A 288,358-nucleotide genomic window follows, 5' to 3' on the forward strand; every position below is an offset into this window, starting at 1 on the left:
TCCAGGTTGTATATTTGATTATACTCACATACTGTACAGGTCACATCTGTTCGCTGTCAAATGTTCTGTTTGCTAATGTAAAGCAATCTTTGTTTTTGATTTCGTACTACTCTTTTATGTTATTTCTTGTGAAAATTCAATAAAAATGTTATTGGATCTTAAAAAAATTCTTCATAAATTTTGGATGCATGTATTCTGCTACGTTTTAGGTGTTAAAAAAAAAAAAAAAATACCCAATAAGAGCATATTGATTAGTTTATGCAAACGATATAGCATCTACAAACGATGGGATGTACCGTAATTTTTATACTAGTAATGTCAGTAACTTATAGCGTGATTGCAATATTGCGACAGACAATCGTACACTGACACTTTGTGGGAACCAGTGACACTAATACAGTGGTCGTGCTTAAAATATACACTGTCCCTATACTAATGACACTGGTCATTAACCACTTCTCTACCGACCGCCGTCAATTGATAGTGCTCTTGCTCTAGTCTAGGAGGACGTCATATGACGTCCTTGCCTTGCTAAGGCACTAGGGGGTGTGCACGCACTCCCTCCGCGTTACTGGGAATCCGATGCGCGTGCCCGGCAGCCGCGATGTCCGCCGGGCCACCTGCGATTGCCCAGTAACTGAGTAGGACCGTGGATCTCTGTGTGTAAACACAGAGATCCACGTCCGGTCAGGGAGAGGAGACCGATGCTGTGTCCCTTGTACATAGGGACACAGATCGGTCCCCTCCTCCTACAGTTAGAATCACTCACTAGGGTACACATTTAACCCATTGATCGCCAGTCACATTTACAGAGTAATGAGAGCATATTTATAGCACTGTTCGCTGTATAAATGTGAATGGTCCCAAAATAGTATCAAAAGTGTCTGGTGTGTCCGCCGCAATATCGCAGTCATGATAAAAATCACTGATCGCTGCCATTACTAGTAAAAAAAAAAAAATGCTATAAATATATCCCCTATTTTGTAGCCGCTATAACTTTTGCGCAAACCAATCAATATATACGCTTATTGCGATTTTTTTACCAAAAATATGCAGAAGAATACGTATCGGCCAAAACTGAGGACATTTTTTTTTTATATATATTTTTGGGGATATTTATTATAGCAAAAAGTAAAAAATATTGCTTTTTTTTTAATTGTCGCTCTTTTGTTTATAGCGGAAAAAAAAAAAACGCAGAGGTGATCAAATACCACCAATAAAAAGCTCTATTTGTGGGGAAAAAAATATTAAAATTTCATTTGGGTAAATTGTTGCACGACTGCGCAATTGTCATTCAAAATTGTGACAGTGCCGATAAAATTTATATATAGAGCTGGGAGTAGGCATGTACCTAATATAACTGAGTACTAACATTTATAGGTAAAGTTGATCCAGGGAATATCCGATTGCCTCTCGGGGGATCAGAAAGGAATTTTTTCCCCTGCTGTAGCAAATTGGATTATGCTCTGCTGTTTTTTTTTTTTGCCTTCCTCTGGATCAACTGTGGGTATGGAGTTGGGTGTATGGGATTGTACTATGTTTTTTATTTTGTTGTTAATTTTTTTTATGGTTGAACTGGATGGACTTGTGTCTTTTTTTTTTAACCTAACTATGTAACGCGGCGTGGCACAGAAGCTATCAGCCTGTGGCACTGCTGAGGTGTTATGAAGGAACAGGATGCTTCAATAGCGGCCTTCAGCTCTTCTGCATTGTTCAGTCTCATGCCTCTCATCTTCCTCTTGGCATTGCCCCATAGATTCTCTATGGGGTCCAGGTCAGGCGAGTTTGCTGGCCAATCAAGCACAGTAATCCCACAGTCATTGAACCAGATGTTGGTGCTTTTGGCAGTGTGGGCAGGTGCCAAGTCCTACTGGAAAATGAAGTCAGTATCCCCATAGAGCTCGTCTGCGGAAGGAAGCGTGAAGTGCTCCAAAAGACAGCTGCGTTGACCCTGGATTTAATGAAGCACAGTGGACCAACACCAGCAGATGACATGGCTCCCCAAATCAACACAGACTGTAGAGACTGCAGTGTGTGCCTCTCCATTCTTCCTTCATACTCTGGGTCCTTGGTTTCCAAATGAGATGCAAAATTTGCTCTCATCAGAAAAGAGGACTTTGGACCACTGAGCAATAGACCAGGTCTGTTTTTCTTTAGCCCAGGTAAGACGCTTCTGATGTGGTTTGTTGTTCAGGAGTGGCTTGACAAGAGGAATAAGACATGTGAAACCCATGTCCAGGATCTGTCTGTGTGTGGTGGCTCTTGATGCACTGACTGACTCCAGCCTCAGTCCACTCCTTGTGAAAGTCCCCAACACTTTTAAATGACCTTTTCCTGACAATCCTCTCCAGGCTGCGGTCATCCCTGCTGCTCGTGCACCTTTTTCTTCCACATAACTTTCTATTAATGTGCTTTAATACAGCACTTTGGGGACATCTAATTTCTTTTGCAATTACCTTTTTAGGTATAAAACAAAATATTTAGTTTGGATATACCGTATTTATCGGCGTATAACCCGCACTTTCCCCTTAAAATCAGTGGAAAATCGTGGGAACGTGTTTTACGCTGATCCCTGCTGTCTGTGAGGGGACGAGGAGTGAGTGCCGCCAAAATAGCCTGAGCCGAGTAGTCACGCCCAGTCCCGCCATTGGACCCGTGTTATGCCCATCATAGGAGTCGGGCCAAGAGGCGGGACTGTGGGAGGTGCCAAGTACACAGGACATCCGGCTCTCTCTCAGCAGCAACATTCAAAAACGATAACGTTTCATTTTTGGGCACGGCTGCAGATGGACACTGATTATTATGCAATGATGGGTAAGGCTGCAGATGGACACTGATAAGGCTGCATTGATGGGCATTTAAAATGTACGCTTTTTTCCTTAAACTTCTCCTAAAAAATGTTTTACTAAAATGTTTCTCCTAAACTTGGGGTGCGTGTAAAATGCCGATAAATACGGTATGTTCTATAAACACAGAAAAACTTTTTACAATAAATTAACTACTGTTCCCACGTTCTTCTTGTGTCATTGGCAGCATAAGGACAACTGAACTTTTATAATTCTTCTTTTAGTTTTCCCACCCCCTAAGTGCTGGCCAGTAGGTGTACACCTTACCCTCAGCCCCAATCCTGCAATTTTCACCACTTGGCCCTGCTTCTAGCCGTACACACTATTCTCTGAAAATGGCCACATGTGCACCTCAGCCCCATTCCACTGATTCATATATGAAAGCCATACTCCTGTCAGCCTCAAGCGATCATTTGGCGTGTGGCTTCAGTGGCCATTTTCTGAGAAACAGCTGTTTGGCTCCAAGCGGGGCCCTACAGCGAAGACCATATCTGCTAGAAAAATGTTCTCTGTGTACACTGCCTGTAGATCATGTGCAATCACTGCATTCTATGCTGGAAAAATGCAGCAATGAACAGTGCAATGGAGGGAGATGTGTACCTTGCTTTGCTGCAGGAGTCCAAGTATAAAGGCAAAACTTTTTTTTTTTTTTTTTCAGTTTTGGATAGAGCACAGAGGGATTCGATTACCTGTCAGGTTTTATTGCTGTATGTGTCCCTGTTAAGGAGCTTCACCCTCTCTGCTCATCCCGTTTACCATTATCATTGAAAGTAAAAGAAAATCCCAAATTTTGGGTTGTCCCCAGAAAAGTAATAGAGGGGAAATCTTCCTATGGGGACACTAGTTCTGGTGACCTGGGGGTCCCCAAGGAATCTCCCTATTTTGCAGGGATTTCCTCTCACTTCCTATTTGGTTATGGGACAGGAAGTGAAGTAAAACATCTCTGCAATGGGACATAGATACTGAAAATATAATATATATATTATAATAATAATAATCTTCCCTTGCTCTAGCCAAAATGAAAAAAGCCTATAGTTTTACTTTAATATACAGATGCTTGGTCAAATATAAAGTGGGTACAAGATTTTTTTTTCACAGAAGTGATTGAAATAAGTAAAACTTAACAATACAGTGAAAAATCTTTAATGTATTTAAGGTACAATTAGACATCCCAATAAATATGCTTCCACACAGAGTGCAGGAAAGAGTCAAAGTTCAGGATGGATATAGAGCCAGTTCAGATGTCTTTACTGGTCGTTCTCAAACAGGGCGGAGTCCTTCTTCTTCAATCGCTCATGCTCTCTTGTCCCCCAGTCATAGGTTATGTATGCCAGAGCAAAGGCTGAAAAAAAACCCAAACAGAAAGCCAGGTTAGCATATATCAGGAGGTTTCTGAGCATAGTGCTCAACAAAATGAGAACTCTTATCTTTTCCAAAGTCCCCTATTGCTACAATCTGCCCCTTTTAGGCCTCATGCACACTGGATGGTTTTAGAGCTGCTGTTTTTGGCTTGAGATTTATTTTTTCTGCAGCCAGTAAACTCTTCAGCATGTTATCCTATGTATCCATGCACACAGGCTTTTATCAGAGTTTTTTGGCAGGGGCATTTTTTGGCTGGGAAAAAAACCCTCAGAAGTAGTGGGGTTGAGTAGTTTTCCAGCTGTAAAAACACTCAAACAGTTGGGTGAGTTTTTCCAGATACCCGACCCAAAGGTCTGGACTTTAAAGGGTATATTTAAACTGTTGCATGTTCTCCAAAATGGTACAAGATGCGCTCGACTTTTCAGGACATGTTACTTACCCCATCCACATCTCGGCTTGTTTACTCGTTATGGTCGAAATAGGAGGTGGATGCAAGTGAAATGGATGAGGAGGATTAGAGTGAGGTGCTGGAGTCTAGTAAATTGGTGTCTCCCAAAAATGTCTGACATACACATACATATTCTTCATAGGACATATCTCACACCAGAAAAAATGACAAAATTCTGTCCCTCTGAGCCCTATGCGTCCCAAAAATTTGACAGCCGTTGGCACCTTTGGGCATTTAGACTTGCACAGTCCTCGTGTTCGAGGATTTTGTGAGCAAGTGGTACAATTCCTTCATGACCAGATGGGCTCACCAGTGACAATGGACCCTAGGCAATGTCTATTGGGATTATGCCCAGATTCAGATATGGATAAACACACTCTTAGATTTGTGCATGAAACCTTTTCACTACTAGGAAACTAGCAGCTCGAATATGGATACAGGCTGCAACCATTATGCTTAAGGCCTGGATTGCCGAGATATCACCTTGCCTTATAAGGTCATCTATACTCATAGGGGATGCATAAGCAAATAATGTATGGGATAGATGGTTACAGTCATTGCTGACCTGTACTTCATAATGAGTATCTTGATATGGACTTAATGTCTCCTGGTTAGAAAATATATACTGTGTTTACCATGTATGTGTCTTGCTATCAGCAAGGCAGCTTTTGATAGCCTGTTTTTTGTACTGCTGTATATCTATCGCTCGGCTGAGGGCACTAGATGTGTACCTTAGATTTGTTTTAGTTTTACCCCATACCCCACTATATAGTGTACCACTATGTGCAATTCAATGTTCTTTTTTCACTTTGTATGGGTTATTTTTTTGTACATGCAATTCATGTTTATTAATAAACTTGTTTGATGATTAAAAAAACAAAAAAAAAAACCAACACTCTAAGACCCCTTTCACACGTGAGTAGCGCCCGCATATGAAAATGGTGTTCAAACTACAGAAGTGAGGTATCACCGCGATCGTTGGAGCGAGAGCAATAATTCTAGCCCTAGACCTCCTCTGTAACTCAAAAGATGCAACCTATATAATTTTTTAAACGACGCCTATGGAGATGTTTAAGGGTAAAAGTTTGACGCCATTCCACGAGCGGGCGCAATTTTGAAGCGTGACATGTTGGGTATCATTTTACTCGACGTAACATTATCTTTCACAATAAATAAAAAAAAAATTGGGCTAACTTTACTGTTGCCTTGTTTTTTCATTCAAAAACTGATTCCCCCCCCCAAAAAAAATGACCGCCATTTTATTCTCTAGGGTGTTAGAAAAAAATGTATATAATGTTTGGGGGTTTTAAGTAATTTTCTAGCAAAAATAAATGTTTTAATTTTGTAAACACCAAGTCTGAAAAACAGGCTCGGTCCTTAAGTGGTTAATCAGCAGAGCTATGACTTTTCTTTTTACTATTGCAGTTTTTATGTTTATCCATGGTGTAGACGAGGAGACAGATTATGTCGCACCATTATTTGTATATAATTTTAGATGTGTAAAATATGCTCCTTGAATTTTGGCAAGGGGTCAGCAACCTGTCGATCATGATCTACTGGTCAACCGCAGCCAGGTAACAGGTAGATCAAAATATTGTTCCTGCCTTGCTCAACTGGCAGAGATGGGCAGCAAAGCGGAGACATGCCATAGCTAATCCTAGTCGGCAAAGGTATTTCCCGCCTCACAGCATACCCTTTGCTTACGTGTAGCGGGGACGGCCTCTGCCACCTGTGATAACTCGGCAGGTTCTGGTTTGTGTGTGTTTGTTTATGTGTGTGTTTATATGCACTGGTGAGGCACATGCAAGCTGCATGACGGGCACGGGTAGGCTGCATTGATCTCCTGTACCAGGTCCCCAGTCTCTGACCATCTCCTGTACCAGGTCCCCAGTCTCTGACCATCTCCTGTACCAGGTCCCCAGTCTCTGACCATCTCCCCAGTCTCTGACCATCGCTTGTATAAAAATATTTTTTAAAAACAGTCACTTTTGGTGTCGGTGCTGTATCGGTTTTAGGGATCTTGTATTTTTCATTTTCGGCACCAAAAAACTGATTCTGGCTGGTCTAATGCCCGCATACACAAATCCTAGTAAGTCTATTTAAATTAGAAGATGCTGCATGGTCATCAAATAAAATAGCCCGTCTATTTACCCCTTCTTTTTGGCTTTATGCAGAACAAATATCAAATGTCATTTAGGTTTGGGTCTAACACTTACGTGGCACCACTGTCAGGAAGCTTGATGCACACCTCCGCAAAACATTGGGAAAGCCTTTTGAAAGAACATGGGCAAATGCCCTCTGCTCAAAAGGAGATAAGGTGAAAGTGATGACGTGTCGCACCTTAGCGAGGTCTCCAAAGTGCACCCCCATGGTTTATTTGCTGAAAAAAAAAGAAAAGAACAATGTCACATTTTTGCAAGATTACTTTTCTTTTACACCAATAGGCATGCCAACACATTACCTTTACACCAAAGAGGTTCTATAGACCTTTCGAGTCCTGGAGAGCCGAGGCTCTTGTGCACATCGCTAGAGGAAGATGGGGCTCAGGTAAATATTAGGGGGGACTGCTATACAGAGAAGGTTTTTTACCATCATGCATAGAATGCAGTGTCTGTCAGAATACCTTACCATTTGATTGCATCTCCATGGTAAGTGTAGGTACCCCTAGGCCCCAGCACGTTATACTTGCAGCAGTGTTTTTATAATTTTTCATGCAGGATTCAATGTCAAACACTGGTGAGCACTTATGCAAAACCTCTAAAAAACGTCACATCTGCTATATAGGGCAATAACAGCTTCTGAGGCCAAGGGTGTACAATACACAGTACACCATTATTTCTACTGATATTTTTGTTGAACAAGAATAACTGAAAAGGCAAAATTTTCTTGTGTTTTTATTCAAGTTTATCACCTTTATCTATAGGAACAGTCTGAACAAAGATCCAAAGTTTCCCTGTTTAGATATGTTTAAAATCTCAACAATATAAATTGGGTGTACTTCTCATCACGTTTATATTTGCAACCTATTTACCAACAATTATGTAGTTCACAGGTATCAAACACAAGGCCCGCGGGCCAAATCCGGCCCTCCAGGCCATTTCATGTGGCCCTCGCATCTCTGCTGCAGGAGAGCGCCAGTCCTCCTCCAGACCCGTTCTTTCTGCTTACAAGCAATGCATCCAGCTTCTTCCCAGCAGCAGCATAAGGAAGGGGGGGGTGCACTGTGTAAGGGAGAGTGGGGGACTCAACTTCTGATGGTGGGGTGGCTCTTGACATCTAATGTAAGGGGAGGGGTTGCGCTGGACATCTAATCTTACAGATACAACCGGCCCTTTTGAGGGCAATCATAATGCTGATGCGGCCCACGATGAAATTGAGTTTGACACCCCTGATGTAGTTGGATAACTGACTATATAGAAGAGATATTGGATGCATTTACTAAAACTGGTGAACACAGAATCTGGTGCAGCTCTGCGGGGTAACCAATCCGCTTCTAGGTTTTATTGCCAAAGCTTAACTGAACAAGTTGGAGTTAGAAGCTGACTGGTTACTATGCTCAGCTGCACCAGATTCTGTGCGCACCACTTTTAGTAAATCTCCCCAATTGGCTGCTTAGCTTGACCCTTGCACTACACAGATGTTGGAAGGCATAAAGGAGATTGCACAAGCAAAGTCCAGTACACGTGGGCATGCATGTTAGACCCAAACATGTACATGCATGCAGGCAAAAGATACAGAGGGGCATGCAGTGTATGGGCTGTAGCAGCAGCTCTTTACTCTCTTAGGGGCAGGTGGATATTCAACAGAAGGCCACATCTAAAGCATTGCCAAATGATACCGGTTGCATTGGATAACCCCTTTGCTGTATATATACTTACTATATACTGCAAATAATTTTTATTTTTCAGCACCTGTGAATACAGTCTTAGGCTTCCTGCCCATGGATGCAATAACCGACTGATGTTTATATGCAGAACCTTGCTAGCAGAAAGATTGTAAATAAAAACAAAAAACAAAACACATTTTACCGCACTGGTGGTGATGTCCTTTTAGCACTGGAGAAGAGATGAATATTGCAGCGCCTTTCAAAAATAAATGAGCGCAGAGCTTTATTGGCCGGTATCTGGGACTAATCAGGAGATATGGGAGGTGGCCGGTCTAAACTGATCTACAAGATCTGAGAGGGGTATGGAATGACTAGAACGGTGTGTAGCCGATAGGACAATGTTATGAAGCCATCATACACTCAGTAAAGAACAATGATTTTTTTATTTTACGCTTTACAATAGAAAAATGGGATCTCTAAAGCCCAGATAGCATGTTATAATGATACATTCCCACACTCTCCATAATGATGTCATATGCCAGTACTCAGCCTAATGCACCACATTACATGTTGCTATCACTAACAACATGTCATCTTTCTATGAGCCCTCATAGCACAAATGCAATACGTGAAAAATTCAAGCACTAGGGGACACCTGAAACCGCACTGGCCATGAGAGCAGGGAAGTCATTACAGACAGGTTTATGTACGCCGTATGCACCTCTATAGGTGTCGCGCTATCTCCCCGGACTGTCAGCGAACTCACCTTGTCTCCTCAATGCCAAACTCAGGACGACCGAGAACTTCCGGTCACACGGTTTCCTCTTCCGGGAGCAATCTTAGTCACGTGAATAGACTATTGTAGGAGAGCGCTCGCCACCTGCTGACTGAATTGTAGGAGGCGGCTGCCAGGAGTATGAGCGCCCCCTGCTGCCTGGCTAAGAGAAAGCTGTGGAATGCACTGAGGTACACTGAATATGTATATGTATGTTATATGTATGAATATGCTGATGTAGGGCCGCATTCTCCATCGTGGCACTCACGAGCCAGGGCTTAAAATGGCAGAATTGAGAGCAAAGGCTGGGTAAGGCACCATCCCTTCAAATAAAATTGACAAGATTGCAATGGGCAAAGAAAAGTAACCCTGTTTGTATTGTCTGTATAGGCATGGCTGTCCCATCAGAGGGAGACGCACAGCTTGGACCAATTGCTGGATTTCCTTGGCTTACTACAAGAATATATAGGATACAACAAACTGATGCCCGTCACTTTCACCAGACCCAGGCCTACCACCTAGTCTTGTGGATGAACCCGCCAGGGCAGCCATCACAAATTTTGGGGCCCCCTACACAGCTTTAGGCAGGGCCCCCTTGAAGCAGAGAACGGGGGGGGGGAGGGGGGGTTCTGACGAAAAAAAAATTGGGCTCCTTACAGGTGTAATGCAAAAAAAAAAACGGGAGGGGGACCATTGGGCCCCTTACAGGTGTAATGCAAATAATTTTTTTATTAAAAAAAAAAAAAAGACGGAGAGGGGCCAGCTGGGACCATCGGGCCCCTTACAGGTGTAATGCCTGTACCCCCCTGATGGCAGCCCTGGAACCCGCTCTTGGTGGGGGAAGCATTAAGCCCTTAAAAATATAAAATTATACAAACTTCTTTATTTTGGTTCCCTCTTATAGACACTTGTAGTAATTTGTATAAGTGAACTGTTGTAGGTAACGGTGGTGCAGAGGCTATAAGAGGAGTCAGAAGTCTCTTATATTATATATATATATATATATATATATATAGTTTTTTTTTTTTTTTTTAGCAGACACCCTAAAATTGCAGTCATTGCAACTTTTTATTTTGCACGGTATTTGCGCAATCATTTTCCAAACACCTTTTTTTTTGGGGGGGGGGGGGGTTTCATGAATTAAAAAATAACAAAACAGTAAAGTTAGCCCAATTTCTTTGCATAATGTGAAAGATGTTACACCGAGTCAATAGATACCCAACTTGTCACGTTTTAAAATTGCATACGCTCGTGGAATGGCGCCAAACTTCGGTACTTAAAAAATCCTCATGGGCGACGCTTTAAAATGTTTTACTGGTTACATGTTTTGAGTTACAGAGGAGGTCTAGGGCTAGAATTATTGCTCTCGCTCCAAGTTCGCGGCGACACCTCACATGTGTGGTCTGAACACCGTTTTCATATGTAGGTGAGACTTACATATGCATTCGCTTGTGCGCGTGAGCTACAGGGGCACTTTAAAAAAAATGTTTTTTTATTGTTACATTTTATTTATTTTTTAAGTTTAAAGTATCACTTTTATTCCTATTGCAAGGAATGTAAACATCCCTTGTAATAGGAATAAGCATGAGAGGTCCTCTTTACAGTGAGATATTGGGGTCAATAAGACCCCACATCTCACCACTAGGCTAGGAAGCCTGAAATAAAAAAAACGATCCCGGCTTCCCAGCCAAGGCGGCACCCTTTTTTTGAATGCAGAGGCTGGGCGTGACGTCATAACATAGCGCCCAGCCTCCGAACGATCATAGATACTCCAGAGATTTCCGCCAGAAATCTCTATGGTAGGCATTCCGGGCCGGCAGATCTGTTCTCCGACTCACCGATTGCATCGGTGCATCGGTGAGTCGGTAAAAGCACCGAAAGGCAGTGGGAGAGGGGGGGGGGACAGACCCTCTCGCCGCCCATAAGAATGATCAAGCAGTGGAACAGCCGCTATGATCATTCTTACGCCGCACAGAATCGCCGGCTCTAAAAGACGATATCTGAATGATGCCTGTAGCTGCAGGCATCATTCAGATATCCCGGCTCAAAGTCAAGGACGTCCATAGACGTCCGTCCGGTAGGAGGTGGTTAAAGGGGTTGTAAAGGTAAAAAAAAATTCCCTAAATAGCTTCCTTTACCTTAGTGCAGTCCTCCTTCACTTACCTCATCCATCCATTTTGCTTTTAAATGTCCTTATTTCTTCTGAGAAATCCTCACTTCCTGTTCTTCTGTCTGTAACTACACACCGTAATGTGAGGCTTTCTTCCTGATGTGGAGAAAGCCTCTTGAGGGGGCGAGCAGGAGGGTCAAGATGCTCTCTGCTTTGCAGATAGAGAAAGGAGCTGTGTGTTAGTGGGTGTCCTGACACTCCTGCTCGCCCCCTCAAGAGGCTTTCTCCACACCAGGGAGAAAGCCTTGCATTACTGTGTGGAGTTACAGACAGAAGAACAGGAAGTGAGTATTTTTCAGAAGAAATAAGGACATTTAAAAAGCAAAATGGAAGGATGAGGTAAGTGAAGGTGGACTGTACTAAGGTAAAGGAAGCAATTTGGGAAATTTTAACCTTTACAACCCCTTTAAGCATAGCTCCCAACTGTCCCCCTGTCCCTCATTCCTCCTCATTTTGGTCTGATCTATATAGATGTATATAAAATTCCCTTTTTAGCTATCAAAAAGTGTTTCCCAGTGCTAAACCTTTCATCCGATTTCAAAATTGCTGCATTTGTAAATTCCAAGAGCCAATATTAAGGAATAGCAGTGGTAAAAAAAAGCACTTATAGATTTAACAAATCTTGTTGTTTGTACAATTCTCCTTTAAGGGGGCGTGGCAAAGGGTGTGTCATTTGCCTGCATAATTTTGCTGATGGGTGTCCCTCATTCCCATCTCAAAAAGTTGGGAGGTATGCTTTAAGTTGATGTGTTGGAAGCAGAAAATAATGGGCAAGCATTTGGGTTTCAGAGACTTTGACAAGGGCCAAATTGTGAAGGCTAGACAATTGGGTCAGAGCAATTACAAAACTGCAGCTCTTGTGGGATATTCCAGTGGTCAGCGCCTACCAAAAGTAGTCCAAGGAAGGAAAACTGGCTGCAGGATCCTGGCAGGCCAACACACATTGATGTACATAGGGAGTGATGGTTGGCCTGTTTAGTCTCACCCAAAAGACAAGCTACTGTAGCTTATATTGCTGAAAATAGGCAACACTGGTTCCAATAGCAAGGTGTCTGAACACTCAGTGTATCAGAGTCTGTTTCATAAGGTGTTGCATAGCCACAGACCAGTGAAGTGTATATGTTGACTATTGTCCACAGCTAGAAGCACCTACAATGGGCACATGAACACCAGAACTAGACCACTGAACAATGGAAGCAGATGGCTTGGTCTGATGAAATCAAGAATGGTTTGAGGAACACAACTAGCTAGATTCAGAAAGAGTTAGGTCGGCGTATCAGTAGATACGCCGACCTAACTCGGAATCTGCGCCGACCTTAGTTTAAGTGTATTCTCAAACAGAGATACACTTAAACATATCTAAGATACGACGGCTTGCGCCGTCCTATCTTAGGTTGCAATATTTCTGCTGGCCGCTAGGTGGCGCTTCCATTGCGGTCGGCGTAGAATATGTAAATCAGTAGATACGCCTATTCACGAAGGGGCGCTTTAGGAGTGGTGTATACACTGCTCTTACAGGGCCTTTGAAGATGCAGCTAGCCAGAGTTTTAACTGTCCTGCCAGCACACCGCTCCAGTGTGAAAGCCTGAGGGCTTTCACACTGGAGTGGCCCTTTCAGGGCGCTTTGCAGACGCTATAGCGCCTGCAAAGCACCTCAGTGTGAAAGTAGCCTAAAGCTGGATACACACTATAACATTTTCTGTAGAATGTTTTCCTTCAGATTTTCCAAAACCATATAATGTGGTCAAACCTTAAAGCCTCATGCACACAATCAGATTTCCATTGGACAAATCCATGGAATTTTGTGGGAAGGGCATTTGCCATGAACTTGGTATGTATACAGACGGCAGAACTTTTTCTGCCAACATACATGAAAAAAGTGTATTTTCAGCTCTTTAGCGCCACCCTTTGGTCAACTTCTGCTAATGTTGTGCTATGGTTAGCATTGGTTTAGAGCATGCGTGTTTGTACTTTGGATTTTTTTTCCAATGGACTTGTGTACACACGATCAGATAATCCGATAAGACACATTTGTTGTCAGACAGTTTTAAAGCATGCTATAAAACATTTGTTGTCGGAAATTCCAACAACAATTGTCCGATGGGGCGTACAAACGGTTGGATTTCCGACAAAACTCTGCCATCATACTTGTTGTCGTAAAATACGATTGTGTGTACGAGGCTTAAAGGGGTTGTAAAGGAAAACATCCTTTACCTGCAGACATTCCTCTTTTCACTTCCTCATTGTTTTTGCTCAGAAGTTGCTCTATTTCTTCTCTGTTCTGTTCACTTCCTGCTTGTCTGATTTTACTGACCACCGTGATGGAAGACTTTACTGCGGTGGTCAGTGACGTGCTCACCCCCTCCTGGGAACTACATGAGTACGGCAGGACGCTCTCTACATGTTAGAGACTTCAAGGAGGTGTGAATTACTGGGCGTGCCGCAATTCATACTGGGAAATGTAGTTCTTACATGAACGAGCGCCGCAAACCAGGAAGTGAATGAGAGAACTGAAACTAGAATGCCGGAGGTGATATAGATGAAGGAATTTAATAGGTATTTACTCGTTTTAACAGAATCATTACACTATTCTGTCTGTCTACCTTGTAGACATTAATTTTAGGCAAAAATGTTTTTTCCTTACAACTCCTTTAAGAGTTTAAATTTTTTCTATTCAAGGCAGGCCCTTGCGCTACATAGTTTTGGTAAATCTAAAGGAAATCAGACCACAAAAGTTGTACTGTTTGTATGGGGTCTAAAGCATTTGTACGCTCCAGACAATTGTCAGATTTTCCGGACAAATGTAGGATGGCAGTCTTATAAGTCCGTCAGACAAAAGTCCAAAGTACAAACACGCATGCTCGGAAGCAATGCTCACCAAACACAACATTAGCAGAATGTGCCCAAAGGGTGGAGCCAAAAAGCTGAAAAACACGTAAGTTACTACGCACACGTTTGTTGACCGACAATTCAATATTGATCAGGGAGAGTGGAGTGGCTCAATTTGTAAAGACAATTATACATGCTGCAGATTCCTGGGGTTGGAATCAGCAGATGGGCATGAACAGCTGTGGCTGCTAATCCCATACATTGTAATGAAAGGCCGATGGTGGCCCCAGATATTCATGTTCACACAGCCAGCAACTACCTGAGGCGATTTTTTGCAGCATGTAATCGCATGTACAAATGGAGCCTTATTCTTTGGTGGTTTTAACAAGAATTAGCAGTGCAAGGTTTGCAAAGGGAAAGAACAGATATATAGAAGACTATGAAGTTTTATTATAGGGGTTTATAGATGGGCCCAAATTCTTCAATCCCATTTTCCTACAGATTTCTTTTCTTGTTAGGTCTGTACAAGTCATTGTAAATAGTGTGTTTTTAGTAAGATAAGGGAGGGTTATAACCCGTCAGTGTTTTTTGCCATCTGTGTCCCATTGACAGAAAATCCCTCCATAGTAAAGGAATCCCTAAGAGCTGTTTGACACTGTGCCGCCCATAGCATCGGCGGTAAAACGCCACTATTTTTACCGCCGACGCTATGGGCAGATTAGCGGCACATTTGGGCCGCATTTACCCCCCCTCTAGCGGCTGAGAAAGGATTAAAACCGCCCACAATGCACTGCTGAAGCAGCGCATTGCGGGCGGTATTTCCCCGCTGTCCAATAGATTTTTTTTTTTTTTCAAATAACAATTTTTTATTTTCAGAAAAGGTCCATACAAGATATAGCAGCAGTTCAAGTACATTAGGAAGGCGGGTGTACAGAATTCTAGCTAACTGGACTTACACATTGGCTTCGTACTTATTTATGCTATCAGTAACATGTAACATAACTGGAGATCAAAGAAGAGGGGGGGTATAGGAAGAGGGTGGGGTGAAGAAAGGGAGAGGGAAGATGAAAAAGGAAGGGGGGAGGAGGACAGGGGTGGGGGGGGGGGCAGGCAGGAATGTCAGGGAAGGTAATGTACCTTGGCGGCCAGTCGTCGACTCACGGCGGGTCCTCCTTCACATGCCACCTCTCCCACACCAGATCGTGGTCCTCTAGCCTGTCCCGGATCCTAGCCGTCATTTTTTCCATGAGCTCTACATCCTTGACCCTAGCATAAAGGGCTTCTTGGGGCGGGGGGGTTGGTTTCTTCCAATGAAGTGCTATCAGGCACCTCGCAGCTGTGGTTATGTGTCTCAGCAGTTTCTTATAAGGTTTGGCTATGCGAGGTTGGGATAGGCCCAGCAGGAATAGCTTCGGGGAGAGGGGTATGGGCACCTCGAAGAGGCGGGATAGGAGCTCTTGGGTTTGAGTCCAGAACGGGACAATCAAGGGGCATGCCCAGTACAGATGGAACAATGTGCCCTTGGCTTGGTTACAGCGCCAGCACCGGTCAGAGGTGGAGGGGTAAATCTTGTGGAGGACGTCCGGGGTCAGGTACCAAAAGAACAGCACTTTATACGTGTTTTCCTTATAGAGGGTGCATATCGAACTCTTGGCCGCCTGCCTCCAGACCGCCCTACACTCGTCCTCCGAGAGCACCTCCCCCAACTCCCTCTCCCATCGGAGCATATATGCATGTTTACCTTTGGTGTGTATGGGGTACTCATTGAGGATTTGGTATATGTCTGATATGAGGCCTCTTCGGGCCGTGCCCTCGAGTATGATTCGTTCAAAAGGGGTTGGTTTTGAGAAAAGGAGCCGGGGGGCTATTGTTTGGGCATAGTGCCTAATCTGTAAGTAGCTGAAAAGAGCTTGTTGTCCAATAGATTTTAATGGGCAGCAGCAGGGGAGGAGCGGTAAACACACCACTCCTTCTCCGCTCTAAAGATGCAGCTAGCAGGACTTTTTTTACTGTCCTGCTAGCGCACCGCTCGGGCTTTCACACTGGAGTGAATGGGGACAGATTTTTTAAGGGCGTATTGCAGCCGCTATTTTTAACGCTATAGCGCCTGCAATACGCTCCAGTGTGAAAGGGGTCTAATTTTTACCAGATTATATATTCCCCCATGAAAGATTTCCCCTCTATTACTGTTCTGGCGTCAACTTAATATTTGGAATATTCTTTCGATGCCAACAGTAAACATGACAAGAAAGCTTCATCACAGGAGCACGAACAGCAATGAAAACCTGACAGGTATTCTAATTCCCTCGGGCTGGATTCACACTACTGTGAATTGGATGGGGGTTTCTCCGTATAGCAGGAGATTGTGACCGACTCTCGCATCTCTGCAGTGGCTCCAGTGCCAATTGCACAGGAGCCCTGTGAGTCTTATGGTCCATTTCAGGTCCGAATTTAGACAAAAATTCAGGCTGAAATGGTGACTGGAGACACACCGGACGCCTGCTGTGAGCCACTGTGTTCTACAGTGTGAACCCAGTCTCACTCTTCCCAAAACCAAAAAAATAAAGTTTTTCCTTTAGTTATGCTTTAACCACTTCCCGACCTCCTCATGTACATATACGTCAGCAGAATGGCACGGACAGGCACATGTACGTACCTGTACGTCCTCTGCTAGACGTGGGTGGGGGGTCCGATCAGGACCCCCCCCCCGGTACATGCGGAGGTCGGGTCCGCTCGGGGAGCTGAAGAACGGGTAGAGCCGCGTGTACACGCGGCTTCCGCGTGCTTCACTGTGTCGGCGCATCGATCGCGTCATTCCTTTTATAGGGAAGACACGATCGATGACGTCATTCCTACAGCCACACCCCCCTACACTAGTAAACACACACAAAGTAAACCCTAACTCCTACAGCGCCCCCTGTGGTTAACTCCCAAACTGCAACTGTCATTTTCACAATAAAGAATGCAATTTAAATGCATTTTTTGCTGTGAAAATGACAATTGTCCCAAAAATGTGTCAAAATTGTCCGAAGTGTCCGCCATAATGTCGCAGTCACGAAAAAAAAAAATCGCTGATCGCCGCCATTAGTAGTAAAAAAAAAAATGCAAAAAAACGATCCCCTATTTTGTAAACGCTATAAATTTTGCGCAAACCAACCGATAAACGATTATTGCGATTTTTTTTACCAAAAATAGGTAGAAGAATACGTATCGGCCTAAACTGAGGACAAAAATTTTATATATGTTTTTGGGGGATATTTATTACAGCAAAAAGTAAAAAATATTGAATTTTTTTCAAAATTGTCGCTCTATTTTTGTTTATAGCGCAAAAAATAAAAACCGCAGAGGTGATCAAATACCACCAAAAGAAAGCTCTATTTGTGGGGAAAAAAGGACGCCAATTTTGTTTGGGAGCCACGTCGCACGACCGCGCAATTGTCTGTTAAAGCGACGCAGTCCCGAACTGTAAAAACCCCTTGGGTCTTTAGGCAGCAATATGGTCCGGGGCTTAAGTGGTTAAGAGCCGGTTCACACTTGAACACATATGTTCCCATTTTGACAGCCCATTCATTTGAATGGGCTGTAAAAATGCATAGGAACATAGAAAAGTAATGCAAACACTACTTTTTCAAATTGACAGGTACTGTAGTGCCATTCAGTTTGGTGGCCTTAAACATGCTGCATTTGTGAGATGCGCTTGAAGTGCCATTACAAATCAATGGCACCCACATGCATCTCACAAGTGCATCACCATCACATGCATTGCAGGAAATGTGCATTGAACTTTTCTTTCCTGCACCGCATTCTAGTGTGAAGCAGTCCTAACAGTTTTACTTTAATGGGTAAACAAAGTATTTCAAGGGCTTAAATAGCCTGTCTTGGGAAAATGCTGCATCAGGTTCCCTCCAGGACTATCCTTAGGAACCCTGTAGGATTCTGAATGATGAATCAGTAGTAGCAGTTAGATTGGGGGAAAAAACAAAAACCAAATGCAAATCATGGCAAAAATCACAGAAAAAAACGAAACGCAAAAAAGCACTTCAGGAGGTGTGAATGGAGCCTAACAGGAGTTGATTTACTAAAACCGGAGAGTGCAAAAACTGATTCAGCTGTGCACGGTAGCCAATCGGCTTTTAACTTCAGCTTTGGCAAAAATGTGGAAGCGTATTCGTTTCTATGGAGAGCTTCACCACATTCTGTACGCTCCAGATTTAGTAAATCAACCCCACAGAGTTGAGGGGAAGCATTGACAAGCTTGAGCTAAAAGATCATTGAAACCAAACATGCTGTAATCTGACTACACAATGTTTTATGAACTAAAACGATCCAATTGATTAGTATCCAAGTAGGCAGGTCCTTGCACTACATGGTTGTTGGTGGATCCAACAATTGTACAGTCAAATTGTAACATGTTGAGTTTAAAAGTTTACCTTTAGTGCATTAGAGAAATGGGTGTAAAAAAGAATACATGGGGCTTTGCAGTTATGATGTATATAAATTATAAAATTTGATTTTATGAAATCATATCCATCTGCAACATTGCTCTTGGAATCATTTTGGAAAAAAATAAAAATTTAAAAAATAAAATAAAAAGTGCTTTCAAAAAAAATGTTGATTTGGGATTTCAAACTCTAAAGTATATAATCATCTAGCATCGTCACAATATACAGGGAAATTTGGAAAATATTGTTCAGCATTACCGAGTCAGTCATTGATCTCATTATACTTACACACATTTTAATATTCCCCCATCTCCAGGGGTATATAAAGGCACATGCATGCAAAAACACAAAAAAGGACCATTTAAAATAAACAAGGGACACGACATTGCATTTTCGATTTAATTGCAAATACAGTGGCAGCCAACATATTCATTAGGAAAAATACAGTGCATTGCATCGATAACCATAGCGCTGACTACTTAATAAAATGTAGTAGTGTTTTTACAGCCGCATCTTCTGAAACAAGACATTTAAGAGTGTCAAATTGCTGTGCTAACAGAAAAGTTCCCCATCCTTTCCCAACAATAAATTACAAAGTGTTAGTATTATATATTATATAAACCCACCTAATGTTACCTTTTATTGAAGGCCCACTTGCGAATGCTAGGGGAACCTCAAAAAGTAAGACAACATGAAAAAGTATACCTAAAGGGAGATCTTAAAATGAGCTACACAAGATAAGAGCTCAAATTTTTAGATATTCGATATTATAATGGCAGTAGCAATACTACTCTTTACAAATACAGCATTTAAACACAGCAAGAGCTCCAATATTTAGATATTCTATATCCAGCAAGGGAGCCTGCTATGCTGAGAAAAGTAAAGCAGTATTATCACATAGCATAAGCAGTACTGCTCCCTACAAACACAACGTTTAACGTCAAGTCCAAGGGGCTTATTTATAAAGCAGTGAATGTAACAAAAACCAGTGAACATTTGGCAAATGTCACATTTTCGGCTTTATAAAATGTGACCCCAAGTGTAGCAGTACTGCCTCTCTTCTATCCAAAAAGAAGTTGTGTTAAAATATACATTTACAAATATTTGCCAAGTTCAAATGCTAAGTACTAGCACTTTGCTTGCAACATTGTAGCTCAAAATGTTTTTGCATAGATTTCTGCAAAAACCTGCTAGATATCACTAGTTGGAGCCGGTTCACACACAGGCGGCACGACTCTGCAAGGCGATCTCAAGACGACTTGAGAAGCAACTTGCAAAATAAAATCTGTATTGAAGTCAATGCAAGTCGCCCCGAATCGCCCCCAAAGTCGTACAGGAACCCTTTTCTAAGTTGAAGCGACTTGCGTCGCTCCTATTAGAACGGTTCCATTGAATAGAGAGGACCGCGACTTGTCAGGCGGCTGAGTCGCCTGACAGGTCGCCCCTGTGTAAACCAAATCTTAGAGTTCACTTAAGAACATTTTCACTGTGTTGCATTAAAGGAAGTTGTCTGCAGTTTTAGACAACTTTTGCTCAGATTCCACAAGTGAAGGAGGGCGGTTGTCTCAGAGACAACCATTTGACCTGTTCTTTAAAAGAACTTGGGCCATTTAAAAGCGACGCCGGTAATCTTAAAACCTCCTTCATGGCATCTAGAGTCCTTTAGATATTTAAACACAGCATCATTAAAATATCTTTAAGCAAGAAGCATAGATTATTTTGTTTGACCCTATTGTTGTATTTGGGCCCTAGGCCTTGTACACATGGGCTTCCGCCCCTGTTACGTGCAATGGGGTTGATTTACTAAGACTGTATAGAGTAAAATCTGGTCCAGTTGTGCATGGTAGCCAGTTTCTAACTTCAGCTTGTTCAATTAAGCTTTGACACAAAAACATGGAAGCAGATTGGTTTCTATGCAGAGCTGCACCAAATTGTGCACTCTCCAGTTTTAGTAAATCAACCCCAATCTGTAGATTAAGCTTTGACAAAACATCTTTAAAGCTTTTAGCCAATTTTAAGGGGTCTGTAGCTCCAGTTTGGAGATGTCCAACACAGCTCTCACTGCAGATCATTGGATGTCACTCAAAACAAGCTGCTAGGAGGCTTCAGCAGGCTTTCAACTAGTGCCAAGTAGTGCTAAACTATCTAGATTGCCTGATGAAGCCCACAAGCAGCAAGTTATAGCCAGCCCACCCAGGTCTATGCAGATTTTACTCAAACTGATGCTTCAAATACTTAATGAAATTTGCTTCAAAATAGAGCTTTGCAAATACTTTGTCAAAAGTTTAGTGTACCCACTTTTTATGCAAGCTAAAGCTCATACAAAAAGTTCATATTTTTCTTTGTAAAGCAGTTTTCTTTCAGGTTTACATTGAAGATGGAGGATTTTTTCAAGCAAATTTAAATGTACCTTTACCATAAAACCAGAAGCAAATAGGATTGGAACAAAGAAAAGTAATAATTGGCAAATTTTCCTAATACAATACAAAATACCAGCTTTTGGATATGGGTAGATGAAATTCTAACATTCCATTTGTCATTAAACTTTTCTACCATTATGTCACTATAAAACCTAAAAGCATGGGCTGCTTATGGCTGGTCACACAGATCACGATTATGCAAAGGAAGGCTAACGGCAGGTACATTTGGTTGCAATCATATCTTGATACTCTTTATATGCTATAGATTTATCAGGTTCAACGATGAGAACACTCATGGGTCGGTATTCAGATGGGACGCAAGAAGGCCGGGGTATAGAAGAGTCCAGTTTTTCATAGATTATATTTTGAACCATAGTATGTACTGGAGAACCATACCTGTGGCCAACAACCCTAGGGCATATTCCTTTGCAGTAATCTGGGCTATATCGATTTGGTGCCAAGATCCATTTGTCCCAGTTCAGTTGGCTGAAGCTGAGTCGAAATCGATGAAGCTCACACTCATTTTGATGATGCACAAATTGTTTGGCTAGCTCACTGAAGTTAAATGCAATTGACTCAGGTGGACTGTTCACCTCCGTGTCTTGGCCTCTACGTTGGCGAGAGGCTTTTTGCATTTGGAGGTTTTCCGCTAAATCACTGAGATATGAAATTACATGCCCACTCTGATCCCAGCTGGGATGACCTATATGCAACTTTTTCCAGTGGTATGCCAAACTTCTGGTGTCATTTAAATAAAGAAGCAAACATGGAGGAGACCTTGCTTTTCTTAGCGGTTCCCCTATTCCAAAACTGTAGTGAACCTTGTTCCTCATACATGTCAAATTAAACAACAGGTGAATGTTTTGCCGATTCGTGACAAACGCTTGAAGAAAAGAGGTTACGTTAATCTCAATCCACCTTTGCTTTCTCTGCAGTTGAAATTCAGATGTATACAGAAGTCTAGGACAGACAGGGCTTTCAGTCTCTTGATCCACAAACTCCAGGCTACAGGTGCAGGAGAGATTTGAAGAGGAATATTGTTTACTTACAGAATAAACCAAGACAGAGCGAAGATGTTGCTCCAATGTAGACACACTGTCAATATTGAACAACAAGTCCAGGGTTTTCACATCTATTAAAGGACAGAAAAGGTGGCACAATTAGCATTTCAAATTACCAAACAGCATAATGTGTTAGACAGTCAATTTGAAATAAAAATGTTACATTTCTAACTAGAGTTGGGTGAACAGCTCGAGCGGAGCAAAAGTTTGTCCCGAACATCTCCTGTTTGGCGAACACCCAAGTTTGCGGGGCACGCGGCAGGAGGTTCACCAGCTGAGCACCCCACAATGCACTGTGTGCTGCATAGTGCATAGCTGGTTAAATAAGAGGCCAGGAAGCGGTCTGCTGCATTCTTAACAACGGATGAGTCATCAACTGTCAACAGGCTTCCCCCGCTGACAGCTGAAAAAAACAAACAAACACATTCCTGACAATAGAAATATATATATATATATATATATATAATGCTGTGGGGGCCCCCCCTCCCCAAAGCCCATACTAGACCCTTACCCGAGCATGCAGCCTGGCAGGACAGAAAAAGGGAGGGGGGACAAGTAAGCACCCCAAAGCACCTTGTCCCCATGATGGGGACAGGGACCGCATCATGGCAACCCTGGGCAGTGGTTATGGGGGTTCCCCGCACCCATTTCGCAATAGCAGGAGATATTGACCGGCTCTCCACTGCGAATTTGCAAAGGAGACCTGTGTGTCTTTTGGTCCGTTTCAGGTCTGAATTTAGCCAAAAAAATCAGGCTGAAATCGGACCTGAAACTGATCGAGGACCCCTGCTGGGAGCAGCATTGGTATTAGGTGTGAACCCAGCCTTAAGCTTGTTTGGCTGGGCTACTTTCTATGGGTCACAGGAGTGCAATTAGTTTTGCACTCCTGTAACTCGTTTTCAGGAGAGCGCGGTCTGAAGTCCGCTCTCTGCGGATGTCACAGGAATCAGTCCAGACACTGCATCATCAGGACAATAATGTCTGTATCCGCCAGGTGCCTGGACAGATGACCGTCTTAGCGAGCCACTGAGAGACTTAGATGGCCGCTTCCCACCCTTCCTCAGCTCAGCACTCCAGTGAGCATGGTGGAGCAGAGAGGAGATTGACAGTTAGCAGCTCTCCTCTCTGGGATTTGTGAGAACAGCCATCGGCAATGTTCGATGGCTTGGTTCTCAACGTCTCAGAGACGTCAGGGGACAGATGCAGCATCGGTCCGATGCTGCATCCACCTAGATAAGTTTAAAAGGTGAAAAAATAAAATAAAAATACTTCTCTTTTAATCTATTCACGGCCACCCCCTTTTCATGCTTCTGGACCCTTTCAGGACATCGGGCGCCTGAATTAGAGGCAGTTTTTTTTTTTTAATCACCCGATTAGAGCTAGAGGCTCTAATAGGCTTCAAAATAGGGTGCACCCGGAGCTCAGAGCATTGCGCTCAGAGCCCACCCAGGTGTGTTAGAAAAGCAAATATGCATTTGTTTTACTATCACTGAATCGCCTCTCTGCCAATCAGGAAGTGTGGGTCTGATTCCAGATTGGCTGAAAGGTCAGGCGATCCTATTGCATGCCTAGGAGGCAGAAGCCATAATCTCAGAAGAGAAGAGGACACAGGACATGCTGCCAGATGCATGTTGCAGCCTGATCCTCTGCCCCCGATGTGCCTGCCAATGCCCGCCGATCCCCACCACTGGCAGACAGTGGGGGGGGGGGTGTTGCCTCCCCTCAAACAAAAAAAAACACTAGCCACCACTGGCCCTGAGCCAGACTGGATTTTACACCTGCGTTCTGTCAGGCAGCAAAATCACACCACATTTGGGGGGCCATTCAGTGGCAACCAGACATGTCAAGTGCTTCGCTGCAATTTGAATACCTAATGATTCAAATGTGAATTTGAATTCTACTGGGTAGGGATGAGCTTCGAGTGGAAATCATTTTTGTTTTGAACATTGCCTGTTTGCATGTTCGGCGAACAGCGAACAATTTGGGGTGTACGCGGCAAATTCGAAAAGCCGCGGAACACCCTGTTAAAGTCTATGGGAGAAATCTAAAATGAACATTTTAAAAGGCTAATATGCAAGTTATTGTCCTAAAAAGTGTTTGGGGAAAGCGTGGGGGTCCCCCCAAATTCATTTACCAGGCCCTTCAGGTCTGGTATGATATTAAGGGGAACCCCGCCGTCAATTAAAAAAAAAAATGATGTGGGGTTCCCCCAAAAATCCACACCAGACCCCTTATCCAAGCACGCAACCTGGCCGGCCACAGGAAAAAAGAGGGGGGACAAGAGAGCACCCCCCCTCCTGAACCGTACCAGGACACATGCCCTCAAAATTGGGAGGATGCTTTGGGGGTCTGTGACCCCTCAAAGCACCATGTCCCCATGTTGATGGGGACAAGGCCCTCATCCCCACAACCAGTGGCGGCTGGTGCTCAAAATTTTTGGGGGGGCGCAAAGGAAAAAAAAAATTGCAGTCTCACTGTGCCCAAACGCAGCCACTGTTACATGCCATCAAACGCAGCCACTGTTACATGCCATCAAACGCAGCCACTGTGCCATCAATTTTCACCACTGTGCCATGCCATCAAATGCAGCCACTGTGCCATCAATTCGCACCACTGTGCCATGCCATTAAACGCAGTCACTGTGCCATGCCGTCAAATGCAGTCACTGTGCCATCAATTCGCACCACTGTGCCATGCCATTAAACGCAGCCACTGTGCCATACATTGTCACCACTGTGCCATGCCATTAAACGCAGTCACTGTGCCATACATTGTCACCACTGTGCCATGCCATTAAACGCAGTCACTGTGCCATCCATTGTCACCACTGTGCCATGCCATTAAACGCAGCTACTGTGCCATCCATTGTCACCACTGTGCCATGCATTGTCACCACTGTGCCATGCCATTAAACGCAGCCACTGTGCCATCCATTGTCACCACTGTGCCATGCCATTAAACGCAGTCACTGTGCCATCCATTGTCACCACTGTGCCATGCCATTAAACGCAGCCACTGTGCCATGCCATTAAACGCAGCCACTGTGCCATACATTGTCACCACTGTGCCCTTTAATGGTCACCACTGTGCCAATTGTCCCCACTGTGCCCTGTAAATTGCTTTCTTCCCCCTCCGCCCGGCACTTACCTTACTGGTTTTAGGCATCCATGTCCCACGATGTCTTCTCCCGCCCTCGATGACTGACAGGCGTCTCAGCCAATCAGGTTACTGGTAGCCAGAACCGGCCAACCTGATTGGCTGAGACGCCTGTCATCTTATTCAAGGGGCGTACAGTCTGTGCACTCCGAGAATAAGCTTCCGGGCTGTATTGGGAAAGCCTATCAGAGCCGCTGGCTTTGATAGACATTTCCCTACAGCCAACCAGCTGGCGTTATTCAGATGGCCGGAAATTGAGCGCCGACCATCTGAATAACAGCTGCAGCGGCGAAAATAACATAGATTCGTGCAATGCATGAATCTATGTTATTTGACTCAGTGGCGTGAGAGCCAGAGGGGGCGGCGCTCCAGCGCCATCTATGGACGAACCGCCACTGCCCACAACCCTTGCCCGGTGGTTTTGGGGGTCTTCGGGCGGGGGTTTATCGGAATCTGCAAGACCCCTTTAACAAACCCACCACCCCAATGTGAATTGGTAATGGGGTACATGGTAGAGGTACAATTTCACCAAGAACGTGTAAAGAATTGTAAAAATAAAAAACGCACACACTGTGGAAAAAGTCCTTTATTAAAAAATAAATCCAGCGTTGGTAATCCACTCTCGGTCCCCGCTTCAATGTTGTCAGTAGCCATGACGCGACTTGAGCCATTGACCGCTCTTATATAGGTGAGGCCTCCTCTGACGCAAGGGAGTCTGGGCTTCCCCAGTGACGTTAGTCAGAGGGTGCGTCAGAGGGGGACGGGGTCACGCGACGGGTGGCCCCGCCTCACCTATATAAGAGCTGTCACTAGCTCAAGCCACGCCATTCGCCGGGCTGTCTCCAGTGGAGACAGGCGGCCAGCGATGCGTGCGCTCTGGATCCCGGACCTGGGATGAAGAGATCTTCTCATCGCTGGACCCCGGCGAGAGGAGATCACCCGTCGCAGGATACCGACAACGTTGGAGCGGGGACCGAGAGTGGATTACCACCGCTGTATTTATTTTTTTTATTTTTTTTTTAATAAAAGGACTTTTTCCACAGTGTGTGCGTTTTATTTTTACAATTCTTTACACGTTCTTAGTGAAATGGTAGAGGCACAATGTACCCCATTACTATTTCACATGGGGGGAGGGGCTGGGATCTGGGGGTCCCCTTTGTTAAAGTGGTCTTCCAGATTCCGATAAGCCCCCCGCCCGCAGACCCCTACAACCACCGGGCAAGGGTTGTGGGGGATGAGGCCCTTGTCCCCATCAACATGGGGACATGGTGCTTTGAGGGGTCACGAACCCCCAAAGCATCCTTCCAATGTTGAGGGCATGCGGCCTGGTACAGTTCAGGAGGGGGGGCGCTCTCTCGTCCCCCCCCCTCTTTTCCTGCAGCCGGCCAGGTTGCATGCTCGGATAAGGGGTCTGGTGTGGATATTTGGGGGAACTCCACGCCATTTTTTTAAAATTTGGGGTGGAGTTCCCCTTAAAATACACACCAGACCTGAAGAGTCTGGAATGGATATTTGGGGGCAACCCCACATAATTTTTTTTTTAACCACTTAAGACCCGGACCATTATGCAGGTTAAGGACCTTGCCCCTTTTTGCGATTTGGCACTGCATCGCTTTAAGTGACAATTGCTCGGTCGTGCGACGTGGTTCCCAAACAAAATTGGTGTCCTTTTTTCCCCACAAACAGAGCTTTCTTTTGGTGGTATTTGATCACCTCTGCGGTTTTTATTTTTTGCGCTATAAACAAAAATAGAGCGACAATTTTGAAAAAAATGCAATATTTTTAACTTTTTGCTATAATAAATATTCCCCAAAAATATATTAAAAAAACTTTTTTTTCCCCTCAGTTTAGGCCAATATGTATTCTTCTACCTATTTTTGGTAAAAAAAACACAATAAGCGTTTATCGATTGGTTTGCGCAAAATTTATAGAATTTACAAAATAGGGCATAGTTTTATTGTATTTTTATAAAAAAATAAAATTTTTACTACTAATGGCGGCGATCAGCAAATCAGCAATTTTTTTTCTGTGAAGAACGGGGAAGGTGTGTTTACACACCTCTCCCCGTTCTTCAGCTCCAGTGACCGATCGCGGAGCTGTTCGTGGGTCCCGCAGGTCCGTGGTCACGGAGCTTCGGGCCGGCGGTGCGCGCGACACCATGGCTGGGCTTAAAGAGACACGTACAGATACGTGATTGTGCCCAGCCGTACCATTCTGCCGACGTATATCGGCGTGAAGGGGTCCTTAAGTGGTTAAATTGACGGCGGGGTTCCCCTTAATATCCATACCAGACCTGATAGGCCTGGTAATTGAATTTGGGGGGACCCCCACGCATTAATTTTTTTCATTTTATTTTTTATGAATGACTTTTCTCTGAATTGCCGGGAGCCAACAAATTCATTATAGCTGCGAGTGATTTTAAATGACTTTTTCCTTCAGAAATGACACTTTATGCAGGGACAGTTCTAAGCACGGGAAACATGCGCTGCATCACAGGCATACTATACACCCCCCCAGGTACGAAATTTAAAGGAATATTTCACTTTTATTGTTTCACTTTAAGCATTATTAAATTCACTGCTCCCGAAAAAACTTCAGTTTTTAAAACTTTTTTTGCATTGATACATGTCCCCTGGGGCAGGACTCAGGTCCCCAAACACTTTTTAGGACAATAACTTGCATATTAGCCTTTAAAATTAGCACTTTAGATTTCAAACGTTTGAGTCCCATAGATTTTAACGGGGTTCTAAAGTTCACACAAACTTTTGGTCTGTTCGCAGGTTCTGCGAACGGGGCGGGGGTGTTGTTCGGCTCATCCCTACTACTGGGTATAATAAAAAAATAACTGATCATGAATAAAAAACATCCAGTTATGGAGTTCCCCAAAAGCCCTGTTCACATATGTGCATTAAAGAAAAAAAAATTCTGCTTGCTGAATCTGATGAGCTTTCAGCAAAACACATATATAGAGCTCAATGGTAACACCTAAAGTGCTACTGGCCCTAAAACTGGCAATAGACTATTCGAAATGAGCAGGCTGAAAACCCATATTGAGCAATCAACTTGGGTACAACCAGCCTGTCAGATTTTACATGTGTTTATTGCTAGTGGATATTATAGCTGCTAGCAGCAGGGCTTTTTTCTCAGACAATAGGTGCAGGAACTCCCCCTTTCCAAGTCACCCCTAACCACCTCCCCGTACCGCCCCTTTTAGACAATATCGAAGTATTATTTTGTGATGCTAAGTAATTTGTATGGAATTTGGTAACAATATCAAGAAAAACAGTAAAATAGACCCCCTGCAGCCAGCACCAATAGATCCCCCTAACAACAATGGACCACCCACAACAAAACCCCCCCCAGCAACAATAGACTCCCGGCAGCATCAACAGATCTCCGCACAGCCAGCATTAATAAACTCTCTGGCTGCCATCAACATTAGACCCATGCCCCAACAGTAGATCTCTTTCAGCAACAACTGACCCACAGCAACAACATAAGACCCCCCCCAGCAACAATAGGTCCCCCACCAGCAACAATAGACCCCCCCTGCAAAAATAGATCCCCAGCAGTGAGCATCAACACCCTGCAGCACACCCCAGCACCCCTTGCCATTACATACAATCAGTCCAGGAGGTGCCGGAACTGCGTTCCCCCACGTTCCCGGTGAAAAAAAAACCTGGCTAGCAATATTTATGTTGTTCTCTTGGCGGGGGCAACCTCCCCTGCTATGAGAATACAATAGTTTCACGGGAGGAATTCCCCCCATCAACACTGACCTGTGGAAAGAAAATTTCTCCAGCTGTGGCCGTTTTAGTCACATGTAGCTAGATTCAGGTAGGGGCGCGCAACGTTAGGTAGGCGTAGCGTATGGCATTTACACTACGCTGCCGTAAGTTAGATAGGCAAGTGCTGTATTCACAAAGCACTTGCCTCCTAAGTTACGGCGGCGTAGCGTAAATTGGCCGGTGTAAGCGCGCCTAATTCAAATGAGGATGTGGGGGGCGTGTTTTATGCATATTAACTGTGACCCGACGTGATTGCCTTTTTTTTTTTCACGAACGGCGCATGCGCCGTCCGTGTACATATCCCAGTGTGCATTGCGCCAAAGTACGCCTCAAGGAGGTATTGGTTTCGACGTCGACGTAAATTACGTCCAGCCCTATTCACGGACGACTTACGCAAACAACGTAAAATTTTCAAATTTCGAAGCGGGAACGACGGCCATACTTAACATTGACTAGTCCAGCTATTTGATGGAATAACTTTACGCCTGAAAATGCCTTACGTAAACGGCGTATTTTTACTGCGACGGGCGCACGTACGTAGGCGTAGCTAGTGATTTACATATTCTACGCCGAACTCAATGGAAGCGCCACCTAGAGGCCAGCCTAAATATTGCACCCCAAGATACGACGGCGCAGGCTGTCGTTTCTTAGCTAGGTTTAAGTGTATCTCAGTTTGAGAATACACGCACTTAAACTTAGGACGGTCTTTTTGAATCTAGCTAATGGTCTCTAGCTACTAGAAGCCTTTTGGGTGTTTCATATTATTTGAGACTACAGAACAAAACTTGTCTGGTAGACTTATAATGAAAACAGGGGCGCAATGCACAAACAGGAAAAAGACCCTGCAAATTAAATGAGCAACATGACTGGTCAATGTACTTCTAGAATTATAAACAACACATACAAATAATGTTTGAATACAATATTACATACGTTGAAAAGGCTATTTACATTAACCTGATCTTTTGTATCTAAAATAAAAACAAAAAAAAATCTAATAATTTAAAGATTGTAGTTTTAACATAAAAAGGGATTTCATATTCATTCTGTAACACGTTGCTATGGGGTAGTTTTTCCACTTCTTTGCAATAAAATCTATTGAGCAAGAAAAAGGAATTTGGCACAATAGCAATATGGGAGCAGACAATTGATGTATTTTTTTTTTTTTAAGGCACAAATTTCAGGAGAGGCTATGCTTTTCCTACCTTTACTACATGGTCCCATGGCCAGTATGTGTATATCAGATATTGTGCGACTTCACTGGCTGCATGCTTTTTTCTGGTAAGTGGCTTAACAATGAATAAGAGGACAAGGATGTTTGCTCCAAAGTTTGACAGCTTTAGATTTCTTTCCTGATGGCTTCACTTTAAAGACCAGTTATTGTACAGTACATGCACTTCTCAGTTTGTTGTAAATTCCTGTAAGGTATTTACTCTGAATTATTTTACTTCTAAAGGCTAAAAACCATGTCTGGTTATGAAGAGGTTAATGCCTAGGCACAAATGCGATTTTCCTGGCACCAGCATGGTAGCATACTACCACATCTACGCTGTCATGGAATGGTGACAGGAAAGGAAAGTTACGGTATTCGATACAAGTTTCCGAGGGCCAACATGGCAGCATACATGTGGTAGTATGCAGCCATTGATTGGCACCCGGAAAATACAATTACGGTATTTAAAACAGTTTTCCTGGGTTTTACATGTGGTAGTATGCAGCCATTGATTTGCACCAGGAAAGGAAAATTATGGTAAGTATTTGACACAATTTTCCATTTTATAACTGGGATAATAAGGCGGTGTAGTAACCCAGGGCAATCAACCAGCTCTTAGTCTACTGCAATAAAGTACCAATAGATTGTGTTTAGAACTGTCTTTTGGCATACATTTGAAAATAGTAATTTTATATATTTTTTGTGCTTAACCACTTCCCATCCCGGCAATGGTACGATGACGGCCACACAATGCCGGGAGGCCGTCATGACGCCCTCAGGCCTCCTGCCCGCTGGGGGGGGGTGCGCAAGTGCCCGCCGTGTGACTTAGGTGCAGATGCACATGCCTGGTGGTCGCGATGTCCGCCAGGTACCCCCGATCGGCATTTACAGAGCCAGGGACGTGGATCTCTGTGTGTAAACACAGAGATCCATGTCTTGTCAGGGACAGGAGACCGATCTGTGTCCCTTGTACATAGGGACACTGATCAGTCACCTCTCTCCACAGTTCGAATGACTTGGCAGGGCGCACATTTAACCCCTTGATCGCCCCTAGTGTTAACCCCTTCCCTGCCAGTCACATTTATACAGTAATTAGTGCATATTTATAGCACTGTTCTCTGTATAAATGTGAATGGTCCCAAAAATGTGTCAAAAGTGTCCGATGTGTCCGCTGTAATATCACAGTCCTGACAAAAATCACAGATAACCGCCATTACTAGAAAAAAAAATGTCATAAATCTATCCCCTATTTCGTAGGCACTATAACTTTTGCGCAAATCAATCACTATACGCTTATTGCAAATTTTTTTACCAAAAATATGTAGAAGAATACATATCGGCCTAAACTGAGAATTTTTTTTTTTTAAATTGGGATATTTATTATAGCAAAAAGTAAAAAAAAATATTGTGTTTTTATTTTTTTCAAAATTGTCGCTCTTTTTTTGTTTATAGTGCAAAAAATAAAAACCGTGACAGTGCTGAAAGCTGAAATTTCGCCTGGGCAGAAAGGGGGTATATGTGCCCAGTAAGCAAGTGGTTAAGGTAAAAGTACAAATACTAGGAAAAGGTGTGGATTGTTACCACTTTTGATACTGACTTTTTATCTCTTCTCTTGGTCCCACTTTGCACTCAGTTGTTGGTGTAAATAGACGGACCGTATTATATTCTGTGCTCTTATGGGCCCTGGGAACTCCTTCTTTGGTGGCCAGCATTTTATACAGCCTTTTCATGTATTTGATGGCTACTGATTGAGGGCCTGGTGTTTCGTTCTTCCAGTCTGGGCGCTCTGACAGCTCCTTGAGCAAGGGTGGTAGCAGACTATAGGCTTGGCTGCCGTACACCAGTCTTGAAGCGCCTGCAGAGGAGCAGGCCAGCCAGGTACAATAGCAAAAGCACACAAAAAGTGTCATAGCCATTCCTTGAAGGAGCGTAAGCTTAGCTATCCAAATCCCTCCATGTCAGATCACACAGAGCTCCAGGCAAGCTGGCTCTGACACTTACTTCCTTAAATCAGTTTCACCTGCTTTTCACCACTGGTGATGTTAACTAGTTCATCTCTGCATAGAAAAGTTAGGAAAGCTGACACTCAAGTCCTAAAGCTGAGTATGTTAAAATTATAATGTGGCATTAATAACTGTTAGCAGTTAGGTTTAATATTCCATGATATATAAAGTTAGAGTTGTGATCAGCTGGCATAGGAACAACCCAAATCTTGTGTTTTTCCCCATTTATCCAGATTTAATAAATTGGCCGCTATGTACGATAGAAATGAATATGAATTTTAAAGTAAATGTAATAAATGTAATATACATTTCACGCAAATATGTGCTTTACCTGTTCAGGTTTGCTTTAACCCCCACAATTCTAAGCAGGATATACTTCATTTTCCTTTACTCCCCTGCTGCTACGGAGTCAAAGGAAATACAGGGTACTTCTAGGCATGGGGGAGCAAGTAACGCAATCCATGTGACAGCACTGTGTCCATCAATGCTGTCACACTGGGTGCCCATAACCAGGGCCGTCTTAATAGCATCATGGGCTCCTGGACAAAGTAATGCTCTGGGGCCCCTACAATGATGACAATGCAGGTAAACAGAAATTAAGTAGGTATGACCAGATGCTTTGGGGAAAGTGGAGGGGCCCCCCATGCAGCTGGGGCCCCTGGGCAGTGCCCAGGTGTGCCCTCTCATTAAGACAGCCCTGCCCATAACCCTGAGTGAGCTACAACTCCAGCTACAACTTTCCCTTGCATTCCCTGCAGAGAACAGTGAGAAAAAAAGGCAAGTATATAAACTATATTGTCAAAAGTATTAGGACACCTGCCTTTACTCGCACATGGACTCTCATCTTAGTCCGTAGGGTTCAATATTGAGTTGTGCCACCCTTTGCAACTATAACAGCTTCAACTCTTCTGGAAAGGCTGTCCATTCGGTTAAGGAGTGTGTCTATAGTAATGTTTGACCATTCTTCTAGAAACGTATATGTGAGGTCAGGCACTGATGTGGACGAGAAGGTCTGGCTCGCAGTCTCCGCTCTTAATTATGCCAAAGGTGTTCTATCGGGTTGAGGTCAGGACTGCATTCCAGGCAAGGTCCTCCACCCCAAACTAGCTCATCCATGACTTTATGGACCTTGCTTTGGGCACTGGTACAAATCATTTGTTGTAGGGGGAATTATGGTGTGGGGATGTTCTTTAGGGGTTGGGCTTGCTCCCTTAGGCCGGGTTCACACTAGTCCGACATACGCTCCGACATTGGAAGCTCATGTTGCATGACGTGTAAAAAGCAATGTTTCCCTATGGTCTGACACATGTCGGTCCGACTTTGCAAATGCTCCCTGTACTACTTTGATCCAACTTTGATCCTACTTCAGTCCATTGAACATCATTGAAGTAGGATCAAAGTCGGATTGCGGTCTTGCATGCTCCAACTTTGGCATACGACTTGTACTTTGCTGATCTTGAGGGGGAACTCCACGCCAAATTTTAACAAAAATAACGTCATGGGTTTCCCTCCAAGGGCATACCAGGCCCATGGGTCTGGTGCGGATTTAAAGGGGAACCCCCCCTACGACGAGCGAGCGCCCCCTCCTCCTTAACCGTGCCAGGCCGCATGCCCTCAACATGGGGAGGTAGGTGCTATGCCCCCATGTTGATGAGGACAGGGCCTCTTTTCCGACAACCCTGGCCGTTGGTTGTCGAGGTCTGCGGGCAGGGGGCTTATCGGAATCTGGGATACCCCCCAGATACCGTTTTTCTTTTTTTAACACTTTACTTCCAGGTGAATGGGTAGGGGTACGATGTACCCCATACTCAATAACCTAGGGTGGGGGCCGGTATCTGGGGGCCCCCTTGTTAAATTCTGATAAGCCCCCCGCCCGCAGACCCCGACAACCAATGGCCAGGGTTGTCGGGAAGAGGCCCTGTCCTCATCAACATGGGGGCAAGGGTGCTGTGGGGTGGGGGGGCCACAGTGTGCCCCCTGCCCCATAGCACCTACCTCCCCATGTTAAGGGCATGCGGCCTGGCACGGTTAAGGAGGGGGGGGCGCTCGCTCGTCCCCCACCCCCCTTTCCTGCTGCTCGGATACGGGTCTGGTATGGATTTTGGGGGGACCCCCGCGCCGTTTTTTCGGCGTAGGGGGTTCACCTTTAAATCCGCACCAGACCCATGGGCCTGGTATGCTCTTGGAGGGAACACATGCCGGTTTTTTGCTTAAAATTTGGCGTGGAGTTCCCCTCAGATCAGTATAATACAAGTCGCATGCCAAAGTCGGAGCGTGCAAGACTGCGTTCCGACTTTGATCCTACTTCAATGATGTTCAATGAAGTGAAGTAGTATTAAAGTCGGACCAAAGTAGTACAGGGAGCGTTTGCAAAGTCGGACCGACATGTGTCAGACCAGTTAAGACGGCTCCCATAGGAAAACATTGCTTTTCACACGTCATGCGACATGAGCTCCCAATGTCGGAGCGTATGTCGGACTAGTGTGAACCCGGCCTTAGTTCCAGTGAAGGGAACTCTTAAGACTTCAGCATACTAAGACATTTTGGACAATGTATAGCTGCAAAAGGGTGGAAAACTCAATATTGAACACTACGGACTAAGCCCCCTGTCAAATCGCAGTCTATTGCAGTCAACGGCACTGTCCCAATAGGCGTGACGCCTACTTTGCGGCGCTTGAGCCGATTTCCAAAAGTAGTTCCTGCACTACTTTTGGCGACTTCAGGGGCGTTTTTAATAAACATCTGTGCATGAACCCGTACAGATGTGTTCCAAATCGCCCTTGAACGCGCACTGAAATGCAGATTTGAAATTGTGCGAGTTCAGTGTGAATGAGGGCTAAGACTGGGATGCCATTAAAATTCATGTGCGTGTAAAGGGCAATAGTCCCAATATTTTTTGACAATATAGTGTATGTGTAGATCTGCATTAAAAGGGATCCTGTTGCTTTGCCCTGCACAGGTTTACTTTAGGCCGAATCACACTAGTGCGTTGCGTTTTGGAGCTGCGTTCTCGTTGCGAATTTCTCTAGAGGGTGTTCTGCGATCAACTGCGGTTTAGCTGCAGATCAGGTGCGAATTTGGAGACCTGGGAGAAGTTCCGGGTGAGAGGAGAGTGGGGGAGAATTGTATTGAGCTGAATGAGAGAAATTCCTGCAGAGAACTGAACACATGTGCGAATTAGATGCATACCCATAGAAGATAATGGGACTGAATTCGCACCTGAGCCGCACCGCAAGACATAAAAACGCATGCGGTTTGGAGGCAATTCGCAGTGCGGATGCATCGCACATATGTGAACCAGCCTCATTGAAACAATGTATTTTGAAATGTCCTGCGAATTAGATGCGGTTTAAACCGCACTCAATTCGCATAGGTGTGAACCTGGCCTTAAGGCCGGGTTCACACCTATGCGAATTGGTTGCGGCTTAAACCGCATCTAATTCGCATAACATTAAAAAAAACATTAATTTCAATGAAGCTGGTTTCCCATATGTGCGATGCATTCGCACTGCGCATTGCCAAAAAAAAGTGGTGCGTTTTCTAGGCTTTGCGGTGCGGCTCAGGTGCGAATTCAGTCCCATTATCTTCTATGGGCACGCATCTGATTCGCAGATGTGTTCATTTCTCTTCAGGATTTCTCTCATTCACTCAATACACTTCCCCCCTCCCCGGTCTCCAAATTCGCAGCTAAAACGGAAGATCATCTGCTGAACAGTTCTCTTATCTCTCTGCAGAGATAAGAAAGCTGAATTCGCACCGCATTAGTGTGAATCCGGCCTAAAGCCCAACTGTGTGCTATTTTTTGATTTGCCAAGTCTTTTTCTTCATAAATCCCATTGAGCCTGGGTTCACACATATGCGAACACAGATATCGCATTTGATTTGCACCACATTTCTGGTGCAGATCACATGCAATGTCGTGCAATGCGAATTTAGCCATACAGTTGTATGATTGTTACACTAAAATATATGGTGCCGTTCTACCTAATTAATATATCAAAAAAGGTGAAACAATACTAACATATGAGGATTAGATACCCACAAAAACGTTAGAGTAAAAATTTACAAAATGGAAAAAGAGGGAGAAGGAGAGGATGGGAGCTCACAGACAGTATAGAGAATAAATGACAAACTTGAAATAAAAATCTGTTGGAGCTCAACCAATCCTGTGGTAGCACATATCTATGGAACTTTACTCACAAATACAAACATGATTAGCAAAAAAAGAATTATTGGTGTCCAAAAATAAGAAAAAAACATGCCGATATATGTTGGCAGAATGGCATGGCTGGGCAAAGTGACGTATATTTACATCACTTTAAATTTCCCGCCATGTGAGCGCGCGAGTTCCCTGTCTGAGCCCGCTGGACCCGCGGACTCGATGTTCGCCGGTGTCACGCGATTGGGTCACAGAGCTGCAGAACGGGGAGATGTCAGTGTAAACGGGGTGTCTCTCTGTTCTGCCTGATCGTATGCTCCCTCTAATCAGGAGCAGTGAACAGTGATGTGTTACTCGTAGCCACACCCCCTAACAGTTAGAATCACTCCCTAGGACACACCTAACCAGTTCCTAGCTCCCTAAGGGTTAACCCCTTCACTGCCAGTCACATTTATACAGTTATCAGTGCATATTTATAGCACTGATTGCTGTATAAATGTGAATAGTCCCAAAATAGCATCAAAAGTGTCCGATATGTCTCAGTCACGATAAAAATTGCTCATCACTGCTATTATTAGTAAAAAAATATATATATATATATATAAAATAAAATAAAAAAATATATATAAAATAAAAATGCCATAAAACTATCCCCTATTTTGTAAACGCTATAACTTTTGCGCAAACCAATCAATAACGCTTATTGCGATTTTTTTTACCAAAAATATGTAGAAGAATATGGTAATAAGAATAAGGTAATGGCAACCACTGCAATTTCCTGGCCACTGGCTGTTTTCAGCGCACAAGTGGAGGTGTGGCTGGGATGGCACAATCCTCCATGAGCAGGTGTGTGCACCAGGTTGTCCTGCAATCCTGAGACGCATGGCCAATCAATTCATCCCAACCCTCCCAGGAGGTCCAGCGAATGGACACAATGACAGATTTTTACCAAATTGCCAGATTCCCACGCACCATCGGGGCAATTGATTGTACCCATGTGGCACTACAGCCCCCCCATGAGACAGAGCACATGTTCCGTAATAGGAAGCACTGGCATTCCATCAATGTCCAGGTCATAGTGGATGCCAAATACCTCATATGGCACGTCTGTGCAAAATTCCCAGGATCCTGCCATGACAGCTACATCTCCAGAGAATTGGAACAGAACGTGTATGGGGGACAGCTGGCTGGTTGGTGAGTGACATTGGTGTCAGGTATGACTGTCCCCCCCCATGATGCAGACATCACAAGGGGCACATGCATGACTAACATCCTCCTGTCTTTTCCCTTCCAGGTGACTCTGCATATGCCCTGGGACCCCATATGCTAACCCCATTCCGGAACCCCCAAACCCCAGGAGAGCAAAGATATAATGAAGCTCACATACGTACCCGTGGAGTGGTGGAACGCACCTTTGGCCTCCTGAAGTCACGTTTCCGATGCCTGGATAAGTCTGGGGGTACCCTGTTGTATTCCCCAGACTTTGTGTGCCAGATCATCGGTGCATGTTGTATTCTGCACAACTTCGCCATGAGAAGGGGCCTGGAGATTGACATATGTGATGACCTGACCCCCGACCCAGACAATCCCCCCCCAAGAAACTCTACCTGGTCTGCTGAGGGCACAGCAGCCAGGAGACGCCTCGCAGAAGGCATCTTTGCACAGTAACGCACATTAATTATGTCACAATGAGAATGTATCTTTGCACAGTAAACACACACATTAATTATGTCACAATGAGAATGCATGAATGCACACCACTGTGGTGCCTAGCACAGACACATCACATGCACATCTAATTGGATTAGATCCAAGTACCCCCCCCCCATGGTACTTGGGAGCAGTAACGCCACGCCACGGCTCCAATTCTGTTACTGTGCATTCATACACCATTCAGGGACCTGGGATCACTTCTCCCTGGTCCTGGGGATCCCTTCTCCACCAAAACTGAGGGTGACACCCCTTATTTAATCAGAAATGCCCACCCCCCCCACATTCACACATCATTCACACACATAAACCAAATCATAAGTACAGTATAATAAACAAAATCATAAAAATATCCAAAAAAATAAATAAAAATCAAAAGTACCCCTGCAAATTAATTTCGGCGGCGATTGCTCCGTCTGGGCTGGGCACGGCCACGGGCACAACCATGGCCAATGGAGGATCTTCATGGGGGAGGTGTTAGCAGGGGAGGGAGTATCTTCATGGGGGGGTGGGTGAGCAGGGGAGGGAGTATCTTCATGGGGGGTGGGTGAGCAGGGGAAGGAGGAGCCTCCCCTGGTGTCCTGTCCTCCTGCCTGGCCTTCCCTCCAAGGCCACTGCTATCCTTGTGAGACACATTGTGAGGGGCAGCCGTATTGGCCTGGCCAGCCCTGGTATTGTCCTGCACAGCCTGGGTCAGGGCAGTCACTTCCTGGGCCACGCCTGTTGTGGCGGTCTTCAGGTCCCACAAACATGTGATGACCGCCAATGAGTTGGTGGCCCCATCACCGAGTGACTCCTTCATTGCACCCAGGCTGTGCTCCATCTGGGTCAGAGTGTCTTTTATCTGACCCAGAGTGCGGGTCTGCCGGGCATTGTCCTTCTGAAGACTGGCCGGCAGACGCTCGACCACCCCCCTGGTCTCCTGGGTCGCCATCCTGCCTGCCGCTGAGGCTTGTGGCCTGGGAGGAGGGGAGAGAGAGTGACCCTTGTGGGTTGCGGCCTGTTGGGGGAGGAGTGGGAGGGGCTACCCCTGATTGTGGCCTGACTGCTTCCAGCCTCTGGGGTAGGCTCTGGGTAGCCTCAAGGGTAGCCTCAAGTGTAGCCTCAAGGGTATCCTCAAATGTCATCATATCAGAGGCCAAAAGGACTTCCCAGCCAATCTGCAGATCTTCTTCCTCCACCCCCTCATCCTCCTCCCCCTCATCCTCCTCCCCTCAACCTCCTCATGAGGGGAGGTTTGGCCACTCCCCCTCCCCTGGGGACTCCTCAGCAGGCTCTTGTCCTTGGGGTGGTGCAGCAGCCTGGCCTAATGGGCCAGCAACCTCCTGGCCTGATGGGCCTGCAACCTCCTGGTCATCTGTAGAGGACACAAAACAATCACAGGTTTGAGGATCCACACACTTGGCACATCTTCCCTTCCCCCACCCACACATGCTAATCACCAGATAGAAAAAACAAAAACTTACCTGGCCCCACAGGAACACCTGTCTGATATCCACGCAGGCCCACCACCTGCTCTGGCTGGAAACACCGGGCCACTGCCCATTCCTCCTCACTCAGACGCTTGGGGCAGGCTGGGCCCCCTCCAGTGCCCGTGGTATGGGCATTGATCTTTGCCACCTTATTACGGACCACGCTCTTTAGATCATTGATCTTTTTTTGGATGCCAGCGGGGGTCCTCGTCCCCCCCCCCCCCCCGCCACATTGATCTGATCCGTTATCTTCTTTAGAATCTTCTTCCTTTGGGCCGGGGAGGTGTTCCGGCTATCAGGCCCATGTAAATAGCGCCCATATAGGACGATGGACCTAGCAAGGATTTGCTTCTCAACCTGATTAAAATTGAGCTTCCTGCGCTTGGGTGCCATCACAGACACCACTCAGAAACAAGACAGGACAAACAAACAAAAATACACACACAACAAACAAACAAAAACACTCACAGAAGAAACACACAAAAAGTAAAACACACAAGCAGACAGCTACTACAAATTCAAAAACAAACACACAAAAAACAAACACAAAATACAATCAGAAAAAAACAAACACAAAATACAATCAGAAAAAAAAAAAAAAAAAAACACTCAGAAAAAAACAAACAGAAAATACACTTAGGCCCCGTACACACGATAGAATCCATCCGCTGAAAAATCTCAGCGGATCGGTTTCAGCGGATAGATTCTATGGTGTGTACATTCCTGCGGATATTTATCCGCGGAAATTTCCCAATTCCAGCAGATAAAAATTTGTAGACATGTCTACAAATCTATCCGCTTGAATTGGCTCCCGGGATCGATCCGGTGGTCTGTACAGACTCACCGGATCGATCCGTCCGAAGGGAACCCCCGCATGCGTCGTAATGATACGACGCATGTGTGGAATTCTTTTTATGACAGCGTCGCGCACGTCGCCGCGTCATCATCGCGGCGACGGCGCGACACGTCATCGCGAGGGGATTTCGGCGCGGATTTCGATCCGATGGTGAGTACACTCCATCGGATCCAAATCCGTGGAAATCCTTGAGAGGATTTATCCGCGGATACGGTCCGGTGGACCGCATCCGCGGATAAATCCTCTCGTGTGTACTAGGCCTTAGCAGAAACAAACACCAACTACAATCTAATACTCCTCCAAAACTTCTCTATCACACACAACTCACCAACAAACACCGACAAACATTCAGAGCAGAAGCAACTTGCTCTAGGAAGGGTAACACAGGAAATACTTTTGCAAGAGACGTGTGTTTGACTGGGGCTATTTATACACAGGGCGATCCTCAAACTAAGTACGCTTGGCCTTTTACCTATCTCACTGATTGCGCCGAGCAAAGTTCTGCACATGCCCAGTGAGAAGCAGATTCGTGCGCGCATGCGCAGTACGGCCGGCCCTTCATTTGCATGGGGTCACGGCTCATTACAATGAAGCACGCCCACTTCCTTCCCACTTGCAATAACCCCGCCTTACGCCTCGGGATTTAAGTTACGCAAGCGCAATTTTGTGCGCAAATGCGCTGTGGATACGGCACTTACGACCACCAACTTAGGGCGCCGTAACTTAAATGACATAAGTTTTGAGTAACTTAATTTGCGGCGCTGGCTGTGGATCTGGCCCCAAGTTCCTCCCTTGTCTTTGAAAACAGCAGTCTTGCAAAGTAGTACCATAGTACCATAGATGGGACAAAAGCATGTAGTCCATAGTCCGTGCTGACATATAATACATTTTTGGTTTGGGGTTTAATACCAGTTTATTGAGTAGGTAGTGCCAGGTATAGGCGCACATACACAATGGCATAATATAGTTTGCATATCTTAAAAATTATTGTTACTTTTATGTTTTTTTTTATGTTACATATCTGTCCGTTGGTTGAACTCAATGAACTTGTGTCTTTTTTTTCAAACAGAATAACTATGAAACATCTACAGTATATTAGTCATGCCAAATGGCAAGACATACAGCAGCTACAAAGACTAGAGCTGGCCATAAATGTGAGATAACCGCCACCTAATTTGTTCGTTTTTGGCTACATGGAGTAACAATCACATTCTTGCCAGGTCGCTTTTGTAGAGTGGGGCATCATTCACACCTGTAAGAAAAGTTGTTCATGTTTATAGAACTGCCATATTTTGCCTCTGGTTGTTCAGATTGTGCCTGAACCACTCTTGTGTCTAAGGCAGGCATGTCCAAAGTCCGGCCAGCGAGCCAATTGCAGCCCGTGTTTCCAGTTTAATGCGGCCCCCCCTGGTAATTTTGATATATACCCTACAAGTGGTGCCATCAGATTACATACATGAGAATCTCCTGTTCACTCTGCGGCATCTCTAATAGGAAGTCCTGTCTCCTGGGCTGGCATTGGACAACTGTTCTGTCTATCATAGGAGGCGGGACAGTGTATTAAAGAAGCTGCCGAGTAAACATGAGATTCTCCTGTATGTAAGCTGTCAGCGCTTGTCCCTCCCCCTCCCTGTCCCCTCTGAGGCTGCAGATGGGCATGGATCAGGATGCACTGATGGCAATGGTAAAGCTGCATTCATGGCAATGGTGAGACTGCATTCATGGCAATGGTAAGACTGCATTCATGGCAATGGTGAGGCTGCATTAATGGCAATAGTGAGGCTGCATTGATGGCAATGGTAAGGCTGCATTCATGGCATTGGTGAGGCTGAATTCATGGCAATGGTGAGGCTGCATTCATGGCAATGGTGAGGTTGCATTAATGGCAATGGTGAGGCTGCATTCATGGCAACGGTGAGGCTGCATTCATGGCAACAGTGAGGCTGCAGATGGGCATTGATTAGGCTGCATTGATGGGCATGGACCCTTATTTTGCTTCACAGTTCTTTATTTACATTTCCCCCCCCTGAAACTACCCTCTTAAAGTGAAGGTGTTTGTTATACGCCGATAAATGCGGTATATCCAAATAACACGCATTCATGGCAATGGTGAGGCTGCATTAATGGCAATAGTGAGGCTGCATTGATGGCAATGGTAAGGCTGCATTCTTGGCAATGGAGAGGCTGCATTCATGGCAATGGTGAGGCTGAATTCATGGCAATGGTGAGGCTGCTTTAATGGCAACGGTGAGGTTGCATTCAGGCAATGGTGAGGCTGCATTCATGGCAATGGTGAGGCTGCATTCATGGCAACGTTGAGGCTGCAGATGGACACTGATTAGGCTGCATTGATGGGTATGGACCCCTTATTTTGCCTTCACAGTTCTTTATTTACATCCTTTACACCTCTGATCAGCCATAAATTCAGCCATAAATTCATGTACCCTCACACCTCTGATCATCCCCAATTCATGCACCTTCACACCTCTGATCAGCCCCAATTCATGTACCTTCACACCTCTGATCAGCCCCAATTCATGCACCTTCACACCTCTGATCAGCCCCAATTCATGCACCTTCACACCCCTATACAGCCCCAATTCATGCACCTTCACACCTCTGATCAGCCCCAATTCATGCACCTTCACACCTATGATCAGCCCCAATTCATGCACCTTCACACCTCTGATCAGCCCCAATTCATGCACCTTCACACCTCTGATCAGCCCAAATTCCTGCACCTTCACACCTCTGATCAGCCCCAATTCATGTACCTTCACACTTCTGATCAGCCCCAATTCATGCACCTTCACACCTCTGATCAGCCCCGATTCATGCACCCTCACACTTCTGATCAGCCCCAATTCATGCACCTTCACACCTCAGATCCGCCGTCAGCTGTCAGTGGGGATTTCCCTTTCTCACAGTGGATCCGCCCTCTCCTGCGCCGACCCCACCCCCTCCTGCGCTGGCCATGCCCCCAGCTCAGTTTTTTGTGTCCTCTGGGCGATGTACTTCTCCTCCTTTGGCTCCTCTGCGGGCGGCTGCAGGTGGCTGATCTGCCTGGTAACTAGTGTGTCCTGCACTGAGCCAGGCTTTGCTTCCCCTGTCTCAGCTGCTGCAGAACTTCTTGTAGGGGAATGGTAGATCTGCTGCATGTTGTAGTGCAGTGATTGGCAGCTGTAGGGTCACCAAATGCCCCCCTTTCTGCATTTCCCTTTCCCCCTCCCTTCCAGCCTATACAAACAATAACACCTCTCCACCCAAAACAAGAACACCCCTCCCCATCCTAATAATGACCTTTTCCCCACCCTAAACAATAACACCCCTCCCACCTCTCCACCCTAAACAATAACCCCCTCCCCACCCTAAACAATAACAACCCTAAACAATAACCCCCTCCCCACCTCTCCGCCCTAAACAATAATGCCCTCTTCACCTCTCCACCCTAAACAATACCCCCCTCCCCACCCTAAACAATAAGACCCCTCCTCACCTCTCCACCCTAGACAATAACTTCCTCCCCACCCTAAACAATAAGACCCCTCCTCACCTCTCCACCCTAAACAATAACCCCCCTCCCCACCCTAAACAATAACCCCCTCCCCACCTCTCCACCCTAAACAATAACCCCCTCCTCACCCTAAATAATAACTCCCTCCCCACCTCTCCACCCTAAACAATAACCCCCTCCCCACCCTAAACACTAAGACCCCCTCTTCACCTTTCCACCCTTAACAATAACCCTCTCCTCACCTCTCCACACTAAGCAATAACACCCCTCCCACCTCTACACCCTAAACAATAACACCCCTACCACCTCTCCACCCTAAACAATAACACCCCTCCCAACCCTAAACAATAACCCCGTCCGCACTCTAAACAATAACACCCCCACCTCTCCACCCTAAACAATAACTCCCTCCCCACCTCTCCACCCTGAACAATAACCTCCTCCCCACCTTTCCACCCCTAACAATAACCCACTCCTCACCTATCCACCCTAAGCAATAACACCCCTCCCACCTCTCCACCCTAAACAATAACACCCCTCCCAACCCTAACAATAACCCCTCCCCACTCTAACAATAACTCCCCCACCTCTCCACCCTAAACAATAACCCCCTCCCCACCTTTCCACCCTAAACAATAACCCCCTCCCCACCTCTCCACTCTAAACAATAACACTCCTCCTAACCCTTAACAATAACCTTCTCCCTACCCTAAACAATAACACCCCTCCCCCCCCTAAACAATAACCCCCTCCCCCACCCTAAGCAATAGCCCCCTCCCCACCCTAAACAATAACCCCCCTCCCCACCCTAAACAATAACACCCCTCCCCACCTCTCCACCCTAAACAATAACCCCCTCTCCACCCTAAGCAATAGCACCCCTCCCCACCCTAAATAATAACCTCCTCCCCATCCTAAACAATAAACCCCTCCCCACCTCTCCACCCTAAACCATAACACCCCTCCCAACCCTAAACAATAACCCCCCTCCCCACCCTAAACAATAACACCCCTCCAGGGGCGGACTGACCATTGAGTCACTCGGGCACTGCCCGAGGGCCCCATGCCACTAGGGGGCCCCATCCGGGTTGCCAGGCTCAGTAAAACCAGGGACAGTATGTAAAAATCTGTGTTTTTTTTTAGATCTGTCCCTGATATGTCTGAAAATTACATGCTTTTAATGTGAATATCCCAAGATTTTAGCTGCCCGCCCTCTGCCACTACCTCCTGGCGTGGTGGCCATCTGTAAGCCAGAGGGGCCCCATAATCTTCTATTGCCCGGGGGCCCCATGAGTTGTCAGTCCGCCCCTGCACCCCTCCCCACCTCTCCACCCTAAACAATAACCCCCTCTCCACCCTAAGCAATAACACCCTCCCTGCTGTAAATAGTAAACCTCCTCCCCACCCTAAACAATAACACCCCTCCCACCTCTCCACCCTAAACGATAACTCCCTCCCCACCCTAAACAATAACCCCCTCCCCACCCTAAACAATAAAACCCTTCTCCACCCTAAGACCCCTTTCAGAACTGGATGCGTTTTCAGGCGATTTAGCGCTAAAAATAGCACCGGTAAGCACCTGAAAAATGCCTCATATGCAGTCCCAGTGTGAAAGTCTGAGTGCTTTCACACCGGGGGGCGCTGTGCTGGCAGGACGTTAAAAAAAAGTCCTGCAAGCAGCATCTTTTGGGACGCTTTAGGAGTGGTGTATATACACCGCTCATAAAGCACCCCTGCCCATTGAAATTAATAGGCAGCGCCGCCAAAGCATTGCAAGTGCTTTTAACCTTTTATTCGGCCGCTAGCGGGGGTTAAAAGCGCCCCACTAGCAGCCGATGGTAAAACTAGCAGCGCTTACCACTAACGGGGCCGCGCTGTCAATGTGAAAGAGCTCTAGACAATAACCCCCCCCCCCACCTCTCCACCCTAAACAATAAACCCCCCCCCCCCACCTCTCCACCCTAAACAATAACCCCCTTCCCACCTGTCCACCAATATTTTTTTTTCAAAGTACAGTGTTAAAATCATGCTTTGCTGGGGTTTTTCCACCTTGCTCTGGATCAACTGTGGGTATAGGATTGTGTATAGGATTGTATACGTTTTTATTGGTTGAACTAGATGGACTTGTGTCTTTTTTCAACCTGACTAACTATGTAATGTAAAAACATCACCTTGGATTCTTTTCAGCCGACTCTCAAGGAGGTTTATAGATGTTTTGTTGGTTGTTTTTTTAATGCAGGCCATGCATTAACAAAAAGGCAGTGTTAACAAAATGTAAATAAAATGAAAAAGAAAAGAAGAAGGGCAACCAAACTGATGTAGCACCCTTGTCTACAGGTACATTTAGTTATGCTGGGTGGTAGCCAGCCTGGCTAATTTGTAGTGTTTAGTGGTTAAGGGGGTACATGATAAACATGTACAAAAAAATAAGGGGTCCGTATAGTGAACTTGGTGTTGAGTTATTCACTTTAAGGTCATCACAGAGTATAAGGGGGCACACTTTATGTCTGGAGGAAAAGAGATTTTGGCCCAGATTCATGTACGACTTACGCCGACGTATCTTCTGATACGCCGCGTAGTTCTAGGATGCGCCGTCGTATCTATGCGCTTGATTCAGGAAACAAGATACGCCTGAATTTTGGCTTGATACGAACGACGTAAGTCTCCTACGCCGTCGTATCTTGGGCGCATATTTACGCTGGCCGCAAGGGGCGCTTCCATTGATTTACGCGTCGAATATGGAAATGACCGAGATACGCCGATTCACGAACGTACTTGCGCCCGTCTTTGTAATCTACACCGTTTACGTAAGGCGTACGTCCGGCGTAAAGTTACGCCTCATAAAGCAGGGGTAAGTCATGTTAGGGTATGGACCAGGGAACAGCCGTCGGATTTTACGTTGTTTGCGTAAGTCGTACGTGAATGGGGCTGGGCGTAGGTTATGTTCATGTCGAACGCATTGAGCCGTCGTATCTTAGGGCGTATATGCGACGTGATTCTGAGCATGCGCGCACATGCGCCGTTCGTTCGGCCCTTCATTTACATGGGGTCACGGTTAATTTAAATGTAACACGCCCACTACCTTCCTACTTTGAATTCGGCGGGCTTACGCCGGCCAATTTACGCTATGCCGGCGCAAGTTTGGGAGCGAGTGCTTTGTGAATACTGCACTTGCCTCTCACAGTTACGTCGGCGTAGCGCAGATGAGATGCGCTACGCCGGCATACAGATACGCCGATCTACGTGAATCTGGGCCTTTGTCTCCAACCACGGAAAGGTTTCTTCACAGTAGGAGTTTGTGAAAATGTGAAATAGGCTCCCTCCAGAGGTGGTTCTGGCCAGCTCAGTAAATTGCTTTAAAAAAAGGCCTGAATTCTTTCCTAAATGTACATAATATAACTGGGTACTAACATTTATAGGTAAAGTTGATCCAGAGAAAATCCGATTGCCTCTCGGGGGATCAGGGAGGAGTTTTTTTCCCCTGCTGTAGCAAATTGGATCATGCTCTGCTGGGGTTTTTTCACCTTGCTCTGGATCAACTGTGGGTATAGGATTATGTGTATGGGATCGTATAATTTTTTAGTTTTTATTGGTTGAACTAGATGGACTTGTGTCTTTTTTCAACCTGACTATGTAATGTAAAAACATCACTTTGGGTTCTTTTTAGCCTACTCTCAAGGAGGTTTCTAGATCTTTTGTTGGTTGTTTTTTTAATGCAGGCCATGCATTAACAAATCAAGTCTCAGGATGCTTTTCATTCTCAGCTAAGGGCAGCATGATCTACAACAAATTTGGGCACCCAGTGTGATGGCTGTATGTAGTTTGCTGAGAGTTGTCGTCAAAATTGTCGTCAATATGTATTGTATTGACGTGCAATGTTTCATGCACTGAAATGGACAAAAAAAAAAAGCCATGCAACACTTCTCCCATCACAGCTCGCCATAACGCACAGTAGTGAGTAACAATGCAATGTGGCGTTTTGAAATGCATGTGTGCTGGAGCTGCGTTGGGGTGCCATTGATTTGGAAAAGCATTGCATCACAAAAGTATCTTCTGCCTTGAATGTTAGAATCAGCAGATAGATCAGAATTTTTCCAAAAATAATGTTTTGGCCAGTGCATAGGCATCTTTAGAGTTCACATGTAGAAGTGTTGAATTTTGTCAGATTGATTTCATGATGTTTCCTGCTCTTTTATTCCTGTATAGAGCGCTAAAGTTCCTTGATGTAGGACTGCTCTACGGCTGCATTTCGGGAATCTGAATTGTCTATGTAACTGTTTACGGAACTGATTTGCATCCTTGACTAATAAAGGTTTTTAGTTTTGTTTGCACGAGCAATAGAGGTATTTGTCATTTAAAGTAGTTTAGTCATTGTCACCTGTCACAAGCTATTCCTCTTATAAAATTAACATTAAAGTGGGTGAGGCATTTCATATACCGGTAGGTGTTTTAATACTACTCTACCACAGCAGTATTCTTGTTTATGAGGTAATACGCCTGTTCATAAAGTATAACTAATGCAATCCATTTTTTTTTTAGTGTTCAACAGATTCTATGTAATGGCCCATACACACGATCTGAAAATCATACGACAGATCATCCGTTTTTTTTTTTTTGGTTGTTAGTCCTCATATCGAAAATGAAGAATTTACTAAAGTGACCAAAATTCTCATATGACAGAATACAAATGTGGAAGTAATGTAATGTGTTGTAGTGTATTTGTATTGTATTTTCGAATGACAACTGTACTGATTAAATGATAATCTTACAATCTGATATCACACGAGAACATTTTTCCTGTTTGTCCCATCAGATAATATCAGATGAACTGTCATGATCGGCTCTCAAAAGCTGTGTACTAATTATCAGATTATTGTACGATCATTTCGAAAACAGTCTTTTGTTACGACTTTTGTGTGTATGGGCCATTGACAGCTGTCACATTTTCTGTGAGACCAGTGTAGCACAATCCCGGTAGGAGCCACTGGTTAAGATGTGTTCTCTGTTCTTTGCCTTGACCTTCATGAGAACTTCAGCCCTTCTGACACACTAGGTTTAATATACTAAAGCATGCAATATCACAAAAAAAAATCACTGAATGTAATACAAGTATTAATACCCTGTCCAAGAAAACAGGCCCAGAACCAGTTAGTAAAGGTAAACTTCGTAGGGGCCCCTTAGGAAGCGGTGTTGTACCTAATGACAGCTCTAGTAAACCAGCATACAGTAAAGGTGAGGTAGAGATGCAGTTAAGGTGTAGTATAGGTCTGGTCAGTGGTGGCCCGTCCATACGGGGCGCATGGGCACCGTCCCCCTAATCCATGTACCCGGCCCCTAATCTACATGCAAGGCACCGGATGCATGGATTAGCACATGGATTTTTAGCACATGATTAGAGCCAGAGGCTTTAATTGGCTTCAAAAAAGGGTGGGCTTGGGGCACAGAGACCTTGCCCGGTCGTGTGACAATAGCAAATTAATATTCGCTATTTTCTTCCCGATTCTCTCCCGGCTAATCAGGAAGCGGGTCTGCCAAAATAGTCCACCAAAATATTGAGCACCAGCCGCCACTGGGTGTGGTACAAGTGCAGTGTGGATGTGGGTCAAATGCATTGACAGTTCAGTATAATTGCAATATAGGGTTGGTAAAAGTGTAGTGTAGGTTTTGTAGAAATGCGGTGTAGGGCTGGTTTAGATGCGGTATGGGTTAGGTGCACTTAGTGTCTTGTTCTTAGTGACTCTGGCCCAGATTCAAGTAGAATTGCGCGATATTTGCGGGGGAGCAGTGGCAACGATTTTGCCCTGCGCCCCCGCAAATATTTTGCGCTGCCCTTCATTTTACGGAGCAGTAGCTCCGTGAATTGCAAGGGCGCGCCGGCAAATTTGCCCGGCGTAAGCGCGCGTAATGTAAATGATCCCGCCGGGGGTGGGAATCATTTAAATTAGGCGCGCTCCCGCACCGAGCATACAGCGCATGCTCCGTCGGGAAACTTTCCCGACGTGCATTGCGGCAAACGACGTCGCAAGGACGTCATTTGCTTCTAAGTGAACGTGAATGGTGTCCAGCGCCATTCACGTTTCACTTACGCAAACGCCGTGAAATTCAAATTTCACGGCGCGGGAAGGCCGGCTATACTTTAGCATTGGCTGCCCTACTATTAGAAGGGGCAGCCTTGCGCTAAAAGTAGCCGTACGGAAACTCCGTACCTGGCTTGCGCGGGCCCGCGCAAGCTTGTGAATCAGTGGTACTATGCAATTTGCAATACTACACGCTGATACACAATGGGGAGCGCCCCCTAGCGGCCCCCGCAAGAATGCAGCCTAAAATCTGCGAGGCATAAGAGCCTTATGCCGTGCAGATTTTAGCCTGCAGTCGGTGTAACAAGGTTCCTGAATCAGGAGCACTCGTTACACCGGAGCAAGTAAGCACTTGCGCTGCGTAACCTATGGTTGCGCGGGCACAAGTGCTTCTTGAATCTGGGCCTCTGTCTTTGCTAGTGGTGTCAGTAATGGGCGGATAAACTTTTCACTAATTCCCAGGATGTAGCTGAAGATACTTGCTGTAGACAGGGGGCCTTCATCTCTCTGTGGCAGTGATGCAGGATCTATGATGTGGGCGGTGCTGCACTGCCCCGAGTGTCCTCATTCTCAGTCTCAGGTTCACATCCCTGAATACCTGGACAGAGATGCTCTATCTCTCTCTTGCCAAGAGAGAACTTTCCGGGCAGTTTAATAAAAATGTGTCTATTCACTCCTCCTGCTCCACAGTGTCTATTGGGATCTGTAGTTCAAAGTCTATGGGTCCCATAATATGGCTGCATCCCCCAAACTACAACTCCCAGTATTCTCAGTGTTCAGCATAGAAAGTCTATGGGTTCTTGGCTTTACCTCTCTCCCTGCTAGCCAGAGGTGAATGGTGCAGCATAACATCAGTATCTCAGTAGAAAATGAAAGTAAACTGATTGTAAAGAGGGAAAATGTCTTGTTCTCCATGTTTCTGTAGTCCAGCATATATGACTACATCAGCAACAGAGAGCAGTGCTTTGGGCACAATGATGGTTCAAGAGAGGGCTTAACCAGTGCCGGATTTAGACCTTGGGGGGCTCAGGGCATTTCAAGTTTAGGGGCCCCTCAACATAGAAATTACATTATATAACAAAAAAAGTGAACTGAAATGAATGATAAACCTCCTAGGATTTCACTTGACCAGTGGCGGGTGGTGCTCCATCAGTCGGGGGGGGTAGAAGGGCAGACAGACCTGACCACATGACCCCCCGTCAACCAAGCCTGCAAGCCCGCCACCCCACACTACCTCCTATGGCTTCCCCAGAATCTTCGCCCAGCAGCAGTAAGCCTGCTTATGCCTCAGCTTAGAAGTTTGGAACTCTGTGCGGCACCTTGCTGGACTCATGTTGTCCATATTACCCTTGCTTTCTATCACTAACAATCCTCTTTTCCCTTCGGCGCTTAGATCAACCTCAGGCATTCTCCTGGTGGGTCGCTAATCTCCAACTTTAGCATTGACTCACTTCAATGCGTAGAACTTCTACCTACCCTTTTCAGAAAACTAAGTTTGAACACATCTGCTAGCACACTCCATGATCCCAGGCCTTATCTTGGCTATCTATGCCTCTCTAAAAAATGACTCATCCTCTAACCCTCTCACCTACAGTATGTAGCTCAGTGGGAACGTGACTTGGCAAATACAATAGACTTAGTGGACTGGCGCAGAGCCTGGTCCTCTGTGGCCAAATGCTCCTTTAACACAGCCATCTTGGAGGCGGCATACAAGGTGCTTCTGCACTGGTACTGGGTTTCTGCTGGCATTGCCCATGCCAATTTTACAGTGACCATTGTTTCCAGGGTTGTAGCCATAGGGGTGACGTTGTACATACCTGGTCGAAATGCCCTGGACTAATTGTTTTTGTTCCAGTGTATTTGGACTCTTATTTACCCTGTTCCAGCTGCCCATACCCAAGGAAGCCAAGTTTGCATTATTACATAGTCCTATCCTGGGTCTACTCGCTCACCAGCAGAAGCTTGCTTACTATTTGTTTCTGTCAGCTAGAAGAACAATTGGTCAAGCCTGAAAGAAACCATCTGTTCCTTTCCAGGGGGTGAGAGATTGCATGACTGCGTAGATACGACTCCATGCTAAATTGCTCAAGATCTGGCAACCGTGCTTGTCATATGCCTTCCCGGCCCCCCGGCCAGCCTAGGTCGCTTATGAAGTGTGGCTGTGATGAACCCAAGCCCTTATTCCCTCTCCACCCTTCCCCCCTTGCCCTCTAACCTTCACCATTTAGTCTACTCTGGCTTTTCTTCTTCACCTGCTGGGAGCGCAACCTCTTTTTCATTTTCACCACGTCCTACCGAAACTACCCCTTGGTTTCTACTTGGTCCTTCCTTTTTTGAACTTATAAAGGATGTATACTATTTTAGTATATGGATATTGCAGGGCCCATGGGATGGCCCATTATTGTTGGGAACCTCTGTAGGACCCTCTGGCCTTTACAGCCTCTGCACCATGCCTCTCTGTTACTGTTATACCTGCTCTTAGGAGGGGTTTTTTTTGTTCTTTTTGACATATTTTTTTTGCAAACTAACCTCTGTTTCAATTGTTAAAGCTAGCCCCTGCATGGGCGGAACTTTTGCATGATATCTTCTTGTAAAAAAAAATAAAAATAAACACTATTGAAACAGAAATGAATGATAAACCGTATTTGTCCTAAAAAATATGTAAGTTAATTTCCGAAGAAGACACTTGTCTGATTTTTTCCCCTCAATTTTATTGACTGTAAGAATACACATTAAATGGAAAAAGAAAATATGGACAGCCGCACTCCAAAAAACCTTGATGGTTGTCTTTATTTAAAAAAGGAAAAATGCACTACAAGTCACAGCACACTACACGGGAGTAAAACCACTGACGCGTTGCGCACTATAAATTAGTGCTTGACTTGTAGTGCATTTTTCCTTTTTTAAATAAAGAAAACCATCAAGGTTTTTTGGAGTGCGGCTATCCATATTTTCTTTTTCCATTTGTTGCCTTGTGCATTGCCAGCACCCTTGATTTCCTGAGACCATACTGATCATCCAAACACAATCCACCTGGAGTGGTAACTTTCTTTCTAAGAATACACATTGCACAGTTAATTGGAACTTGCAAGTCATAAATCACAGTTATGCATTACACTACAATATTTACAAAAAGTCTTTCTTCCTGCTTAGCATCTGCAAAATCTTTAATATCTCATCAAATTGTATCATCTTGAGGATGCTCTTGACAGCCAGTAGGCACAGAGCACTTAGTCATTCATGGGTCACCGTGGTTCTCAAATAATTGTTTATCAGTACCAATTTGCTGAACAAAACTTTCTCCTAAACAACTAGTGACCATCATGCTCAAATATATTTTTTTATCCTAATGCAGGGAATGCATTAGGCAAAAAATGTATTGAATTTATAAAGACTTTATGAGCTGCTTCAGACTTATGTGGGCGCATTCTAAAGCACATTATGTGTGTTAACCCACCAGAACAAATATGTAATCTACACAGGCTGGAAATTACTGATCTGCAGCTTTTGCGATGTACAATGTGAATATCTCAAGAGGGTTTGGGCAGCCAAAGGTCTGCCATCCTTGCCTGGACATGAGATTAGGAAGTGGGAAGGCGGAGGAGTAAAAACAGGCTATATACAGACTAGTACATAAAACATTAACTTTGTCTGTAATTCTTAGAGAGGTGGGAGAAAATAATGACATAACGTGTGTACTAAATCCAGAGCACCAAGTGTAATTTCTATTTCCTAGTTCCTCTGTTATCAGTAGTGATGGACGAACATCCGACGGGAAGGTTTTCGAACGCTAACCGCGAACTTTCGCAAATGTCCACAAACCGCAAGTTCGCGGCGGGCCCCATTGACTTTAATGGCAGGCGAATATTAAAAACCTTCAGGTCATTTTTGCAGCCACAAAATACTTACTAGCTGTGCACAAATAGTGCCACAACATGGACACTGACCTACCAGAAGAATTAAGTGAAAAACCGGATACACACAAGCCCCAAAAATTAGCCGACAGGCGTTCCCCTGACAGCAAACAACTTTGTATTCTGTGGCTGGAGGTACATTAAGCTATTCACTGGATCCAGAAGTAAGTGTCGGCCATTACAGGCCCCAAAAATTAGCCCACAGGCGTTCACCTGACAGCAAACAACCTTGTATTCTGTGGCTGGTGGTACATTTGGCATTCACCAGATACAAAAGTAAGTGTTGGCCATTACAGGCCCCAAAAATTAGCCCACAGCGACAGGCATTCACCTGACAGCAAACAACCTTGTATTCTGTGGCTGGTGGTACATTAGGCATTCAACGGATACAGAAGTAAGTGTCGGCCATTACAGACCCCACAAATTAGCCCACTGCCACAGGCGTTCACCGGACAGCAAACAACTTTGTATTCTGTGGCTGGTGGTACATTAGTCATTCACCGGATACAGAAGTAAGTGTCGGTCATTACAGGCCCCAAAAGTTAGCCCACTGCCACAGGCGTTCACCGGACCGCAAACAACCTTGTATTCTGTGGCTGGTGGTACATTAGGCATTCACCGGATACAGAATAAAGTGTCAAACAGTACAGGCCCAAAAAATTAGCCCACAGGCGTTCACCTGAATTTGAATGAAACATGGTCTACTGATCACATGTGTTGAATTCCTCCGAGATCCATGCTTCATTCATTTTTATAAATGTGAGGTAGTCAACACTGTTGTGAGCTAGGCGAGTGCGCTTATCGGTCACGACCCCCCCCCTGCTGCGCTGAACGTCCTTTCGGACAGGACACTGGATGAGGGGCAAGCCCACAGTTCCATTGCAAATTGTGCAAGCTCTGGCCAGAGGTCAAGCCTGCCCACCCAGTAGTCCAGGGGTTCATCACTTCTCAGTGCGTCCACATCGGCCGTTAACCCGATGAAGTCGGACACCTGACGGTCTACGGGTTCCCTGATGCTGGATCCGGAGGACAGCTGTCGATGGGTCGGCTGAAAGAATGATCTCATATCATTAGTGACCAAGACATCTTCAAACCGCCCTCTTCTTGCAGGCGTTGTTGGATTGGTACCCGAAACTGTTTCTCTGTGAGTGGAAATTCCTCTGCCAGCGGACGCAAAAGCAGAATGCAGCATTTCTTGAAGCAAGGCCTGGAAGTGCTGCATTCTGATAGCCCTCTGTGATGGTGGTAACATTGCCGCCATGTTTTGTTTGTACCGGGGGTCTAAGTACATTGCCACCCAGTACTGGTCCTTGTCCTTTATGCTTTTTATACAGGGGTACTTCTAAAAACACTGGAGCATGAAGGCCCTCATTTGCACTAAACTGGAAGCGGTGTAGTGGCCTGGCTCCTGCTCATCATCCAGGATAATGTCGTCCTCGTTCTCCTCCCCCCATCCACGGACAACACCAGGGATCCCAGAAAGGTTTAAAGCATGCTCTTCCTGCTCCTCCTCCTCCGCCCTGGCACCATCCTCCTCTGACTCCTATTCAGACTCCCGTTGTTGACTTGTCTCAGGTGGAGTAGCCCCCCTTGGCAATTCATCCAGCATTGCGACTTCCTCATCTTCCTGCTCCTCGAAGGCTTGATCAATGACACAACGCAATGCACGCTCCAGAAAGAAGGCATGAGGTACAATGTCACTGATGGTGCCCTGGCTGCGACTGACCAGTTTGGTGATCTTATCAAATGGCCGCAGAAGTCTGCATGAGTCGCACATGAGCAGCCACTGGTGTGGTGCAAAAAAAAACAAGCTCCACAGAACCTGTCCTGCCGCAGAGTTCGTACAGGTAGTCGTTAACTGCACGTTTCTGCTGGAGCAGCCTATCAAGCATATACAAGGTTGAGTTCCATCACGTCGGGCAGTCACAAATAAGACATCTTCTACAGGTTGTGTCGCCGCTGAATGTCAGCAAGGCGAGCTATGGCCGTGTAAGATCTTCTGAAATGGGCCACACGTGTGTAATTTTACCCTGTTTCAGCGCGCTTAGCAGATTGGCACCGTTGTCGCACACCATGTTACCAACTGTCAAATTGAGCGGTGTTAGCCACTGATCTGCCTGTGAACGCAAAGCTGAAAGGAGTGCAGGACCAGTGTGGCTCTTGTCTTCCAGGCACAACAGACGCAGCACAGCATGGCAACGTCTCACCTGGCATGTCGAATAGGTTCTGGGGATCTTGGCGGCATAGCCGAAGAGACGGTAGCATCAGAAAATGAGGAGTCAGCCGAGGAGGAGAGGGAGGATGGAGTAGGAGGAGGAGGAGAAGAAGAGGCAGGCCTGCATGTAATCTGTGGCGGTAAAACCAAATCTACATGGGTGCCACAGGTTACATGCTTGACGGCCGTCAGAAGGTTCACCCAGTGGGCAGTGAAAGTTATATACCTTCCCTGCCTGTGTTTGCTAGACCACGTGTCTGTGGTCAGATGTATCTTGGCACCGACACTGTGTGCCAGAGATACATTCACTTGCAGCTGAACATGGCCATATAGCTCTGGGATGCCCTTCTGTAAAAAAAAAAATCCTTCCTGGGACCTTAAATTGTGGTGTTCTAATGGCCACAAATTTTCGAAAGGCCTCTGTCATGAATTATCTCGGCCACCAGAGGGCGCTAGCGGCGCATCGGCACGCGCAATGCGCGCGCAACCACGGCATCGCGCTCGTGCACGCGCGCACCGGTGGTAACGGCGCACGGGAGCGCGCATCGGCGGTAACGGCGCGCGGGCACGTGCAGGCGTCCATTTGGCGCCAAAACAACCTACTTAAAGTGTCCTGGAAGCCTGGCCCCTTGCTGTCCGGTCTGCAGCGTTTCCTGAGACCACCTGTACCTGTACCTGTACCTGTACCAACTACTCCTGCTTGATCCAGATCCTGATACCCGGCTTGTCTCCGTTGTTCCTGTCTTCCGCCTGCCCTGACCTCGGCTTGCTCTGACCATCCTTCTGCCTGACCCCTGGTACTCCGCTGACCGTCTGTTGCCGACCCGGCTAGTCGACCTCTCTGTTACCTGGGCCTCTCCTGTTACCAGTCCGGCTGCTCCTGCCTGTCCAGTCTTCTGGGACCCTGTCCAGTCTTCTGGGACCTGCTGCGGCCAGACTTTCAGAATACCTTCCTTTCCGGCTTACCTGCTGTTCCAGTGCTCCTGCATCCAGGCTGCTACTTACCGGCCTGCACCTGCCTTTCAGAGACTTCCTCGGACTCCGCAGAAGCTCCATCCGGCCCCTGCACCAGCGTCATCCCTGGCGCTTGTGCGACTCTGCATTCCCGCTCCCCCTGTCTACTCTACCAGGGGTCCGGGATCAGAGGAGCAACAGCAGCCACTTCCTGCACGTCGGGCTCATCCTTAAGGTACGTGACAGTACCGGACAGCCATGTCCGAGCCCGCGCAGGGAGTGGATCCGATGCAGGAACTCTGCCGCCATTTGGAAGGACTAACCCAGGCCGTCCGAACCCTGCAAGAAGGTTACACACGTCTGGAAAATCGGGTCCAAGCCTTGTCCACTCCTGCCACAGCCTCTGCGACTTCAGGGGCATCCGCTTCGCCATCAGTAATAATGCTGCCACCTGAACCTAAAGTTCCCATGCCCGAGAGGTTTGCGGGAGAACGTAACAAATTCCGAGCCTTCCGCAACGCTTGCGAATTATACTTCGCCCTCCAACCCCGGACTTTCTCTCTGGAAGCTACTAAGGTGGGCTTCGTCGTTTCGCTACTGTCTGGCGAACCGCAAACCTGGGCTCATCGCCTCATGGAGATCAAGGATGAATCACTTGACAACTTAACCGCCTTTTTCCGGGCTATGTCTCTGCTTTATGAGGACCCGCATCAGACCGCCACTGCAGAAGCCGCATTACATGCTCTACAACAGGGTCGTAGACCCGCCGAAGACTATGTGTCCGAATTCCGCAAATGGTGTTCTGACACAACCTGGAACGACTCGGCTCTCTGCTACCAGTTTCGCCTTGGCCTGTCCGAACCGCTAAAGGATGAGCTGGCCCGGGTAGGAGTTCCTGGGACCCTGGACGCTTTAATCAACTTGACCATCCAGATCGATCGGCGCCTGAGGGAGCGCAGGACTGAAAGGACCACTGCCCCATCCCGTCCGGTCTGGATGATGCCACGGGTACCTTCCACGTTCAATCCACCTCTACCAGCGCCCACAGCCTCTTCTACCCCTGATAATTCAGAGCCTATGCAGCTAGGCCTCCTTCGCCCTTCACTTACTCCGGAGGAACGACAACGCCGTAGGGCCAACAACCTGTGCCTGTACTGCGGGGAGTCCGGACACTACGTGAGGACCTGTCCTGCCAAGCTGCGTAAGTGTCAACCCTTGTCGTCTGTATCCCTACCTGTCCGTTCAAGCAATTCCACTCATCTGGCTATCCTTGTTTTATTTCAGCTTCCAGGAAGAACTATTCAAACCAGCGCCATTATTGATTCAGGAGCCTGTAGCTGCTTTTTGGATCAATCATTTGCCTTCAGATATCAGATTCCTCTCCGCCCCAGGTCTACTGGACTTTCTGTGTACTTAGCAGACGGCTCGGTGTTAAAATCTGGTCCCGTCACCCAGGAGACCCAGCCTCTTGCCACCACCATTGCCGATAACCACCACGAACTCTTATGCTTGGATGTGATCAACTCCCCTCTGTTCCCTGTCATACTGGGAGTACCATGGCTCCAAGTCCACAACCCCCAGATTGACTGGGCCACTGGTAAAATTGACTTCAACTCTCCATTCTGCCGACAGCATTGCCTGCAACTACCGTCTCCACCCCTGCCATTACTCTGTTCGGACTCTGACATTGAGACTCGTCAATCCGTCCCAGAAATTTATCATGACTATCTGGATGTTTTCAGCAAAAAGGGGGCCGAGACCCTCCCACCCCACAGGGCCTATGATTGCCCCATCGAACTCCTTCCTGGTGCGAAGTCCCCTTCGGAAGGATCTTCCCCTTAACCGGACTTGAACTTGAGACCCTGAAAACCTATATCGATGACAGCTTGAGGAGGGGGTTCATCCGTGCCTCCACGTCACCCGCGGGTGCAGGCATCTTTTTTGTTGAAAAGAAAGACCATTCCCTTCGCCCCTGTGTGGACTACCGGGAACTCAACAAAATAACTATTAAAAACAGATACCCTCTTCCCTTGGTACCCGAACTATTTCAGCGTCTGGGGTCCGCGGTCATTTTTACTAAATTGGACCTCCGAGGGGCCTACAACCTTGTCCGCATACGCGAAGGCGACGAGTGGAAGACCGCCTTCCGTACCCGTTTCGGGCACTTTGAATATCTAGTCATGCCTTTGGGCTCTGTAATGCTCCGGCAACATTCCAACATTTTGTCAATGACATTTTTAGAGATTATCTGGACCTCTTTGTGATTGTCTATCTGGATGATATCCTAGTCTTCTCCCCTTCCCTAGAGAAACACCGTGTACATGTGAGGAAGGTGCTTGAACGTCTCCGTATCCACGGACTGTACGCAAAACCCAGCAAATGCGAGTTGAGCGCTCCAGTATACAGTTTCTGGGACTTATCATCTCTGTAAGGGGCGTTGAGATGGATCCTCAGAAAGTTTCCGCAATACTTGACTGGCCAGCTCCGACTGACAGAAAAGGTGTTCAGCGATTCGTCGGGTTTGCAAATTTTTATAGGAAGTTCATCAAAGCCTTTTCCAACATCATTTCTCCTATAACGGACTTGACTAAACTGTCTGCTCGGTTTTGCTGGACACCGGAGGCCCAAGCAGCCTTCGAAACCCTGAAAGGCTTGTTCACCTCGGCATCCATTCTGAGACATCCCGACGCAAGCCTGCCCTACATCCTTGAAGTGGATGCATCTGAAACCGCGGTTGGAGCAGTCCTCTCTCAGAGGCAGGGTCCCAAGGCATTGCTATATCCCGTCGCTTACTTTCTCGTAAACTATCTGAAGCAGAAAAAAATTACGATGTTGGAGACCGAGAGCTGTTGGCGATAAAAGCCCGCCTTGGAGGAGTGGTGGTACCTCCTGGAAGGAGCAGCGCACCCGATTTTGATTTTTACAGATCACAAAAACCTGGAGTACCTAAAAGTAGCCAAGAGACTTAGACCACGCCAGGCAGGTGGGCACTTTTTTTTACAAGGTTTTCATTCCACATCACGTACAGGCCAGGGTCGAAAAATGTCAAACCGGATGCTCTTTCCCGCATGTACGCCAGTTCGGAGCCTCCCAACCCTCCGGATACTATTCTGTCTTCAGGGAACTTTTTGCTACTACAAAGAGACTTGGTACCCAGATCAGGCAGGCATCCGCTGACATTTCTTCTCCACCTGATCCGGAGCTACAATCCAGGGACGGTCTGCTATGGTACCGGGATAAGATCTTCGTACCCGAGGGGCTGCGAGTTAATGTTCTGGGCTCCTGTCATGACCACAAGCTGGCTGGGCACTTTGGGATACAAAAGAACGCTGAACTTCTGCAACGCACCTTTTGGTGGCCCCAACTTCTAAAGGACTGCAAAGATTATGTGGAATCGTGCACTACGTGCATTCGAAACAAGGGGAGGTAAACTCAGAGCCTGGGGACTCCTTAAACCATTACCCGTACCGGAAAGACCTTGGAGAAGGATCTCCATGGACTTCATCGTGGAACTTCCCCCATCGGAGGGCTTCACCACTATCTTTGTGGTAGTGGACAGGCTGTCTAAGATGGCACACTTTGTCCCCTTAAAGGGCACACCCTCGGCTCCAGAGACGGCTAAAGCCTTCATCAGAGAAATTGTCAGACTCCACGGTGTTCCTGCGGATATTGTGTCCGACCGTGGAGTACAGTTCACATCTAGGTTTTGGAGGGCACTTTGCAGCAGTCTCGAGATCGGCCTATCGTTTTCCTCAGCATACCACCCACAGTCAAATGGGCAGACGGAGAGGACGAATCAGACCCTTGAACAGTATCTCCGCTGCTTCTCGTCCTTTTCGCAAGAAGACTGGTTTTCTCTGCTGCCCTTGGCGGAGTTCGCCTATAATAATTCCATCCATTCGGCCACCAAACAGTCTCCTTTTTTTTGCCAACTATGGGTTCCACCCACTGTTCCTCTCTAATTCTGTTCCAGAAAGTACGGTACCCGCCGTTCAAGACACCTTGGATTTCTTTAACTCAAATAACAGGATCCTGCAGGAAACCATGACCCAAACACAGGAACGTAATAAGGAAATCTTTGACAGGAGAAGAAGGGGGGAACTCAACTTAGTACCCCGGAACTAAAGTTTACTTGTCCACTTTGAACTTAAGGCTTGCATGCCCTACGAAGAAGCTGGGTCCTAAATTCGTGGGTCCCTTTGCTGTCAAGAGAAGGATAAACGAGGTGGCCTACGAACTTGACTTACCAGAGTCCTTTCGAATCCACCCGGTGTTTCACGTGGCCCTGCTCAAACCGGACGTCCCCAACTCCTTCCCTGGACGGGATACCGATCCCCCAGAACCAGTATTAGTCGACGGTGAGGAGGAATTGAGGTGGAATCTATCCTGGATTGCAGGAAGAGACGCAACCAAATTCAGTTCCTCGTTAAATGGAAGGGGTATGGGCCAGAGGAAAATTCATGGGAACCGGAGGACAACATACACGCCGAAAGACTAATTCAGTTGTTTTAAAGACTCTCACCCGCTGAAGATGACTCAGTTGGGCATCCGGAGGCTGCCCCTTGGGGGGGGGGCAATGTCATGAATTATCTCGGCCACCAGAGGGCGCTAGCGGCGCATCGGCACGCGCAATGCGCGCGCAACCACGGCATCGCGCTCGTGCACGCGCGCACCGGCGGGTAACGGCGCACGGGAGCGCGCATCGGCGGGTAACGGCGCGCGGGCACGTGCAGGCGTCCATTTGGCGCCAAAACAACCTACTTAAAGTGTCCTGGAAGCCTGGCCCCTTGCTGTCCGGTCTGCAGCGTTTCCTGAGACCACCTGTACCTGTACCTGTACCTGTACCAACTACTCCTGCTTGATCCAGATCCTGATACCCGGCTTGTCTCCGTTGTTCCTGTCTTCCGCCTGCCCTGACCTCGGCTTGCTCTGACCATCCTTCTGCCTGACCCCTGGTACTCCGCTGACCGTCTGTTGCCGACCCGGCTAGTCGACCTCTCTGTTACCTGGGCCTCTCCTGTTACCAGTCCGGCTGCTCTGCCTGTCCAGTCTTCTGGGACCCTGTCCAGTCTTCTGGGACCTGCTGCGGCCAGACTTTCAGAATACTTCCTTTCCGGCTTACCTGCTGTTCCAGTGCTCCTGCATCCAGGCTGCTACTTACCGGCCTGCACCTGCCTTTCAGAGACTTTCCTCGGACTCCGCAGAAGCTCCATCCGGCCCCTGCACCAGCGTCATCCCTGGCGCTTGTGCGACTCTGCATTCCCGCTCCCCCTGTCTACTCTACCAGGGGTCCGGGATCAGAGGAGCAACAGCAGCCACTTCCTGCACGTCGGGCTCATCCTTAAGGTACGTGACAGCCTCCGACTCCACCAGTTTATATGGCAGTAGTTGGCGGGCTATCAGTTCCGACAAGCCAACGGTCAATCGTTGGGCAAGTGGGTTATCCGGCGTCATCGTTTTTTTTATGATCGAACATTTGGGCCACGGAAGCCTGCCTTTTTGTGAGGAAAACATGATGGAAGGTGGAGTGGAGGACAATTGTGAGCATAAAGAGGAAGGAGAAGGAGAAGAGGCTGGACATTGAGAGCCTGGAGTGTGGCTTTGTGGGTTCTGATGGCGTTGCTCCCACTGGGCTTGATGATGGGAGGCCAGGTGCCTTCTTAACCACTTAAGGACCCTCTCACGACTATATACGTCCTGTTTTTAAAGATGGATATCGCGGTAACGGCAGCAGCTGCTGCCACAATCGAGATATCCGTCTTTTCCTTGAGCGGTCCTGTAAACCAGGGGTCGTCAACCCCCGGTCCGCGGCTCACTACCGGGCAGCGGCACTTCTGCAGCCGGGCCACGGGTGCGAGCAGGCGGCATGAGAGAGCCCCTAATGCGGCACTCTGCCATTCGGACCACCTCGGTACCGCGAGGAGACTTTTCTTCCTCCTACCGTCGCTCTGTAATCCTCACAGAGCCGACAGCGGGAGGTGGAACAATTCTGGGTGGAGGGCGGAGCTGCCCAAGGTTATCAAACAGGCGATTGGCTGCTAGGACTGTCCTTCATCCTAGCAGCCAATCACCTGTTTATTACCTCGGCCCTCCATCCAGAACTGTCCCGCCTCCCTCCCTGCAACTCCTCTCCTGTCCCTATCCAGACATGCTGTGCCTCCCTCCGATCTGTCTCTGGAGTGTGGGGGGGGGGGGGACTGAGGACTGGAGTGTGGGGGTGGGACTGAGCACTGGAGTGTGGGGGGGACTGAGGACTGGAGTGTGGGGGAGGGACTGAGGACTGGAGTGTGGGGGGGGGACTGAGGACTGGAGTGTGGGGGGGAGACTGAGGACTGGAGTGTGGGGGGGGGACTGAGGACTGTAATGTGTGGGGGGGACTGAGGACTGTAATGTGTGGGGGGGGACTGAGGACTGTAATGTGTGGTTATGATGTAAATAGGGGCAGACGACAGTACTGTTAATGGGGGAGCCCAGAGTATGACAACACTACCAGTGACAGGGTGAGTGTGAGCAGGGACTGACTGGGACACATGTGTACAGGGCCTAGTGGGGGCACTACTTTCATCTGTGGAGGGGGGCTATACCGTCATCTGTGGGGGGGGGCACTGCCTTCATCTGTTGGGGCCTTACCACATCTGGTGGCAGGCAGCATGGCAAGTGACATTCCGCATCTGATGGCAGGCAGCATGGCAAGTGACATTCCGCATCTGGTGGCAGGCAGCGTGGCAAGTGACATTCCGCATCTGGTGGCAGGCAGCGTGGCAAGTGACATTCCGCATCTGGTGGCAGGCAGCGTGGCAAGTGACACGCTCAAAGCTCCCACTGATTCTGCATTATGGTGGGGTTTAACTTTTTTATTTACTACTACAATGTAATAATAGAAAAATCGCTTACCTCCCGCGTGCCATTCCCAACATCCCCCCAACCGGGCCTTTGCAAAATTTTCTTCCACGCAGCCGATCCCCGGTGCCAAAAAGGTTGGGGACCACTGCAAGATCACCGTTATCGGCGGCGGTAGAGGGCCCCCCTCCTGCCGCTCTCCTGCGCCCTCCGCCACTTACCGGAGCCGTCGGCAGCGGCGGAGGCGATCGGGTCCTGTCTCCTGTTTGCTGTGGATGCGAGTGAGGGCAAGATGGCCCCCACCCGTCCCCATAGCATAGCAGGGCGGAAGTGATTTCAAAACGTCACTTCCGCCCATGCTTCTTAAAGCAATATTTTCTTGTTGTCATTTTTTCAAATGACAACATTTTTATTTTTATTTTTTTTTGCATTTAAGTCTAAATATGAGATCTGAGGTCTTTTTCACCACAGATCAGTGATTTACAACTGCCCCTTCACTGGCCAATCACTGATGAGGTCATCTCTCTTCTTTCTCCGATTGTCAGCATGTTCCTAGTTAGAACATGTGAAGGCAGGACACCTGATCGCCCCTACTACTGCCACTTCCTCTCCCAGTCTGAGTGATGTTGCACAGGAGATTTCAGAAAGATGAGGCCACAAGCCGAATTTAAAAGAGGAGTAAGGGAAGTGTTTTTCTTTCAAAATCATACATACCTAGGTGGATGCAGCATTGTTATGATGCTGCAACTGTCCCCCGCCGGCTCAAAGACTGAGATCCAAGTGATCAAACACCACCGATCACTCAGTTCTCAGGTATCACTGAGTAAAGACCTGGTGACTGTCAGTCACCGCTGTCAGCTCTGCCCCCATGTCAGCAAAGGTTCCATCCTCTGGTAATATCTATCATTTGGCATGCAGTACCGAGGTCCACCAGCAGGTGTCTCCTGGCAGTTTGGAACTGACAGGGGAACTTCTCCCTGCTGGTGTTATGTCATCTTTGGGCCACAGTACTGGCATCCACCAGTGGATGGATCCTGACAGTATGGAGCAGACAGCACCTCCTGCGGTCAGGTGTCACCTAAGCCTATTTACAGGCATACACATGCAGGCATACAGGCATGCTTGCCTTGGTATCTCTCTCCTTGCGCCCTGGCCTTGCTGCCTGCCTGTTATCTGACCCTGAGCCTGTATCTGATCCCGATCCCGAGCCTATCCCAGACAAATCCCTCCTGTTACCCTGTTACCTTGCCATCTGATCCGTCCATCCTTTCCCTGTCCTATGTTCTTTACCCATCTGCTGATCTCCCTGTGTATGACCCTGGTCTGGCTTTTGTTTATGATTCTGGTATCTCCAATTATTGTACATATCTGTCTGTTGTTACTTGTGGGTCTCTGTCTGTTGGTTGGTTTATTGCACAGTGTCATATTGGAGGTGGTTGTATATTCACTTACCTTAATAAATTATTATATTTTCACTTACCTGCGTTTTGGTTCTCTCTGTGCAGTCCTCACAGTTCTGGTCACACCTGATACCCCACCTCGCTCACAGGAGCGCTGAGCTGTGTAGGGGCGGACTGACCAGCCCAAAGCTCTCAGCGTATCGCTGAGAGGCTGAGCCGGGTACCATCTCAGGCATATGAGCGGATCATGACCATATGGTCGCAATCTTTCCCAAGCATGGATCAGCTCTGTGACATCAGCCGGCAGCGGACGTTAGCCCGATGTTTGCTGAAAATGGGTCACAGGAGTGCAGAACGAACTGCACTCCTGTAATCCACAGGAGAAGTACAGCCAAATGCACTTTAGCTGTACTTCTCCTTTAAGGTAGTTATATCTCTACTATTTTTCCCACAGGTTTTTTTTCTTCTTCTTTTTTTAAACAGCTTTAATGCAGTGATTTGTAAAAGTGGAGGTGCCTGATGTAATAAGCTGACCTTGCATTTTAGTGCAAAGTCCGTTTTATAACAATAGGCCTGTTTATCAACGTGACAGAAAAAATGCCTTGTGCTGTGCAGCCCATATGGTAGCAAGTCAGATTCTTGCTTACATTCTATATGGTGTACTAAGAGCATGAAAGCTGAGGTCTAATTAAACTGCTTTCTTAGAAAATCCCCCATGATTTGCAATATGCAAATGCAATAGGAGTGTGATAGATTTGCCCCATCTTAAATACTGTGGGGCAGATCCACAAAGAAGTTACGCTGGCGTATCTATTGATACGCCGCGTAACTTCTAGTTTGCTCCGGCGTATCTTTGTTTTGTATCCACAAAACAAGATACGCCTGAAGCTGTGCTAGATCCGACTGGCGTACGTCTTAGTACGCCGTCGGATCTAAGGTGCATATTTACGCTGGCCGCTAGGTGGCGTTTCTGTCGATTTCCGCGTCGAGTATGCAAATTAGCTAGATACGGCGATCCACGAAAAATACGTCCGGCCGGCGCATTTTTTTACGTCGTTTCCGTAAGGCTTTTTTCGGCGTATAGTTACCCCTGTTATATGAGGCGTATCCTATGTTAAGTATGGACGTCGTTCCCGCATCGAAATTTGTAAATTTTACGTAATTTGCTTAAGTCGTTCGCGAATAGGGCTTTGCGTAGAATGACGTTCATGTCGTAAGCATTGGCTAGTTGCAGGTTAATTTCGAGCATGCGCAGTGGGATACCCCCACGGACGGCGCATGCGCCGTTCAGAAAAATGTCATTTACATCGGGTCAAGTAAAATTAACATAAAACACGCCCACATCTTTAACATTTTAATTCCGCGCCCTTACGCCGGCAGATTTACGCTACGCTGCCGTAACTTTAGAGGCATAGTGAATACAGCACTTGCCTCTCAAAGTTGCGGCGGCGTAGCATTACTACGATACGCTACGCCTGCCGAAAATTACGATCCGCTACGTGGATCTGGCCCTGTATTTGCAAAATGTAAAATATAATCAGCGCAATAAAACACATAAAACAACAAGCAGCTGAACACTAGGATTCAATTGATAAAATTCCTGAGCATAAATATAAAGTAGGAAGTGCAGCGCTAAAAGTCCAATTAAAAGAAAGTCCAAGATAGAATCCTTTCTAAAGTGACTGGTGATGAGTAATGAGTATAATCATGCAGGTGCTGTAGCGTGGTAATGAGTAGAAACACCTCCACCAATGGTAAGTAATGGCCGCTCACCTCACCAATATGACCCTCTGTTAGATAAGGTCATAAACAGCATTCCCATATGGGTGTCTCCAATAAAGGGGGGGGTATACTCCAGCAATGATAAACACAGTCTCCAAAAGGAAGGTCAGCATTCACGCATCAGATCCAAATGTAAAAGAAAAACAGCACATAGTGTTTCTCCGTGGAGACAATATGATGAATTTTAATATATAAAAACACACTTACAGAGTGTAGGCACTCGATCCAGTGCCAGGAGTAACAAGCATGTGAATAGCTATGATCCCGGGTGACGTCACGCTCTCCCTACCGAACGTTGCGTCCCTGGGGCGGGACTTCTTCAACGGTTCAGTGTTTTTATATATTAAAATTCATCATATTGTCTCCACGGAGAAACACTATGTGCTGTTTTTCTTTTACATTTGGATCTGATGCGTGAATGCTGACCTTCCTTTTGGAGACTGTGTTTATCATTGCTGGAGTATACCCCCCCCTTTATTGGAGACACCCATATGGGAATGCTGTTTATGACCTTATCTAACAGAGGGTCATATTGGTGAGGTGAGCGGCCATTACTTACCATTGGTGGAGGTGTTTCTACTCATTACCACGCTACAGCACCTGCATGATTATACTCATTACTCATCACCAGTCACTTTAGAAAGGATTCTATCTTGGACTTTCTTTTAATTGGACTTTTAGCGCTGCACTTCCTACTGTATTTGCAAAAACAGAGATTTTTAACAAACAATTAAAAATATATAAATGTTTATAAACATAAAAACGTTCAAAACTGCTAAAACAAAAGTGAACAAAAACAATTACTGTATATAATGTTTTTAGGTCTAATTTACACAAATGCCGAGGCCCATGCAATGTGAAAAGGCAGTCGTGAATAAGCTGATGGGACCACCATATAATCATAAGAAAATAAGGATCTGTATAGAGCTCTGTGTTGATTTTCAACACAGAGCTCTGGGCTGTGATTGCACACAGTCGATCAGCAGGTCCTGAATCATTGGCCAGGACCTGCTGACAGGCTCCTGCTGACAGGCTCCTACTGTGTACAATCACAGCAGGTGCCGACGTAGGGCGGGCCGTGCCTGCGTGTGCCCTAAACCCGAAAGTAGGCAGTGACGTACCAGTACGTTGCTTTGCCTACAGTGGCCACTCGTCCGCAGTACATTACAGGCGGGCGGTCACTAAATAGGTAATCACATACATTTACAGGCATCACAGGCCAGTTATGCTTGTTACTATATGTGAAAAAGGACGGCCATAGACAAAGCGATTATCTTTTCTGCAACCACAGGAATCTCTCTCACTGAGCCATTGTGTTTTCATGTCCCTGTCTGGAGAACATAGTATTTACTGGTAGCAGCTATAATGGCCACTAGCAATAGCTGCATATAAAATCTGACAGGCTGGTTTTACCCAAGTTGATTGATCAACTTGGGTACATTCTGCCTGCCCATAAATGGTTAGAATCTAGGTGAGTTCCTGCTGAACCGGCCCAGATTCAAACAATCTATGGCCAGCTTAAAGGACAAGACCATCACTATACCAAGGTGTGCTGGTGAAAATCCTTAATTTCTTGCAGTTGCTGCATCCCTAAAGACTTACATGGTCTACCTGCATGCAGCATCTAGCAGCTTCAGCTGAATAAACAAAAGGCCAATTCATGGTGTACAGGCCTAAGCATCTGTGCGCATAAGGTCTTAAAGAAAACTTATACTGAAAAAATATGAATGCTACTATTGTAGACCTCCTTCTGAGCATGCTATTTTTATGGCTGTCACATTACTTTTTAAACCACTGACCTGAAATTTGTATGCAAAAGCCACAATGAAGAAAAAAAAATCCTATTCTTCATAAAGAAACTTTTAAAAACTTTAAATGGGTGCCTTGTATTACTCCCAGTGCTCTTTCACACGGAGCGGACCGTTTCTGGGTCCGCTCTGTGTGTCCGCCAAAGCTCAGCGGGGATCCCCGCTGAGCTGTCGGCAGATAGGGCGGTCCCCGCATAGGGCGGTCCCCTATGGGGGACCGGATGCAGACGGACCAACTGTCCGTCTGCATCCGGTCCGTTCCGCCGAACGGAAGAAAAATAGGGTTTCTTCCGTTCGGAAAAGTGGATCCCGACTGACGCGGACGCTAGCGGATGCTCCATCCGCTAACGGACGCGTTCCCATAGGGATTCATTACAAGTCCGTTAACGGACTTGTAATGAACGGACGAACGGTCCGCTGGTGTGAAAGGACCCTTAGTAGTGAGTTCCTCTATGTTGCTACACATACCATACACTTGCACTGCCACAGTTCTGCGACAGCTGTGATACACATGATCCTAATATCGTACGACAGATCGTACGACTTTTTTTGCTTAATAGTCGCAAGTAGAAATTAAATAGGTTATTAAAGTCACGAAAATTCTCGTACGACAGAAAAAAAAAATCGGAAGTGATGTCATGTGTTGTAATGTATTTGTATTGTATTTTCGGACGACAACTGTACTGACTAAACTAAAATTCGTGCATGTCTAATAAAATAATATCGGATGAACTGTCATGATCGACTCTCGAAAGCTCTGTACTAACGATCCGATTATCGTACGATTCTTCCCCGGACGACATTTTTCGTACGATATTCGGATCGTGTGTACGGGCCATTAGGCAGACCATACATGGGTCGAATTTTGAAATAATTTTCTTTTGAAAATCGTATAAAACTATTTTCGTTCGTATTTCACACCATTAGTGGGCTGCAACAACAGCCGATTTTCGTGCAGCCATCGAATTTGAGTAATCGGACATATTGGAAATTTTTTTAAACACTAACGATTTTCTAATCAATGACGGGAGAATTGTGAGAGAAATGTAATCGAAAAAGAAATGCGCATGAGTGCAAGAAAAGAAAATTCTCGAAAAAAAAAGAAGATTCCTAGCCACAAAAATCCTTTTCTGTAGCAACAGGAGGTGAAATTGAAGGTTTGGTTGGTTGAATTTCGAAATCAATGGTGGTACCATCGGATCACAAAACGCACACATTTTCTGATTCTCAAAAGAAATTTTTTTCGAAATTCGACCATGTATGCCAGCCTACGCAATAGGCAGATGCCCTTACATTAAGGTGACCAGATTTTGAAAATGAATCCGGGGGACATATTTTTTTTATACTAGAAATGGCGGCAATCAGCGACTCTCTGCCCCGGCTACTACCGGGTGGGGAGCGGAGGAAGGTCCCTCCACCAGGGAAGGCAAGGAGATAAGCAGGCAGGAGGCTAGCCGGGACTTAAAGTGGTACTAAAGGTTAATTAATAAATAAAATAAAGATAACAAAAATATCATACTTACCTCCACTGTCCAGTTCGTTTTGCACAGCGTGGCCCCCAATACTCCTCTTCTGGGGTCCCAATGTGGCTCCCTCAGCTCCTCCCCGCAATAGCTAGCCCCCTCTGCGAAGCTCTCTTCCGAGAGGGTTGCCTTGCGGGTGCCAATGGCTGGGCTGCTATCAATCTATCCAATCAAGGCCGAGACTCCGTGGAGAAGAAGACGCCAGGGATGAGTCGAGCAGGTGAACAGGTTCAGGTAAGTAAAACGGTGGGGCTGGGGGGTTCGTGATTGATAGGTGTTTCTTCACCTTAATGCATAGGATACATTAAGGTGAAAAACACGAACCTTTACAACCCCTTTAAGAACATGTGAGCGGAGCTGAATAGGCATGCACCCAAACTGAAGAAATATTTCTCGGCTCTGACCAGCACATGATCATCATCATAATGGAAATAAATACAGCCCCCCCTAAGCTAGTAGGAGAGGTGGCGCGGGGGGTGTAATTCAGATTTTTTTTTTAATTCTGCACTGACTGTCTTTGAAATTGCCCCAGACCCTTTTCAAATCCAATCCGGGGACAAAACCGGGGAGAGCTTGGTCCGGGGACAGTGTCCTCATTCCGGGACTGTCCCTGGAAACCGGGGATGTCACCCTACCTTACAGACTTCAAAAGAATCCCCCCCCACCATTATTGGGTGAAAAGTCCAACCCCTATTCAACAATGAAATATGGTACTCATATAGGGGTATATCGGTAAGATTGATGATATTAGGAGGCTCAATTTCATTTCCTTCTTTTTGTGGGTACGACAATGTCTTCTGTGTGAAGGGGAAGTAGAGGCTCCTTTCCTGATCTCTTCGCCTCCATCCCTCCTTTCCGGTCTCCTCCTTTTTCCTATTCCATTATCTTTTTAGCTTCCTTTTTCACTGCCCCCTCCAGGCTCATCTCAAAAAAAGTTACCTAGTACTATTTGACATACCAGTGAAAATGTAAACCCATCATTTGTGATTCGTTGAGTAAACCAGACATTTGATAGTTAATTGGAGATTTCCAAAGGGATAGCAGCTGTTTACCTTCATGTGCTGTTGCTTTAGTTAATCATTGGCAGTTTCATTTTATCAGCTGTACCTGCTGAAATCCTAAGTCAAGGTTTTGGAAAGCATCCTGTTAACCTTTTATATGTCTTTTAAAACCCTACGTGTTTATGTAAAAGCTTGTGACTAATGTCATATGTATATATTTTACATTTTATGTGAGGTTGACAAGTTTAGTGTTAGTCAAATGTAATAATTAGTCATTTGTGTGTGCAGTGACATTACAGAGCATCTTTAGAAGTGTCCTACTTTTGGCTGGTCATCATCAACTTTATGTTTAGACCAGGACTTGGAAGCTGGACCATTGCGGGACAATACATAGATATTCAAACTAAACTAAGTGGTGAGATAATAAAATAACTTGTTCTGCTTTTCATTTGTAATTCTAATGACTAAGAAAAACTGTTTTCTGAAGTATTTTGTTCTTGTATTATACAGCATTATATTGTACGTCAGTAGTGAACATTGTTCATTGAACTTTTCACATTACGCTCTGTTCTTGTGGCATTCACAATGTACTTTGGGGAAGACATGGTACTCTGAGCAGTAGTTATGTACATGGTCAATTTATTTATTTTTTATTCCAACAGTTCCCTGACTGTTTGGCTGGGTTCACATATATGCGATTTGGATGCGTTATAAAACGTATTCATTAAGCATGGAATGCGAATGTGACTGCCTCTCAATAGAGCCGGTTCACACATGTCCCGGGCGCGATATGGTTTCAAAAGGGGTCCTGTGAGTTTTTGGGTAAGGTTCAGGTGGGAATTCAAGCACAAATTTGCACCTGAACTGGTGATCAGGAACGCACCGGACTCTGTGCAGGCCAGTTAAGTTCCTCCACCCAGGGCCGTCTTAATAGCATCATGGGCCCCTGGGCAAAGTAATGCTCTGGGGCCCCTACAATGGAGACAGTGCAGGTAAACAGAAATCAAGTAGGTAAGAGGTAGGGGATATCTAGGGTGAAGAGGGGTCAGAGTGCTGGGGGGACATCTGGGATATAGAGGGGCAACCCAGACTGCCCCAATTTCATTTTGGGGCAGCCCGGGCTCAAGGACAAGCTGCTTTGTGCGCTCTCATTAAGACAGCCCTGCCTCCACCCCAAACCCGCTCATCCATGTCTTTATGGACCTGGCTCTGTGCACTGGTCCAAATCATTTGGTGGAGGGGGGATTATGGTGTGGGGTTGTTTTTCAGGGGTTGGGCTTGACCCCTTAGTTCCAGTGAAGGGAACTCTTAGACCCCTTTCGCACTGGAGGCGTTTTTCAGGCGCTAAAGGGCTAAAAAAGGAGTGCCTGTAAAGCTCCTGAAAGTCTCTCCCCTGCAGTCTCAGTGTCTTAGGGTTAAGGGTTAGGGTTAGGTTAGGGTTAGGATTTCCCATTGAAGAATGAGGCTAGGACTCAGGAATTGGAACAGGGACCCCGCCCAGAGGTCAAAGGTCAGAAGGCGGGTTCCCAGAGGTCACAGGGCATGGCTGACCCACCCCCACCAAAGTGTACCGCCTACCCCAACTAAGTCGGGGAATGAACAAGTCGGGGAAAGCGTCTTGCACCCAGTGCTTTTACACTGGGGCGGTGCACTTGCAGGACGTTAGAAAAAGTCCTGCAAGCAGCTTCTTTGGAGTGGTTTAGGAGTGGTGTATGCTCCACCGCCCCCTGCCCATTGAAGTCAATAGCACCGCTGCCGAAGCGACTGCAAAGGGCTTCGGGCGTATTTAACCCTTTCTTCAGCCCTAAAACGCCGCTAAATCTAGCCACACTTTACCGCTGACGTGGCCCGCTGTCAGTGTGAAAGGGGTCTTAAGGCGTCAGCATGCGAAGACATTTTGGACTATTTCATGCTCCCAACTTTATGGGAACAGTTTGGGGGTGGTCCCTTCCTGTTCCAACATGACTGCGTACCATTGTATAAACAAGGTCCATAAAGACATGGATGAGCAAGTTTGGGGTGGAGGAACTTGACTGGCCTGCACAGAGTCCTAACCCCAACCAGATAACACACCTTTGGGATGAATTAGAGCAGAGACTGTCAGCCGGGCCTTCTCGTCCACATCAGTGCCCCTCACAAATGCGCTTCTGGAAGAATGGTTAAACATTCCCATAGACACACACCTAAACCTTGTGAACAGCCTTCCCAAAAGTGTTGAAGCTGTTTTAGCTGCAAATGGTGGGCCAACTCAATATTGAACACTACGGATTAAGACTGGGATGCCATTAAAGTTCATGTGCGTGTAAATGCAGGCGCCCAAAAACTTTTGGTAATATAGTGTATGTGAACCCGATTTTAGCGACCTTAGACTCTCCCTAACAATACAGGTCCATTCACATTTTATCATTGGCATAGTGCATGGTAAAATATTTTGAATGGCTACCAACACATTATTACAGTAGCAGGCAGCTCACCCACATTGCATGGCGCCACAATGCACATGCTGTACACTGTAGTGCACCAGTTAAAAGAAAAATCAAGTCTGTTTTTGAGTGCATAAGGCCCCTTTCACACTGCCGCACCGTTTAGGTCCGCCTGTCAGTTTTTTCGGTGGACCTGAACGGCTGCTCCATGCTTCTCTATGGAGCGTCGGATGTCAGCGGTCTAGAGTAGCTGTAAACATTCAGGGCTCACCTATTAAATAAAACACCAGGAGAGCTATCTCAACAGGAACCCATTACCATATGATGTACCTCTCCCGTGAAGCTAGTTGAAGGCACCGGTAACTCCCTTCCTTCTCACCTGCCCATTAAGTCCCTATACAACCATCTAGACCAGCATATTAGCCGCTGCAGCTCTGTCTCCAAACATTCTATTTTGAACAAGCCGCAATGGCGCCAAACCTGGGATATCCAGCCAGGGACCCCTTCTATTCTCAAACCTCCCCGGACTACCCCGATGCTTATATGTAAGTTGTTCCCTAACAAGAGAATCATTTACCAATATAATCCACTCTGTATGTGTGGGGGCCGTTACGGACAACCATTTCCTAGCAATAAGTTTCCTGGCCAAAAACAAGACCCTTAGGATAGCAGTAGAGGTATGTGGCATGTCCAGTTCTTCATCTAACCACCCCAGCAAACAAAGTTTAGGATCAATAGGTAATTGAAGATTCCATATGCTATTGACAGTGGCCACCACCGCAGCCCAATAACGCTGCAGCTTCGGACACCTCCACAGCATATGCACAAGAGTCCCGTTGTCCACTAGACAGTAGGGACAAAATGGGTCATCCCTTCTGCGCCATTTATGCAACTTTTCAGGTGTACGATATGTACGATGAATAATAAAAAGCTGAGTGAGCTGCTGAGTTGATGACAACGTTACCTTGAGAACATTGCCCAATATTACATTCCTCCTCATCAGAAATATATCCTATGTCGTCACCCCAGCCAGCTCTACATTTCAGGGTCACGTGACCAAGAAGGGAGCTATACAAGGACGATATTTGTCCTTTCCTGGAGGGCGCCATAGTTAACTTCATAAGCATTACAGGTCTGGTGAGCTCCCATGTGGACGTTGTAGCCTGCGCCAAAATAGCGTGTCGCAATTGTAAATATTGAAAAAAAGACGTATTGGGCAAATCAAATTCCTCACGCAGGGACTGAAAATCCCTGAGTACACCCCCACAATATAGTTGTGAAATATACTTTACTCCCATCTCTCCCAATTGGAAACATTTTGTAATTTGTTAAGTTCTGGGTAATTACTATTCTTCTTGTGGGGTACTGGTCCATAGCTCCCAGTTCCCCCACCTCTATACATGCCACCAGGTTAAACCCAGTTACCTGGGTACACATTATATTTCTAATGGGGTCCGAGGGCTTTGGACATAGCCATCCTGCCAGATGTTGTAGCTGTGCCGCGACAAAATAATAAAAATGGGTTCGGTACTGCTAGACCTCCCGAGTCCTTCATCTCCTGTAGAGTTTCTAATTTGATTCTTGGGACCTGTTTCCTCCATATTAGTGCACGGTATATGGTGTTACATCTCTTAAACACTTGTGCAGGAATCCAGATGGGGGCATTGTGGAGCACATAGAGTAGCTGAGGATTCCAAATCATTTTGATCAAGTTACAGCACCCGACAACGAACAGCGGAAGCTTGATCCAACTAGTTGTTTTTTCCTGAAATTTTTTAAGAACGGGTTCCACATTCAACTTAATATATTGATCTAAATTCGGATGGACCATAATACCTAAATACTTAAATTTATCCACAACTTTAATCTGATCAGCAATCTGCGGCAAAGGTCCCATGAGCGGGTCCAGTGGAAGAAGATTAGACTTATCCCAGTTAATTTTAAAACCGGAAAAAGTTCAGACGGTGTGGACCAGTTGTGGCTTCCAGTTGATGGTGGCTTCACATGTGGACTCTCTGATCAGAAGTGCATTCTTTGATCAAAAGTGCCTGAGTTAAAAACCAGGAGTTTGAAACAGGAGGTAAGACAGGAGTCTTCATTATTTTTTATTCAATCATTGATCCAGAACAAGCTTGCAGCTAATAAAGTTGGAACTCTTGTTATATAGATTCAGCGGTGCAGCAGACGCTCTCACCTTAGTCTGCCCACCCCAGGGATAGATACCACCAGCTACCGGCGCACGCTTCCTAGGAGTAAGACGTGTGGCCCACGGGATGTAGATAGGTAGGGCCCCATCCTTCCCTTCATCGCCGCGACCGAGTGGCCCCCCGCTCCTCCCCTCCCGATACCAGCCTGCTACCCCCTTGTAATTAGGTCACCTACCACCATCTCCTGACTCAATAACTACCAGTTGGCAATCCCCCCCCTGCCCCCCCCCCTCGAGGTCACCACCTTGGCTCTTTGCAGCCGGAGTGGTGGTCATCTTGCAACACCGTAGCCCCACTCCCCCTTTCTCAAATACCATTTGTACTTGATCCAGGGTTCGCCCGATCGCCTCTCAAGGGGTCAGGAAGGAATTTTTTTCCCTGTCGTAGCATATTGGCGTAGCACAACCAGGGTTTTTTTTGCCTTCCTCTGGACCAAGTCAGGACCGAGGATTAAGTTAATCCTTGATAATCCCCCCCTCCCTCCACCCCTTGGTGTTTGGCGACTATGGTTAATCTGCAATATTCTGCAGAAACCATTGGGGATTTGAGGCAATTTGCCGCAATACTACCAGCCATCACTAAAAAAGCCCTAAGAACTGAGCGACTTTTGAGAATCGATCGTCGATCGACTATCAAAAATCTCAGCCGTTTACCCCAGCCTAAGCATATATCATGTGCTTTGATCAACACAAGATCGGCAGTAAAACACCGACTGGAAATCCATGATTTCATCCTACAATACGATTTAGACTGCCTCTTTATTACAGAGAGCTGGCTCACAACCGACTGCAACACCATTCTAGGAGAACTGGTGCCAGAAAACTATCGTATCATAACTGAAAACAGAATAGGGCAAAGAGGAGGAGGACTGGCGGTGATCCATAAGACTCATCTTGCAATCACTAAACCTGTCCTTCAAAACCCTCTTCCATTCATGGAAACCCTTACCCTGCAACTACAAACAAACTCCCAGGAGACCGTCCGGATTCTACTCTGCTATAGGCCACCTGGCCCAAAATCGCAGTTTCTCCCATCATGGACGGACTTTATCTCCACCTATACCCTTAACAGCAAACACCTTTTGCTGCTCGGGGACTTCAATCTCTGGGCCAACTCCCCGCAAGACCCCGTTGCCGACGCCTGCATTGATCACCTCGAAGGATTAGGGCTACAACAACTAGTATGTGGGCCCACACATATTTCAGGTCACACACTCGATCTTATTTTCAGACAAGATCTGGAAATAAAAATCTTGGAAAATGAACCATTGCCATGGACAGATCACCATGCAATTAAATTCATTATTTCCGATTTCCCACCCTTAACTAAAATATCAAATCCAGTGATAACACACTGGACTAGATGTCAGAAGAAGCTTCACTCGGAACTCTTCAAAGCCACGTTAAGGAAAAAAATAAATACAATTCAGCCGCATCAAACGGCTGAAGAAACACTGGATTCCATAAACACAGCCCTATTACAGTCAGCCGACTTAATAGCGCCGAAACGTAAAACCCGCATCCGGAAAAATAACTCCAGCTGGTTCAACAACCAACTGGCATTACTGAAGCAAGAGCGCAGAAGGGCGGAAGCCGCCTGGAAAAGAAGCTCTTCAGATGATAACCTCACCATCTACAAAGCAACAACAAGAAAATACCACAAAGAAATCTTCAAAGCCAAGAAAAACTATTTTTCCGAGGCTATCAACAGCGCCCTGAATCGCCCACGCGAACTCTTCAAGTTGGTCACTCAGACCATGAATCCAGGATGTCTTGAAGCCCCCAATTCGGACTCACAAGAATTTTGCAGTGAATTGTCGGATTACTTCATTAATAAAATCGAGGGGATCCGACAAAGCATTCAGCAAAATAATTCCCCCCTCAACCCTCCCCGTAATGATTTACACAATACCTGCAGTAATTCACCACAACCAGGTAAGTTCACGCTGGAACCTATCTCTATCCATGCCACAAAAAATATCATCGGTACTCTGCGTAACAGCACCGCGCCGAATGATATCATCCCCACTAAACTGCTGAAGGAATGCGCCGACATCCTGGCACCTCCTATCACGCAGCTTATCAACCAATCCTTCAGGGAAGGCATAGTGCCCTCCCAGTTGAAGGAGGGTATAATTCGACCCATCTTGAAGAAACCCAATCTGGACCCCAAGGACCCACTCAACCGTCGTCCAATAACAGGCCTAAATGTACTCTCAAAGGTAATGGAAAAAGTAGTGGTACAACAGCTGCAACAGCATCTAGATACCCACAATCTACTTGATCCATTTCAATCGGGATTCCGGCCTGGACACGGGACAGAAACCGCATTGCTCAAAATATGGGACGATGCTCTCGAGGCCGCAGACGAAGGAGAATCTTGTCTTCTGGTTCTGTTGGACCTAAGCGCTGCCTTCGACACAGTAGACCACAAGCTTTTATTGACTCGGCTAGCTGAAGTAGCCAGAGTCGCAGAAGGCGATTTATCTTGGTTCTCCTCTTTTTTGGAAAACCGATCGCAAATAGTGAAGTTAGGACCTTTCACTTCTGAGAAACGCACATTATCGTGCGGAGTCCCTCAAGGATCACCTCTGTCGCCGGTGTTATTCAACATCTATCTTCGCCCTCTTTTTGAGATTATTAGCAGTCAAAAACTGCTCTACCACTCATATGCAGATGACACGCAACTATATTTCCGCATTTGCAATAAAAAGGATCACCACCTCAATCTAGAGACATGCCTCTCTTTGATAGAGGACTGGATGACAAAGAGTTATCTTAAACTCAACGGAGCGAAAACAGAACTTCTCCTGTTTCACGCCAAACGTATGAATCAACCTGCAACAACTTGGACCCCCCCCACCAATTCTGGGCAAAAATCATCACCCCTAGCGCCAAAGTCAAAAGTCTTGGGGTCATCTTTGGCTCCTACATGACAATGGATGCACAAATAGGGTCAGTATTCAGCTGATCTCACCATCTGCTGCGCCTACTACGCAGACTTACTCCTTTTATTCCCAAGGAAGACATAGCGGTCGTGGTGGGAGCTATTGTAAACTCAAGATTGGACTATGCAAATGCCCTTTACCTCGGACTCCCCAAGTACCAAATCGCTCGTCTGCAAGTCGTTCAAAATACGGCCGCTAGACTTGTGACTGGGAAAAAACCATGGGAATCAATCTCACCTTCACTGAGAACCCTTCACTGGTTACCAGTAAAAGACAGAATCACTTTTAAAGCACTCTGTCTAACGCATAGATGTATCTATGGGAATGCTCCCCATTATCTATGCGAAAAAATAAAAGCTCATAATCCCAATCGCGTTCTGCGATCCACCAATCAAAATCTCCTCCAGATACCGAAAGCCAACTACAAGTCCAAAGGAGAAAGGAGATTCGCTGTCCAAGGGCCTAGACTATGGAACGCTTTACCAACCAGCATTCGGTTGGAGGAGAACCACTTGACATTCAGGAGAAAGATCAAGACTCATCTCTTTTGATACCAAAGGAGACAGGAACAACAAGCGCCCAGAGGCGATTAAGTTCGCATGTGTTGCGCTATATAAGTTTTCATTCATTCATTCATTCATTCATAAGGTGGGTCAGGGATGCCGGCGTGTCGCCCAGAAACAACAGCGCATCGTCTGCATATAGTGCCAACTTATCTTCTAGTTCTCCCCGCCTAAAACCCTGTATGTCTGAATTCCCCCTTATAGCCGTCGCCAGGGGCTCTATGGCCAGGGCAAAAAGCAAGGGGGACAGGGGGCAGCCCTGCCTCGTTCCTCTATGTAAATCAAAAAAGGGTGAGAGGGTATTATTTATCCGAATACACGCTAAGTGTATTCGTTTAATCCAAGAAATGATGCCCTCATCCAAATTAAACTTCTCCAGTTGGGATGAGCTTCGAGTTCGAGTCGGACTCATGTTCGACTCGAACATTGCCTGTTCCCCTGTTCGGCGAACAACGAACAATTAGGGGTGTTCGCGGCAAATTCGAAAAGCCGCGGAACACCCTGTTAAAGTCTATGGGAGAAATCAAAAGTGCTATTTTTAAAGGCTAATATGCAATTTATTGTCCTAAAAAGTGTTTGGGGACCTGGGTCCTGTCCCAGGGGACATGTATCAATGCAAAAAAAAGTGAAGCAGCAGTGAATTTAATAATGCTAAAAGTGAAACAATAAAAGTGAAATATTACTTTAAATTTCGTACCTAGGGGGGTGTAAAGTTAGCATGTGAAATAGCGCATGTTTCCAGTACATAGAACTGTCCCTGCACAAAGTGTAATTTCTGAAAGGAAAAAAAGTCAAGATCCTGGCCCCCCCCCCATGTGAATTGGTAATGGGGTACTTTGTACCCCTACCATTTTACGAAGGAAGTGTAAATAGTTGGAAAAAACACACACACACACACACCGTAGAAAAAAGTCCTTTATTAATAAAAAAAAAAAAGAACAAAAATCCAGCGGTGGTAATCTACTTGGTCCCAGCTCCCTGCTCCAACGTTGTCTGTATTCAGCGATGGGTGCGGGTGATCTCCGGTCCAGCAATAAGAAGATCCATCCATCCAGAGCGCAGCATCGCCGACCTCCTCTCTCCGCTGGACACAGTCCAGCGAATGACGCGGGTGAAGCTGTGACAATCACGTCGGGTCACAGAACATTTACATAAAACACGCCCCCCTGTTCCAAATTTGAATTAGGCATAACGTAACTTAACGTAAATCGGATACGTTACGCAAAGATACGCCGCTGGACGAGAATCTGGCCCTTGGTGTGTTCGCAAGTTCTGGTGCGAACCGAAGAGGGGGGTGTTCAGCTCATCCCTGTTCTCCAGCACTTTCCACAAATACTTCCACTCCACACTATCAAAAACCTTAGCGGCATCTAACGAGAGTATAGCTCTGTGTCCCTGGTTATCTGTAGGGATCTGCATATTAAGAAAAAGTCATCGCAAGTTATTTGCCGTGGACATTTGTGAGTTTAGTGGTCCTTGAGGTCCAAAAGGTTGGCGACCACTGCTCTAGAATATCTAAACAGCAAAGCTGAATAAATGTTGTTGAGTGTTGAAGTGTTTGTTACCCCAACACTTCATATTCCTAGCTGCTTCCATTCTATGAACGCAAATTTTCAATGGATTGCCTTTCAGTTTTTATATTTTATTTTATTTTTCCTCACCTTTCCCACTAGACAATTGTAATGGACTTTATCTCAAAACTTGTAGTGGTGACCCCTATTGTGTTCCTTGGTTACAGCCACTGACTCCTGGCTTATAAATTAGGGTCCTTTCATACCGATGTCATCAGTTCAGTCACATTTTTTGCTAAGAAAAAAATGATGAATACTCATTCAGGTTACATCAGTTTACATCTGTTTTTAGTTTGCACTGTAGTTCAGTTCAGCTCAGTTTACATCAGTTCATATCTGTTGTTGCATTTTTTTTTGGTTGTTGAAGAAACTAATCATAAGTGACAAAAGTATAAACAAAACATAAGGTTCTTTCCTAAAGACAGACATAAATGGAATGGACGCAAATTGATGACAATTGTTTATATCCGGTCAGATTAATCCGAAAGGTATGCCATTCCTTCAGAGTGCATGTGCTGATGACATCACTGGCTGCTTCCAAAGTAAATATCTCCTAAAAAGTTCACATTTAGGAGATGTTTATTGTACCTATAGGAAGCCTATAAAAAGGTAAAAAATAGGTGAAAATGAAGGGGCCTCTTTATATTTTTTTTTCACACAAGATTCATACAACTTTCACCCATTTTTTAAATTAAGATCAAATGGAAAATGTATGAATCTTGGGTGAAAGTTCTATGAATCAAATGTGAAAACATTTATAAATAGACCTCGTCATATTACTTTTTAAACATTTTGCATTCCTATTAGATGCAAACAGATGGAGCTCTAAGCTCCTTTCCACATGTTCTTCCATGCATACTTTTCTTTTTCTTTTCTATTGTCTACGGAGCTCAAGTGCTGAAGCTATATTTTATGTTCACAGCTTAATTGAGAGTTTTAAATTATAGGAGTGGTCAGAAGAGGGGCTCGTCCCCTTATCTTCCCCCTCTTTCCTTCTCTCTTTAGATGGCTCCTACTTGAAATAGAAAATAATCTGTTTAGAAAACCTATGCTCAATTCAACTTCGGTGACATGGGTTCACCATGTAGTAAAGTGGAACTAAACTCTCTTAATCAAAATTAACTATTTTTAATCCTTATGCTGCTAACATTAGTAAATAGACAAGAAGGCATATTATATTAACTTGATTTAACAATTTTTTACATTTCTTTAGTTGCTTCCTGGTTTTTGGCCGATGTTATACATCCAGGGCATCTTCGTGGGTTTTTCCCCTGGAGGGTTGAGGTATCTTCCTGGATTGCAGGAAGTACAGTAAATGCTACATGAGTCATTTGCCTTTATTCAAGATGGCTAGAGCCAGAAATGCTAGGGAGGTGTTTTGAAATAATTTCTCAGTAAAATGAAGCATGGAGACATGGATGGATGGGTGCGTTTGCATTGGATATTATAAATGAATTAGTAGGGCACTATTGGGAGTGCAGCCTTCTGGTGTGGGGTTAGTGCACCGTTGAATGTTTTCCTATAGAGTGTGATGCTAAAGCACTGCTAGGTGTGCTCTCCTGAAGAACAAAAGGAAAGCACTGCTAGGTGTGTTCCCCAGCAATAGTATGATAGAACACTGCTGGTGGTGCTTCTTTTGGAGTCTGAAGGTAGAGTACTGTTGGGTGTGCCTTTTTGAAGTCTGAAGAAATAAAACCCTATTGGGTGTGCTCTTTTTGAGTCTGAAAGTAAAGCACAACTGGGTTTTCTAGCCTGATGTGTGAGGTTAGCGCACTGTTGGGTAGTTCCACTATAATATTGACTTTGACATGAGCGCGGGCCGGCCCTGCCTGGTCCTAGGCATTGATGAGTGTGTACGATTAGGCACCGCACACAATTTGGTGTAGTTCGGCAAGGATAAGCCTTGCATGCCTCACACACTGTTAAAGTGAGGCCCGGAATGACAAACACAAAAGAAAAATAATGCAGGGCCGGGCATGACTGGTGGTGGATGCAGGCAACCAAGGGGTTAAGGAAAGAGGTGGTAGCAAGGGAGGAGGCTGGGGACCAATTGGAAGAAGGGGGAGGAGTGGTATATAAGGGGGGCGGGGGCGGCCCACGTGCACAGCCCTGGGAAGGAAGCAGACAAGGAGGACAGTTTTTTCTCCCATCTGCACAGCAGCGTTTTTTACTCTAAGAAAATGCAGAAAATAGACTTATTTTTGGCAAAACTGCGCGCGGCAGCGGCGAATAGAGAACCAGGATGGCTTGAGGAGCAGATGGGGGCCCTTATTCCGGAAGAAGGGGGGGGGGTCGCAGGCCGCGGAGGTAGCCACACCACGTGCTCGGCGGTCGCGAGCACCGGATCGTTATTCCCCCGCACCAACTGCCAGGACCCAGCGCCATAATAGGAGCCCTCTGGAGGATCCGTCACCCCCGCCGGCCAAGCGCTCTCATGCTTCGGCCGGGGGTGCTGGTAGACGCAATACGCCACTCAATTTGGGCCCTGTGGGCGGGGCATCGGGCCGTAATGGCGCCCGTGTCTTGCCCAAAAAGAATACAGCAGCAGGAGCGGGTCCCTCAGGAGCAGACAGGAACAAAAGGGGGGGGCCCCAACCAGAGACAAGCAATGGAACGGCCGGGGGGTCCTCACGGATCGGGACCACCGGCTCCAGGTCAGCGGGGAGGCCAGATTCACTTGAGAGGCGGAGGGAGGTGTCCGGTAGATCCCAGGGACAGAGCGGCCATTTTGATGCGTCCACGACCGGGTTGAGGGGGAGAGGACGACCCGCCGGGAGGCTGGGGTCTTCGGCCTCCAGGCTTACCGGGCCTGGGGGGCTGACGTCGTCGGCAACGCCGGTCTTGGAATGTCGATCTGAGGTGGAGTCATCGGGATCGGATGAGGAAGATCGGGTGGAGGATTCGCCAGCGGTGGAGCTTCCGGTGTCGGCTGTGAGGGATGCTCCTGGTCAGCCTGGTAAGTTAACTAATTTTACTTCTGGGGATGTTGCTGCTTTGTTATGCTCATTGTTGGGGGTTGGGGGGGGCGGGCCTCAGGTAACAGGGGGCAATGTGGGGAGTAATGTCCTGCCGCCTTCCGGGGGCCCCGGGGTGGCGGGGGTAATGCCTGCCGCCCAGGGTTCTCCTGGTGGGCTGCAAGAGTTGTTGAGGGGTATGGGGGAGCTAATGCAACGTTTTGCTGGGGGGGGGCGGGGTGGTGACGCCGCCGCAGGCTGCGCCCTGGTTGGGGGCTAATGCTGTGGCCCCCGTAGTGGTGGGGGCACCAGTCCTGGTTGGTGGGGAAAAGGGGGCGGCACCCGAGGGTGGGTCAGGAGACGCCGCAGGGGGTGGGAAGCCCGGGGGGGGGGGGGAAAGGGGGATGAGGTCAGGCTGGAAGATGCGGCGAGAGGGGAAATGTATGTATGCTTTGAGGGTCCACTGGGGTCCCATTTGAAACAGGAGGTCAAGGATAAGATAGAAAAGGGTGAGTATGTTGAAATTTTTTCCCTGTTGCCTTTAGAAAAATTCAATCTTGACAGGGTTAAAACGGATGGTATAAAAAAGGACGATGAGGAAAAGAGGAGGTATGGATTGATTCCCCGTACGTTTAGCAACTGGTTGCAAGCGTTTGCAATCATGGCCAGCGTCATTGGAGAGAAAAGCCCGGAGCATTGTTCGGCGCTTTTCTGCTACATGGACGCCATAGGGGAAGCACAGCGGGTTTATGGGGGAACGGGATGGCTGCGGTACGACGAGCAGTTTCGGCAGCGGCGGGCGGTTCGCCCGTTGCTGCGTTGGGACCATAAGGACATTAGCTTGTGGATGCGGATGATTTCCGCGCCCAGGACTAATACACCGTTTTTTCAGGGGGGGGCCGGGGGTACACCCACCTCGGGATCGCCGGCCGGGAAAAAATGGGGGGTGTGTTGGCAGTTCAACGAAGGTTCCTGCAAGTTTGGGGGAACCTATCGTTTTAAGCACGAGTGCTCCGGATGCGGGGGTGCTCACCCCCTGTCACGGTGTTTTAAGAAGGGCAAGCGGGGGGGGGACGCTGCTAGCAAAGGGGGCAACGCCAGTGAGGGTGGAAAAGATGGGACCTTTTCTAGATAGGTACCCGGATAGGGCGGCAGCTCGGCTGCTCGCGTCGGGGTTCTCCGAGGGATTCATCATTCCCAGTTCTTTGTCGAAGGTGCCACCCTTGGCGAAGAATCTGCAGTCTGCCTTGGAGAATCCTGCAGTGGTGTCGGCAAAACTAGCAAAAGAAGTGGAACTGGGCAGGATGGCCGGGCCGTTCACGGAGATGCCACTGCCGGATTTGGTAGTGTCACCTCTGGGGGTGGTGCCCAAGAAGGAACCAAACAAGTATCGCCTCATTCACCACTTGTCTTATCCAAAAGGGGGGTCGGTGAATGACGCAATAGATCCAGAAGCATGCTCCGTGTCGTACGCGTCATTTGACGCGGCGGTGCGGTGGGTGCGGCGTTACGGGAGGGGCGCCCTGATGGCGAAGTCGGACATTGAGGCTGCGTTCCGATTGCTGCCGGTTCACCCGGACAGTTTTAGGCTGTTGGGTTGCCGGTGGCAAGAGGGGTTTTACGTGGATCAGTGTTTGCCTATGGGATGCTCGATTTCCTGCGCACTGTTTGAGACGTTTAGTTCCTTCTTGGAGTGGGTGGTCAGGGACGTGGCAGGGGTGGATTCAGTTATCCACTATCTTGATGACTTTCTGTGCGTGGGACCCCCGTCATCCAAAGTGTGCGCAGTTTTGCTGGCGACATTGCAGCACATTGCGGACAGGTTCGGAGTGCCGTTGGCGGCCGACAAGACGGAGGGCCCGAGCACAGAATTGATGTTTCTGGGTATCATGATTGATTCAGAAAAGATGGAGTGTAGGCTTCCGAGGGACAAGGTTGAGAATCTCCGGATGGAGATTCGGGGGATGGTGGGGCAGGATAAAGTTCAGTTGCGGACGTTGCAGTCGTTATTGGGAAAATTGAACTTCGCCTGCCGCATCATCCCTATGGGCAGGGTTTTTTGCCGACGGCTGTCGGCAGCAACCGCGGGTGTTCGTGCACCAAAGCACTATATCAGGTTGACGAGGGATCTAAAGGCGGATCTACAGGTGTGGGACACATTTCTAGAGACATACAATGGGAGGGCCATTTGGATGTCCGGCCCCTTCAGCAATTTTGATTTGGACCTGGTCACGGACGCGGCTGGGTCCACAGGTTACGGGGCCTTCTTTAAAGGAAGGTGGAGCGCGGAGGCATGGCCGGAGTCCTGGGTGGCGGCGGGTTTTGAAAAGAACCTGGTGCTGCTGGAGCTATTCCCAGTGGTGGTGGCGATTGAGCTATGGGGGGCAGAATGCAGGGATTTGAAGATCAGGTTGAACTGCGACAACATGGGGGTGGTGCAGGTCATCAATCGGATCTCCGGTTCATCGGTTCCGGTGGTGCGGTTGCTACGGCACCTGGTGTTACGTTGTCTTCAGTGGAATATTTTCCTGTATGCGGTACACATTCCGGGGGTGGATAATAGGCTTGCTGACGCCCTGTCTCGATTCCAGTGGGACAGGTTCAGGGAACTGGCTCCAGGGGCCGACGCAGAAGGGGTTCCTTGCCCAGGGTGGATGTGGGGTCTTGCTTTGGAGTCGCAGCAGACTGGCTCAGGAGGTCGGTGAGTGGGCAGACGTGGACTGCATATACTAAGGTATGGGCGGAATGGGCTGGTTTTAAGCGATTGGCGGAGGTGGAGCGGGGAGACATGGAGATGGGCTGGTTAGTGGTGTATTTTGTGTCTAGACACATGGAAAAGGTGGGGTCAGTCTCTGCGTTGGAAAAGAAGCTGGCGGCCCTGGCCTTTTTGTTTAAACTGGAGGGTCGGGAGGATTTCACTAAGACTTTTTGGGTAAGGCAAGCGGTAAAAGGATACAAGAAGGGACGTCAGAGCAGTGATGCGCGGAGGCCAGTGACATTTTCCGTACTAAGCAGAATTTTTGGGGTATTGGGGGAGGTTTGTTCGTCCGCATACGAAATACGGTTGTTTCAGGCGGGGTTTTCGGTTGCGTTTTTCGGTGCGTTTCGGGTGGGGGAGCTAGTAAGTCCCTCCAGGCGGGTTCCCGGGGGTTTATTGGTCAACGACGTTCATTTAGCGGAGGGCAAAGTGGTTTTTCGCCTTAAGCGCTCAAAAACGGATCAAGGGGGAAAAGGGGTGGACGTATCGTTGTATTCGCTGCCGGGTTCAGAGGCTTGTCCGGTAGGGGTGGTAAGGGAATTTTTTAAGGTACGCCCCAAGTTGGGGGGCCCATTTTTGATGCATGGGGACGGGTCTTTTGTTTCACGGTTTCAATTTACGGCCCTGTTTAGAAAATGTTTGAAAAAGGCGGGGTTGGACGAGCGGCTGTTTGCCTCGCACTCCTTCCGCATTGGGGCGGCGACCGAGGCGGCCCGGTGCGGGTTGGATGAGGCAGCAGTAAAACGAATCGGGAGATGGGAATCTAGGAGATTTCGCTCTTACGTGCGCCCACACTTGGCGTTGGATTTGTGAGAGGTGTGAGATCAGGGTGAAAAGGCCGGTTTATTGCAATATGTTTAGGGTGTGGATGATCATTGTTTATTTTGTTTTACAGGTGGAGTAAAGCCAGGCCTCGTGTGGATAATGGGGCATTCATATGTTTGTAGGGGGGGCCAGGAGAGCAGATGCTAGGCCAGAAGGTAGGCAGTTGGGGATTTCCAGGCGGGAGGCAACGGTCAGGTGGTTGGGGATCCCTGGGATGGGTTGGAGCAGGGTGCTGTCTGAAGTGCAGCGCTATGCTCGGCTCGACCGACCTCCTGATGTGCTACTGTTGCACGTCGGGGGAAACGACTTGGGGATCCGGCCGATAGGGGACTTGATGACGGCAGTCAAGGCGGACGTCTTGACGTTGCGGGCATCTTTCCCGAGAATGCTGATAGTATGGTCGGACATTGTCGCGTGAACTACCTGGCGTATGGCAAGGTCAGTGGACCGGGTCAACAAAGGGAGAATAAAGGTAAATAAGGTGCTAGGGCGGTTTGTGGCCAAACATGGGGGGTTAGTGGTGAGACACAGAGAATTGGAGCTTAATTTGGGGCTGTACCTGCTCAGGGATGGTGTTCACCTAACCGACGTGGGTACGGACTTGTGGGTCCTGGGAGTGCAGGAGGGAATTCAGAGGGCCCTGCGGGTGTGGAGGGGCCCGTAAGGGAAAGGGGGTTTCCCTTTCGGGCTGTGGCGGTGTCCTTGGTCTTTGATGGTGGCAGTTAACGGATGGAATGGAAATGGTTGGGGGGCTCATCGGTGGGATGGCTCCCCCCTTACGGGGTTATTACAGTGGAATGGTGTCCGCTGTAATACGGTGATGGTACACTGCAGGTTAAAGGGGTGTCTCAGAGCTGGGTCGGCTGGAGGCCGGTTATGGTAATGGAACGCAGTGGTGGTGGTGAAGAAAAAGGTTAATTGGGGTTTACCGTCAAAGACCAATTGGGACTGGTGTAAATAATAAAAGAGTTTTGATAAAATATTTGTTAATAATAAAGTTGGAATTGTTGGAAATTCCTATTTCACGTTTGATTTAAAAATATAATTTAATTTGGTTACAAAATAAAAATGGCTGTTGTGGCCAATTTACTCCAATTTACTGTGTCAGTGTCCTTACTGGGTAAGAGGGTCAAGAGAAGGGAAAAGGGGGGTTGGGTTAAAAAGGGGGAAGGTTAATAACAGGGTTGCAATATCAGACTACAATAGTCAAGTGAGGCCCGGAATGACAAACACAAAAGAAAAATAATGCAGGGCCGGGCATGACTGGTGGTGGATGCAGGCAACCAAGGGGTTAAGGAAAGAGGTGGTAGCAAGGGAGGAGGCTGGGGACCAATTGGAAGAAGGGGGAGGAGTGGTATATAAGGGGGGCGGGGGCAGCCCATGTGCACAGCCCCGGGAAGGAAGCAGACAAGGAGGACAGTTTTCCCACCCACCCTCCCTGTTTTTTGTGGTGTGTGTTGGTGTTGTGCGTTTGTTTTCTTTTCTTTCAGGATAAAGGCAGGATTGTCGCAACAGCATTGGCGGTGTCCTTGGTCTTTGATGGTGGCAGTTAACGGATGGAATGGAAATGGTTGGGGGGCTCATCGGTGGGATGGCTCCCCCCTTACGGGGTTATTACAGTGGAACGGTGTCCGCTGTAATACGGTGATGGTACACTGCAGGTTAAAGGGGTGTCTCAGAGCTGGGTCGGCTGGAGGCCGGTTATGGTAATGGAACGCAGTGGTGGTGGTGAAGAAAAAGGTTAATTGGGGTTTACCGTCAAAGACCAATTGGGACTGGTGTAAATAATAAAAGAGTTTTGATAAAATATTTGTTAATAATAAAGTTTGAATTGTTGGAAATTCCTATTTCACGTTTGGTTTAAAAATATAATTTAATTTGGTTACAAAATAAAAATGGCTGTTGTGGCCAATTTACTCCAATTTACTGTGTCAGTGTCCTTACTGGGTAAGAGGGTCAAGAGAAGGGAAAAGGGGGGTTGGGTTAAAAAGGGGGAAGGTTAATAACAGGGTTGCAATATCAGACTACAATAGTCATGCCCTAGCTGCAATCTTGGGAAGCAAATTCTACCTCAGAGAGTCTGCCAACACATTATTAAAGCGGTACTAAACCCAAACCTTACTTTTTTTAACCCTTGAAGTCCCTAATGTGCAATTAGGCCTTTTTTACATGGGCGTACTAATGTATATGCCTGTGCAAGGGCCATTCATGTTTATTTAGATGTAGAAACTGCACGGACACAGTCGCTGCTCCCAATGTGCCAGCCATGTGGAAGCACTGCTGCAAACGCAGACAGTGTGCATTTGGGGCTGTGCACCCGCATCCACACAGCTGTCAGATTGTCTGTGCAGCCACTGCATTCAAATTGACATGAAGGGAACTTCCCAGAACACCTGTTGCCCCCTTGCGGGCACACATGGCCCTCGCACTGGTGTACATTGTACTTAACCCTGTGTGAACAAGGCATGTCATTCGGAAACAATGTAGCACATGGCTATGCCTCTTACAGAAAAGTGCATCAGTTCCTAGCTCTTTTCTATGGGTGTGGAAGATATTTCTGGTTATATTTAGCAGCCAAATGACAGACCTTTCATCTTTTGTCCCTCTTTTAAGTTTAATTAATATAGATGCATCTGAATGCGTGAAGCACCTTAAAACGTGAACATTTTCACTGTAGTCGATACCCACCAGATTCCAAACATAATTATTCTATTATAGACTACAAACACATTTTCATATGCATTTTCTTCATAGATGTACTTCTTTGAAACATTCTCGCTTTATCGAATGTGTCATGTGACCTGCACAGTGGCCAGCACATGATCTTGCTCCTCATACAAACAGCAGGAGTTTTATCACATTCTTGTATAAAGGTCAGCTACTGTCTCCTCCTGAAACCCAGCTTCGAATTTCCCTTCTCTCCGTTTTATCAGAATTGTGGTTGCTCTGGATTTCCTTGTGTGAGGAGGCTTTATTTGACTCCTGCACATAGTTCACAAGAGTGCTTATATAAAGTTTTCAATTTCTACCCGAGAATTACTTGGAAACAAGATGATGCCATGGAAACAGAGCTCACGCTAAGAGCAGACGACATCTGCAAGTGGCTGTGTAAAGCCGGGTCATTTTCACTACCTCATCATTACACTCATATTTACCTCAACTGACCTCCATTGTTAGAGATGTACAAGCTACCACCACTTATCTGAAGTGTCTATGCACCACAATGTCCAGCAATACTTTGCATTACTCCTGTAAGGTTCATTTCAGGAAAATGCAATTTTCAGTGATGTTTTCCTCACCCGAAAGGGGAAGTTCTGCTCTTCCCCCCTCCCACTGCGACTTTTGTCACATTATTTGTTGGGGGAGTGGGTACCTAGTTATTATAGGTACTTGCTCCCACTTCTGCTTGGATCGACTAAGAGGCCTACCTAGGGCTGTGGATGAGGGGGTACCACTAGTCCTCCTGTATGGGGCCCAGGCCAACATGAGGGGCCAGAAAGCTGGGTGCATCGGATGTGGGTAGGGAGGGTGACAAGGCAATCACTGGAACTGATCCCCTGTATGGCTCTCTCTGCAGCAGCTGAAAGCTGGCTTCTCCTATCCCTCCCTCGGTTTCAGTAATTTCCCCCCTACTGCACCAATCACCCTCCCTATGCATCATATGTTTTCCCCTGCTGCCCAAGCCCCCCTGTGTGCCCTTCCACCCACCTCCACAGTGCTACCAGCTTTCTTCCTCTCCTTCTTTTTTTATTTAACAGAGATGTTTTATTGAAAGACAAAACAGTGTTAGGCCCCTTTCACATGGGGCGAATCAGTAATGATCCGCCCGGTGAACCTCCGCTTGCTCAGCGGGGATCGGATGACAGGGCGGTCCCCACACACTGTGCAGGGACCACCCTGTCTTATTTCCACTCTCCCCTATGGGGGGTTTGGATGAACACCGACCGTCTGTCCGTGTTCACCCGATCCGCCAGACGGATGGAAAAGTAGGTTTTTCCTCCGTCACACTTTGGCGGATCGGAGCGGGTCAGATATCAGCGGGCATGTCACCGCTGACATCCGCGGCTCCATAGAGGAGCACGGAGCGCCCGTTCAGGTCCGCCAAAAAAACTGGCAGGCGGACCTGAACGGGCCGCCCGTGTGAAAGAGTCCTAACAATAACACATGGATATGAAAGCGCAATGAGGTAAAAACATCAATCATCTTAAGTCTTAGCACCATTCCCCTCCTCTCCTTCTTACCAGCAGCTGAAAGCAATAAATAGAATCCTTCAGGATGGAGAGTGGGGGAAGAGTCATGTAAATATGTCACCTTTACCAGCCCCTTCCTTTCTTGAATTAGCACAAGTGACCGGCACTAACCATTCATTGTGTTCATTCATAACTGAAGCATAGTAAACTTTGTTTATTTGAGGGATAGGGGAAGGGGCCTGTCAAATTGACTGTTTGGGGCCCCGTGGTTTCTAACAACTGCCCCCCATCCCTGCCCCAACCCCCAGCCTTCTGGGACACATCTCAGGTCCCTCACAGGGCACAACACAGCCCGCGCATGTGCAGTGAGAAGCCGGCTGTGAAGCTGTGAAACTGCTTACCACTGTTAACATGCCGGCGCGGAAGACTGTCGAAGACCCGGACAGGATGAGGATAGTCAGCGGTAGATCCTTGGATAGGTGAGTGTCTGTTTCTTCAAAGTCAGCATGCTGACTTTTCATATTTAGAAACCTGGCTGAGGAACCTCTTCAAGTGCAAACTTTAAGGCTGGGTTTGCACACAGCACGGAGCGGCTCACAGCAGGTGTCTGGTGCATCCCCATTCACCGTTTCAGGTCCGATTTCAGCCCAATGTTTTGCCTGAATTCGGACATGAAACGGACCAGAAGACACACAGGACTCCTGTGCAATTTGCATTGGAGTCACTCCGGAGATGTGTGAACTGGCTCTATAGAGAGCCGGTCACAATCTACTGACATGCGAATTGGATTTGGGGAAACCTGAATCCAATTTGCAATAGTGTGAACCCAGCCGTATGCCGCGTACACACGATCATTTTTCGGGTTGTAAAAAATTCCTTTTTTTTTATGTCATCAAAAACGATCGTGTGTGGGCTTCAGAGCATTTTTCGGGTTCTGAAAAACGGGCAAAAAAAAAATTCGAACATGCTCTATTTTTTTACGTTTTTAACATTGTCGTTTTTCGGGTTGTAAAAAATGGTCGTGTGTGGGCTTTAACGACGTGAAAAATCCGCGCATGCTCAGAAACAAGTTATGAGACGGGAGCGTACACACGATCGGTCAAACCGATGAGAACGGTCTGATGGACCATTTTCATTGGACCAAACCGATCGTGTGTGGGCGCCATCGGTTATTTATCCATAGGTTAAAAAAAAGCAATCTTGTTTTAAATTTAACCGATGGATACCTAACCGATAGAAAAAAAACGATCGTTAGTAGGCACGACCATCGGTTAAAAAATCCATGCATGCTCAGAATCAAGTCGACGCATGCTTGGAAGCATTGAACTTCATTTTTTTCAGCACGTCGTTGTGTTTTACGTCACCGCGTTCTGACACCATCGTTTTTTTAACCGATGGTGTGTAGGCACCACTGACCATCAGTCAGCTTCATTGGTCAACCGATGAAAACGGTCCATCAGACCGTTCCCATCGGATGGACCGATCGTGTGTACGCGGCATTAGGCTATGTTTATCCAAGCGGCAAGGACTACCACGTCTCTCAAAAGCAAACCCGCTGCTGGATAGCTTTTCAGAGGTGTTTGACAGGTGGTTGAAGAGACAATACGTTGTCGGCTCACTGCCTGTTTTAACCTTGCAAATGCTGCACCACTGCCATAGTTGTGCACAGCCTATTGTATTAGAGTGTGCACCCCAAAGCTCAAACATATGGTATCAATCATTGTGTTGACTCAGAAAGGTATAGGGGCCGGTAAATGACATCATCTGTGTGTACCTGCAGGAGCAGCCAGAGGGAGAGGAGGGAAGTCGGCAGTGCTGCAGGAGGGGGCCCCAGGCCGCATGGGGTGATTAGGGTGAGCCTGAGCACACCTGGCACAGCCTGTGTGCACACCTATGACCACTGCGCTGGCACCATTCACTTACCCGCCAAACATTACAAGGGTTTGATTCTTGCCATTGCATGCATCCATCCCTGTCTGCTGCGTTTGCAGCTTAAAGCAGAACTAAAGTTCCGCTATGATACACTGTGATCAGGAAAAGCATTTTACTGCAGAAAAGACATGCAATGTCTCTTCTGCAAAAAAAACATACCTACCTGCTCACAGCAGTCCCCTGACTGTAAACTGAGCTGTGCATGTGCAACTCAGCTTACAGCAGCTGGGCTGATTCTGCCAGGATTACTAGCTCCTGCACATGTGCAGGAGTGACGTCATGCCGCACTGGCCAATGAAGGCGGTCAAAACCCAGCACATGGGAGAAGATGTAGAATTGGGAAGGTGAGTATCCTACCTTTAGTTCCTCTTTAAGGGCGGTGTTGCCTAATATAACCATAATGCAACATCAAGAGAAATAACATTAGCAGCAAGTGGTGCTAATTCACACCTATGAGAATGGTTAAAAATCAAAATACTTATATGGTATGATTTGCGACATTAGATACAAAATACATTGCAATTCACATTAAAAAAGCGTGACTACTACCGTGAGCTGTATTTTATTGGGCAAACCTTTCATAAAACGTTTTCTGTTAATAAAAAAGTGTGATAATGCAGGTTAATGTGTATGAATGTGTGTTGACAGGTGTTTTAATACACTTCCATTGCTTTCAATGGAAAGTGCATTGAGGAGAAAACGCATAAGGCTCTGTTCACACATGTGAGACTTGTCATGCGACGTTGGACTCATACAGCTGCATGACAAGTCTCAGCCCTATGATTTCGAAGGAACCCGTTCAGAGCTATGCGACTTAAAGTCACAGCGACTTTAAAAAGGTTCCTGCACTACTTTGATGCGACTTGAGTGCCAGAGAGTTTAAAAGTCGTAAGAAAGTCGCATCAAAAACACACTCAAAGTAGCTTAAGCGTGAATGGAGCCTTAGACTCCATTCACACCTAAGCGATTTGAATCGCAGGCAGAATCACTGTGACTTGTGACATGTTTGGTATACCATTACTTCTTAATTGCCCCCCAATTGAGGTGCGATTTTGCCACGATTGACGTGCTGCAATCAAGACAAATCGCAAACGTGCAACTCCTGCTCCATTTTGAATGACAAGCTTTGTGCGTTGCGATTGCAATGCGATTTCTCATGGCAAAAATCGCACCGTGATTGAGATGCCATTAAGAAATAATGGCAATTCAAACGCGTCCAGATTCAGAATCGCTGTCAGAATTGTGGATTTCACCTGTGATTCAAATGGTCTAGGTGTGAATGGAGCCTCAGAGTAATTCCATCGTCTGATAGAAAGCACCTGTGTAGCTTAGCCCTGGGAGAATGTGCTTGTGCAATGACATGCGGTTTTAATGCATTTTTGCATGTCGGCTAATACATTTTTTAGGCTTGTTACCAGTGGCTAAAAATACACATAAGACACATTATACATTTGTTTTTCAGGCCTGGTTCACACCTATTTGTTTTGCAGTGCGTTTTCAGTTTTGCAGAAAGTTAAAAGCACTACAGTTCATTTACCATGATTTCCTGTGTCACATTCACATCTGGGCATTTTTTGGAAAGGGCGAGGGGCTTTTTTATTTTCAGCAGGTTGCATTTTTGGTTCCACAGACTTCATTGTAAACGCAGTAGAAACACATCAAAAATTCAGTGCATGCGTTTTTGATGTGTCTCTACTGCGTTTTTGCTGGTTTCTCCTGTATGACAACAGACACCTCCCAAAAGCAAAAAATGCATAAACTGCAACTCACAAATTGTTCAAAAGCCTTTTCGAAAAATAAAAAAAATAGTCGTGAGAGCAAACGATATTACCATCATGTAATGACCGATTTTCAAACATTTAATAGTTTTTATTGTTGCATTATTTTGTACTCTATTTTTCTTAATTTTATTATTTTTAGGTAACAATCACAGAAAAATAAATATAAAAATTGCCTAGCTTGATAGTTTTTTTTTTCTCGTGTGTACTATTGCCTTGCAGCTTCACAGCCAGTTCCCTACTGCGCATGTACAAAGCGTGCTTCGCTTTGTGAATGGCCCAGCAGTGGAGGAAGGAGTGGGGCCGAACTTCCGGGGAGACCTCGCTGTGACGAGGTCTCCTGGAAGTGTGGATGGGTAACTGTCAAAAACAGGCACCCACTCCCCCCTTGACAGGTGCCAAATGGCAGCAGAGGGGGAAGCAAACAAGCAGGGCTCCCCCTTTTTGGGTGGCATTTTAACCTTTCAACTTCTCATCCGTTCGGCAGAAGTTTTCCAAACTTTTCCTTTGATTTTTTTGGCTTAAAAACGGCACAACCAATTATCAATGTGTGCCCATTACCTGGATGAAAAAAACGAATGAACTGTGCACCTATCAGATTTCCGAACGATTTTTCATCTAGTATATGGGCACCATTAGGCATTAGCATTGACTTCTATGGACCTTGGGGCTAGTTCACACCACTTGGGTTCCAGTGGTTTTTTTTTCTGCATTCAAAACGCATAGAAAGTAGGTTATACAGTTTTCAATGACATAGGGCCAGATTCCCAAAAGAGATACGACAGCGTATCTCCTGATACGCCGTCGTATCTCTGTGTTCCGGCCGTCCTAACTATGCGACTGATTCATAGAATCAGTTACGCATAGATAGCCAGAAGATCCGACAGGTGTAATTGACTTACACTGTCGGATCTTAAGGATGCAATTCTATGCCTGGCCGCTAGGTGGCGAGGCCATTGCGGTCGGCGTAGAATATGCAAATGACTAGTTACGGCGATTCCCGAACGTCCGAGCTGCCCGTCGATCTAACTTTACGTCGTTTCCATCGAGTTACGCCGCGTAAAATTAGGGCTGAGCCCTAGGTGTTCTAAGCCATGTTAAGTATGGCCGTCGTTCCCGCGTCGAAAATTAAAAAATCACGTCGTTTGCGCAAGTCGTCTGTGAATGGCGCTGGACGCCATTTACGTTAACGTCTGAACAAATGACATCCGTGCGACGTCATTTAGCGCAATGCACGTCGGGTAATTTTCCCGACGGAGCATGCGCAGTAAGTTCGGCGCGGGAACGCGCCTAATTTAAATGGTGCCCGCCCCATTTGAATTAGGCGGGCTTGCGCCGATCGGAATTACGTTACACCGCCGCAAGTTTACAGGTAAGATTTTTGACAATCAGGCACTTACGCTATAAATCTGCAGCGGTGTAACGTAAATGGGATACGTTACGCCGTCGTGGAGTAACGTAATTCTATGGGAATCTGGCCCATAGTTCATAACAGTACTCCAGAAAAAAAAAAAGAACAGAGCATTTTTACTGCACAGAACTGTACAGGATTGCAGTAAAATGCATAAAAAAATGCACCGGAGTGCACCTATATTCATATAAAACGCACCATACCTCAGCGAAAAACAAGAAAAAAGCATCTGGAATGCACTCGGAAACGCATCAAAACGCAACAAGAATGCACCGAAACACATAAAAAATACATAAAAAATGCGCATGCACCAACCCATCCAGAACGCGTTTTTGTGGCGTAGTCTAACATTTAAAATGCATGAAATCGGACAAAAAAAGACCTGGGCGCTTTTCAAAAATGCCATGCAGCGCCACACACAGATGCCAACGAGTTATAGCGATAAAATTGCATTTGATGACACGTTTTAGCGTGTTCATGTCTGTTTTAAAACACAAAAGGTTTATCATTTTTTTTGTTTTTTTAATGATCACTTTTTTTGCATCTTAATGTATTAAGACGTTTGATATGTAACTTTTTAGAAAATCTGTAATACAAGATGAATGCGGCACTTGCGTACCCACGCCACTGAAGAGCTCAGGCTTTCTAATATATAAAAAAAACTAATTTCAAGTAACCGCCTGAATATCATCATTTAATTCAACAGACAAAACAAGGGAGAAAATTTATTTTTGGGCAAAATCTATATATATATATATATATATATATATATATATATATATATATATATATATATATATATATATATACAGTAATTTGTATGACTGTAGCCATTACAGATTTAACTCCTCAGCGACCAAAGCACTCCCAGGACTTCTCTTTGACAGCCAGGGATTAACCTCTGGCGGACTGGAGCTTTTTAGCTTCTTCTGAGCAATGACAAAGCCAAAAGCATGATCTGCTGTAGTTCTAGGCACAGGTTAAACTGTTTTCAGTGTGACATCAGAGTTTCAGGTTTGTGCTGCCAGCCCCTCCCCTGCCCTGTGATTGGTGTAGAAGCCACAAGCCTGCCAGTTACCTTTCTGCTCAGAAGTAGTGTGGAGGATAGCAGGAACACAGGCTGGGGCTGACAGTGTTTAGTTTGGACTTTTATCAGGCAGCATATGGCTGATCTCTGGCTCAGTGAGTGCTGATCATTCCTCCATGGGGTGCTGAGAATATCCAGCAGGATGTATGCAGATCTTCAATAGATCCTCCCTGAAATCCAGGTAAGAGGGAACCGCTGTTGCTAAGACTCCTTTTATTAACAACAGTGGAGAATTTCAAGGTGCTGTGAACACATATTACTAATAAGCTGGATGGCAGACAGGCTGTTACTTCTCATCAATGTATCGATCACTTTTCCTGTGATCAATCCACAACTGTGATCATCCTTTGTTTAGGTTGGTTATAGAGGGCATACTTTGTATCCTATAGTATTCCTGTAGGTTGATGTCAAAAGTATCCTGATGGATGTTTGCTATAATGTGGGCAGCTTAGGAAGTGATTTTATAACAAATCATAGAACTTGGTGGTTTGATAAACAACATCTGATATGTAACCCAACATATGGATACACTTACTAATCACAATAGAAGTGAGTTGTATTTTATAAGTACAGTAAAACCTTGGTTTGGGAGCATAATTCGTTCCAGAAACATGCTTGTAATCCAAAGCACTTGTATATCAAAGCATTTTTTTTTACAGAGTATAGAAGAGAAGAGAGGCACCACTAATGGCCCATACACACGATCCAAATATCGTACAACTTTTTTCGTATAATAGTCGCAAGTAAAATGAAATAGGTTATTAAAGTCACGAAAATTCTCGTACGATAATAAATAAAATTTATAATAATAATAAAAAATTATCGGACGTGAAGTCATGTGTTGTAACGTATTTGTATTGTATTTTCGGACGACAACTGTACTGACTAAACGAAAACCGTCCGATCTGACATCGTACGAGGAAAATTTTTGTGCTTGTCCGATCGAAATAATATCGGATGGACTGTCGTGATCGGCTCTCGAAAGTAGTGTACACACGATCTGAAAATCGTACGATTCTTCCTCGGACGATCGGTTTTCGTCCGATATTCGGATTGTGTGTATGGGCCATAAGTGTAGCAATAAGTTGCTAAATGTTGTAGCTTCATTAAATGTAACCATATTGCTACACTTAAAGGCGCCTCTCTTTTTTTATACTCGGTTCTGACATGACGCTACTCTTATATCAAGACATCGCTTGTATATCAAGGCAAAATGTATTAAAACACTTTGCTTGTCTTGCAAAATGCTCCCAAACCAAGAAATTTACTGTAGTTAGATTGCTTGTCAAATGTTTTTATTTCTCTCTAGCCTGTGCTAAAGTGAGAAATAATGATGGATCAACAGCACTATGGTCAACAGCACCAGTAGTCTCCGGCTCCAGGTGTTCTAAACAGGCGACTGCAAGCAAAAGAACTGAATTCTATGGGGAGGATATACTAAAACTGGAGCAGCTGTGCATAGTAACCAATCGGCTTCTATCTTTCACTTCTTCAGTTACATTTTAAAAATGAAAGTTAGAAACTGGTTGGCATGCACAGCTGCTTCAGTATTGGGTAATTGGTTATCCAAGGGGAAAAAAAAAAATATATATATATATATATATATATAGTCTGTCTCTGTGTCTCTCTGTCTGTCTCTGTGTCTCTCTGTCTGTCTCTGTGTCTCTCTGTCTGTCTCTGTGTCTCTCTGTCTGTCTCTGTGTCTCTCTGTCTCCCTGTCTCTCTGTGTCTCTGTCTCTCTCTCCCCCCCCCCCCCCCCCCCCTATATAAATCCTGTATGATATAAGCCGGGTCTTCTATTCCTTCTATATTGTAATCATTTTACAATATTATTATTATTATTATTATTATACAGGATTTATATAGCGCCAACAGTTTGCGCAGCGCTTTACATCAGGGAAGACCGTATAGTCACAATACAGGAGGGATCAGAGGGCCCTGCACGTTGGCTTACAATCTAGAAACAATATAAAGGGAGACAATTACAATACACTGTGAAAACTGTTGGCGCTGTATAAATCCCATATAATAATATGTTATACACCATCACTGTCATCTATTCTGCGGAGGAAAAACTAGAAACGTAATCTGGTTGAAAAAAGACCACCCAGCTCAACCAACATGTTTTAGTGCTTTTCAGTTCCAAAGCACCCCTGGATATTTCAGCCAATCAGGTTAAAATAGGCAAGGACATGTATGGTGTTCCTAATTTATGGGGTGCACGTGCGTTCCTGGTGTCCAAAAAAAAGTGCCCCCCCCCCCCTCTGACGCAGGAGGGCAAAGAAAAGAGTCGGGGCTTGCTTCATGTCTGGTGTTGTTGCTTCAACTTTTTTTTTCCCAGTGGGGCCTTACTGAATGATCTGTTTGGACCAAGTGAAGTGCGGCAAGTAGCCACACAGGTGGTAGATACAATTCAAAATCTGAAGCCACAAAGTTCCATATGTACAAGGACCAACTGCCACTTAAGTTTCACATTTTTTAAGAAAGCCCACTTTTGCGGTTTGGAAATTTTTATGTGTATATATATATATATATATATATATATATATATATATATATATATATATATATATAAACACACCACTTTATAACTGCTTTAACATATATATAGTGTGTTAAAGCAGTTATAAAGTGGTGTGTGTGTTATATATATATATCTGCTCTGTGCAATGATATTGCACAGATTGGCCCCAAATCTCCTCTTCTGGGGACCCTGCAGATGCTTTTGGCTTCTGCGCGCTCTGCATTCGCCACCATAGCAAGATCCTTACTATGGAGGTGCATGTGCAAGCTCACTCCTAAGCCTGGGCTGTGTGCATCCATAGACACGCAGAGTGGCTTGGCCCCATCCCCTGCTCCCTCTTCACAGCATTTGATTAAATCCATCTTGCCCCTCTGCTCCCCGCATGCCCCCACCTCTCCACGCCGCATACATGGGGGGAGCCATACATACGTTACCTGGCTGTTGCACACTGCCCCCAGTTCTTCACACCTTCTGTGTACGGTGCACCAGGCAATCAGAGCCCCCTGCTGTGGCCAGTGCTGTGATCTCTTTACACTGGCTGCAGACCTTCTTCCCCCACACACCTGGGTCTAGTGGGCACAGCGCACTCTCTTCTTCCCCTGCTAGAGAACAAAGAGCTTGCCCCCCAGCTGAGTGCCTGATGCAGCCTCGTGGGTGGGGTGGGGGGGATGAAGCCTGTTGCCTGGGCACTCTGATGCTCAGCATCACATTGCCTGTTCACAAGTTTGTGCCCCAGCTCGGATATACATTCCTGAGCTGGGGAAAGTAGTGTGTGTGTGTGTGTGTGTGTGTGTGTGTGTGTATGTATATGTGTGTGTATATATAAATATATATATATATAATAAATTTCCCTGCTGCCAGCTCTGTGTGCAACTTGTGCCTGTGAGGATTCCAGATCAGGCCTCCAGGAGTGACCCTTGGCCTCCCATTTGCCCAGCTGCCTCTCTCCCCCAGATCTAGCAGAGGCTGCCAAGACCCTGCCACCATGGACTCATTGGGACAAGCTACTCAGCGCCCAGCCCACCCCACCAGAGGCCACGGGCCCTCTGTCAACCTGAGCATGAGTTCCTGAACCCAGCTAGCCTCCTTTGCTGTCCCATATTGCCGTCCTGTGTATCGGTCTCCCTTGCTGTACCTTCTGGTCGCCCTATGGACTGTTTCCCTATTGCGGTGCCCTATTGCCATTCCGTAGACTCTTTATCAGTGTTGTGATACATTGTTGCCCTGTGGATTGCTTCTCTGTGTTGTATCCTATTGTCACCATTCCTGTACACCTGCGTTTTCCAATAAACTCCCGTAAGTTCCGTGTGCTTTCTCTGCGCTCCTAGATGGTCACATTCACACATGTTTGTAGAAAGCCACAAATAAATGACAGGCTGAGAGATGCTGTGGCTGTGCCCACGTAACCACACATGCCAGCACTTAAATGCATGCAGAAATGAAAAGGTGGCTCTGAATGAAGGTATTTTTCTAGCAGCTAGCAAGGTGTTTTTTTTTTTTTTTTTTTCATCGCTTAGTTGCTTGGCGTTTGCAGTTTGTCTAACCCTGTAGCATTTCTCAAAGGCTTGCAATTACTGATCTGATAGTACACACTGCATAGCTAGAATTTTTATAACTAACTAGTTGGGAGGGGCCACAAGAGCAAAGGAAAGAGGCGAAGCCTTACAGAAGCACAATGTGTGGATTGGTTGGTTCGTATGTAACTAATGATGTTCTTATCAGGAACTAAAATGTAAATATTGTTGAATAGTCTAATCTTCTGATCTAGATAATATGTGAAACATTTAGAGGAACCTTTCGGGATATATGAGGGCAACCATAGCCAGGTGGAAGGCTGTCGTCCTTTGTTTTCAAAGGTACAGGGCTGTTTTTTGGTCACCTGTAAAGCAAAAGGCATAATGAGCTAGTATGCACTGCATATGAAAGGTGTCGGTAACTTACCTGGTCCACGCCGAGGTAGCTGACCTGTTGCCTCGGCGTGTCTACCGGGTATCGCCGCTCCAGCGTTGAGTGGCTGGTGCCGCAATGTCGTCACTCCCGCACATGCACGTGGGAGATTTCTTTCCTGCAAGGTCCAGCGTCTACCGGGCTTTCAGCTGAGAATCCCCTGTGCGCATGCGCCGCTGAAGTCAGCGGCTCATTGCAAGGGGAATATCTCCTAAACCGTATAGTTTATTATATTATTATAGGCTTACAAGTGAAAAAAAGGACTATACAATCGCTTTAAAGGTTAGCTCCAGGCCCCCCCCAAAAAAAAGAAAAGTCAGCAGCTACAAGTAGTATAGTTGCTGACTTTTAATATAAGGGCATTTACCTGTCCAGGTGTCCTAACCTGAGATGATTCTTCACTACATCCTCATCCTAACATCCATAGGTGTGCGCAGCCTTTGGCATTAGGGTGTGCACCCCAAAGCTCAAACACACTCCCGATCTTCATTCAGAAAGGGAAGGGGTCGGTAAACAACATATTTACTGGCCCCTTCCCCCTACTCATCCTAAAACATCCACAGCAACAACTGGTGGGAGAGGAGGGAAGCCGGCAGTGCTGTGGGGGGGGAAAGAGGGGGAGCCAGATCAGTAGGGGGAATCTGTTCTGCACAGGGGGATTAGGGTGTGCCTGGGCACACCTGGCACACCCTGTGCGCACGCCTATGCTAACATCACAGGAAGCAAATGATCCTAGCTTAAAGAATTTAATAAAATAGCAGCTTGTACCTTTTTTTGGTTTATCATTGACATTTGAAGACTTCTTTAACTATGGTCACTTGTACCACGCCCCCCTTACTTCAACGGTAACCTGCTTTTCTGGAAACTTTAAGGATTCTGTTCCTTATCTCTTGTTTTCTTTCTGGATTGCCTTGTCTTAGGTTGATCTTTTCTTTCCTGTCCCCTTATCTATTGCTCCTCTGTACTGGGACTGTTTATCTGTACATCAGGTGGAGGTCACCTCTGTTGGATCTATCAAAAGTTGGTACCATTGTCACTTTCCTGGTTCTACCAGTAAACGCTAGCTGTATAAGAAGATGGTATGATATAACAAAAAGTAATTTGTTGATGGCATTCATTTATTCAGGGCAGCACAGTGGTTAGCACTTTCACCTAGCAGCAAAAAGGGTCGCTGGTTCAAATCCCGACCATGACCCCAGGGGTTGACACATTTGCTTGGAATCTAGGAGCCAGCTAAAAAAGTTAGGAGCCAGAAAACGCGCCCCGTCCCGACGAGCTTGCAGGCAGAAGCGAACACATACGTGAGCAGCGCCCGCATATGTAAACGGTGTTCAAACCACACATGTGAGGTATCGCCGCGATTGGTAGAACGAGAGCAATAATTCTAGCTCTAGACCTCCCCTGTAACTCAAAACATACAACCTGTAGAATTTTTTAAACAACGCCTATGGAGATTTTAAAGGGTAAAAGTTTGTCGCCATTCCACGAGCGGACGTAATTTTGAAGCGTGACATGTTGGGTATCAATTTACTCGGCGTAACATTATCTTTAATAATATTAAAAACAAATGGGGATAACTTTACTGTTGTCTTATTTTTTAATTAAAAAAAGTGTAATTTTTTCACAAAAAAGTGCGCTTGTAAGACCGCTGCGCAAATACGGCGTGACAGAAAGTATTGCAACGATCGCCATTTTATTCTCTAGGGTGTTAGGATAAAAAATATATATAATGTTTGGGGGTTCTAATTAGAGGGAAGAAGATGGCAGTGAAAATAGTGAAAAATTACATTAGAATTGCAGTTTAAAGGGGTGGTTCCCCCTTAAAAACGACTTTTTCTTATTCCACTGCCCCCCCACATTCCATCACGATTCAGGCTCTTATTATTTTTTACATGCTGTACATACCTTAGTACAGCATATTCACCCGTGCATCCGGGTTGCGAGTCCCGCGGGAGTGGGCGTTCCTCACATGCTGGTGATTGACGTTTTGCCCAAAAACTAGCTCCCCCTGTCGCGTAAGCCGCGTCACGGTTGGCGAAAGGAGCCGAACGGCGAGTCGGCGATATACTGCGCATGCGCATCGCCGTTCGGCTCCTTTCGCCAATCGTGACGCGGCTTACGCGACGGGGGGGAGCTCGTTTTTGGGCAAAACGTCAATCACCAGCATGTGAGGAACGCCCACTCCCGCGGGACTCGCAGCCCGGATGCACGGGTGAATATGCTGTACTAAGGTATGTACAGCATGAAAAAAATAATAAGAGCCTTAATCGTGATGGAATGTGGGGGGGCAGTGGAATAAGAAAAAGTCGTTTTTAAGGGGGAACCACTGCTTTAACTTGTAATGCTTAACTTGTAATACCAACGGCCACCACCAGATGGCGCCAGCTTACACATCTGGTGTTTTTTTTTTTTTGCCCCCCCTTCCAAGCCAAGTCACCAGGACCCTATTTCTAGTCGCCATGGCGGCCTGGCGACCGGGATTTGTCGAGCCCTGCATGACCCCATCTGCCTGGAGTTTGCATGTTCTCCCTGTGCCTGCGTGGGTTTCCTCCGGGTACTCCTGTTTCCTCCCACACTCTAAAGACATGCTGGTAGGTAATCGGATCCTGTCTAAATTGGCCCTAGTATATGTATGAATGTGTGTTAGGGACCTTAGGTTGTAAGCTCCTTGAGGGTAGGGACTGATATGAATGTACTGTATATGTAAATTGATGGTGCTATATAAGTACCTGAAATTAATAAATACAATTCATTATAAATATAAATTACTGATTGCCTTCCAAGTTAAAAATTCGGATGTAAACCGTTTCTTTTTTTTTTTTTTGGATCACCAATTGCATAACAGCAAAACTGTTAAAGGAGCAAAACAATTCCCGCTTCCAAAATTCTATTATGACGGCTAAGCAATTCTGTGGCAGTGATCTCTTACCCCTTTTTAACTGCTTGTCCACCGCCGACCATTATATGACGGCTGGACGGTGCAGCTCTCGTTCTGGGCAGGAGTCCTCTGACGTCCTCGTCTACCCGAGCCAGTAGGGGAGCGCGCGCTCCCGCAGCGTCACTGGGAAGCTGATGCGTGTGCCTGGCGGCCGTGATGTCCGCTGGGCACCCGCGATTGCCCAGTAATGGAGTAGGACCGTGGATCTCTGTGTGTAAACCCAGTGTTCCATGTCCTTTTAAGTGAGAGGAGACCTGTGTGTGTTCCCAGGACAGAGGAACGCACATCGGTCTCCTCCCCTTGTGAGTCCCCTCCCCCTACAGTTAGAATCACTCCCTAGGACACATATTTTGCCCCTTGATCACCCTCTAGTGTTAATCCCTTCCCTGACGGTCACATTTATACATTAATCAATGCATTTTTATAGCACGGATCACTGTGTATATATGTGAATGGTCCCAAAATAGTGTCAAGTGTTCGATATGTCCCCCACAATATCGCAGTCACGATAAAAATTGCAGATCGCTGCCATTACTAGTAAAAAAAAAAAAAATTATAATAAAAAAGCTATAAATCTATCCCCTATTTTGTAGACGCTATAACTTTTTTGCATGTGTATAATATATATATATATATATATATATATATATATATATATATATATATATATATATATATATATATATATATATATATATATATGTATGTGTGTATATATATATATATATATATATATATATATATATAATTTTCAATTCTTTTGTTTATAGCGCAAGAAATAAAAACCGCAGAGGTGATCAAATACCACCAAAAGAAAGCTCTAATCGTGGGGGGAAAATCATTTGGGTACAGGGTTGCATGACCGCGCAATTGTCATTCAAAGTGTGACAGCGCTGAAAGCTTAAAAATGGCTTAGGCAGGAAGGGGGTGAAAGTGCCCAGTATTGAGGTGGTTAATGGGCACCAGGATATGTAAACAAAGCAATACAATATTGATAGGGACCCATTAATGCTAATGTGATCAGGAGCAGCAGTGCACTTCCTGTGATGTGCCTATTCATTCGCTGTTCTTTCAGCTTTACGGAAGTCGTACCCTGCTAAATTCTGTCTTCTTCTCTTTTTTTTATTTTTTTTTTTTTTTTTTTTTTTACTGCATTACATTAATGGTGTTATCAGGGGGAACTTCTTGGAATAGGAAGAGTTTTTTTACAGAGATATTGTGCAATGGATGAAAAGTCGGCCTGGGCAAAGATCACTTGTATGATGCTTACTGGGTGCTGTATCATTCACAAATGACTTGCATCATACATGCTATGAAGTAGAAGTGCATGTGTATACCCTTTCCAGAGACACCTTTTCAATCACAATATTCCTTCCAGTAAAAGCAAATACTGTCCAATTGATAATATTGCTAAGGTTGATTCTAATGGCACATTTTTATATTTCTAAAAAGTCCCAATTCTAGAGTAAAATTGTTCTTCATACAAATATATGTTATCTATATTGTTGTGGGCTATCAAATCTTTGGTTTAGGGTGTGTGTGTGTGTGTGTGTGTGTGTGTGTGTGTGTGTGTGTGTGTGTGTGTTTTTTTTTTAAGGATCCTTAAGCTCCTCTTCATTTGCTATGTTTGACCATCATCTGTGATCTCAAAAGAGAACATAGGGGGGTTATTTATGAAAGGCAAATCCACTTTGCACTACTGAAAGTGCACTTGGAAGTGCAGTCGCTGTTAGGCTGCATTTACACCTAAGCGACAAAACGCGGGACGCTTCTGCCGCTAGAGGGGAGAATTCCCATTGCTGTCTATGGAGATGGTTCACATCTCATAGACGCGCAACGCCTGTCGCCTGAAAAAAAGTCCCGGACCCTTTTTTTCACGCGACAGGCGCGTTTTCCCATAGACAGCAATGGGAATACTTTTAGGAAAAAAAATAAATAAATTGAAACATTTGTACTCGCGGCAAATCTGCCGCTACACGCGAACGTGGCTGTCGCTTAGGTGTGAATGCAGCCTAAATCTGAGGGGTAGACCTAAAACGAGGGGAAGCTCTGCTGATTTTATTATCTAATCATGTGCCAGCTAAAATGCTGTTTTTTATTTTCCTTGGATGTCCCCCTAGGAGCTACAGCCACTGAACTTCCAAGTGAACTTGTAGTGCAAAGTGGATTTGCCTTTCATAAATAACCCCCATTGTCATTCAGTTCATGGCATGGCTGGGGGGCAGAGACTAGAGGTCAGCTGACTGGTGAGGAATGTGAAGTGGGAGGTTCTGGAGGAGACTATCTCCTGATTTCAGCATAGGTGTCACTGCTGCGAGACACCGAAAAGTCAGACACAGTGAGTTGCACTACCTGTGATTATAGTTGCCATTAAAAGTCCCCACTACTGTTCTTAGATCAGCAGATGACCTTGATCAAGAGCACCTAAGTTGGTTGATCAGAACTCCCCCCACTGATCCCATCCCCCACCAGCACTGCCACTCATTTCATTCCCCCCTCCAATAGGGAGTAAGAGAAGGAACAAAAATGGATAATACATGGAAGGGAGAGGAATAGAGGGGGAGGAACAAAGAAAAAGGGAGAGAAAGAATAGGAGACAGAACAAGAAAGATGGCTAGAGAGAGGGATGTGGGGGGCAAGAATTTAGGATAGAGAGAGATAAAGGGGAAAGAAAGGAGAACAAAGAGAAAGAGTTGTACATCCTAAAATGTATCACAAGGGGTTTTAATACTGTACGGGTGGAAGGGACTCGGTGAGCGCTATATGTCCGCGGGTTAGGGGCGCAAACTACTTGTCTTACCTTGGGTGCTGACAACCCACGCTACGAAAATAATTTTTTTTGTTAGGGGTCCCCTCAACTTGGGAAATTTTATCAAGGGGTCACGGCACTAGAGGGTTGAGAACCACTGGTGTAACTGCTCTAGTATATCCAGAAAGATCAATCAAGTTTGCAAACTTTTCCTGTTGTGTCTCCAAAAGCTGCTCAGTGTTTTGTTGGTTCATATATCATGGCTAACAGTTGGGTAAAAGCCATCTGTATCTGCAGATGCCTCCAAACACATGAAGTAAAGCATCTTTGGTATGTCACTAAATGTGCATGCTCACAGTTCCTTTTGCAGGGGTAAGGTTCTACCCAGTAGGGACAGGACATGCTTCAACCAGGAATTATGAGCAATATAATCCTTCTTCTTTTTTTTTTTTTTTTTTTTTTTTAATACCCATAGTCCCTGTTTCTTTAAAGCGGTTGTATACCAGCAATATTATTTTATTTTATTTTTTACACCTAAAAGGCAAAAGTCATAATGAGCTAGTATGGCTCATTGTAAAATACTTACCTTGGAACGAGGTGTGGAGAACTTACCTGGTCCACGCCAAGCGAGATGTCATCTTGCCTCGTCGTGTCTTCCGGGTATCGCCGCTCCAGCGCTGTGATTGGCTGGAGCGGCGATGTCGTCACTCCCGCGCATGCACGCGGGGACTTCATTCTGGCAAGATCCGGCGGCTGCAGGGCCTTTAGCCGAAGATCCCCGCTGCGCATGCGCCGCTGCAATCAGCGGCGCATTGCGAGGGGAATATCTCCTAAACCGTACAGGTTTAGGAGATATTCTTTATACCTACAGGTAAGCCTTATTATAGGCTTACCTGTAGGTAAAAGTGGTAGTAAAGAGTTTACTACCACTTTAACCACTTAAGGACCGCCTAACGACGATATACGTCAGCAGAATGGCACCGCTGGGCACAATCACGTACCTGTACGTTATTGTATAAAGCCCAGCGGTGGGTTGCGGGACTCGTGGACCCGATCGCCGCTAGAGTCCCGCGATCGGTCCCCGGAGCTGAAGAACGGGGAGAGCCGTATGTAAACACGGCTTCCCCGTTTTTCACTGTGGCGCTGTCATCGATTGTTTGTGCGTCCTATATTAGGGAACACACAATGACGTCAGACCTACAGCCACACCCCCCTACAGTTGTAAACGCACTTCAGGGAACACATAACCCCTTCAGCGCCCCCTTGTGGTTAACTCCCAAACTGCAACTGTCATTTTCACAATAAACAATGCATTTTAAATGCATTTTTTGCTGTGAAAATGACAATGGTCCCAAAAATGTGTCAAAATTAGCCGAAGTGTCCGCCATAATGTCGCAGTCACGAAAAAAATCGCTGATCGCCGCCATTAGTAGTAAAAAAATGTTTTTAATTTTATTTTTATTTTACTTTTTTTTTATAAATGTTTTTATTTTTACACTTTTTGTTTTTAAATTTTTTTTTTTTGGATCACTTTTATTCCTATTACAAGGAATGTAAACATCCCTTGTAATAGGAATCACTGTGGCAGGTCCTCTTTATGGAGAGATGTGGGGTCAATAAGACCCCACATCTCTCCCCCAGGCTTACAAGCATGAGATCGTGAAAAAAATGTCACCGATCTCATGCCGCCAGCCGCGATTGCGGCTTTGTTTACTTCCGGGTACCCGGGCGTGACGTCATAACTTTGCGCCCGGGCCTCTGACGGTCAGAGATGACTGGTGACCATCTGGTCACCAGTCATCTCTATGCTTCCCAGCCAGCACCGGCCGATCCGGTGCTTTTCCGGGCCCCCGATGGCACGGGAGAGCCCGGAGAAGCACCGGATCGTGGCGGGAGGGGGGGGGGGACTTCCCGTCCCGCTGCCTATAAGAACGATCAAGCGGCAGAACTGCCGATTTGATCATTCTTATTGTGCAGAGAATCGCCGGCTTAAAGGGTCACTAAAGGAAATTTTTTTTTTAGCTGAAATGACTGTTTACAGGGCATAGAGACATAATAGTTAACTGATTCCTTTTAAAAATGATTAAAAATAGATAAAAAAACAATCATATAATGTACCTGCAGTGTAGTTTCGTTTTTGCTGTTGTTTGCTGGTTCTCTGATGTACAGAGAGCCACTAGAGGGCAGTCAGCCAATAGAGAGCAGTGATACTTTGTCTAAAACTCCTCAGCACCAATCCAGTTTCGTTTTACACACAGTAATCACACCTCCTTGATTTAGTGACCACCGTGAGAAATCTCCCAGTACTGTGGTTATCAGGAAACGGGCAACCAGGAAGTGTCCAAAACAGAGAGAGATTTACAGCAACATCAAAGCAAAAACGAACAATGAGGACATGAAACCAGGACTGCAGCAAGGTAAAGGAAGCTATTTAGCTAAAAAAAAAATTCCTTTAGTGTCCCTTTAAGACAGTGATAATTGAATGATGCCTCTAGCTGCAGGCATTATTCATATATCACCACACAAAGCCGATGACGTCCTCGGTAGGCAAGTGGTTAAGGACATGCGAGCGGAGCTGAATGGGCATGCACCCAAAACTGAAGAAATATTCCCTCGGCTCCGACCAGCACATGATCATCAGAAAGGGACACAGATAATGGAAATAAATACACCCCCCCCCCCCCAAGCTAGTAGGATCAGCGGAGCGGGGGGGTGTAATTCAGAAATATTTTTTTTTTATTCTGCACTGACTGTCTTTGAAATTGCCCCAGCCCCTTTTCAAATCCAATCTGGGGACAAAACGGGGAACAGACTTGGTCCGGGGACTGTCCCTGGAAACCGGGGATGTCTGGTCACCCTAATGTAGTATGTTTTTCATTTTGAAAGGCCCCTGACCATTCACCATGACCATGCATAGCAGTACACTATGATGCAAAGTATCTTACTACAGTGATGGGCCATGTTGGAATAAATGCTGCATGTCTTAAAGCGGAGGTTCACCCTAAAACATGTATATACCATCCCATCCAGTATACTCCCGACATGTACAGTATGCTGTTTTTTTTTTTTTTTTTTCCGCTGTACATACCCTCGCAGAGCTATTTCCCCCCCCCCCCCCTGGCTTCCGGGTAGTGCCTCCCGCGAGAGTGGGCGTTCCTATTCAGAGACTAAGTGATTGACGTGATGACAAAAGCTTTCACACGGCGCATAATGTGCGTCGCTAGTTTCCGGAAGAAGCCGAACTGCGAGTCGGCTCTATACGGCGCCTGCGCACCGAGGGGAAAAAACCCCAGCATACTGTACATGTCGACAGTATGCTGGATGGAATGGTATATACATGTTTTTTAGGGTGAACCTCCGCTTTAAGTTTGGTAAGTTGTGGTGTTTTTTTTTTTTTTTTTTTGAAAAATCAGCACAAGGGATGATATTTACATTCAATAAGTGTCCTTTTTTGCTGGTAGCAGCTATCTTAGTTGAAATATTAAACACTCTATGAATGCAGAAGGCTGACCTTTTTATTCATCCGCTTCTTTCTCATTTTTCAATGCTGGAATTTAGTACAGCTTCAAGGAATGGAGCAGAAAGTGTGCGCTTATGCCTTGTTTCCACTGAACGGAACGGTTCGGGTCAGTAGATTTAGAACGGACCGGTCTATTCTCGTGAGCGTTTACACTGCAAATCGGACCGTCGGGACCATACAGGATTTAGAAAAAATGCCTAGCGCGTCCACCAATCAGTGGAATGTATTGCATCTCCGCCCTAATGGAATTGTTTCATTTTCTATGGCCCCACATCTGAAGCAGGACCCTGAATGGTCCGGTACAGTTCGGTTTTATGGCACGCTTTCATAATGCAAACGCCCAAAATAGCGTACCGAACCGATCCGCTCAGTGGAAACGAGGCATTAGTCGGCACTCTCTACAAGAGCCTATGATAGGTCCAGCAGCTGTATTGACCCCGCTCCACTGGAAAATTAGCATGGGGGCGGGGGTTTAGATGACTGAAGATTTCAACTCGGGAGAGCAGCAACAAGCAGCACAAGGGACACTTCTAAGTGAATGCAAGTACTGTCCCTTGTGTTTTTTATATATATATATATATATATATATATATATATATATATATATATATATATATATATATATATATATATATATATATATATATATATAATCTATCCCTGAACTTTATTGGCTATAGAAAACTAACTCCTGAGTCATATGTATTTAAATTCCTCTTAAATAACAAGCTTCTGGAATATAGCTGTTTTTCCTGGTACATACCTCTATGGTGTTGCAATGTTAGAGCATGATGGACATGCCCCTCCGGTGTCTCTGTAAAGGTGAATTTGCTTACCCTCTGTCTTTTCAGCTGTATAATGGCTCTAATCTCAAGGAAAATCTATCTTTGTCTCTGATGTTTTCAGGAAATATATTTTTCTCGAGTCGTCTTCCAGGACGGCACCTTGAGAGTAGACTGGCTCCACCTGACAGGAAACACAATCAAAAAGAGGTTTAAAAACCCCGCCCCTCCCCGTGCACCTCAGTTCATGATTGTGTTTCCCCCAGCGAAACGTTTTTTTGTTTTTCCAAAAAGACCTAAGGCCTGGGGCTGGTGGTCCCCCTCCTGGAAGGTGAGCCATGGGTCCTGGGAGGCCTTGAGCTCAGTGAGGCTATTGCCTGTCCGGAGGGTCTCCCTGTATTGAGGGGGGGGGGGGAGCGGAAGGAAAAAACCATGTTTGGAAACCCCCCCCGGCTAGGTGTATCTGGGATAGTGGCTACCTCAGAACACCTAGGTGGCTGGAATCCCTCTCTCCCGAGCGTCCTCCTACCTGCTGGGCCGGGTAAGGACACTTCTCCGCGCTGTGGACTCGGCTGCTGTTCTCCCAGGCCCGTTTCTCGGTGGAGCCAGCATTTCCGACGCTGCGTCGATGGCGGCGCATGGTGATGACGCGCTTCCGGTTCCGGTCTTCGCCAAAATGGCGGCCGCCATCGGCGTTAGCTCACACGCTCGGAGCGCAGCAGGGGAGAGAGTGGCGCCCGATTCGATAGTGCCATGGAGCGTGAGGACCGCCCGGCACTAACCGCTGCTGCAGAGGAAGCCACCAAGGGTGAGTCTACCTCCAGAAACTTCATTGGGGCACTTGGACTGGGTCCTTATTCCCCACACACCCCCCTTCCCTTCCCCCTACTCCCTTTGTATTAAAGCCTTGTCTTTTACTTTCAGGGGAAGAGGTTACTGCCCAGGGGGAGGCTTCTAGTGTTTCTGCTAAACATACATCTAAAGCTAAAAGATGTGGGAATTGTAGCATTAAGCTAGCCACTGACTATTCCAATCTTTTGTGTGCTAAGTGCATTCAAAAACTTACAGGGAAGGAAACTTCGCTAATAGTGAAAGAATTCCTGACGGTTCAGTCAGAGATGCTTTCCACATTAAAAGAGTTTAAGGAAGCCTTAAAACCCAAAGGACCTGATCCCCTAGCAGCTGGACCCTCCTCACAGGAAAGCTTATCCACCTCGGCTCCAAAATTGTTGAGGGCTAGGGACGTTCTTCTGTCAGACTCTGAGGATTCAGAGGCTCAGGAAGAAGGTCTCATTGATAGCCAGACAGATGAGGAGGATGAAGATGCTAGATCAGGCAAATTCATTTTTTCAGCAGATGACATGGGTGGTTTACTGGCAGCTATCTATACCTCTGAGGGGATTCAGCAGCCGACCGAACTAGTGTCAGCACAGGATAAGATGTACCAGGGTTTAGCTAAACCCCAGCCAAAGGTTATCCCAGTTCACCAATCTCTTCAGGACTTAGTTCTAAAAGAGTGGGCAGAACCTGAAAAGAAGTTACTTAGGTACAAAACCTGGAAAAGGCGCTGTCCCTTTAAGGAGGAACTAGAAAACAAATTTTTCAAAGTCCCTAAACTAGACGCTTCCCTAGCTCAACTGTCTAGACAGTCTGACCTCTCCTTTGAGGATGCTGGGAATTTAAAAGATTCACTAGACAGACGGGCAGAGACCTCCCTTCGCAGGGCCTGGGAGGCTAATGCGGCAGCCCTTGGGCCCGCCCTGGCCTCATCCTGCATTGCCAGGAATACGGATACCTGGCTATCCAGGATGTTAGAACATATCCCACAGACTTCAAAGTTTAAGGATATCCGAGATTCCCTTAGAGTCATAGGTAGCGCTGTCGCCTATCTAGCAGACGCATCAATTGAGTCCGCTCGAGCCTCTGCTAAAACAGGCGCTCTTATTAACGCCTCAAGAAGGGCACTATGGCTCAAAACATGGGAAGGAGATTTGGCCTCCAAATCCCGTCTCTGTGCCCTACCCTTTGAGGGATCCTTCCTCTTTGGGACAGGTTTAGACCAGGCTCTAACTAGGGCCTCAGAAAAGGGTAAACGGTTCCCTCCCAAACCTAAACAAAATAGGAGGAGATTTTTTCGAGGCCCCCAGAATAAAAATCGACCTTCAGACCGAAGAGCGGCCTTTAATAGGAAGTGGATCACAGGGAAGGATAAACCAAAAGGGGGAATCCTTTTCCCTGATCCTAAACCCGCTGGAAAAGACTCCAAGTGACTCGAGAGTCGGGGGAAGGCTCTCCCGATTTCTTCCAGCTTGGGAAAGCATAACGCAGAGTCCTCATATTTTGCAGATAGTGAAGGAAGGCTACAGATTGGAATTCCGCCATCTTCCCCCACCAATTTTCCTCCTCACTCATTTACCCCAAAATCCCCTCAAAGCGGCAAGCCTTCTAGGGAATGTGTCAGACCTAGCACAACAGGGGGTCATAGTCACAGTGCCGGTAGACCAACAGGGTCAGGGGGTGTACTCTCACATCTTCGTAGTACCAAAACCCTCGGGAAAATTCCGTCTAATCATCAACTTAAAACCCCTGAATACTTATCTACTCTACAAGAGGTTCCGCATGGAAAACATTTACAGTCTCAAGGGACTTCTTTTAGAAGGGGTATTTATGATAACCATAGACCTGAAGGACGCCTACCTCCATGTCCCCATTTACCAGGACCATCAAAGATTCCTGAGATTCGCCATTGTTTCCCCTCAGGGGATCCAACACTGGCAATTCACCGCTCTCCCCTTTGGGCTTGCCTCCAGCCCAAGAGTTTTCACAAAGGTGCTAGCAGAGGTGGTCGCCTTTTTACATCTGAAAGGCATCTCCCTTGTCCCCTACCTCGACGATCTGCTGCTGTTCAATCCCAGTCGGGCACTTCTTCTCACGGACCTGACCACCGTCCTGACTACACTGGAATCCTTAGGATGGATTATAAACAGAGAAAAATCTTCTCTCCTCCCAGAACAGAGAAAGATCTATCTGGGATTCTTAATAGATTCCTTAGAGAAAAAGCTTCTCCTACCAGTAGACAAGGTCCAGAGACTCATCTCAGTGGTCAGGTCTGTCAGGGGAACAGCAGATATTTCACTCAGGGAGATCATGAGGTTGTTGGGACTTATGACCTCATGCATCCCCGCAGTTCCGTGGGCCCAGCTCCACTACAGGCCCCTACAGGCCTTCCTCCTCTCCTCCTGGGACGGGAAGGAAACATCCCTAGACTCCACGGTCTCCATTCCAGAGTCGGTAAAGAACACTCTAGAGTGGTGGCTCATTCCTCGGAACTTGGGAAGAGGCCTTCAGTGGAACCAGTCAAACCCCCTCAGGATAACCACGGATGCCAGCTCCTGGGGATGGGGAGCCCACATGGCGGGCCTACAGGCCCAGGGTTCCTGGGATCGACACCAAAGGGAGTCGTCTTCCAACTTCCGAGAATTATCAGCGGTCGGAAGAGCCTTGGAAGCGTTCGAGGAGAGAATCCTGAACCAAGAAATACAAATTATCTCCGACAACGCGACCACGGTGGCGTTTCTGAACCATCAGGGAGGCACCAGGTCCCGTTCGCTCCTAAGGTTGTCCCTAGAAATTCTAGGCTGGGCAGAACAGAGGGTCCGCTCCCTGTCAGCAGTTCACATCAGGGGAGTCCTAAACCTAGAAGCGGACTTTCTAAGCCGCCAACCCATTCTCCAGGGAGAGTGGGAACTAAGTCAGGAGGTCTTCGATTGGGTATGTCATCATTTCGGCAACCCAGAAATAGACCTCTTTGCTCACAGGAGGAACAAGAAGATAGAAAGGTTCTTCTCCCTCTCCCGGGATCAGGGATCGGAGGGTGTGGACGCGTTGGCCCAGGCCTGGACATTTTACCTAGCCTATGCCTTCCCTCCCCTGAATCTGATCCCGAGGGTATTACAAAAACTGAGTCGTTCACAAGGGAAGCTGATCCTGATCGCTCCCTGGTGGCCCAAAAGATCTTGGTTTCCAATGTTAGAACAGTGGTCAGTCCTTCCTCCCCTCCCTCTCCCGGTCCGGGTGGACCTTCTGCGGCAGGGACCGATCTTTCACCCAGAGCCAGGCTTTTTCAGCCTGACAGCCTGGTACTTGAGAGGTGGAACCTGCAGCGGAAGGGTTGCTCAGAGAAGGTAATAGATACCCTCTTAGCGAGTCGTAAGGAAGTTACCAGGAAGATCTATGCCAAGACCTGGGGGGTGTTTTCACGCTGGTGCGCAGCAAGACAAGCCCCACTACCCGAAATATCAGTTATCTTGGAGTTCCTTCAGGAAGGGGTAGATCTAGGTCTAGCTACGAGAACCCTAAGAGTACAGGTTGCCGCCTTGTCCTACTTTTTAGACAAGAGGCTGGCCCTGGATCCTCTTATTAAGAGGTTCCTGACGGCCAGGGATAGGTTGTCACCTATACAAATATCCAGAGTTCCCCCTTGGGACCTCTCCCTGGTGTTAGACCAGCTATCCAAACCTCCGTTTGAACCGATAGACAGCATTCCGGTTAGGCTGTTAGTATTTAAATTCTCCTTTCTTTTGGCCATCACCACGGCCAAAAGAATAGGAGACATGCAAGCGCTCTCAATCAAAGAGCCTTATTTTCGTTTATTTGAAGACAGGGTAGTCCTAAGTCAGGATCCCCTGTACCTACCTAAGGTGGCAACGAAGTTCCATAGGTCACAAGAAATTATACTTCCTTCTTTTTGCGCAAACCCACAGAATGAAAGAGAACAAACCTTTCATTGTTTGGATGTAAGACGCTGTTTATTAATTTATTTAGAAAGGGTGAGCGAGTTCAGACGCTCATCACACTTGCTAATCAACTTTTCAGGACAGAAAAAGGGTTGCCAAGCATCTAGAGCCTCCATATCTAGATGGATAAGACAGGCAATTTCAGTAGCATACAGTAAGGCTGGCAAAACAGTACCTAAAGTCAAGGCACATTCCACGAGATCTATAGCAACCTCCTGGGCAGAGAGAGCAGGAGTTTCAGTGGAACAAATCTGTAGATCAGCAACGTGGTCAAGCCAGAATACCTTTCTAAAACACTACCGAGTGGAACTCCTGTCACCCCAAGACTTGACGTTTGGCAGAAGAGTCCTGCAGGCAGTGGTCCCGCCCTAAGGTAGGCCTGAGGGTTACTTGCTTATCTCTCAAGGTGCCGTCCTGGAAGACGACTCGAGAAAATACCAGTTACTCACCGGTAGCTGTTTTTCTATGAGTCTTACAGGACGGCAGGCCTATTTCCCACCCTGAGGAATTTATATGGTTTGTATTTTTATATACTGGTTCCCGTGCTCTTATGGTGGTTACTTTATCACGAACTGAGGTGCACGGGGAGGGGCGGGGTTTTTAAACCTCTTTTTGATTGTGTTTCCTGTCAGGTGGAGCCAGTCTACTCTCAAGGTGCCGTCCTGTAAGACTCATAGAAAAACAGCTACCGGTGAGTAACTGGTATTTTCTACATGAAATAACAGGCCATGTGGGTTCTTTCACAATGCTGTGTCACACTTTTTCCTTTTCATCATATACTTGGAAGTATCCATGCACAACACTTTCCTTGCCTTTTGCTTTTCTGCATGCCATCTCTTGCGTCCATGCCTCGATAAGTGACGTAACTTATCACCCCAGTGATGTAACTGCCTGTAACGTTCTATTGTTATATTTTATGTTCCTGGCATCCAGAGACAGAATAGAGGAGGCATGTTTGGTTCTTCAAAACTGTGAACGTAACTTAAAAAAACAAAAAAACTACAATGTCTTTAGGTACACTTTTAACCAACCCTTAGTCCTCATTCACACCTGAGCATTTTAAAATGTATTTCCAGAATCACTTCTAGAGCTCAACGCCCAGATTTCCCTTTTTATTCTATTGAGCCTGTTCACATATGGTTGACATGCTGTCGCTCAATGTTCAGATAAAGTACAAGAGCTTGATTGGAGTACTATTGTGTGTTTTTTTTATTCCTAATAAAAAAAAAAAAAACACGTAAGCACGATTTTGCCCCTAGAGAATGTATCCTTTTAGTAACTTACATTGGGCTAAAACAAAAAATGCTCAGGATTAAAAATACATAAAAAAAACAGTAACCCTCAATTGCAAATGTAGCCTTAGAAGAGAAGTGAGGGATTTAAAAAATACAAATGGTCATACTTACTTACCCCCCCCCACATCTCTAAGACAAAGAACTCAGCGGTTAAGGAAAGCTGATCACTTGGTTCTCAGTCTTTAGAGAGCTGGTGATTGTCATTCATTGGCTTTCTGCTCTTCCCTCAGTGCTCAACCCTTTACAACCACTTTGTTACAGGTAAGCCTACCCAGGATATCTCCTAAACCTGTACGGTCTGGGAGATATCCCCTGTCCTCCGATGTCATTGTCACATGCACACTAAAACAAACTGAAGCAATGGCATGTATGTGCCGTTGCTTCAGTCAGTGTTCCCTTACCGGTGGCTCCCGTGCGTGTGACGTCATTGCGGCTCCAGGCCAATCACAGCGGCAGAGCCCGCGATACCTGGAAGTCACTCCGGGAGATCTGTCACCCACCGGAGGGGGTACGAGGACCGCTGCGGGGGCTTTGATCTAAGGTAAATAATTCATAATGATGCTATGTGTGCATGTATGTAATGTATGCTAGTAGGCTCGCAGCTGACGCCCAGACATGTTGGCGGAATACAGGTCACACAGCAATTTTCAAGTCTTGCCACAGATTCTCAATTGTATTTAGGTTGGGACTTTGACTGGGCCATTCTAACACATGAAAATGCTTTGTTATTGTCCTGCTGGAAGGTGAACCTCCACCCCAGTCTCAATTCTTTTGCAGACTGTAACAGGTTTTCTTCTAAGATTGCCCTGTATTTGTCTCCATCCATCTTCCAATCAACTGATCAGCTTTCCTGTCCCTGCTGAAGAAAACCATCCCCACTACATGATGCTGCCACCATCATATTTTAAGGTGTGTTCAGGGTGATGTGCAGTGTTTTCCTCCACGCATAGGGCCAGATTCACAGAAGAAGTACGCCGTAGTATCTGCTGATACTCCGGCGTACTTTCAAATTTGCCGCGTTGTATCTTAATTTGTAATTCACAAACAAGATACGACGGCATTTGGCTAAGATCCGACAGGCTTACAGCTTCGTACACCTTCGGATCTTAGGATGCAATACTTCAGCCGCCGCTGGGTGGAGTTTGCGTCGTTTTCCAGCGTCGGGTATGCAAATTAGCTTTTACGGCGATCCACGAAGGTACGTGCGTTCGTTACGTTGTCGCTAGTCGTTTTTTCCCGTCGCAAAGTTAAGCCTGCTTTTTCATGGCTTAAATTTAGACGAGCCATGTTAAAGTATGGCCGTCGTTCCCGCGTCGAATTTCAAAATTTTTTTTTTTTTGAGTAAGATGTCAGGGAATACGAAAGTACGTTACGCACGTCGCCATTCAAAACATTACGTCGGGCGACGTCATTTCGCGCAAAGCACGGCGGGAAATTTCAAAACGGAGCATGTGCAGTACGTTCGGCGCGGGAACGCGCCTAATTTAAATGGTGCCTGCCCCATTTGAATTGGGCGGGCTTGCGCCGAGCGGATTTACGTTACACCGCCGCAGGTAAGTGCTTTGTGAATCAGGCACTTACGCTGTAAACTTGCGGCGGTGTAACGTAAATGGGATACGTTACACCGCCGCTAATGTACCTGAATCTGGCCCATAGCGTTTTAGGCCAAAAAGTTTTATATTTTGGTCTTGTCTGACCAGAGCACCTTCTATATGTTTGCTGTGTCCACCACATGGCTTCTTGCAAACTGGACTTCTTATGGCTTTCTTCTTGCCACTCATCCATAAAGGCCAGATTTGTGGAGTGCACCACTAATGCCTTGTACACACGATCGGAATTTCTGACAGAATTTTTTCATCGGATATTTTGACCGTGTGTGGGCCCCATTGGACTTTTTTCCTGTCTGAGTTTAGAAATAGAACATTAAGAAATTCCAATCGTCTGTGTGGAACTCCGACGCAGAAAAAAACACGCATGCTCAGAATCAAGTCGACGCATGCTCGGAAGCATTGAACTTAATTTTTCTCGGCTCGTCGTAGTGTTTTTACATCACTGCGTTTTGGATGGTCGGAATTTGGTCTGGCAGTGTGTACGCAAGACAGCTTGAACGGAATTCCGACAGAAAATTCCATCGGATTTTATCCCATCGGAAATTCAGATTTGTGTGTACAGGGCATAATAGTTGTCCTGTGGACAGATTCTCCCGTCTGAGCTGTGGATCTCTGCAGCTCCTCAAGAGTTACCATGGGCCTCTATGCTGCTTCTCCCGATTTAATTCATTATTTAATTTTAAATAATTCTCTGATTAATGCCCTTGCCTGGCCTGTCAGTTTAGGTGGACGTCCATGTCTTGGTAAGTTTTCAGTTGTGCCATACTCTTTCCATTTTCAGATGATGGATTGAACAGTTCTCCGTGAGATGTTCAAAGCTTGGGATATTTTTTTTTATAAGCTAACCCTGCAGTAAACTTCTCCACAACTTTATCCCTGACCTGTCTGGTGTGTTCTTTGGCCTTTGTGATGCTGTTCATTCACTAAGGTTTCCTAACAAACCTCGGAGGGCTTAACAGAACAGCTGTATTTATACTGCGATTAAATGGGGCTGAAAAACAAATGTATGCCACACTTTTCAGATATTTATTTTTGTAAAAAAAAAATGTTGCAAACAATGTTGCAAACCATTTATCATTTTCCTTCCACTTCACAATTATGTGCCACTTTGTGCTGGTCTATCACATAAAATCCCAATCATATATGTTTTTGGTTGTAACATGACAAAATGTGTAATATTTCAAGGGGTATGAATACTTTTTCAATGCACTGTATACAACATGCATGTGCATGACTGCTACCCAGCACTTTTGTGATCTCCCTTTTTCCTGGCTCTGTAATGCACAGGAGAGAAGGAAAGACGACACATCTAATGAACTGAGCCTGCTGAAAGGGGTTGTAAAGGATGCATTAAGGTGAAAAAACTTCTGGCAGTCACCGCTTCCCCCCCCCCCCTGTTTTACTTACCTGAGCATGGAATGTCCCACGGCGAGGATGTACCATCTCTCTGCCCAGGGTTCTCGGCTATTGATTGGATAGATTGATGGCAGCGCAGCCATTGGCTCCCGCTGCTGTCAATCAAATCCAATGACGTGGGCACCGGGGGACGAGTCCCTGCATTGGGCAGCTAGGGAGGCCAGAGGCTGGACCGCAAGGTAACCCCCCCCCCCCCCCAGGGAGAGCTCTTCTCCTATGCCTATGGGGTGTATCTGATGCAGGGAAGAGCCGCAGATTGACCCCAGAAGATGGCGTTCGGGGCCACTCTGTGCAAAATGAACTGCACAGTGGAGGTAAGTATGATATGTTTGTATTTTTTTTAATATAATATATATATATATATATATATAAACACTCGTGCCCAGAGTATATATACTTGTCTGTGTCTGCATAATTTGGCTCACAAGAGACTTTGGCAGGCAGCTAGCTATGCCCATTATGATATCTTATTTCCTTTGCAGCACATATGCTTACACTTATAATAAGACAAACTAGGAGCCTGCGAGATATGTATATAGCACACACCCACAATCTTTCTTTCTTGTTCACCGCAGCGCAGCTTTGTCCTGTGCAAAATAAACCACAGTTTTATAGCCAGACCTCAGATTTCATACCCGCCCTGGCTTGGCACGTCTGCTCAACAAGTGTCCATGTGGTACGGCAAAGCTCCTGCATTCTGATGAACTGATTAGGAATTCCATGCTCTGCAATAATGTGCCTTTTATTATGCCCCAAAGAGCTCTGTATTAATGGCGAGCCTTGCGAGCATGCCTCAGATCACTGATAGATTTATAGGGCCAAAGTCTGTTGTATAAAACCTTCTCTGTTAAATTCCTTGGCTGCTGAATGTATACATAGTTTTTTTTTATTTTATTATTAGCACTTATGTGGATTCTTTTCTTTCTAGTATCTTAATTATATGTTTTGGATTCTTGAAAAGTAATTAATGTTTATTTAGGGATTAGCTTTATATTGGGGGTTTTTTTTTTAATTTTTTTTATTTTTTTCACACGTCTGTATTTTCTTAGTTTTCAAAATAAAAATGTTTTATTCTTTTTATTTATAACAGTGGTTCTCAACCTTTTTTGAGACCAGGGTCTGGCAAATTTTCAAATGGCTTCCATGCCCCCAACAAATTATATTCACAGAATAAGTCTGGGAATGCAGAATATGTGTTTTAAGAAGGGAGTCCAAGTAACAAGTTGGAAATATGAGTTTTTAATTATTAAATAAACACTATGACAGTGGTTCTCTTCGCTGCCCTCCCTCTCCTGACTGAGCCTACACCCTGCATGAGATTTTTGCTACCCCCCGCTGGTGCCTGTCTGCCCCCCCCCCTTTTTTTTTTTTTATGTGAAAGCATTTTCCTGGTCCACTCACCCTGCTGTCCTTCCTGTCTTGTATGGGCTTGGACCCTGCATGAGTTTCCTGCTGCCTTTCTGCTGGGCGTCTCTGCCCCTTTGGATATGAATGCATCTCCCTGGTCCACTTACCCTGCTGTCCTTCCTCTCTCTTGTATGGGCTTGGACCCTGCATGAGTTTCCTGCTGCCTTTCTGCTGGGCGTCTCTGCCCCTTTGGATATGAATGCATCTCCCTGGTCCACTCACCCTGCTGTCCTTCCTGTCTTGTATGGGCTTGGACCCTGCATGAGTTTCCTGCTGCCTTTCTGCTGGGCATCTCTGCCCCTTAGGATATGAATGCATCTCCCTGGTCCACTCACCCTGCTGTCCGTCCTGTCTTGTATGGGCTTGGACCCTGCATGAGTTTTTTGCTGGGCATCTCTGCCCCTTAGGATATGAATGCATCTCCCTGGTCCACTCACCCTGCTGTCCGTCCTGTCTTGTATGGGCTTGGACCCTGCATGAGTTTTTTGCTGGGCATCTCTGCCCCATAACATATGAATGCATCTCATTGGTCCACTCACCCTGTTGTACTCCCTGTCTTGTATGGGCTTGGACCCTGCATGAGTTTCCTGCTGCCTTTCTGCTGGGCGTCTCTGCCCCTTTGGATATGAATGCATCTCCCTGGTCCACTTACCCTGCTGTCCTTCCTCTCTCTTGTATGGGCTTGGACCCTGCATGAGTTTCCTGCTGCCTTTCTGCTGGGCGTCTCTGCCCCTTTGGATATGAATGCATCTCCCTGGTCCACTCACCCTGCTGTCCGTCCTGTCTTGTATGGGCTTGGACCCTGCATGAGTTTCCTGCTGCCTTTCTGCTGGGCATCTCTGCCCCCTTGGATATGAATGCATCTCCCTGGTCCACTTACCCTGCTGTCCTTCCTCTCTCTTGTATTGGCTTGGACAATCAAACACTGATTTTGTTTAGTAAGATATTTTATCTGTTCTCTAAGGCTCAATTCACACCTTGGCGTTCCAGATTGCAGGAGGGATCGCAACGATTCTGAATCGCCGCGGGAACGCACAGGTGATTCCCCCCCACCCCCGTTACTTTCAATGGCATTCTGGAACTTCTTTTGGGGTCGACAGGCGTTCCGAGATTCTGTTTAAGCGACTTTAGGAGACAAACGCTGCAAAATCGCGCCACGATTTGGGTGCCATTGAAAGTAACGGGGATCGCCTGCGTTTTTCGGTATATCAGAATTGTGGGCAGGGTCGTGGCGATTCCGCCTGCAATCCAGAACGCCACGGTGTGAATGGAGCCTGAACCATTTCAAATCTGTAAATTTTGTCTTTTAACAAAAACGTCAGGGATATCGGTTGACATTAAAGTGCTTCTAAAGTCTAAACGCTTTTGACCTTAATTCACTCTATGCATTAAAGTATCTGGCATTGGCTACTCTGTTGTAAAGACCGATAACAAGTTTTTTGTATTTAGAGCTGAACCCTGGGCACAAAAACTTGATTGAATTATTTTTTTAGTAGCCACAGAGCATATAAAACTTCTCTGTGTGCATCAAATTCCTTTGTAAATGCTCATATATTGTAAAGATAGCAGTGACATCATCACTGCGCTGCAGAGAGCAGAACTATAGAGTTGGATATAGGACCAGTCGCATTGCAAAATAATTTTAGGTAATTGTTGCACAAAGGCAAAGTGCAGGAGTACTCCTGCAAATGCTCCTGATGCCTAGTCCGATACCTGGACACTCGGGGATGATCGGAGCGGCAGTGGGGGAAGTTACAATCACCGATCTCCATGTGTGGCTTTCAATAAAGCAGCTGACGGCAGCCGCTTCTCCTCTCCATGGCTTTCAGCTGCTTTATTGATGGCCACACAGGGAGATCAGTGATTGTCGCACCGATCGTTCCTGAGTGTCCCCTGTTTTTTCCTTCGGCTTTCTGCGGTCCCCCTAACCCCCCCCCCACCTTCCTCCACTCATACTGTCCCATATCTTTCCAGGATGGATGAAGGAGCCAGTAAATATATAACTTACTGACTCCGTTCATTCATAACTGAGCATCAGAAACTGTTTTTAAGATGTCTCAGTTTATGAATTGGGAGGAGCCTCTGTCTCCTCCATTCATGTTCAGTGCAGCTGAGGCTGCTGAGAAAAGGACTGGGGAAACCCTGACTGTCCACCCCCCCCCAAAAAAGGCATTATATAGTAAAATAAAGTGTGTGTGTGTGTGTGTGTGTGTGTGTGTGTGTGTGTGTGTGTGTGTGTGTGTGTGTGTGTCTCATTAGTACCACCTATTAGTGCCATGGGTGCACCACCTTCTGTGAGAACCCTCCTTAGAGAACACTACTAACATTAAAGTGATTACAGTCTATTGTCAGCATGGCAGCCAGGGATGCATTCTCCCTGGTCCTTCAGCTAAGTGGATACAAGCCCATAATGTGGTGTAATAATATAGCATCAACACTGGACAACATAGATGACACTACGTCTTACAATGTTTGCAAAAAATAATGTTCTACCTTTTTGTTAACATTTTATATAGGAGAACAAAGCAACAAAATAATAATGATATAATCAAACGACCATGAATACATGTACTGTACAACTTGTATCCAGTATCTAAATATGGTTTCTGATTGTGCACACTTTTTAAAATATGCTTTTCTTTTAAAATGTTTCTTGATCCCACTATCTAGTATAATGACAAGTTTGTGTATACTGAAAAGGCTGTGTTTTTTTTTTTCAGTCTACCTGCACTGATGTCTGTGACACATGAACTTGGTGGGTGGTGGTGACAGTCTAGTAGTGGATTATTGCCTGTACTTTAGTTCTGTCCCCACCCTTGTTACAAGTGCAGGTTCTGAGGGATTCTCTAGGAGGGTGGATCAGTGGATGGGCACTTGTAAGAATTATCCCTTTTAATGATCAGACGTTTCAAAATGAGCAAAGATAAGCTGCCACTGCTAGCCGTCTTCATATTTAAATGTCCCCCAATGACAGGCCTAATTTTAAATTACCGCAGGAAGTTTTTGTTATGGACAGTATGCTCAATTTTATATTGACAGCTTGCACTGCTGGGAAGTATGTGACACATTTAACGGGATACTGAACACTCACTGTTTAATTTTACATTGTTCCTTCTATTTCTGTATGTGGATGATTATGACACTGTAATTATTTTAAATAAATAATAATAAAAAAATGTTTCCTTATCGATTTATATAGGCATGACCCAGCTCTTTCTCATGCTGTCTGCAGGGAAACATAAGCAGGAGGAGCTTTTAGTCCTCTGCTTCTAAGCACATAAACAGTTGTAAATTGTCATACAAATATATGTTAGAAATCGAATCTTTATTTTGTGGAAATAACATGGTGTGGGCAGATTTCTGACTTTCAAAGGGTGTGTCACGCCCCTCCAACCTGTGGCTTAGAATAGAAGGGAGGTGAAGCCACCATTAATCTACGTGTAATATCCCGCCCCCATTGTGTTTATCTGGTTAGTGGATGTTGAGGTAGTGGGCTGTCATTTACCACTGTGTATACGCCCACATATGTGACTCTATAGTCACATAAGCTGCTCAGATGTGATAGGAAGGAAATGCACACGCTGAAAACTGAGCATGTGCAGTTGCCACCACAGCTGAAAAATTCTTAGCAGAGTTGGGGACATGAACAGAAGGTAGAGATAGGGAGCAGCAGAATCAACAAGGTTTTTTGCAAAATATAGAAAACGAATCTCATAGTGACTAAGTAAGTCAGTATTAACAGTGTGTAATACAGAATTTATTGATAGTAGTGTTGTTGTGTTTTTTTTTTTTTTTTTTTTTTATGATGTGGGTTTAGCGACACCCTTAAGTCAATTTTAAACCTAACTGATCCAATGTGACATATTACATTAGGGCGGCCCTTTCGTTTGCATTTGTTACATCAACGCATTGGTCTGAATAGGCCCTTGCTACTATATTTAAGTTTTTAAGTTTTTTATGTTGTTTCTTCCCTATCCATAATTTTTTTTTTTCTTAAGAAATATACATATTTCAACACATGGCACTCTTGCTTACAACTTTAAATGCTAAATTATTTTAGAAAACTTGCTTGACAGTAGATGCTGAGAATGGGATCTGTAATTTTCAACAAGATCCGCACACGCAAGCCTGTCTGCAGCAAGGGATTAGGTTGCAATAGAATAGACCTCATGGAAGCCAAATTCTTTGTCAGGTCGAGAGGTAGATGTAGGAAAATTTTAAGATTTGCCTCTAGAAAAAGATGTTTGTTGTAGTAATGCGTCCCAAATGTCTAGTAAGAGCTATTACATTGGAGATCGGGATGTACCAGAGCATCCACTTCCTGGGTTACTACAGGCACTCTGGTGCTCCAAACTCTCCTGCTAAAAGAACCAATGTTTTTTTTTCCTATGGCAAGACAGACACAGCCCAGGCCCTGGCACAATGCAGATGGCAAATTTTATTTTTCACTTGGCAATTTGGATCAGTACAAATCTATTAGCCCAGCTTTTAGGGGTCACTTGTAATAGAGCCCATTCACACAGGGGCAACACGACTTTCAGCGCGACTTTGGGAGGCAACTTGAACACGACTTGGGGCGACTTCAGTGCGACTTGCAATGCAACTTGAAGTAACCTCCAGGAGGGAGAACTTCATGCCAAATTTTAAATAAAAAACCGACATAGGTTCCCCCTCCAAGAGCATACCAGGCCCTTAGGTCTGGTATGGATTTCAAGGTGAACTCCCTACGCCGAAAAAACGGCGTGGGGGTCCCCCCCCCCCAAATCCATACCAGATCTGGGGGCCCCGACCCTATGTAATGAGTATGGGGTACATCGTACCCCTACCTATTCACCTGGGGGGTAAAAAGTGTCAAGAATAAAGTAGTTTTATTAGGCAGCTCCGGGGATCGTCTTCTGACTTCGGGGGTCTTCTGACTTCTCCCTTCTGCCGGGCACCACCGGTGTCTTCTTCCAGATCTTTTACCAGCGTGGGCCCGATCTTCTCCCTTCTTCCGACTTGGGGGGTCTTCTTCCGACTTCTCCGCTCTCTTCTCCCTCTCTCCGGTTCTTTCTCCCTTCTGCGTCGCCTTCTTCCCTCTTCTTTTCTTCGATGCTGACTTGACGCTCCCTCCCGCTGTAATGCCGGGTGTGTGGTGCGCGTCGATTTATATTGGCCTCTTATGATGTCACAGTCCCAGCATGCTCCAGGTGGTGACGACATAAGGGGGCAGGGTAATTATGTCGTCACCACCCAGAGCATGCTGGGACTGTGATGTCATAAGAGGCCAATATAAATCGTTGCGCACCACACACCCGACATTACAGCAGGAGGGAGCGTCGAGTCAGCATCAAAGAAGAGGGAAGAAGGCAACACAGAAGACCGGCCCACCGCTGGTTAAAGAGCTGGAAGAAGACAGCGGTGGTGCCCGGCAGAAGGAAGAAGTCGAAAGACAACCCCTGGAGCTGCCTAATAAAAATAAAAACCTGTCTAGTGTTTTTATTCTTGACTCTTTTTACCCCCCAGGTGAATGGGTAGGGGTACGATGTACCCCATACTCATTCACATAAGGTAGAGGCCGGGATCTGGGGGCCCCCTTATTAAAGGGGGTTTCCAGATTCCCATAAGCCCCCCGCCCACAGACCCCGACAACCAACGGCCAGGGTTGTCGGGAAGAGGCCCTTGTCCCTATCAACATGGGGACAAGGTGCTTTGGGGTGGGGGGGGCCCACCCCCCCATGTTGAAGGCATGCCGCCTGGTACGGTTCAGGAGGGAGGTGCTCGCTTGTCCCCATCCCTTTTCCTGACCGGCCAGTCTTCGTGCTCGGATAAGGGTCTGGTATGGATTTGGGGGGGACCCCCATGCCGTTTTTCCGGCATAGGGGGTTCCCCTTGAAATCCATACCAGACGTAAAGGCCTGGTATGCTCTTGAAGGTGGAACCTATGCCTGTATTTTATTTAAAATTTCGCGTGGAGTTCCCCTGTGGGACGGAGGGGCTTGCCTTAGAACAGGTTCACACTGGGGCGACTTCCTGTAAAGTTGCCTCACTGAGAACGGGGATCCGACTTGGAGATGACTTCCATTAAAATCAATGGGTACAAGTCGGATTGAAGTAGTACAGGAACCTTTTTTCCAAGTCGGAGCGACTGCAGTAGTGTACATTAAGACGGCTCCCATTCATTTGCATTCATTTCTTCATGCAGCGCGACTTGTGGCGACCTGGGGCAACCTGAAGTCTGATTCCAAGTCGGAACCTGTGTGAATGGGCTCTAAAGCCTATTTTTTTTGTCAAACTACACAAAGGATATATATATACTTACTAATGATCTGATGTGTCACCGTCTCCTGCGTTCATTGAAGTGATTTGACAAGCCAATGGACCTGTCACATGCACTCATCAAGCATGCTGGCTATGCCCGTCCTTTCTGCCCCTCCTCCATTCAAAGAAACCATACTTGTTCATTAACAGAAAACGCTACGAATGGAGGAGACGGGCCTTTCATTCATTCTCCATTGGTAAATCATTGTTCTTTCATATAAGCCTTTACAGCTCACCACCACTATATGCCTCCTTTTTTCTTTTTTCTTTTTTTCACCTACCCCATTGATCCTCTTCCATAACCTATCGTCTCAAAACCTGAATTTCTACATTCATAATTGCCACACTTTGGCTGCTATTACCATAAAGTGATTATTAAATATAATCTTTTCTTTTTATGTGCGCTGTAACTTCAGCTTCCGAACAGCCACATCACACCGCACTATGAATTTACTGGATAACCAGAGATCTGCGGCCCCACAACTTGGAATATGCTCCAGATCGATATTTAAAAGTTATTACCACCTACCTGAGTGACAAGTACACTATTACAAATGTTTCCTCAGTGTATGTTTTTTTTTCTTTCAGTTTTTCAGAACTGCAAAAATGTCTTGCCATTGGACAAAAAAATTAACTTATCTGAATATCCTTCTTTTATGTTTAGACAGACCTTGTTACGCATCTTAATTATGGTACATTATCATTATACAGTCTACTTGCAATATAGCAGTTGTATTTGTTGAAACATATATAGTATACATTGTTTACATATTTTGGTTAAATGTTAAAAGAATGTGTAAAAAAACTTGATAGAAGGAAAATTGCAGGTGCCACCTATTTTTAATATTAAAGTAATTATATAGCGTGTGTGTGTTTGTTTGTTTGTTTGTTTTTTACCTTTCCTACATTCTCTGCATTAAAGTGATTGTAAAGTCTATATTTTATTTTATTTTCCCCTATAAAATAACAAACATTTTATACTTGGTCTGCTGCAGTGAATTTGCACAGAGCACCCAGATCCTCCACTTGTTGGATCCCTCTTCTGTGCTCCTGGCCCCTCCCTCCTGTTTAGTTCCCCCACAACAAGCAGCTTGCTATGGGGGCACCCGGGCTGAGTCGCAGCTCTGTGTGTCCATTCAGACACAGAGCCCCGCCTCCTATCTCCCCTGACTTTCATTGACAGCAGTGGAAGCCAATGGCACCGCTGTTGTGTCTCAGCCAATCAAGAAGGAGAATCTCGGACGGCTGAGACATTCATGGACATCTCTGGACAGAGAGAGAGAGCCCAGGCAAGTATTAGGGAGGCTGCTGCACAGAAGGCTTTTTATCTTAATGCATAGAATGCATTAGGATAAAAACTTCTGCCTTTACAACCCCTTTAAGGTAAAAAAAAATTGTGTTTATATGAAGTCCTATCTCGATCTAGTGTTGTGCCCGTCTATAGCAGCTCTCTCCTGTGTGCTCCATACAGGCAGTAGTGGGAGCCATTGGCTCCTGCTGCTGTCAACCAATAGTCCTGAGAGCAGGGGTTGAGGCTGAGCTATGCTGTATATGTCAATAGACGCACACAGCCCTGGCTCGCGCCCATAGGTGTGCCCCCATAACAAGCAGCTTGCTATAGGAGCACACAAACAAGAGGAGGGGCCAAGAGCACTGGAGGGGGACCCAAAAATAGGTGGTTTGGTGCTGCTCTGTGCAAAATCATTGTGCAGAGCAGGTAAGTATAGAAGGTTTGAGATAAACCAAAGTCCATAATGTAATACAACCCATGAAGGAGAGGAAGATCAATGATCTCCTTCATGGGTTGTATTACATTATGGACTTTGGTTTATCTCATCATTTGAAGCTGTCCTACCATATGGATTTTTGTTATTAGACTTTTATTTTAGCGCCACACTTTTTCTGTGTTTTGCTTCATTTTTACAAGATTGATCTAATTTTGTGGTGGTGGCTGCTTAGTGTTAGTTTTTTAGGCAGCGCATTGACCGTATAGACACATTGTGTCTTAACATTTTTTTACTGAAGTATAGAAGGTTTGTTTTTTAATTTAAAAAAATATTTATCTTTTACAAACACTTTAATGCCAGTTAATGATGTACATGTATTTGACTTTTTTTTTCCCTTTCAGTGCTTATTTGATGGGCCAATTAAATTTTGAGGAAAATATTAATCGGTTTTCTTTCTTCATTCACCATATAGAAGCTAACAAGAAAGCGTTGTAGTCTTTCCTGAGATAATGACTTGAAGTGATGAGCAATGTGTGGGGTAGTTTCTCTAAAAAAAGTACTGAGCATTGTATGAAAGGATATCTACATGACAGATGCATGTCGGTGAGCCAGTGCCGAGTCAATACTGACTGACATTAATAGATAAGTGGGAAGAGGGATGTAGATAGTCCTGGAATCCTGTTGAAAAGGACAGGTGAATAGCTGCCAAGGAGATGTATACCTGTCAGACAGAATCTTAACTGCACGTTTGATTAGGGATTTAGTATCTGTATTTGTGTTGCTCTATAAGGATGGCCATAACCAGACAGAACTTTTCTTTAAGCCTACATAAATAGTCTGGCACATTGCATGCGCACACAGTGAACAACAGTTTATTTTCTTTACTCCATATAAAAGTAAATAATTGGACCTTTGGTTATGCAGAGTTAGTTACTGCCTACCATTGTAACTTTGCAGCAGTGTTAGCTTGCCAGTTTCAATAGAGTAATTGTTGCAAGGACTTATAAACTTTATGCTCCTATACAACAAAATTGAGCTTGCGTGTATGCTTGAGTTGCTAAGCTAGTTTCTCTTCCTGTGATTTTTTTTAAAAAAAAATTTATTTGCCATTTCTGCTTTTTGATACTAACTTGCCAAACTCTCCTCTTAACCTCCTATGCTTCTCATTGAACATTTCAAATTGTTCTTCGTGCCCTCCACTTCTCTTTTCCCTATTCCTAACTCAATTGCTGCTATTCATTTAGTTTGTTTTGTTCTTGGCTTTGCCACTGAGTTATCGCCAACTTTGCAATGCAGCAAGTAAACCCTGCACTTAAGACAGTTCATGCATACACCTCTCACCACTGCTCCCCTTAAGCTGGCCAAAGACTGTTCGCATCTTAGCCAGTTCAGCAGGGACCGGCTAAGATTCAAACCATATATGGGTAGGCTGTTTGTACCCAACCAGCATGTTGGGTTTTTCATGCGATTATTGACAATAATCATCTGAGTGTTGTCCTGGCCAGGAATGCTTTTCAGTTTTGTTTGCGCCCCGACCAAAAGATTTGAGCACCAATTGCCACTGGTCAGGAGATGGTTGTTGTGATCCTGTTTGGGGAGAGAAGAGGTGATCCACTTGAGAGACTGCATTCTATGTTGGAGATTCCTTTCACACAGGACTGGGAGAGTCGAGACAAGTGAGCTAGTCTGGGAGACTGAGAAAGCTGAGGCAATTGGTCCAGGGGACTAAGGGAGTCTGTGAGTCTCGGAGTGAGAGAGCTCTGGAGTACCAGGAGATCCCATACTGAGATACCAGAGTGGGCCCATGCAGCTAGATGCTGTAACTGAGCCAGGAAAACTGGGTATATGGTCTGAGGGGCCAGTGAGCAGAACAGTAGAGCTGCTGAAGAGTGAGCCAGGTAGCATAGCATTTTTAATTGTTGTGTTGTTGATAATCCCCTGCATGGGCAACCTGATGTAAGGATTTTGATTTTCCTCTTTCAATAAAAGTGGGCCAGCAAGACCTTAACCACAGTACTGACTTGTAGGGACGTGCTACAAAGGTATCTAGCACTGAGCTAAACATCCCCCATATCACACTACCATACCTTCCAACTTTTCAACTTCAGAATGAGGGACAAATGAGCATACCCCCCAAACGAAGTTGTTGAGCGGGGGGGGTCCACCGCGGATCAAAGTTGTTGAGCGGGGGGGGTCGGCAGATCAAAGTTGTTGAGCGGGGGGGGGGGGAATTCTGTGGATCAGAGTTGTTGAGCGGGGGGGGGGGTGCGCAGATCAAAGTTGTTGAGCGGGGGGGGGTTGTCGCCAATTGCGGGACAGTGGGATTTATCACGGGACTGCGGGGGGACCATGGCGCTGCTAGCGGGACCTCGGGATTTACCGCGACTCGGGGGACATTCAGGCGCAATACGGGACGGTTGGGAGGAATGCACTACCATAAACCATAAACTGCATTTTTGACACCAGAAAAGGAGTGGAGGGGGATATCAGGAAGGTTATTGGATCTCATCAGGAACTTGTGTGTGTGTGTGTAAGCCTGCTGTGCATGTGAAATCAGGAGCTGGGACGGTAATGAGAAGAGAGCAGTAATCAATCCGAAAGAGATATTGCGGCAAGGCTTTTATTTTAAGCCTACTAAGGTGAGAGGCTGGGGGAAACTGTTTTTAGCACCGGCACTGGATGAAAAACAGCACCTGCACTTTTGTAATCACTGTGATCCTGTAAAGATTGCCTGCTTGCACTTTGGGAATTTATTGCACATCAGTATGAAATATGAACTTTTTTGAAGACTTTATTTTGTATCAGACTTTTCCACTTTTGCACTTTTATGCACATTGATGTCAGTTGCACATTTATTTATTTACTGCATTTTTATCCACCTGTCTTATATGGGTTACTGATTGCCTATTTCACTTTTTTTTTTTTTTTTCACTTGGTTTATTTTTGCACTGGAATTGCATGTTGTGGACTTGTTTGGACATTTTATTAATTGATCAGTTTTTATCTTATCAATTATCCTTCTGTTCACCAATTTAGTTGCATAGTTATTCAGTCAGTGAGCGCCTCCTACCTTCTTCTTTTAAATATTATTATTTATGTGTGAACATTTTTAGGTGGCTGCTGCTATTTATTTTAGGTTTTCGATTATTTCCCTTCGGTATGCGCATTAGTTCCCCCCCCCTTTTTTTAAAGCGGAGCTCCACCCTAATGTGGAACTCCCTCCCCCCTCCGGTGTCACATTTGACACCTTTCAGGAGGGAGGGGGGTGCAGATACCTGTCTAAAGACAGGTATTTGCACCCACTTCCGGCCACACAGTCTGCGGGTAGACTGTGGGCAGAACGTCACCTCCCGTCCCCCCCGTTGTGTTCTGGGAACACTTGGCTCCCAGAATACAGCGATGCGCCGTAGGGAAACCGGGCAGTGAAGCCAGAGCGCTCCCTCACAGAGGATGGCGGGGGGGCAGCAGAGTGACGAGCGATCGCTCGTCCTCTGCTGTGGACGGCGCTGGACTCCAGGACAGGTAAGTGTGCAGATTATTAAAAGTCAGCAGCTGCAGTATTTGTAGCTGCTAGATTTTAATATTTTTTTTTTTTTTTCAGCGGACATCCGCTTTAATGAATGGGTAATAGCTATGTGTTTTTATTTAGTCATGGAGAGAAAAAAGGTTTATGGATATTTAAAATTAGGAAATGATCAGTGGTATAAAGATTCCAAAATAAATCAAATTATGTCCTGGAACTAAATGTAGAATAACTGGCTTCTGCCTCAGGTTGTCTGGCTGTAATTTTACTGTTTCACCTTGACTAACAGGGAGGAGATACCGGCTGCGTGTTTGAAGTTGCACATTACGGAGCCCGTTGGGAGTGGGCTTACATGGAGCTGTCACTTTTATTGCAGGAAGTTCCTTAGTTTTATGGCGCAGCGAAGGCTGATGTCATATTTAACATGCATTGAACAGTTAATCACCCAGCTTTCCATAAGTGTAGGGCCTACTATGCTGATATTTTTCCTGCTGACCTGACGGTATAAACAAAGTGGGCCTTTGGTTAATAAGCTCTTAAACTTGGATTGTTATTATTGTATTGATTACAACAGTGAAATCATTTCTTTACATGTTACATTGACCTTTTTAAAAGGAAGTCCAGTCACAGTTTAATGGCACTAGCATTATTTTGTTTTGTGTTTTCTATATACTGTGTGTTCATCATCAAGATGTATGCCGCTTGCGCTAAAACTACTTCTTGCTTTGTCATGCAACAGATGTTGAGCAATACAGTTCATTCACAAGTGAATTCTGGTGAATGCATTAGTTCATGTAGGCAGATAAGCCCCCACCTCCCCACCATTCCTTTGACTGACAGTGATAAGGACTGCAATAGACAACAGACACCTCATTTGTGTTGACTGTACTTGCATGACCCCACCTTATCTGCCTATGAGCAACTCCTCCCTTGTGAAGTGACAGGCAGGTGCACAACTTGGACCAGGTTTACTATCTCCCTTTTGACCGGAGCATAGACATTCATCAGGCCCCAAGCTTCTTCCTAGGTGACCTTGTGGAAGATCTGGCTACTGGCGATCTGGCCCGGGGGGGTGATAAAAGGGTACCAAGGGGGCTAATGGAGTGACAATGGGGTACCAGAGGGGGCCAGTAGGTAAGAAAAGGGTATCAGATGGGTGAGAAAGGGGTAACCGTATGTGTCATAGAGACAAAGACGAATATCATAGAGGATCAAATTTATATATTTATTAATGTTAAAGCGGGGGTTCACCCGTACATAACACTTTTTCCCCTTAGATGGATGCTCATTTTGTCTAGGGGAATCGGCTAGTTTTTAAATATGAGCTGTACTTACCGTTTACGAGATGCATCTTCTCCGCCGCTTCCGGGTATGGGCTGCGGAACTGGGCGTTCCTAATTTGATTGACAGTCTTCCGAGAGGCTTCCGATGGTCGCATCCATCGCGTCACGATTTTCCGAAAGAAGCCGAAGGTCGGTGTGCAGGCGCAGTATAGAGCCGACGTTCGGCTTCTTTCGGCTACTAGTGACGCGATGGATGCGACCGTCAGAAGACTGTCAATCAAGAAGGAACGCCCGCTCCCGAAGACCCATACCCGGAAGCGACGGAGAAGATGCATCTCGTAAACGGTAAGTACGGATCATATTTTAAAACAACTAGCCGATTCCCCTAGACAAAATGAGCATCCATCTAAGGGGATTGTTTGAAAAAAATGTTTTATGGGTGAACTCCCGCTTTAATGTCAAAGCAAAACCATGTCATAACTTTTAAAAAGGAGAAAGCAGGTTGATACATGGAACCAGGGCCCAATTTGGAATTGGCATTGTAGTTGTGAGAGGGCCTGCTGTGGGGAACCCTGCTGTCACTACATCCTTCTCATTTTGAGAATACGATCTTATCTGCACCAGCTACAGATATGACCTGGTAATAAGTTGATAAAGGTAAATTGATAACCTAAATATATACAAGGCACACAGACCTAGAGAAATGCATGTGATAAAATCGAATGTCCAGGTAAAATAAACACACTGATGCCCATTGTAACTGAGAAATGTTAAAGCCTTTTTTTTCTAAATATAGGCACACGATAACATTTTATATAGAAACCATGTCTTCTAGTTGGCATCAGCAGAACTTGAGTATTACCAAGACTTATGATTTTTGATTTTTTTCAGTCATACCTATCCATAGACTGTGAGAGCTCCCAAACATTTACTTCTAGATTGTAAGCTCTAACGAGCAGGGCCCTCTGATTCCTCCTGTATTGTATTGTAATTGTACTGTCTTCCCCGAAGTTGTAAAGCGCTGCGCAAACTGTTGGTGCTAAATAAATCCTGTATAATAATTTGCGCTCAAAAGCAAAGCAAATTTTAGAGGATACATACATTCAAATGCTGAGTCAGAGGAAACCCACTAATGACATAAGATGACTATGCTGGCTTCTTATGAGCTACAGTCCACCCTACCTGTGGTAAGCAATCCTCTGCAACCACAGGTCTTTCCACATGCTTTAGACAACAAGAGAGCCTATAAAAAAACAAATGCAGCATAGTACAGTACTACAACAGGACTGCAAGCCCATTAAAGCAAATCTGTAATTAGAAAAATATGTAAGCTGCCATTACAGACCTCTTCTTTTAGATATGTTGGTTACCTTGATTTTTTTTTTTTTTTTACATATATCTTGAGTCAATGACCCATTAAAAATGAGAGAATCCTGACTTTCACATGCTGTGTGCTTGTTCTGGCTCTGAAGCGAAGCTGAATTCCAGTCAGCAATAACCTTTTCAGGAGTTCCAACATTTTATGGCAGGTATATCCTTGCCGTATAGGAGAGTATCTGATCTTGATACAAAAAAAATCTACAAAAAGCAAAAAAAAAAAAAAAGGGTCAGACTCCGTACACAACTTGGTCATTTTTTGCCATCAATTTTCTGTTTGTACCTTTCTGTGACTATAATGTCTAGCTTATAGATCATGGGGCAAACTTGCAAAGCAAAGTGCTTTTCAGATGTAGTAGATGGAAACTACAGTAAGATGCTTGTTGAATGCAGTGCTCTTCAGGCGTCTTCTACAAGATAAGATTATACTGTACCCTTTTAGTTTGCACCCCGTTGGGCAGTCTTCCTGCAAGATTCTGAATTTTTTCCTCTTGCTCCAAGTGATCACTGCAACCATTTAGTAGCAATTTTCATTACCAAACTACATATTGAGGCCCTGGGATATTAGGAGATATCAGGGCTCAAGTCCTGCGGGAACGCGTGGGAACGGAGTTCCTGCACTTTTTTCACAGCAGGAACGCAGTTCCCTTTGCAGGACTAGAGCAGCCGAGCCGCCCGAGCCAATCTTTCACTAAGCGGCAATGCCCAGCTCGAGTCACTGTCAGGGGCAGGCGAACCTTAGTAATCCTTTATGTTACTGTCCGCTTTCTGTATATGGATTCATCAGGTAGTGTGCGGGTATTCTGTCACTTCCTCGATGCCGCAATGTCTCCTGGGAGCTTTTGTCATTGTTCCCAGGAGACATTGCGGAGGTCTGCCACGAGTTATCGCAGGATTTAGAAAGAACTTGCGGTTTATTTATTATGCATATGAGCGTATTTTTTTTTTTTTTTTTTTTTGGTGGCGGAGTGGATCTTGGGTGGGAGTTCCCACACTTTTTTCCCCAGGACTTGACCCCTGGGAGATATGCTTTCCAAAAGTTTCCAGAGTTACAAACCATACCTGTTCTCTGGGAATCTGAGGTATCCCTGCTATCCTATACCATTTCCCTATCACTTCATAATTGATTACAATATTTTCCAGCTGCAAAAACTCTTGTCCTTGTACTTTCCTAATTGTCGCATTTGCTATAGTGTTTAATGGAACCCCCTTATGAGTCGTTTCTAAAGCCTTGTACACACGGTCTGATTTTAGGACGACCGAACGTCTGATTTTTGTCAAATTGTCATTTGTCAAACACGAGCGTAGTGACGTACTATGAGAGTATAAAGAGGAAGTTAATTTCTCAGGCGCCACCCTTAGGGCCCCTTCTGCTAATTTTGTGTTAGTGGAAGTTTTGGTGAGCGTTGATTCATACAAAGCTTCAGTTCGTACAAAATAAATGCCTTTTTAAAATGCGTTTTGGCATAACTACATGCAAAAAAGCAGCTTCATTATTATCCCATTAAAAAAAAATAGAATTTTTAAATTTCATCAATTGCCGCGTCACGAATGTTAATTCTATATTACAAACAGTAGTTTACAAGACTAAACTCTTTCCATTCGTTCCTTATTTCCGAGCATGCGTATTTGTACTTTCGACTTTTGTGTGACAGATTTCTGTAATGACCATCCTAAAATCGAACGTTGAGTTCACATCAGACCAAATTTTTTTTTTTTGCCGACTTTCTCCTCTGGGCCTCCTCCAAGGAGCGTCCCCCCAATTTTATCGCCCATCTTATCACAAACCATGGCCCTGTGGGACGCAATGAGACGGTTACCCTCCTTGACCCCAGAATGTAGACCCCCTCGCTCATATATTCCTCAACCAGGACTTTCCGCCCGGTCAAGACATCAAGTCCTTCCAGTGGTGGCTGGACAAGGGGTTGTATCGCATTGGGCACTATTTCACCCCCTCGAGCCTTCTCTCTCCCTCTCCCTAAAAGTTTCCAACATTCAGAATGACGTTATGCTATTTCCGCCCCTGAGCCAACTGGCGTGGGGCTGGCACTATGTCTCCACCCACTGGGCGATTGTCTGCCTCTTGGACCTCCAGGCACAATGTGATCCCATAGGGGATGCCAGAGGTCCTATACCTCTTGATCCGGATGCTAATTGCTGGTTGTGAGACGGAGTCTCATAAATTCTAGCACTGCTGTGCAGATCACATGCGATGTCTGTGCGATGCAAATTCAGCCATACTGATTGTATGGCTGAATTTGCATCGCATTCCTACCAAAATGGTACAGGACCCTTTTTTGGGTCGGTACTGGAATCGGATCGAATGGGTGTTCACACCTATGCGATTAGATTCCTGCACCGTTTGGTTCACAGATCGCAGTGTGAACTGCCAATCTGGGGGTGTCATTGACATGCAATGTCCCACTGTCTGTGCCAATGGACGCAGCAGAGGAACTCTGGTGCGTGCATATACAAGTGCCCCCACATGGGAAGCGGCTTCCCATGGGGGCACTGACCAGAGAAGAGGGGCCAGGGGTGCTGGTAGGGGACCCAAAAAGGATGTTCCCTCCCGCTCTGTGCGATTCCATTGCACAGAGTAGATAAGTATAAACATGTTTGTGTTTTTTTTTTTCTTTACAACCCCTTTTAAGCCTAGTACACACTATCAAAAAATCGAACAACAGTACAATAATGTGATCATTAGTACTCTGCTTTCGGGAGCTGATAATGACGGTTCATCTGAAATGATCCAAAGGGACAAACACGAGAATTTTTCTCGTACGATACCAGATCATATGATTTTCGTTTTAATCAATACAGTATTAGTCTGAAAAAAATCAGAAGAGCAAGACCACACATGCTCGGAAGGAGCAATACAACACATTGCATCACTTCTCAAGTTGCATTCTGTCGTACAAGAATTTTCGTAAGTTTAGTAACCTCTTCGTTTTCGATATGAGACTTCCATGCAAAAAAATAAATAACAGACCATCATTCGATCGATATTCTCATTGTGTTCACGAGGCTTCAGACTGAGAGCATAAAGGGTGTTCAGAGAAGAAAAACACCCATATCTGGTGAGTTAACAGTTATGGGTACAGCTTGGGATTGTGGTACATAAAAGCAAAGCTGAAACTTTTTTTTAAATATTGTCATTTTCTTTTCGATGCAGCTTCATAGAAAAGGATTTATTGGGCGAACCAAGCCATGTCCTGCATGAGTGTTTAGGTCCGACGTTAAACATTGGGCGGTTTAATGTGATTGGCTACTGTAAAGAAATTTGTTTACATTTTCTAAATAGATATTAGCCCTCCTGACTGCGGCACATCTTCTGAAAACATGGTTATTATGAATGATACAGTAGAAGCAAATGATGTTGCTTAATGGTATGTGGTTCAGTAAATAGATGGTTTCTAAGCATGTAAAGCTGGTAAAACTATGTTACAAAGTCGTGTCTATCATTGTGGAAAAGGTTCTTCAAAACAAACCATCACTTGGTATTTCCGTGTTCCTGCTATTTAGAATCTGCTGGGTAATTTAATTCCTCTTCCCTTCTATAATTTATTTAATGTGAGGTCACAATAGCTGCTTTGTCCTGTACGTTATTTGCAACCAGATCCCCTGTCTGCTCTGTAGCTTGGAAATGTTATCAGTCCTCTTACTGACAAATGGAAGAGAAGTTTACTATCTGATGAAGGAGCCTTTACTTGCAATATGGCTTTTTAAAAATATCTGTTTAGTGTATTACATACAGATGCCTTCTGTTCAAACTTTTCCCCCAAACTGCCTAGTGAGCAGAATAAACAGGAATATAAACCTCTGCTAAAAATGCAATAGAACACATTATAGCAGCGTGGTAAGCATTGTTGGTTTGGATAAACAGGGCCACTTGTAACAAAATCCATACCTACTAAAAGAAGAGGTTATATACTTTGAGCGTTTTTTGACAGCCTGGGTCTTGTAGCACCGCTGCTTTGCTGCTCCACAGCTGAAGGGTGTAAGTATTTCATACTTCTGGGCGTGCGTAATACTTAAACCCCCACCACACTGCTTGGTACCTACCACTGGCTTATTTGTCACTACTGGACATCCAAGATGGCAGGAGGAAACGCTGCGTGTGGTGGTAAAAACTTGAGTTTGACCCTTCTGACCAGACAAATACTGGAGCAGCAAAGTAGCAGCATTTCAAGACCAGGGCTGCTGGAAAGGTTGGTTATATTCTTTCTTTTGTTTGACAGGTATGGTTTTGGGTTACAAGTGACCTTGTGCTGACAAAGTTAAGGGCCCATTTACACGTATGCGTTGTAGCAACAATGCATGGCAACACACCTGCTCTATGCGCAGTGCCATTATTGGTAAATGGCACCACATCTTGGCAGACTGCAAGGTTACAATGTTAATGAGCCTGTCCCATGTCTGTCCTAATTAACATAGGATGCACCACACCTTTAACCCTTTGTTAGGATTGACAGCGTTCAAATCTAGTTACAATTGATAATGAAGATCTGCCTGCACAATACAGACAGGGCTTATTGCAAATACAGCTGCCCAGCCACCTCATAAACAAAAAGAACTATGTAGGATTTTTTTTTCCTGTTGGAGGGTCCAGCAATGTGAAGGGGAACACGTAGAAAATATAAAGTAGGTGTTATTCCAATTTGCCTGTAAGGCTTCATTTCCACAGACGTTTTTACAGCCACTTTTCTGAGCGTTTTTTGCAGCTTAAAAACGGCTCTCCATGTTAGTCTATGGTTTCATGCCCACCATGACGTTTTTGAGCTGTAGATGGCTGAGCCGTTTTTAAGCTGCAAAAAAACCCCAGGACCAGTACGTTCTGAAGCTCCAGCGTTAGAGCTGTAAAGACGTCAGACGCCGGCAAAAGTGATTTAACGAGGCTTAACGCTGTGTTAAGCCTCGTCCTGCGTTTCTTTCTCTATTCAAAATCAGTGGTTCCTTATGGGAGCCCATTGATTTGAATAGAGGTCGCACCAGAAGTCGGATCAAAATGATCCGACTTGCGGGGCGACTGGTGTGCAGAGAATCTTGAAGAGGAACCCCGCGCAAATTTAAAAAAAAAATTTGCGTGTGGTTCCCCCCCCCAGTATGGATTTTAAGGGGAACACCTACGCCGAAAAAACGTTGTGGGGTTTCCCCCAAAATCCATACCAGACCCTTATGCGAGCATGGCGCCCGGCCGGTCAGGAATGGGGGTGGGGACGAGCGAGCGCCCCCCCCTCCTGAGCCGTACCAGGCCGCATGCCCTTAACATGGGGGGGGTGGGTGCCCTGCGACCCCCCCCCACCCCAAAGCACCTTGTCCCCATGTTGATGGGGACAAGGGTCACTTCCCGACAACCCTGGCCATTGGTTGTCAGGGTCTAATAAGGGGGCCCCCAGATCCCGGCCCCCCACCCTATGTGAAATGAGCATGGGGTACATTGTACTATTTTATTTATATAATATATATATATATATATATATATATATATATATATATATATATATATATATATATATATATATATATATATATATATATATATATATATATATATATATATATATATATATATATATATTATAGCACTGTCAATTTATGCAGCACTTTAGGCCTCTTTCACACGGAGCGGACCATTTTTGTGTCCGCTCCGTTTGTGTCCGTCAGCTCAGCGGGAATCCCCGCTGAGGTGTCAGCGGATAGGGCGGTCCCCACACACAGTGCAGAGACCGCCCTGTCTTTGCTCCGCTCTCCCCTATGGGGAATCGGATGCAGACGGACCGTCTGTCTGCATCCGATCCGTTTCGCCGAAAGGAAGAAAAATAGAAAAAAATAGGGTTTTCTTCCGTACGCAAAAGCGGATCCTGACGGACGCGGATGGTCCCATAGGGATGTATATCTCTTACATTCACATCAGTCTCTGCCCTCAAGGAGTTTATATACAATCTCTAAGGTGTGTACGGCAGCCGGTCTGACAGAAGCCACCTGAACATCTGGCTTCTGTCAAAGGGGCATGACCAAAAAGGGTCTGCTAATCGGACTTCGATCAGCACTCTCAGCCAATGGCTGAGACCTCTAACTGGTGTATTCTGGGGGGGGGGGGTCGAAACATATTGGCTCAGTGGAGAAGATTGCTGTACTAACAGATTTTGTTAGTGCGGGATCTCCTCTAAAGCGCGTCAGTGTTTTTTTTTTGTTCAGCCTGCGCTGGGTTGAATTGGGGAACAAAAAACAAATTGGGTGTACTAGGCTTAAAGGAACACTAAAGGCAGAATTTTTTTTTTTGGTAAAATAACAAACATGTTATACTTACCTCCACTGTGCAGCTCATTTTGCACAGGGTGTCCCCGAACCCGGTCTTCTGGGGTCCCTCGGCGGCTGTCTCGGCTCCTCCTCGCAAGAGCTTTCCACCTTCATGCGAGCTCCCTCGCATGGTGGAAAGCTCTTGCGCGCGCTCCCGTGATACAGCGGCGGCCATAGCCGCCGGCTTTATCACTCAGCCCCGCCCCCGGCGTGCCGCATCATTGGATGTGATTGACAGCAGCGCCAGCCGATGGCTGCGCTGCTATCAATCCATCCAACCTAGCCAATCAACGGCCAGGCTGGGAACCGAACAAGATGACGGGGACGCGCACGGGACTTTCGAGGGGTGAGGTAAGTAAAACGGGGACTCGGTGCCGTCGATGTTTTTTCACCTTAATGCATAGGATGCATTAAGGTGAAAAAACATTTACCTTTACAACCCCTTTAACTCTCATTCATACATCCACATACTAGGGTCAGTTTAGACAGGATCCAGTTGACCTAACAGCATAGCATGTCTTTGGAGTGTGGGAGGAAACTGGAGGAAACCCATGCAGTCACAGAGAGAACATGCAAACTTGGTGCAGGTAGTGCCGTGGTTGCGTTTCGATCCGCTGCTAGGCAGACGTGCTAACCCTTCATTTCACTGGGGGAGCTGTATTGGACCAGATTTTTTTATTTGATGCCTGATGCCATCACAGGCATACTTAAAAGTGCTTGTGCTGCATACTGCATGGTGGACAGCAGATTGCTTTGGCACATGCCTAGGGACTGCACACTTAGAGGGTGTAGGAGAGAGAAATAGGGAGGCTCTGCAGCTGCAAATTGGAGGTATGTGAGCTATACCTTTTTTTTTTTTTTATTTTTTTTTTTTTTGCACCACAGGCTAAAAAGGAGTCCAGTATGTACAGTATTTCTGAGCGCTCTTATAGTGCATCAAGCTATGTGTGTGTGTGTGTGTATATATAATATAATATAATATAATATATATATATATATATATATATATATATATATATATATATATTATGTGTGTGTATATATTAAAATAAAATATAAATATTATATGAAGGCAGATTTTAGCATATGTGCTTTAGGGCCCAGAATATGTGTAATTCTATTGGTATCGCTTGGCAAAGTGTAAACTCACCTATGTTTGTTTTGCAATTATTAGTTTCTGGTCTAAAGTTCTTACTGACGTCACGAGTCGGATATTTCAGGTAGTCAGAAAATCTACTTCCTCGTTCCTTTGTGCAATATTTTGTGACAGGAAATGGCTTGTATCAGAATCTGATATAAAAATGATGCTGTGGTAAACTAGTTATAGGTTGGTATTTGTTTTCCTAGCTTCTGGTAATCGTTCCTGAGTATGCAGTAACATCAAATGAATCACAATCATAGTGGTGGTTGGTTTTGGAACAACCTGGTACTAAGATGGTCCTTCGACTCCTAGGGGCTCTTTCACACGGAGCGGATCCGTATTGATCCGCTCCGTTAGTGGAGTGAAAAATAGAGGCGCTAGCTGATAGTGTGTGTACACTAAATGAATAATAAATTAAAAAGTATATGCATAAATACTTAAATATAAATGAGTGAATATAACAATAAACGTGTGAGTAAATAGTGACCATATATAACAAATATAAACCACAATAATTATTATAGGTCAATAAATGGTAGTGCACAATAAGAAGGAAAAATAAAATTGTGCCAAAACTAAAAATAGAGTCCATATATTATAAATGATGAATCTTCAAAACCATAGACAGAAAATCTTCCACCTTCACCAAGATAAAGAAAGACCACCAAAAGTGCTCATGGATGGCACCTTACCGCAAATAATGGACCACTTTAATTAAAAAGAGGTCAATCAGGCAGATTAAAGATAATATTCCAGACCCAGATCTCTCAGTCTCACAGTCTTGATAGAACAACACTCCACGCCACATGGGATAATTAAAGCAAAAGAGAGAAAATCGCCATAGAATAATATTGTTTTTATTGGATAAAACAGAGAAAGACACGCCAAATGGCCTCTTACTTGATGGGGTGCCTAGCCCCGGCACTGAGGTTGAGAGCGTGGATATTATGGGGAGAATAGATGGAGTCCCGTGACCGGCATTGGAACCATGCAAAGCCGCACTAACGCTGTTGGCGTGCGTTCCACCCTCCAGGATGAGAGAGCCAGCGGGACCAGGAAGTGGGTGGGTCGAGCGTGACCTGTAAGCCTCGACGTACGTTTCGTGATGATGTCACGTCGTCAGGAAGCATACAGCGTCGCGCTCTGGGTCTGTCTTAAAGGCCCATCAATCAACTAAAGTGGGAGGGGATCAGAGGGGCGGCAACACTCAGTCCCGGATCAAGCAACTGGACATTATACAAATGAATGCGTTTGGGCCAGCAAACAAGATATCAACAATAAATTAATAAAACAATAATAATAATAATTAGTAAGGTAGATACAATATGTAAAATGGGATAGCCATTGGACATATACTAGAAAAACACAAGAATGCAGCTTAAGCACCTATAATAGTAATCTGTTTTGTCTCATTAACAATGGACATATCCCATGTATAAACCCATGACATATATAGATTAAAAAATAACAATATATTGCCAATCTAATCCAATAAAGATCAAATTTAAAAATATGTTAGATATAAACAATAATATTAAGATATTTAAAAATGTTTAAAAATTGTCCCTAATCAGAGGGTATATTTAAATCCATCATATAAAAAAATATATATATAGAATTTTCTGGTTTTATTATACGTCAAAACTCACAATATTAAATAGATATTAACTGTGTAATCAGAAAAATTCTATTCATTGGTTAAAAAGCAGTTTAGGTCTAACTCGATATTTAAACCCAATGGGCGCATAGTGCGCAATCAATGCAGCCACTGGGTCTCATTTTGGGAGACCTTCTTGGTCATATCTGTACCCCGCCAATGACCAGATATCTTGTCTATGCCATAAAAAATCATTTTACTTGGGTCTCTATTATGGCACTCATCAAAGTGCCTAGACACACTGTGATTAGGATACCCTTTAAGGATATTGGCCACATGCTCATTTATGCGCACCTTGAGTTCCCTTGTGGTGCGACCCACATATTGCATTTTACAAGGGCACTCCAGGACATATGTGACATACCTGGAGTGACATGTAATTAATGGCTCTATGGTGAATTCTTTATTAGTTACATTTGATTTAAAAGTTGTTCTCTTTTTCCCTTGTCTGTTAGTAGTTTTGCATGACCTGCAGCGGGTGCAATAGTGCAACCCTGAACCATCCAAAAATGTCATCGGTCTTTCCGGAGGATCTGGTACATTTGCTGCTATTTTATTTAGCAACCCTGGTGCCCTCCTATAAATAAAGGAAGGTTTGGGCAGTAAAATTTTGGCCAAATCCCCATCTTTTAGTAGAATCGGCCAAAATTTCTTGAATATCTTCTCTACACTCCTATATTGTTGGTGAAATCCTGAGAGAAACGCCACTTCATCATGTCGTAACAATTTCTCTCTAGGTACCAACAAAGATTCCCTATTCATATCAAGCACTTCTTTTTTAATATTAGATAAAACAGATGGTGAGTAACCCTTTTCCACGAATCTATCCGTCAACAGATCTGATTGGTCTTTGAAATCCGCAATTTGATCACAATTGCGCCGAAGACGCATAAATTGCCCCTTCGGTATAGCCCCCAACCACTTAGGGTGATGGCAACTGCTCAAAGGGACAAAGCCATTCCGATCCGTGGACTTAAAGAAAGTCTTCATGGTCAATTTGTTACCATTTTTAGTTATAGTTAAGTCCAAATAGTTGATAAGAGGTCTGACTGCACTCTGCGGTGAATCTAAGACCATATACATTGATGTTCATTTTTGCCAAAAAATTATCAAGAGTAAGTTTGGACCCTTCCCATATAATTACAATATCATCTATGTATCTCCTATAGAGTATCATAGATTGGTCATTGTCTCTAAAAATGGTTTCCTCCTCCCATTTGTTGAGAACCAAATTGGCTACACTGGGGGCATACCGAGCCCCCATAGCCACCCCCTTTATTTGCTTATAGTAACTGCCTTGTGCCCAAAAATAATTGTTCCCCATGGCCTGACGTAACCCTTCCATCAGAAAATGGATTTGAGCTAGAGGCAATGTTGATTTTTCTGTTAAAGCCTCTGTGACTGCCAAAATGCCGTCACTCTGTCTGATGTTGGTATATAACGACTCAACATCGATAGTGGCAAGCCATGTTTCTTCTGAAACTATAATAGGGGATAAAAGTTGTAGAAGCTCCCTGCTATCTTTCAGATAGGATCTACCCTGAATCACCAATGGCTGCAGGAATAGATCAAGGTACTCCCCAACACGCGAATAAAGAGAGCCAATCCCACTAATGATGGGTCGACCCGGGGGATTGGTCCTACTTTTATGAATTTTTGGCAAGATATACAGTACTGGGGTGACTGGTGCTTTGGGAATGAGATAAAGGGCCTCTTTACTAGACAAAATGGAACGTGTGGTCCCATCATTAACCCAACCGGACAATTCTGCTTTTAATTTGACAAGTGGGTCACCAGGTAAATGGTGATAGGTTTCAGTATCACTAAGCAATCGCTGGATCTCACCATAATATTGCTCCCTAGTGAGAACGACCACTCCTCCACCTTTGTCCGCTGGGCGAACCACTATGTTTTTATTAGACTCTAATAATTTAATTCCTTCCTTAATAGAATTATTGTTGTTTTTTTGGCCTTTAACTTCTAATTTGTATAATTCATCCTGTACCATATTTTTAAAAACCTCCACGTGGTGGTGGGTACCCTTCTTTGGGTTAAACGTGGAGTTATTTTTTAAATGAGTATGCTGATAATCATTGGTGGACACTTGGGGTGTAGAAATAACTTGTTGGGAAAAATGTTTTTTGATGTTGAGTTTCCTTACGTACTTCTCAACATCAATGAATAAATCAAATTTATTAATATTTTTTACAGGCGCAAACTTCATGCCCTTGGATAGGACAATAAGTTCTGCTTTTGAAAAAGTGGTACCTGCCAGGTTGAAAATACCATTGGTTAATGATCCCGTGGCCTTTTTCTTCCCGGCTCCCCCCCTTCTGCCTCTTTTCCTGATTTTTCTATTGGGGGTTGGGTAGTGGGAGGGATCTTGTATGGCTCCTTCCATCCCCTCCATTCCCCCCCTCGGTGGTTGATTGTATTGGTATTGGTTGGGTCTACCCCTAAAATTGCCCCGAAACTGGCCCCTCGGGGGTCTAGGGCCATATTGTGGGGGACCATGATTATAGGGTTGGTAATTAGCCCGTTAGCCCGTTTGGCTCAGCGGGGATTCCTCCGTTTCCCCCGTTTCCCTCCGATTCCCCCCCCGGTACATGCGGCGGTCGGTTCTTCCGTGGGAGCGATCCGGGTTGAGGGGGCGGCTATTCGTTTCTAGCCACCCCCTCGCTCCCCGGAGCTAAAGAACGGGGAGAGCCGTATGTAAACACGGCTTCCCTGTGCTTCACTGTGGCAGCTGCATCAATTGTGTCATCCCTTTTATAGGGAGACACAATCAATGACGTCAGACCTACAGCCACACCCATCTACAGTTGTAAACACACACTAGGTGAAACATAACTCCTTCAGCGCCCCCTGTGGTTAACTCCCAAACGGCAACTGTCATTTTCACAATAAACAATGCAATTTAAATGCATTTTTTGCTGTGAAAATGACAATGGTCCCAAAAATGTGTCAAAATTGTCAGAGTCCGCCATAATGTCGCAGTCATGAAAAAAAACGCTGATCGCCGCCATTAGTAGTAAAAAAAAAAAATAATAATAAAAAAAAATAATAATAAAAATGCAATAAAACTATCCCCTATTTTGTAAACGCTATAAAATTTTTTTTTTATACCAAAAATATGTAGAAGAATACGTATTGGCCTAAACTGAGGGAAAAAAGTTTTTTTTATATATTTTTGGGGGATATTTATTTATAGAAAAAGTAAAAAATATTGCATTTTTTTTTCAAAACTGTCGCTCTATTTTTGTTTATAGCGCAAAAAATAAAAACCGCAGAGGTGATCAAATACCACCAAAAGAAAGCTCTATTTGTAGGGAAAAAAAATCGCAATAATCGTTTATCGGTTGGTTTGCGCAAAATTTATAGCGTTTACAAAATAGGGGATAGTTTTATTGCATTTTTATTTTTTTTACTACTAATGGCAGCGATCAGCGATTTTTTTTCGGGACTGCGACATTATGGCGGACACTTCGGACAATTTTGACACATTTTTGGGACCATTGTCATTTTCACAGCAAAAAATGCATTTAAATTGCATTCTTTAATGTGAAAATGAAAGTTGCAGTTTGGGAGTTAACCACAGGGGGCTCTGTAGGAGTTAGGGTTCACTTTGTGAGTGTTTACAACTGTAGGGGGGTGTGGCTGTAGGTGTGACCTCATCGATCGTGTCTCCCCTATAAAGGGGATGACGCGATCGATACGCCGCCACAGTGAAGCACGGGGAAGCCGTGTTTACACGCGGCTCTCCCCGTTCTTCAGCTCTGGGGACCGAGCGGCGATCGGGTCCGCGGGACCGGTCCCGGAGCTTCGGACCGGGTCGCGGGAGCGCGCCCGTGACCCACGGCTGGGTACAAGTACAGGACGTATATATACGTGCTTGTGCCCAGCCATGCCATTCTGCCGACGTATATGTGCAGGAGGCGGTCCGGAAGTGGTTAAATACCATCAGTGTCTCACTGGGGAGATTTCCCTTCACTTCCTGTCCCATAGCCAAAACGGGAAGTAAGAGGAAATCCCTCCAAAGTGAGGGAATTGCATGGTGTCACCAGAACTAGTTTCCCCAGTGGAAGTTTTCCCTTTATTACTGTTCTGGTGTCAAGCCAAAATCTGGGCTTTTTTCTTTTCAATGATAATGGAAAACAGGACAAATAGTGAAGGTGATTCTCCCTCCCTTCTAATTCTTCTTCACTCTTCCCAAAACTAAAAAGAAAAAAAAGTTATTTGGGTTTAGTTACGGTATACTTTAATTGTCAAAATAATATATTGGAGAGCTAGGAACTTAGAAGACATACTAATTTGGGGTATACAATTTTTTTTTTTTTTAAACCCAGTGGGCTTACAGATCTTCATACTAACACAAGCGACATTGGTGTGGCTGAGCCAGAACACACTGATCAGCATGCACAGCCGGCATGCCCATTCGACAGAAGCATGCTGTGAGGCCAACTTCTGTCGGTAAGGGAGCTGTACACACAGGCCAAAAGTTGGCCAGTTTCTGCTGAGACCAATGTTTTGGCAAATTTTCAGCCTGTGTGTACCCAGCCTAAGATAGAGCCATTGCCAAGTTGAAAGAACCATTATTAGTGACTCTCTGCTTCAAACAAAAGGTTGCCTTTTGTAGGCCACCAGCAGGTTTTGTGAACCTTTTTAAAATGGGAAATCTTTTAAAATAACAAAATAAACTAAACAAGGTAAAACAGTAATCCAATTTATGGTTTTACAAAGATTTTTTATTAAGGTTTTCAAATTGGATAACACAAGGTACAAAAGGCAAAACACAGAAACAATAAATAAAAAAAACCTTAGAAAATGAGGGTAAATAATGTGGAGCTAAAGCATTTTAACTAACCCAAGCGATCACAAAACTATACAACGTTTTTCACCAGCCAATGGCAAGTCCAGTGAGTATGCAAATTCAATAACATTATATAACATAGTGCAGAGCAGTAGGGAAAGCATTGCCTATATGGTTGTACACCCCAAGGGAAGAAAGAAAAGAGAAAAAGGCAAATCAAATTAGTTAAAAACTATAATATATACATACACACACTATATATATATATATATATATATATATATATATATATATATATATATATATATATATATATATATATATATATATATATATTAGTGGTGGTGGGACTCTGTGCGACCTTAAAGGTTGCTGGTTTACGCCATATTTTGGAGAGAAAGACACACTAATTGCACAGCTGTGTGTTCAGCTATTTAGTTCTGACCTGACTATGGCTCAGAGTCCCACCCAACAGAGAGGAAGTCTGTTCCTGGGAGTCAGGTGGGCTCCCATTACTCTGAGAGGAGTCAGATGTCATTGATGATTGAGCAGCAAGGCACTGACCAGGAGTAAGCTAGCAAAGGAACACTAAAGGTTCATTTTTTATTAGATCAATTGATTGCTGTAAGCTAGAGCATTTAAATATCACTTACCTCGTTTTTCCTTTTGACCTCCAAAATACAGTAATCCAGGTTTGAAAATGCCATTTCCTGTCTCTCCTCTTCTTGCTTTCTACCATCATCTGAGCTGTTTTGCATGGTGGAAAGCAGAATGTGCTCACCCCCTCCCTATGACTACAACCCTGCGTGAAGATGCTCTCTTATCCCTCACAGGCATGGAGGCTAAGCCTAATGGGAACACCAGCCACCACTGCTGTGAACACCACAAAATAAAAGTCACATTGAGCTATTGCTAGTAATTGTGGTGATATTTATGTTGTGGGTGTGGTGTGTCAAAATTACCCTATAAGCACAATATTGAGCTGTTGAATAAAGTATCAAGCCCCTTATCTGCACACCGGTCACCTATCACCCAATATATGGGTTGGGGGGGTGAGGGGGACCAACCCTTGGAGCTGTAGAGGTAAGCAGGCAAGACCGCCTGAAATAATTCAAAAGATATACATATAAGCCATGTAAACCTGTTACACCACCACTCCATGAATCGTAACTGCCAAGTGTGCCCTGCTCGCCCCCCCAAGCAGCTACAGAGGAGCTTGTACCCAAGATGTGTTGACCATAGGTTCATTTAATCACAATAGTCTAAAAAGCTTAATCCCAGACTGACAGATAAAATGCAGATGAGGAGCGACGGGATCCTGCAATATACATAAATTGGTCCCAAATAATAATCTACTGTATGTGCATTCAACAAACGATATATAACTCCATTACCTATGCCATACTAACCCACTCGAGGAAATGGGCAACTTCCTACTGGATTCCCACTGCTGAATCTGAATGGGCCCTCTATAAAAACAGTTTGTTAATATACCATATATCTCTGTCTATGTGTCACATTTCTGATACATACCCATTTTAATTTTTTTACCTCAAGTGGTACAAGAGATGATACACTAAAATCATGTATAGATGGATGTAACCCAATCCCCTTTTTTTTCAGTATAAATGGGACCATAGTAGACAACTGCCAGATAACCCTGAGAACGGTGAAGCAATATTAACTTAATAGTCTCAGGCCCTCAAAAAAAAAAAAAAACAGAATGGATTTAGTGTAGGTGATGTAGCTCATCACTTCAATCTGGTAGCTCCAACCCAAGTCTCCCTCCTCCACAGGTGCACAGAGAATGCCATCTCTGGGAGTCCTAATATAGTTCTCATCAGGCACTGCCTCTGGCCATGGAACCCTGCCATCTGTGCAACATGGTTATGTTACTCGCCCAGCTTGTTCAGGATGTCATATCACTGTAGGTAGCTCAGAGAAAACACTGCTCTGATCAGTGTAGCTGCTAGGAGGATATTAAACCGCACACCCAGTCCAGGGGCTCTGGCTTAGGACGTCCTTTCAACAGCCCGTACAGGAACAAATGGAATCAAAGCATAAAGGAGCCCACATGTCTGGAGAAAGTCTTGATAAGGTTTATTTCAATATGACCATGTTCCAAACGGTGAGGGCTAACGCGTTTCGGTGAGAGCCTTGTTCACAGCACAGCACAGCACAACACACAATATCAAACTACAGAGCAGTTCTGTCCCTATTTTTGGCCACATCAATGGCTCTTTCAATGTCCTTATATTGATATCCACGTGCCTGCAGCCTAGAAGACACTACTTTGCACTCCTCTAAGAAACTAGTCTCAGAACAATTACGTTTAGCCCTGATGTATTCTCTCACTGGAACAGATCGCATCGTGTTCACCGGATGACAACTGGTAGCCAATAGTATTGAATTTCCGGCTCACTCTTTACGATAAATACGAGTGTAGATATTTCCTGAGGTCACACATCCTGTTAGAGCACTGGTTCTCAACCTCTGTCCTCGGGACCCACTAACAGGCCAGTTTTTATGTATTACCTTGGGGAGATGCAGACTAGAATACTGCAGCAGCAAATTATATCACCTGTGATGTATTTCAGTTATCTTGCAAACCTGGCCTGTTAGTGGGCCCTGAGGACAGGAGTTGAGAACCTATGTGTTAGAGTAATGTCCAGAAAATGAATACTATCCTGGTGAGTATCAAAGCTGAACTCAAGATTCAAACAATTATTATTTGCATACTCCACAAACGACGCAATTTCAGTTTGATTACCATGCCATATCAGGAGGAGGTCGTCTATGAAACTACCAAACCATCTTATATGGTGGACAAAGGGGTTGGAGGGAGAGAAAATCTAATTTTTGTCCCACCAACCCATTTACAAATTTGCCAAGGATGGAGGAAATTTGGCTATCATTAATGCACCTTTGCACTGCAGGTAAAAGACACCATCAAAAGTAAAATAATTGTGTCCCAATAAGAAGTCCACAGTCAAAACAATAAATTATTTTAATTCAGTAGTATAGAAACTGTACTGTTCCAAATGATGTCTCAACGCCTTCAGTGCCAACTCATGTGGACTACAAGGATTTGACATCCATTGTAATCCAACTACAACCATTCACCCATTGTGTATTCTGTATATTAGCTAGAACCACTGAAGTGTCCTAATGTGACCAGGTAGTCTGACCAAGGGCTGTAAATACTGATCAACCCAGTGGCCCAGTCTCTCAAAAAGAGACCCAATGCCTGTTACTATTGGGCGTCCCTTTATGGGTAAATTTATATTTGTGTAATTTTTGGCAAATGGTGAAAGACCGGGACCACCGAGTTGCTCACAAAAAGGAATTCCACCATCTTTGTTGACGGTACTCCCATATCCCGTCCCTCATCTAAGGGGTGTGACACCTGCCGCTTAAACAGAGGTAGAGTCACTACACGACAACTGACCCCCCTTTATCTGCCTGTCTAAAAACCAGATCCTTCGGAGACTTAAGATCTTTAATGGCTAATCTCTGGGCTTTCGTTAAATTGTCCTTAGAGCTCTGCGGTGACTTACCCACCTTTTCCACAAGTTAAACCAAATCCTGTTCAACTAACATGTGGAACATATCTACTGCTGTGCTTCATGTGTACAGGATACAAGTATTTGTTACTAATATGTACTCTGTTATCCTTAATGCCGTGTAAGCCTCCTGTTGTTTCTGCCTGTAAACTCTCCAGAGCTGATTGAACAACCAAGTCCTGAAAATTAAATTCATGTATAGGATCTGACTCGCTCTGGGCAGTGACAGAGGGAGAACAGGCGTACTCGGGTACAGCACAAAAATGTTTTATCAAAACTATATTGTGAACAAAACGATTGACATCAAGCAATGTTGTGAAAACATCAAAATGGGAGAGAAGGAAAGACTCTTCGAAAGAAGAGACAGTTCCGCACCAGTAAGTTCAGCTTTCAGTGAAAGATTGACCACTTTAGCTACATTATCGGAGTTAGAGTGCAGTGATGATGGTAACGTTATTTCTTGCTCCTGACTTGTTAGGGATAATATTGGGCCAGATCCACATACATGTAGAACGGCGCAGCGTATCGGAGATACACTAGGCCGCCGTACCTTACCTGGCGCATTTTCGAATCCTCAGCGATTTTGCGCCGTAACTTGGCGTAGTGTATTTCTGGCGGCGGATTTCAAATTCGGCGGGTTTCATTTATATGAAGCGCGTCCCCGCGCCAAATGAAATGCGCATGCGTCGTCCAGAAATTTCCCGCTGTGCTTTGTGCAAAATGACGTCGCAACGACAGCATTTTTTGAACTTGGACGTGAGTTACGTCCATCCTTATTCACGGACAACTTACGCAATAAAAAATTTAAATTTCTACGTGGGAACGACGGCCATACTTAACATGGCAATTCTATCTATACGCCGCAAAATACCAGCTTTAACTATACGCCGAAAAAAGCCGACTACAGACGACGTTAGAAAATGCGACGGCCGCGCGTATGTTCGTGGATCGTCGTAAATCGCTAATTTGCATACCCGACACGGAAAACGCCACCCAGTGGACGCCGAAGTATTGCATCTTAGATCCGAAGGCGTACGAAGACGTACACCTGTCGGATCTAACCCAGAAGCCGTCGTATCTTATTTTGAGGATTCAAAACAAAGATACGACGCAGGAATTTTGAAATTGCGCGGCGTATCAATAGATACGCCAGCGTAATTTCTTTGTGGATCTAGCCCATTGTCTTTTGTTGGACTTTGTCTTTTTTGTCTTTTTCATTCTTGTTTTTGTGTCCGTCAGAGGTGGAAAGTTTTTTTGGAGTATTGTGCATTAGAGGGAGAGGATTGTAGCATCTTTTAATTGTGTGTGTGTGTGTGTGTGTGTGTGTGTGTGTGTGTGTGTGTGTGTGTGTGTTTTTGATATTGTATGTTGTGCTGTGAACAAGGCTCCTTCCGAAATGCATTAGCCCTCACCGTTTTGTACATGGTCATATTGGAATAAAGATTATCAATACTTTTTCTCCAGAAGTTCAGGTTCCTTTATGCTTTGATTTCATATGCCACATTACTGTGCATGAGCCATGTGTCTCAGGAAATGTTGCAAGTCAAAAGCCGAGAGCCTGGAAGGCCGGTGCAAAGCTCAAGACCGGTGCCACACAGCTCCCTTCAGTGGTTGGAGGACAGAGTGTCCTAAAGTAACATTTAAAATAGCAACATTATAAAATTACAGTTGGGTAAAGTCCTTTTACATAGCTCATTGTTCCTGTCCTCTAATATAATGTTTATTATAAAAATGTAACAATTCTGAGAATATAGCAACCCATAATTAAACTATAGCAAAAATTGTGCTTAAACTTTCTGGGAATTTTTAAAGGTGATAAGGTTTTGGTGTCTCTAGAAATATACTCTAGGAATTTGAAAGGGGCCATTGATAAACATCTTTTTTCGAGCAGAAGTAACCTTGATTTTTACTCTCAATATGAGATGTTCAACATGCCTTAAAGACTTTATAAATCCAAAAACACAAATGTAATAAATTGCAGCCTACCAGTCAATAGATGTGGTGGGTGCAATCATTTTTTTTTTCAGGCTCTTTTTCCCCTTATTTGCGCTTTTCCCCTTATTTTCTTTTAGTTAATGAAAAACATTTGACTAGCACAAGAAATAACTTGATGCAATTTGATTTGTGCACAGTTTGCACAAAACTCATGTACATGCACTTTTAGGAAAATTCCTATGCAAATATTTTATAAATACTTCTTGTGATGGACCGCCTGGGGGCCTCTGCCAAGATACAGCTTCCTCCACTCTAGAACCAGGCATTATAGCTGAGCATTGCACCCAAGAACTAGACAATACCTGTCAAAACCAGGTACCCGCTTCCTCCCAAAAGGTGCCAAACATGTCAGCGGAGGGGGAGGGATCAGACAAGCAGAGCTTCCCCTTTTGGGTGGAGCTCCGCTTTTGAGGATAAAAAAAACCCTTTGCTTCATAAACATTTTAAAGACATAATATAAAGTGTAAGTTCACATTTTCACCTAAAAATACAGGGCAAACTAACACTGTACACACTCCCCACCACCCTACTCCCTGCTGCACTTATTACTGTGAAAGATTGGCTTTCATAACTTTTGCTGGCCGCGTGGTCAGTGTTGGAGTACAGGGATTTGAAAGCCACAGTCTACTTCTGGGGCAGATCAGAGCGATTCTGATTGATCATGTGCTGGCATGTGACCAAGTAGGCCAATCAGAATTGCTCTGATCTGTTTCTGCATCCCTAGGGAAAGGAGGGGGAAGAAGAGATCTGCTTTCAATTCAGTGGACTGTCGCAATGGCTGCATGACCAGTGAAAACTACTCTTCTATGAGGGCAAGTGTACCATCGGATTCTAGTAGCTAAATTTTACCATGGGTGTGTGCAAAATGAGTACAAAAAAAAGGTTTATAAATATTTAAAACTTATTTTTTTTTAAATATAGAATCTTATTTTACTCCTTTATTTGTTCCATCTGTTGGTAAGGCGATCTAAAAACACGTGGAGCATGTAGATCAAATCTCCCTATACTTTTGGTCATTGTGTACCTAATTTGTAAATGCAATTATATCTGATACACTATACCAGATCCTAAAAGAATGTTGAACAATTTCTCACTGCTTGGAGACTCTGAAAAATGTTCTTGGCTGATGTAGAAACCTCTGATACCCTCTGGAGATTGTGTATTACCAAATTGCTAGATTGAGGTTGACAGCTGCTTTCTTGGCTTCTTATGTATATTTGCCAACTCGACACAAAATGGAAACCATTTTATAATATAGAATGATGGCTATAGATGTTTCAGAAGTACATAGCACAGTATTGGGTTCTTTTTTATAGAAGAAGGCCTTAGTTTACATCAGTGTTTGACAAATTTACTTGGAATCTAGGAGCCAGCTAAAAAAGTTAGAAGCCAGGAAACGTGCCCCGTCCCGCCGAGCTCGCGTGCAGAAGCGAACGCATACATGAGTATATGCAACGGTATATGTAATCGGTATTCAAACCACACATGTGAGATATCACCGCGATTGGTAGAGCGAGAGCAATAATTCTAGCCCTAGACCTTCTCTGTAACTCAAAACATTAAACCTGTGTCTCCGTGTGCCCCCACCTCCCCCGGCCGCGTGATCGCATCAGGCCGCGCCGGACGGTAATTGCGGCCTTCTGCAGGCCTAAGCTTCATTGGGCGCCAGGTTTGCGAATTCTAGTCGCAATTGCGACTGAGCGCCCGGAATTTGGCGAGCCCTGGTTTACATTCACATAGCTATTGGCCAAGCATCTGTGGGTTAGAAGCAAAAAAAAGTATCTGATCTAAATGCCTATTTGTAAATCTCTCTGGTTTCATTATTTTCTAACCAGCCTTGGTGTGTGTTTAAGACGTTTGCTGTTTAAGGCTGTGTTCACACTATCTTTGCATGCGGCTCACAACGGGTGTCCAGTGTGTCCCCGTTCATCTTTTCAGGTCCGATTTCAGCCTGAAGTTTTGGACCTGAAAGATGCCAAAAGACGCACAGGGCTCCTGTGAAAATTTGCATCGAAGCCGCAGCGGAGATATGTGACTCCATAGAAAGACCGTCAAAATCTCCTGCTATTGCGGAATGGATGCGGAAAATCCACATCCAATTCGCAAAAGTGTGAACCCAGCCTCAACGAAAAAAATTGCGATGCATAGTAGCCCATTATGCTTTACCTTTGCAGGGAAACAAAGAGGTAAGTAAACCCATTAGGCTTTAAGTTCCGGTTCAAACTAGTGCGATGACAGACATTGCATGTGATTCGCACCGCATTTCTGTGCAGATCACGTGCGATGACTGTGCGATGCAATTTCACCCATACAAACTGGTTGAAATCACAGTGCATTCGCACCAAAAGGGTGCAGGACCCTTTTTTGGTCCGCACTGGATTTGGATCGCAGGGAGTTCACGCCTATGCAATCCGATTCCTGCACCATTTCACAGTTCGCTCTGCGAACTGATCTGGGGGTGTCCATTTATGGATGCAGTGCTGGAAAATAATGGTAGCCGCACAAAATATTGACACTTTCCGCCCAATTTGGACATTTTCACTTAGGAGTGTACTCACTTTTGTTGCTAGCGGTTTAGACATTAATGGCTGTGTGTTGCGTTATTTTGAGGGGACAGCAAATTTACACTGTTACAATCTGTACACTCACTACTTTACATTGTAGCAAAGTGTAATTTCTTCAGTGTTGTCACATGAAAAGATGGAATAAAATATTTACAAAAATGTGAGGGGTGTACTCACTTTTGTGAGATATTATATCTCTATCTCTATGAACACATATACATACACACATGCGCACACACTATTAGAGGTCGATTCATGTACATATAATCAGACTCGTAGATCAAAATGTTTAATATAAACTAAAAGCATAACCTACTTTTTTTTGCAGATTTTCAGACAGGACTGTAATATAATATTATGGATGACAGACTCCCTTTTCATAGGCAGGTACCTTGAAACAAACTACCTGAGCCTGCTGTCACTAAGACAGTAGGAGCAGCATGCTTTTTGTATCACCTCTCATGATGGCCCTTTTTATAGTGCAAAAACAGCAGATAATCACTACTATAAGAGGTTAATTCATACTATGAAACTAATAATATACAGTATGTATAATAATCCCATTAGTAGGATATACAGGGTATTTTTAACCACTTCAGCCCCAGACCATTTGGCTGGCCAAAGACCAGAGCACTTTTTGAGATTCGGCACTGCGTCGTTTTAACTGACAATTGCACGCTCGTGCGACGTGGCTCCCAAACAATATTGACTTTCTTTTTTCCCTCCCACAAATAGAGCTTTCTTTGGTGGTATTTGATCACCACGGCGGTTTTTATTTTTTGCGCTATAAACAAAAATAGAGCGACAATTTTGAAAAGTAATATGTTGTACTTTTTGCTATAATAAATATCCCCAATTTTTTTTTCCTAAAAAAAAAAAAAAAAAAAAATCTCGGTTTAGGGCGATACGTATTCTTCTACTACATATTTTTGGTAAAAAATAACCGTATATTGATTGGTTTGCACAAAAGTTATAGTGTCTACAAAATAGGGGTTCGTTTTATGGCGTTTTTATTACTTGTTATGGCGGCGACCTGCGATTTTTTTATTTTTTTTTTTTTTTTTTTTTTTTTTTTTGGTGACTCCGACATTACGGCGGACACATCAGACGCCTTTGACACTATTTTGAGACCGTTCACATTTATACAGCGATCAAAGCAATACAGCGATAAAAATGCACTGATTACTATATAAATGTAACTGGCAGTGAAGGGGGCGTGGCTTACTGTGACACGTCACTGATCGCTGCTCCCGATGAGAGGAAGTAGACAATCAGTGACCTATCACCAGTGTCATCTTAAGACCATTATAGACCCCCGGGCAATACAGTGCACTGGGGCCCTGTCTACACAATCACGCACGAGAATTTACTGACAAAAATCATAACATTTACTGGCAGAACCACATTTTTTACTGCCACTGCAAAAAAAGTACCTAAAATTACAGTTTTCAGTGCCCAACAATGCAAATGTCAGTATTTAAACTATAAACATATAGCTAGTGCTATTAGAAATGTGTTTAAGTTAAACAAAAGTAAAAAAAAAAAAATGTCTTCATTGACATGAAGGTCAGGTTACTATAACCCAGCCAGCACAGAGTTTCCTCTTACATCAGAGTCTGCAGGATTCCCCCTTACAGTGAAAGGGAACTCTTATGTAAAGGGGAACGCTGCAGATCATGATCTAAGGGGGGAACTCTGATGTGGAGGGGGGCTATGGTGACCAGAGACAACCTTATATCAGAGTCCACTGCTTTCTCTTTCCCACTTACATCAGGGTCCGCAGACTGAGTTCCCCCTTGCATTGTAAGGGGGAATCCTGCAGACTCTGATGTGGGGGGTACTCTGGTGACCAGAGACCACCTTCCTTAGATTAAATACACTAAGGTAAGGGGGGTCACTAATATAAGAGGGGGAACCTTTATATCAGTGCCCCCTTACATTTTTGCATTCACTCCCCCCTTACATCAGCAACATCATGGGCAGTTCTAACCCGTCACTCTCCATAATTTTTTACTGGGGTTGCTGGGAAGCCGGTGGGGCCCCCCAGGCAAGTGGGGCCCCCGGGCAACTGCCCAGCGTGCCCAATGGAAAAGATGGCCCTGCCTATCACCAGGCAGAACAGGGAGATGCCTTGTTTGCACAGGTATCCCCCCCATTCTGCCGTTCCGTGAACCAATCGCATGACACCGGCAGACATCGAGTCCGCTGATCCCATGGGCACGGTCACCGCGGCCGGCACGTGCACAGGTTTAAAGGAACGTGTATATATATATATATATATATATACACGTTGCTTTGCCTGCCCGTGCCATTCTGCCAACGTATATTTACGCGAGGCAGGCGGCAAGCGGTTAACTAGGAGTCAGACATGAAGCTTTATGAAGTGTGTGTGTGTGTGTGTGTGTGTGTGTGTGTGTTGGGAAATACATCTTTTGTATTAAGGCTGTGCTCACAGTGGTGCGATGCGGAAACCAGTATGCACCACATACTAACACATTATGACAGACTTGCCTGAAAACTGAGCCCTCCAGTGGCGCGCTGTCACCACTGTAGGAGCTTCCATTTTCACCTAGTCTTCCTTCTGGTTTTGTGGGCTTTGGCGGTATGAATAGCTGAGCCAGGATGACGTGACTCCCGAGCATGCGCGTGGGAGTCACTGTTTCTGGCACAGGCTCTGAAGGAATGCTGGGAGCGCATGGTTAGTGACATAAGTAAATATAACTTAAACGTACATTGTTTAGGAGATATTTACTGTACCTACAGGTAAGCCTTATTATAGTCTGTTTGCTTCTGTGGACAGGTGTCTTTTAGGCTCCATTCACACTAATGCTTTTTTTTATGCATTTTGCAGAAATGCAGGGAAATTTTATAACATGGTTTCCTATGGAACATGTTCACATCAATGCTTTTTTGTGCCTCTGCGTTTTTGGAAAGGGTCAGGGACTTTTTTTCCTGCAAAAAGCAGCGTTTTGCATGCAATAGAATTCAATGGACCTGCATCCAAAACGCATTTTGCCGCGATTTTCATTTGTTTAACCTGTTTATAGCTGGTTGTTAAAGGAAATGTAAAAAAATAAAAATTACTGGCTAAAAAAAAAAAACGCAAATCGCGGTAAAAGCGCACGTCAAAAAACACAGCAAGCACCGCAAAAAGCATTGCAAAAACGCTCAAAAGCAACATGCATAGGTGTGAATCAAGCCTAATACAGGTAACAATCTGAGATATGGCTATAGTGCACAAGTTTCTAGGTTTTCACGTTGAATGTGACCTTGGTTTGTGGGAGGTCTATCTGGTCATCCTCTGGTCAAGAGTCTTGCCTGTAAAATGTATATTAAATATAAAAAGGTGTTGCCTGACTGTTTTATATGGTAGGTTTCTCTTTTTTCTGTCTGAAGGCCTTTAACATTCTCTGCTGTCTACATTTATACTTGTTTGCACATATAAAATGATGTCTGGGTAAAAGTTATCACATAATGCTGTACACACGGGAAGTGTTCATGTCTCCTGTAAGCAAGCTGTTTCGAGACCATTTACGAGATCTGACCGTAAAATACCCACATTCCTCAGGTGGAGTTACAAATGCTTGAACCACAGTTATGTCTAGCACACAGGCAAACAAGTATTCTATTATGTTCTTGGTAAATATTAACCAGGCTGACATTGTTTCTGCAGATTTATTTTTTTACTGTGAAGTATATGTGGGAAAACTTGTTGTTCAATAATTTTTTTTTTTTTTTGAAGATATGTTTTATATATCTTCTGGGCAGGAGGCAAGCATAAAGGCCAACTCCAACCAAAACATTATTGCCTTGTTTGTGATAATGAGGACAGGGTGAAAACCTTTATTTGGTTTTTATTTCTGCTTGTACCACCCACTAGGGGTGCAACGGATCAAAAAACTCACGGATCGGATCGATCCTCGGATCAGGAGTCACGGATCGGATCATTTTCGGGTCAGCAAAAAAAATATAAATAAATTATGATTTATGAAAAAAAGACGGATTCAAGTCTGGGCTCTAGCTGGGCCAATGGCTCTATATGGTAATGTCCACCATTGCCCCCCCACTCGTCACTGTAATGTCCACCATTGTCCCCCACTCGTCATCACCATCACTGTTCCAGTCCAACATTGCCCCCACAGTAGTAAACACTGTAATAATAGCCAGTTTAACATTGCCCCCACTAGTAATCACTGTAATATAATAGCCAGTCCAACATCCAACTCACTGTATTTGCACTGTAATGTCCACGATTGTCCCCCACTCGTCATCACCATCACTGTTCCAGACCACTCCCAACATTGCCCCCACACTAGTAAAGAACACTGAGTCCCCGTCCTTCATAGCGGCACTCACTTTTTCCCCCTCAAGCTCCACACGTTCATCCTGATTCCCAGAGCGCGCCAAGACAGCCAGCCTATCCGGGCAGCCTTCCAATCAGAGAGGGCACTCATCACGCGGGTCAATCAGGTGCAGAGACAGGACATCCCATCCAACCAATCACAGCCGCTCTGTGATTGGTTGGGGGTGGAGCAAGATGGCCGCCGCTCCGGAGCTAGGCCGAAGCCGGAGACTTTCCTACTGCCGAGGCTCCGGAGCGCTCCGCGGATCGCATGGTGTGCCGATCCAAACGGGGTGACCCGTTCGAATCACGGATCGGTGACGATCCGTTGCACCCCTACATCGAGAAGATTCATTGATGACATTTTGTCATGGTGACAGAAAATGTGCAGTGGACTGTAATACATTGTCACCAAATCAGTGGAATTCTCCCTGGTAACAAGTCAAAGGTATGATTTTTCTTTATTTTGGAAGATTTTTTTCACTTCCTGTTGTGTCTCTGAGATCGTTGGTTAGGGAAAATATGCTCAATAGGGACACTTTGATGTGTTTTAATCTATAATAGGGGTCTCCAAACTTGGTAAACAAAGGGCCAGTTTATTATCCTTCAGACTTGGTGCTCCATCACTGGTGTCAGTGAGAGGAATGGTGCTCCATCACTGGTGTCAGTGAGAGGAATGGTGCTCCATCACTGGTGTCAGTGAGAGGAATGGTGCTCCATCACTGGTGTCGGTGAGGGGAATGGTGCTCCATCACTGGTGTCGGTGAGGGGAATGGTGCTCCATCACTGGTGTCGGTGAGAGGAATGGTGCTCCATCACTGGTGTCGGTGGGAGCAATGGTGCTCCATCACTGGTGTCGGTGGGAGCAATGGTGCTCCATCACTGGTGTCGGTGGGAGCAATGGTGCTCCATCACTGGTGTCGGTGGGAGGAATGGTGCTCCATCACTGGTGTCGGTGAGAGGAATGGTGCTCCATCACTGGTGTCGGTGAGAGGAATGGTGCTCCATCACTGGTGTCGGTGAGAGGAAAAGGTGCTCCATCACTGGTGTCGGTGAGAGGAATGGTGCTCCATCACTGGTGTCGGTGGGAGGAATGGTGCTCCATCACTGGTGTCGGTGGGAGGAATGGTGCTCCATCACTGGTGTCGGTGGGAGGAATGGTGCTCCATCACTGGTGTCGGTGGGAGGAATGGTGCTCCATCACTGGTGTCGGTGGGAGGAATGGTGCTCCATCACTGGTGTCGGTGGGAGGAATGGTGCTCCATCACTGGTGTCGGTGGGAGGAATGGTACTCCATCACTGGTGTCGGTGGGAGGAATGGTGCTCCATCACTGGTGTCGGTGGGAGGAATGGTGCTCCATCACTGGTGTCGGTGGGAGGAATGGTGCCCCATCACTGGTGTCGGTGGGAGGAATTCTGCCCCATCACTGGTGTCGGTGGGAGGAATACTGCCCCATCACTGGTGTCAGTAGGAGGAATTCTGCCACATTGTTAATGTCAGTGGAAGGAATAGTGCCCCAAGGGCCAGATAAAGGCAAGCAAAGGGCCTATAATTTAGAGGCCACTGGTCTATAATTAGAAAAGTGTATTGACCTGAAAAATCTGGTGAATCCGGCAACTCTTCTTTTTTACGAGTCCATTAAAGCTAATTTCGGGGACAAAACTCAACAAAGTGATGGGAAATCCAGGTTTTTAGCATTGTCGCCAGAGCAGGAGGTAAAGGCAAATCGAGTTTAGGCTGATTACCAGTGGCGGCTGGTGAAGATTTAGGATGGGGGGGCGCCAGACCCCGCCCTTCCTTTTTGACCCCTCCCACTTGGTGGAAATGGGCGTGGTTTAATTGAAATAGTGGTCGTAGCTCTAAGGTGGTGTGGTTAGCATCTGAGATGAACGAGGGTTGGAGGGAGAGAGAGGGACAGCAGGCCCAGATTCTACACAACAATATAAATGTGTATTCTAGAAAGTTTAACCACTTCCCGACCTCCTCATGTACATATACGTCAGCAGAATGGCATGGACAGGCACATGTACGTACCTGTACGTCCTCTGCTAGACGTGGGTGGGGGGTCCGATCGGGACCCCCCCCCGGTACATGCGGAGGTCGGGTCCGCTCGGGGAGCGATCCGGGACGACGGCGCGGCTATTTGTTTTTAGCCGCTCCGTAGCGATCGCTCCCCGGAGCTGAAGAACGGGGAGAGCCGTGTGTAAACACGGCTTCCCCGTGCTTCACTGTGGCGGCGCATCGATCGAGTGATCCCTTATATAGGGAAGACTCGATCTATGTTGTCAATTCTACAGCCACACCCCCCTACACTAGTAAACACACACACAGTGATCCCTAAATCCTACAGCGCCCCCTGTGTTTAACTCCCAAACTGCAACTGTCATTTTCACAATAAAGAATGCAATTTAAAGCGGTAGTTCACCCTCTCGTACTTGATGTTACCATCGAGACAGGCATTGTAGCGTGAGCTACAGTATGCCTGTCCCGATTTTTTTAACCCCGTACTCACCTCGTAGTCGTCCATCGTAGATTTCGGCTCCCGCGGGGAATGGGCGTGCCTATGGAGAGGGAGGATGATTGACGGCCGGCCCTGGCACGTCACTCTCCCCGAAGACAGCCGGAGTAGGTCTCGGCTCTTCACGGCGCGTGCGCACAGGCTATGCGCACGCGTCGTGAAGACCAAGCCTATTTCGGCTATTTCCGGAGAAGCGTGACGCGCCAGAGCCGGCCGTCAATCATCCTCCGTCTCCAGAGGCACGCCCATTCCCCGGTATCTTCGATGGACGACTACAAGGTGAGTATGGGGGGAAAAAATTCGGGACAGGCATACTGTAGCTCGCGCTACAATGCCTGATTTAAAGGTAAAAGAAAAATATTTTTTTTTTTTCCCGTCGATAGGGTGAACCCCCGCTTTAAATGCATTTTTTGCTGTGAAAATGACAATTGTCCCAAAAATGTGTCAAAATTGTCCGAAGTGTCCGCCATAATGTCGCAGTCACGAAAAAAATCGCTGATCGCCGCCATTAGTAGTAAAAAAAAATAAAAAAAATAAAAATGCAAAAAAACTATCCCCTATTTTGTAAACGCTATAAATTTTGCGCAAACCAACCGATAAACGATTATTGCGTTTTTTTTTACCAAAAATAGGTAGAATACGTATCGGCCTAAACTGAGGAAAAAAAATTTATATATGTTTTTGGGGGATATTTATTATAGCAAAAAGTAAAAAATATTGCATTTTTTTCAAAATTGTCGCTCTATTTTTGTTTATAGCGCAAAAAATTAAAACCGCAGAGGTGATCAAATACCACCAAAAGAAAGCTCTATTTGTGGGGAAAAAAAGATGCCAATTTTGTTTGGGAGCCACGTCGCACGACCGCGCAATTGTCTGTTAAAGCGACGCAGTCCCGAACTGTAAAAACCCCTTGGGTCTTTAGGCAGCAATATGGTCCGGGGCTTAAGTGGTTAACAATCAGCAGATAAAGATACTTCAATCATCACGGCACCATGGTTGTTATGGTGTCAGGATGATTGAAGCGCATTATTTCTATTATTACATTGCAATATAAAATGAAACCATTCAACTCACCATAATGCAGAATCAGTGGAAGCCCAGAGTGTGTCGCCTGCCACCAGATGCCATCAGGTGTCCCCAGCGGAGTCCCTCCTTACTTCACGTGTCCCCAGCGGAGTCCCTCCTTACATGCAGCCCTGTGTCACATCAAATGTAGCCTGTGTCACATCAAATGCAGCCTCTCTCCCTATCACTTGCAGCCAGTGCCTATCCCCATCAATTGCAGCCTATGCCCCCATCAATTGCAGCCTCTGCCCCCATCAATTGCAGCCTCTGCCCCCATCAATTGCATCGACTGCCCCCATCAATTGCATCGACTGCCCCATCAATTGCATCGACTGCCCCATCAATTGCATCGACTGCCCCATCAATTGCATCGACTGCCCCATCAATTGCATCGACTGCCCCATCAATTGCATCGACTGCCCCATCAATTGCATCGACTGCCCCATCAATTGCATCGACTGCCCCATCAATTGCATCGACTGCCCCATCAATTGCATCGACTGCCCCATCAATTGCATCGACTGCCCCATCAATTGCATCGACTGCCCCATCAATTGCAGCGACTGCCCCATCAATTGCAGCGACTGCCCCATCAATAGCAGCGACTGCCCCATCAATAGCAGCGACTGCCCCATCAATAGCAGCGACTGCCCCATCAATAGCAGCGACTGCCCCATCAATAGCAGCGACTGCCCCATCAATAGCAGCGACTGCCCCATCAATAGCAGCGACTGCCCCATCAATAGCAGCGACTGCCCCATCAATAGCAGCGACTGCCCCATCAATAGCAGCGACTGCCCCATCAATTGCATCAACTGCCCCATTTTATTTAAAGATGATAAGGGGGGTGGCACCGAAATTCCCCCCAAAAATGACATTTTTTTTTAAAGATGTTAATAGGGGGGGTAGGGGGGGGTATTGGCATCGAAATTCCCCCTGAAAATTACATTATTTTTCATGATGATGATAAGCGGGGGGGGGGGGGGGGCTGCGGGGGGTTGCGAATGCCACCGAAATTCGCCCTAAAAAATGACATTCTTTTTCATGATGATCAGCGGGGGGGGGTGGGGTGACGCCGACGACCTCACCTTTGAAAGGAAAAAAGGAAAATTCAACAGAGGGGCAGCAGCAGCACTTACTATTTTAGTCGAGCCATGGCTGTGGAGGAGTCTGCTTCTCATACTTCCTGTCTTCTCAACAGGAAGTGACATCATGGCCTTGGATGTCAATCAGTCTGCCCGGCCGTAGTAATAGACACTACGAGCGCCGGGCAGACACTGTGGCTACCCGGTAAGCGCCACAAGGCGGTTCTAAAGCCCGCAAATGAAGTGCCGCGTCTGCAATCTTGTGATTGCATGGACGTGGCGCTTCCCATAACGCACGTGGCCGGCGCCATATAGTGCATTTGGTAAAAAAAAATTGAAATTAAATTGATTTTTCCTTAAAGGGGCCGTTTTTTAAAAAAAAAACACTTTTTTTTTTTTTCTGACTACAGGAGGGGGGGGGGGGGGGGGCGGCGCCCGGGTGCCCCTATGGACGAGCCGCCACTGCTGATTACAAGTGGGATTTTCTTCTTTGAGAATGTTTTCTCTCGCTCCTGTTGCATCTCTGAAACAGGAAATTAAGAGAGATTAAAATGAAGGAAATTAAGAGAGATCTTCCCAATAAGACATGGACAGCATATAATGAACTGACAGGAGACCTCCCCTGTTCTATCCAAAACACAATAAAAGAAATGTTGGCTTTTCATACATTTTAATTGGTATATCTTAAAGGAGAAGTACAGCCAAAGCTTGTTTGGCTGTACTTCTTCTATGGATCACAGGAGTGCAATTCGTTTTGCACTCCTGTGACCCATTTTCAGCAGAGAGTGGGCTGAAGTCTGCTCTCTACTGATGTTCATCCAGGCACCGCGTCATCACGACAAAGTCTGAATCTGCAAGGTGCCTGCACTGAAATTCCGCTAAGCCTCTCAGCGAGCCGATGAGAGCCTGAGCCGGCTGCCCTCTCTACAGCCTAGGTCTTCAATGAGGGAAAACATTCCCTTACTTATCTTTTAATAAGCAAAGCATACTATAGCTAACCCAAGTTCCACCCATTTCTGCAACAGAATGTTTAGTGGATGGCTAGGTAGGATGTTTTACTGGAGGGACTGGATTACTGGAGGGCATTGATAAGTCTCCGAATGTTCATGACGAGTATTTTGTGATCTGTAATTTCTGTTCAGGGCAGTGTCTTCTGGTACAGGCTTTGTAAGTGTCTGGCATTTGAAGAATCTGGACTGATATTTACCTGGAGTATTTGCACTTTGATAAAGAATAGGTTACTTATGAACATTACATAATGTTCTGCAGTGTGCAACACTGTTTGCTTTGTTCTTAACACCATCCTAAATCAAATTCCACATTTCCATTTTAGAAAGAACAGACTGTAAGTGACTAACAATATAACTATTCTTCCCAGTCATATCCTATTTTCAATAATATTAGATTTTACACCTGCATTGAATTTTCCCAAAATGAAAAATGTACAGGTGCAATCTAATGTGGTTATTTTGTAGTTATTTCAAATGAATATTCGAACCAGCATTTTTTTCAGCACATAAACTATTAATAATTTTATCGAGCGACTCGGCAAGGCGATCTGCCCACGACTTCAGAGGCGACTTGCAAAATGACTTCTGTATTGAAGTCAATGCAAGTCGTCCCAAAGTAGTACAGGAACCTTTTTCTAAGTCGGAGCGACTTGAGTCGCTCCTATTAGAACAGTTCTATTGTACAGAACAGAGCGCGACTTGTCAGTCGGCTAAGTCGCCTGATGAGTCGCACCTGTGTGAACCGGCTCTTGGGGTTTATTGTTATGATTCAGTGTTCAAATTCAGGGATTATGGTTCAAGATCATGGTTGGAGTTTATGGTGTTCGGATTAAGGATTGGAGGTTACATTTCTGGGTTCACACTGTTGCATTGCGATAATAAGCTTGCTGGGGTGTTGGAGTGACATTCATTCTTAATGGCACCCTAACACACCTTCCAATGGACTACCATGAATTGTAATGCACAGTGGTGTGTTTTGTTGCATTAGATAGTCCATTCAAATAAATAGGCTGCTTTAGCGCAAGACACAATGCATGGCCTAATGCAACATAGGGTCTAGGAAAGTAAATACATTTTGGATTACATAGAAAATAAATTTACAGGACTATTGTCATGTAATACTAATGTGTTATGTTACATACCCAAATAAAGAATGAAGAAAAATAAATAAAATTTACGGTAAAGTAAAATCCTTTATTAGACACCAATATATAAGAAAACAATATGTGCAATACATTTGGAACTGTTCCCATCACCTGTTATCCTATGCGATTTAAGCTAGATTAAGATCTCACATGGTTGTCAAGTGTTAGGTAGTCTAAATCAGCCTTATCTTCAGAAAACTCCTTTCCAGTTATGGATGGATAAATAGAGAAATGTAGGGGAGATAAGAGTTCTCTGTTAACAAAGAATACTCTCGGCATACTGGAACTGGAAGGTCAGGACAAGTTTGGAGATAACTAGATCAGATAAAGTAGTTCCTTTGTCCTAGTTCTGGATGCTGTGTGACTATGGTAAATGTCACGGGACAATAAACTCCACCATCCACAAATCAGAACTTTGTGATAAAATACTGCATGTGTAGTCAATACTTTGTTACCACATTCCAATATTGCATTTGTTTCTTCTGTATACAATTTTAGGCTCCATGAACACTGGGCTTAAAAAACTCTAGTTCCCTTGGCAGAAAAAGTTTTTTTATGTTTTTTTTTTGTTTTTTTTTCTGCCAGTTCGCTCCAATCGGAAACACAAACCAGAAGGGTTTTGTTTCTTCTCTCCTAAACGTTGAGCTCAAAATATGCCTGTAATCCTCCTAATGTGAATGGACACATAGGATAACATTGAGCTGCTTCCACAGAGAATTTTTTTTTTAAGCATGCATGGAAATCTACAGTATACAACAGATGCTGATAAACACACCTATACAATAAGATGGCATGAAGAACATGTTCCAACATGTTCAATTTAATTGTATAGGTCTTCACATAATTCAAGCTTGGACATTTACACATACAGGGCCGTAGATAAAAAAATATATAACATTTTTCTGGGGTGGGGGTTCAGCATATGTAGAGCGTGGGAAGGGCTTAAAGCTGGAGCCTACAAGGTGGCTTAGGATTTCCAAATATCACATTGTATTACAAGGCTGCTCAGTTGGCACAATTATCGAAATATCAATCTACTGAAGAGATTCCTCTGTGGGTAATAATAAAAGCAATGGAGTGTGACCCTCTCTAAATACATAATATCCTATGGTTACGCCCAGAAGTTCGTAACGCTTTATTGAACCCAATCACTAAAAATTCTCTATTTGGGATAGGCAAAAAAACTGACACGGCCTACAATCAACACCATAACCCACTCCTTTCTTTTCTCAAAAATCCAGCCTTTTATCCAGCATGGATATCTCCCAGAGCTTTTCGGGCTTGGTCTAATGCATTATGTGACTTTTGGGCTCCACCAATCCAAAATATTCCGCCATCTTCAAATTAAGAATTTCTACACCCATCTCTTGAATACTAATGATGAAACAAACAAACTCTCCAAATTTGAACAAATATGTACGAACGATCCACACCCTAGGCGTCGAATTTCAACTATCTACTCTCAATTGCTCATTAAATCAGATGCAAACCCATCCTCCAATGTTGCTAAGTCGGAATGGCGGAGGAGACCCGGCAGAAGACACCGGACAGAGGGAGAAGAACCGAATAGAGACCGGAGAAGAGCCGGAGAGGGGAGAAAAAAATTAGAAGAGACCCCCAGAGCTGCCTAATAAATTACTTTAAAAAAATGTGTAGTGTCTTTTATTTTTGACACTTTTTTTTTCCAGGTGAATGGGTAGGGGTAAAATGTACCCCCATACTCATTCAAATAGGGTGGGGGGCCTCATCAACATGGGGGCAAGGTGCTTTTGGGTGGGGGGGCACAGTCCCCCCCTCCCCCTGCCCCAAAGCACCCACCCCCCCATGTTGAGGGCATGCGGCCTGGTACGGTTCAGGAGGGGGCGCTCGTTCCTCCCCATCCCTTTTCCTGACCGACCCTTGCTGCATGATCAGATAAGGGTCTGGTATGGACTTTGGGGGGACCCCCATGCCATTTTTTTGGCGTAGGGGTTCCCCTTAAAATCCATACCAGACTGAAGGGCATGGTATGCTCTTAGAGAGGGATCCCATGCTGTTTTTTTTTTCTTTTTCTTTGGTGTGGAGTTCCCTCCTAAAGATTCATGCCAGACACCGTGCCTGGTATTGTTGGGCATCAAAGTCGGATCCCTGTTCATTGAAGTCGGATGCATGTCAGACTTCAAGTCACAGGGCAAAGTCGGATCAAAGTAGTACGACTATCGTGTCGTACCAGTGTGAATCCGGCCTAAAGCATGGAAAATGCCTTCATTAAACATAGCAGAGACCAAGCACGGAATGAATCAATCGTTATTGCATGCAAAGATGGAAGCTTTGGATTAAGATAATTTTAAATGATTTCGATAATTTTATGGAGACCATGGATTACCCATTTTTTCCTACAATCATTAAAAATCAAATACTCTTACTATGGTAACGGACATTCTTGATCACAACATTACTTTATATAAGTAGTTATACCCTTTCTACCTTTCTTTTTTTTGCCTTTTAAGGTCCTCTCCACATCATTTTGACACATATATTCATTTTCAACAGGTAACGTTGAGTATATTTGGATGACACTAATATCCTTCGTATTGTAGTTATACTCAACCCAGTGGTTTTGTAAATGTTATGCTTTAAATATAAAAACTATTAACTTTTACATCTGATTTAAAATGTAAAGTTAATGTATTAACCTGTAATTTGTGTACCGCAAGGAATTGTTATAAACCTGTTACCTGATATAGTATAATTATTATTTTATGATGATCTTTCAATAAAAACGTTTTGAACGAGAAAACCCTTTCATGGTAACATTTGCAACAGTCCTTGTATCTAAAAAGCATTCTTTAAAGCGGTTCTCCACCCTAAAGTGGAGTCCCGCTGATCGGAACCCTCCCCCCCTCCGGTGTCACATTTGACACCTTTCAGGGGGGAGGGGGGTGCAGACACCTGTCTAAAGACAGGTATTTGCACCCACTTCCGGCCACACGCTACGGGCGAAAGACGGGCATTCCGTCACATCCCGTCTGTCGCCCGTTGTGTGCTGGGAACACTCGGCTCCCAGCACACAGCGTGTGAGCCAATCGGCGGGCGCAGCGCGACTCGCGCATGCGCCGTAGGGAACCGGGCAGTGAAGCCGCAGCGCTTCACTTCCTGGTTCCCTGAGCGTGGATGGAGGGGGGAGCAGCAGAGAGACGAGCGATCGCTCGTGCTCTGCTGCGATCAGCGCTGGACTCCAGGACAGGTAAGTGTCCTAATATTAAAAGTCAGCAGCTGCAGTATTTGTAGCTGCTGGCTTTTAATATTTTTTCCCCGTGGCACATGCGCTTTAACTACTGTGCTACAAGCAAAGGTCTAACAGGTACATACAGTGCCTTGGAAAAAGTATTCATATCTCTTGAAGTTTCATGTCGTGCTACAACCAAAAACGTAAATGTATTTTTTATTGGGATTTTATGTGATAGACCAACACAAAGTGGCACATAATTGTGAAGTGGAAGGAAAATGATATTCAATTTTTTTTCCAACTATCTGAAAAGTGTGGTGTGCATTTGTATTCAGGCCATTTAGTCAATACTTTGTAGAACCATCTTCCACTGCAATTACAGCTGCAAGTCTTTTTGGGGATGTCTCTACCAGCTTTGCACATCTAGAGTGAAATTTGTGCCCATTCTTCTTTGCAAACTAGCCCAAGCTCTGTCAGATTGGATGGCGAGTGTCTGTGAACAGCAAGTCTTGCCACAGATTCTCAATTGGATTTAGGTCTGGACTTTGACTGGGCCATTCTTTTTTTTTTTTTTTAAACTTCAGACTCCACCTCATAGAGTGTGCATTTACATGCTCATGTTCTGCGTACCAGCCCATTGCATCTCTATTTAGGTTTTGCATCATTAGTGTCTCTGTTTCTTGTGTAAATTGTTTTTGTTTTCCCTCTTATGTTTTTTTTTTTTTATATATATATATATATATATATTATTTTCTTGAATACATATTTAACTTTTTTTGCTAGACATATACAAAAGTTTTTCCCTTAATACTTCACCCCCCTTACCCTTCCCTCCCCCCCCTTCTATCTCACCCAAAACAATCTCCATATACCTCTACTTCTCTCTGATTTTTCTATGGTGGCCTTAAATATCTTCTCTTAACTTTTCCGCGTAACATGATTTCTTAAAGGTTCTCCAATTTTCCCATTTCATATTTTGTAACATATTGTTGCCCTCCATGTCCTCCTGCAGTTCCTCCATTTTATAAGTTTCTTCAACCGCATCGATCCATTCCCAGATTGATGGGCATTCCACCTCTTGCCAGCCCCTTGGAATTAATCTTTTGGCAGCATTCAGTAGGTGCGGTACTAGCGATTTTTTTATAACTTTTGATGCCTTCTTCCCCCCCGTGGAACAGGACAGCCCAAGGGTCCATCTTTATCTTTTTCTTTGTAATCTCTTCAACGCAAGCCAATATTTTTTCCCAGTACCTCCTTATCTTAGGGCATCCCCACCACAGGTGCGCCATATTTCCTGGTGAACCGCAGCCCCTCCAGCACTCTCCAGTCTGTCCCTCTTTAAACTTTTTTAATTTGTCTGGTGTCATGTACCATCCGGCTATGCATTTAAAACACATCTCTGCTGTGCGGCTGTCCACCGCGGAGGAGTGTGTCAGAGTCAGCATTTTCTCTATTGTGGTCCTATCCCGCTGTGTCCCTAGTTCCCTTTCCCATTTTTTAATGAATGGAGGTATGTTCTGCTTTTCCATCTTCAGTAACATCCTATATAGTCCCGAGATAGATCCTCTGGTATTTTTTGTAGAGCATATTTTTTCCAATTCCAATAACTGATCTCCCGACCTCAGTGGGTGTGGAAGGTCTTGGATAAAGTGGTTTAGTTGCCGATATCTCCATTCATTAATTTCCAGGAAAAAGTTTTTTAATTTCAACTCCTGTAGTGTTAAAATGTGACCTTCCTTCATTATATCCCTTAATTGTATAGTGTCCATTTTAATCCAATTTCCCCCCACTTGTGTTTTACCTGGTGCAAAATAATCGTTATTCTTTAGTGATATAAGGGGTGAATTGTACTCCTTCACAGTTTTCTTGTAAACAGTGTCCCAAACTTTAAGTGCATTTTTAGTTATCTAATGTCCTAAATTGGGGAGGGTTCCAAATTATCTTATCTAACCTTGCCTGTGATAATTCATTTTCTACACTAACCCACCTTTTTTCTTTGCTAGCTCTGGCCCACTCCACCACTCTTGTTAATATCACAGCCTCATAGTATCTCTTGACATCGGGCACCGCTAATCCACCCTTTTTTTTTGGTTGTTTTAGTGTCTGAAGTGCTATCCTGTGTTTCTTATTTCTCCATATATAATTCATTATTAATTTTCTAAGGGCAGAGAGCAATGTCCCGGGGAGGGCAATGGGGATCATCTGGAATTTATATAAAATTTTTGGTAGAATAACCATTTTGCAGTAATTAATTCGTCCTATCCATGATATTGCCCTGTTTTCCACCCTTTTTGTTTCTGTCTTAATTTCATTCAATAAAGGGATGAAATTTATCGTATACATCTCCCTAGTAGATTTTGCTAGCAATATCCCTAGGTATTTAAGTTCTTTAACCCAAGCAAATTTGTACTTCATTTTCAGGAGTTGCTCTTCTATCTTGCTTATGTTTATACTCATGATCTCCGTTTTTGTAATATTTAATTTAAAGTTTGAAATTTCTCCGTATTCGCTACATAGATTTAGAAGGTTTGGGATTGATGTTTTGGGTTCCATTAAATAGAAGAGGACGTCGTCTGCAAAAGCTGCAAGTTTATGTTCTTCCTCTCCTATTTTAACCCCTTTTATTTTTTGAGAGTTTCGGATTCTAGCCAGCAGGGGTTCTAATGAGAGCACGAACAGTAGTGGCGATAGAGGGCACCCTTGCCTTGTACCGTTTCTCATTAAGAAGGTTTGAGAGAGACTTCCATTTATTTTTATTTTGGCCGTGGGGGACCTGTAGAGGGTGCCAATCCACTCCATCATCCTCTGTCCGAACCCCATTTCCTTCAGGGTGAGCAACATAAGTCCCCAGTCCACCCTGTCAAACGCTTTTTCTGCGTCTATCGACAGGAGTAGACCTGGGGACCCCGTTGCCTTCATTTTCCGGAGGATTAACAGTGTTCTAACCCCATTGTCTCTCCCCTCTCTTCCCTGGACAAACCCTGTCTGATCCGGGTACACCAATTTCGTCATTTCCTGTTTAACTCTCCCGTCCAATACCTTTGCAAACAGCTTTAAATCTGTATTGAGCAGAGATATCGGCCGGTATCCTGTACAATTTCCGATGTCCTTACCTTCCTTAGGGATAACGGTGATAGTTGCCTCTGATGCCTCTTTACTTAGTTCGTACTCCTTTCCAAGCCCATTAAAATACTGGCATAGCCTTGGCAGAAGTATCTCCTTAAATTTTTTGTAATACATTACTGTAAAGCCGTCTGGCCCCGGACTTTTACCTGAGGCAGAACTTGATAGTGCTAATTTAATTTAGTTTTCCGTAATTTGCCTGTCCATCCCCTCTGCGTCTATTTGACTGACTTTTGATAACCCTGCTTCTTCTAAAAATGCTGAGATTTTATTTTCTTTCTCCCCTTTTTGCCAGTTTTTTTGTTCTACTGAGTATAATTTTTCGTAATATAATCTAAATGTTTCGGCAATATCTTTTGTTGTATGCAAGACCTCTCCTTTTTCATTTTTGATTTTATCTATATAATTCCTTGATTTCTTTTTTTGCACCATCCGAGCCAGATGTTTACTTGTTTTATTTCCCCACCTGTATCTCTCCCTTGCCACCAAGTTGAATTCCCTTCTTGTTTCCCGGTCAATAAGTTCTTTAAGTTCGTTCCGCTTATTAACTAGGTCCACATATATATCTCGTTGTTTACTATTTTTCTTATGTGTTAGTTCTAAATTGAAGATCTCATCAACTAATTTTTCCTTTTTGCTGTTCATTTCTTTTTTCCTCCTTGCTCCTTCGGAGATAACACCCCTCTGATCACCGCCTTATGGGCGTCCCATAGTGTTGCTGCCGAAATTTCATCTGTCTTATTTATCTTAAAATATTCCTCTAATTCTTTTTTAACCCTCATTAAACTTTTCTCTTCTATTAGTAGTTTCTCATTTAGTCTCCAATTTAGATAGGTCCTTTGATTAGGTGCCTATAATATTTATGGATATGCTAATTGGGGCATGATCGGAAATCGTCATGGTCTCTATTTTTGTCTCGACCACCGCATCTAACATTCTATGCTCGATGAAAATGTGATCGATCCGGGAGTAGCTCTCATGTACATGAGAGTAAAATGTATAATCTCGTTTGCTTGGGTTAAAGATCCTCCATGTGTCTACTAATTGGCTTCTATGTAGACTACCCTTTACCTTTCTTAATTGCCTTTCTTGAGTTTCTAATGTCTGGTGTGTTTTATCGGCCTTTGTGTCCATACAGAAGTTTAGATCTCCTCCCAGTATTATCTTTCCCTTCCTGAAGTCTTTTAATTTCCCCAGGATTCCCAGGAGGTATTTCATCGGGGAGGTATTCGGTGCATATATGTTTACAAGAGTATATTCCTCCTCCTCTAGTTTTCCCCTTAGAAAGAGGAATCTCCCTTCTGGGTCTGTCAATCGGTCTGTTAACACAAACCTAATCCCCTTAGCTATTCCGATTGCTACCCCTCTGGCCCTTTTAGTAATGGTGTCGCCATAGTACCATATGGGGAAGTCAGGGGAGTATAGCTTTATGTTTGATCCTAATGTAAGATGGGTTTCTTGTAGGAAGACTACATCAGCCCTATACCTCTTTAGTTCCTTTAGTACCTTATGTCTCTTTGATGGACTATTGAGGCCTTTTACGTTATAGGATAGGCATTTAATTACCGGCATCTTGGTTGTTGGTTACGCTTTCTTCCGATTGTTTTGGAGAGATAGGGTATCTTCCCCCCTCCCCCCCCCCCCCCCCCCCCCCCTCCCCCTCCTCCCCCCCCTTCCTCCCTTCCTCCCACCCTCCCCCCACCCTCCTCCCACCCTCCCGTTTGGTTCCCTCCCCCTCCCCTATTTGGCCTAATAAAGACCTCTGAACCTACTTCCATCTCTTGGTTCAGATCATTCTGGGCGGGGTCTGGGATTGCCTCCCCTCCCCCCGGTTTTTCCACCCGGAGGGGGGGGGGGGGGGAGTAGAGACCCAGTCCTGCCGGACGGTAAGGAGACCGAACAAAGAACTAAGAAAACACAAAACCAGAAAAAAGAAAAGGAGAAGAAAAAAAAAAAAAAGAAAAGACCAAAAGGGTCTCCGGGGTGGCCCAGGAAAGACCAAGGGTGCACCCAGGGACAGACCAGGAGAAAGAGGGGGGGGGGCGAGTTTACCCTCCCCCTCTACCCCCAGCCTGGCAAGTCAGGGATCTGAATATCTAATTTCCTACAAAATTCGTTTAAGTCCTCTGGGAACCTCAGCGTCGCAGATCTCCCCTCTTTTGTTCCGATTAGGCAAGCAGGAAAACCCCAGTTATACTTAATATTCAGATCTATAATCTGTTTTAGGAGCGGTTTTAACTGCCATCTCCTTGCCAGAGTTTCTGGGGCCACATCGGTGAATATCTGCAGGGCCATTCCTTCAAATACTATTGGGGGTTGTCCCCTCAGCTTCTTCCAGATTGCTTCTTTATCTTCGTAAAACTGGAACCTTATTATGACATCTCTTGTTCGCTCGGAGGTCACTCTTTTCGGATTTCCTACTCGATGGACCCTTTCGATCCTAATCGGGTTATCAATTGTTCTTTCCAGTAGCGGATTAAATATTGTCTGCATTATTGTCCTGAGGTCCTCTCCCCTCTTCTCTGGTATTGACCTTATCCTCAAGTTTTGTCTCCGGTTTCTGTTTTCCTGGTCCTCTAATTTGTAGAGAATATGCCTCTGCTGTAACTGGATCTGGTCCATCTGGGCTTTAAGTGTATTTGATTCTTGTTCATGTTTCTCTATTTGTCCCTCTACCGTTTCTATTCTGGAGAGCATATGGCCAAAATCGGTCCGTAAATTCTGTATTTCACTTTTTATCACGTTCTCCAGTCTTAGCAACATCTCTGCCATTTCTCCTTTTGAGGGGGCCTGAGTGTCTGGACTCCGTTCTAGCTTCCTGCTGCTTTCTAGATCACTTCCTATGGGTCCTTCTTCTCTTGATTCTATAGATGTTTCTCGGGGTGCATCACTTTGGGGTTTCTTATTTTCGATCTTTTTTGTTTTGTTCCCATGTTGTTGCTTTGTTGCTCCCTGGCTCCCGGAGGTACACGGGCTTTCCCCTCTGGTCACAAATGGCCTTATTGAGCTTGTTGCTGTTATATTACTTGGGGTAGTTGGGGGTCCCCCTTTTGTTGATCTACTCGCCATTCTGCTCATATTAGTCTCTTTCCTTCTGATTCTCTTCCCCAGCTTGGCCTCTTACTCTCATCAAGATTATGCAAAACTCCAAGATAAAGGCCCTGTCCGGTCAGGTTCAGATATATGATGTCCGCGTCCGCAGAGGGTATGGATAGGCCGGATTCCCCTATCTATTTATTCACTTAAATGGACTTCCCCTCCTTCCCCTCCCCTCCTCCTCCCCCTCCTCCCCCCTCCCCCAACACGTCCTGTGGAGAAGGGAAGAAAAAGGAAAAAAGGGGGAAAAAAGAAAAAAAAAAAAGGGGGGGGGGGAGTTGCCGGAAAGTTACAGGAAAATTCCGAACCAGTGGGCGATTCGTAGTCTCCGGGAGAAAAAAAAGAAAGGGGGTGACTATTATTATCCTGCAGTCAGCGGACCTGGAGGGTTCAATGGGGTGGGGGCCCCCTTTTGGATTTGTATATCACGGTGAAAGAAAAAGGAACAAGACTGAAATTATACAGCCCTGCCTATTCTAATCCTTCCCCGTTAATACATATAGAGTCCTGTTTTATCCGTAAATGTGGCTTTATCCATCCCCTTTTTACTTGGAACCTTTGGGGACCTTTAGGGAGGGAGCAAAAAAAAAAGTTTTTTTAAGTTCGTGCGGTTATGTCAGATTTATCTATTCTAAATATTTAGGAAAAGATATATATAGTCCACTCCATCTAGTGGCGTATCCATGAGCTATACCGTCCAGTTACCAATGGTGTCGATCTTCCAGATGGTTTTACAATCTGACTGATTTTCTTGGGGTTCTCCTCCACCTGAGCATCGATCCTCTATTCTTATGTACTATAATCACTTATGTCATACCATACTTTGCAGACCAAAGTAATCCGTTTTTGCCTTCCTGGGATTTGAGATATGTACCAGACATTTAGATTAACCTCTTCCCCCCGGTTCTCCTTAGCCGTTAGGTCAATGTTTCTAGAGCCCACTCGGCTAGGGGGGAGTAGATGCAGATAAACTCTGTCTAGGCTCCGCTCACTCCCTATCCCAGCTTATTTCCCTCAGTGTGGTTCAATTGTCCTTCCACAGACTTTTCCCCTGATTATATGCAGCTGTGTCATCTAGGGTAATAGACCAGGGGAATCCCAAAAAAAAAAATTGGTGGCTAAGGATATTACATACGTTGCAAGCATTCCAATCAGTACTTGTACACAGTTTTATCACATCTTGGCAGTAATTTAGCAAACTTTACTCTCCAGAGATTTAGGTGACATCTAAATAGCGCCAGATCGTTTACAGCATTGACATTTTTCTCATACCTTCATGATCTTCACCGCCTGGGGGTTTCCCCCACCTTACCTCTATTCTTCCAAGAGAGTGTATGAGCCTGAGCACTGACCCTTTCATCTGTGTTATTTGGAGGTGGGTGTCTTTAAGAGTAGACCTGGTGGTTTCAATCTCCCCCTCACTGCTCTCTGTCTCCGTCCGTCGGCTCCGGTCTTTACCAGCTGTGTGTCCCAATGGGACTGCACAGCACTGTGAAATGCGGGCTGCTGCAGTCCGTGTGGTACAGCATCCCGCTCCTTCCGCGCTGAAAATGGTGTCTGTGGCGTCCGAAGTGTCAGCCGGTTTGTTTAGGCAGCGTGCGGTGTGTGGATGGGAGACACCGTCGCTGCATCCAGTCAGCGCGGTTTAGCGCAGTTCATCCGTCCTCCTACCCGGCATTCCCACAGATCTTCACACCCCCCGCCCTCGAGCGCGTCACGTCCTCACGTGCACGCCATTCCTGGACTGGGCCATTCTAACACATGAAAATGCTTTGATCTAAATCATTCTATTGTATCAATTCTTTTGCAGACTCTTAACAGGTTTTCTTCTAAGATTGCTCTGTATTTGGGTCCATCCATCTTCCCATCAACTCTGACCAGCTTCCATGTCCTTGCTGAACAAAAGCATGGTGTGTTCAGGGTGATGTGAAGTGTTAGTTTTCCACCACACCGCATTTTGCTTTTAGGCCAAAAAGTTCAATTTTGGTCTCATCAGACCAGAGCACCTTCTTCCACATATTTGCTGTGTCCCCCACATGATTTCTCGCAAACTGCAAACTGGACTTCTTATGGCTTTCTTTCAACAATGGCTTCTTGCCACTCTTGCATAAAGGCCAGATTTGTGGAGTGCACGATTAATAGTTGTCATGTTGTGGACAGATTCTCCCACCTGAGCTGTGGATCTCTGCAGCTCCTCCAGAGTTACCATGAGCATGTTGGCTGCTTCTCTAAATTATTGCTCTCCTTGCCTGGGCTGTCAGTTTAGGTGGACAGCCATGTCTTGGTAGGTTTGCAGTTGTGCCATACTCTTTCCATTTTCAGATGGGGTTGAACAATGCTCCGTGAGATGTTCAAAGCTTGGGATATTTTTTTATAACCTAACCCTGCTTTAAACTTCTCCACAACTTTACCCCTGACCTGTCTGGTGTGTTCATTTTTGCCTTCGTGATGCTGTTTGTTCACTAAGGTTCTTTAAAAAAAACTCTGAGACCTTCACAGAGCAGCTGTATTTATACGTAGATTAAATTGCACACAGGTGGACTCTGTTCACTAATTAGGTGTCTTCTGAAGTCAATTGGTTCCACTAGATTTTATTTAGGGGTATCAGAGTAAAGGGGGGTGAATACAAATGCACGCCACACTTTTTAGAAAATTTATTTGTAAAAAATGTTGAAAACATTTTTATAATTTTCCTTCCACTTCACGATTATGTGGCACTTTGTGTTGGTCTATCAAATAAATTCCCAATAAAATACATTTAGGTTTTTGGTTGTAACATGACAAAATGTGGAATATTTTTCAAGGGGTGTGAATACTTTTTCAAGGCACTGTATAAAGCTCAGTACAATTTCCATTACATATGCTTTTCTGCACACAGCCTTCCTTGAAGAAAAACTTAATTAACATTTTCTACTGAGCAACCAGCAATTGTACAATATAGCATAAACCGTGCAGTAGTCAGGAGTATGAACTACATGGCCTAAAATATACAGGATTGTGTAACGCACAGCACACAGGGGTCAGGAGTGTATAAGGCATAGAGCAAAAGGGGTCAGGAGTATGTAACCCACAGAGCACCAGGGTCAGGAGTATGTAATGCACAGAGCGCTAAGGTCCGAAGTGAGTAACGCACAGGATGCTTGGGGGTCAAGAGTGCAGAACCAGTACAGATACCCCCCCATAGTACAGCTCTATAGATCCCCCTGCTAGTGCAGCTCTTTTCCAGGGAATCGCCAGCTGCAAATTTTGATGCCTGCAAGTGTAGGCATCGTCCTTGTATAACCACTTCAACTTGTGGCCGTCCTACGATAATGAAGTGGTTAATACAAATCCTCTCCCCCTTCCTTAGGACAGATCCACTGCTTGGTACTGCTCCACCCAAATACAGTTTGCCACACCTTAGTACAGTAGTATTCCCTCCCTTCAGTTAATCCTTCCTCCAGTAGATCCCACCCACCGCCAGTACCGTTCCTCCTAGTACAAATGCTTTCCTCTTAAGTACAGCTCCTCCCTGTACAAAATTTCCCTATTCCTTCCTCTAGTGCAGCTGCCCCCCAGTACAGTTCCCCTTCCCCTCATTCTGAACTGTCTGTCTTGACTGTTGAATGTGTTTCATGAAAGAAGTCCTCCCTCTGCAGTGTCATGTAACCAGACCTGATGAGGAGATGGAGAGCCTCCCTCGCTCTGAACTGCACCTGTCTGTATCTAAAACCTGATGGTCAGAGAAAGCAATGTTGACGGTGCTTTGGGTGTGCAGCGGCTGTCAATGCTAGCTGCTATACTTTATGGATGCTTTGGTGGGGATGGAATGGACTCCCTTATGCCCCACCCTTATCTACTTCACTTCAATTGTGCCCAGGTATATTTTTAAATGGAAGCCATGCTTTTTTTTTTTCTGTGATCCAACATCCTGTTAGAGGGCGGCTATGTTGGCTCTCTACAGTCCCACCATATGTAGGAACATATGTAAGGAACATAGCCACCCTCCCTTGCTCATTTCTGAGATGTAATAGGATGTGATTTGTAGTGCACATAGAGCAATGCATATGGCCCCAACTAATGTGCACTGCTTGTTCCAAACAAATGGAAGTAAGTGGACGGTAATGGATTATTTTTGGAGAAAAAGGATATTGTTTAGTGGGTTTGACCATAAATAGGATAAAGGTTTATACAAGAATAAGAGATTGTTCAAACTGATAGCATTGTGAAAATATCCTTCTATAGCTTGCTTAGTGTACCAGGTAGGAAGGAATTTATATTCTCCCCATTTAAAAATTAGGGACTTGCCTGGAATGTGCAAATGCCCCTTATCCCATCCGTGACATTGCCAGTACATTTCTGGCATTTTTGAGTGATGAAATTTAACAAATTACTCAGCAGATTAGGATAAAAATGAAATTTTTATAATTGTGGACTGTGAAGAAATGATTGAGAAATATCCAGTCTTGGAATGAGGCTCTGTGGCCTTGCACCTTATTAAAGCAAAACCCAAGCAGTATGTGACTGTACGATGCAAATTATGTCTATCCCCAAGTTTACAGTAATCTATTATTTCACAAGATTTATTTTTTTTACTTGCAAACTACCCTTGCTACCATGTGTGCTTCCTCGCTTGCTATTGCAGTGATGATTACCCAGATCAGTCCAGTACTAAACCCTTTTCTTGCCCGACGGTCTAATTTACTAATTTTCTAATGCATATTTTATTTTATTCTCTCTTTTTTTTTTTTTTTTTTTTTTTATCTAGTTGTTTGAAGCACTTGATTTTATTACAGCGTCACTATATTCTCTCAAGTAACATTAAGAACATGGTGTCATCTCTACACCAGGGGGATACCTCACGGATGCCTGTGTAACTCTGGGCTTCAAGGACTTTGTTTACTACCATTGCCTGCAACCGCCTCCCCTCTATAGATTGAGGACTTCTAGGCTGTTTATCGGTCTGGCAGATTTACCCATCTGCCCACTACTGTCCAGCCCACCTTACCTAGCATACAAATCACCGTCTGGTCATACCCCTGGATCTGATATTTGTATTGTTGCTTACCAGCAATTGACTGCCCTACCATCTTATGCAATTTTGCCCTCGTGTTAATGATACTACCCCTTTATTAGGCTGGATCAGTTTATTTCTGAATATACAGTCATTGTGGGGCTAACATACGACCGTACGTTGTCTACCCTCAACGCGGCCCAATTACTTTAGATTTAAGCCTCTGTGTACTGAGATCATATAAATACTGTGATAACCTTTGTAGAACCAGCTATTCATTTAATTTCTATTTTGATTTTATGTTTATAACTGATTTTATGATATTTCATACCAATACATTTTCTAGTTTTTTTCATACGAATTGTACCGTGTGCCTTTAAAGCCCAAACCACTAGTCTTCATTCAAATTCCAACATTAAGAACATGTTCACACTGGTGTGCTTATAAACGCATTATGCGATTTCAGTGCAGTGCTATTGCGCTTTCAATGTGTTTTTAATGCATTTTTGGTCTGTTCCCATTGACTTCTATGGAAGATGCTCCCACTGTGCAGGTGCAAGATTGGGAGGTACATGCTGTAGGTAGCTAGCTGCACGAAATCCCAGAAATCAATGGGCGCCAGATAACCACTCATACTACATTAGATCATGACCCTTAGGATTTCTTGGTTCCTTTTTGTTTTATATTTCTAATTCATATATAATATATATATATATATTTTCACGGTACACTTTGAATGGGATGGAATTATAATTATTTTATATATTTTTACGCATACTGTAGTCTCCTACCAAAACTGAGTATTAGACCCCGTACACACGACCGAGTTTCTCGGCAGAATTCAGCCAGAAACTCGATGGGAGCCGTATTCTGCCGAGGAAACCGGTCGTGTGTACACTTTTGGCCGAGGAAACCGACGAGTTCCTATTTCCTCGTTAGTCAATGGGGAAACTTGGCTCGCCGAGATCCTCGGCGGCTTCACAAGGAACTCGACGAGCAAAACGATGTGTTTTGCTCGTCGAGTTTCTCGGACGTGTGTACGGGGCCTCACTTGATTTGATGGCCAAGGATACAGTGCTTTGAAAAAGTATTCATACCCCTTCAAATGTTCCACCTTTTGTCATGTTACACCCAAAAACATAAATGTATTTAATTGTGATAAACCAACACAAAGTGGCACATAAGTAAAATGATAAATGGTTTTCAAAATGTTAAAAAAAAAAAAAAAAAAAAATGGGAAAGTGTGGCGTGCATTTGTATTCAGCACCGCAATACTTTGTAGAACCACCTTTCCTTGCAATTACAGCTGCAAGTCTCTACCAGCTTTCAACATCTAGGAGAGATTTTGGACTTTGAATAAGGCAGTTAATAACACAATTGTAAAAAATAATTGACATTTTTATTAACATGGGAAATGAGGGCCCATAACAAAAAAAAAAGGTACATAGAGGATAAAATCCTGAACATGAAATATAAATACACATAACAATATAACATAGGACCATATAGGGCAGTATATACCATGTCAGGAACCACATATGCAATATAAGTAGGTATGATAGGGTAACTATAGTAGATGAACTATGGTAGTGTCATGTATAGGGTGGAGGCTGCATCCTGTAAAGCTTGATGCATTTTGCAACTTCTTTTCAAAATACTGTAGCTCAAGCTCTGTCAGATTGGATGGAGAGTGTCTGTGAACAGCAATTTTCAAGTCTTGCCACATATTCTCAATTGGATTTAGATCTAGACTTTGACTGGGCCATTCTATGAATATTCTTTGATCCAAACCATTCTATTGTAGCTCTGGCTGTATGTTTAGGGCCATTGTCTTGCTGAAAGGCAAACCTCCTCCCCAGTCTTAAGTCTTTTGCAGACTTTAACATGTTTTCTTCTAAAATGACCCTGCATTTGGGTCCACCCATCTTCCCATCAACTCTGACCAGCTTTCCTGTCCCTGCTGAAGAAATGCATCCCCACAACATGATGCTGCCACCATCATGTTTCAGGGATGTTCAGGATGATGTGCAGTGTTGGTTTTCCGCCACACATTGCATTTTGCTTTTAAGCCCAAAAGTTCATATTTGGTCTCATTTGACCAAATCACCTTCTTCCACATGTTTGCTGTGTCCCCCACATGGCTTCTCGCAAACTGCAAACGGGACTTCTTATGGCTTTCTTTCAACAATGGCTTTCTTTTTGCCACTCTTCCATAAAGGCCAGATTTTTGGAATGCACAACTAATAGTTGTCCTGTGGACATATTCTCCCACTTGAGCTGTGGATCTCTACAACTCCTCCAGAGTTATTATGGGCCTCTTGGTAGCTTCTCTGATTAATGTCTCCTTTCCCAGCTTGTCAGTTAAGATGGATGGCCATGTCTTGGTAGGTTTGCAGTTGTGCCATACTCTTAAATTTTTCAGATTATGCATTGAACAGTGAGTGCTCTGTGAGATGTTCAAAGCTTGGGATATTTTTTTTAAACCGAACCCTGCTTTAAAATTCTCCACAACTTTATCCCTAATCTGTCTGCTGTGTTCCTTGGCTTTCATGATGCTGTTTGTTCACGAAGGATTTTCTAACAAACCTCCTGAGGGCTTCACAGAACAGCTGTATTTATACTGAGATTAAAGTGCACACAAATGGACTCTTAAGTGACTGACTTTTTAAGGCAATTGGTTCCACTAGATTTTATTTAGGGGTATCAGAGTAAAGGGGGCTGAATACAAATGCACGCCACCATTTTCAGATATTTTATTTGTAAAAAAATGTTGAAAACCCATTTTTATAATTTTCCTTCCACTACACAATTATGTGCCACTTTGTGTTGCTCTGTCACATAAAATCCCAATAAAATGCATTTGTTTCTTGTTGTAAAATGACAAAATGTGGAAAATTTCAAGGGGTATGAATACCTTTTCAAGGCACTGTATGTCCTACATGTCATAGCAGTCAAGGAAATAAAATCAGTTCACTGCTCCAATAACAGTGCTGGTCCTGCTATATAGTGTGGAAGTGTTTTATCAGTGTATGACCACCAGCTGCACTGTCTCGGGGATCACCTGCTGCTACTGGGAGCCTTGGATCACTAGGAATGGCTTTAGGATGCAGAGAGAGGGAGAGGTCATGGAGCATTTGTTATACAGTTTTCCCTGTTGGGAATGAACCGGAAGGTACCCAGTTGCCATTGTCTCCGCTGTCACAAGCGAATCAGACTTTGTTCCCAATGTAATTGGCTTCAGTGCAGTAGACCCCTGCTGACTCCATGTAGAGGACCTGTCATGCCAGCACTACAATTATACTGGCATGACAGGTCCTCTATATGCTCCATTTTTTTGGTAAAGGACACTGTAACATAATGAGTGATGAACATAAACGCTGATTGTCTGTTCTCTGGAAATGTAAAATGTATTTATTTATTTATTTTTTAACCCATTTCATTATTTAAAACCAAAAACATATTTCTTATTTTTTTTTCTGCAGGAATATGCAAGGAAGATGATCATCAGACAAAGATGACCATACAATGAGGACTTAACAAGTATTTTACATTTTAATCCTTCGACCTTCTCACTTAGTGATGTCCTCTTTTAGTAATGCCATAGATGAATGGAGTACAAGAAGCACAAGTGGCATTTCTGCTCTTAGACACCATCTAATCTCAAGTGACTTTCCAGATAGGCTCACACCTGTAAATGCTATGGCTGCCATAGTGGACTCTGCTTATAGCTCATTTTCTGGTAGTTCTTATGTTGCTGATTATCCAACTTCATTTAAACATGATATTTGTCATTTGAACAATGAACAGATCTCTTACATGGACTCAGAGTATGTAAAGGCTATTTATAATCCTAGTGTAATAGAAAATAATCCTTTGCAACAGCATCTGCATTGTGAAGAGTCCAGGGAAGGTGCTAGCAGTGGTCCTGAAGATCACTTTAGTCATAAAACTAAAAGGAGTCCCACAAGCAACAGCAGCCTTTGCTTACCTGAGCACAAAATAAGCAGACAGCAAGGTCATGATCACAGCCCTCCTTGGGCAAGAAATTCTGTCCAAAACAAACTGAGCCAATCATCTGCTGTTTCTGGCAACATTGAAGGAAACATCCAGCTTCATTTGACAAGTTCAACATTTCTAGCTTTTTCTGAGGACATGATGGCACCAGATGAGGTCAGTAGCACTTGTGATGAAAATGACCAGGGTTCCCAGACTGACAAATTAAATAAAAACTGTTTTCAAGAAATAGATGTTGATACAGGAAAACCATTCTCACTAGAAAGAGAAGACAACATCCACAGTAGTTGTTCTGATTCAACTGTTGATAATCCCCAAATGGATGGCAAAACCAAGAAAAGCTCAAGACGTTCTTGGAATGAGTTTGTGTCCGAGAAACTTCGTGGGTATAAGAAAAAAGCTGGCTCGTGGAAACAAGTTAAAGAGACCAATTGTTCTGAACGAATAAAATGTGAAGAAGTAGAGAAACTGGCACTTAATCAACAGGAAGAACAATATCAACTCCCGGACCAGAACGTAATGGATATTGAGTTTGACAATCTTGGAAAATGCGATGTCAAATACAAACGTCATCACACAAGAACCAGCCAGGCTGTTTTTAGTGTACACAGTGATGATTTATGTGAACAACCTAAAGCTCACAGCCTCAAGAAAGATGCAACAATAAAACCTATTCCTTTGCTGTCCCAGAAGCAAGAAGCTAGGCCTCAAAGTTCTTACTTCTGTGATTTACCCAGTGAAAAAATCACAAAGGCCTCAACCCCAATGCTCTATCATCTTTCTGGTGGGAATGGCTCTTTTGCAATGCTGAACACTTCAAAACAAACTAAGCTACTAGATACAAGTGAAGAATCCAATACCTTTCAGAAGAAATGCCACTTTTCTGTATCTCAGATGGCTGAACATCAGCAACCATTCCAGAAAACAAAAAGCCAGCCACAACTTGATGAAAACCTTAGAACAGAGTTCACTGAGACCACAGGGGATCCAACCTGTTCATATGAGGATAGTTTTATGCTTGATTACAGGGAGAAACTTAAGATTGCCCAAAAAAAAGTCTTAAGAGAAACCTCTTTTAAAAGAAGGGACTTGCAGATGAGTTTACCTGTTAGGCTAAAACTTAATCCTCCTAAAAGGCCTTCAGTTGACCATATAAGATCATATTCTTTATCCAATCCAAATGAAGAAGCGAAATTGACACAACCAAACATTTCTGCCGATGAGGGTCACAAAAAAGAATCTGAGAAAGCTACAGTTTTAAGAATAGGAGGAAGGAAAAGACTGACAAAAGAGCAAAGAAAATTATGTTATTCAGAACCAGAGAAGCTTGACCATCTTGGCCTACATAATTCAGGCTTGGCTTGGAATAGTGACGGATCAGTTCAAAATAAATTTGAGGATCACTATAGGATGAAATCTCTGGATAAAGAACTAACCCTTTCTTCTTCAAATATTTCAAAAACAGAGTTAAAACAAATCCAGCACAATGCACTTATGGAGTATATGGAGCGAAGAGCAAGTCGGAGGCCCAGTAACACTCGTCAGTCCAATTTGCAAAAGACATCAGGAACACAATCCTCTCCTGAATGGAAGAGTATAACAAATGAAACATCCTGCAATGAAGATTCCTTAAGATATCATCACAGGAGATCAACAGGAACTTCCTCTTCTTATGATGCCACAGTTACATGGAATGACAGATATTCAAAGATGTCTCTTCAAGAACAGACACATTCAGCAGACACATTGGGGGAAAAGACAACTTATTTTGACCGATGTACCTTTGATGACAGCAAAGGTTATTCTAAAGAGTCTTCCACCTCTGGCTGCCGAGAAGGACTAAAGTCAAGTAAAAATACACAGGTAACATATTGGTTTTCTTCTAGTTACCGTATGTTGTATTTTTTCCAGCATGATTAAAAAAAATGAGTTCCATCTTATCCTTTAAAAATGCTCCATTCATCCTTATATTTGTACCTTGATAAAGAGTGACTAAAGCCGGCCATAGACCACCGGTTGCAGAAAAGAAAATTGCTTGATTCCTAGGTTGATGTGACCCCCTGTGTTGATGTGGGAATCCCTCCCTTGGAGTTGTAACAGTGGATATTCCCGCGCTACCAAGGTACTTGCAAATGTAAATTTCTGGGTGCAGCAGGCACCGTATGGGTCAAACACTCCCCGTAAAAGAATCCATAGAAAAAAAACAATAGATGATGCTGCACTCCAGAAATATAAATATAAAGTGCTAGTTGTGACACAATAAAATATAAATAAAGTGAAACGGATAAATATTCATAAATTCATCAAGAAGCTACAGAAAAAAAAATATATGCAGTGATACATATAAAGTTCATGCAGTACATTCCATTATAAGTCCATATAAGGTAGAGTACAAGTGTTGAAATTTCTCAATAATAAAGTGCTAGTGTTGAAGTTTCACAAAATTGATGGTTATAGAAGTGGCTTCAAAGAAAGTGCTAGTGCTGTACAGTGCTAGATAACGGTATAACTTGTGACACTGTGACTTCTGTGATGGGGATCTTCGGAGCGTTTTACACCCAACGGGTGTTCTAACGTCTTACCTTACCGCTGGAAGGTAAACAGTGGAATAATGGTGGATGATCTGGGAAATCCTTCAAGGGTCCTGTCCTGGTTGTTTCGGTCTCTGTATGGCCTAGGCACCATTTCCTATATCTTTCCTCCTTCTGTGGGTCTTAGGTCAGTATAGTTACGCTCACAATGGTATATCGGGTAATTAAGGAAGGTATGGAGAAAGAAGGAGCCTCTAATCGTGAAGTATGTCTGGCTTAATGATTTATTTATAACCGCAATAGAGGTACTCACATTTATTACCCGATATACCATTTGTGAGCATAACTATACTGACCTAAGCCCCACAGAAGAAGGGAACAAAAACATGCAAAAATATGTTCATTTTATTATTTTTTTACATAAATGCTGAACTTGGCCTTTAAACATTTTCCATTAGAACAAAGTGATAAGATAAATATTTAGCAACTTGTCTCCTCTTACAAAGACCTGGTTCCCTAGGTAGCTGGTTATATGATCTGGATTTTTTACTTGAATCTAATTTAACAAGCCTCAACACTTTAGCCTGTCTGATTTCCTAGTGTGTATCCTTTTTAAAGCCCAACTCTTGGAAATCTGAAAATTCTCCCTTTGCAGTGGGGCTTCACCCGCACTGCAAGAGTTAACTGGTTGTTTAGTCTAAGGGAGGGTAAAAGTACTTTTACTTACCCAGGCCTCTGCTTCCCTGACAAACGGCGCCCCCTCATGCTCTGGCAGTGAACTGTCCCTCTGTGACCTCATATCTAATGCAGCACCCTGCATTGATCTAAATGATGCCAGGACCTTAGACCACTGGAGCATGGGGGAAAGGATGCTGCAGGGACCGGTCTAGCGGCACTGAGGGTCAGGTAAGTAAATCTACTTATTCATGCCCCCTAGGTGTAAATTGGCTTTTAACTCCAATACTGTGGGTGCAGCCCCACTGCAAGGGATCATTTTAAAGTTTCCTGGAGTTAAATTTTAAACTATATCATTGTTGAGTGCTATTGAACTTTTTTTCTCATTTAATCCAGCGGATCATTTACAGTAAGGCTACATTTAATCTAATGGGGTGCGATCCATGATCGTTTTCTGCACCACATGTAAATTGCATTGCCCTTAGGATGTGCTCTGGGTGTCAATATAAAGTTAACAACCCCAAGCGTAGGTTGCAAATGCAGTGTGTTTGCCTGCACTGGATCGCATAGTACAAAATGACCATGCGATCTGGTTGTGGTGTCACTCAAAAAAGGGGTATGTACTTCTTTGATGCAATGCTGTGCAATTTGAGCTCCTTCAAAATGAATTGCCTCAAATTACATCACACTGAATCGCATTTGAATTGAACAGGAATGCGATACAATTCCTGTGTGATTCATATGTGGTTCATAGTGTGAGTCCTTGATGTAGGATGTTGCTCCTGCCAGAAATCCAGTTTCCTTCTAGATTCCTATAGTGCGCCAACAACAATGCTTATGCTGCACTAAAATCCCAAGCAGTTTTGTCAATCCTTCACTCTTCCTGTTCTCTGTTCTCCCCTGCTAAGCTTCAGTACACCTCACCCTCATGGTATAAAGATGTGCAGAGGGAGAATTCCAGTAGTATAGCAGAGGAAAACTGATAAAGCAGAGCTGATAATGCTGCTTGGGATTTTAGTGCAGCAGAGGCTGTTGGCCAACTACAGGAAGTTAGGTGCTCACTGCATTTCCTGCAGGATCAATTGTTTTTCTAAACTTCCATTGCTTTTAAATAGTCGACAAAGCACGAAGAAGATATTTTGCACAAGGGTGCCTTTGGGATAGAGGTGCTACTTGGGTAAAAACAAGTTTCCATTTTTTGCATACGCCCTTATGTTGTGAGTGTTTACTATAGCACCGCTATATAATCGAAGCACCTGGGTGGCCCGAGCGAGGGGAAAACACCAGAGTTTATGTTGCACGGGCGAAGGCGCCCATGTGCAAGAGGCCTAAATGTGGTTGTATTGCATGGATGCACTTCTGTTTTTTTTTTTGTTTTTTTTTTAGACCAGACATACACTTCTACTAGGCATTCTTACTCATGCTTTTCAGTAAAGGTATCCAAGATAGATGGCCCAATCTCTATCTAGGGACCATTTCTGCTCTTGGTAACCAGAGAAACCCCTGCTCCTATTTTGGCATAGATTGTATATGGAGTAGAAGAGTAATTGAAGATAGGAAATTGCTAGCAGGATTTTGGTAAATAGTAGTTTTCTTGTTCTCAGTGAGTTAAAATGGAACCCTCGTAAAACAGCTATAGACACTTCACACTTTCTAGAAAACTGCATTCGCCATACAAAACTATAACATTGTAAAGTGACCTCAAAATTTTATTACCTGCACATACCTTTAGCAGTCTTCTAGAATTCCCATGAGCTCTGAAACCCAGGCTGCTCTATTTAAATACTAAGTACTTTGTTCTTCCAGTGCCCAATTCCTGACCTGAAGTGAGGTGCAAAATGGCCAAAAGCCGGGACTTCCTAGCAGAAGCAGATTTTTGCATCATATAGGATAATTTCTCCTTGTGGAACTATAAATGCCCTGACTGTTCACATTTTTTTTAAAACTCAGCAATGTTATAGTTCAGTACAAGTACACTCTAAACCAGCGTGGTTGACATGGATATAATCACCAGCCTTTTCTTTTTAAAGTGGCAGTGTTCACCATTGTTAAACCAGGGGTAGACAACCTTAAAGAGGTGGGGATCACCAGGCACGGTGTCGCCTCCTCAGACCAGTTTTAAACCTGTAATTGCTGTACTATCGTGTACATTGCACAGCAATCATGGGTTTAAATCAATCGGTGAAGAGGTAACATATCTCCTCCTCACCACTTGTCAAATACACTTGGATCACTTTTCAGAGAAGCAGCATTCCTTGCTGCACTTATGAAGGAGCCCTTAGTTGCATTCGGCAGCAGCACTCTTAGGGCTCATTCACACGTAAAGCCCTGCTGTTGAGTTGCTGAGGCAGCAACCAAAGGTGTACACATGCTGCAGCAGGAATTTAAAGAGGATGTAAACCCGGAAAAAAATATTTGATGTCACAATGTACAGTATTTCCTATCATCTGTGCCCAGCCTTGCCACACAGAGTTAATCCAGCTCTGAGCAATCCTCTTTTTTTTGTTCAGTGAGATAAAACGGACTTACAGAGAAAAACCTTAGTCCGTTCCGCCCCCTTGCTGAGAGTGACAGGTTATTTACATATCTCATGCACTAGCCTGGAGACGGGCATTATTTTTTAATTCCCAACCCCCCACTCCTTTTCTGAAGTCATGTGGTTACTTTTCTGGATTTTGACTGGATGTTGGTGATCATAGTAGAATTTAGTGTAAGGAATACACAGGAAAAAATGCATGTTGACAAGGGGAGTGTAAAGGTGGGCGGGGAGTCTACTGACATCACAACTCCACCCACAGAGCTCCAGACAACAGATCCACCTACAGAATCTGCAGTTTTTCAGTTCTAACAGACAGAGGGGAGACATTTAAAAGTTAAGGATTCATGCAGGAGGCTTATATATCCTTATAGATCAGCACTATGGCAGTAGTTTAGAAAGGATGAGAAGTGGGTTTACATCCACTTTAAGTCCCCTGTTACTCTTGGTGCATGCTACCGACTGCCAATTGCGATCCATTCAAGTAAACGGGACCATTACGCACGGGACAGGAGCCAAGCACTACAGAGGAGGTATTGGCTTGTGCAACTCTTGCTCCCTACTACAGCTCCAACTTTACAAGTAGTCCCTCTGCACTGCACTCTGATGCTCTGGGACGGTAGGTCAGCAAACCTAGACCGCAATATATCAGTCACCTGTCTGCATTCTACTGGTGGATCGCGATCTACAGGTTGCTGACCCACTAAAAATTCATCCTGAATGCCTCCAAGCATTAGAACAGAAAACGCATTAAAAAAGATGGCCCACATTTCCTGCATCATCTTGCCTGTCTGTTCTGTTGTGCATATGTACTTCCGTTGTATTCATTTTTTTCACTGGGAGTTTACAAATATCCTTGAGTCAAAAATAGAGCTATCAAATGGAAACAATCTAACTCTTGGCTTGTTGGCCACATGTCTGGGATACTAAATACGTATGAAGTCACTATATACTTTCAGCTGTTAAATATTCAGCTGTGCACTGTAATGCAGTTTAATATAGAAGATTGCATCAGAGCCGTTGGAAAAATTACAGCATATGCCGTTACTAGCAAATATCTGGGACTTATCATCTACATTGTGAAATTAATGATATGCATTTAAAGAAAATAGTTTGCCGCACCAAAGTGTACAGTTACAAACTTATGTAGGGCTATGGATTAAACCCCTGTTATGTTTGGTGGGCACAACCGCCTACAAAATCGCTGCAAATGTTGGAGTGGGAGAAATCATTCTAGGACCATATCTCATGTGTAACTATAAACTGATGACCTACAAAGCTATTTAAAGCATTATCTATGCCGTGTTTTTTTTTTGTGATTCCTTAGGTGTGAGCAGTTTTAATACTTGACATATTTGGTATCTATTTACTCAATGCAACTCAATTTCCTGAAAATATGTGTTTGATAAATGTGCTACGTAAATAATTTCAACTACCACCATTTTATTCGCCAGGGTCTATGCTTTGACAAAATATATTTATTTTGGGGGTTTACAAAAATTTATATATAAAAAAATGCACATTTTAATATGTGCAAAAAATAAAAAATTGCCCCGATTAGGCATGTGGTTAAGGAGATATCAGGGGTTTATTAGACCCCTAATGTCACCTATGAACCCCAGTGAGTGAGCAAGCTTGATCAGCTTCATCCCCGGCCACAGCAGCTGGGAAATAACCTGCTTTGAACCAGAAAATGATGTAAAGCACATCATTTCCAGGTTCATTCACTGGTGAGAGAATTGCCGAGTCTTCTTTGGTTTGCCCAGAGACACCTACCATGCCAGAACCCAGGAAATATGGGGATGAGGGATTTAGGGAGATTCTTGTGGGAGTGATTGGGTTGCTTTAGTCATCTTGACAAGCATACATGCGCTCCCAGCTGCTGTATCAGCCTGGAGTGTGTGTGTTAATACCCCTGCTTGTTACTAACATAAGACTGTTGAGCAGTGGTGGCTGGTGAAGTTTTAGGATGGAGGGTGCCAGACCCGCCTTCCTTTTGTGACCCCTCCCACTTCTCATAAGCACCACCCCTTATAGAATCCACCCACTCCGTCTCCTGTATTCCACTTGCTTCCACCCAGCCTCAATGCCTCAAGGCCTATTGGGTATCAATGCCTATAGGCATTGATACCCAATGCCTCCTCTTCAGTTCCGGCTCTTGTGAACTCAGAGGGGGGTTCTGCGAGTAGTGCAGAGAACGGGAGGTAAAGACGGAGGGGACTTCCAATGGCAGCGATGATCAGACTGTGGGAGGGAGCGTGGAGCCCGAGGACATGGCTGAATAAAGAGGTGTTTAGAAAGAAGAAACCACCGTGGAGAAACTTGGTCTCCAGTATATGTTGCCAACATCCCTTGATTAATGTATAGAACAAAAAGTACCCCCCCAGTACTGTGGGACTTTATGGGCAAACTATAATAAATGTAGTATTTAAACCATTGAAAAAAGTTTATTCAAGTATTAAACATATTGGTTCAAATATTACCATAGAAGAGGCTATGCAGGACCAGTCTAACACCACGGAGGATCGGGTACACTTTATCTAGCCCATAGATGTAAACAAGCCACTACCCCTTGCAGTGCAGGTGTAGCTCCACTGCAAGGGATCAATTTTAGGTTTCCCAGAGTTTGGATTTAAAGACCAATGATGATCAACTGTAAAGAGCACTGACATGTACTTTGATTGGCTGGGCATAGCTATACTATTCTCATTCCCTGTGGTAATAAAAAACATGATTTGCAGAGTTATTAAAAATCAAACCCAAGATTTTGAGTTGCAGAATTTTATCACCCAGGGACATTCTGTGAGTAGAGGGCAGATCTTGCAGCATGAGCTCCTGTAAGAAGAATGCTCACAAAAGTTTAAAATGGTATAATTTCCCCAATAAAGTGGTGCAGCTTTTTGTCAGAGACTGCTACATGTTCTGTTGTCGGTAATACCACTTTAGAAATGGACCAATACTTGTTTTTTGCTTTTCTTCAGAACTCTGTTGGACACCTGGCTCTCTCAACATCAGCACTACAAAATAATGGCAATGTTTCCAAAAATAGGTAAGCAACATGGATCCATAAACCCCAGATAAATTCACGTTTAAAACAGATCTACATCAAGATACAATGTTCATTAGACTTTTAAACAGTGTGTTGATGAAACATGTGAGGGTGAAGATATGGGAGTAGACCTTACTGACTTTGGCAGGTCATACAACAATTGAATCATATGTGGGCAGGCTGAATGTACCAAGTTACAAAACAAAGAAGGGGAGGGCGCAACCCCTAGTGCATTATCCAAGTAAAAACTGAATTTATTATGAAAAGCAACCAATAAAATGCATAGTCACAAAGGTGAACAAGTATACAGCATGTACATGGAAGGATGCATGAGGTTGAAAATTTTAGGGTTTCTGTAACATCACATAAGCAGGCTAACGCGTTTCGGATGCACACCCCCTTCTTCAGAGCTGTGCAGCAAAGAGCACCGAAATCCACCCCCAACCAGCAGGAAGGGCGGAGCCATAAAAAAAAGAAGCCCGATATATTAAATGTATATGTAGACCGAAGCTGTGACAACCTGCTCCAGACGGTTGGGCCCTGCAGGAATCATCGGCACTGGGGACCACACTGTGCTTTGTCTCCCCATTGCCGGCATGAGAATAGGGGAGCTGTCAGCTGGCCGTGGACCTCGAAAGCCCGGAGTGAAGCCATACTTCTAGTTTTGGGTGTGCTGCTGTTTTCTCCTCCTGTGTTCCCCACGGGCAATGGAAAAGCAGTAACCAGGGGCACAGGGGCTAGATACCAGGGGAAGCAGCCCCAATGTGAACAAGGACGAAAAAAAATATTGGAAACCGGAAGTGGCGTAGTACGTCACTTCCGGTCTACCACAGATAATGCACACGTGTCCTCACAGGAAAAAAAGGAAAAAGGATTTGTGAAAATATAAAAAATAAATTTTATATTCTTTTATTTTCACAAGTCCTTTTTTTTTTTGTTTTTTTGTTTTGGCTGTTTGCGACTGTTCCCCCTGGTATCTGGCCCCTGTGCCCCTGGTTACTGTTTTTCCATTGCTTGTGGGGCACTCAGGAAAGAACGCAGCAGCACACCCAAAATCGGAAGTGCGGCTTCACTTCCGCTTTTCGGGATCCCGGCTTGCGGCCCATGGCCAGCTGACAGCTTGCCGGTTCTCACGCTGGCAATAGGTCCCCAGTGCTGATGAGTCCCACAGGGCCCAACTGTCTGGAGCAGGTAACATCTACCTGCTGTTTGTCACAGCTTCGGTTTACATAGAAGAAAAAAGCCTGATATAGTAAATGTATGTCTCCTCCCTTCCTGCTGGTTGGGGCCAGATTTCGGTGCGCTTTGCTACATTTTAATATGAGGCATTTGGTTGTGCTGGTTAGCACAGCTCTGAAGAAGGGGTGTGCCCCCGAAACACATTGGCATGCTTATGTAAGGTCGCAGAAACTCTTGGATTTTCTACCTCATGCCTCCATGTACATGTTGTTTACTTGCGCACCTTTGTGACTATGCATTTTATAGGTTGCTTTTCATAATAAATTCAGTTTTTACTCGGATAATGCACTAGGGATTTGCGCCTTCCCCATCTTTTTGTTTTTTTAGTTCCACATGGGATATTCCCATCCGAGGAGGAGGGTTGCATCTACCGGCATTGGACCATGTATGTGATGTGACCATAGTTGGCTTTCACTCTGGTGAAGACCCCTGAGAGCTGGGAGTGTTTGATCAACTTGGTACAATCAACAAGAAAAGACAGCCAATCGATCAACTTGGGTAAACCAGCCTGCCGGATTTTACTTGTGATTATCGCTATCGGCTGGTTTAGCTGCTAGCAATAGTGACGGTCCTCTCCCAGCTTGGACAGCAACCCCCCCCCAAAGAATGAAATGGCTTGGCAGGAGGGATTCCCCTGTCAACACTTTGTTGATGGGGGAATCTAGTTAATTTCCATCCTGCAATCCCTGGTTGCAGAAAATTTGCGCAGTGCAGGCTTCAAGGTTGTCTTCTTGTTAATGGCTTCATTACTTTGAAAAACTGGCCATAGATGGGTATTTTTTTTTATTTTTTTTTCATGAAACACAAACGGAAAACCTCCTCCAGGGACATTGCATTCTGACAGTGTGATAGAGCGATCTCCCAAATGACTTCTGTCGAACTAGGACAGCCACACCCTGAACAGGCTAAATTTAGTTCAGTCTATAGCAAGCTTTACCACTTATCCACTGGGCACTTAAAGGGGTTGTAAAGCTTTGTGTTTTTTCACTTTAATGCATTCTATGTATTAAGGTGAAAAAACACCTTGCTTTCTTCGGCCCCCCGTGCCCCCATTTTACTTACCTGAGCCCCCAACTTCCGTGGGCTCGTTCCCATTTAGCTATCCAAATGGCTCTTTTGGCTGTTCATGAAGTGGTGGGGCGGGGACCAAGTCATACACTTGGCAGCTATGGCCGCCAAGTGTATCGCACGGGAGCGCACGCGCTAGGTAACCCCATCGGGAGAACGCTTCCCAGAGGGGGTTAGCTCTTGCGGGGAGGAGCCGCAAGAGCCGCCTTGGGGCCACTCTGTGCAAAACGAACTGCAGAGTGGAGGCAAGTATAACATGTTTGTTCTTGTTTTTTAAAACTGAACCCCTTTAAACCCCCTTCCTAACAGACCAATTTTCAGCTTTCGGTGCTCTCACATTTTGAATGACAATTACTCAGTCAAGCAACACTGTACCCATATTTTTGTCTTTTTACCCACAAATAGAGCTTTCTTTTGGTGGTATTTTAAAACCCTGTTGGGTTTTTTATTTTTTTGCGCTGTAGAAGAAAAAAGTCTGTAAATTTGGTTAAAAAATGCATTTTTCTGTTATAAAATTTTGCAAATTTGTAATTTTTCTTCATAAATTTTGGCCAAAATTTATACTGCTACATATCTTTGGTAAAAATAACCATAATTGGTGTATATTGTTTGGTGTTTGTGAAAGTTAGAGTCCACAAGCTATGATGCCAATCTCTGAGAATGTATCATCTCATTTATTGAGACCCTAACATGCCAGAAAAGTACAAATTTCCCTTTAAATGACCCCTTTTTGGAAAGTAGACATCCCAAGGTATTTAGTAAATGATAGTTGTGAGTTTTTTGAAGTTGTAATTTTTCCCCACAATTCTTTACAAATTCTATTTTTTTTTTTTTTTTTTACAAAATTGTCATAGTAGCAGGTTATTTCTCACACACAGCATATGCATACAGCAAATTACACCCCAAAACACATTTCGGCTATTCCTCCTGAGTATGGCGATACCACATGTGTCAGACTTTTACATAGCGTGGCCACATACAGAGGCCCAACATGCAGGGAGCACCTTCAGGCGTTCTGGAGCATAAATTACACATGGACAATAGAAGCGCCTCAAAAATTACCCCATTTTGAAAGAAAACACCCCAATGTATAATCTATGAGGCATGAGTCTTTTGAGCATGTCGTTTTTTTGTTTTTTTAAACGTTTTTGGAAAACGTGGAAAGAAAACAAATTTTTCCCCCCCAAAATTGTCCATTCATACAATATTTCTAACACATAGCATGTACATACCAAAAATGACCCCCCAAAATAGATTCTTCTACTCTTCCTGAGTATGGTGATACCACATGTGGGAGACTTCCACAGCCTGGCCGCATACAGAGGCTGGGTATGGCTTAGTATGGCTGGGGATGGCCGGGTATGGTTGGGGGTGGATGGGATGGATGGCTGAGCATGAAGGGGTGGCAGAGTATGCAGGGATGGATGGATGGCAGAGTATGCAGGGATGGCAGAGTATGCAGAGTATGAATGGATGACAGCGTATGCAAGGATATATGTGGCTCTGTATCACAGAGCAGCGCTGTGGGCACTACACATGCAGCCCACAGCACTGCTACAACCGATTTCTACCTCTCTCCTCTCACACTGTACCGATCGGTACAGAGAGGGGAGACAGGAATCGGACATGGCGCCGGTCTGTTTACAAGTGATCACTCCATCATTTGACGAGTAATCACGTGGTAAACGGGCGCTGTTGGCAGCCATTTACCGTGATCAGTGATGTGCCGGGTCCTTTGGACCTGGCGGTCACAGACGTCAATATACGCCCTCCCAGAGTTATCGATCCGTGCTGTAGCCATCATTTGGCTATTGCGCGGTCGGTAAGTGGTTAAAGTGATGTTAAAGGCTTTTTTTTCTATTACCTGCTGTTATACTTGCCTGCTTTTGTGTAGTGGTTTTACACAGAGCAGCCCCGATCCTCCTCTTCTTGGGTCCCCAGCTGGCGCTCCACCCCCCTGCCGAGTGCCCCCAGAGCACTGGGGGCACTCGTACGTGCTTGCTCTTAGGCCCTTCGCTGTCCATAAAACACACAGAACAGGGCTCAGACCCGCCCCCACTCCATCCCCACTGTTGTCTCTGAGCCAATGAGAAGGCTGAGCCGGGTCCGCAGCCCCTCTTGTGAACTACGCTGAATCAAGATCAAGCTCAGGTAAATATTAGCAGGGCTGTGGGGGGAGATGCATACTGAAGGGGTTTACAACTACTCAGCAGGAACAGACATGAAGCCAGTAAAGTCTAGAAGCTCTGAACTGCCTAATGACTCTTCCAGAAGCCTTAGGCCCCGTACACACGATAGAATCCATCTGCTGAAAAATCCCAGCAAATGGGTTTCAGCGGATAGATCCTATGGTGTGTACACTCCAGCGGATCTGTTTCCGCGGATATTTCTCCCCTGGGATGGATTCCAGCAGATCGAATATTTGCTGACATGCCAAACAAATCCATCTGCTGGAATCCATCCCAACGGATGGATCCGCTGGTCTGTACAGACTCACCGAATCCATCCGTCCAAAGGGATCCCCCGCATGCGTCGTAATGATTCGACGCATGCGTGGAATTCCTTATATGACAGCGTCGCCGCGTCATAATCGCGGCGACGGCGCGACACGTCATCGCCAGAGGATTTCGGCGCGGATTTCAATGCGATGGTGTGTACACGCCATCGCATAGAAATCCGCGGAAATCCTCGAGAGGATTTATCCGTAGAAACGGTCCGCTGGACCGTATCCGCGGATAAATCCTCCCGTGTGTATGGGGCCTTAGAGATTTTTCTCAGAGTTTCTTGTTGACTTCTAGAATATATTCCTTATATTTTGTAGGTGGTCAATCTTCCTTAAAGTGGTTCTAAAGGCAGAAGGCTTTTTACCTTAAAGCCGCGTCCCAGACGAAATTTCGCCCATAGGATTGGGTGCTGGCGCCGCCATTCCAGCTAAGGGAAGCCGGAAGTGGAGCCTTGCAGCTTCACTGCCAGTTTCCTACTGCGCATGCACGAGTCGCGCAGCGCTTTGTGAATGGCCAGCTTGTCTTCTGTGACACACACACATGTCCCAGAAGACAACAGGGGAGCTCGCTGCAAAAGAGGGCATGAGGTTGTGGGCTGTGGCCCGGCTGGATCGGAAGTACACTCGGTACCTATAAAAAGGTAAGAAAAAAAAGACAATTTTAATATCCAAAAACACGTTTTTGAGAGGTGGTCTTTCGTTTAAGACCACCTCTCAAAAATGGACAGAGCTCCGCTTTAATGCTTTTTATGCTGGATCAAAACTTGCATTGAAGTAAACTAATGTCTTTCATATAAGAATACAGGTTGTTGCACAGTATGAATCTTTTAAAGAAAGTTGTGCTGTAGCTAAAACAATGAAATGTTTGATCCTCTGTGATATTCAGTGAAAGAATATGGCCAGCTTTGAATTGTATTCTTGATTACGCCTGCCCTTTTCATTTTGGAGCTGATGGGATATTCACTGTGCATTGGATGTTGTTGTAATATACTTTCTCAAAGGTCTGATATTACTTAGTAGATGGTCAGAAATCTTCATGTTTGTGTTGTACATTTCCATCACTTCATTTTATTTCTTATTGTTTATGTCAACGGCTAGCTGGGAAATATTTAAAGTCTTGGAGCGCCATCTACTGGCTGCTTAGTGGAAACACCCAAATATTTACAGACTACCTAAACAATTATATTACACTAGATTTTTTAACAAAACTTGCTATAGTTACAAAGTGGATCAACTAGTAATGTGAAGAATTACTTTGTCATTTCCCATAACAAAAAAGTAATTTGTGTAGTGTCTTTTTGCATGATTAGTAGTTTGTGAACTCCTCTTCTCGGGTCCAAAACGTTTAGATATTTTCATAGTCGGCTCCTGAAATGTTGATCTGATTTTATCTTCAGTGTTATTATTTGATTCACATACACTTGTCTTCCTTAGCTTTACTGAACATTGTTTTTTATTTTTATTTTTTTACAAAAACCTTTTAGGTGTTTTCTGTAACTCCTGTTTTAACCTGTGGAGAAAATCTATAAAATTGCGATGTTTTATATTTACCCTTAAGAGCCATCTTAATATCTTGTATAACAAAGTTGCAATGATATGTGACTTTCTATGATGCCCTGTATCTGGCCTCTTGCTAACCATGCACATAACAAAACATGTACCTAACTATGGAGTATATTTTGCATCCCCATGTGCAATGGCATGTCACCTATTCTGGTGGTCTCCCATTCCCGTGTGGAGTGCTAGGTCATGTCATCTCCCTTTTGCATATAACTTTTCCACTATTGCCATTCCTGTTTTTTATTTTTCTCTGTTACAATTTTTCCCTGCTCTTGCTCACCCCCAAGGTCTGTGGCATATTTGGGAAATAATTTGTCACTGGGTGGGTGACGCCTTATGGGGAACTGAGAGATTAGTATGGGTCTGCTTTGCCTAGAATAGTGCACTGCAGAGGGAGGATTCGAAAGCCACTATTATACAGAATAGCAGCTATGGATCCACCCACTGATGTGTGTTTGTCATTCAAAAGTAAAGCAGACTCGATGGGGAACTAGCTCTCGGTTGTACCCCAGTAAAAACTCCTCGGTCATGCAACTGTCAGTGTGATGGGTGCAGTGGGTGCGGAAGGATGGAGGGAGTGAGGAAGAAATGTACAATGTGGAAGCTCCTTCCTCAGTGCAGACACGGACAGATTCATGTACCTGCCTGTGATGGGTACATGAATCGGGGGCAATTCTAAAGGGGGTCCGAACTGTTGTCAAAACATAGATATGGTATTTAAATGAGGTTATAAGACCACAAAATAAAACTGAAAGAAGAGAATGGAAAAAAGGAATAGGAAGAATTAAGACCGAAAAAGGTTGATAGAATTGACAGATACTGTATCTCGGCATTAAGGATGAGCAGCTTGCCGAATTTAGAACATTTTGGGGCGTTCAGGGTAAATTTGAGTGCTGCGGAATGCCCCATAATGCACTGCGAGATCGCAGTGCATTGGCGTCCTATAATTTGCTGAAAGCATGCACCTGACCTGCATGCTTTGGCCCAATCGCAGTACGCTCTGCTGTGAGAGACATGATTGGCCAAAGACAGGGTGGCAATCATGGCTCAGAGGCCTAAGTCAACACCCCACACTATGTAAGGCTGCTTACATAGCGGCCGTACATCCTGTAATGAATGAGAGCAGCAAAATGACATTTCTAAAGGAAAACATTTAATTTAAAACTGCTGGAATGTATTGTCGGATCCCGGCAATATACATATAAATTATTGCATAAAGTCATCTGAAGGGCCTGGTATGGATTTTGAGGGGGACCCCAACGCTATTTTTACATTTTGGCTCGGGGTTCCCCTTAATATCAATACCAGACCTGAAGGGCCTTTTGTAGACTGGGGGGGGCCACAACATAAAAAAGTATGTATATTGCTGGGACCCGACGGTGCATTACAGCCGCAAGCAATTTTTTAATTACATTTTTTCCTTTTAGAAATTTAGTTTTGCTGTAGTACTGTTATAAGCATGGGAAAGATGCGCTACTTTACAGGCAGACTAAGGAGACCCCCAGGCAAAATATTTAAAGGAATATTTCATTTTTATTTTTTCATTTTAAGCAGTATTAAAATCACTGCTCCTGAAAAAAATCTGTTTTAAAACTTTTTTTTTTTTGCATTGATAGATGACCCCTGGGGCAGAATCCGGGTCCCCATACACTTTTAATGGCAATAACTTGCATTCGTGTCCCATAGTCTTTAACTGTGTTGGCACCAATTTTTTGCCTGTTCGCATGTTCTGCTGTTAACCGAACCGGGGGGTGTTCGGCTCATCCCTTATCGGCACATGGTTTTCTCAGTTCCCACCAAGGACTATGACCGATATGAATGATTCAATGTTCTCTGTGGAGCACTGCAGAAAATGGTGTCATTACTTTACTTTATAAATATACAAGGGGGCAAGGCAGATCTAAAAAATTGGGATGGTATTAATCTTTATTTGAGTGGCCAAATTATGCATGGACCAGGGGTGCAGCGCTTGAGAAATTGGGCCGTGGTTCATTTTATGAGTTTTTTTTTTTTCTAAATCCAAATGATTACACAAAAAAAATGAATGAGTTATTTTGTAATTTTATATTAAAAATAAATTTTGTGTCTGTAATTACAGATTTCTGAATCAAATATTTATCAAATTGTATTTTATTACTAAGACGGCCTGCATGTGGATCAGGACTGATCTGAGTACACTCTGTTATCTAGAATCTCTGTACTGTAGGGCACTCCTGCTGTTTGTGCTGGACTGTGCCTTCTGACCTACAGCCACGAAAGCAATGAGATGAGTAGTTAGGAATGTGATTTGGCAATTCATGTTGTTATGTACAGGCTGTTAAGTACTTTTGAGGACTAGGGTCAGAACATTTATTGAACATAGGACAAACCTGTGTAAAAGGTTCCAACTTAAGTTTAGGAATGAGTGTGTGTGTATACAGTATATATGTTCACATATAGAAATCTGTTCCACAATAGTGTTTTAAGCACTAGCTTTAAAGGCGGAGTTCCAGTCACCTGTGGAAAAAAGTCCGCTACAAAAACTGTAACTGCTGACTTTTAAAAAACAGCCACTCGCCTGTCCTATGATCCAGCGGAGTACTCGCCCCAGTCAGTCTCACCCGCTGTCTTTGGTCCCCGGTGTTCTATCGAGAAGTGCCCTCCAAATCACTCGTCTGCAAGTCGTTCAAAATACAGCCGCTCGACTAGTGACTGGGAAAAAACCATGGGAATCAATCTCACCTTCACTGAGATCCCTTCATTGGTTGCCAGTAAAAGACAGAATCACTTTCAAGGCACTCTGTCTAATACATAAGTGTATTCAAGGCAACGCCCCCCAATATCTATGCGAAAAAATAAAAGCCCATAACCCCAATCGCATTCTGCGATCCTCCAATCAAAACCTCCAGATACCCAAAGCCAGATACAAGTCCAAAGGTGATCGAAGATTTGCAGTCCAAGGACCCCGCCTGTGGAATGCACTACCAACCACCATCCGACTGGAGTCGGACTACTTGGCCTTCAGGAGAAAGATTAAAACCCATCTCTTCTGAGGTCAAGGGGTTCCTTACCCATGAAATGGATACAGCGCCCAGAGGCGATTCAGTTCGCATGTGTTGCGCTTTACAAGTCTCTCACTTACTGCCCACGCATGCGCCGAATGGAGCGATTCTTCGATAATAGGTGCAGGTACTCCTCCAGGAGAGAGCAGCAACAGGCAGGTGCAGCATGATGTATGGATAGAGTACAGGGCTTAGAAGTGCATATTGCAAGGGGTTTAGGAGCATGTATCACACTGGGTGTGGGGCTCGGGGTGGATAATGTGCAGTGCGCAGGAGTGTGTATCACACAGCATGCAAGGCCAGTATACAACTAGAAATAATTTTTATATTGGGAGGAAGGAGATATAAAAATGTGACGGTGATGTTGGTCATACGCTTGGCAGTTTTTTTTGTTGCCCAGCTTTTATCCTTGAAGGGTTCTTTATTTCCAGCTACCAAATTATGTGGAATAATTTGACTGAGAAAGCTTTTTCAAGTGGCATTGAGGTGTTATTTGGTCATTATGGCCCATGTTGGTCCCTGGGAAGGAGGTCCTCTAATTTTACAATGTGCATTTTAAATAAATTATTACTCCATATTTGCAATCTGATATGTTTTGAAAGAGATACTGACTCATATATTTGCACCCAACATAGATTGTCTGTCATGGGAGGTAATGCTGCAAGTGAGACTGAAATAGTTTTGATTGCCAGAAGTCGGGGGAAGTCCTTGGAAGAATTGGGAACCTCAGACAAAACAAGGCTTTCTGTGCTGAGTCAAAGCAGTGATCAGATTTACCACAATAAAGTCGCCATGCTGATGCCCCGGCCTGAATCATCAAGTGGCACAGCTGTGCTCCATGGAGACAAGCTTAAGGCCTGTGCTGAGCATGAATTGGGAAAGCAGCCCAGACAAACAAGTCCGGAGGATTTTCTGGAGCCTCGCAGATCAAGTGTTGGAAAGTCGGCACAAGAGAAACATTCCAGGGCCCAGAGAACAAGCGGGGTTTCCTCAGACATTTCCAACAGTACTCTTCCTTCACAAATTTACACTACGGCTACTCACATTTTGCCCTGCCAGCAAGTAGAAGATGAGGTTTTTAACTGCATGCAGCAGGAACAGAATACACATTATAGTACTGTGGACAATCCACCATCACCCGGTGCCTTACCTGTTCATCTAAATACGCATATATTAAGGTAATGTTTGAGCTCACGAATAATGTAAGTAAATGTATAGAGACTGAGACTTAAACAATCCTGTCATGAGAGAAATACTGGGCCAGTCATAGATGACCTCCTAGTGCTATGATGATCACACTGACTTCCTCAGTCAATGATCCAGAACAAATATGCAGACCATGTAATTCATTCTCCTTACATCAGTGGTGCCCAACCAGTGGCCCGGGGGCCACATGTGGCCCGCGGAGCCCTCTGATGTGGCCCTCCACCTCCTGCTCTGGGATGGCAGATTGGAAAGCCCAGATCACGGGTTGCTGACCCACCATCCCAGAGCAGCAGTTTTGTGAATGAAGCCGCTGGTAGAGGAAGCAAGTGGCTGCGGCGCAGAGCCACATAAGCCGTATAGCGCCAACTCAAAGGTGGAGTGATACCAAATGCAGTCTGCCTGGGACAGCAACAGCCGGTGATACCTGAATGGAAAACTGTTATTAAAGGTAAGTTTACTACTAAATACACAGTGTGTGTATGTGTGTATATATATATATATATAATTAGTGCTGTCAGTTAAACGCGTTATTAACGGCGTTAACACAAACCCATGTTAACGCCGTAAATTTTTTTATCGCGCGATTAACGTTCGGGGGTTATACCGGGATGATGCCTGCAGCCGCAGGCATCATCCCGGTACCGTTGTTTAGAGCGGGCGATCGGCTATCCAAACAACAACCGATGCGGCTAAAAGCCGCTCGGTTGTTATGCCGGAGGAGCGGGAGGGGACATCCCCCCCCTCCCGCCGCCTTTCGCCGCCTTGACCGGGCCTCCCGTCCCACCGGGAGACCCGATCCTCCATCCGGCGCCTTCTGTGTTCAGGCGGAGACTGACACTAAGCCGTAAACGGCTTTGATTCAGTCTCCGCATTGAAACCACAGAAGCGGCGTCATGACGTCACTTCCGGGTTTCTCGGCTGCCAATGGCGCCGGATTTAAAAAAGTACACAGTATTCAGAATCGCCGTTTTCGGCGATCTGAATACTTTGAAGTGCAAAGGAGGGCTCGGAGGTCTTTTAGACCCCCGATCCCTCCATAAAGAGTACCTGTCACCACCTATTGCTGTCACAAGGGATGTTTACATTCCTTGTGACAGCAATAAAAGTGATCAAAATGTAAAAAAATAAAAAAACACAATTTAATATTATAAAAAAAATAAAAATAAATAAGAAAACAAAAAAAAAAATGTTTTAAAGGGTGAACCTCCTTAATCGCGCGATTAATCGTGAGTTAACTATGACATTAATGCGATTAATCGCGATTAGAAATTTTAATCGCTTGACAGCACTAATATATATATATTAGCGGTGAAAGGCGGCGGGAGGGGGGGGATGTCCCCTCCCGCTCCTCCGGCATAACAACCGAGCGGCTTTTAGCCGCATCGGTTGTTATGTTTGGATAGCCGATCGCCCGCTCTAAACAACGGTACCGGGATGATGCCTGCGGCTGCAGGCATCATCTCGGTATAACCCCCGAACGCCGCCTCGTTAATCGCGCGATAAAAAAATTTACGGCGTTAACATGGGTTTGTGTTAACGCCGTTAATAACGCGTTTAACTGACAGTATATATATATATATATATATATATATATATATATATATATATATATATATCTGTTCTGCAGTGGTTACTGGGCTGCTTTTAAACTGATCCGCATGTGCAGTGCAGCTGCAGGTTACCTGCACTGAGCCATAGACTTTTGTTATTACCTGCGGGTTTTCAGAAAGTGTGCCACACCTGCTGGAAATAATAGAAGTTTACGGCAAAGTGCAGCTAACCCGCAGAAAATCCACAGGTGCACTGCGCTGCACCCGCGGTTTGGGCAAATCACATGAGCATCAGTGTGAAAGCAAGCCTTAGACCCCTTTCACATGGTCAGTTCAACCCAATCGGACTCACACCCGCCTACCTAATAAAAATAAATAGAAAGGGATCTGTCCCCTTCCGCCTGGGCAGATTGGATCAGAGGGCCCATAGAGTAGAGTGGGCTGTGTCCATGGACACGGACCCGTCATCCTCTCGCTCTGCTCACTGTGGCCCGCGACCGGTTACCATTTTCGCTTAAGTGGCCCTCGCTCTTCAAAAGGTTGGGCACCCCTGTCTTACATGGTAGTATCTGATCAGTGGCTCAGGATAAATTTGAATCTAGTGGATCAATGTGACAGTCAGAGAAGTAGCAGTCTCATGAAGGGTTTTTCTATAAAGTATATCGAATGCCAAAACTTTTTTTTTTTTTTTTTTTTTTTTTGGATAGAAAAGAAAATAGTTTTTCAAATATTTTTTTTTATACATTTTTGGGAAAAAGGACATACAAAAAAAAAATATACATATATATTTACATACATTTCACATAGCTAAACATAGAACATCACATATCGCAATACATTAGACATAGTACATATCACATATTTTTCCTTAAGGCTAAACGAATCTTACAATAGGAGTAATCCCAGAACTTATCATATTGATTTACGACATTTCCCAACCCATTAAAAAACATAACATTCCTAAGATCTAAAATCATATACCTTCTCATCTCTCTTTCCTTCCCAGCGCTTTTAAATGGTTACCTACCCACTTTTAACTAGGAGAAGACAAAAGAAAAGGGGGGGGGTTGGAGGAGGTGACATGAAGAGGGGGGCGTGATGTGGAGGAGGGGGAGGGGAAAAATGGAGGGAGGAGTGACGTGGAAAGGGGCGGGGGTGAGGAGCCTGTGTTCAATTGGAGAAAATTCACTTCCCCCTCCTATGGGCACGACAAAAGGAAGAGGAAACTTCTCAAAAGTGAGAGAACTTGCCTTTTTAGACAGTGGCCACAGGGATAAGAGTCCCCACAGGAAGATTCCCCCCTCTATTCACGGTTTCTGAAAAACTCCAAAATGTTTTACCTTCCCTCAGTTTCAGTCCTGATGATCATGGTTACCAGGACAAGTAAAGAGTGCACACCTCCCTAGTTGGAACATTTAGCCTAGGTTCACACTGATGCGGTGCAGGGAAACACATGTAATTCAGACAGGAATCGCACACAGCATTCATTGTGTATGGCTCAAATCGCACCGCACCCACACGAAAAAGGTGCATTCCCGCCGCACTGGAATCGGAACTCATGAGTGTTCACACCAATGCAATCCAAAACAACCAATCGCACTGTGTTGTGAGCTGTTTTTGGGGTGGTGTTTACCGAACATTGACACCCGAAGTGCGATTGTGATGGAATCTCTGTGAATCCTGCACCTCATCAGTGTGAACCTAAGCTAAGACATGACAGGAGTCATACCACTCTATCCAAAAAACAAAAACATTTTGAGCTTTATGTAGCCTTTAAGTGTGACACATACTCACTATCTAGGTTGCATCGCACAATGTTGGTACACTACAATGTTGACACATCCTCCATTACCACTATTTTTTTCTTTCAATGGTTTTAACTTTTGTGAAAGTTTTTGCAAATTGCAGATAAACAATTTTCCAAATATACTTGGTAAATAACATACCACAGTAATCTGTGGAAGCGTATGTACATATGTTGTGTTTTTTCTATCAAGACTGTTAGGTCTCCTTTCCACATGAGTGAAGCAGCCAGATGACCAGTCCTTGTCCACTCCACTTATGCAGAGCGGACACGGGCACAGCCTTTGCTTTATGGGCAGCTGGATGTAAATGGACCAGCTGTCCGTTTTGCACCAGTTTTGCCATCCGATCCAGCTAGCCGTAAGGGGAAACTGATCCCCTTCCATATTTTTTTGCTGGATCGGAAACGGATATAAGTCAGTTTTAAATCTGGCGCTCCATAGTGGAGAATGGAGGGTCCGATCAGGACCAGTTGAAAAATGGGCAGCCAGACCTGATTGGCCCGCTCATGTGAAAGGGGCCTTAAAGGGGTTGTAAAGCTTTGTGTTTTTTCACCTTAATGCATCCTATGCATTAAGGTGAAAAAACATTTGATGCTTACAAGCCCCCCAGCCCCCCCCCCCCCCCCTCCGTTTACTACTTAGCTGAGCCTTCGAAAGCCCTGTGTTGTGAATGAGCTGTCTTCTCGGCCCGGTCTTCTCGGCCCGGTCTTCTCGGCTGTGCTCGGCTCTTCATTGGAGATTGATAGCAGCGCAGCCATTGGCTCCCGCTTCTGTCAATCAAATTAATGACACAGCGTGACGGGGGCGGGGCCGAGTGATACACTTTGCGGTTATGGCCGCCTCTGTATCACACAGGAGCGTGCCCGCAATGTAACCCCCCTTGGGAGAGCGCTTCCTAGAAGGGGGGTTAGCTCTTGCAGGGAGGGGCCGAGACAGCCGCCGAGGGACACCAGATGATGAGGAACGGGGCCACTGTGCAAATTGAACTGCACAGTGGAGGTAAGTATGACATGTTTGTTATTTAAAAAAAAGAACCTTTACTAACCCTTTAAGCCTTGGAACAATAAAGCCAGGTATAGTCTGTTAAAACCAAGTGATGTTTTTTGTATACTTTGTCATAAACCTAGTTTTCTCTGCAACTTATAAAGGGTGGAATTCTTATGCCAGTTCCAATAGGCCCTCAGCTGTGAGTGGCCAGAGTGATAAGGGGCTGAATGTAGGGATCCCCATTGCCAACAATTATTAAGGGGCTGGAAGGATTTGCTGCTTTATTCCGAAGGATGAAATATTTTAAATGGATAAAGATAAAAACCTGATTATTACTCATGTTTTGCTTTTTTAACGGTCTTATTTTATTTATTGAGTGCCTCAAAAGGGACCTATATATTGCACATTACATCTGCTGTGATCTATTAATAAATAGTTGTAACCTCTTTGTTTTGCCTTTGAGAAACCCTGTATGTCATTGCTAGTTTAACTGTAAAACAGAAAGGCTTTACACATTTATTTATAGGTTTGATCTCCCTGCTACTCGGTAAAATGTGCACTTTGGAAGCATGCTTGGATTTGAAGTTTAGCCATAGACTGATCTCACAGTGGGAGGTCTACTATTGCTTGCTGAGGTTATGTGTCACTGAGACCCAGCACAATCTTCTATCTGACAAATGGATGTGACACATGTACATAGGAAAGGGACAAGTTGACTTCTGTATGTATTACTCTTGATTTTAACCCCTAACTTTATGATGGGATGCTTTCATTGGGCAGGCAAGCTCTTCTTTCTTTTTCATAGTATATTTTCTAGCTACAGAGGCCAGATTGTATGTGGATTTCAGAGCCAGGAAGTGAGATATAGACGCCATTAGAAAGTGGAATGGGCATGCACTTTGGTTCAAAGAAACTAGAAAAGATTCATACAATGAAGTGGCAGTTCTTCCTATTTAAATGTTGGCACATTGACTAACCTGTGTGCCATTTATTACTAAGCTTTTATTATTCCAGTACATACTGTATCTGTTTCATATCTATTGTGATTTCTAATCCTTGGACACTAATCAGTAGTGACTTGTGGTTGTTTTCTTTTAAGCTTGGAGCCATCTGATGAAGATCTTCCAGGGTATGATAATGAGGTGAGAGCTGATGTGAACGACCTTTGCGAAAGTTCAGCAGTCAGAGAGCCGCCTTTCCTTACAGCTGGAGATCCCAGGGCTGTAGTTGTACATAAACATCGAAAATCTACAGAATTTCAGTCAATGAGCAGCATACAGCAAGAAGAGCTAGGTCCTAACCCAAGCAACCTGGTGATCAGTACACAGACCGCCAGCTCTGTGGGTTATGATGAAGACAGCCAGAGCAATGGATCCACCAAGCAAGAAATGGATGGCAGTATGCAGGAGAAGAGAGGTTCAGCCATACAGGACTTGAATGAAGTCGCACTGAAGCCCCTTGCAGAGGAGAGGTGTTCAGAACTGGTTAAAGAGATTGTATCCAAAGACAAGTCCCTGGTGGACATTCTAAAACCTCTTCCTGTGAGGACATCTGCAATCGGTCTCATGAAAAGCCTCTTCCACGTGGATATTTCAGTACTGGAAAAATGCAGGAATCGGGGGCTAAAGAAAGAGCAGTAAGTTATTTTATGAACAGTTTTCCGGTTTTTAAACTGGTCCAAACAGACTAGTCTTTTTGCTTGACCTGAACAAAAAAACCTTGAAATGTCAATATATTATTAATTCACATAGGTAAGCCTGATATTCTTTTATATAATTTGCTATAATTTTCAATGGGTCATTTTGACCTGCTATTTTGAATGGTCATCTGAATCATCATTGGATAATTATGTGTCTAAAACTCTGGTAGTAAATACCTGGGTTTTTTTGGTTTGTGTATCTGTAATGGCAAGTATTCACTCTGCCTGTTAAAATGTTCACTTTATTTTTATAGAATACAGTAGTGAGAGCAAGGCTTCCCCTGATAAACACCTGTAGTATCAAGGCATGTGTGTGGCATAACCCATTAGCTTTGCTTAAACCATGTGTTTGTATTTAATTGGAGTTTTATCATTATAAGTTATGACTTTTGAACCCAGCTTTTGTATAGCCAGAATTAAAGTTACGGTATGTGGATGTATGCATGTTCAAGACCATTGGTTCAAATTCCACAATTCACAAAGTACAACAAAAGCAGTTGACTATATACATGCATTATTGTGTTGAGGATACAAGCGGATTATTTATCTGGTTCTTGAATATTAAAACCAATATTGATTTGCCATAAAATTTATTTGCTGCAGCCCGCTGCTATTATAGAATGGGTTACAAAAGTTTATTTCCGATTTAAACATTGTGTTTTAATAGGCTATTCACATTATGGCTTGATAATACCTTCTTTTTTTTTTTGCGCACTGTATTGCACACAGCAAGTGTGGTTGTGTTGCCCTTGACTTTAACAGTCCAGACAGAAAAGCATAGAAAAGTAACGGCAGAAAAAGACTGAATAGTACATCAAGTCTGCCCATTTTGTTTATTCTTTGGTATTTTTTTTTTTGTTTTATTAATTTTTTTATTTATTTTCATTAACCTTGTTGTCTGACAATAGATCTATGTTTATCCCAAGCATGTTTGACGCCATTTACTGTTGACTGTCTCACTACCTCTAAGGCTCCATTCACACCTAGGCAGACAAATTCGCGGCGTTTTGTCGCCGCAAATCGCGGTACAAATAGCGGCGTATTGTCCGCCTAGATGTGCCCCAGATTGACCCCCTCTATGGAGATGCTTCCCATCTCCTAGCCGAAAGCCGCCTGAAAAAAAGGTCCGGGACCTTTTTTCATGCGGCAGGCGTCCGGCGTTCAGCGTGGAGATGTGAACCATCTCCATAGAGGGACATGTGTTTTCATCCCTCTGGCGGCAGCGGCGTAGCACTACAGGCGTAAAAACGCCTAGGTGTGAATGGGGGCTAAGATTCGTTTTGAACTTTCCTCCAGTTAGTTTGAGGTCATGTCCTCGTGTTCTTGATTTTGATTTCATATTGAAAAGACTGCCTTCCTGGACCCTATCACCCCCTTGATGCATTTAAAGGTATCAATCATGTCTCCCCTTTCTCTTCTTTCCTCCAGACTGTACATATTAAGTTCATGGAGTCGCTCTCGATATGTTTTATCCCCCAAAACTCTCACCATTTTTGTTGCGCCTCTCTGGACTCAATTCTATCTTATCAATATCTTTCTATAACTGAGGTCTCAAGAACCGGACACAGTATTCTAAATAAGGTCTCACTAAAGATCTATATAGGGGAATCGGAACCTCCTTCCTCCCTCTAGTGATGCATTCTATTCGCTTTTCCCACTGTCTGGTTACTTTGCTTATTTTGTAATCATCTGAAATAATCACCCCCCAAATCTTTTTCTTCTGTAGTTCTGACTAACACTTTACCCCCAATGTTGTACTCTCACAGGGGATTATTTTCCCCTAGGTGCATTATTTTACATTTAGAAATATTGAACTGCAGTCTTCACTGCTTTGACCATTCTTCCAGCAATGCCAAGTCATGTTCCATGTTTGTTACCTCCAGGGATATCAACCCTATTACACACCTCATCAGCAAAAAAAATACCTTGCCTAACAAATCTTTGGTTATATCACTTACATATTGGTTAAATAGAACAGGACCCAGTATAGAGCCTTGTGGTAACCCACTAGTGACTGGTCTCTGTTCTGAGTGAACCCCATTTACAACTACACTCTGGTATGTATCCTTTAGCCAACTGCATATCCATTGAACCATCAAATGGTTAGGTTCTAGCTACAACTTTTGTATTATGTGGAACTGTTATAACAGCCAACACCCTTTAGCTAGCTTGTGAGTTACTGCTGTGAAAATGAATGCATTGCTTTTGTGTAAATTGTCATGTGTTTATTTCTAGTAGGGTGAATGTTGAAGGTATGTCCAAATCGCATTCAAAGACGATGTTGCTGCTTCAGAGGAAGTCTGATGAAAGCCTGAATGAAATCACCTCTAAAAAGGTTGGTCACAATATTGCTTGGATCAGAATGAAATGGGGATTAAAGGGGGTAATCTAATACTTGCTAGAAATCCAAGTAGTAACACAGAGAGGTCCTCCCTTCTCGCTACCATTGGTAAACCATGGGGTCAGTGCTTTACAGACTACTCTGACCATAGTAATAAAGGGTCTCACTTTCATTGTTTTGAGTAAAAACCACCTATTGCCAGCAAGACGTGCTTTAGGTAATATCTGGAAGTTACCTGGGATTGTCTGTGAGAATGGGACTTCTATTTTAATACAAAATTGGAGAGTGCAAAATCTGGTACAGCTAGCTCTGCATCGGCTTGCAAGTTTTGTCAAAGCTTAGTGTTACTAAAGTCCAGATTTTTTTTCTTTTATTAAAATAACAAACATGTTATACTTGCTCTATGCAGTAGTATTGGTCAGAGTGGCCACAATCCTCCTGTTCTCGGGTCCCCGGTGGCGATCTTGACTCCTCTTCTTTTATGTATCCCCATAGCAAGCAGTTGGCTATGGGGACAAACATTGCATGCTCGCTTCCAACAACTTGTGTGTCTACAGAGCCACGTTTCATAGACTTGCAAAGTGGGACTTGGGCCCGTCCCCCACTTCCTCTTCACTGCATCTGATTGACAGCAGCAAGAGCCAATGCCCCCTGCTGCTGCTTGAATGCTGTGTAAAGAGGAAGAGAGCGGAGGATAGATGCAGCTGTGCACAGCGCTGGTCTTCTCTTCTCCCCTCTCTTCCCCTTCACATGGGGGGGGGGGGGGGGCACAGGGAAAGTGAAACAGTTTTTTTATCTTGGTGTAGGCAATGCATTAAGGTAAAAAATGTTTTTAGGTTTAGGAACACTTTGATTGACCAAAATAAAGTTAGAAACTGGCTACCATGCACAGCTGCAGCAGATTCTGAGTGCTCCACTTTTAGTAAATCAATCCCAGTGGGTCTCAGAAATAAGCAGGGGAAGCCCAGTTCAGGGAATTTTTTTTAATATAACAATGACACGGCAAAGCCAAACAGCTGCCAAAAAGCAAGTAATAATCCTTAATCATTTTATAGGACATCACATCTTTTTTTATTTTACAGATTTATATTTTATTATTTCAGATAGAACTTATGTCCAATATAAACTTACAGCTGGAAGAACTCTTTGCCCAAAGGGAATCACTTCTGTCTGAAATAAGTGACAATACCACTCAAGGTACCAATATGGAAACCATAGTGAAGGAGGTCTGTAAACCCAATGAGTATGAGCGCTATATGATGTTTATTGGAGATCTGGAGAAAGTGGTGAGCCTTCTCTTCTGTCTGACCACAAGGCTAGCTCGGGTGGAAAACGCTTTAAGTAGAACAGATGAAAATACGGATGCTGAAGAGATGGTAAGTTAATATTTTCTACATAAAAGTACGTAGCTATCAGATTTTGTCTTTATTATAGTTGCCACTAAAAATACAAACTCTAAACACATTATTTTGACAGATGGAGCCTAAAGACTGGTACACACGGACCGAATATTGGCCTGTTCAACAAAAACCAGCCAACATTCAGCCAGTTTGTACAGCAGCCTGTCCAACAGTAAAACCAACAGCCGATCAGCATCCAATCAGTGATTGCAGCAAATTGCTGCAAGCGCTGACAGGTGTCTTCTTGTAAGGGGGGGGGGTGCAGTCCCCCTGTCATAATGCAATAGATTAGTGGGGGAGATCTCTGTACTAACATTGCATAGTTACTACAGCAAGCTCCTCCGTTTTTCCTTTTTGTTTAGCCAGCTGGGTTGAACCAAAAACTACCTGTACGTGTGTACAAGGCTTAAGGCTTCTTTTTAATGGTATCCCTCTCCTTATTTGTTGTAAAGAGACAGTTCTCAGTAGGTCAAATGGAAATTTACTTGCACACCTTTGGAAAAGTCAGAGCAGTGACTCCTCTCCATTGAATGACTCAGTCTAAGGTTTCATTATGGGCTCTTTTAGGAAGTAAATCCTCCCTTTTTTTTTTTTAACTCCCTGCAAGGCAAAGGCATAATGAGCTAGTATGCATAGCATGCTAGCTCATTATGAAGTACTTACCTGAGATCGAAGCCCCCGCAGCGATGCTGGGTCACCTTCTCTGTCTACGCCATCTCTGCACGATTCACTTCCGCATATTGGGGCTCCGGCGCTGTGACTGGCCGGAGCCGCGATGACGTCACTTCCACGCATGCACGCGGGTAGCGCCACTAACGGCATGATCGCCATTGGTAAAGACACGCTCAGTGCGCCTGCGCGCGGTTGTCTACGGTGCATGCGCCATAGACATCGGTGTCTGTCTTTTGCAAATATCTCCTAAACTGTGTAGTTTTAGGAGATATTTGTTGCACCTACAGGTAAGCCTTAATACCCACTTAAGGACCGCCTAACGCCGATATACGTCGGCAGAATGGCACGGCTGGGCACTATCGCGTACCTGTAAGTGATTGTTAAATGCCCAGCCAAAGCTCCGTGACCACGGGCGCGCGACCCGTGGACCCGATCGCCGCCAGAGTCCCGCGATCGGTCCCCGGAGCTGAAGAACAACGGGGAGAGGTGTGTGTAAACACACCTTCCCTGTTCTTCGTTGTGGCGCTGTTATTGATCGTCTGTTCCCTGATATAGGGAAAGGCGATCAATGACATCACACGTCCAGCCCCGCCCCCCTACAGTTAGAAACACATATGAGGTCACACTTAACCCCTAGTGGTTAACTCCCAAACTGCAATTGTAATTTTCACAGTAAACCATGCATTTTTATAGCATTTTTTGTTGTGAAAATTACAATGGTCCCAAAAATGTGTCAAAATTGTCCGATGTGTCTGCCATAATGTCGCAGTCACGAAAAAAAATGCTGATCGCCGCCATTAGTAGTAAAAAAAAAAAAAATTATAAAAATGCAATAAAACTATCCCCTATTTTGTTAATGCTATAATCGATAAAGGCTTATTGCGTAGAAGAATATGTATTAGCCTAAACTGAGGGAATTTTTTTTTTTTTTAATATATTTTGGGGGATATTTATTATAGCAAAAAGTAAAAAAAATTTTTTTTTTTTTCAAAATTGTCGCTCTATTTTTGTTTATAGTGCAAAAAATAAAAACCGCAGAGGTGATCAAATACCACCAAAAGAAATCTCTATTTGTGGGGGGAAAAAAGGACACTAATTTTGTTTGGGAGCCTAGTCACACGACCGCACAATTGTCAGTTAAATCAACGCAGTGCCGAATCGCAAAAAGGGGCCTGGTCCTTTTACCTGCATTTTGTCTTAAGTGGTTAAGTGGTTAATGCACCTAATTCGTTTAAGGTGCATTTATGGTGTGTTTTTGATGTGCTTGTTTTGCAGCAAAAAAACTTGCCAGACTGGACTCTGTGTTGTTTTTTTATTATTGTGTGTATTTTTGTGTTGGCTAGTAACGCTTTCTAAACACACTTCTGTAAAGGCCATAGGGACCCTGGACATTTGGCCCTGGACTTCACCCAGACTGGCCCACTTTGACAGGTCTCTCCCACGGTGGCCGGACAACTCCCACACCCCCCGGCCACCCTCTCCCCCTTCACTAGCCATTAGCCGTTCTACTTTAGTAGAACGACTGGTACTGGTACTCTTATAGGCAGTACCAGTGGGGAAGCTAGACATTATTACACCCGGGGTAAAGAATCCGTTTGGTGCCCCCCCTTATGAGACCAGATTAGGCAGAAGTGAGAAACTCCCAGGCCATAGCTGTTGAGTCAGCTTTCTGTCCCCACCCCCATGCTCCTCTGTCTTCCCCCTGCTTCTTTGTTCCCCCCAGGTGAGCGCTGTGGGCAGGGAGAGGAGGTGAGCGCTGCGGGAAGGGAGAGACAGAGGAGCGGAGGGGGGGCGGCGGTCCGCTGTCACTGAAGCCGGCCCACTGAGCCATCGGCCCACCGGGAAACTCCCTGTAGTCCCAATGGCCAGTCCATCCCTGGGCGTTTGTGGTGCATTTGCAATGCATTTGAAGTGTGTTTAAATTTACATCACTGGAAGCATTTGGTAAGCAGCAAAGCCTGGGGAAGGACACATGTTGAGTACATTTTGACACAACTTGGTGCCAACGTGACCATGTGAACAACACTGCGCCCTGCAATGCACACAATTTTGACTGTGGTTTGTGGAGCTGAAAAATGCTCTTGAAATACCCGCTTTTGCAGCTAGTGTAAACCTGGCCTAGGAAACAGCCTGCCAGATATTGAAGAATTACTGCTGTGCTTTGTTTTAGCTAACCCAAAATTCTGGGAATCCTTTGTCTTGTATTAAAAAAAATAAAAAAGTAAAACAAAGATTGTGTATACTTTGTTAAAATTAAAGAAAACAAAAAAGAAAACCATAGTATAAAAATGATAAAGAACTGGCCACAGACAATTGTAGTACTGTATTTGGTTTAGCTCCTGTGCTGAAGCTTCCTATAGACACAAGAGGACATTAGAACATGCCAGCATGAGTCTGTGTTTTCTCTAACACTGGCTTTTTTAGCCTATAGGTAGAACTTGGGAAAGAAGTATGATGACATCTTCCTGTCCCAGCCCTACATAGGTAAACAACAGTGACCAGGTTCTCTAACCTGTCTGATCACTATTTCCCCTAGTAGCAGATAGCTAGAAGGCTTTGTATGAACAAAATAGGCATAAAAGTTTACAACAAAACTTCTTATTGCAGTTATTTAGGGCCAGATCCACAAATATCGGGCGTAACTTAACTTTTCCCATTTAAGTTACACTGCCGCAAATTGTCCAAGTTAGTGCCCGATCCACAAAGCACTTACCTTGAAATTTGCGGCGGTGTAACTTAAATGTGTCCGGCGCAAGGCGTGCCGAATCTAATGGGGCGAGTCCCATTTAAATTAGGCGCGCTCCCGCGCCGGACGTACTGCGCATGCTCCGTCGGGTAACTTACCCGACGTGCATTGCGCTAACAGACGTCGCTCCGACGTCATTTGCTTAGACGGTAACGTAAATGGCGTCCAGCGCCATTCACGGACGTCTTACGCAAACGACGTAGAGTTTGAATTTTCGACGCGGGAACGACGGCCATACTTAATAGGGCTTAGTCAAATAGGACTCGGCCCTATTTTTACACGGCGTAAACGACGTAGATTTAGAGCGACGGGCCCGTCGGAGCGTTCGTGGATCGCCGTAAGTGTTCATTTGCATATTCTACGCCGGCCGCAATGGCCTCGCCACCTAGCGGCCGGCCTAGAATTGCATCCTTAAGATCCGACAGTGTAATTCAATTACACATGTCGGATCTTCTGTCTATCTCTTGGAAACTGATTCTGTGGATCAATTCCAAAGATAGAAACAGGGATACGACGGCGTATCAGTAGATACGCCGGCGTATCTTTTGAGGATATGGCCCTAAGAACCTGAATTGTTTTTTAATGCTCCCCACCAATCCATGGTTTGCCTCTCTTCCCACAAAGCTTATTATTTCCTTGCTAAGCTACTGCAAACTCTTTTTAATAACTACTCAGCATTTATATAATTGATTGTCTCATTCTACCCATGAGCAAATCAATGTACCGTAATAAAAAGCTAATGTTCTCCATATCTGCCCCCAAGGTTGCAGCAAATCAGTTTTCAAGGTACTGCATTGCCTTATGCATCATAAATTCCTTCTTGCCAAATAATTATGTTTTCACAATTATTTTATACAGTACTATTTTAACAGTTTTTGTACTGAATAAAAGTAGCCTTAAACGTCAATTTTTTTTTATTTTTTTTTTGGTTTACTAAATTTTCACAGTTAATAGGCATTTTGGAAATTGCAGGCCAAACTTTAATTTAAAGAGAAGCATATAGTAATCGGTACCCCTTCCAAAATTAATAACAAAATCCACAATATTCCTGCTTATGTTGGGTTTGGGCCATGGCAGTATATATAATATTTTCATTATACGCAATTGTCTGAAAAATACATATCCCCTTGTTATCAGAACAAATAAATTCATGTTTATATTTGATGTTTGTTGGTTCCCCTTTCTTGACTGTGAAAAACCACAAACTTAATCTAGGGAGGTAGTATTTCAGAGTTGCAGTAATAAATTCACACACCAGTGGGCAGTGCTAAATCATATTAAAGCGGTGGTTCACCCTGCTGAACAACATTTCAGCATACAATTCGGCATCGTAGCGCGAGCTACAGTATGCCGGTCTTGCATTTTTTATCCCCGTACTCACTGTTTAATCGTACATAGACGATTCCGTCTGCCGCGGGGAATGGGCGTTCCTAGCAAGAGGGAGGGTGATTGACGGCCGACTCTGGCACGTCACGCTCCCCGAAGACAGCCGGAGTAGGTCTTGGCTCTTCACGGCGCCTGCGCACAGGCTATGCGCAGGCGCCATGAAGAGCCAAGCCTATTTCGGCTATTTCCGGAGAAGCGTGGCGCGCCAGAGCCGGCCGTCAATCACTTTCCGTCTGGATTGGAACGCCCATTCCCCGTGGGCAGTCGGAATCGTCTAGGTAGGATTAAACAGTGAGTACGGGGATAAAAAATGTAAGACCGGCATACTGTAGCTCGCGCTACGATGCCGAATTTTATGCTAGAATAAAAAAAAATAAAAAAAATTTTTTAATAGGGTGAACCCCCGCTTTAAATGTGTACAGGGACATCTGATTTAATTAGCACTGTCAGACATAAGTAATTATACATTAGAATTTCATTTCATAACCTTTTCCTTTGAGGTAAACTTGTTTTTGGAAATTTTAAACTTTTATCTTTTTTTTTTTTTTTTGTAACCTTGCATACAAAGTGATTAATAAACGTAAAACTAGCTTAATCCTAGTTAGAGTTGCTTAACAACTCCCACCACCTTCTGGGCGCAATTGACATTAATAGACACAAAAAAATGACAGCCCCCCTAAATCTTTCTCCCTCCTTACATACAGCGCGTCATTGGAAAGTTGCTTTCCCTAAACGTCTTTCAGGACAGCACCTGAGAGATTGTGGCTGCTCCCATCGTCCAAGGAAACACCTCTTTCAAAAAGGTTTTATAAGGAGGCTTCTCCCAAACACATGTCAGTCATTGTGTTTCCTCCGGTCAGGGGGCGGGGGGACAACTGGTGGGAGCCAGATCTCCTAGGTGGTGTCCTGAGAGATGTGGTTCTGCCTCCGCTGTATTTTTATAAATTCTTCTCCCCCTTCTGTGCTCGGGGAGAGCCTGTACTGCATGAGAGTGCTGCTCCTTGTTTAGTGGCGGGTGCCTCGGCTTGCTTGGCCAGGTCTCGCCGGCCAGTGTCATGGTTCTATGCATGCTACCGCCATTTTGATGTAGCTCAGGGAAGCTCCAGCCCGGAAGTGAGTTTTCCACAGAGGGGGTGGCACCCTCAGAGGAGGGCGTGCAGTGTCCTTTTTTGGCTGCAAGTGCAGGGGGAGGAAGCAGGATTGAACTAGTGCCTATTTCCAGTTCGCTTTCTGGTCTGCTTCTTTGTGCACCTGTGGGAAGCCTTGGAGGGAATGCTGAGCTTGGGGCTTTTTGCTAATTTGTTTTGGCAGTCAAAAAGCTCTGTTCTGAAAAAGAGATGCCCCTCATGCAAATCAAAGTTGCCAGAAGGGTGGCAAGAGACCTCTACCAGGAATGCATTGATTATTTTGTTAAAGAGGAATTAACGTCAGCATGCAACGATCTGATTGCTTCAGTAAAGACAGATCTTGATGCCACCATTCGATTTCTGATCACAAATCTTCCGAAAGACGCTGCCAAAGCTCTGGCTATGAAGACCCTTCTAAAGGATCTGATACAACAGAAGGTGGTAGTTCAAGTAGCACCAGAAGAATGTCAACAAGGTTAATACTCTCATGTCTTTCTGTTAAAGAAACATTCCGGAAGCTTTCGTCTAATCCTCAATTCAAAGCTCTTGAACAAATTGGTGCTTTACAGAAAATTTTGTATGGACTCGTTTTTTACAGTCGGGAATCTATTCACCCAAGGATACTTTGTGGCATCAATGGATCTCAGAGATGCATACCTTCACATACCCATCAACACTCAGTCTCCGAGATTTCTCACGCTAGCAGTAAATATGGGGAATGCTGAGCTTGGGGCTTGAAGAACAGATTCTTCATTTGAAATTCCGAGCCCATCCTTTTGGCCTTTCATCGGCTTTGCGGATATTCACAAAAGTGATGGCGGAGGCTCTTGCTCCATTACGCCTTCAGGTTATCACGGTGATCCCTTATTTAGGCGACCTCCTTCTGTTTGCACCCTCTAAGAAAAAGCTGCTGGAAGATCTGGCCGTGGCTCGCAACCATCTGGATTCCCTAGGTTGGATCTTAAACCTCAAGTGGTGCAATTTCTAGGCTACAGATTTTTATCAGTGCGACAACAGATCTTCTTACCAGAAGAGAAGAAGAGCAAGGTCAAAGCAGTAGCTGCTATGTTACAGACCAATCCAACCTCAGGAGTATTATGTCGGCCCTGGGAACTCTGACCTTAACCATGCCAGCCATTCAATGGGCAAGACTCAATTTCAGGCCTCTTAATGCTTTTCTCTTGCAAGACTGGGGTGACAGTCTAGAGTCTTTGGACAAGGTAGTGAAATTCCCAACCAGAGTGAAGAGAAGACTGGTGGTGGAAAAAGCAGTTGGTCTAATCCAGGGGCCATCTATGCGTGTCTCCATAAAACATAATTACAACGGATGCCAGTGCCTGGGGTTGGGGTGCCCAATGGGAAAGGAATCTGGCTCAGGGACCGTGGTCCAAGAAGGAGGCTACAAGGTCTTTCTACTGGAGGGAACTGAGGGCAGTGGCATTGGCTCTAAATTCCTTCTCGCAAGATATCCAGGGTTACCATGTCCAGATTTTGTCAGACAATGCCACAACCGTGGCATACCTGAACAAGCTGGGGGGGACAAGAAGCAAAGCCCTGCAGCTACTGGCCACAGTGATTCTGGAATGGGCAGAGAGCCATTTGCTATCCTTGTCAGCAGTCCACCTAAAAGGCACATTGAACGAGGTAGCGCATTTCAGGATAGTCCAGACAGGTAATACAGGAAGTGGACTGGGCCCTAAATCCGGAGGTGTTTGCCCTGATTTACCAAAAAGGGGGGAACCCCAGGTGGAACTTTTTGCTTCCAGGGAGAATACGAAGCTCCCTCTATTGTTCTCTCTTCACCGACACAATGGATCCCTTGGGGTAGATGCCCTGGAGCATCCCTGGGAGTTTCGGCTAGGGTATGCCTTTCCACCATTTCAGATGGTTAAGAAAAATGCAAGAGCAGAAACCTGCAGTGATTCACATTCTCCCATTTTGGCCAAAGAGGGCCTGGTTCAATATGATTCTTCCCTTATCAGTCAAACTGTTTTGACATCTTCCTCTCAGGAAGGATCTTCTGTCTCGGCCCAGTGAACTTTCCGGATGTAGCCAGGCTAACGCTGACTGCTTGGTATCTGAGGAGCAACTGCTGAGAAACAAAGGTTTCTCATAACCCTTGATAGCCACCCTGCTTTTAAGTAGAAAAAAGGTCACTAGGGCAATTTAATGCGAAGGCCTGGAAGGTTTTCAATTCATGGTGTCATTCGGAAGGTCGACTATTAAAAAAACTTGACTTCAGTTCTGGAATTTTTGCAGGCTGGCGCAGACAAAGGTCTGGCAGTTGGTACTCTTAACGGTGGCGGCTTTGGGAGTTTTCTTGGAAAGATCTATTGCCTCGATTGCAAGATTTTTTTTAAGGCTCCGGCCCAGGCCAGGCCCAACGAAGAGCTTTCCAAAATGGGATCTTTCGGTAGTTTTTCAAGCATTGACGAAGGAATCATTTGAACCTTTGGAATCAATTTCCCTGAAGAATCTGATGCTCAAGACAGTTTTTCTAGTGGCCTTACATCCTCACAAAGAGTTGGTGAGCGTTCCACCCCCCTTTGGTGAGGGAACCTTTTCTATCCATATTCCCAGATAGGGTTGTCCTCAAAACGGATCCAAAGTTTTTGCCAAAAGTGGCATCAGCCCAGAACCGTTCTCAAGACATTGTGCTGCCAACCTTCTGTTCAAATCACTCGGGGGAAGAAGGGAGACAATCTAGACATAAGGAGGACTCTTTTGTATTACTTGGAGGTAACAAAAGGCTTGAGGTCATCCGACTCGCTGTTTATTCTCCTCGCTGGTAATAAAAAAGGTCACTAAGAATCGAAGGGATCAATAGCCAGGTGGCTTAGGTCAGCAATTTTGGAAGCATATTCCCAGATGAAATTAATTGCCTTCCGGGGGGAGCTCTTCCTACTAGAGCTCTTGTAACCACTTGGGCATAGAAAACTGGTGCCACCCCAGAGCAAATCTGCAAGGCGACCACGTGGTCAAGTTTTTTTTTTTTTTTTTTTTTTATACGTTTGCCTGTCATTACAGGCTGGACCTTTTTATCGGCAAGCGATTAGGCCTTTTCGGCAGAAAGATCCTGCAAGCTGTTGTCCTACCCTAATGGGGTAAGTTTGGGTTATGCTCTCAGGTGCTGTCCTGAAAGACATTTAGGGAAAATTCAAGTTAGACTTACCGGTAACTTGTTTTCCAAGAGTCTTTCAGGACAGCAACGGCCCGCCCTTATGCTGTGTATATTGCTGTGACTAACTATGATGTGCTTATGTGTTCCAGTATGGGCCGGAGGTACTCTACTATGACTGGCATGTGGCGGGGAGAAGCCTCCTTATAAAACATTGGTGGATGTAACAAGATCAATCATAGGAGTTTTCCATGAACGTGCTATTGTAATTTTAGCTGCAGAAAAAATAAAAAAAGATAAGAGTTCGAAGACTTTTTGAAATCTTGTCTGACAGGTCTGTGAATAGTGCCGTTTTAGGATCCTTGGGTATGTTCAGTCCAGTCACAGAGTAGACTAAGGTCAAAAGCTTCATCTTATTTACGAACTTAATGAGCATTAAAGGGTTTGTAAAGGCTGAAGGTTTTTTACCTTCATACATTCTATGCATGAAGATAAAAAGCCTTCTCCGTGTAGCAGCCCCCTCCTAATTCTTACCTGAACCCAATTTTCCTCCAGTGATGTGCATGAGAGCCTCGGCTCTCCAGGGATTCTCCCTCCTCATTGGCTAAGACTGCAGTAGGAGCCATTGGATCTCGGTGTTGTCAGTCATAGCCAGTGAGCCAATGAGCGAGAGGGGGCGAGGCCACAACACAGCTCTGTGTGTAAATGGACACACAGAGCTGCGGCTTGGGAGCCCTCATTGCAAACTGCTTGCTCTGAGGGCACTTGGCAGGATGAAGGAGCCAGGAGCGCTGGCAGGGGACCTGATAAGAGGAGGATCTGGGATGCTCTGTGCAAAACCACTGCACAAAGCAGGTAAGGGTGCTTTAAAGCTGGCCATACATAGAGCGAAATTCCACCAGTTCAGCAGTGACTATGTATGGTCAGGGTCCCTGTGCAGAAGTCAATCTACGGATTGACTTCTGTACAGCCGATCTTTTGGGTAGTTGCTGTGTGATCAGAAATGCCGGCTATAGCCGGCAACATTAATTAGTGTATTCTGATGGTGGGGAAGCTTCCCGGCTGTCAGAATACAAAGCCTCAGCTCAAATGTGTGGATGGGGAAATTTAGTCCTTTAGTTTTTTGTTTTTGTTTTCCACCAGAAGGTTCAATGGGGAAAAAAATGTATGGGTTGCTTATCTTTGCAAAGTTAACAGCCTTTACTCTTTTAGTAAATCATCCCCCATTGTGCAGCTATTTGGCTACATTAAACTATTAAATACCCTGTAAAAGCATCACACCACATATTGAATACAATGCATAGATATACTACAATGTACGCAGTGTTTTTCAGAATTGTGCAAGGGCTATCCTGAACCCTGCACAGTTGATTCGGTTATTTTTTTATAGGTCTTATTTCACAATTCAGTTTATTGGTGAATAGAGCTGGATGGGCTACGTTTTACTCTGTATGTATCTGATTATGTTTCTTTTCTTTACTATTTAGCAATCCCTAAAGGAACGTCACAGTCTCCTATCTAGACAGAGAGAGGACGCCAAAGATTTAAAGGACAACCTGGACCGCAGAGAGCAAGTGGTCACTGGAATCCTGGCCAAATATCTAAGCGAGGCCCAGCTTGAGGACTACAAACACTATGTGAGGTTAAAGACATACTTCTTGATTGAGCAGAAAGACCTGGAAGAAAAGATTAAATTTCACGAGGAACAGTTGGAGAGTCTTCACAACAGCATTCCTCCTTAATTAGCCAGTAGAATGCAAGGCCACATCCTTACTGGCATAATATACCATGACGGCAGAGCCCTTCGGGCTTTGATATGAAGTTTTTTGGTGTTGATTATGCTGCTGCTAATTCATAATAGGATTATTACGGAAAGTGTTTGTGACAGTGTTAATCAAGCTTTAAATAGAGAGAACTTGTTGGCATAAAAGGTTTGAAAGTTACGTAACTTAAAAAAAAGTGTGCCTTTTTTTTTGGATAAATTATCAATGTTTTGTCTTGATCGTTGTTGTTGTTCTAAGTGATAGTGTCCATGTCCTTCAGTTTCCTGACTGACACAAATTATTTCATTAAAAATATGTGTAATTCTAACTGCGATCTTTCTTCTTCTTTTTTATTTTTATTTTTTTCTGGTGTGATTGTGAAGTTCAGCATAAAATTAAAGTGGAACGCTAACAAAATCACTGCCTGTTATGAAGGATTTTCCTTATTGCCTTTCTCTGTGCCAGGAAACTGAGGAGAGAAAGGACCTGTATCAATTTTGGCTTTGGGTCTGTGTCGATGACAGCAATTTAGTATGGTTCTGAGATCATTCAGACCTCTTTAGCATGTGAATATGACCTGCCGTTAACCACCTTCTGACCTGCATTAAACGAGTTTTGCATTCCTAAAGACATGTATGAGAATGCAAAACCTGCCTGATGCAAACCAAAGCTTGTCGATATAGGTATAAAATGAGACAAAATCTGTCCAGCGAAGATGCAGATGGCAAAAATAATTTATTTCTTTATTAAAGTGGGGTTTGTAGAACTGTCTAGTTTTGGTGAGACTTTCTCTATCGCAATGGTCATGTGACAGGAGGTGATGGGAAATATTCTCAGGAACCCAGAGAACAATTAAGACCTAATGGCAATTGACAATGACCCTCCAATACAAAACCCTAGAAAAGCATGTAAATCTCCCTTTTAGTTATATCTTTCTTCCAGGGGGCTCTCAACACTCCGGAATAAGCATAAATAGATATGGCTGTCACACTATAGAATCCTGTTGGGTTTTACAGTATTACACTTGTATGGGAAAGCAAAACATATGATGTGAACAAAAGCCCATTGACATAGGCCCTTTACTTGCATAGGCAAAAAAGCATGCAATGTACACTAGTCCAATTGCTAGTGCTTCCTATGCCCAATGTTGTTGTATGCAATTGTACAATGGTATGCATACTGTACAGGCGGTCCCCAGGTTACAAATAAGACAGGGACTGTAGGCTTGTTAAGTTAAATCGGTTTGTAATTTGGAACAGTTACATTTTTTAATTGTAGCTCCAGCCAAAAAAAATCCATCTTTAAACGTTTTGGATAGCATAGGGAAGGGTTATCACCCCTGTAACATTTGTTTTGCTGTCTGTGCCCCTGTTCAGTAGATTTCAATTCACTTTCTGTCCCAATCACAATTGGATTTTGAAAATGTTGGGTTATTGGGGAAACAAGAACTGGTGATAAAGCATCAGTGGAGACACCTTTTTCACCTATTAACTCTTACAGGAGAGAATTTCCCTTCCTATGGGTAGATTTCCTCTCACTTCCCGTTGTCTCCCTACATTTGTAAGTAGGAGTCATTTGTAAGTCAGATGTTTGTAAGTAGGGGACCGCCTGTAAATTGAATGTATCATCGAAACATTGTGCAAATCCTTTTAAAAAAAAAATCACGTAAAACCGAAGTTTCCCACTTTTTCCAAAAATCATACAAATATGGACTGGAGTTCTAACAGTTTGTCATCATTTATGTATGTATAAGGGCGCTCTGAGTAACAGACCAAGCAGATATCGGTCTATGCTGAAATATTAAAGGGTCTTCATACACTTACGGCAGCACTTGAAGAGAGAAGCAGACTTGAAGTAAAATAGAAAAAGAAAAAGCGCCTCTAAGTGCAGAAGTAAAAATGTATGCATCTCAAAAGGGTTAAAAACACTTACAAAAGGGTAGATGGGTAGGAGCACATCATATATTAATATGGCAGGTGGTCCGGCGTTCTGGTAGTTCCAAGGAGTCCTAGTAAAATCCAAAGGTGTAATTCTATGGCAGCATATTCTGAAGTGGCCAGCAGAGGGAAGCCACAGCTCTCCGGATACTGGGGAGACAGCTGACGTCACTTCTGTGTTTCGGTTTCCACGCTGTCTCAGACATCCTAGCTGTCTCCCCAGTATCCGGAGAGCTGTGGCTTCCCCTGCTGGCCACTTCAGCCATAGAGTTACACCTTCGGATTTTCCTGGGACTACCAGGATGCCAGACCACCTGCCATATTATTAATATGATGTGCTCCTACTCATCTACCCTTTTGTAAGTGTTTTTAAGCCTTTTGGGATACATAAAGTTTTACTTCTGCACTCGGAGGCGCTTTTTTTTTTTTTCTTTCTATCGTCATTTATAATGACTTTGCTTTGTTTAATTTTTCTTTCCAATCATCTTTTATTAAATGTCAAAGTACAGAATAAGAAGAGATCTAAAAACGTTTCAGAATGTGCCAGGTTACACCAAACATAGGTTACTCAATGCACATAAAAACTTGTATCCACAGGACAAAGAGAATAGAAGGAGAAAGGAAATTGTTGGCAAAAACAGTACAAGCTGTCCAATCCAGGGGCACTAATGCAGCTCATTTACAGAGCCAATTTATTTTCTGCAACCACAAGCTGTGATGACGAGAGTCCCTCCCACTAATTAAGCCACTTGTGATAATCCGGAAGGTTGGTTGTGCCCAGGTTGATCGATCTATCAATTTGGTACATTTAGCCTGCCCATACAGTTCCAATCTCGGCTGTTTGAGCAGGCACTGTCTATGGCTGGCCTTAGACTCAACATATTAAGCATGCATCACCTATCAAATAATGAACCCAGGGCTTCCATGTTTTCTCAAATAGTGCAATTTTGTCATTTAAGATCTGAAAAAGGCATTCCTTAAAGCGGGGGTTCACCCTAAAAACGGTGTTCTAACATTACATCCAGCTCACTCTCTACATTGACAGTATGCCGTTATTTTTTTATTTTTTTTCTGTACATACATCGTACAGCTATTTTCTTCCCCGGCTTCCAGGTAGGGCCTCCCGCGGGAGTGGGCGTTAATATCCAGCAGGTGATTGACGTGATGACAAAAACGACCTCCACCCGTCGCATAAGGAGCGTCACGGGTTGCCGAAAGAAGCCGAACGGCGAGTCGGCGCTATACGGCGCCTGCGCACCGGCGTTCGGCTTCTTTTGGCAACCCGTGTCGCTCCTTATGCGACGGGTGGAGGTCGTTTTTGTCTTCACGTCAATCACCTGCTGGATAGGAACGTCCACTCCCGCGGGAGGCCCTACCCGAAAGCCGGGGAAGAAAATGGCTGTACGAGGTATGTACAGAAAAAAAAAAAAAACTAACGGCATACTGTCAATGTAATGTTAGAAAATCGTTTTTAGGGTGAACCCCCGCTTTAGCCGAAATCCAAGGCAATTCTGACTTGACCAACTCAAATGAAATCGTGGGTGTCTTCTAAGATCTGGCTATGGAGATTTTCGCTGCTATAAATATAAAGGCGTTCAATTTCCTCATATGTCTTAGTGGCCTCCTCCACTGGCTTGCTTAACAGTGCTTGGAGGAGATTTCCAGAGGTTTACTTTGGTGAGAGAGTCCATAAAATTGTAAAGTTGTATCCAGAAGCATCTCAGCCACTGCCACCATACGTGAAAAACTGTACCCTCCCTTTATTAAATTTTTCAGGCCTCATGCACACTGGACGTTTTTACAGCAGCTGTTTTTGGCAGTAGATGTTTTTTTCTACAATCAATAAACTCTCCATGTTATCCTATGTGTCCATGCACACATAGGCTGTTATCAGCAGTTATACGGCGGCAGGTCGGCTCGGCTGCGCAAAATCACGTAGGTCTACGTCTTTTCGCATTTCCAACATTAGGGGCGCGTGCACCCCCCCTGCTCGCCCTTGGTGCCGATGCGTGATCACCGCCGGGCACCCGCGATCGCTCGTTACAGAGCGAGAATCGGGAGCTGTGTGTGTAAACACACAGCTCCCGGTCCTGTCAGGGGAGAAATGACTGTTCGTCTGTTCATACAATGTATGCACAGCGATCTGTCATTTCCCCTAGTCAGTCCCACCCCCCTTCAATTAGAACACACCTAGGGAACATAATTAACCCCTTCCTCGCCCCCTAGTGTTAACCCCTTCCTTGCCAGTGACATTTTTACAGTAATCGATGCATTTTTATAGCACCGATCGCTATAAAAATGCCAATGGTCCCAAAAATGTGTCAAAAGTGTCCGAAGTGTCCGCCATAAGGTCGCAGTACCGATAAAAATCGCTGATCACCGTCATTACTAGTTAAAAAAAAAAAATAGTAATAAAAATGCCATAAAACTATCCCCTATTTTGTAGACGCTATAACTTTTGCGCAAACCAATCAATAAACGATTATTGTGATTTTTTTATTTATTTTTTACGAATAATATGTAGAAGAATACGTATCGGCCCAAACTGAGGAAAACATTTTTTTTTATATATATTTTTGGGGAATATTTATTATAGCAAAAAGTAAAAAATATTTTTTTTTTTTCAAAATTGTCGCTATATTTTTGTTTATAGCGCAAAAAATAAAAAACGCAGAGGTGATCAAATACCACCAAAATAAAGCTCTATTTGTGGGGGAAAAAAAGGACGCAAATTTTGTTTGGGAGCCACGTTGCACGACCGCGCAATTTTTCCGTTAAAGCGGCGCAGTGCCAAATCGCAAAAAGTGGCCCGGTCATTGACCAGCAAAATGGTCCGGGGCTGAAGTGGTTAAAGTTGAATGTGTTAGGCCCCTTTCAGACTTGTGTGACTTGGGACTGCAAAGTCGCATGACAAGTCGTACCCCATGAGTACCATTCATATCTGTGTGAGTTCAAGTTGCACCGACTTCTTCAAAGTAGTCCCTGTACTACTTTGGTCTGACTTTGATGCGAGTTGAGGTTCATAGACCTCAAGTTGACATATGCATTCCCTGAAATCGCAGTAAAATCGGGGCAAAATCATAGCGAGAAAGGGTCTTTAGCCTTGCTTTTGAGTCTGTTGACCATGCAAATACTAAACAGACTGTCACATTACATTGTGGGCATGTAGCATCGCTTGCACCTTTATATGACTCCTTGCAGCCTCTCAGGTACTCTGAATTCAAAGCCATTGTAACATGGAAAACTAAACCTTTCTTGGTAGTTTTAAGGGCTGGATCACCTTCTCTTACTTTGCCTGTTTCTAATGGCCGGTAAGTCAGAAAAGGTAGAAGGGGCCAGATATAGGGGTAGATCCTCGTACAACGGCGCATTATTGCGTCGGGCATAGCGTATCTAAGATACACTACGCCGCTGTAACTTACTTGTTTTTGTTTTGAATCCTCAACGAATTAGCGCCGTAAGTTACGGCGGCGTAGTGTATCTCTTGCGGTGTAAGGGCGCGGAATTCAAATGTTTGTAATGGGGGCGTGTTTTATGTAAATACGTCGTGACCCGACGTAAACAACGTTTTTTTTAACTACGCATGCGCCGTCCCTGGGGGTATCCCAGTGCGCATGCTCGAAATTTAACCGGAACAAGCCAATGCTTACGACGGTGACGTCATTCTACGCAAATTCCTATACGCGAACGACTTGCGCAAACAACGTAAAAAATTCAAAATTGTATGCGGGAACGACGGCCATACTTAACATTTGAGTATGCCACCATATACTGTAGCACCTTTAACTATACGCCGGGAAAAAGCCGAACGAAAACGATGTACGTTCGTGGATCGCCGTATCTAGCTAATTTGCATACTCAACGCAGATTTCGACGGGAACGCCACCTAGCGGCCGCCGAAAAATTGCAGCTTAGATCCGACAGGCGTACGTCTTACGTCTTACGATCCCAGATGCCGTCGTATCTTGTTTTGTGGATACAAAACAAAAATACGATGCGGGAAATTTAAAATTACGCCGGCCTATTAGTAGATACGCCGGCGTAATCCTTTTGTGGATCTGCCCCATAGTGTATATACATATACCTGCAGGTGACTTCTGGTATAAAATGCCTCCTTCATAGCCACCAGACAATGCTGAGTGGCTATCTTCTGGCACTATGAGAGTTAACACTGCCACCGCTGCTAGTCTATAAAGTTGTGCTGCTTGACTTCCCCCTTCTGCCCATACTGTCATTCACAAAACTTGTATTACTATTCTTCCACAATGAGTGTGTTCTATGAATGGGCAATGGAGATCATATCTGTTTCTCCTGCATTCACAGAACGCGATACATTGTGCAAGAATAGTAATATGAGTTTTGTAAGTGGTAGAAAGGGTATGCAACAAGGTACACAGTACATGTGCTGCATAGGCTTTGTTATATAGTCATATATCACGGCTCTTTGTTTAGCGTGCGACTAGAAATCAATCAAGTTACATATACTTCCATGCAAACTTGATGGGTATCAATTATTGATGAAAGATTGGCAATGTAATTTTGTATGGCTTACAATAAATCTTGGTTTCACTTGTTAAAGTGAAGCTGAGGTAGGCAGGGCCATATCCCAAGGCTGTAGAAACATTTTCAGTAGATGACATACAGTGGAGAAGCATTACTTTTATCTTTGCAGATCTGTATATCACACTTACAAGGACAGCTGTATAGGAATGAGAGTCATACCAGTATCAGTTGTGAACTATGGACATTACTTGATTCTGTTGTCTGGGCTGTAAATTGTTACATTTCTAAATGGGGTGTAGTATTGCTGGGACCAGACAGCCCGGAGCTAGGACCAAGGGGACTCGGTGTAGGGCACACATGACGCAGTTAACAGGGCACAAATTAACTATTGGCTCTCAGGGGGCGGGGGGGGCGGAGAGAGGAGTTGATAAAAGGGTAAGTCCCCGCCCCCAGGACAAGCAGAGCGCGCAGGAAAGTTTAGGGAGAGACACTATGGCTGATCTTGCCAGTATTTGGGCCCAGCTACAGGCGGAAGCGGCGATCCACGGCCCGGATTGGCTCCAGGAGCAGCTGCGGCTGATACTAGGGGGGACAGCAATGGCAGGTACCGAGGGGGGGCGGGATTCGGGATGAGCTCGGAGGTCGCGGCCTCCGGAGCGCTTCTCCCCGGATTCATCTCCCAGAGCCCAGCGTCCCACTGGGAGTCCCCACGTGCGGGCCCCTCTGGGCCCCCCCGCTAAGCGCGCGGCAGTGTCAGGCAGGGGGAGGACCGGGAGGAATCCCATCCGGGGACGGGGCTCGGCGGGCGGCCGCTCCGTCAGCCCTGGGGTGGCCCCTACTCCCACACGGCGCATGGAGTCTGAATCGGCGGGCTCCTCCCCCCGTGTTGCAGCGCGGGGTGCGGGGCCTCAGCGTGGGAGGACGAGGAGCGCTGCTGCTGGGCCTGCATCCTCCACGGCCTGCAGCATGGCTCAAGGGGGGGCGGATGGAGAGGTCGCGAGTGGCAGCAGTGATCGGGGCTGGGGGCGCCCCCCCGGCCCACGGAAAGCGACGGAGAAATCCGTGACCGGGTCTGGCGTGGGTGCTGCCGCCAGGCTCGCGGCAGCCAGGGACCCCTCCCCTGGCGGGCTGTCTGAGGAGGGCGAAGAGCCTGCTGCGGTCCGATCGGAAGGGGAGCTGAGCGAGTCCGAGGAGGATCTCCCCCCCAGGAGGGGGGTGGCGGCGGTGGAGACTGGAAGATCGGCTAGTGGTCCAACCCCTAGGCAGCATGGTAAGCCAGCTTCTCCTGCTATTTTGAATGTTGGGGCAGGGGGTGACCGGGGTAGCGGGGGCGGCGGGGAGTTCCCCCCCTGGCACGGGGTTAGGGGGGGGTGGACCCAGGGTTGGGGGGGTTTGCGGGGTTCTTAGCAGGCATAAAGGCACTAGTGGGTAAGTTTGAAGGCACGGGGGGAGGGGTACCGGGTCCGGCGTCCGCCTGGGTAGATCCCGCCGGGGGGGGGGCCTAGCGCGGTGGTGGCTTCTGCGGCGCCTGCGGCTCCGCGGGTGGTGGCAGTTCTGCCCGCGCCGGTGGTAGCCCCCGCTGTGGCCCCGGCAAGTACGGCGTCACCTGGGGTGTCCGGGGAGGGAAAAGGGGCGGGAGATGCGGCGGCAAAACAAGAGATAATTCGCCTAGCAGACGCAGCAAAGTGTGAGGTCTACGTCTGTTACGGGGCTTCGTTAGGGACCCATCTCAAGGCGGAGGTCAGGGAAAAAATATGGAAGGGTGAGTATGTGGAAATTTTCTCTCTCCTTTCGTTAGAAGGGTGAGTATGTGGAAATTTTCTCTCTCCTTTCGTTAGAGAAATTTAATTTGGATAGGGGGAAGCCTGATGAGTCCAAAAAAGAGAAGGAGGAGGAGAGGCGCAGGTATCGGTTGATCCCGCGCACATTCGCCAACTGGCTACAGGCTTTTAGTATCCTGGCCTGTGTGGTGGGTGAGAAAAAGCCGGAGTGCTGTTCAGGTTTGTTCATTTACCAAAACGCATTTGGGGAAGCTCACAGGGTCTACGGGGGATCAGCGTGGCTACGCTATGACGAGCAGTTTCGTCAGAGAATGGCCGTGCGACCTGGCCTGCGCTGGAATCAGAAAGACATGAACCTCTGGTTGTGCTTAATGACAGCGGCCAGGGCCCCGGGGCAGTTTTTTCAGGGAGGGGCCGGGGGTCCCTCTACCCAGGGGCAACCGGCCAGTCGGGCAAAAGGGGTGTGCTGGCAGTTCAACTCTGGCACCTGTAAGTTTGGGGGCAGCTGTCGGTACAAGCATGAGTGCTCAGGTTGCGGAGGCTCCCACCCACTTGCCAAGTGCTTCAAGCAAGCCAAGGGGCGTGGAGGAGAGCCTGCGAACAAGAGGGAAGACTCCGGTGAGGGTGGAAAGGATGCGGCCGTTTCTCGGTAGATATCCTGACAGGGGGGCAGCGGGCATTTTAGAGAAGCGTTTTTCGGTGGGGTTCCTAATTCCGTGTAAGATGGAGGCAGTCCCTCCGGTGCCGCGCAATCTGAGATCGGCGTTGCTTCATCCGGAAGTGGTTTCAGAAAAACTGCGGAAGGAGGTGGCTCTTGGGCGCATGGTACCCAAAAAGGAGCCCAACAAGTTTAGGTTAATACACCACCTCTCGTTTCCAAAGGGTGGGTCGGTCAATGATGCTATTGATCCGGAGGCCTGTACAGTTAGTTACACGTCGTTTATAGCCGCGGTGCACTGGGTTCGGCGGTACGGGCAGGGGGCTTTGATGGCAAAATCTGACATCGAGGCGGCGTTTCGTTTGTTGCCAGTACACCCGGACAGCTTCCGTTTGTTGGGGTGTCACTGGGAGGGGCAGTTTTATGTAGACCGGTGCCTTCCCATGGGGTGTTCTATCTCCTGTGCGTTTTTTGAAATGTTTAGCTCCTTTTTGGAGTGGGTGGTGAGGGATGTGTCGGGTCTCAATTCAGTTATCCATTATCTGGATGACTTTCTGTGTGTAGGGCCGGCTTCCTCCAGAGTGGCCGCGGTACTCCTGGCCACTCTGGAGCACATGGCTGACCATTTTGGGGTTCCCTTAGCCCCCGAAAAAACGGAAGGTCTGCGCACGGTCATGACGTTTTTAGGGATCACGTTGGATTCCGAGGCGATGGAATGTAGGCTGCCGGAGGACAAAGTGATGGCGCTCAAGGCGGAAGTAAGGGGCATGTTGGGGGTACGCAAGGTTCGGCTTATGGAGCTTCAGTCTTTACTGGCCAAGCTGAATTTTGCGTGCCGATTCTTGCCTATGGGAAGGGTTTTTTGCCGACGGCTGTCGTCCAGCACGGCGGGGGTGGAGTCCCCGAACCACTTCGTTAGCCTGCAAAAAATACACAGGGAGGACTTGCGGGTTTGGCATTCCTTCTTGGAATCTTTTAATGGTAGGGCGTTGTGGATGTCCGGCCCGGTCAGCAATTTTGACTTGGAACTCTACACTGACGCGGCAGGTTCTACAGGCTTTGGGGCCTTTTTTCGGGGCAGGTGGAGCGCGGGCCCGTGGCCAGCGAGCTGGGTGGAAGCGGGATTTACAAGGAACTTGGTGTTGCTGGAATTGTTTCCGGTAGTGCTGGCAGTGGAACTGTGGGGGGCCGAGTTCAGGGACAAAAAGGTGAGGTTTCATTGCGACAATCTGGGGGTGGTACAGGCGATTAATCGTGTATCGGCCTCCTCGCCGCCGGTGGTGCGATTTCTGCAACACTTGGTACTTAGATGCTTGCAATTGAATGTCTTTATTCATGCAGTTCATATCCCGGGGGTGGAGAACGTCATTGCTGACGCCTTGTCTCGCTTTCAGTGGGACAGGTTCCGAGAGTTGGTGCCGGAATCGGAACAACACGGAGTACCTTGTCCGGAGGGGCTATGGAGGATTGCTTTGGCGTGATCTCTGGTTGGCTCAGAAGGTCGGTGAGAAAGGCCACTTGGGTGGCTTACAGCAAGGTATGGCGGGAATGGGAGACTTTGGCAAGCTGGACAGCAGCGGAACCTTTTGGGTCGGAGGCGCGGGGTTTGTTGTTCTATTTTGTATCTAGGAACATGGAGGATGGGGTGTCAGTGGCGGCGTTAAATAAAAAAATGGCAGGGCTGGCGTTCCTATTTAAGCTACGGGGTTGTCAGGATTTTACCAAGGATTTCTGGGTGAGGCAAGCGCTCAAGGGGTATAGGAAGGCAAATTTTTCCAGGGACTCGAGGCGTCCGGTGTCATTTTCGGTGCTGCAGGGACTATTGGAGAAGTTGCCTTCAATATGTTCGTCGGAGTACGAGGTGGGGCTATTTAAGGTGGCTTTCACATTAGCGTTCTTTGGGGCTTCCCGTCTAGGAAGAAACATGGTGGCTTGGGAGCGCATGAGGTAAGTTGCGGTAGGGACAGGGTGTCAATCTGGCTGCGCAGGTCTAAGACGGACCAGGCAGGTAAGGGACGGGAGGTGCTGGTCTTTGCGTTACCAGGTTCTCCGTTGTGTCCAGTGGGGGAAGTGCGGGCGTTCCTAAGTATGCGCACTGAGGCGGAAGGTTCGTTTCTGATACATGGGGATGGGTCTCCCCTGTCTAGGTACCAATTCGTGGCCATTTTTAAGAAAGGTTTACATGCGTTGGGAGTTGATGAGAAAGGCTTTTCTTCTCACTCTTTCCGCATTGGCGCGGCAACTGAAGCATCTAGGAGTGGTTTAGGAGTAGAGGTGGTAAAGCAGATTGGCAGGTGGGAATCCAGGCGATGTGAGAGCTATGTGCGCCCCCACCTCTTGGACGGATAATTCCCGGTAGGGAGGGAAAAGGGGGGGGGGAGAGGTGCATCTGGGGTTGAAGGTGGTGATGTGTGTGTGGCGGTGTGAGGATGAGCAGTGTATTACCCCGTTTATACATATCTCTCTTTCAGGTGGGATTCCGGCCCTGGTGTGGATTTTGGGCCACTCCTATGTGGCATGGGGAGCTAGGCGGGCGGATGTCAGGCCGGAAGGTCGGCAGCTGGGCTTCCCGAGGGAGGAAGCCTGTGTGCGCTGGCTGGGGGTCCCAGGAATGCTGTGGGGAAGGATGTTGGGAGAGGTGCATCGCTATGCGCGCCTGGACCGGCCACCCGACGTGCTATTGCTGCATGTAGGGGGCAACGATCTAGGGGTCAGATCCATGCTGGAGATCACCAGGGACATCAAATTTGATGTCCTTAGATTGAGGATGGCTTTCCCGGATATGGTCATAATTTGGTCCGACATGATTGCTCGGACCGCCTGGAGATTAGCAAGGTCAGTCAGTAGGATCAACAGGGCCCGACGGAAGATCAATCGTGACGTGGGCAGGTTTGTGGTTCGGAATGGGGGACTAGTAGTCCGGCATATGGAGTTGGAGGAAGAGACCTGGAGGTACCTGCGGGGCGATGGGGTGCACCTTACGGATGTGGGTATAGATATGTGGGTTCTGGGCTTGCAAGACGGTATACAGAGGGCCATTAGGGTGTGGAGGGGCACCCAAAGATAAGGTTTTACCCTTGGGTGCTGTGGCGTGGTTTGGTCTCTGCGGGTGAAGGAGGAGCCGGGTTAAAATAAAGGTTTGAAGACCTGTCGGTGACAGGGGATACGATGATGCCCAGAGAACGGAGGTTACCTGGGGAATGAGTATGGAGCACTGCGGTCGGGAGGGTCTCTGAGCCAGCATCGGCTTGAGGCCTGTCAGAAGGGCACGAGGGACCGCAGTGCAATTAGAGAAGTTATATATATATGTTGATATGTATATATGTTTATATATACATTTAGTGTTTTACAGTTATAGGCTTTCGCCTGCGGAGACCAATGGCAGTTAGTTAGTATGACAGGTGTTTACGTTAAAATGTTAAATTATTATTACCTTTAATAAAGAAGGCTGCTACGGCCTATTATTTACCCAACAAAATGGTGTGGTCTCCATGTTAATGGGGGAAGAAGGTTGGGGTTGGTTATGGGTTTAAAATTAAGTTGGGTTAGTAGTACATCTGTTATACTTGAGTCAAGACAGCCCGGAGCTAGGACCAAGGGGACTCGGTGTAGGGCACACATGACGCAGTTAACAGGGCACAAATTAACCATTGGCTCTCAGGGGGCGGGGGGGGCAGAGAGAGGAGTTGATAAAAGGGTAAGTCCCCGCCCCCAGGGCAAGCAGAGCGCGCAGGATAGTTCCCACCCACCCTCCCCTGTTTGTAGTTGTTCCTTTCGGTGGTTAGGATTGTATGTCAGTGTTGTGGTGTTGCGTGTTGTTTGTGTTTGCTTGTTTCTCCGTAGGTTTGCAAAGGATTGTCGTGGCAGCGTGGTTTGGTCTCTGCGGGTGAAGGAGGAGCCGGGTTAAAATAAAGGTTTGAAGACCTGTCGGTGACAGGGGATATGATGATGCCCAGAGAACGGAGGTTACCTGGGGAATGAGTATGGAGCACTGCGGTCGGGAGGGTCTCTGAGCCAGCATCGTCTTGAGGCCTGTCAGAAGGGCACGAGGGACCCCAGTGCAATTAGAGAAGTTATATATATATGTTGATATGTATATATGTTTATATATACATTTAGTGTTTTACAGTTATAGGCTTTCGCCTGCGGAGACCAACGGCAGTTAGTTAGTATGACAGGTGTTTACGTTAAAATGTTAAATTATTATTACCTTTAATAAAGAAGGCTGCTACGGCCTATTATTTACCCAACAAAATGGTGTGGTCTCCATGTTAATGGGGGAAGAAGGTTGGGGTTGGTTATGGGTTTAAAATTAGGTTGGGTTAGTAGTACATCTGTTATACTTGAGTCATGACCTCACAGCATTTCCAACATATACATGAACTGTCGTTTGACACCATCTCGGACATGCAAAAAAGTGTACATCCATTTTTGACAGCTCATACAGTTGTGTTCAAAATTATTCAACCCCCCAATGCTGTAAAGGGTTTTAGGGAATTTAGTGTACATTTGTAATTGTATTCAGAATTAAATCCTACAAGGACTTCTTAAAGAACCATATGCAACTAAAATTACATCAATTGGTTTTGTAATACAGTAGTAAATGTTTATTTTGTGAATTCTTCATTTACACAATTATTCAACCCCTTAAAGACTACCACTCTGAAGAACAGAGGTTCATTGAAGTGTTTTAAATCAGGTATTGAAAACACCTGTGGATGTCAGGGAGCAGCAATAAAGCCTAATAAGCACCAATTAGGCAGCTTTAAAATGACTGTGATACTCAGCTCCTTCTAGACATTTACTGGTATGGTTACAAACATGGTGAAGTCAAGAGAATGGTCCAGGAAGACAAGAGAAGAGGTGATTACTCTTCACAGGAAGGGCAATGGCTATAAGAAGATTGCAAAGATGTTAAACATACCAAGAGACACCATAGGAAGCTTCATTCGCAAATTCAAGCAAAGGGCACTGTTGAAATGCTACCTGGTCGTGGCAGAAAGAAGATGCTGACTTCGACTGCTGTGCGCTACCTGAAGCGTAGAGTAGAGAAAAGTCCCCGTGTGACTGCTGAGGAACTGAGAAAAGATTTGTCAGATGTGGGTACTGAAGTTTCTGCTCACACAATACGGCGCACACTGCGTAATGAAGGCCTCCATGCCAGAACTCCCAGGCGCACCCCCTTGCTGTCTCCAAAGAATAAGAAGAGTCGACTGCAGTATTCCAAAAGTCATGTGGACAAACCACAGAAGTTTTGGGATTGTGTTCTGTGGACTGATGAAACAAAATTAGAACTGTTTGGGCCCATGGATAAACGCTATGTTTGGAGGAGGAAGAACAAGGCCTATGATGAAAAGAACACCTTGCCTACTGTGAAGCATGGCGGGGGGTCAATCATGCTTTGGGGCTGTTTTGCTTCTGCAGGTACAGGGAAGCTTCAGCGTGTGCAAGGTACCATGAATTCTCTTCAGTACCAGGAGATATTGGATGGCAATGTGATGCAGTCCGTCACAAACCTGAGGCTTGGGAGACGTTGGACCTTTCAACAGGACAATGATCCCAAGCATACCTCCAAGTCCACTAGAGCATGGTTGCAGATTAAAGGCTGGAACATTTTGGAGTGGCCATCGCAGTCACCAGACTTAAATCCGATTGAGAACCTCTGGTGGGACTTAAAGAAAGCAGTTGCAGTGCGCAAGCCTAAGAATGTGACTGAACTGGAGGCTTTTGCCCATGACGAATGGGCGAAGATACCGTAGATCGCTGCAAGACACTTGTGTCAAGCTATGCTTCATGTTTAAAAGCTGTTATAACTGTAAAAGGATGTTGTTCTAAGTACTAAGATTGAATGTCACTTGGGGGTTGAATAAAACTGATAATGTGAGCACAGAAAAGACATTTGTGGTTATTTCATTATAAATGTTATGTTATATTTGTCTGACCTACACGTGCCTCTTTGATTTAATTGTAAGCAGGATGACTGAATGATCAAAATCAATGTCAAACTGGCCAAAACAATCAATTTCAGTGGGGGTTGAATAATTTTGAATACAACTGTACATTTTTTCTGGAAGACAAAAAAATAATAATCATACAGTGGGGAAAATAATTATTTGATCCCCTGCAAAAAAAAATTCAATTTTATTTATCGCGGTATAGCGCGCTCTGGCGTATACCGCGCACCCCCAAAGTGGCCCCCAATCCTGTGGGAAAAAAAGATTTTTTGTTTTTTTGTACTTACAGTTTTGGTGTCTTGCGCGGCGTCCATCTGCGGCCTCGTCGGGTCCGGCGTCCTTCTGCGGCCTCGTCGGGTCCGGCGTCCTTCTGCGGCTTCGGGTGTCCTCTTCGGCGGGTCGGGCGTCCATCTTCGGCGGGTCCGGTGTCCATCTTCGGCGGGTCCGGTGTCGATCTTCGGCGGGTCCGGTGTCCATCTTCGGCGGGTCCGGCGTCCTTCGGCGGCGTCCTCCCGCTCGTTTCCCGCCACGATTTTGAATACTGCGCCCGCATATAGCGAGCGCAGTACACTCGTGAATCTTCGGGCAGGCTCGGGCGCCTCTCTCACTGACGTCCTGTATGCTCAGGACGTCAGTACGAGAGGCGCCGAGACTGCCCGAAGATTCACGAGTGTACTGCGCTCGCTATATGCGGGCGCAGTATTCAAACTCGTGGCGGGAAAGCGGGTTTTGCCGTATATCGCGCACCCACGATTTTGCCCTGATTTTCAGGGCAAAATAGTGCGCGGTATACGCCGATAAATACGGTACTCGCTCGCAAAGAAATGAAGGGTCTATAATTTTAATCATATGTGTACAGTATTTTAAATGATAAAGACAGCATATCAACCAAAAATCCAGAAAAACACAGGATACAAATGTTATAAATGGAGTTGCAGTTCAGAGAGTAAAATAAGTAATTTGGTCCCCAAGCAAAACATGACATGCCAACCCTTGTTGGCAATTAGAGGTAAAATGTTTCTTGTAGTTGGCTACCAGGTTTGCACACACAGGGAAGGGCTGGCAGCCTTAAGCCTGGGGGGCAAGTCCAGTTGTATAGCCCATTGTACCACCGAACCCGCTCACCATCCATGCCCACCTTGTTTTATAATGGATATTGATGTTGTGAAGCAAGACAAATATGACACAGCATGACCCCGATCTTGGTAAAGAGCTGATGACGCGGCTCTTTACCCATGTAATCGGCCGGGTCCAATAACAGCCAATCACATGTAAATAACAGCATGTGAGGAGAGCCGATCAGCGGAATCTCCTCACAGGGGAGACTGTACAGATAATTAGGGCACTTTACAGTGCAGCCCTAGCAGTGCCCAGCAAGTGGCACCAATCAGTGCTGCCTTTCAGTGCTCATCATTGCCACCCATCAGTGTCCCCTACAGGTAGCAGTGCCGCCCATCAGTACCACCTATCAGTGCCACCAATCGGAGCCTATCAGTGCTGCATATCGTATAGTAGTGGCACCTGTCAGAGCCCATCAGTCCTGCCCATAACTGGTGCTCATTAGTGCCACATGTCAGTGCCCAAAAGGAAGACTCCATTTGTGTGAAAAAAAGGACAGAAATGTAATATGGGTGTTGCATGATCACGCAATTGTCATTCAGAGCCTAGGTTCACGCTGACTGCGGGAAATCATACAATTTTATTCCCGCATATCAGCCCCTGGGGGGCAATTTCAGAGACATCTGTGCGGGTTTCTGCACAGATACCAATGGAAATTGCACCCCGAAGTCGGCAAAAGTAGTACAGAAACTACTTTTGGGAATCGTGACACCACAAATGCAGCGTCGCACTGATTTGGACAGTGCCAACGCTGGCATGTGCCGTCAATTTGGCATGCAATTTGTCAAATCGCATGCCAAATCACTCCAATGTGAACCAGGGCTCAGTATGAGAGCACTGAAAGCTGGAAATTGTAAAAGTGCCAGGCAGGCAAGAGGTTAAATGATAGGCTGAGTTAGAGACACAGTAGAAAGGAAGAAAGGGAGGAGGGGAGAGTCTGGTCACAGCTCACTTACTTGCACAGTCCCACTCCCAGCAGGAGGCTCACTGGCTCAGTCGGCATCTTCATTTTGTGACATTGTGATTAGTGACTGCTGACTTAAAAGTTTCCCGCCCGCACATCCCCTTCACAGCAAGTGGGTAGGTACCTGAGCATGATGGGACTGTGACATCATAAGAGAGGCCTATATAAATCGGATGCAAACCGCGCACCCGTCATTGCAGCGAGAAGAGGCGTCGTGTCAACATCGGGAGAAGGCAGAAGAAGAGAAGAAGAAGACGTCACAGAAGAGCGGGCTGGCCACCTGCTAGTAACTGAGCTAACACACGAAGATAGCGGCGGCCAGCCCTGAAGGAGAAGGCACCGGACAGCGAGTGGGAGAAGAACCGGAGAGTGGAGAAGATAGAAGACCCCCGGAGAGCGGAGAAGACCCCCCGGAGAGCAGGGAAGACCCCCAGAGAGCAGAAGAGAACCAGACGGCGGTGAAGAAGAAGCCCCCCTGCTAAAAGAGCTAAAGAAGACAGGGGGGGGCCCCGGAGCAGACCAATACATTATTTTAAAAACCCTGTGTCATGTGTTGATTTACTTTTACACTTTGCCTCCAGGTGAATGGGTAGGTGTACGATGTACCCCATATTCATTCACTTAGGGTGGGGGGCCAGTATCTGTGGGCCCCCTTATTTGAGGGGGCTCCCAGATTCCGATAAACCCCCCCGCCTGCAGACCCTGACAACCAACGGCCAGGGTTGTCGGGAAGAGACCCTGTCCTTATCAACATAGGGAGGAGGGGGGGTGCTCGCTCGTCCCCACCCCCATTCCTGGCCGGCCAGGTAGAGTGCTTTGGATACGGGTCTGGAATGGATTGTGGGGGAACCCCCCGTGTCGGTTTTTCGGCGTATGGGGGGTCTCATTACAACCCATACCAGACCTAAGGGCCTGGTATGCTCCTGGGGGGGGGGAACCCATGTCGTTTTTTTATTTAAAAATTGGCGTGGAGTTCTCCCTCTCAGGATGCATACCAAACACCGCAGCTAGAATTGGTGGGAATCCAAGTCGGATTTTCCGTCGCATTTATGATGGCTTTGTCTCCATCGCGGCAAGCCAGCTCGGCGCTGGCTCCCGCGATGGGGCTCGTAGGTGGTCAATCTCGCCGAGAAAGGAAGCGAGATTGACACAATATCGCGGTCACCTACTGTAGCTCACTAGTTGCTATATTTTGGCTCACTATTAGACATATTCTGCAGATAAATTTGCCGTATTTGACTATTTTGAGCTATTAGTAACATATTTATGCAACAGTACTTTTAACCCCTTTAGGTACATACATGGTGCAGTCCATAGCTAAGAGTATTGGTTCTCCTGTAAAAAGGACATGACAGGGGTCTACAAACGAATAAAAAACAAAGAGCCGACATATTTGGCTAAAATGGGGAAATTATTTTGGAGCCAACTTCTAAGACAAGACAAAAGCAAAACAGGATGATGCATTCATAAAAAAAAGATCATATGATGTGGACTTTTTTCTGACCAAACTATTTCATCATCCTTGTTTTAAAGACAATTGCTGCTTACAAGGAAAACTTTATTAAATAACTGTTAATATTGGATCTACTCAAAATTTCCAGTGACATTGAATGTGTTTATGTGCTATTGTAATCCTGCTGCATTTGAACACATTTCAGCAGTGCATGAGTTCTCCGAACTCATAGACCCAGTGGAGTACTTATGAGGGTATTATTGGTACTGGGTGCGGACTCGTTCGGAGTGCGGCTGGCCCCCTCATTGATTTTTTTTTGTGTGTTACACACTGCCTTACAATACAAAATAAAAAAAGACAGGTGGCTGCAGCACCTCCCCCAGTGACTCCACACCTACTGCTTGAATAACAGCGGGAGCTCAGAATGAGAAGAAATCTCTTCCCCTGCTCCACCCATCACATCCCTACTTTCCTCACTCTGAGATCCCACTGTACATGATCAACTAATGTGTGAGGTTAGGGAGGCAGGGTGTAATATACACTTATAATATACTTTCTAACATAGAAAGCATATTATAGTGGATTTGTATTGTGCATTTTACATTCTGCTTTTTGCCAGTGTAGGGAGAGGTTGCTGTGTAGAGCAGAGACAGGCTGTATTGAAACAAATCGCTAGCTAAAAGGTCCACAAAAGTCCTTTTAAGGACTGGTATAGGTGTACTATTGTTTGGTGTGCAGTATATAGGGGTGTAATACACTTATAATATACTTTCTAATATAGAAAGCATATTATAGTGGATTTGTATTGTGCACTGTGCAGCATTGTGACTGGTGTATTTGGGTACTGCAGATTTTTTTTTCTGTTTTGCTGCTTTACCTCTTGCTACACACAGTGACAAACGATACTGAAAAAAAAAGTTTTATAATTTGTGTGATACTTTCTTCTTTTTACCAGTGTTAGGGAGAGGTTGCTGTGTGGAGCAAGAACAGACTGTAGTGACACAAATCGTTAGCTAACAGGTCCACAAAAGTCCTTTTAAGGACTGGTATAGGTGTACTATTGTTTGGTGTGCAGTATATAGGGGTGTAATACACTTATAATATACTTTCTAATATAGAAAGCATATTATAGTGGATTTGTATTGTGCAGCAATGTGACTGGTCGTGTATTTGGGTACTGCAGAATTTTCTTTTCTGTTTTGCTGCGTTACCTCTGCTACACACAGTGACAAACGTTACTGGAAAAAAGTTTTATAACTGGTGCGATAACCAGTGGCCCCCAAAACTACAGATTGAAGCAGGGTGTTATATAAAAAGATACTTTCATAATAGTGTATTTGGGTACTGCAGATTTTTTGTATCCGGGGAATAGCCTAATGTACCACCAGCCACAGAATACAAAGTCGTTTGCTGTCAGGTGAACGCCTGTGGGCTAATTTTTGGGGCCTGTAATGGCCAACACTTACTTCTGTATCCGGTGAATGCCTAATGTACCACCAGCCACAGAATAAAAAGTTGTTTGCTGTCAGGTGATCGCCTGTGGGCTAATTTTTGAGGCCTGTACTGGCCAACACTTCTGTATCCGGTGAATAGCTTATGTTCCTCCAGCCACAGAATACGATTAAGCCCATGGAATGCAGCTTGAGTGGGGTACATTGAGCTCCCCTCACCTATCCCTTTTTTGAGAGCATTGTTTAAATATTATGTTTTCATCTAAACCAGTGGTTCTCAACCTGGGGGTCCAATGACAATTTGCCAGGGGTCCCCAAATCCTTGGCTGTTCCTGAAGCCCACACCGCTCACCCAGGCTTCTCGCGGCCACCCAGCAGGGATGTCCCTGGAGCCCGTGGTCACCCACTCAGCCTCTTCACAGCCGCCCATTCAGTTCATGGCATGACTGGGGGGCAGAGACCAGAGGTCAGCTGACTGGTGAGGAATGTGAAGTGGGAGGTTCTGGATAAGACTATCTCCTGATTTCAGCGTATGGGGTCACTGCTGCGAGACACTGCAAAGTCACAGACACAGTGAAGCCAGAGACACAGTGAATAACACTACCTGTGATTATAGTTCCCATTAAAAGACCCCACTACAGTTCTCAGATCAGCAGATGACCTTGATCAAGAGCACCTAATTTGGTTGATCAGAACTCCCCCCAGTGCTGCCACTGATCCCATCCCCCACCAGCACTGCCACTGATCCCAACTCCCCGACAGCACTGCCACTTATCTCAACTTCCCACCAGTACTGCCACTCATCCCATTCCCCCCACCCAATAGGGAGTAAGAGAAGGAACAAAAATGGATAATACATGGAAGGGAGAGGAATAGAGGGGGAGGAACAAAGAAAAAGGGAGAGAAAGAACAAGAAAGGCGGCTAGAGAGGGATGTGGGGGGGGGACACAAGAAATTAGGATAGAGAGAGATAAAAGGGAAAGAAAGGAGAACAAAGAGAAAGAGTGGTACATAGTAAAATGTACCACAAGGGGTTTTAATACTGTACGGGTGGAAGGGACTCAGTGAGCGCTATATGTCCGTGGGTTAGGGGCACAAACTACTTGTCTTACCTTGGGTGGTGACAACCCATGCTATGCCATGATCTAAACTTAAAGTGTACATTTGACCAAAAATAATTTAGACCTTCAATATTAAAATGTAATTAAATAAAGAAAACATTCCACATAAAAATAAAGCATACTAATTGCTAACTTCACCCCATTCTCATCCCCATACTGTTATACATTTTCCATAGATTCTAGTTAAAGGAGTTTTAATGGCAGAATGTTTATTATACAAATGCATTCTATGCATTAGGGTAAAAAAGCCTTCTGTGTGTAGCAGTCCCCCCAATACTTACCTGAGCCCCATCATTGTTCAGCGATGTCCAGGAGTCCCTTGTCTGTCCAGGACTCTTCCTCCTGATTGGCTGAGACACAGCAACAACGCCAGGCTCCCAGGGCTATCAATCAAAGTCAGTTAGCCAACCAGGAGAGTGAGGGGGCATAGCCAAATGGCAGCTCTGTGTCTGAATGGACACACGGAGATGTAGCTCGGCTTGGGTGCCCCCACAGCAAGCTGCTTGCTGTGGGGGCACTCAACGGGAAGCAGGGGCCAGGAGCAGCAAAGAGGGGCCAGAGAAGAGGTAGATCCAGGCTGCTCTGTGCAAAACCAACAGAGGATGTACTTTACAATCACTTTAACAGGCTCAAAAAAATATTACTGCTCCATCACTTTGCCATAAAGATCGGCCAGGAAAGGAAAATGACGCAAAATATTTGTCAACAATCAACAATTTTTCAGTTTTCATTGGTGCATACAAATAAGAAAAAAATTGAGATCAGCGCTGGAAATGGGATCAGGACACTGTGACGTGGTTCTTTGCAGTTGAGGGCAGGGTCAACCATGCTGCCATGGAGTAGTTAGCAAAAACACTTTACACACATCAGACTAAAACAATGTGCACTTAAAATGGTTGACCAAGGAGTTTTCAGGAAGCTTCAACTTGCTATGTGCATTTTGCTTGGTTGGAATAAATATTAGGTTTCCGGTGTAGGTACAGGTAAAGTTTCTGTTTAGGGGTGGGTTTGTCTTAAGAAAATAGAAGACTAAAGAGGTCGTGGCTGGAAATGAATAAGTTTGATATGTTTGAGCTTTCAATGGAGGACTAGAAGAATATGGGGCAAGTTTCCCCTCATTCAATGCCTACCATTCATGTTCTGTAACACATGTGAAGGTCCTCCATTAGCTCCGACACTTTGGTCACTTCTGCAGTGTATTTTATCTATAACAGGCTACTCCTTTGATTTGTAGGTGAGCTGAGCTGCTGGGAGAACCGACAATTAAGACTTTTGTGGATGCTTTGTCCACATTTCCTGTAGCTAAAGGGGTCAGTGATGACTTGTTTAAAAGCTCACTTACATCTTGTTAATAGTAAATACTTGAATGTCAATAGTGTGGCCACTGATTCGCTAAAATTATATACTTTGTCTAATCCTTCTGTCTATATATTTAACCGCTTCAATACAGGGCATTTTCACCCCCTTCCTGCTCAGACCAATTTTTAGTTTTCTACTGGGGTAGATTCAGGTAGGGGCGCGCAATGATACGGCGGCGCAGCGTATCATATTTACGCTACGCCGCCGTAACTTACAGGAGCAAGTGCTGTATTTACAAAGCACTTGCTCCGTAAGTTGTGGCAGCGTAGCGTAAATTGGGCCGCCGTAAGCCCGCGTAATTCAAATGTGGAAGGGGGGCGTGTTTTATGCTAATGTGTGATGACCTGACGTGATTGACGTGTTTTACGAACGCCGTCCGTGTACATATCCCAGAGTGCATTGCTCTCAAGTACACCGCAACGACGTATTGGTTTCGACGTGAACGTAAATTACGTCCAGCCCTATTCGCGAACGACTTACGCAAACGACGTAAAAAATTCAAATTTCGAAGTGGGAACGACGTCCATACTTAACATTGGCTGCGCCTCCTAATAGCAGGAACAACGTTACGCCGAAAAAGCCTTAACGCAAATGACGTAAAAAAACTAACGCCGGGCGCACGTACGTTTGTGAATCGGCGTATCTAGGTAATTTGCACACTCTCTGCCGAAAACGACGGGAGCGCCACCTAGCGGCCAGCGTGAGAAGGCACCCTAAGATACGACGGCGTAATAGAATTACGCCAGTCGGATCTTAGGCTAATGTCGGCGTATCTAGCTTTCTGAATACAGAAAGTAGATACGCCGGCGCAGATTTGAATTTTACGTGGCGTATCTATGGATACGCCGGCGTAAATTCTCTCTGAATCCGGCCCAGTGCTGTTGCACTTTGAATGACAATTGCGCGGTCATGCAACACTGTACCCAAATTAAATCTTTAAATTTTTTCCCCCACAAATAGAGCTTTCTTTTGGTGGTATTTGATCACCTCTGCGGTTTTTATTTTTTGCGCTATAAGCAAAAGAAGAGTGACAATTTGAAAAAAAAAAAAAATTTTTTTTTTTACTTTTTGATTTAATAAATATCAAAATTTTTCTCTTAAAAAAAAAAAATTCCTCAGTTTAGACCGATACGTATTCTTCTACATATTATTGGTAAAAAAAAAAAATCGCAATAAGCGTTTATTGATTGGTTTGCGCAAAAGTTTTAGCATCTACAAAATAAGGGATAGATTTATGGCATTTTAATTTGTTTTACTAGTAATGGCGGTGATCTGCGATTTTTATTGTAAACGTGACATTGCGGCGGACATATCAGACACTTTTGACACGTTTTTGGGACCATTCACATTTATACAGCAATTAGTGCTATAAAACTGCACTGATTACTGTGTAAATGTGACTGGCAGTGAAGGGATTAACACTAGGGGGTGATCAAAGGGTTACAAATGTTCCCTAGGGAGTGATTCTAACTGTAGGGGGAGGGGACTCGCAAGGGGAGGAGACTGATCTGTGTTCCTCTGTACTGTGAACACACATCGGTCTCCTCACCTCTGACAGGACATGAATCTGTGTGTTTATATGTCCATTGCAGGCAATCGCAGGTGCCCCGGCAGACATTGCGGCTGCCGGGCACACGCACCGGGTCCCGAGTGATGCGGCGCGCGCCCCCTAGCCGCCCGGGAAGCCCGGGACGTCATATGACATCCACCCGGAGGGAGGGAGGGTTCCTGCCGACGTCATTTTACTGATGAACTATATGTTGAAAGTAACAACCATTTAAATCGAATTCTTCAAATGTGGTAAGATCCAAAAAGCTGCCATTTGGAATGAATGCAGGTATGTGGGTTAATGACATCAAGTAACTTGGACTGTGCCCCTCCCAATGTCCCATGAGCAGTCTGAAAATGGGGATATAAATCCGATCAGATAGATATGAATACTTTGAGCAGGCTAAATATAGAAATCAGTCAGAGAGCAGTTGTGTGTATTTATAACTCATTAACCTAACATACTGCAGCTATCACCCGGCTTGCAGCCAGCAGAAATATCATATTTAAGAGGAACGTAGGTGTTAAATGACATGACCTATTATTATACATTTTCCACCCAAGTAAAACATTGATTTCAGCACAGAAGTGGCCTTTCATTCCCAGATTAGTGGATAACTATTGTTAAATACAATCTTTATATGTGATTAAGGAGGAACTGCAGTCTGCTCACATAATTTGTAATAAAAACATCTTTGCCATTCTGGAGCTTCGCTCCAACCACTTTGCATATTTTTTTATATATGGTGTGATCCTGTATTTGCCAAATATGCGGCATAAATCTCCCTCCACTTAGTCTGGCTGCAATCATTTTAACTGTGGGCAGCTGAAGCTGCTGCCTGTTCACTTCCTGGATTTACCCAGAGGCACACCTCCAGCTCTGCAGCTCTCATTGGTCCTCATATGACTCCCCCCTCCCTTCCTAGCAAACTCTCAAGAGAAGTCAGAGAGAGAGCTGTGCGTGATATCATAAGCCTATGCTTTTTACCAGACAAGAAACAGGAAGTGGTCTGTTTAAGGTATTTAATGGCAGAAAAAAAAATGTTTTACTATCCAAAGTTAAAACAACCAGGGCAGAAGATTTAAAGGGGTTGTAAAGGTACAATTTGTTCCCCCTAAATGGCTTCCTTTACCTTAGTGCAGTCCTCCATCACTTACCTCATCCTTCCATTTTGCTTTTAAATATCTTTATTTCTTCTGAGAAATCATCACTTCCTGTTCTTCTGTCTGTCACTACACACAGTAATGCAAGGCTTTCTCCCTGGTGTGGAGTGTTGTGCTCGCCCCCTCCCTTGGACTACGGGAAAGTCAGGGCGCCCACAGCTCCTTTCTCTATCTGCAATGTAGAGAGACTCTCCAGTAGTCCAAGGGAGGGGGCGAGCACGACACTCCACACCAGGGAGAAAGCCTTGCATTACTGTGTGGAGTTACAGACAGAAGAACAGGAAGTGAGGATTTCTCACAAGAAATAAGGACATTTAAAAGCAAAATGGAAGGATGAGGTAAGTGAAGGAGGACTGCACTAAGGTAAAGGAAGCTATTTAGGGGGAAAAAAATTACCTTTACAACCCCTTTAATAGACAGAAACATGAATATATTACTGAAGTTCCGCTTTAACTATAAACAAACATTACAAATAACTTTTTCAGTAGCAACATGACAGTTAAGCCTAAAAAAAGGGAAACAGGAAAAGAGAATGGTAGGAGGAGAATTAGGGCAAAGGACCAAAATGTAATCGCTGAGAGGAAAAGCTTTGGTGTTTCACTTTATCTTTTCTAATGGCTCAAAGTTTTTACATTGATGATTAAAGCGTTACTAAACCCAGAACCCTGCATTCGCTATTTCTAGTCCCCCACAGAACATGGAAATGCAATAGATTTAGTAATTCTAAACTGCTAAATACCCTTTCTCATCAGCAGTTAGAGCAGTCCTGTGACTTCTATCAGTGTCTTGTTAAAGCTTGTAGGAAGAGTTTTCATTCTCCTCTGACTGTTCTATGAGGCTGCAGGATGCCTGGACAGTGCTGATTGGCCGTGTGCTGATCGATCACATGCACCCTCTCAAGAAAAAAAAAAACTCTCCAGCAATACACACCAAACTGAGCATGTGCAAGGTGACTTCCAAGGCTCTGTCTTATCAGGATATGGATTGGGGTCAGTGGAAGGAGGGGAGGATCAGAGAAGACAGGATCAAACAGCCTTTTTACACAATGCAGAGGATTAACCCCTTAGGTTCCACAGTGAGTATAACAAGCATGCTTTACTGCATATACAGACTGATTTTACTGTTATAGGTTAGTAACACTTTAAGACCTTGTTCACATGGGCATGCTACAACATATATACGAGGGCCGTGTTTGCCCACATGGGGATGCACAGGTGTCCCAGGCAGCCCTAGTCATGTCAATTGGGATTGCATGAACACGGCTGCTGCTCCCAATTTGACATCCGTGCATGTGTGGGTGCACAGCCCCAAACTGTCTGCATCCCAATAGACATGAATGGGGCTGCCTGCACGGGGATGTACGGAACACCCATGCATCCCTATGTAGGCAAGCACAGCCCTCACACCGAAGTACCATGGTGCACACAACGCTGGTTTAATAAAGCATTATGGGTTTTCCAAAAAGACAGCTCAGCTGAAGCTGTTCAGACAGTATCTCTCTAATTGAAACTCCATACAGCCAGAATAAAACAGCAGGTAGAGAGGAGAGAGGGGATATGCTTATTGCCATATCCACAAAAACATTTTGAAGTACAGTTTCCAACAAACATGTTTGAAGTGTAAAACCTGACAACAAACTTCTCTTATTTGGTCCCTCTAGGTGTAGGATATACCACTGAAAGTTGTTTTATGTGTAAAAAAACAACTGTTCATCTTGCTCTCGATGTTATCAGCCCTGCTCAGAACCCCAGAGCCTCTGTCCACTATGTTATGGAGATATGGTGATGGGGAGTTGTTCCGTAGTCCCAACACACTTTTTGTCCTAGGGTGACAATGCTGCTCCTTTATAAACACAATGGGCCAGATTCAGAGAGACTTACGACGGCGTATCAGTAGATACGCCGTCGTAAGTCCGAATGTGCGCCATCGTATCTTTAGGCGTATTCTGGAAACCAGATACGCCTTAATTTTGGGCAAGATACGACCAACGTAAGTCTCCTACGCCGTCGTATCTTGGCTGCCTATTTACGCTGGCCGCTAGGGGCGTGTACGTTGATTTACACGTCGAATATGTAAATGAGCAAGATATGCCGATTTACGAACGTACGTACGCCCGTCGCAGTAAGCTACGCCGTTTATGTAAGACATACGCCGGTGTAAAGATAAAACACCTCTCTAGACATGCTGGTTGGTAAATTGGATCTCGTCCAAATTGGCCCAGTATATATGTATATATGTGTGTATGACTGTGTGTCCCTAGCATGTCATGATCCTACGGGGTAAAAAATGACCTCACCAGCCAAGCAGACACTGGCTGGAGAAAGCGCCCAGAGGCGATTCAGTTCGCATGCGTTGCGCTATACAAGTCATTTATTCATAGGTGGCGCGGCCCATGCAAGGTATGGACGACGGAACAGCCGTCGTATTTTACGTTGTTTGCGTAAGCGTACGTGAATGGGGCTGGGCGTAGGTTACGTTCACGTCGAAAGCATTGAGTATTAGCGACGTGATTCTGAGCATGAGCGCGAATGCGCCGTACGAACGGCCCTCATTTACATGGGGTCACGGTTACTTTACATGTAGCACGCCCACTACCTGCCTAATTTGAATTAGGCGGGCTTACGCCGGGCCATTTTCGCTACGCCGACGTAAATTAGGGAGCAAGTGCTTTGTGAATACTGTACTTGCCTCACTATGTTAAGTCGGCGTAGTGCAAATGGGATGCGCCATTGTATCTGAATCTGGCCCAATGCAGTGAGTGAGTATTGTCATCTTAGGACGGGAAGAATGTTACTAGCAGAATCACCACCACTAATAGCCAGATTCAGATACTGGCTTAATTTTGAGGTGGCGTAGCGTATCGCATATATGCTATGCCGCCGTAAGTCAGAGAGGCAAGTGCTGTATTCACAAAGCACTTGCCTCCTAAGTTACGGCGGCGTAGCGTAAATGGGCCGGCGTAAGCGCGCCTAATTCTAATAATGAACAGGGGGGCGTGTTTTATGTTAATGACTAGTGACCCGACGTGATTGATGTTTTTTACGAAACGGCGCATTTGCGGCGTTCATGGACATATCCCAGTGCGCGTGCGTCGGATAGAATGCCTAAGATACGTCGAACACTGCCTACTACGTGAATGTAACTTATGCACAGCCCTATTTGCATACGACTTACGCAAACAACGTAAAAAGATAGGCCTGTTCCGACGTCCATACCTTGCATGGGCTGCGCCACCTAGGGAGCAGCTTTATCTTTACGCCGGCGTATCTCTAACGTAAACGGCGTAACTAATTGCGACGGGCGCATGTACGTTCATGAATCGGCATATCTTACTCATTTGCATATTCGACGCTGCAAACAACGGAAGCGCCACCTAGCGGCCAGCGTAAATATACACCCTACGATACGACGGCCTAGGAGACTTACGCCGCTCGTATCTTAGCCTAATTTAAGCATATCTGGTTTCCAGAATACGCTTAAATTTACGACGGCGTAGATTCAGAGTTACGACGGCGTATCTACTGATACGCCGCCGTAACTCTCTGTGAATCTAGCTATAAAAGTATGTATGGGGAAATAAGCCTGAAAAAAAAAACACTTGGAAACATTCATACAAGATAACACTTGCAAGTTGATTCAAGTTCTGAAGAGCGAAAGGAATTTTTCCTGCGTTGTGATTTGGAAAGAGTTGCAGTTTCATTTTTCATTGTGATCATTAATCTTTGTGATTTACTTCTTGCTCATCACTTCTCTGTGTTCACGTGATAAGCCCACATATAACCAAATGTCCTGCAGTTTCTTCTAAGGCAGATAGTAAAAGAATACATTGCACTCCATGGTGTGTTTAAAAAGGGCAATCAGCTGGAAAGGCTTCTACAACAGAGCTGCAAAGGAAACAAACGTTAATGCGCAGTGTCATATCTTGCTCCAAGCTAAGTTCTCTTTCATGTACTCCTGCCAGGGCTTGTGCATTTCATATCACATGTTGCAACACTAATATGTATGTGCATTATTACGCTTTCTAGAATTAGTATGATTTAAAGTAGATCAGAAAGTAGATTTAAAGGGGTTGTAAAGGTTCATTTTTTATTTTCTAAATAGGTTCCTTTAAGCTAGTGCATTGTTGGTTCACTTACCTCTTCCTTCAATTTCCCTTCTAAATGTTTTTTTTCTTTGTCTGAATTTCTCACTTCCTGTTCCTCCTCACTAAACTGTTCGGGCTGACTAAAGCCCCTATCACACTGAGGATTTTTTCAGGTGTATTAGCGCTAAAAATAGCGCATAAATAACGCCTGAAATACTCCTGCCCCAGCATTCTCAATGTGAAAGCCCTGAGGCGATGTGCTGGCGGGAGAAAAAAAAAATCTCCTGCAAGCAGCATTTAGGAGGAGCGGTGTGTATACCGCTCCTTCCCATTGAAAACAATGGGACACCGCGGTAATACCGCTGGCAATGCGCCTCTGCAGAGGCCCATTGCGGGCGGTATTAACCCTTTTCCGGCCGCTAGCAGGGGTTAATACCACACCGCTAGCGGCCGAATACCGTTGCAATTCCGATGGTATAGTGCCGCTAAAAATAGAATAAATGCCTACATACTTTTGGTAATAGATGTCCCTCATTCCCATCTCAGAAAGTTGGGAGCTATGAATCAGGGTTGCAGTCCTGTAGTCAGCATAGCTGACACGCCCCCTGTCCAGCCCTACTCATTTTCATTGACAGTGGCTTCTATCAGGAGCCTCGCTGTCAGAACCTACAGCCTATAGTACCATGCAGAGTCGCTGATAAGCCAGTGCAGCCAGCCCTACTGAACCGGGCCTGGGCCCCATCAGTTCAAAAGGGGGGCACCTGCTGAGCAGGAGGGCTGGCTGTACTGCCTTATTGACGCCTGTACGCCCTGTAGCACTGCCAGATTCTCCTCCTTTTTTTTTTACCTCTGGTTGTGCTCCCTCAGTATCTGCGCCCCCACCCCTCTGCTGCTGTGGGCACACAGGGGGATTGTTTCAGGATGGAGAGAGTGGAGGATTAGTACCGTATATACTCGAGTATAAGCCAAGTTTTTTTTTTTAAGGCTGAAAATACCCCCCTTGGCTTATACTCGAGTCAGTGTACCTGAAATTCTTGACAGGCTGCGGGCGTCCATTGTTTAAAAGTCGCTGTCTCCTCCTGGTCCTGTTCCGTGATAGGCGTTTCCCAGCAGACACTGTGTTCAGTGTTCACCTATCACGGATGTTCTCTCATCCTCAGACTTGTTTCCCAGCAGACACTGTGTTCAGTGTTCACCTATCACGGATGTTCTCTCATCCTCAGACTTAGTTTCCCAGCAGACACTGTGTTCAGTGTTCCGCCAATCATGGACGTCCGCTTGTCCGAGGATGAAAGGACCTCCGTGATTGGCGGAACACTGAAAACAGTGTCTGCTGGGAAACTGAGTCCGAGGATGAGAGAACATCCGTGATAGGCGGAACACTGAACACAGTGTCTGCTGGGAAACGCCTATCACGGAACAGGACTAGGAGGAGACCGCGACTTTTAAACAATTGAATTAGATTAGATTCAACTAAGAGATTAGCCAGCTGGAACGGGAACACTTCCACGCAGTTAGCGGCATTTGCCCCCCTCTCCTAAAAGGTAACTGCATTTGAATGGAGTTGTCATGCAACTAAATAACTGTCTGAGAAGTGTTGACACTGTCATTGTCTGACTCACAGGCTGAAAACTAGCCGGCAGGGCTCTCTCCCTCTCAGTCCTCTGACAGTTCCTTCGCTGCGCTGGAAATAGAATGCAGCTTGTGGGGCAGATAACGGCAGCTTCCATCAAAGGCAATCAGATATTTTAATCACTAACTCATTTATTGCTTTGCCAATGTTACAGCAGCCTGTCAAGAATTTTAGGTACTCTGACTCGGGCACAGTGAGGCTGCAATGGGCACAATGAGGTGTGCAAATGGGCATTGTTGACCCTCTTTTCCGCTTACAGTAGCTGCTGCATTCTCACCCTAGGCTTATACTCGAGTCAATACATTTTCCCATTTTTTTGTGGTAAAAGTAGGTACCTCGGCTTATACTCGGGTCGGGTTATACTCGAGTATATAATTACGGTATGTCCTATTTACCGGCCCCTTACATTCCTGAACTCAAAACTGATTGCTCCTGGGGGTCTATTCACCACTGAAGTATAGTAAACTGGTATAGACCTTGTTGAGCAGTGCTATCCATGGGTCTTGTTCAATGGCGGGTATCATTTCTGCCATGGCTGTGAAGCATAGCATTATTTGATACTTTCAAAGGGGAGACCCTCTCAGAGGGCCTGTGATTTCTAACATCAGCCCTGGTAGCATGGGTCACACTGTGCAATGCAATAATGATAGATAGGGAACGTAAGTATTTACAAAGTTTATTTTTAGCAATGGCACTCTGTGAATTATAAATATTTTTAAAGTGGTTCTAAAGGCTGAAAGTTGTTGTTTATTTTTTAATGAATGTATTTTCTGCATTAACCCCCCTGGCGGTATTCCCAAATCAGGGTCGGGGTAAGATTTCAGGACCAAAAGCGGTAACCCCGAGCCAGACTCGGCATCGCCTTGCAGTGTCCACAGGCTTGGTTTACTTACCTTGTCCCTGGATCCTGCGATGCCTCTCCGCTGTGTGAGCGAGCGGTGTCCTCCTCGCTCGTTTCACAGTGCCTGTGTGCCGCCGATCTCCGACCCTGCGAAGTTACGACGCACAGGGACGGAGAATGGCGCCAAATTCAAAAAAGTAAATAAACACATTACATACAGTATACTGTAATCTTACAGATTACAGTACTGTATGTAAAAAATACACACCCCCCTTGTCCCTAGTGGTCTGCCCTGTGCCCTGCATGTACTTTTATATAATAAAAACGTTTCTTTCTGCCTGCAAACTGGAGATTGTCCATAGCAACCAAAAGTGTCCCTTTATGTCAAAAATAGTTTTAGAGCAGCTAGAAAACAGCGATAATAAATTATAATCACTTGCAGAATTGTGCGATAGCGATTTGTGGGGAAATTCGTCATAAAAAAAAAAAAATAATGACAGCAACAATTCTGCAACTGAGCAAATTTCAGTGATTTTGAGTTGATTACATTATTGAATAATTTTTATTATAATTATATTATTATTTGTTATAATTATTTATAGTTATTTATTATATTATAATTTATGATTTTGTTTTTCAAACTTTATCATACCTGGGATGCCTACTAGACTCTTGTTTGGACAGATTTTAAGTGGAGGTTCACCCGTACATAACACTTTTTTCCCTTAGCTTCATGCTCATTTTCTCTAGGGGAATCGGCTAGTTGTTTTAAAATATGAGCTGTACTTACCGTTTACGAGATGCATCTTCTCCGCCGCTTCCGTGTATGGGCTGCGGGACTGGGCGTTCCTATTTTGATTGACAGTCTTCCGAGAGGCTTCCGACAGTCGCATCCATCGCGTCACGATTTTCCGAAAGAAGCCGAACGTTGGTGCGCAGGCGCAGTATAGAGCCGCACCGACGTTCGGCTTCTTTCGGCTACTAGTGACGCGATGGATGCATTGCTTCTGAGCATGCATGTTTGTAATTTGAATTTTTTTTCAAACGGACTTGTGAACACACGATCGGATAATCCGACGGCACACATTTGTTGTCGGAAATTTCAAAGCATGCTATCCAACATTTGTTGTCGGAAAATCCAACAATTGTGCAATGGAGCATACAAACGGTCGGATTTCCCGACAAAACCATGCCATCACACATTTGTTGTCGGAAAATCCGATCGTGTGCACAAGCCTTTAAGCTAGCTTCCAACCTATGCATCTACGTTTTCGTTTTTTTTGCCTTGGGCAGGCGTGTTGCCAGGCATGGCCATTCCCATCAAAAACCCCACACTAAGTATTTACAATGATATGTGCAGTTTGTCTAACACATGTCAAAGTTGCAAAATGTGTTCAGACATTAGGATGTGTTTTACCTTAGTCATGAAAGGGTTATTTGTTCTGCTTGCTTGTGTCTGTTTCAGATATAATTATTATGCAGCTTTCACCAGCAGAACACTAAACAGAGACCCAGGGATTGTGGGATATGAACACAAAACAGAGACCCAGGGATTCACAGGAAATGTCAGATCTAATACCGCGTACACACGACCGTTTTTCGGGTTGTAAAAAATGACATTTTTAATGGTCTAGAAAAAAATAAGTTTTTTTCAACCCGATCGTTAAAACGGCCTTGCCTACATACGATCGTGAAAAAAAAAAAGCTCTAGCAAAGCGCGGCGACGTACAACACGTACAACGGCACTATAAAGGGGAAGTTCCATTCGGATGGCGCCACCCTTTGGGCTGCTTTTGCTGATTTCGTGTTAGTAAAAGACAATTCGCGCTTTTCAGTCTGTTACAGCGTGACGAATGTGCTTACTCCATTACGAACACTAGTTTTACCTGAACGAGTGCTCCCGTCTCATAACTTGCTTCTGAGCATGCAAGTTTTTTCACATTGTTAAAGCCCACACACGACCATTTTTTACGACGTTAAAAACGACGTGAAAAATTAGAGCATGTTCTAAATTTTGAATGCCCATTTTTTACATCGTGAAAAATTCTCTGGAGCCCACATGTGATCGTTTTTAATGACATTAAAAAAAACATAATTTTTTACAACCCGAAAAACGGTCGTGTGTACGCGGCATTAGACTACAGACAGAGGTCATGCATGTTGCTGATTTCCTGTAACCATTTTCAGTGGTTTGAAGGTACACTCTAGTCAAAACTGAAAGTTGTGTCTTTAATAACATAACATACCTGCACAGGGTAGTCCGCCTTTTTTTCGTTTTGCAATCTGGGAACCCTTTTTACTTGCCTGTTAGCAATAAAACAGCATTTCTAATCACACCCATGTTATACTGCTTGTCTCCTTTGATGCAGAAAGTCTGATCTTTTAAAGTGTCTGAAATAACATCAGGAAAATGACTTAGTCAGAGCTATAAAACCTTCCTTGAAAAGTTGTATCTGATTGGTAATTCAGTCAGTCACAGAACTAAAGTGGTATAAATCTCAAAAGCAAACGTTTAATATATTGCTGCTTACCAGTAAATACGGTGGCTGCATTATTTTTCTTTTTTTAGGCTTTTATTTTTTTGCTTTGCTTTTGCTGGTGATCCAGCCAGTAACACTCTCTGTCTGATGCCGCGTACACACAACCGTTTTTCATGACGTGAAAAATGCAATTTTTTAAAATGGTCATTAAAAACGATTGTGTGTGGGCTCCAGAGCATATTTCTCGACATGAAAAAAGGGCATTAAAAATTTAGAACATGTTCTAATTGTTCTCGTAGTTTTTCATGTTGTCGTTTTTCACAACGTGAAAAACGGTCGTGTGTAGGCTTTAACGACGGCATAAAAACACACATGCTCAGAAGCAAGTTATGAGACGGGAGCACTCATTCTGGTAAAACTAGCGTTTGTAATGGAGATAGTACATTCGTCACACTGTGAGGCCCCGTACACACGACCGAGTTTCTCGGCAGAATTCAGCCAGAAACTCGATCGGAACCGTATTCTGCCGAGAAACCCGGTGGTGTGTACACTTTTGGCCGAGGAAGCCGACGAGGATCACGTCGGGCCAAATAGAGAACATGTTCTCTATTTCCTCGTTAGTCAATGAGGAAAGTTGGCTCGCCGAGATCCTCGGCGGCTTCACAAGGAACTTGATGAGCAAAACGATGTGTTTTGCCCGTTGAGTTCCTCGGACGTGTGTACGGGGCCTAACAGACTGAAAAGCACGAAGACTGAAAAGTGCAAATCGTCTCTCACTTTTACTAACACAAAATCAGCAAAAGCAGCCCCAAGGGTGGCACCATCTAAATAATACTTTCCCTTTATAGTGCCGTTGTTCGTGTTGTACGTCACCGCGCTTTGCTCGAGCATTTTTTTTTCACGATTGTGTGTATGCAATGCAGGCTTGACAAGAATCACGTCGAGAAAAACGTATTTTTTCTAGGACATTAAAAATGGTCGTGTGTACGTGGCTTTAGGGTTTCTACACTCTGGATGGAAGAGCAAACAGGACACCTTTGGAGAGCAGCACTGTTATTCTGTGGAGAGAGTAGGGTTAGATGCATTAAAGCCTCATACATATGATCGGACTTCCAACAGACAAATCCATGGATTTTTGTCTGAAGAGCACTGTCCGTGAACTTGTTCTGCATACAGACGGCAGAACATTTTCAGCCAACATACACCAAACTACATGGTTTTTCAGCTCTTTACCGCCACCCTTTGGGCAACTTCTGCTATTGTTGTCTGATGTTTAGCATTGGATTTTAGTACGACGGATTTGTGTACACACAATCGGATAATCAGACGGAACACATTTGTTGTGGGACAATTTGAGAGCATGACAATGCGTGGGAGTAACGTCATCGCGGCTCCGGCCAAATCACAGTTCCGGAGCCGCGATACCCGAAAGTAACTCCCGGGAGAGATGTCGGCAGCCAAGGGGTGGGGAGAGGACTGCTGGGGGGGCTTAGATCTAAGGTAAGTTATTGCAGTTAAGCTATGCATACTAGCTCATTATGCCTTTGTCTTGTAGGTTTTTTTCCCCCTCTGAGGGTTTACAACCACTTTAGGTGAAAATGTGAAAACTGGGCCCAATTAGCCATTTTGCCTCCCCGATGTCATGTGACTTGTTAGTGTTACAAGGTCCCAGGTGTGTATTGGGAGAAGGTGTTATCGCTCTCACTTTCTCATACTGGTCACTGGTAGCTCAACATGGCACTTCATGGCAAAAAACTCTCTGAGGATCTGAAAAAAAAAAAAAATGTTGCTCTTCATAAAGATGGCCTAGGCTATAATGAAGATTGCAAAGACCCTGAAATTTAGCTCAGCACGATGGCCAAGACCTACAGCGGTTTAACAGGACATGTTCCACTCAGAACAAGCCTCGCCATGATTGGCCAAAGAAGTTGAGTGCACGTGCTCAGCGTCATATCCAGAGGTTGTCTTTGAGAAATAAACGTATGAGTGCTGCCAGCATTGCTGCAGAGGTTTAAGGGGTGGGGGGCAGCCTGTCAGTGCTCAGACTATACGCTGCACACTGCATCAAATTGGTCTGCATGGCTGTCGTCCCAGAAGTAAGCCTCTTCTAAAGATGATGCACAAAAAAGCCTGCAAACAGTTTTCTGAAGATAAGCAGACTAAGGGCATAGATTACTGGAACCATGTCCCTTGGTTTGATGAGACCAAGATAAACTTATTTGGTTCAGATGGTGTCAAGCGTGTGTGGCGGCACCCAGGTGAGGAATACAAAGACAAGTGTGTCTTGCCTACAGTCAGGCATGGTGGTGGGAGTGTCATGGTCTGGGGCTGCATGAGTGCTGCAGACACTGGGGAGCTACAGTTCATTGAGGGAACCGTGAATGCCAGTATGTACTGTGACATACTGAATCAGAGCATGATCCCCTCCCTTTGGAGACTGGGCCGCAGGGCAGTATTCTAACATGATAACGATCCCGAACACACCTCCATGACGACCACTGCCTTGATAAAGAAGCTGAGGATAAAGATGGACATAAACCCTATTGAGCATCTGTGGGGCATCCTCAAACGGAAGGTGGAGGAGTGCAAGGTCTCCAACATCCACCAGCTCTGTGATGTCGTCATGGAGGAGATGAAGAGGACTCCAGTGGCAACCTGTGAAGCTCTGGTGAACTCCATGCCCAAGAGGGTTAAGGCAGTGCTTGAAAATAATGGTGGCCACACAAAATATTGACACTTTGGGCCCAATTTGGAAATTTTCACTTTTGTTGCCAGCAATTTAGACATTAATGGCTGTGTTTTGAGTTATTTTGAGGGTTCAACAAATTTACTCTGTTATACAAGCTGTACACTCACTACTTTACATTGTAGAAACGTATCATTTCTTCAGCATTGTCACATGAAAACATATAAAAAAATATTTACAAAAATGTGAGGGGTGTGCTCACTTTTGTGAGATACTGTATATTAGAATAAGTCTTTAATCAATTCTGATGTCTGAAGTTTCTGTTTGTGTTCTAACGGTAATTATGCTGCATGGCATTGCACAAGTTATTGGGGATTTAGTGGTAGAGCTCTGGAAAGGAAAGAGTGGGTCCCCCCGAATAGGTCTTAAACCAATTTTTATTTTTATGCAGAATATAGGCACTTTAAAAAGGACATCTGTATGAAAGATGAAATGCTAGTTGTCTGGGTGTCTATGGCTTTCGTACTTTTTAAATCAGTAACCCCCCCCCCCCCCCCCCCCCCCAAAGTATGCAGGCAAATACATCTGAATTTCTGCATATGGACAACATATGTACAAAACAAGAACTGCATCTTCAGTTTTGTCAAATATTCAGAAAATTCAAGTGAAAACAATACATTTAAAGATGAACTTCAGAAAACAAAGCAAAAAAAAATAATATATATATTATATATATATATATATTTATTATATATATTTATTATATATATTATTTTTTCTACACACATACCCACTGGGCACTTAAACCCCCTTCCTAACCAGGCCAATTTTCAGCTTTTGGTGCTCTCACGTTTTGAAGGACAATTACTCTGTCATGCAACACTGTACTCATATGAAATAAATCAAAAAAAAAAAAAATATGTCTTTGTTTCTACTATAATGACCGTACACACGACCGTTTATCATGACAAGAAAAATGGCATTTTTTTAATTGGTCATTAAAAACGATCGTCTGTAGGCTCCAGAGCATTTTTCTCTACGTCAAAAATGGCCATTAAAAATTTAGAACATGCTAAAAATTTTCTCATCGTTTTTCACGTCGTGAAAAACGGTCATGTGTAGGCTTTAATGACGGGAAAAAAATGCGCATGCTCAGAAGTTATGAGACGGGAGCACTCGTTCTGGTAAAACTAGCGTTTGTAATGGAGATGGCACATTCGTCACGCTGTAACAGACTGAAAAGCACGAAGACTGAAAAGCGCGAATCGTCTCTCACCAAACTTTTACTAACACAAAATCAGCAAAAGCAGACCAAAGGGTGGCACCATCCAAATGGAACTTCCCCTTTATAGTGCCGTCGTAATCGTTGTACGTCACCGCGCTTTGCTCAAGCATTTTTTTTCACGATCGGGTGTATGCAAGGCAGGCTTGACAAGAATCACGTCGAGAAAAACTTTGTTTTTTCCCATGACATTAAAAACGGTTGTGTGTATGCGGCATAAAACTTTGCAAATTAGTAATTTTTCTTCATAAATTTTGGCCAAAATGTATACTGCTACATATCTTTGGTAAAAATAACCCAAATTGGTGTATATTAATTTTTTTTTGTGAAAGTTATAGAGTCCACAAGCTATGGTACCAATATCTGAAAATTGATCACACCTGTACTGAAGGCCTATCTCATTTCTTGAGACCCTAACAAGCCAGGAAAGTACAAATACCCCCCAAATGACCCCTTTTTGGAAAGTAGACATTCCAAGGTATTTAGTAAGAGGCATGGTGAGTTTTTTGAAGTTGTAATTTTTCCCACAATTATTTGCAAAATTAAGATTTTTCTTTCTTTTTCACAAAATTGTCATATTAGCAGGTTATTTCTCACACACAGCAAATGCATACCACAAATTACACCCAAAAACACATTCTGCTATTCCTCCTGAGTATGGCGATATGACATGTGTGAGACTTTTAAACAGCGTGGCCTCATACAGAGGCCCAACATGCAGGGAGCACCTTCAGGCGTTCTAGGAGCATAAATTACACATCCAATTTCTTCACTACCTCTTACACTTTTGAAGGCCCTGGAGCACCAGGACAATGGAAACGCCCCAAAAGTTACCCCATTTTGGAAAGAAAACACCCCAACGTATAATCTATGAGACATAATGTGTCTTTTGAACAATGTCATTTTTTTCTACAAGTTTTGGGAAAATGTGGACAGAAAATGAAAAACGCATTGTTTTTTGTTTTACACAAAGTTGTTCATTTATACAATATTTCTAACACATAGGGGTTGATTTACTAAAGACAAATCCACTTTGCACTGCAAGTGCACTTGGAAGTGCAGTCGCTGTTGATTTGAGGGGAAGATCTAAAATGAGGGGGAGCTCTGCTGATTTTATCACCCAATCATGTGCAAGCTAAAACGCGATTCTGGGAGGACATCAATGTACGGCCTCCCAGAGTTATCTAGCTGCGCTGTAGCGGTCATTTAGCCTAGGGCATAAGGAATAGGCAGATGTCCTGCATTGTACTTTAAGTGTAAGTTCACCTTTACAGAAAATCTGTAAGGTAAACTTACACTGGACCCCCTCTCTCCCCATCCCCCCGGTTCTGCTGTACCCGAAGCCGGCGATCACCGACTATCAGACATTGGGTCGCTGCTTCACCGGTCTGGGGATTTGAAATTCCTGTGGCTTTATCTCTTCTTCTCCAGCGCTGACGAGACAGGCTAGGCAGGTTTTTATTGGCCGGCGCCATCCATGCGACAGCACTAATCAATTAAAATGCCACCTATACGTACCTTTACGAGGTATGTTTAGGAGACTAAGCTGCGGGGATTTCAAATCTCCAGCCCAGTGAAGTGGTGACCCGATGTCTCCTAGCGGGTGATCACCGGCTTAGGGGTCCAGTGTAAGTTCACCTTACAGATTTTCTGTAAAGGTGAATAAGGATTCCAAGGGCCCAGCTACATATTGGAAGCGGTAAATAAATAGTGGTGGACAGTCCCGGCTGCCAGGGGAGAATAAAAAATAAATAAATGGTAGGGATTTCTGCTGACGCCTTTATCCCTAGAATAAATTTGCATTCATAGCTCATATATTGTATACATTCAAGCTGGCCATACAATTTTCGTAGTCAATTTCCTTTAGATTTACCTTCAGCTATGTAGTGCAAGGGCCTGCCTGATTGCATGCAAACTGAAAGTGTTTAGGTTTAACCTCATATTATATGGTTTTGGTAAATCTAGGATTTCTAAGGAAAATTGTATAATGTATGGCCAGCGTTACACCATTACCAGTCCCCTGTAGAATCATCAGATGAATACATAAAGAGTGCAGTCAGGAGGAGGAAAACAAAGTTTTGTTTGCAACAATAAGGTGCTTTTACTAGCATGGGAAATTAGGGGAATGTAGGGACAAATGACATCAACAGGAAACATTTGAGTAAAAAAAAAAATCGTTTTGAGTGAATTCCCTTTAATGGAGGACCCGGACCCAAGATGTGCCTGTACATCGTTTGTGAGATCTTCAATTTACCCTGAGATAACTTAAAGTATATGGGTGTCAGTCCAGGCACCTGGTGTATCCAGACTTTATTGTTGTGATGATGCGGTGCCTGGACTGACTTTTGTGAAGTCAGCAGTGAACAGACTTCAGCCCGCTCTCTGCTGAAAACAGGTCACAGGAGTGCCAAACGAACTGCACTCATGTGATCCATAGAAGAAGTACAGCCAGACAAGCTTTGGCTGGACTTCTCCTTTAAGCCTGGAACACACAATGAGATAATCAGACGAACGATCGTCTTTTTTTTTTTTTTTGCATGCCAGTCTCCATATCGAAAATGAAGAAGTTACTAAAGTTCCGAAAATTCTCGTATGACAGAACAAAAATTCTGAAGTGATGTATTGCGTTTGTATTTTCAGACCAAAACTGTGCAGATTAAGGCTAGGTTCACATACGAGCACACAGCGGCTCCGGTGCGTCCTTGTTCACCGTTTCAGGTCCGATTTCAGACTGAATGCGGACCTGAAACGGACCAAAAGATGCACAGCATTCCTGTGCAACTCCATAGAGAGCTGGTCACAATCTCCTGCTATTGCAAATTGGATGTGGTGGAAGCCTCATCCAATTCGCACTAGTGTAAACCCAGCCTAAATGAAAAGGACATGATCTGGTATCGTACAAGAAAAAAAAAAAAAACACGTCTGTGCTTGTCCCATCGGATAATATCGCACGACCTGCCCTGATCAGCTCTCGAAAGCTATGTACCATCGATCAGATTATCATACGATTGCTTTGAAAGCTGCATTTTTCATACGATTGTCTGTACAAGGCTTTAGGATAGAAGTGTTCATTACATAACAGCACTGCTTAGCCCTATACCCTTCTGCCTCCAAGTCCTTGCTATTGGTCTGTGGGTATGACGAACAGCCTTCCTAAACAATAGCAGAGATATCCATGCATCTCAAGAGGTCTGTATTTGATTCATATTTTCAGATAGAGATTATATATATATATATATATATATATATATATATATATATATATATTACATTCATACTCTGGAACAGAAATCAAAACACAAAAATTTGAAAGTAAAGACAAGAAACACATTCTGCTTTGTTATATTACTATTGCTATACATATACATATTACTATTTCAGTATTAGGCTACATTTATAAACAGCATGTTACATTCTGCAGCCACTTGCCCTTTAAATAGTTTCACATAATGATACTCTGTAAATCACAGTTCCAGAAATGCAACATTCCAATGATGTAAAACCCCATTGAAATATGACACCCAAAAAACATAAAAAAAAAAAAAATCCACAATGAGCAAATATATTACAAGAATTGCTCAGCCACACAAACTGTGTGCCTATGTACTGATGCATGATTAGAAAATTGGATGAGTTTATGTTCATAATAACTCTTGTCATACATTATCATACTATTGAGTAGTATATTAGGCTTATTTAACAGGAGCAACGAGCAGTGACGGTGCTCAAAATTACAGATATCAATATTAGCCAATCAGATCAATTTACAGTAGTCATAACAATAAATGTTATTGGGGAATGACTGCTAAGGCTGTTTGACTTTGCTCCTTGCCTTATTAAATAAACACATTACATGCAGCCTCATCAAAGGCAATGCAAACAGAAGAACTGTATGCAGGCCCTGCAGCAACCAGGTGAAAACTTGATTCTGTGTGTGCGGGTCTGAATCTGGTTACTGTAGGGAAAATATCTACGTAGAAAGGCGGCCATAGAGCGGGCTGAACAAAAAAAAAAAAACGTGATTCCTCCATCCACACAAGTGAGCTAAATGAAGGAATACCCCCCACTGGGACATTGTATCCCGACAATGGACTCTGTCAGAATACACTGATCAGTTGCTGATCGACAAAGCTTTCCAACATGTCCCTTCAATAGAAGTCGAACAAATGATTGATGTCTGTCAAGCAGGGACAGCCATACACTGATAGAAGTCTGTCTGGTTGCTGCTGAACTGGATGAACTTCGATCAGTGTATCAGCTTTACCTTTATAAAAGGAATACCACATAAAAACTGTTGGAAAGCATTTGGAGGTCCAGCTATAAGTGTTCCAGTTCAAGAAAAAAAAAAAAATCTGGACTATATGCTTTAGACCCCTGGTGCCCCTTGGCACTTGCTGTGCGGCCCTTGAGGCCCCTGCGGACAGCCATCTGTTTTGTTTTCCCCTCTTCCCAGCAATAGCAGTACTTTCTAGCCATCTCATGTAAAGTGCTCTTAGTTCTTTTTCTTCTGAAACAACTCCCATTACATGGTTTACAGCTTCTGACTATATTCTGTAGCAAGCCATTGGGGTCGATTTGCTAAAATCTGAGATTGCAAAACCTGGTGCAGGTTATGCATAGAAACCAATCAGCTTCCATTTTTATTTTTATCAAAGCGTAATTGTACAAGCTGAAGTTAGAAGCCAATTGGCTATAATGCACACCTGCACCAGAATTTGCACTTTCCAGTTTCAGTACATCAACCCCATAGTCTTTTACCATTTCCCGATGCTTGTCTTCAGTCTCTGAGGGCTTTCTGTAGCATCAAACATACTAAATATTATATGTGGTCCATTGGCAATGCAAGGGGCCACACACCTGAGGCCCTCTTTGTAACAAAAGCCGACAACCACTGCTTTAAATTGGCCATAGATAGTTTGAATTTCAGCCGGTTCAGCAGGAATCGGCCAAGATTTAAAGCCGAGGTTCACCCTAATAACAATTATATCAGACCAACTTCCTTATACTTGTAACAAGTACAGTCCGCATTTTTTTTTTTTTTAAGGCTGTACATACCTTGTAATCTATGTTCGCGCCTACGCAATACGGGGGGCGGGGCTTTATCTGCCGGGGGGAAGGGACGTCAATCATCTGGGCGACCTCCCAGATGACATTCCTCCTCTGCAGAAAAACACCTACTCCCGCGGGGAGAACTAACCGGAAGCCGGGTTGCAAACATAGATTACAAGGTACGTACAGCCTAAAAAAAATAAATAAATTGCGGACTGTACTTGTTACAAGTATAAGGAAGTTGGTCTGATATAATTGTTATTAGGGTGAATCTCCGCTTTAAACCATGTATGGGCAGGATGAATGTACCCAAGTTGATTGATCAACTTGGTTACAACCAGCCTGCCGGATTTTACATGTGATTATCACTAGCAATAATCATGGTGCTCCATACCCCCCCAAGACAATGGTTCAGCAGGAGGAATTCCCCCCCTAGACAATGTCTGTATTGAGGGGGGGGGGGGGGATATCGAGCAAATTCCGCTGCATCCGTTTTCCCCCACCTTAGGCATTTCCTCCAGTTTTACAGACGTACCATTGTCCAACATTATGGGGTTAAATTACTAAAGGCAAATAAGCCGTTTACTTTAAAAGGGAAGTTGCTCTATAGCTGATTGGGTATTCTTTGCAAAGGGAAACTTTATCACAATCTATTGCTTGCACATGATTGGATGATAGAAGTCAGCAGAGCTTCACCTCATTTACTTAGCTCTGGGGCAAATTCCTTGGAAAGTGAACAGTCTATTTGCCTTCAGTAAACCAACCCCTAGATTTCCACTTTCAAAGGTAACAAAAAAGTGCACAACAGATTTGTTTATGTCAGTGCCAAAATAGCAGTAGAGCCAGTTAATGGGTGAACAATTCTGTAACTGGTCTGCGCTTTCCAGCTACCTCCACTTGCTCTGGTTCTTCGCAAAGAGACGAGATGGATGGGTAGCTGTCCCTGACCTTCAGCTTCTTCTTGGGTCCTGAGGGTGCTGTAAAAAATTTGTTTAGGGAAGAAGGCTTTCTAATTCCTTTGGTCAAGTCATGGAAGGCAATGTCATCAGAAATGACACCAAGAAAGGCGCTAGTGGTTCCCAATATGGAAGTCCCAACCTTAGAGTTTCTTTTCAGAGGGATAGATTGTTCCATATTTAAGGTGGTTGGATCCTTCAGTATATATCGTAGAGGCGCAGCACATCCTTTCTTCAAATAATGGTAGGGCTTTTTCCCATTGTTATCTCGTATATTAATGTTCGCACTGTAATCTGTGACTAGCATGATTATAACATCCTTACGTTCATGTATGGCAGCTATATGTAATGGGGTGTACCCTCCAAAGGACCTCACATTGACATTAATGTTGGTTCCACCTTTACTGCTTAAGTGAAATAATAGTTTAACCATCTCTGTGTTGCCGCTTTTGGCTGCCCAATGCAGAGCAGTAAACCCCGAAATGAAGTCTCTCTTGTCCGCCAATTCGCTGTCAGCCAGCATAAGACCCAGAAGTTTATGGTTCCAGCGTCCACTGGTAGCAGACACCAACCACTCGTGCTCATGTTGGATTAATGGCACCACATCGGAATATTTGTTTTCTTCACTAGCTTTCATGGTTTTGGAAGCCCTCTTTATATAGGGGGACCTGGAACCCACATCATCATGGTGCCTCCTGCCCACATGTGGTGATCTAGGTATGGCTGAGGGTGGCGGATCCAGCGGTGGAGATCCCTGAATCACCGGCATGGGAATTTCTAGAACCAAAGGAAGGTTTTCATCCTGGTTTGCCTCTAGAGCATCAAAAGAAGTGTGGGCGTACCGCAAAGGTAGCATGTGCGGCTTCTGTAGTTCTTTGGCCTGTCCGTCAGACCATGACTTAGGAACAGGAACCGGTCCTGAATGATCCATACGAGACACAATGTCAAAAACAGACTTCCTCGGTTCTTCATTTTCAGGATCTGATTTTTGGAAGCTGCGTAGATCCTCCTGATTAATGGATTCCCGCACAGAATCGGAGTCCAAGCCATGATCTTGTGGTTCAGAGAGGTCCTGCTGAGAGGACCTTTCAGTGTCAGTGCTGATCAATGGCTCCTGTGTGTTGTCACTTACAGGTAGAGTCTGTGCTACTTCCTCCTCCAGGTCTTCCTTGTTCTGGATTTCCCCCTCCTCCTGTGTATTTGAAGATCGGACAAGCCCTGCCAGTAAATGGGTATATTTCTTCTTCAGCACCACCACCTTATCCCCATCTTCTTCCCTCACCACTGCTATAGTGTTGACAAACCTCTTAAAGAGTTCTCTGTTGTGTGCCTTCTCCTGGGGATCAGGGGAATCCACCACTGGCTTAAACTTCTTCAGCAGCTCAGCATTCTTCACCTTCCCTCCCTGCTCCAGGAGAAAGTTCATCACCACCTCTTGTGTTACAGCCATGCTCCAAGAGGTACGGACACAGCTAGAGAAGTGCAGCAGCAGCCCTGTCCTCTCTCATGTCTCCTGGGTGGAATGACAAGTACCTGTAGCTTCCGGGGTGAGCTGTGTGATCAGGTCTGCTACGCCCAGCACGGACTGATCAGTCAATAAAGGAGGGGGAGGGGAGGAGGGCAGCACCGTGTGTGTGTGTGTGTGAGGAAACCTTCACCTCACCTGGCGTCTCCACACACTGCTCCCTGTTATGTGTATGGCACAGAGACTGCACACAACTTTATATACATACAGCCGCATTCATTAATACTGTCCCATGAAAACGTTATGGGAGGCAGATAGGAATGCAGGTGTGGCAGTGCCTGAGGTACACGTCTGTTTATTTAGACATTACTGAAATGAAACACTTGTAATGGCTGCTTCAGTGACACTGATACATGCAAAGAGGTGGCCATAGCAAGCTGTGCCATTTTCAGAGCTGTCCACCAAGGACAACGGTTTATAGAGCGATAGAGAAGTGTCCCGTTACGCGCCATGAACTGGGTGTGGTCACATGGCATACACGGCACGACTCCAGGAAAATGGAAAAAATCCCCCTTTGCGGTGGGGCACTGTGAGTGATAAATGTCTACAGGAGACATGAAGGGTAAGGTGACCAGATTTTTAAAATGAAATCCGGGGACATATTTTTTCTTTACTAGTAATGGCAACAATCAGCGAATCTCTGCCCGTCGCCACCCGCCTCTCAAGTCTTACTCTTCGGGCCCCGGCTACTACTGGATGGGGAGCGGCGGAAGATCACTCTGCCAGGGAAGGCAACGAGATAGGCAGGTGGCTGGCCAGGATTTGAGCCAAGGCAGAAGAACATGCGAGCGAAGCAGAATGGGCATGCGCCCGAAACTGAAGAAATATTCCCTCCGCTCCGACCAGCACACGATCATCAGAAAGGGGCACAGATAATGGGAAAAATACAACCCCCCTATGCTAGTAGGCAAGGCGGAGCGGGGGGGGGGGGGGGATTGTAATTCAATTTTTTTTATTTTAATTCGGCACTGACTGTCTTTGAAATTGCCCCTGCCCCCTATTAAATCCAATCTGGGGACAAAACCAGGGACAGACTTGGTCCGGGACAGTGTCCTCAATCAGGGGACTGTCCCCTGAAACTGGGGATGTCTGGTCACCCTAATGAAGGGGCGCTATCATTCACCTTACACAATGCTGCTTCTGAGTTTGTTGCTCTGTAGGCTGGGTTCACATATGCCAATTCGCATGACAGGCAACAGTGACTGGCTCTCAATGGTCGGTTTACACATGTCTGGGGTGGCCGCGGTCCGGATGGGAAAAGGGGTCAGTCGCGTCGCTGGGTCTGGTTCAGGTGTGACTTTAGGCTAAAATTCGGACCTGGGACGCACTTTGATTGGTGTACAGGAATGCACAGGAACCCAGGCACGAACCCGCGTCTGCACATGTGTGAACCCAGCCTTAAAGCGGTAGTAAACCGCTGAAGAAGAAGAAAAAACCTGCAAGACATTGGCATAATGTGCTAGTATGCATGCACTGGTAAGGCTGTATTCCATGGACACTGGTAAGGCTGTATTCCATGGGCACTGGTAAGGATACATTTCATGGGCACTGGTAAGGCTGTATTCAATGGGCACTGGTAAGGCTGTATTCCATGGGCACTGGTAAGGATACATTTCATGGGCACTGGTAAGGCTGTATTCCATGGGCACTGGTAAGGCTGTATTCCAAGGGCACTGGTAAGGCTGTATTCCAAGGGCACTGGTAAGGATACATTTTATGGGCACTGGTAAGGCTGTATTCCAAGGGCACTTGTAAAGATACATTTCATGGGCACTGGTAAGGCTGTATTTCATGGACACTGGTAAGGATACTATTTATGGGCACTGGTAAGGCTGTATTCCATGGGCACTGGTAAGGCTGTAATCCATGGGCACTGATAAGGATACATTTCATGGGCACTGGTAAGGATACATTTCATGGGCACTGGTAAGGCTCTATTCCATGGGCACTGGTAAGGCTGTATTCCACGGGCACTGGTAAGGATACATTTCATGGGAACTGGTAAGGATACATTTCATGGGCACTGGTAAGGCTGTATTCCATGGGCATTGGTAAGGCTGTATTCCATGGGCACTGGTAAGGATACATTTCATGGGCACTGGTAAGGCTGTATTCCATTGGCACTGGTAAGGATACATTTCATTGGCACTGGTAAGGCTGCATTTCATGGGCACTGGTAAGGCTGCATTTAATTGGAGGGGCCGGCGTGAAGCGTCACCTCCCTGAAATTAGTTTGCCACCCCCTGAAATTAGTTTTTGCAGGTTGGAATGTCTGCCTTCTGGGACCTGTGTGTTTTTCCAGAGAAGAACGTGACTATTCAGAAAGTGCAGTGCAACTCACGCAATCGCATGTCAAATCTGACAGGCTGGTTGTACCCAAGTTGATCAGCCTGCTCATACATGGTTCAAACCAGTTAAGATTCTAACCGTCTATGGCCTGCCTAAGAATGACTTTCAGGTTGGGTTCACACTGCTCTGCTACATGAAAGGCGTGCGACTTTGACGTGACTTAGAAGCAACTTGGAACCAACTTTAGGGAATGCCTGTGTGATCTTCCTGTAATGCCAAATCTAAATCACATCAATTAAGATATGGATCCGACTTGGATGCAACTTCCATTCAATCCTCTGGAATCGGACAGAAGTCGGACCAAAGTAGTGCCGGTGTTCTATCAGATTACTGCTACCCATCAGATTGCGCAACGGAAGTGACGTTCCAACCAAAAAATACTTACTGCGCATGCGCTATGCGTTCCACGGCACAATGCATTCCACACACTTTATGATCTGACGGATAGCGGTATTCTGATAGAACACCCATGTGTTCCTCTTACTACACCCAGCTACGTCTTGAATTTCAGAGTAATTTTAGCAATAAACTGATGCCGCGTACACACGATCATTTTTCGGCATGTAAAAAACGACGTGTGGGCTTCACATCATTTTTCGGGTTCAGAAAAACGACCAAAAAAAAATTCAAACATGCTGCATTCTTTAACAACGTTTTAAACAATGTCATTTTTCGGGTTGTAAAAAATGATCGTGTGTGGGCTAAAACAACGTTAAAAACCCTCGTATGCTCAGAAACAAGTTATGAGACGGGAGCGCTCGTTCTGGTAAAACTACCGTTCATAATGGAGTAAGCACATTCATCATGCTGTAACAGACAGAAAAGCGCAAATCATCTTTTACTAACACGGAATCAGCTAAAGCAGCCCAAAGGGTGGCGCCATCCGCATGGAACTTCCCCTTTATAGTGCCGTCGTACACGTTGTATGTCACCGCGCTTTGCTAGAGCATTTTTTTTTTAACGATTGTGTGTGGGCAAGGCCGTTTTAATGATGAAGTTGGAGAAAACATAGGGCTAGATTCAGCATTGATTTACGCTGGCGTATCTATAGATACGCCACGTAAATTCAAAGCTGCGCCGGCGTATCTTTTTTCTGTATTCAGAAAGCAAGATACGCCGACATTAGCCTAAGATCCGACTGGCGTAAGTCTCTTACACCGTCGTATCTTAGGGTGCATATTTGCGCTGGCCGCTAGGTGGCGTTTTCGGCGTAGAATATGCAAATGACCTAGATACGCCGATTCACAAATTTACGTACGCCCGGCGCTATTTTTTTTTACGTCGTTTACGTTAGGCTTTTTCGGCATAAGGTTGCTCCTGCTATTATGAGGCGTACGCAATGTTAAGTATGGTCATGTACGCAATGTTAAGTATGTTCCCGCGTCGAATTTTGAATTTTTTACGTCGTTTGCGTAAGTCGTTCGCGAATAGGGCTGGACGTAATTTACGTTCACGTGAAAACCAATGACGTCCTTGCGGCGTACTTTGGAGCAATGCACACTGGGAAATTCCACGGAGGGCGCATGCGCCGTTTGGGAAAAACGTCAATCACGTCGGGTCACCACCCATTTACATAAAACACACCCCCCTTAATACTCATTTGAATTAGGCGCGCTTACGCCGGCCCCATTTACGCTACACCGCCGCAACTTACGGAGCAAGTGCTTTGTCAATACTGCACTTGCCCATGTAAGTTGCGGCGGCGTATCGTAAATAACATACGCTACGCCCGCACAAACTTACGGCGGGCTACTTGAATCTAGCCCTTTGTTTTTTCTAGAGGCTGAAAAACTTTGTTTTTTACAAGCCGAAAAATGATTGTGCGTACGCGGCATGAGCGTATATAAATATACTATATTGACATCCAGTGGTGTTGCCGGGGGGTGCAGCCCGCACCCGGGTGAAACCCTCAGAGGGGTGACACCATCTCGAGTGCGGTGGAGGGTCCTGGAGGCAGGGCTCTTCAGCCGCAGCGTACCGGCGCCCTGCTATCCCTGCCTGAGTGGGACTCCTTACTCTTACTGCCGCTGCAGCTCCCTCCTGTCCCTATACACAGGTGCGCCACCCGGATATGACAGTCTGAGCAAGCAACTCTCCGGGCGGCTGCACACGGAAGCCTTCTCTGCCTGCTGCCCAGGTGCATGGGGGGTTAACCTGACGAAGGGGTCCTGCGTGACTCTGAAACGTTGCACTCTTCTTGTGATCATGCAATAAACTATCCGTTTGGCCGCTATTCATGTCGTTCCATGGTGTGCTGGCAAATATCTTGATTGTGACTTGAACCAGTATCCAGCTGGTTGTTGCTGCAGCACCCAAATTTGAGAGCTCATCCAGGAATGTGTGCGATGGGAATATAAGTATTAACCTGAGGGGGGTCTGCACTTATGGGGGGAAAATAATAATTGCAATTACAAATACTTACCTGAGCCTGATCCAGGTCCAGTGCTTTGCCCGAGACCAGGGGCTCTTTCATCTCTCTCTCTTCACTGGAGCTTGAGGCAGCAGCGAGAGCCATTGGCTCCTGCTGCTGTCAGTCACAGCCAGTGAGAAGAGAGTGGGGGACGAGGCCAAGCTGGGCTGTGTGTCTCTATGGACACACACAACCAAGCTCGGGAGCGAGCCCACACATCCGCCCTCATAGTAAGTTGCTTGCTATGGGGGCACTCAGAAGTGGGGAGGAGCCAGAAGCTCCATCCGGGGACCTGAGAAGAGGAGAATCGAAGAAGCTCTGTGCAAAACCATTGCACAGAGCAGGTAAGTATACCATGTTTTGTTATTTTAAAAAAAATTACCTTTTTTTGTTGTACCCAAACAAAATTGATATGCCTTTTTCCCACAAATAGAGCTTTCTTTTGGTGGTATTTGATGACCTCTGCGGCCTTTATTTTTTGTGCTATAAACAAAAGAAGAGCGACAATTTTGAAAAAACACAATGGGGGTTATTTACTAAAGGCAAATCCACTTTGTACTACAAGTGCAAACTACAAATGCAAAGTGCACTTGGAAGTGCAGTCTCTGTAGATCCGAGGGGGACATGCAAGGAAAATAAAAAACAGCATTTTAGCTTGCACATGATTGGAATTTAAAAATCAGAAGAGCTTCCCCTCATTTAGGATCTACCCATAGGCGTGCGCAGGGGGTGTGCCGGATGTGCCTGGGCACACCCTAATCACTGCTTGAGGTGCAGATTCCCCCTGCTGATATTGCACCAATGCCCCTGAAAGGGGCTCCTAAATTTAAAAATAAATAAATAGATTAAAATAATAAAAATAAAAAGCTAAAGTGGAGTTCCACCCATAAATATAACATTACATCAGTAGTTTTAAAAAAATGTCATTAGTCCTTTACAAATTTTTTTTTTTTTTTTTAGATGCCTTCAAAGTGTTGTTGCTAGGCAGAATAGTTAATCTTGCCACTTCCTGCACCTAGGTGCTTAATGCTTCCTAACCTACACCGCACAGACTCCTGGGAATGTAGTGGGTGTAACTTTCCAGGAGTCTGTGCACTCCCCAGTCTCAAAGAATCATGTGACTTGGACAGCACAGGTGCTGAAACCTGATCTGAAACTGCTTGTGCAGCACTGAGCATGTGCAAGGCTGAAATCCAGGAAGTCATACAGTCTGGCTTCATGATGCCCACACTAAAGATGGCCCCAGTCAATTTCTATTTTATAAAGTGTCTAAATGCTGTAACAACCTAACCAAACGGACCTTAGTTTACAGACTAACTTTACTAGAATACATTAAGCTTGTGTATTACAGGGGTATTTATATTTAAAAAGTGAAATTGTGGCCGAAACTCCACTTAATGACACTGTCCACGTCCCTGACACCAACCTCTGCTCTACTGACACCGTCCATGTTTTAATACATTTGGGGTGCACACCCTAATGCAATAGGCTGCGCACACCTATGGGTCTACCACTCAGATTTACAGTGACTGCACTTCCAAGTGCAATTTCAAGAACACTTTGCACTTGTAGTTTGCACTTGTAGTGCAAAGTGGATTTGCCTTTCGTAAATAACCCCCAGTATCTTTTACTTTTTGCGATAGTAAAATATCCAATTTTTTTAAAAAAAATAACAAATGTTTTCCTCAGTTTAGGCCGATATGTATTCTTCTACATATTTTTGGTAAAAAAATAAGTGTATATTGATTGGTTTGCGCAAGTTATAGCGTCTACAAACTATGGGAAGGATTTATGGCATTTATATGACATTTTTATTATTATTTTTATTTATTTACTAGTAATGGCGGTGATTTTTAACGGTATTGCGACGTTGTAACGGACAGGTCGGACACTTGTGATAAATTTTTTGGAGCATTGACATTAAGCCTAGGTTCACACTGTGCTGCGGGAATGAAGCCGTGCGAGTACAGCTGAACTCGCACAATTTTACTCCCGCTTGTCAGCCCCGATTTCAACCGCGATTACAAAAACAGATGTAAATCGCGGGGCAAAATCGCAAAAAGTGGTACAGAAACTACCTTTTGAAATCGGTGCAGCGCCACAGATGCGGCGTCGCACCGATTAGGACGGTGCCATTGCCGCCAATTTGACATGCGATTTGACATGTCAAATCGCATGTCAAATTGCACCAGTGTGAACCAGGGCTTACAGAGCGACCAGTACTATATATATGCACTGATTACTTTGTAAATGTCACTGGCAGGCAAAAGGTTAATACCAGGGGAGCGATCAAGGGGTTAACTGTGTTGCCAATTGTATGCTTTAACTGTGAAAGGATGGGACTAACTAGGAGAGATGACAGATCGTGGTTTTTACTTTGTAGAAACACACAATCTGTCTTCTCTCCTCTGACAGGACAGGGATTTGTGTGTTTACACAGACAAACCCTTGTGCTACCACTCGTGCAAGCGATCGTGCGTGGCCGGCGTGCGTGTGCCTCCGGCGGCGCTCGTGTGCCCTCTGGTGGCTCACTTTTATTGAGCGGTTTCAAGCTTTTTTGAGCATAAGCGTTTTTTTTTCACAAGCCCTCCTAGATAGTATTTTCTTAACTACTATATGTAGCGCAACCCCCGAAGGAGCCGCTGATTTGTTTTTGGGATCGGCATATTGAGTTACCTTAATGTGGTGTAAGGGTGCAGTTGAAGAACAAAGCAGTGAGCGAAAGTCCAAACAGTGAATAAAGAGTTTTTCAATGCTTTATTCCAGGCCAAACACGGCCAACATCAACATTAAGTGGGAAGAGCAGGTTGATGAAGAAGAAAGAGGAACCTTGCAGTGTCAGGCCTAGATATGAATTGAGCAGTACTTGCTCAACATAGTACCAACTGTATTCGTCGCCACTCTAGTTGAAGTGGGTAAAGTGCCCCCGGACAGACCCCTCTCACAAGCCTCTCACAAGCCTGGCAGCCAAAGTGTCACTTAGGATTTTCTGGGAGGAACAGGTCTCTCTCACGGACCTGACTCTAGGGCCTCTGTCACAGGCCAATTACTTTTAGGTGAACTAGATGGATAGATTGAGCAAATCCTCCCAGTAGGTTTGTAGCATAGGTCACCGGATGACAGCAACACGTACCTGTCACCATTCCGGTCACCAGATCCTCGATTGGTTCTCTCAAGCCCTATTGGGCAACCTGCCTCCGGGTTCCCCTCAAGCCGACTCCCCAATCGAACGGCACCCAGCCTGGGGTCCTTTCAATAGAACCGGGAATCCAGTAAGTCACTGGAGTCCCTTTTTACCTCAGGATGAGGGTTTATGTAGACTGCAATTCTGGCCTAGTGGGCCTCGCTGGCGGGGTCCATGGATGCGAGCACCCTGAAGGTGGATGCTGCACCTGGAACCGGGACCCCGCGAAACTTGGTTAGCACATGCCACCTGTCACAGATATACCCCTCCCCAGCATGCCTTGCAAAGGGAGAACTTCTCTGATTGGCTACTGGGGAAAGTTGCTCTGTCAGAACCCCTCTGGTGCCAACTGCTGGCCAGGGATGGTATTGCATCCCTGGAGCACAGACTGACCCAGTGGACGTTTCTGAAGCGACAGACGTCCCAGTTTTAACAAATTCAGAATGGGAGCAAAGTAACTCTCCCATCCCCACTAACTTTAGCGTAGCGCCCATACTGAAAGTAAGGGGGCGCTACATATATAAACAAAACAAAAAGCTGGAACAAACGTTTTTGCATGTTTTTGCACCTTTTTAACCTTTTTGAGCTCTTTGGGGCACTAGCTCCTCTCAAAAATGGTGGGGTTTTTTTTCTGCCTGTAGGTCGGAGCATATGCCTGCAAACGACTGGAAAAGCCCTAGTGTGCATGGACACATTGGCTAAAATGGAGGGGAGTTTCTAGGCAGAAATAATAAGAGCCCAAAAGCCTGAAGGAGCTCCTTTGAGCTGCAGTGTGCATGAGCCCTAAAGAGAATTCTTGCATGTTCATCAGTTTGCTCCCAGGGATTTTTCTGCTCAGATATCTGAGTTATGTGAGGTCCTGTGGCAGGAAACTTGCCTGGTATGTTTGTAGGTATAACAGGTACACAATGTAATCCGGAACGCCTCTGTCAAGGTGTGCGTGTATGTGCTACAGTCGTAAACTGGTTAATAATTAGACAACTTAGCTCTAGCATTAATTCAGAGCAAGACAGGCTTGTAATATTAATATCTTTTGTATTTTATTCCCCGATAGCTCTTCGAAAACACTGTGGGGGGATTTACTAAAACGGGTCCACACAGAATGAAGTGCAGCTGTGCATAGTAACCAATCAGCTTCTAGGATCTAGGATCGTCCGATGAAGAATCGTACGATTTTCGGATCGTGTGTACACTACTTTCGAGAACCGATCACGACCGTTCATCCGATATTATTCGATCGGACATGCACGAAAATTTTCCTCGTACGATGTAAGATCGTACGATTTTCGTTTAGTCAGTACAGTTGTCGTCCGACAATACAATACAAATACATTACAACACATGACATCACTTCCGATTATTTTTTTCGGTCGTACGAGAATTTTCGTGACTTTAATAACCTATTTCATTTTACTTGCGACTATTAAGCGAAAAAAGTCGTACGATCCGTCGTACGATATTCGGATCGTGTGTACGGGCCATTAGGGCCGGTTCACACTGGTCCGACATGCGCACAGACCTAGACCCCTTTCACACTGAGGAGTTTTTCAGGCGGTGCAGCACTAAAAATAGCGCTGATATACCGCCTGAAAAACTCCTGCCCAGCAACCTCAATGTGAAAGCCCGAGGGCTTTCACACTGAGGCGATGCGCTGGCAGGAGAGAAAAAAATCTCCTGTCAGCAGCATCTTTGGAGCGGTGAGAGGAGCGGTATGTATAACGCTCCTTCACCGCTCCTTCCCATTTAAAACAATGGGAAACCACGGCAATACTGCCCGCAATGCGCCTCTGCAGAGGCGCATTGCGGGCGGTATTAACCCTTTATCGGCCGCTAGCGGGGGTTAATACCGCACCGGCCGACTAGCGGCCGAATCCCGCGGAAAATCCGACGGTATAGCGCCGCTATTTTTAGCGGCGCTATACCGCCACCGCGGCTCCCGCCCCAGTGTGAAAGGGGCCTTAGAGAGCACAAGTCGCTGATATGTCAAAATGAATGGTTCCCTATGAGAGCCATCTTAACTGGTCTGACTTGTGTTGGTCCAACTTTGAAAATGCTTGTTTGACTTGGACATGATTTCAGCCGATTTTTTTGAATGAAAGTCGGAATTATCATCTTAACTGTTTCGACTTGTAGCATGGGACTTGTGCTCTGAGGATCTTGAGGGGGAACCCTACGCCATAACAAAAAAATGGCATGGGGTCCCCCTAAGACCATACCAGACCCTTCGGTCTCAAAATCCATAGCTAGTAAAAAAAAAATATAAGGAGATGTGAGGTATGTTAAAAAACAAATATACATACTCATCTCTATTCTGCAGTCTGACAGCACTAAGCCAAGAACTGAGCGATCACATGACCACTGTCTGATTGCTCAGTTCTCGGTCTTCTTGGTGCGAGAGTGGTGACTGTCAGTCACTTCTATCTGCTCTGCCCTTGAGACACTTGGTATGCACCAGGCTTGAGTGGGGGCAGGCACAGTATGCTTTGGCCCTCAGTCGTGCGCAGAGAGCCAGAGCCAGCTGTCAATTAGGCAGCTGGGTAGATCCTGACAATGAGGGCCAAGATCCTTCCATACCTTGAAGGGGCTCTGTGACATCAAAAGTAAAGACACTGCTGTGACCCAGGAGAGAAGTATGGCCAGAAAAGCCTTGGCCATACTTCACTTTTAATATAATATAATATAACATAAACAGTATAACTGGTACACAAGCCCTATTGTAATGGAATGTTATTAAAAATTACCTTTCCTTACACAGTGGGGGAGATTTACTAAAACTGGTGCACACAGAATCTGGTTCAGCTGTGCATGGTAACCAATCAGCTTCTAATTGCAGTTTGTACCATAAGCTTTGACAGTAAGGCTATGTTAACACTGATCCAACATGAAAGTCATAAGCTTCTGATCCGACGTTGCCCTGCAACTTCATATCTGACTTCCACGCGACTTCAATGAACAGGATTCGACTTTGATCCGACCATACCAGACCCTTTGAGTTTGGAATGAATCTTGATGAGGAACACAACGCCAACATTTTATATAAAAAACAATGTGTGCCCCCCCCCCCCCCCAAGAAAGGGTCTGGTATGGATTTTGAGTGGAAACCCCACACCAAAAAATGCCCCCCCCCCCCCAAAATCCATACCAGACCCTTATCTGAGCTTGCAGCCAGGAAAGTAGCGGGACCAACAAGCGCCCCCCTGTACCATACCAGACCACATGCCCTCAACATGGGGGGTGGGTGCTTTGGGGCAGGGGGACTTTGTGCCCCAGACCCCACCACGACTGAGAGACAAAGCCTTCTGTGCCTGCCCCTGATCCAGCCTGGTGCTCCAGTGAGCGTCCCAAGGGCAGAGAAGATAGCAGTGACTGACAGTCACCACACTCAGCTCTAAGAAGACAGAGAACTAAGCTAGTCAGGCTGCAGCATAGAGGTGAGTATGTATATTTGTTTTTTAACCCCTTGCCGCAGAGTGTACGCACATATGCGTCCTCGGCTTTTCGGGGGTTATACCGGGATGATGCCCGCAGCTGCAGGCATCATCCTGGTATTGTTTTTTAGAGCAGGCAATAGGCTTTTCAGTGATAACAACCTCCGCTGCTCTTACCGGGCCTCCCGTCCCACTGGGAGACCCGATCCATGATGCAGGGCTTGGTTCCAGTCTCCTGAATGTAAACACGGAAGCGACGTCACAACGTCACTTCTGGTTTACTCGGCTGCCAATGGCGCCAGATTTAGAAAAATATACAGTATCCAGAATTGGTGATCTGAATACTTTGAAGTGCAAAGGAAGGATTGGAGGTCTTTTAGACCCTCAATCTCTCCATAAAGAGTCACCACCTATTAAGTAATGTTCACATTCCTTGTGGCAGCAATAAAAGTGATAATTTTTTTTAAAAACACAATTTAATAATATAAAAATAAATAAGAAAAATAAATAAAAAAATTTAAAGTGCCCCGTCCCCGCGAGCTCGTGCACCAAAGAAAACGCATATGAAAGTCACGCCTGTAAACGCCTGTAAACGGTGTTCAAATCACACATGTGAGGTATCGATGCGATCGTCAGAGCGACAGCAATAATTCTAGCTCTATTTAAAGCATCACCTATGGAGATTGTTAGGTACCGTAGTCTGTCGCCATTCCACGAGTGCGTACAATTATAAAGCGTGACATGTCTGGTATCTATTTACTCAGCATAACATCATCTTTCGCATTATATAAAAAAATTGGGCGAACTTTATTTTTTTGTTTTTTAATTCATGAAAAAAAAAATTCACAAAAAGTTGTGTTTAAAACACCGCTGCACAAATACCGTGTGACATAAAATATTGCAATAATTGCCATTTTATTCTCTAAATTCTCTGCTAAAAAAAAATATTATATATATATATATATATATATATAATGTTTGGGGGTTCTAAGTAATTTCTAGCAAAAAATAAAGACTTTAACTTGTAAACACCAATTATCAGAAATAGGCTTAGGCATGAAAGGGTTAACATACCTCATACATCTACTTTCATTTTTATTTTACTAGCTTTATGTTTTTTTTCATGAAAGTTGAGTTACCCTTTAAGTAAACACATGCACTTAGCTCACATGGATTACATTCCTTTCAAACTATGCTATATTCTCTGTGACTGCATTACAGGGTAAGCAATACCTTGTTATTAATTGTGGGCTTTCTTCTTTTCTGCATCTCCTGTATTATTCCTGGGAGGGATTGTAATAATTACAGTATTAGTGGGATATACCTAGGCAGACTGAATGAATAATTGAAGTAGAGTGTCTGCTGTGCCTCTGTTCTTTGATTTTAAGGATTGTACATTCTAAGCTTATGTTACTGCCATATCGTTATGGCACTACCCCACGCTAACCTATGGAAAGACATTGAGTACCCTACTTGAATTCATACCTGCACTGCTCATTATATATAATTTATATGACACAGATTAGGTTTTGCAATAGCAACCTTTATAAAGTAGGTTCTGTTCTGTGCTGGATGCACAGTCAACCCATGGCCAAAAAAAGGATGATTTGTATGGAACTGCCCACTATTCCTACATGGGGAATAATAATTACCTTCTTTTGGGGATGTTTAATGTCACACATACAGATACGATTTATTTGAAGGTTTCTGCTTTGTCTGTGTCCACGCTGCATAAGCGGAGCGGACACGGATCAGCCATCCACCTGCTCAGGAGGGATCAGCGGACAGATTGTCCACCAAACAGGCGGATTCCTGGCGGAACTGGCCTGATTTGTTACCTTGTTGTCTGTTAAATGCACAATTGTTTTGTTATATATATATAAAAAAAAATGAATGTCAGCATTCAGCAGTACCTGAACTTTGCTGTATCCTGTGCAAACTGTCTTGTGTTATCTCACTTGGGGGAATTTATAAAGGGTGGTACAGTCAGTCACCCTTTAGCATTCCATCGAGGTGTAGCAGCAAAAGTGTTGGTACTTGTGCCTGGTCATGTACCTGCCACAGACAGGTACATTAATCTGATATTGTCTGCACTGAGAAAGGAAATGAGAAAGGAATGTCCATACTAGACATGTGCACGCTGGAAAATTCCGTTTTGTTTCATATCTGTTCACTGAAGAATTTTGTTTCGTCATATTTGTTACGTTGACCCTTTTTGCTTTCGAAAATTATTTTCATATCTTCGGGATTTGCTTCATAGATTCATTGGTCCAGATGAAGAGAAGAGAAGAGGGGAGAGTGGGAACAAGGGAATAGTAGCTGAAGCTAAACCCAACATTGCCCACTCAATTGGTTTTGAGGGGACTATCTCGGTACTCATAAAATACAATAAACATAAATGTA

General features: G+C 44.9%; 4 protein-coding genes across 5 annotated transcripts; 1 reads left to right on the forward strand and 3 right to left on the reverse strand.

Moving 5' to 3' along the window:
* Window positions 1–3,973: 3,973 nt before the first annotated feature.
* LOC120932320 (cytochrome b-c1 complex subunit 8) lies at window positions 3,974–9,354 on the reverse strand. Its single transcript, XM_040344625.1, has 3 exons — window positions 9,249–9,354; window positions 6,873–7,036; window positions 3,974–4,188 (listed from the first exon to the last, which is right to left on the reverse strand). Exons 2-3 carry the CDS (start codon window positions 7,024–7,026, stop codon window positions 4,094–4,096), a joined length of 249 nt encoding a protein of 82 aa, XP_040200559.1. The 5' UTR covers window positions 7,027–7,036; window positions 9,249–9,354; the 3' UTR covers window positions 3,974–4,093.
* Window positions 9,355–21,017: 11,663 nt separating this feature from the next.
* On the reverse strand, window positions 21,018–32,331 carry GDF9 (growth differentiation factor 9). The gene is made up of 2 exons (XM_040344626.1): window positions 31,934–32,331; window positions 21,018–22,250 (listed from the first exon to the last, which is right to left on the reverse strand). The coding sequence occupies exons 1-2, from the start codon at window positions 32,250–32,252 to the stop codon at window positions 21,328–21,330; spliced, it is 1,242 nt and encodes a 413-aa protein (XP_040200560.1). The 5' UTR covers window positions 32,253–32,331; the 3' UTR covers window positions 21,018–21,327.
* Window positions 32,332–98,159: 65,828 nt separating this feature from the next.
* Window positions 98,160–229,364, forward strand: SHROOM1 (shroom family member 1). 2 transcript variants are annotated; one of them, XM_040344627.1, is made up of 8 exons: window positions 98,160–98,391; window positions 188,503–190,897; window positions 197,758–197,825; window positions 207,872–208,414; window positions 213,884–214,420; window positions 216,719–216,818; window positions 217,928–218,200; window positions 228,761–229,364. In XM_040344627.1, exons 2-8 carry the CDS (start codon window positions 188,600–188,602, stop codon window positions 229,013–229,015), a joined length of 4,074 nt encoding a protein of 1,357 aa, XP_040200561.1. In that variant the 5' UTR covers window positions 98,160–98,391; window positions 188,503–188,599; the 3' UTR covers window positions 229,016–229,364. The 2 variants fall into 2 exon arrangements, with proteins under 2 accessions (XP_040200561.1, XP_040200562.1); XM_040344628.1 differs by lacking the exon at window positions 207,872–208,414.
* Window positions 229,365–272,785: 43,421 nt separating this feature from the next.
* SOWAHA (sosondowah ankyrin repeat domain family member A) lies at window positions 272,786–274,702 on the reverse strand. Its single transcript, XM_040344629.1, has one exon. It carries the CDS (start codon window positions 274,507–274,509, stop codon window positions 272,950–272,952), a length of 1,560 nt encoding a protein of 519 aa, XP_040200563.1. The 5' UTR covers window positions 274,510–274,702; the 3' UTR covers window positions 272,786–272,949.
* Between the last annotated feature and the right edge of the window lie 13,656 nt (window positions 274,703–288,358).

This window comes from Rana temporaria, chromosome 3, assembly GCF_905171775.1.
Source record: "Rana temporaria chromosome 3, aRanTem1.1, whole genome shotgun sequence".
NCBI lineage: Eukaryota > Metazoa > Chordata > Amphibia > Anura > Ranidae > Rana > Rana temporaria.

What these genes read in the sequence shown, in the direction of transcription:
- LOC120932320 (XM_040344625.1), bottom strand. Translation starts at nt 7,026, where the DNA reads ATGGGGGTGCACTTTGGAGACCTCGCTAAGGTGCGACACGTCATCACT. An exon ending in CTTCCTGACAGTGGTGCCAC is followed by an intron (nt 4,189 to 6,872) that starts GTAAGTGTTAGA and finishes GTTTTTTTTCAG; the next exon opens with CCTTTGCTCTGGCATACATA.
- GDF9 (XM_040344626.1), bottom strand. Translation starts at nt 32,252, where the DNA reads ATGGCTATGACACTTTTTGTGTGCTTTTGCTATTGTACCTGGCTGGCC. An exon ending in ACCAAGAGAAGAGATAAAAA is followed by an intron (nt 22,251 to 31,933) that starts GTCAGTATCAAA and finishes GTCCTTTAATAG; the next exon opens with ATGTGAAAACCCTGGACTTG.
- SHROOM1 (XM_040344627.1), top strand. Translation starts at nt 188,600, where the DNA reads ATGTCCTCTTTTAGTAATGCCATAGATGAATGGAGTACAAGAAGCACA. An exon ending in GGCAATGTTTCCAAAAATAG is followed by an intron (nt 197,826 to 207,871) that starts GTAAGCAACATG and finishes CACCCAACATAG; the next exon opens with ATTGTCTGTCATGGGAGGTA. An exon ending in ATGAAATCACCTCTAAAAAG is followed by an intron (nt 216,819 to 217,927) that starts GTTGGTCACAAT and finishes TTATTATTTCAG; the next exon opens with ATAGAACTTATGTCCAATAT.
- SOWAHA (XM_040344629.1), bottom strand. Translation starts at nt 274,509, where the DNA reads ATGGCTGTAACACAAGAGGTGGTGATGAACTTTCTCCTGGAGCAGGGA.